The sequence below is a fragment of the Chiloscyllium punctatum genome, chromosome 3 (genome assembly GCF_047496795.1).
Source record: "Chiloscyllium punctatum isolate Juve2018m chromosome 3, sChiPun1.3, whole genome shotgun sequence".
In the NCBI taxonomy this organism is placed as follows: domain Eukaryota; kingdom Metazoa; phylum Chordata; class Chondrichthyes; order Orectolobiformes; family Hemiscylliidae; genus Chiloscyllium; species Chiloscyllium punctatum.
The window spans coordinates 12,102,328-12,338,495 of NC_092741.1; the positions used below are offsets into that span (position 1 = coordinate 12,102,328).

The 236,168-nt window shown below is 43.9% G+C and overlaps 2 protein-coding genes and 2 long non-coding RNA genes across 5 annotated transcripts; 2 read left to right on the forward strand and 2 right to left on the reverse strand.

The window, feature by feature from the left end:
• Window positions 1-5,642: 5,642 nt before the first annotated feature.
• mea1 (male-enhanced antigen 1) lies at window positions 5,643-12,877 on the forward strand. Its single transcript, XM_072550682.1, has 3 exons — window positions 5,643-5,978; window positions 8,397-8,493; window positions 10,326-12,877. The coding sequence occupies exons 1-3, from the start codon at window positions 5,697-5,699 to the stop codon at window positions 10,490-10,492; spliced, it is 546 nt and encodes a 181-aa protein (XP_072406783.1). The 5' UTR covers window positions 5,643-5,696; the 3' UTR covers window positions 10,493-12,877.
• A 10,017-nt stretch (window positions 12,878-22,894) lies between these two features.
• Window positions 22,895-168,086, reverse strand: ppp2r5d (protein phosphatase 2, regulatory subunit B', delta). 2 transcript variants are annotated; one of them, XM_072550680.1, is made up of 16 exons: window positions 167,978-168,086; window positions 167,702-167,767; window positions 144,243-144,420; window positions 105,429-105,628; window positions 89,289-89,399; window positions 88,569-88,661; window positions 87,731-87,861; window positions 82,724-82,783; window positions 70,807-70,915; window positions 61,066-61,119; window positions 59,870-60,040; window positions 55,751-55,878; window positions 53,046-53,147; window positions 43,675-43,747; window positions 27,106-27,222; window positions 22,895-25,424 (listed from the first exon to the last, which is right to left on the reverse strand). In XM_072550680.1, exons 1-16 carry the CDS (start codon window positions 168,002-168,004, stop codon window positions 25,287-25,289), a joined length of 1,758 nt encoding a protein of 585 aa, XP_072406781.1. In that variant the 5' UTR covers window positions 168,005-168,086; the 3' UTR covers window positions 22,895-25,286. The 2 variants fall into 2 exon arrangements, with proteins under 2 accessions (XP_072406781.1, XP_072406782.1); XM_072550681.1 differs by lacking the exons at window positions 144,243-144,420; window positions 167,702-167,767; window positions 167,978-168,086 and adding an exon at window positions 131,233-131,314.
• Window positions 167,706-204,875, forward strand: LOC140455780 (uncharacterized). The gene is made up of 2 exons (XR_011953037.1): window positions 167,706-167,820; window positions 204,035-204,875. It is a non-coding gene; the product is annotated as an uncharacterized lncRNA (long non-coding RNA).
• Window positions 201,126-226,983, reverse strand: LOC140455769 (uncharacterized). Its single transcript, XR_011953028.1, has 2 exons — window positions 226,804-226,983; window positions 201,126-208,487 (listed from the first exon to the last, which is right to left on the reverse strand). It is a non-coding gene; the product is annotated as an uncharacterized lncRNA (long non-coding RNA).
• Window positions 226,984-236,168: the final 9,185 nt, after the last annotated feature.

Genomic DNA, 236,168 nt, shown 5'->3' on the forward strand with positions numbered 1-236,168 from the left:
TCCTCCACTAGGGGGCTGCAGGGTGTAGTGACTCTCCTCCGCCGGGGGGTGCAGGGTGTAGTGACTCTCCTCCTCCAACAGGGGGGTGCAGGGTGTAGTGACTCTCCTCCTCCGACAGGGGGCTGCAGGGTGTAGTGACTCTCCTCCTCTGCCACTGGGGTGCAAGGTATAGTGACTCACCTCCTCCACCAGGGGGCTGTAGGGTGTAGTGACTCTCCTTCTCCGCCAGCGGGAGTGCAGGGTGTAGTGACTTTCCTCCTCTGACGGGGAATGCAAGGTGTAGTGATTCTCCTCCTTTGACAGGGGAGTGCAGGGTGTAGCGACTCTCCTCCTCCACTAGGGGGCTGTAGGGTGTAGTGACTCTCCTCCTCCAACAGGGGGAGCGCAGGTGTAGTTACTCTCCTCCTCCGCCAGTGGGAGTGCAGGGTGTAGTGACTCTCCTCCTCCAACAGGGGGAGCGCAGGTGTAGTTACTCTCCTCCTCCGCCAGTGGGAGTGCAGGGTGTAGTGACTCTCCTCCTCTGACAGGGGGAATGCAGGGTGTAGTGATTCTCTTCCTCCGATAGGGGAGTGCAGGTGTAGTGACTCTCCTCCTCCGTCGGGGGCTGCAGGATGTAGCGGATTCTCCTTCTCCACCAGGGGAATGCAGGTGTAGTGACTCTCCTCCTCCGCCGGGGGTTGCAAGAATAGTGACTCTCCTCCTCTGCCAGGGGGCTGCAGGGTGTAGCGGCCACTCCTCCTCCATCAGGAGGCTGCAGGATGTAGTGGACACTCCTCCTCCAAGCCAAGGGGCTGCAGGGTGCAGCGACACTCCTCCTCCACCAGGGGGGCTGCAGGTGTAGTGACTCTCCACCTCCAGCAGGAGGCTGCAGGGTGTAGTGAATCTCCTCGTCCGCCAGATGGGGTGCAGGGTGTAGTGACTCTCATCCTCTGCCAGGAGGCTGCAGGGTGTAATGAATCTCCTCGCCTGCCAGAGGGTGTGCAGGGTGTAGTGACTCTCCTCCTCCACTAGGGGGCTGCAGGATATAGTGACTCTCCTCCTCTGACAGGGGGAGCTGCAGGATGTAGTGATTCTGCACTTCCGACAGGGGGCTGCAGGGTGTCGTGAATCTCCTCGTCTGGCAGAGGGGTGCAGGGTGTATTGACTCTCCACCTCCACTAGGGTGCTACAGGATGTACTGACTCTCCTCCTCCGCCAGGGGGTTGCAGTGTGTCGTGACTCTCCTTCTCCGACAGGTGGGGTGCAGGGTGTAGTGACTCTCCTCCTCTGCCAGGGGTCTGCAGGGTGTAGTGACTCCCCTCCTCTGCCAGGGGGAGTGCAGGTGTAGTGACTCTCCTACGCCAGGGGGAGTGCACGGTGTAGTGACTCTCCTCTTCCAACAGCGGGAATGCAGATGTAGTGACTCTCCTCTTCCGACAGGGGGAGTGCAGATGTAGTGACTCTCCTCCTCCGCCAGGGGGGTGCAGGGTGTAGTGACTCTCCTCCTCCGACAGAGGGAGTGCAGGTGTAGTGATTCTCCTCCTCCGACAGGGGGCCTCAGGGTGTAGTGACTATCCATCACCGACAGGGGGCTGCAGTGTGTAGTGACTCTCTTCCTCTGACAGGGGGCGTGCAGGTGTAGTGATTCACCTCCTCCGTCAGGGGGAGTGCAGGGTGCAATGACTCTCCTCCTCCAACAGGGGGAGTGCAGGTTGTAGTGACTCTCCTCCTCCAACAGAGAGAGGGCAGGGTGTAGTGACACTCCTCCTCCACCAGGGGGCTGCAGGGTGTACTGACACTTCTCCTCCGCCAGGGGAGTGCAGGGTGAAGTGTCTCTTCTCCTCCGACAGGGGGCTGCTGGGTATAGGGACTCTCCTCCTCCAACAGGGGAGTGCAGGATGTAGTGACTCTCCTCCTCCGATAGTGGGGGTGCAGGGTGTAGTGACTCTCCTCTGACAGGGGGGTGCAGGTGTAGTGACACTCCTCCTTCAACAGGCAGGCTGCAGGGTGTAGTGACTCATCTCCTTTGCCAGGGGGAATGCATGGTGTAGTGACTTTCCTCCTCCGCCAGGGTGCTGCAAGATGTAGTGATTCTCCTCCTCCAACGGGGGGGCTGCAGGGTGTAGTGACTCTCCTCCTCCAACAGTGGGGCTGCGGGGTGTAGTGACTCATCTCCTTTGCCGGGGGAATGCAGGGTGTAGTGACTTTCCTCCTCCGCCAGGGTGCTGCAAGATGTAGTGATTCTCCTCCTCCAACAGGGGGGGCTGCAGGATATAGTGACTCTCCTCCTCCAAGAGTGGGGCTGCTGGGGTAGTGACAATCCTCCTCCAACAGTGGGGCTGCTGGGGGTAGTGACAATCCTCCTGCAACAGGGGGAGGGCAGGGTGTAGTGACACTCCTCCTCCGCTGGGGGCTGCAAGGTCCAATGTCTCTCCTCCTCCACCAGGGGGTGCTGCAGGGTGTAGGGACTCTCCTCCTCCAACGGGGGGGGGGGGGTGAGGATGTAGTGACTGTCGTCCTCCACCAGGGGGCTGTAGGATGTAGTGACTCTCCTCCACCGCCAGGGGGAGTGTGTAGTGACTCTCCTCCTCCGCCAGGGGGCTGCAGTGTGTAGTGACTCTCCTCCTCCAACATGGGGGCTGCAGGGTGTAGTGACTCTCCTCCTCCAACAGTGGGGCTGCTGGGCGTAGTGACACTCCTCCTTCAAAAGGGGGAGGGCAGGGTGTCGTGACTCTCCTCCTCCAACGGGGGGGCTTCAGTGTGTAGTGACTCTCCTCCTCCAACAGTGGGGCTGCTGGGCGTAGTGACACTCCTCCTTCAAAAGGGGGAGGGCAGGGTGTCGTGACTCTCCTCCTCCAACGGGGGGGCTTCAGTGTGTAGTGACTCTCCTCCTCCGACAGGGGGCTGCTGGGTGTAGTGACACTCCTCCTCCAACAGGGCGGCTGCAGTGTGTAGTGACTCTCCTCCTCCAACAGGGGGGTTGCAGGGTGTGGTGACTCTCCTCCTCCAACAGTAGGACTGCTGGGCATAGTGACACTCCTCCTTCAACAGGGGGAGGGCAGGGTGTAGTGACACTCCTCCTCCGCCAGGGGAGTGCATGGTGTAGTGTCTCTCCTCCTCCAACAGGAGTGCTGCAGGTGTATTGACTCTCCTCCTCTGCCAGGGTGCTGCAGGGTGTAATGACTCTCCTCCTCCACCAGGTGGAGTGCAGGGTGTAGTGATTCTCCTCCTCCGACAGGGGGCTGCTGGGTATAGGGACTCTCCTCGTCCAACAGAGGAGTGCAGGATGTAGTGACTCTCCTCCTCCGATAGTGGGGGTGCAGGGTGTAGTGACTCTCCTCCTCCGACAATGGGGGTGCAGGGTGTAGTGACTCTCCTCCTCCGACAGTGGGGGTGTAGGTGTAGTGACTCTCCTTCTCCGCCAGGGGGCTGCAGGGTATAGTGACTCTCCACCGTTGTCAGTGGGCTGCAGGGTGTAGTGATTCTCCTCCTCTGCCAGGGGGAGTGCAGGGTTCAAAGACTCTCCTTCTCCACCAGGGGGAGTGCAGTGTGTAGTGACTCTCCTCCTCCGGCAGTGGGGGAGTGCAGTATGTAGTGACTCTCCTCCTCTGCCAGGGAACTGCAGGGTATAATGATGCTCCTCCTCCGCCAGGGTGCTACAGGATGTAGTGACTCTCCTCCTCCAACAGGGGAGTGCAGGGTGTAGTGACTCTCCTCCTCCACCAAGGGAGTGCAGTGTGTAGTGACTCTCCTCCTCTGCCAGGGGGCTGCAGGGTGTAGTGACTCTCCTCCACTTCCAGGGGGATGCAGTGTGCAGTGACTCTCCTCCTCCACCAGGGGGAGTGCAGGGTGTAGTGACTCTCCTCCTCCACCAGGGGAGTGCAGTGTGTAGTGACTCTCCTCCTCCACCAGGGAGCTGCAGGATGTAGTGACTCTCCTCCTCTGCCAGGGGGCTGCAGGGTGTAGTGACTCTCCTCCTCCAACAGGTGGAGGTCAGGGTGCAGTAATTCTCCTCCTCCGCCAGGGGGAGTGCAGGGTGTAGTGACTCTCCTCCACTTCCAGGGGGATGCAGTGTGCAGTGACTCTCCTCCTCCACCAGGGGGAGTGCAGGATGTAGTGACTCTCCTCCTCTGACATGGGGCTGCAGTGTGTAGTGACTCTCCTCCTCCACCAGGGAGCTGCAGGATGGAGTGACTCTCCTCATCTGCCAGGGGGCTGTAGGGTGTAATGACTCTCCTCCTCCAACAGGGGGAGGGCAGCGTGCAATGATTCTCCTCTTCCGCCAGGGGGAGTGCAGGGTGTAGTGACACTCCTCCTCCTCCGTCGGGGGCTGCAGGATGTAGTGACTCTCCTCCTCCACCAGGGAGCTGCAGGATGTAGTGACTCTCCTCCTCTGCCAGGGGGCTGCAGGGTGTAGTGACTCTCCTCCTCCAACAGGGGGAGGGCAGGGTGCAGTGATTCTCCTCCACCGCCAGGGGGAGTGCAGGATGTAGTGACTCTCCTTCTCCGACAGTGGGGGTGCGGGATGTAGTGACTCTCCTCCTCTGCCAGGGGGAGTGCAGTGTGTAGTGACTCTCCTCCTCCGTCGGGGGGGAGTGCAGGGTGTAGTGACTATCCTCCTCCGCAGAGGGCTGCAAGATGTCGTGACTCTCCTCCACCGCCAGGGGAGTGCAGTGTGTAGTGACTCTCCTCCTCCACCAGGGGGAGGCCAGCGTGCAATGATTCTCCTCCTCCGCCAGGGGGAGTGCAGGGTGTAGTGACACTCCTCCTCCTCCGTCGGGGGCTGCAGGATGTAGTGACTCTCCTCCTCCACCAGGGAGTTGCAGGATGTAGTGACTCTCCTCATCTGCCAGGGGGCTGCAGGGTGTAGTGACTCTCCTCCTCCAACAGGGGGAGGGCAGGGTGCAGTGATTCTCCTCCTCCGCCAGGGGGAGTGTAGTGTGTAGTCACTCTCCTCCTCCACCAGGGAGCTGCAGTATGTAGTGACTCTCCTCCTCTGCCAGGGGGCTGCAGGGTGTAGTGACTCTCCTCCTCCAACAGGAGGAGGGCAGGGTGCAGTGATTCTCCTCCACCGCCAGGGGGAGTGCAGGATGTAGTGACTCTCCTTCTCCGACAGTGGGGGTGCGGGATGTAGTGACTATCCTCCTCCGCAGGGGGCTGCAAGATGTAGTGACTCTCCTCCACCGCCAGGGGAGTGCAGTGTGTAGTGACTCTCCTCCTCCACCAGGGGGCTGCAAGATGTAGTGTCTCTCCTCCTCTGCCAGGGGAGTGCAGTGTGTAGTGACTCTCCTCCTCCACCAGGGGGCTGCAAGATGTAGTGTCTCTCCTCCTCTGCCAGGGGAGTGCAGTGTGTAGTGACTCTCCTCCTCCACCAGGGGGCTGCAGGATGTAATGACTCCTCCTCCGACAGTGGGGGGGCGGGGTGTAGTGACTCTCCTCCTCTGCCGGGGGAGTGCAGTGTGTAATGACTCTCCTCCTCCGCCAGGGTGCTGCAGGATGTAGTGACTCTCTTCCTTCGCCAGGGGGGAGTGCAGGGTGTAAGTGACACTCCTCCTCCACCAGTGGGGGTGCGGGGTGTAGTGCCTCGCCTACTGCGACAGGGGGCGCAGGCAGCTCACGGGACACTCTTGTTCCTCCGGGCTCTCTTTGACCGGATGTTTATGTGAGGCGAAGCGGAAGTTGATGTTGAGTGTGAGCTTCCGGCCTGTGGCCTGTGGATGGAAGTTGAGGTTTGGAGGATGAGTCCGGAGCGAGTTTTACCCGAACCCGAGGATGACCAACAGCAGCCGCCTCCGCCTCCGCCTCCGCAGGAGATGGGCCCGGGGCCGGGTCCGGGGCCGGGACATTGGAGCAGCGAAGAGGAGGAGGAGGAGGAGGAGGAGGAATCTGGCGGCGGCCCCGAGGCCCCAGCTCCCGGCGGCGGTTATCAGTATCTGCCCCTGAGTCAGGAGCCTGGGCCCGGGGGAGCTGCCGAGCCCGATATCGGGGAGCGGCTGCAGGTACCTGGAGGCCGGGGGTCGGGGGAATCACTGCAGCCATTTCCCAAAATGTAGTGACCGCCGCTGGAGACACCTGGAGGAAAACAGGCGCCGTCTCATAGACCCCCCCAAACCCCACCCCCCAGGATCACCCTCAACCCCCCCACCCTGTCCCCACCCCCTCACCCCCCGTCACTCCCCACCCCCTCACCCCCCCTCACTCCCCACCCTGTCCCCACCCCCCCACTCCCCACCCCCTCACCCCCCGTCACTCCCCACCCCCTCACCCCCCCGTCACTCCCCCCTCACTCCCCACCCCCCGTCACTCCCCACCCCCTCACCCCCCGTCACTCCCCTCACTCCCCACCCTGTCCCCACCCCCCCTCACTCCCCACCCCCTCACCCCCCGTCACTCCCCCCTCACTCCCCACCCCCCGTCACTCCCCCCTCACTCCCCACCCCCCGTCACTCCCCCGTCACTCCCCACCCTGTCCCCACCCCCCGTCACTCCCCACCCCCTCACCCCCCGTCACTCTCCACCCTCCCTCACTCCCCACCCCCCCTCACTCCCCACCCCCTCACCCCCCGTCACTCCCCCCTCACTCCCCACCCCCCGTCACTCCCCCCTCACTCCCCACCCCCCCTCACTCCCCACCCCCCCTCACTCCCCACCCTGTCCCCACCCCCCCACTCCCCACCCCCCTCACCCCCCGTCACTCCCCACCCTCCCTCACTCCCCACCCTGTCCCCACCCCCCCTCACTCCCCACCCCCTCACCCCCCGTCACTCCCCCCTCACTCCCCACCCCCCGTCACTCCCCCCTCACTCCCCACCCCCCCTCACTCCCCACCCCCCCTCGCTCCCCACCCCCTCTCACTCCCCACCCTGTCCCCACCCCCTCTCACTCCCCACCCTGTCCCCACCGCCTCTCACTCCCCACCCCCCTCACTCCCCACCCTGTCCCCACCCCCCGTCACTCCCCACCCCCTCACCCCCCGTCACTCCCCACCCCCTCACCCCCCGTCACTCCCCACCCTCCCTCACTCCCCACCCTGTCCCCACCCCCCCTCACTCCCCACCCCCTCACCCCCCCGTCACTCCCCACCCCCCGTCACTCCCCCCTCACTCCCCACCCCCCCTCACTCCCCACCCCCCCTCACTCCCCACCCCCCCTCACTCCCCACCCCCTCTCACTCCCCACCGCCTCTCACTCCCCACCCTGTCCCCACCGCCTCTCACTCCCCACCCCCCTCACTCCCCACCCTGTCCCCACCCACCCTCACTCCCCACCCCCTCACCCCCCGTCACTCCCCCCTCACTCCCCACCCCCCGTCACTCCCCACCCCCCGTCACTCCCCCCTCACTCCCCACCCCCCCTCACTCCCCACCCCCCCTCACTCCCCACCCCCTCTCACTCCCCACCGCCTCTCACTCCCCACCCTGTCCCCACCGCCTCTCACTCCCCACCCCCCTCACTCCCCACCCTGTCCCCACCCACCCTCACGCCCCACCCCCCTCACGCCCCACCCCCCTCACTCCCCACCCTGTCCCCACCCCCTCACTTCCCACCCTGTCCTTGTCTCCCCCCAGTCTCTTCCCCGTTCCTTCCCTCCGTCCTCCCCCTCCGTCCTCCCCCCCCGTCCCCCCATGTGTCTCCCCCCGTGTGTCTCTCCCCCTGTGTCTCTCCCCCCCCCCTCGCATGTGTCTCCCCCCCCCTCCCAATGTCTCTCCCCCCTCCCCCCATGTCTCTCTACCCCCCCCCCCCCCCCGTTCTTTTCTTTCATTCTTCCCACACTCTGGCCTTTTCAAGTTTATGAGGCTAATGGTTTTATGAATCAACTCATTATTGTCAGTGTTAGTGCAGCCTAACAGTTGTAGCCCTCTGGTGTTCAACGTATTATTTTGTATGTAGGGCGTAATATAGTAGCAGCTATGATGTAAAGCAATAATGTTTTTATTAGAAAAGATAGTTTTTATATTTTTATAAGTAAATTATTTCTTAAAGCTTCAAAGCTTAGAGTTTTTACTATGTCATAATCCATAGAAACCTCCCCTGACAGTGCTACTGACATTTCTTGTGCTCTGCCTATACAAAGCAAGTTAATGGTTAATGTCCAGTTTGGTCTGTTCTTTTCCTTTTACTGCAAAATGTCCCAAAGTTCACCAGTCGTTTCCAACTCCTTATTCAAAATTGATAAAAGAATATTGAAAAATTAGTGAGGGTTCTAACGCTGCCCAATCAAATACTTTAATAATCTTCCACACTTCAATGGATCTCTGCTTAGTTTTCCAAAGGTCAGATAATACAAGCTGAACCTGTTCCACTATCGTATGGTTGTAGTGATAACTTGTCATTTACCATATTACAGTGAGATCGAGGAAGTTAGTTGTGTCAAAGCAATTTGAATAAACTCTTGACCTTGCAATTGGTCTTTTCAGGAATTGCGACTTTATCTCCCTGAAGCACCAGCGGACAGTGATGAGGAGGATGAGGAAGCAACTCCAAGCAGTCGACAGTCTATACCCATGGACCCAGGTAAAAATTCAGTAAAGGAGACGGGGCAAATAGTAGCAGCTAATTACTGAGAGAGGGGCCGTAATAGACCCAGTAATCATGCAGAGAGTGGGCGGAATTATCCTGAGCAATAATTATTCAAAGATAGAGAGTGAATAGAGCTTGATAATCACCCAGAGAGAAATTAGTGGAATGGACCCTGATAATTACCCACAGAGAGAGCAGGAATGAATCCTGATAATTACCCACAGGGAGAGCGGGAAAGAACCCTGATAATTACCCACAGAGAGAGGGGGGATAGACCCTGATAATTACCCACAGAGAGAGGGGAGATAGACCCTGATAATTACCCACAGAGAGAGGGGGGGATAGACCCCGATAATTACCCACAGAGAGAGGGGGGGGGATAGACCCTGATAGTTACTCTGTGGTTTGGGCGGACGGGATAAATAGACTCTGACAATTATCCAGAGAGTTGGGGTGGAATGGACCCCAATAATTATGCAGTCAGAAAAGTGGATAGCGATTATCACCTTGAGAGAGGGGAAAGAAATGGACCAGATAACTATTCAGAAAGAGAGAAATGAACCTTGATGATTACCCAGGGTGGCAGGAGAGAGACAGAGTGGGGAGCCAGGAATAGATCGTGATAATCATGAGAGATGGGGTCTGGAATAGGATCTGAGAATTATCCAGAGGGAGTGAGCATAAACTCTGATAATTGGATAAACTCTGACATAAGTAACTCGGTGGTTAGCTCTGCTGCCTCACAGTACCAGGAACCCAGGATCGATTCTACACTCGGGCGACTGTGTGGAGTTTGCACGTTCTCCATGTGTCTGCGTGGGTTTCCTCCAGAAGCTCCTCTGTCAGTCCAAAGATGTGCAGGTTAGGTGGATTAACGAAAAGCTAACCTGTAGAGTCCTGAGTTAGCCATAATTTTAAAAAAAAACCCATGCAGGTTTGGGGGTAGTAGGTCTAAATGGGATGCTCTTCAGACACGATGGACCGAATGGCCTCTTTCTGCACTGTAGGGATTCTATGATTCTATTCTATGAAATTGCCCAGAGAGAGAGAGAATAGACCCTGGTAAACAACCAGACAGCAGGGAGAAAAGTGTACTCTGTTAATCATGCAGGGAGGGGGACGGTGAGTATTCTCTAATGATCTCCCCGAGATTGGGGTGTAGATGCTGAAATTGCTCAGAGAGAGGGGGAATGGATTCTGATAATCACATTGCAGAGAGCTGGGGGTGGAGTGGTGAGAAGAATAGACATTGATAATCACCCAGCGAGAGGGGTTGGTGCATTCTGATAATCACCGAGAGGTAGAGGGGTCAGTACCCTCTGATAATTACCAAGAGAAATAGACTAAGTGGAACATACTCTGATAATCGCAAGAGGGCTGGGTGTTGTATAGACGTTATTGCTCAGATAGAGGGTGTAAATGTTGATAAACATCCAGACAAATGGGGAATAGATCCTTAAAATCACCCAGAGAGGGGGAGAGAAAAGGAATGCACTTTGTAGTCAGTGTAGGTCAGCAAGACTAGGGTGAATAGAACTTGAAGGTTGTGAGCTCAGTAGTTAACTTTTGGATAAGTTCAGAGGAAATGTCAGTTAAAAGCTAGCTAAAATGTGATAGCTTTGTTTGGGTTTGGAAGTGAAACAAGTGTGAATTGAAGTATCCTTGCTACCCTCCGTTTTACTTATCTTTCTATGTCTCTCTTTAACAAAGATTAAAAAATGATTGACTAGTGGCCTAGTGCTGGGAGAGAGGCTGAAGCTGGATGTTATTTTTGTAAGCTACTATCACTACCTCTTCCAACTCTTGGATTTGTCTTTTTCTTGCAGAACATGTGGAATTGGTGAAGAGGACCATGGCTGCAATCAAGATTCCAAGCCTGGGAGTCCCGTCATGGGCCCAAGAAATCTCTGAAGAACAGTGGCAGTCTGTCGTTCAACAAACAATAGAAACCAAGCGCTCAACAGTGGCAGTGAAGGACGTGGGGCAGCAATGACCCAGGTTCTATTCTGCAGCGTTACATGATGAGAAACACGCAATTGTAAGTGCAACAAAGCAGATAACTGGAAAAAGTCCTGAGTCTTTGTAGGGTCGTTGTTAGTGATCCTCGCCATCCACAGGGACTCTGACAGTGATCCTGACCGCCTGTAGAGTCACTTTCAGTGATCATCACCGCCTATGCGGACCTTGTCAGTGATCCTCACCACCTGTAGGGTCACTGTCAGTGATCCTCACCGTCTGTATGGACCCGGTCGGTGATCCTCACCGCCTGTAGGGTCGCTGTCGGTGATCCTGGCCGTCTGTGCGGACCCGGTCAGTGATCCTGGCCGTCTGTGTGGACCATGTCAGTGATCCTCACCGCCTGTAGGGTCACTGTCAGTGATCCTCACTGTCTGTGTGGACCAGGTCAGTGATCCTCACAGCCTGTAGAGTCACTGTCAGTGATCCTCACTGTCTGTATGGACCCGGTCGGTGATCCTCACTGTCTGTATGGACCCGGTCAGTGATCCTCACAGTCCCTGTGGACCTGGTCAGTGATCCTCACTGTCTGTAGGGTCACTGTCAGTGATCCTCACTGTCTGTAGGGTCACTGTCAGTGATCCTGGCTGTCTATGCGGACCCGGTTAGTGATCCTCACGGCCTTAGAGTCACTGTCAGTGATCCTCACAGTCCCTGTGGACCTGGTCAGTGATCCTCACGGCCTGTAGGGTCACTATCAGTGATCCTGGCTGTCTGTGTGGACCTGGTCAGTGATCCTCACTGTCTGTAGGGTCACTGTCAGTGATCCTCTTGGCCTGTAGGGTCACTGTCAGTGATCCTGGCCGTCTGTGCGGACCCAGTCAGTGATCCTCAAGGCCTTAGAGTCACTGTCAGTGATCCTCACAATCTCTGCGGACCCGGTCAGTGATCCTCACGGCCTGTAGGTTCACTGTCAGTGATCCTGGCCGTCTGTGCGGACCCGGTCAGTGATCCTCACTGTCTGTAGGGTCACTGTCGGTGATTCTGGCCGTCTGTAAGGTTGCTGCCTGTAGGCCTGCTGTAGGATCTTGCTGTCTGTATGAACACAGGCCTTTCAGGAGAGCTACTGTGTTTGTTGTTCTGCACAGCCATTTCTTGAGGTTGTCCACTTGATCACTTCCAACAGCCTGTTTCTTGTCTGATTTGAAGGAACTGAGAGTACAAGTCATGTGAGTCTGACTCCCTCACTCTGCTTCCTTGTTCCTAGAGCAAATCTGTAGTTGAGGTGAACTTGAGAGCGTTCTATTAGGGCAAGTTAATTGGAACTCTGGTCCAGGCATTTGTGTTAGTGCTGAATTTAAGTATTGCTCAGTGTGTGTTACACTCAGTCTATGATAGGAGATCACATGGTGAACATGCGCTTGGCAATGAGCAGAGACCAAAAGGTACTCACACTGCTATTGTCCTCATATACTATCGTGAAAATGGTGCAAATGGTGAAAAATTGGAAAATCTATTGGAGCTGAATGACATTAGACACTGGAAACAATGCCTTTTTTTGTTTTTGGAATGCTGTGTTCCCAGATGTTTTTTGGGTTAGACTGCTGGGTGTCTGTTGCAATGACAGGACAACCCCAGGGGGACGAAGGTTTAAATTCTGGATGCAGCAAAAATTAACTAATTACAGTTGACCAGTTGCACTAATCCACCACCACTTCCTGTCATTAGCTGGTTAATTTCACTTTGCCCTTTTATACTCTGCTAATTGTTATTTTGTTATAAACTGTTTAATGAACCTTTAAATTAACTTGAGCAAGTTCACATGGACTCCACAAGGTAGAAGTCAGCAGTTTCTGAATTGAGTTCAAGTCTTTAGGGGATGAAATTGTCCATGGGGAGTGAGACTGGAGTGTGTGCAGACATTTCATAGTGGACTGAGAGCACATTAACTGCTCAGATTGGAACACAGAGATACATCATAGGACAGTTGGTATCAGCAAGTCGTGAATGTCATGCTGCTGCTAGGTAGGGTGGGTGTTTTATATTTAACCCTGGAAACTCAGCAGGTCTGGCAGTATCTGTGGCAAGAAAACAGTTAATGTCCCAGGAACTTCTCGATATTCTAGAGGGTCACAGGACCTGAAACATTAACTCTGCTTTTTCTCCACAGATGCTGCCAGCCCTGCTGAGTTTCTTCTTCAGAAATTTATGTTCATGTGCCAGACCTGTCCTGGGAATGTTTGATAGGGACAGTGTAGTGGGGAGTTTTACTTCAGTTTAAAAGAGAGAGCCTTATTGTCTATCTAGCCCATATGTATCTGTCCAGCACAAGCAGTCATGTGTTAAAAAATGTAAAATATTTGTTACAATATCAATAAATGTTGCTGACACTAAAGATGGCTTCTTTAGTCATCATGCCTGACACGACTGATTTCATGTTTCTAAGTCAGAAATTGTGGTGCGGGAAATGTACAGCAGGTCAGACGGTATCCAAGGAGCAGGAGAGTTGATGTTTTGGGCATAAGCCCTTCACTGATGCAGCGCAATGTAAACCTTTGCTATAAATTCTGCATCTTACAATCTTATACTCCACAAGCACCTGATGAAGGAGCAGTGCTCTGAAAGCTAGTGCTTCCAAATAAACCTGTTGGACTATAACCTGGTATTGTGATTTTTAGTTTTGTACACCTCAGGGTGGTGGTTTTTGACTCTGACTCTCCAGAATGTGTACTCCTCACTTGCTCCTTGATGTTTCTGATCCTCCTTTGGGATTTCAGTTTTGAGGATAAAAGCTAATGATTTATATGTCCCTGTTAACATAACATTAGCACATTTAACAAGCTGTGCTCCCTAAGTGTTTGTGCCAAACTAAATTATAAAGCCAAAAACATTACAACTGTATTTTGACAGGCTTCTCTTGGTTAACTTGTCATTGTGTATGTGGTGTGATGACCAGTTTTGTTTGATAACGTAGTCATGTTATCTTCCTCTGTTAAGATAGGACACTTTGCTTAACAGGAAAGCAGGTTAGATAAACATTGTATTCTCTTGGATGGTGAAGGAACGTTTCCTGGTTTACCCCTTAATATCTTAAGGTATTTCTTGATATCATGTGAAGGCACTGACTATGGCAAAGGCTGGGGGAAACTGACAGCTTGTGCTCCAGAACTGCTCACCTCCCTAATAAATATACTGGAACACAGTGACAAACTAATATTGACCTGTCAACATCGGTTTTGTCCTGTGCATAAAAAGGACAAATGCAACCACGCCGATTACCACTGTTGACTTGACCCCTTTGATCCTTTCCTCATAATCAGCACGGCACAGGGGTTAGCACTGTTGCCTCACAGCGCCTGAGACCCAGGTTCAATTCTTGCCTCAGGCGACTGTCTGTGTGGAGTTTGCATGTTCTCCCCATGTCTGCATGGGTTTCCTCCCACAGTCCAAAAAAAAAGTGCAGGTTTGGTGAAATGGCTAAATTGCCCATACTGTTCGGTGAAGGGGTAAATGTAGGGGAGTGGGTCTGGGTGGGTTGCTCTTTGGAGGGTCGGTGTGGACTTGTTGGGCCGAAGGGCCTGTTTCCACACAAAGTAATCTAATCTAATCTAAAAATAAATCATTGACAGTGCTACTGTGCAATATTTGCTGAAAAAGAATTTGAGGCAAGAGTGCCTGTCCATGATATCAGGACAGCATTTGACTAGTGTGGTATCACAGAACCCTTGCAAAATTTGAGTCAGTGGGAATTGGGAGGAAATCATAGTGGTTAGAGTCAGACCTGCCAAAGGGAGATGGTGGTTGTGGGGATTGGTCATCTTAGTTAGAGGACACTCTGCAGGAGCTCCTCAGCCTGGGCCCAACCATTTTTAGCTGCTTCATCAATGACTTTCCCTCCATCTTAAAATCAGAAGTGAGAATGTTTGCCCAATATTCTTACTATTCACAGACTGCTTCAGCACCTAAGGCATTCTGTCCAAATGCCCCAAGAGTGAGACGATAACCAGGCTTGAACTGAAAAGTGGCAAGTAACATTCACATCACCTAAGTGCCAGATACTGGTAATCCTTAACCAGGGAACCCTTTGACATTCTCAGTACAGTGTGGAGGATACTAACAGTGGAGGGTATAAAGAGTAATCACTAATTGTACTTACCTTCTGTCACCGGTGTTTTTGATGTGATTCACTTTGATCTCCCTTTGAGTGAAATATGAATTTATTTTCTGTAGAGTGCAAATTAGTTGTATCAAAACCTAGGATTTCTGGCTGTTTGCAGTATGTATTCACATCATATTACAGCCGGGCTATATTCACAAAGTAACATTACCTGTGAGACCCAGTTTATTTTTGTTCTGTACATACATGAACATTTGTACAAAATATGACATTTCAATACTATGTAATACTCTACCTAAAATAAAGTTCAACATATGTACAAATATTAACTAAGCAGCTTAATAGTGTCAGTCAGAAAATTAGAGATATTTCACTTTTAGGTATTTCCTCTCCTGCAATTTCAGCAGGGCTGAAAAACACTCAATGCTTTATTTATTCATATTCAACTCCTTGACTGTAACCTTAATGATGATGCTTTCTATAACTGAAAAACAGATCAGAGGTCCCTGTTATAATCAGGTGTCAACAATTGATTATCTTTTATAGTTCATCAAGTTACATGGCACAGAACTTAAACCTGTTCAGTTAGTTCAAGCTGAAAGAGATTCCAGGTATAAAGTCCAATCTTAAACATTCAAATATTTCAGCTTGGGAGGTTGCTTAATACAGTGTCACTGCATACTCTGTACTTGCAGAAGCCATGGTGAAAATGGACTGAGTGATTTCTATCTAATCCATAGCTGAGACAGACTGCACTGGCACAATAGTTTAAGATCTCCTTCACCTAGAAAAGAAATAAAGTCTAATGCCAAATAAATTATAGATAAATTATCAATCACCAAATGAAGTTCATAATCTTTTGGTGATTTATTGATGCATGCAGCATCCTTTCATAGTTTACACTAAGTGGCACTGCTCCTGCAGCAGGTAAGTGTTGAGTGGTTTGGAGGTGGAAAGTTAACTGCTTGAGTGGAACACAACACAAACTAGTATGTGACAATGCAAGGTCATATGTCTGCTTTAAAGCAGGCTTTACTTCCTTCAAGAAGCCTGCTATTAATATTCCAAAATGTAATGATTAATAAACAAATTATTAAGCAACTACAGAAAAGTACTTGCACTGCAACCTGAATTATTGCTTTATGGAATGCTACAAAAAACAGATGATTAAACCACAGGTGTGTTTCAGAGCTGATTTTACATGATGGCAGCAGAGCCTACAGGTCAACAACTAAAATCTTGAATAGCAGCTGATATAAAGTATTATTAAAGTTCCTCTCCCTTGCCTTTTGTATGTCCTGTTCAGTGATTCTGCTCCATAACAAAAAGCAGGAAGGTGAGGCTCATGAGCATCTGCCAAAACTAATCTAGAAATACCGATTAGGATGCAAGACAGGCAATGGGATCAGCTAGACAAGGAAACTTATTCTCTCTGCCTACCACAATTCCAGATCATTCATTTCATTTCAGATTTGTTTAAAGTCATTGGTAAAAGAAGCAAAATAAAAACAATACGAGGAATAGTTTATTTCTGCAGGAATAGGTTAAACTCTGGCACACACTGCCTGAAAAGTGTGCTACAGGCAAGTTCAATCAATGCTATTCAAAAGGCAGATAATCTGCAATGTGAACAGGAACATGGAAGGTTACAAGGAGGCTAAGGAATAGCATTAAACGAAATATTCATTAGCGAGCAGGTGACAATAGTAGCCAAATGGCCTCTTCTGTGCTTTAATAATTGTAATTTGATCAATGCTATTGTTAGCTATTCAGCACCAAGAAGATGGTAACTATTTCACTGCTAATTGGTCAATGTCACCATACTTGGGAGGAGCAGATGGTTCTGATGCACCACTAACTACAGAATAGATTGGAACAAAATATTCTACTGGGCAGAACAGACAAAAATATATTTTCTTTAAAGTGCCTGGCTATACTGAGGTATAGAAGATAGTAGTAAGTGGCTTGGAAAATCGAAAAAATTACCAAACTAAAGGAAGACATGAGGACACAGGTTTAATTCAAGACAAAGGCAAGTTCAGAGCTAGTGTCACAAAAATTCTTCACAGCAAGTGATCAACGTTGGAAATAAATTTGAGTAAAGTGGCAAAGACAAAAGCTCTGGAAAATAACAAAAATAAGAAGATAGTGGAATTAAGATAAGGGAGTTGTTTTAACTACAAAAAAAGGTCCAGATGGTCTTTTGTCTTGCACATTTCTCAAAACATCCCTGGAATACAACAAAGGACTTGTCCCCACCCTCAGGATTCGGATCAAAAATCATTTCAAATTCCCGAACTAAGTGTCAAAATAGAAACCAAGTGTAGACAAGGATACCTAAAGGCCTGAAACCGGCAGGTATCATAGTCTAATACACACACATTCCCAAAGATAATACCTGTGTTACTGGACCCATGATAACTCCATCCACCCAAGCCTGGAATGATCAAGGATCAGTTGGAATTTGCAAATATACATTACAGAGAAAAAAAGCTGAAATTACTATGGGATTACATTTGTATTTGGTGGTAGTGTTAGGAGACGGAGGCAAGAGCTGTTCTCTTTAACAACCCTTATTGATACAATAGCATACAGTACATGAGTTTGTGCAACACTGAATACAAGCTCCCTGAATAAGCCTGAACATTCTTTTAAAAGTTGCAGTTCTAGTAAAGATTCATTGACATTATGTATACTCCAAGAGATATTTGATAACATATTGCTTAATTTTCCATCGTACGTAAGACAAGCCAAGCATAAACATACATCAAGGTGGAGTGGAGACTGACAACCTCTAGTTATGGCCACTCCCTTTTCATGATTAAACACAAACGCTGATAAATAATTGCTCTCCATAAAACTGAATGAATGTGAAATTGGAAGAGGCTAGAATATTTACATCACTCCCAAATGGATTCAGTTTTGAAAAAAACAGTGCAGAAACTCTTGCTTTATACTAGAGTGCCCAGTTTGAAGATTTTATTGGGATGTAGGGGTTTAGGTTTGACGTAGGCCTGGTTTATTGAGGAAATGTAGCTTTGAGCAGGCCCTGCTGTCATCCTATGGGTAGAGAACTTTTTCAAAGTTAATTTCTGTGATTCTTTCTAAACTATTCCACATTGGAATCCATAGCTGCAACCTCACTTTTGTACATACTTTTTTTGTTCTTTTTAACTTAATTGTCACTTGATTACTTCCCTTCATGGTTTAATTATAGGCCTACACTTACTACAGGCTCTTTACTAACAGTTTTTCTTGGGAGTGTCCTTACAGTGTGGAAGCAGGCCATTTTGCCCATTGAGTTCACACTAACCCTCCAAAGAACACACTGCCTTATCCTTTCAACCTTGCATTTCCCATGGCTAATCCACTTAGCCTGCACATCACTGGATGTGGGAGGAAACCGGAGCACCCGGAGGAAACCCACACAGATAGTTGCCCCACGCTGGAATTGAATTTGGTAGCATGCCAACCATTCAGAATTTTTAACTGGATACATTCTCACCTCACCCTTTGTTTTGCCAGCAGAGTTGAAGCAGTGGTTACAAGCTCACTCTTACAGTTAAGACAAATGTCCTGTCCATCTTAAAATATTAATTTACAGAATTCTGTTTCAGTGTGAACCACTTCACTGCTTCTGAATGAACCACAATCCCAAGATCTCGCAATCTGATATCCCTCAGTTCTAGAAACCAGATTAATTCCAACCTCTGCTGAATTTTCATCAACTTATTCTAGAATGGCAAGAGATGATTCTGTGCTTAGGGCAGTTATTTCCATCAATATAGTTTACCAGAGTGCACCTTCTTTAAAAATGATTTATTCTAAGTCCCATCTAGTAAGTTTCAGACCACCCTAGAGTCTCGTCAACGATCAAAGCAAGTTCTAAAAAACAAAACTTCTTCAAATCAAATTGAACAATTACAAAATCCCTTCCAATGAACTTCACATTTGAAGCTAAGACATGCTGAAAATCTGGGGTCAAGATGCAAGCGGAGTCTTCTAGGCTCACGATCAACACAATCAATTGGTAAGTTACTTGAGGGTCACTATTCTGAGAACGATATCTCCAGCAAGTTCAGGAGGGGAAGGTGGTGAGAAGGAAAAGCAATTTATCCATGAAAATAGACTGACAATTGCTGTGTGGGGAGTTATGCCAGATGACAGTAAATGAAGGGAGAGGAAGGGGCAGAGAGTGAGCTGTAGAAACTGCAGGGATACATGGTTATCCTGTCCCAAGAGGAAGAGATGATATAACTGAACATGTGGCTTAAAGTGCAAGCTGTATGAACATTCAGAAAAATGTTTCCATCAGATTTTTTTCCACCCAATGATATCTTAAGTTCTTGCAATTGTCTCTGAAGATAGATATTCCATTTTTAAATAACAAAAAGTGTCTGATGATTGACAAAAGAAAGTTATTTATTCTTATACCTTCTGTGACCCAACAAAAGGTTATCAAATGAATAACTGCAAGGATGGACTTGTGTAATTATTGTACATCTACCAAGAACTAACACGATAGACTTGGGACAGTAGTGAGCAATGGGGTCAGTAAAGCTAAACCATAAAGGTGCAGAATAACTTCTCCCTTGGTCAGTAAAATGTACCTCAGGCTACAGAATGGTCCCTATATATTATCAGGATTATAAGGCTACATCATTTTGCCACAAGACTTTTATTTTAGTTTTCCTCAGTTAGTACTGTTGGCACATTGAGTTGACGAGAGCCTCAAACAATTGCAGTGACCAGATCTGTTCAATATGGTGCATTGTATCATGAATAGAGCAATAGACTAAGCTGCTCAGAGGTTCTTCCACTTTGACTGTGACAACTACATCACTCACCTCCTAACGGTCCTGATGAGGAAGTGACAGGCATATTCCATTGAAACCCTTAGTGTAGCCTTTAACTCCAATATCTCCATACCAGGGTTCACAAATCCACATTAATACTCCAGCTGTAACTTTAGTCATAGAATTCCTACAATGTGGAAACAGGTCATATGGCCCAGCTCTGATATTCCAAAGAGTATCACACCCAGACCTACTTCCCCTGCCCTATCCCTTTGGCTCTGCATTTCTCATGGCTAATCCACCTAGCGTGCACATCCCTGGACACTATGTACAGTTTAGCATGGCCAATCTACCCACCTGTGCATCTTTGGGCTATAGGAGGAAACCCATGCAGATACAGTGAGAACATGAAAACTTCACAGTTGCACAAGGCTGTGATTGAACCCTGGTCCCTGGTGCTGTGAGGCCACAGTGCTAACCACTGAGCCATCATGCTGCTCCACAAATTCACAGACATCTAATATGACTCATCATCATTTTCTTCCTTTACATTAAAATCTCAAAACCAAAAATTAACTTCCTTTTTGGCCACTTATAAAGATCACTGTGTATCACCACTCCCTCACTCATTTTACCCCGTAATGCAATATTGATTAATGATCTTCACCTATAAGACCAGAAGAAAGATGAACAGGACGAAGCCATTTGGCCCCTCGAGCCTGTTTTGCCATTCAAAGGGATCATGGCTGATCCAACATTCCTCACATCAACTTTTGTGTCCTTTCCCCATAACGTCTGATTCCTCTACCAATTAAGAGTATCCCAGCCTTAAATTAACACAGTAACTGTTCCAAAAGCTCGCTGTGATAAGGAGTTTCAAAAACTCTGTACCCTCACAGAAGAAATTCCTTAGCTCAGTCTGAAATTGGTTGTCATTTATTCTGAGACTACGCTATCTGGTCTGGACTTTCCCCTTGAAGGGAAACATCCTCTCATCATTTACTCTGTAAAGTCCCTTGAATATTCTATATACATCAATGAGATCACCTTTCACTCTTCTAAACTCCAATGGAGAGAGTCGCAACCTATTTGGTCTTTGGTCAAAAGACAATCCCTTCATAGTGGGGGGGTTATCCTAATGAAACATCTCTGAACTGCCACTAATGAAATTAAATAAGATCACCAAAACTGCTCTCCGTATACCAGATGTGGTTGCACCAGTACCTTCTCCAGTTGCAGTAAGACTTCCCTACGCTTATACTCCAACTCTCTTCCTGCATGTCATGACTGCTCACTCTGCTAACTTATTTCCACCTGCATTCCTGTTCACAATTTGCCCTGTCATCAGCAATCTTGGAAATAATTTGCAAACTCATTCTGAAATTATTTCTACATAAAGTAGCAAAATGAGGCTCCAGCACAAGATCTTTGGGACATACTGCAGTATTCCATTTCTTTTCTTTTTGTGCTATGTACTTCCTGTAGATTTCTTCCTCTTTAACAACTGGGGTTAGTAATTACCACCTCACCAAATTCCAAATAATTCCCAATCTGAGCAAATTATCATTGCACCTCTCTGGTGCCATGGATTTGGGAAGTAGACCAGGCCAAGATACAGACAAATTTAAACCATAAATGGCTATTAAGGCTGAGTCATTAAGCATATTCAAGGTGGAAACTTATTCCCTTACTGTTTAAAAATCTCAGGCTCACAGGGAAAAGACAGGAAAGTGGAGTGAAGGATTAGCAGACCAGCCACAATCTCACTGAAAGACACAAAGTTGATGGGCTGAATGGCCAACTTCTGCTCTTACGTCTTATGATCTTAGCCATCTATAACAAGCAGATGGAGTCTCATTGCCCTAACTTTAAGAATATAAGAACTAAGAGCAGGAGTAGGCAATTCAGCCCATCGAACCTACTCCATCATTTAATACAATCATGGCCGATCTCATCTTGGCCTCAAATTCACTTTCATGCTTTCTCTTCATAGCCTTTCAACATATTCCTATTTAAAACAATTTGTCCATCTCCTGTTGAAATTTACTCAATGTCCCAACATCCACAACACTCTGGGGTAGAGAAGTCTACTCACTCATGACTGTTTGAGAGAAGTAATTTCTCCTCATCGGTTTTAAATCTGCTACCCCTTTTACTAAAACTATGACCTCTCATTTTAGATTGCCCCACAAGGGAAAACATCCTTTCTCCATCTACTTTGTCAATCCCCTTTAGCATCTAGCATAACTCAATTAGATCCCCTTCTACACTCCAGAAACCTCTCACCTCTGGAATCAATCTAAAGAAGCTCCTCTGAACCGCCTCCAATGCAACTACAACCCTCAAATAAGGGGACCAAATTGTACACAAGACACCAGTCTCACTAATGCCATGAACAATTGCAGCAATACTTCTATACTCTATCTTCCAGCAATAAATGGAGAAATTCCATTTGCCTTCTTGCGTTCTACTTTCTTGGAGGATGCCCAGATCTACCCCCCCCCAGCTTTAAGTTGGCAGCTCTCCACTTCCACACAATTCCCATAATAAGCCTGTGATGAAATTTCAGTCTCGATTCTACTTAAGCAGACTCTTAAAAATCACAACTTTCTGACTCTGAGAAAAGTGCCAATGAAGCTAGTCACTAATGTTAGGTGATAGCTAGGGCAGTGTACATTCCTATAACTAATACATACAATGGATTTCAGATCAAAGTGAAGGAAATTTGGCAAAGCAATATTATTTACAGGTTTTATGCAGTATTAAAACAACTTTATGAAATTTGAATACTGTAAAGACGGCCCACCATACAATTATTTCTCACAAATAATGGAGTCCATAGCCAGCGTGGTCTATACCCTAGTGGTACACTACACCCTTGAATAAATTCAAACATAGTTTCAGTATTGTCACAAAGAATTAATTTTAACTGGGCTTGGATGTTCCATGTAATGTAAAACATCATTAATTTGTGCTGTAAGTTTGTTGAAGTTACTGAAAAGGATTGAAAGCTGATCTCATGGGCACAGAAGAGATGGGGAAGAAACCAGAAAAGGTTTCCATTACTACCTACCATCAGCCACCATCTTGTTAACTTGATGCATTCTTGCCTCATACCTTTTGTTGCTGTGGAAAGCAAGTGTCAGTGTGGGAGGGGAAGAGTGTGGGACTTGAATACAAACCAGAGTTGAGAGAGACCCTAGTTTGCTCCCCACCCAGAACTCCCATTTAATCTCTGTAGGTGAATGGACTCTCCATTTTATTGGCTTATGTCTGAAACAGTAGCTATGTAAATCACATTTCGACAGACCAATGTATAAATGACCATTGTCCTAGTTATAATGTGGGAAACTCAAAATACTGAATGACATGCCTCCAATGTGTGGTAGTCTATTAGCCCAACAATTGGATATGTCTTCAGCGTCTGCTGCAGCCTGGAATTTAATATTAAAGTATGTAAGAAAACAGCCTTTGTCACTCCACTTAATACTTTGACATGATTTTGTGAATAGGAAAAAAAATCAAATAATACCAAATGCTTTATTTTCATTGGTGAGAAAGGAACATGGCAGGAAGCAGTTAGGAGAAGCTTAAGAAACAAATCACACCTGCAATGATCAGGGTTACAGTCCTTATGATCACAGTTAATAACATTTAAAAAAAAAACAAAATTCACTTTGTGAAGGTGCTGCCAGAGGGTTAGCTTGGTACTGTGATCATCAGCACTGTAACATGGGGAATACTGGTGCCAGATTTTAAGGATGACCACTGCCATATCCTGAAGTGTTTCAGTGTGATCTGAATATGTCTATCGTTCATTGAATGTTACATAACTGCTGACTGCACATAAAGGGGGTGAAAGAAACTCCAGGGCAACAGACCCAATTATTTGCTGAAGAGTTACCCTGAATTGAAATTCACCCCGTTCAACCATTTTGATCACGGAGTATCAACACTGAAGAGTATGGTGTTGAACTGTCCAGATTGGTCTCAACTGTAACTTTACCAGAGAGGGCCTTAAGTACAAACAATTGACTTCGGTTCTACGAGGAGAGTACAGGGTATACCAGCCACGCTTCTCAAGTTGCTATCTTGACAAGTGCTGCAGTGCACAGGGACAGAGTGATACATTCTGTGGCTAAAAAGCTTGACTGCATGAAATGAGAGAATAGCAGACACCTGTATAATAATCTCACAGCATCAGGCTAAACTGTTCAGTGCAGAAAGGGACAAAAAGGAGAGAAGCAAAAATACAGAGCACTGACAGGTACTTGATGCCATTTCTGGAAATCTACTTTTTAAACCTTTACAGTGATTTGTACTAAACAAAACCATTGATTTCTCAACAATGGTCTAGTCAGCCAACAATAAAGTCAGGTGGATGACTGGACACTGCAGACTAGCCTTAGGTTAGAGAGAGAAGCAGGGTACAGAGCACACCGGCCGTAGGTTAGACAGTGCCACAGGGGACAGAGCACACCGGCCGTAGGTTAGACAGTGCCACAGGGGACAGAGCACACCGGCCGTAGGTTAGACAGTGCCACAGGGGACAGAGCACACCGGCCTTAGGTTAGACACAACCACAGAGGACAGTGCATGCTGGCTGTAGGTTAGACTGTGCCACGAGGGACAGTGCACACTGGCCATAAGTTAGACAAAACACACCGGCCGTAGGGTGAACAGTGCACACCGGCCGTAGGTTAGACAAAGCCACAGGGGACAGTGCACATCGGCCGTAGGTTAGACAAAGCCACAGGGGAGAGTGCACACCGGCCGTAGGTTAGACAAAGCCACAGGGGACAGTGCACACCAGCCGTAGGTTAGACAATACCACAGGGGAGAGTGCACACTGGCCGTAGGCAAGACAGATCCACGGGGACAGAGCACACCGGCCGTAGGCAAGACAGTGCCACAGGGGACAGAGCGCACCGGCCGTAGGTTAGACAGTGCCACAGGGGAGAGTGCACACTGGCCGTAGGCAAGACAGTGCCACAGGGGACAGAGCGCACCGGCCATAGGTTAGACAGAGGGGGACAGTGCACACTGGCTGTAGGTTAGACAGAGCACACTGGCTGTAGGTTAGACAATACCACAGGGGAGAGTGCACACCGGCCGTAGGCAAGACAGTGCCACAGGGGACAGAGCGCACCGGCCATAGGTTAGACAGTGCCACAGGGGACAGAGCGCACCGGCCATAGGTTAGACAGAGCACACTGGCTGTAGGTTAGACAATACCACAGGGGACAGAGCACACCGGCCATAGGTTAGCCGGAGCCACAGGGGACAGAGCACACGGGCCACAGGTTAGACAGTGCCACAGGGGACAGAGCACACTGGCTGTAGGTTAGCCGGAGCCACAGGGGACAGAGCACACTGGCTGTAGGTTAGCTGGAGCCACAGGGGACAGAGCACACCGGCCACAGGTTAGACAGTGCCACAGGGGACAGAGCACACAGACCCCAAGTTAGACAGTGCCACAGGGGACAGTGCACACCGGCCGTAGGTTAGACAGAGCCACAGGGTACAGAGCGAACCACCTTTAGGCTAGATAATAACTGTGGGGACTATGCGGACCATGTTTAGACTAAAGACAAATTGAGGGGACAGTGCAAACTACTTCTCTAGACCTTTGTAGCAGTTTGCTTTCTTGCTGTCTCTGGGCATCATATGTTTGCTATTGTCCACGTGATTTTCTTGCACAACAGTAAAATAAACCCATCCAACTGACAGACTGGAACAGTAGAGGGATGCAGGAAACAACAACAAATGGGGAAAACGTAAAAGAAGCAGGTAACAAAAGAATGGATGCAGCTTTACATAAACACTGATCAACAGTTCATTCTATGCTTTACACTGACAGAGTGCATCTCTGCGAACTTCCTGGGACTGGGGGCCAGGGGTAGGGCAGGCACTGCCCGTCAGAGCGCCTCCTGATTCGAGCTGAGGTATTCCTCTGGCCGCTTGTGTGCTTCGAGGGCCTTTATAGTGTACACATCCTGAGGCAGGTCTGACTTTCGGCGTAGCAAAGCCTTCTCTTTTTTTATCTTCTCTTTCACCTGGAGAAATAGCAGTTTCATCAGCATTAACCAGGACCAGATGGTACAGGGTGTGCTAGCATTCAAGCAAAGTGAGTCAATACTGCAGTGTCAATCAAAAGGGCAAAAACCATCTTTGGGGAGGTGGTGCCACAGTGGTCATGTCACTGGATTAGTAATCCAGAACCTCCAGGGACACTGTTTGAATCCAACAGGGAAATATTCAATTAACAAACCTGGAATTAAAAAAGCTAGTCTTACGACAACCATTGTTGATTGCTGTAAAAAACATTTGATTACTTTCAGTATGGAAACAGGCCCTTTGGCCCAACAAGTCCACACTTACCCGCCGAGGCGCAACCCACCCATTCCCCTACATTTACTCCTTTACCTAACACTACGGGCAATTTAGCATGACCAATTCACCCAACCTGCACATCTTTGTGACTGTGGGAGGAAACCGGAGCACCCGGAGGAAACCCACGCAGACATGGGGAGAATGTGCAAACTCCATACAGTCAGTTGCCTGAGTCGGGAATTGAACCCGGGTCTCTGGTGCTGTGAGGCAGCAGTGCTAACCACTGTGCCGCCCACAAACCATTGGGTTCACGAACGGCCCTTGAAGGACTCTTAACTTGTCTTGGATATGGCAGACAGTGGGGATAACAAATACTGACCTTTCCTGCAATGTCTACATCCCACACAGGAATATACAAACTTTAACATGGAGCATGGCCAAAATTTGTAGATCCAACAACTGAACAGAATAATGTAGAGTAATTAAACGGTATAGGGCATCTATACTGTTCATGCTACATACCTATGGGCAGCACGGTGGCACAGCTGTTAGCACTGCTGTGGGGGACTCAGTTTCAATTCCCGCCTCAGGGAACTGTTTGTGTGGAGTTTGCACATTCTCTCTGTGTCTGCGTGGGTTTCCTCCAGGTGCTCCAGTTTCCTCCCACAGTCCAAAAATGTGCAGGTTAGGTGAATTGGCCAGGCTAAATTGCCCGTAGTGTTAGGTGTAGGAGTAAATGTAGGGGAATGGGTCGGTGTGGGTTGCTTTTCGGAGGATCGGTGTGGACTTGTTGGGCCGAAGGGCCTGTTTCCACAATAAGTAATCGAATCTCATCTACCTTTAATGAACAATACAGAAATATAAAGAGGAGACAGAATTCTCCCAGTCTCCAAGGGCACTAGCTTCTCTGAAGTTCAACTCCAGAAATACAGGCTGGTCTCAGAGTGCAATGGCAGCCTGTTGTGGTGTTGAACAAACAGCAGAAACCTCACCATGCATCAATAGCTGGAATAGTGTGTCATCCCTTTTTCCTCCAGCTAATGAAACATACCACTGGCAGACAAAGGGTGCCCATGTATGTAAGCCTGCAGTGTGTTTTTTGTATTTTTAATTGGTTCATGAATGTGGGCAACACTGGCTTAGTGAGCATTTCTTGCTCCTGTGGGTCTGGAGTCACAAGTAGGATTACGGGGAGGTGAATCAGATGGGATTTTATGACAGTGGTTACATGGTCACCATCGAGCCGGCTTTTTATTTCAGATTTCATTGATTTCAAATCTCACCAACTGCCATGTTGGGAACCAAACTCATCCCTCCAGAACATTATTCCTGGACTCTGGGTTACCCTGACACCATCACCTACTTCTCATGTTATTTGCTAGATTGTTGAAGTTGCGACATTACCTGAACAGCCTCAGTCTCCACCGCTTTCTTCAGCAGCTGGATGTCCTCTGTAGTGGGAGTCTCTGTTTCCATGGAAAACACAGGGCTGACAGCAGATGACTCAATGTACGCACTGGCCTGGAAGAGTTAAAAACAAACATGAATATCGAAGCCTGGATTTAGTTGTGAGCACTCAACTGAAGTAATAGCAAACATATCGATGGTGGCTCAATGGGTAGCACTGCTGCCTCTCAGCGCCAGGGACCCAAGTTTGATTCCAGCCTTGGGCGACTGTGTGGAGTTTGCACATTCTCCCCGTGTCTGTGTGGGTGTCCTCCGGCTTCCTCCCACAGACCATGTTAAGTTGTCCATAGTGTTCAGGGGAAATGTAGAGTAATAGGGGTGGTGAATGGGTCTAAATGGAATACTCTTTGGAGGGTAGGTTTGGACTTGTTGGGCCTAATGGCCTGTTTCCACACTGTAGTGATTCTATGATATCCAGGGCATCCAAGTTTGAAAAGAAAGATCAGCAGGACAGGAAAATCTGGAGTACAGAGGAACCTCAATTATCCATATAACGGATTATCCGAAGGGGATCTCAAGGTCCCGATAAAAACATTACGTCAAACAGCTGTTTCAACCCTGATTGCGTCTTTTGTTTACAGGTACAATGATTAAAAACGAGTCACTGAAATGCTGCTGAGAACAATCCTGGACAATCCAGGCACCATCTCTAAATGGCTGACCTCCCCCCTCGCGCTCTCCCCTCACACTTTCCCTAGAGTTCTCCATAGGGGTGAACCCGAAACCCCCCTTCCCCAGATAATCTCTCCAACATTGTCCTGTACAGGGCAGAGATGGAACATATCAAAAGTTTGTGTGCACTATTTGGAGACTTAACCCCACAAAAGTAGCAGCAGTCTTGATGTATCGGGGGTGGGGGTGGGATCTCACACACAGCGTGCTTTTGCCTAGTATCCTGAACGGGAAGCAGATTTTACAGAAAACTCCTGAGCCCCAGAGGAAATCAATTAACCAAATAATTACTTATCTCAACGAAATAGTGCCCGCTCATTTCGTTTGGATAATCGAGGTTCCTCTGTACTACCAATTGGTTTCCTGCTGTAAAATGTTTGGGAGTGGGATTAAGCCAACAAAAGGAAAGTGAGTAGCGGTTGAGTCTTACCTCCCATTTTTAAGTGAGTTTTATTTTACCTATCCCACCAATTGTATAAAATCACAGCTGATCTGAGCGTAGCCTCGCTATTTTCCTATCATATCCCCTCAAGGTTTTATCTGTTTATTAAGATCACCTCACCTCTCACTCTTCTAAACTCAAAGACATAGGCCCAATCTGTCTCACCTTTCATCACAGGTTGCCTTTTCACCATGAAAATTAGTGAAGTGAATCTTCTCTGAACAGCTTATAAATGCAGCGATAGATTTCTCTTGAATAGGACAACAAAAATGAGATAGTACTCAAGATATAGTTTTAGCAAAGTCCTGCAGCAATAAATTCCTTACAACAGATGTATTCCATTGTCCTTGCAATGACCATTAACATTCTATTGTCACTCTCATCACCTGCCGTACCTGCAAACTAGCTTTGTGGTTCATCTACCAGATCCCTCTGTACTTCCGAGTTCTGTAATCTCTTTTCATTTAAATAACGTATAAAAGGATACCAATTTATGGATGTCTGAATTAAAAACGCTCACACTTGTGAATGTGATCCTGCATGGTTATAATTTTACAGAGAAATGTTCCAAGAATTCCCCTACGTACAAACAGCTGCTTTCCATTGTCCTGCACTGTGTTCTGACTTGTTAACTTGTAAACAGACTCCAGAATTGAACCTCTTTGCAGTCTGGGAACTGCCTGTACTGCTGTTCTTTTCTTCCTGTCAAAGTGGAGGAGTTCATATTTTCCAGCACTCTCAACCTATTTAAAGCCTTGTGAAAACTCCCTGCACTCTCGGTATCATCACCAAATATTAGGTCTCTTTGTCACTGATACTTGCCTATTCTGTTTCCAATGACTAACCACTCCTCTATCCAGGCTAATATGTTAAGCCTTACACACACTCATCTTAAATAGTAACCTTTACAATGGTACTAAAGTCAAATGCCTTTTGGAAATCAAAAGTATGCCATCAGCAGGTTCTCCTTTATCTTGCTAGTTACTTGTTCAAATAAATCAATAAGTCAAATATTAAATCCCTTGCACAAAACTATGCAGACTCTGCCCAGTGGTATTAAAATTTTGAAGTGCCCTGTTAGAACCTCTTCAGTAATAGCTTCTGGCAATTTGCCTGTAACAAATTAGGCTAACTACCATATTGTTTTGGGCTTTCTGCCCCCACCCTTCTTGAATAATAAAAAAAAAGTTATATTTGTTATTTTCCAATCTGATACAACTAGTTTATCTTCGAAAAGCACATCCAATGCATCAACCACTTCCTGCGACCCTGTCAGACATCTAATAGTTTTTCAGTGCCTTTTGCCTGGTGATTGCAATTGTTTGGAGTTCCTCCTCCTATTCTATTTCTTGACTGGAGTGTTATCAGTGTCTCCTGTCGTGATGGCAGACTGCAGGACTATTTCCTTAAATCCTCACACGGAGGACTAATGCTCACTTCAATATCTCAGTTTTAGAGAGCAACAACACAGAAAAAGACTCTTCAGCCCATTGAGCCTGTGCTGGCCAGAAACTACCACCTAAATTATTCTAATGCCACTTCCCAGTCCTTGGCATCACAAGTGCAAATCTAAATACTACGTAAACATGGGTATGCTTGCCGAGCTGGGAAGTTGATTTGCAGATGTTTTGTCCCCTGTCTAGGGGGCATCTTCAATGCTTTGGAACCTCCTCTGAAGCACTGCTATCAAGCATCTTCTGGAATTTGGTTTCATTCCTGCTGCTTCCGGTTGTTCATTATAGTGGACAGTATATTAGGCCGAAGTCAATGTGTTTGTTGCTGGAGCCTGTGGATGGGTGACATTCTTCTAGAAATTCTCTGGCTGTCCTGTGATCGTTGTGTTGTCCAAGTTGAATTTGTGGTCCTTGTCATCTGTGTGTAGGACTACTGGTTGTGGTGTTTAGTGGCTTGTTGGTGTTCATGGATGCGGATTGCTCATTGTCTGCCTTTTTGTCCTATCTAGTGTTTCCTGCAGTCTTTGCATGGAATCTTGTACACCACGTTCATCTTGCACATGATGGGCGTTGGGTCTTTTGTCCTGGTGAGCGTGGCTGTCGGTTTATGGGCATCATGAATCAGAGTGGGCGGAGAAGTCTGGTTGTCAGTTCAGAGACTTTTTTTTAATCTAAGATAGAGTGGTTAGTGTGTTCGGTCGTCATCACGTTGTGCATCTGCCAGACATCTGCAGATGAAGTTGTGTGGATATCTAATCTTGAAGACTCTGTAGAGGTGTTCTTCTCTTTGCAGGTCAGGAGTGCTGCAGTGTGTTGTAGCCCTTTTGAAGAGGGTGTATATGCAGCTTCTAGTGTGTTGGGGTGGTTGCTTTTGCCATTTAGGATCCTGGTCTGTGCGTGCGGCTTTTCTGTACATTCTTGTAGTTCATTGACCAATCTGTATTCTTTCGACCATCACATCCAGGAATGGGAGGTGATTTGTTGGTTTCCTCCTCTCTCATAAATCTGATCCCTGTGAGCATGGTGTTGATAATCCGGTGTGTGTTCTCAACCTCTGTTCTCTTAATAATTACAAAAGTGTCATCCACATATCTGATCTAGAGTTTGGGTCGGACTTGTGGGAGGGCTGTTTGTTCCAGTCTTTGCATCTACCACAAATCCGATGACAAGGACCACAGATTTGACTGGGACAACACAACGATCACAGGACAAGCTAAACAGAGGACAGCCAGAGAATTTCTAGAAAATGTCACTCATCCATGGGCTCCATCAACAAACACATTGACCTCGACCCAATATATCAGCCACTACAACGAACAATTGGAACCAGAAGCTGTAGGGACAGAACCAAATAGGTTCCAGAAGAGACAATACAGCAGCGCTTCACAGGAAGCTCAAAAGCACTGAAGGTGTCACTGAGACAGGGGACGAAATGTCTGCAAATCAACTCTCCAGCATGGCGAACAACTATAGCAACCGGTACCGGAGCTACAAATCTTTATGCAAACCTCGAGTTACTTAAATATTATGAGGGCCTTTGCCTCTACCACCTTTATAGACAATGAGTTCCAGAATGAACTCCTATTCCCATCACCCTCTGGATGACAAATATTTTCCTCACATCCTCCAAATCCCCCGCCCTGTACCTTGTATCTATGCCCCTGGACACTGACCCCTGCACCAAGAGAAACTCTTAATTTTTGAGGACTTTTAGAAACTCCTATCATCTGTTTTACTATTTCTAGTGAGATTTCTCAATTTTCTATTCTCCCTCTCTATTGAGTTAAAATTCTGCAGAAACATGTTTTTTCAATTTGATACAACATTCAACTTCTCTGCTTTACATGGTGGATCTTTCTCACCGAAATGTATGCTTGCTGAGTGTTATGAAATATCTCAAGAGACTGCTGCAGCCTAAGCTTTGACTTAATTTCACAGTCCACTTTAGCCAGAATTACCTTCATACCACTGTAATTACCCTCACTGAAATTTAAAAAACTTGTCCCCCTTCTCACCTTCAAACTGATTGCCAAATTCAATTTTGATATGATCACTTCAAAAGTAGTGTTACTGAAATCCACTAAGAGAGCATGGGTGCTTGGCTGGGAGACAAATCCTATAACTCAGCATTAGCCCCAATGAGTCATAGGCAAAGTCTGATTTCAGGCTGATGACATGGAGATAACTTTTTTTTTTAGATTACTTACAGTGTGGAAACAGGCCCTTCGGCCCAACAAGTCCACATCGCCCTGCCGAAGCGCAACCCACCCATACCCCTACATCTACCCCTTACCTAACACTACGGGCAATTTAGCATGGCCAATTCACCTGATCTGCACATCTTTGGACTGTGGGAGGAAACCGGAGCACCCGGAGGAAACCCACGCAGACACGGGGAGAACGTGCAAACTCCACACAGTCAGTCGCCTGAGGCGAGAATTGAACCCAGGTCTCTGGTGCTGTGAGGCAGCAGTGCTAACCACCGTGCCGCCCTTGCTCTTAGCTTTCTGAATCAGAGGTCAATGGAATGGATACCAATGGTGGCAGAGCCCTCTCCTAGTGAGATGTACTGGAATTGGTCAGTCTACAAGAGGCTAGAGAAGAAATTATGGGGGCACTGGCTGATATTCTTTGCATCATCATTAGCTACGGGTGAGATCCCAGAAGACTGGAGGGTAGCGAATGTTGTGCCTTTATTCAAGAAGGGCTGTACAGAAAAGCCTGGTACCTACAGACCAGTCAGCCTAACATCTGTGGTGGGTAAGTTACTTGAGAAGGTTCTGATCAGATACATATGCATTTGGAAAGGCAGGGTTTGATTAGGAGCAGTCAGCATGGCTTTGAGAGTGAGAGATCATGCCTCACAAATTTGTTAGAGATTTGATGAAGTGACCAGGGAGGTTGATGAGGGCAGGGCGGTAGACATAATCTATATGGATTTTAGTATAGCCTTTGATAAGGTTCCACATGGTAGGCTGCATGGAATCCAGGGCTAGATGGCAAATTGATAACAAAATTGGCTTGACAGTAGAAAGCAGAGGATAACAACGAAAGGATCCTTGTCAGACTGGAACCCATGACTAGTGGAGTGCTTCAGGGTCGGTGCTGGGCCCATTACAGTTTGTTATCTATCAATGATTTGGATGAGAATGTCCAAGGCATAATTAGTAAGTTGACCGATGATACTAAAATAGGCGGTATTGTGGACAGTGAGGAAGGTTGTCAGAAATTGCAGGACCATAACCAACTGGGGAAGAGGGCAGAGAAATGGCAAATGGAATTTAATATATGCAAGTGTGAGGTCTTACACTTTGTACAGTCAAATCAAGGTAGGAGTTTCATGGTGAATGGTAGGGCCTTAAAGTGTGTAGTGGAACAGAGGGATCTTGGAGCTCAGGTTCACAGTTCTCTGAAAGTGGAGTCACAGGTTGACAGGGCAGTGAAGGCAACTTTTGGCACACTGGCCTTCATCAGTCAGGGCATAGAGTATAGAAGCTGGGAAGTTACTTTGCTGTTGTCCAGGACATTGGTGAGGCTGTATTCAATTTTGGTCACCTTGCTACAGGAAGGATGTTATTAAACTGGAAGGAGTGCATAAGAAATTTACGAAGATGTTGCCTGGACTCAATGGTCTGAGTCATAGGGAGAGGCTAGACAAACTATGACTCTTCTTTAGAGCGTAGGAGACTGAGGGGGGAACCTCAGAGGTGTGTAAGATCATGAGAGGCATGCATAATGTGAACGCACTCAGTCTTTTTCCCAGTGTTGGGGAACCGAGGACTAGATGGCATCAGTTTAAGATTAGATGAGAAAGAATAAAAGGGAACCGGAGGTGCAATTTTGGTTTTTTACACAGAGGGTGGTACACATATGGGATGAGCTGCCAGCGGAAGTGGTTGAGGTGGGTACATTAACAACATTTGAAATGCATTTGGACAAATACATGGATAGGAAAAGATTAGAAGGACATGGACAAGTGCAGGGAAATGCGGTTCGTGTGGATAGACATTTTGGTCAGCATGGACCAGTTTGGGCCAAAGGGCTTGTCTCCGTGCTGTGGGACTCTATGATAGATTGTTAGTGATCTTTATTCCTAGGAAAGTTCTCGCCATCTCCACCTCAACACCATTGATACAGAAAGGTGTGTCCTCTCATCTGCTTCCTAAAGTCAATGACCAGCTCCTTCGTTTTGCTGACACGGAGAGAGAAATTGTCATCTTTACATTGTGCCACTAAGCTTTCTTGTCCTGTATTCTGTCTCTTCGTTGTTTGAGACCCAATCCAGGACTGTGGCCATCGAATCCCTACAGTATGGAAGCAGACCATTCGACAAGAGTCCACACCGTCCCACCGAAGAATATCCCACCTAGACCCTCATAAGGAAGAACATTTAAACAAGCAATCACTTATTTAGAATGAGCCCTAGTTCTCAATTCACAAAGAATAAACACTATTTCTATATTCACCATCTTCCGATGCTGTATGTCTCACTTTGGATTTGGATTTCAACACAATCACAGGTGGAAAGAGGTCAGTTCTGTGAAGGTTTCTCAAACAAAAAAACCTGAAAGTCAATTTGGAAGTGATCAAAATGCATCAGTTCCAAACTCCCTCAGGATTTTAAGTTTTAATCAGACCACCTTTCTGCAGCGCATACTAGCTGGCCTGTACAACCTTCCCTTAAGTCAACCACTTCCACATTTGCCACATCATACTCCATTTGTCAGATCTATGCCCATTCACTTTAACCATCCATATTCCTTTGTAGTCTTCTCAGGTCCTCTTCATGATTTGGAGATGCCGGTCCGCTTCACAATTTACTTTCTATCTTGGTGTCATCAGCAAATTCAGCAACTGTACACACTCCAACCCTTGATCTAACATACTTAGATAAGTTATACAAAGTTTGTGAAAAGATTTGTAGCTCGGGTGCTCGTTGTTGTGGTTCTGTTCGCCGAGCTGGGAGTTTGTGTTGTAGACGTTTCGTCCCCTGTCTAGGTGACATCCTCAGTGCTTGGGAGCCTCCTGTGAAGCGCTTCTGTGATCTTTCCTCCGGCATTTGTAGTGGTTTGAATCTGCCACTTCCAGTTGTCAGTTCCAGCTGTCCGATGCAGTGGCCGGTATATTGGGTCCAGGTTGATGTGCTTATTGATTGAATCTGTGGATGAGTGCCATTTTTCTAGGAATTCCCTGGCTGTTCTCTGTTTGGCTTGTCCTATAATAGTAGTGTTGTCCCAGTCGAATTCATGTTGCTTGTCATCTGCGTGTGTGGTTACTAAGGATAGCTGGTCATGTTGTTTCGTGGCTAGTTGGTGTTCATTGATGCGGATCGTTAGCTGTCTGCCTGTTTGTCCTATGTAGTGTTTTGTACAGTCCTTGCATGGGATTTTGTATACGACATTGGTTTTGCTCACGCTGGGTATTGGGTCCTTCGTTCTGGTGAGTTGTTGTCTGAGAGTGGCTGTTGGTTTATGTGCTGTTATGAGTCCTAGTGGTTGCAGTAGTCTGGCTGTCAGTTCGGAAATGCTCTTGATGTACGGTAGTTTGGCTAGTCCTTTGGGTTGTGGCATGTCCTCGGTCCATTGCGCTTCACAGGAGGCTCCCAAGCACTGAGGATGTCACCTAGACAGGGGACGAAACATCTGCAACACAAATTCCCAGCTCGGCGAACAGAATCACAAGTTTTACAAAGCTAAGGCCCCAGCATGGATTCAGAGGGTAAACACATCACATCTTGACAATTAATAAATGCCCAATTAAAGCTACTCTATTTCCCATGAACTAGCCAATCTTTTATCCATGGCAATAGGTTTCTCCCAACACCGTAAACCTTTAGTGTTCCATAATAACCTTCGACACTGTGCCTTACCATGCACCTTCTGGAAACACAAATGCAGTACATGCATATCAGTCTCTTTATCTGAAGCACTATGTATCCTCAAAAGGACTAATAAACTGGTTAAAGTTTCTCTTTCACTAAACCACGCTGACACTTCTTGACTAATCTGAACTCCAAGTGCCCTGCTATAATGACTTTAACAACAGTTTCTTACTGAATAAGGTCCTCTTGAATAAGTGAATAAACCTGCACTATTTTCCATTTCTATTGGAACCTTCTTTGAATCTAGGCAATTCTGGAAAATCAATTATTACACTAATCACTCTTAAGACACTATAATGAAGTCTACCGGGACTCAGGAACTTTTTAGACTGTAGCTCCACCAATTTGGTCAGTACTGATTGCCCAGTGATTGTAATTTTCTTCAGTTCTTGCCTATGTTCATTCCTGATTTAAAGTGATCTCTGGGATACTGCCTTCTGTAATGAAGGCAGATGCAAAATACCTGCTGAATCCAAGTCATTTATTGAAACCTCAATCATATTGTGATGCCCATTCCAGAGCATCTTTCAAACATATCCACTGCAGCCCAAAACGATAAGGACAGCAAGTACATGGAAGCATCTTCTGCATGTTCTTCTCTAAGCCATACTTGACTTGAAAATATATTGATGTTTCTTTGTGGCTGCTGGGACAAAATCCTGGAAATTCCTGTCCAACAGTATAGTTTACGAGCACACGACACAGTTCACGACCAGAATTACATGATTATTTGGGATGAGCAATGACTACTGACCATATCCCTAAGAATTTTTTTTTAAGAAAACAACCTTTTCACAACAAGGTCTAACTGGACAACACAACAGACCACTGGATTCTGCAAACACTTGGAAAAACTGCTCTCTTATAGAAAGATGGCAAATTGGAGAAGGAAACAATTTGGCCTTTTGAGTCTACTCCACCATTGAATATAGCCAGGCATTTTCATCCAACTCAGGACTTTGTTCCCCACTTTCTCTCCCATACCCTCTGACGTCTTCAACCTTAACAGCTATATCTAATTCCTTCTTGAAAACACTCAATGCTTTGGCCTCAACTGCTTTCGGTTGCAGAGAATTCCAGAGTCTCGCCACTCTGGGTGAAGAAATTCCTCCTCATCAGAGGATAAATGAATGACAGTGACCCTTAGTTCTGAAGTCCTTGGTCAGATTGACTCCCTTGGAGACCTAAAACACCCAAAGACGAGCATCTTGCCCCATAATCTGTAAAAAGAGAGAGACAAGCGGTGTAACCTGCTTTTCAGAAACTCCTAGTTGTAAAATAAAGTAAATCCCTGACACTCACTTTAAAATCAACAAATAACAATTAATTTATCTCATTCTAGCAGTCGGGAATGCCTTCTGTTGTTGGTAGCATTGTTATTTAGGAAGTGCTTTCTCTATGACATAGAGGAAGCTGAGTGAGTCAGCGATTCAAGTAAAGGAGAAGAGAGCACGACAGCGAAAGTGCTGACATCCATTATCTCTGACAGATAGCAGCTTGCTCTGGAGGTCTTTATCCAACTACCCCCCTTCTTTTATACCCGTGATGACATATTAATATTTCTTACAATAGAATTGGTCCTACATTGTCAAAACCATCAAACCTAAATTTAACAGGTTTTTTGGTATCGAAGCACCTGCGCAAAATTGGCTGAATTCCAATGACTACTATCTTGGTTAAAAACCTGCTGCTTGCTCCACTAACTGTACAGCTTTTCAATACAAAGCTGTTCAAATTTGAGTGCTCTGAGTACTTTTAAACTTTCAAGCTGCTGCTCGCAGATGTCCATTTTAAGTTGCTAAGCAATGAAATAGCACATGATCTTTTAAAGGGACCATGTAATGCTTTCCCCATTTTACAAACACCAAATTTTCTAACTTCCTGCCTCCCAATCTACTCCACTCAATTTCTCTATTCAACTTTGTAACAGTCCTCAGGAACATTCTTCCTGCATTTGCCCTGTCTCGACCAGTTAAAAACTTTAATAGGTTTTTGAGATCACCCCCTCATTCTTCTGAACTCCCAGTAAACATAGTCTGAACCAACCCACTCCCTTGTCACACCTCAGTCCTACCATTTCAAGAATCAGGCTGGTTCCAGGATGACTGACATCTTGTTTTTACTACAGATTTCTCTTGAAATACACTGTCCATTTTTCTTAACGGTCATCAAGTTTGACAAGCTTGTGGCTTTCTTTTTCACTATGAATGGAACCATCCAACAAGCTGCCGCTGTTACTTTCCTTCCTCCTGACAGCTCAGAGAAAACTTACCTGAAGCCCTTTCCTGAGGTGGTTTCCTTCTCAGGTTTACTTTCCATCTCGGTTCTCCAAGCTCATGTAATACAGAAGGCCCACCTCCTCCTCTCTCAACCTTGTTCCCAATGAAAGAAAGATTGCCTAACCTCCTTTTCTGGTCCACATGTTAATGATTAATAATATATCTCCCCTTAGACATACCTTTCCACCACCTACTTCCAACCTGCTGTCATCACCCCTCTCAAAACAAGACAAAAAAAAACCCTTAATCCCTGTTCTCAGGCCAATCTCAATCTTTCTTTCTATTCCAAAGGACATGCTGCTTCCCAAGTCCGTTCTCATTTTTCTAAGAGCTCTATGTTTTAATTCTTTCATTCTGCACAGCCACAATACCAAACTGCTCTCAAAGTCACTATGGCACTGTGGCAAAGATAAAATACCTCACGCCGTTATTTGGTTGAAAGCAAATCAGTTGACCACACCACCCTCTAACATTACTTGTGGCAACTGCCAGCTTGGTGGGACTGCACCACCAGGTTCCATTCTTATCTGATGAACTGCAGCCAGAGAGTCATCTGCAATGCTTTTTTTTCTCTTTCAGAAGACTAACTCTGGTGTAATCCAAGGGTTCATCCTAAGGCCCCACTTATTTCTAACATATATACTGATCCTCTGTCACCTCATGAGTGATAGCTCTATCGCACCTCCATCTCTCAAATCTCCAAATTGTCTGTTTGGAATTACCTGAAGACGTTGCCTTTCATTTTAACTGCAAACTGTATTCCCTTGCAAAGGACTCCGTCTTTCTCCTCAGGGAACTGCTTGGGACTCAACGAGATTATTGCAGTCTTGGTGCCATCTTTAACCTCAGGTGAGCTTTGACCATCACTAAACTAAAACTATTTTCATCTTAATAATATTTTCATTCCTGTTGCAGCTATCTGCTATTGAAATCCTCATCCTTGCTGCTATTGTCTCTAGACTTCACAATGTCAACTGCTAACTTCTACCATCCATAATTTTGACATAAGCCAAATCCTCTGCTGTCCATGCCAAACCTGCAGTAAAGTCCCAAACTCTTCATCTGTACTAATTCGCAATTAGTCAATACTTTAATCTTAAAATATTGAATTGCTTTCAAATAGCTCTATGTTCTCTCCTCATCTTTGCAATCTGCCAAAGCTTCAAATCCAGAAATAATCAGCTCTCATTTAATTCCTGTCTTTTTAATGTTCCTATGTTAAATCACTTCAACACTAAAGGAATGCCTTTAAGTGCCTAAATCCTAATCTCTGGAATTCCCCCTAAACACCTCTGTCTCTATTCATTTCCTCCTTGAAGTGAAAATCCGCTTCTTGAACCAAGTTTTTGGTCACCCGCCCTGACAATTCTTTATGTAAAATTGCATGGAATTTTGCTCTTCCGAAGCATCTTTGAATATTTATAGATTAGATTAGATTACTTACAGTGTGGAAACAGGCTCTTCGGCCCAACAAGTCCACACCAACCCGCCGAAGCGCAACCCACCCATACCCCTACATTCACCCCTTACTTAACACTACGGGCAATTTAGCATGGCTGATTCACCTGACCTGCACATCTTTGGACTGTGGGAGGAAACCGGAGCACCCGGAGGAAACCCACGCAGACACGGGGAGAACGTGCAGACTCCACACAGTCAGTTGCCTGAGGCGGGAATTGAACCCAAGTCTCTGGCGCTGTGAGGCAGCAGTGCTAACCACTGTGCCACCGTGCCGCCCGTCAAAGATGCTTTATAAAAACAAGCTGTTACTGTTAAATCACTAGATAGTTATTGGAAGCAAGAACTCTGCTTTATCTTCACCTCCCTCAAAATACTGGAACTCCCTTTCTAACACTGATGTACCTATACCATGTGTACTGCAGCAGTTCAAGCTGGTGGCTCATCGTCAAGGAAAGTTACAGGAGAGGAAATGTACACTAGCCTTCAAAGCATCAGTGTCCCAAAAATGAAATTTAAAGAAATTAGGACCACGAAGGCTCAAATTCATACCTGCACATCGCTGCCCAACTGAGCGTGGAACAGTGGCAGAAGCCAGTTGTCCTGGATTAGTTCTAGTTTTGGGCAACCTGATCTGTCAAATCTCACTGCTTAACCCTGTCCTCCCTCACTCTGCACAGGCAGAAACTGACTTTTAGATCAATCTGTACGCTCTAGACTATCCCATAAGACTACAAGCAACAGGTATGTTCGTCCCTCGAGCCTGCTCCACTATTCAGGATCTCGGCTGATCTGCCATTTCTCATGCCCATTTTCCTACCCTTTCACTGTAGCCCTTGATCTGTGTATATTTCTTGATGAGACAAACAAAGTCCCCACATTTCTCTGTGGCAAGAAACTCCAAAGATACTGAACCCTCAGAAGAAATTCCTCATCTCAATCTTAAATTAGCACCATCCTAATGGCTCTTCTCCAAACTGTCTTCAATAAAATGATATCTTTTCTTAAATTAGGACCAAAACTCTTCAGTATTCCAGATATGATCTCATCAGCATCTTATACAATTGCATCAAGATGTTCCTACTCTCATAATTTAACCCTCGTGAAATAAGGGCCAATATCCCATTCACCTTCCCAATTACCTGTGTGCTAACTTTCTGTTTTTCATGGCATTGGAGGTGCCCATATTTGAGACACAAAATGCTGGACAAACCGATTAAAAGCCTACTCCAGCATTTAAGTGAAACAATGGTACCTTTGAGAAGGGATTATTCCGAGGCAAGTGGGAACATTACACTAAAGTATCTGCAAGGAGTGTTGATAGAGACAGCATTGATAAGAAGTGTCCAAAAACAGACAGCCTCCTGAAGATTTGTAACAAACACAGATGAACTAATGAGACTATGGCCAGTAAAAATCTGAAGGGTTAAACAAATTCATTAAACTACAAGTGATTGATTCTAACCTCATTAATGAAAGGATGTTGTCCCATTAGGAAAAAAGAATCAGTCAAATAAGCACAATAAATCTCAGTCCACAAGACAGTCAGCTTAAACTCATCATACTGGACTGAAAACAACAGCTAAGAGTATTTTGTAGTTAACAGTTTTTCAAAAAATGTAGTCACAATATTAAGAAATAGATTCTAATTAAAGAATTTTTACAATAATCACAGATAGATTCCAATGTAATTATAGTTACAAGTACAGTCAGTTTTAATATAACTCAGTTCTGTTCTAGTGCAATCTCATGTTATAAGAAAATTGCACAATAGCCATGCCGCTTAAACTAAACTAATGGGGCCAGAATTGTGTTATAACCAATACAGGTAAGGACAGTTCACATTCTACAAATGACATTCAAAATTCTTGAATCACGTTAAAGCCCACTTCACGTTGAAGAAACACACATTATAGCAGAACCGACTGGACACAACAAGATACACTGATAACTAAAAACCATTAGAGGATAAAAAGATTCAAACGTGGATGCAAAAATCAGTTCATTTCGCCCAGCATATCCTGGAAGAAATAGATCGCTTGTAACTTATTAGGCTGAAGAGTGTTAACAGTAGAGGTAATTATAAATCCTTATATATAACTAACTTCATAATAGAAATTAATATTACGAATATTATAATAACTAGAACCAGATATCTTTTTGTATTTTTTTACATAATTAGGACAATGGGGAAAGTACAGAAGGAGTAATAGAATTTGTTAGAGATAACAAAGCAATACAATGGGCAACAGAATTCAAGCAGTCCTGAGATAAGCAAGTCTGGGACATGTTTGAAGGATGTTTGGGCGGCACGGTGGCACAGTGGTTAGCACTGCTGCCTCACAGCGCCAGAGACCTGGGTTCAATTCCCACCTCAGGAAACTGTCTGTGTGGAGTTTACATATTCTCCCAGTGTCTGCGTGGGTTTCCTCCAGGTGCTCCGGTTTCCTTTCCTCCCACAGTCCAAAAATGCGCAGGTTAGGTGCATTGGCCATGTTAAACTGCCCATAGTGTTAGGTGAAGGGGTAAATTTCGGGGAATGGGTCTGGGTGCGTTGCTCTTCGGAGGGTCGGTGTGGACTTGTTGGGTCAAAGGGCCAGTTTCCACACTGTAAGCAATCTAAGTGTACAGCCAGTAATTTTGGAATGTGAATTAACAGGATGAATAGAAGGATCAAGGCCTGGAGATTACAATGTCTGTTAAACATCACAAGATCATGGAAACCTAGGGCTGTCCACAGGAGTGCCCATTATTGATTAGGTGTTTCACAGCACTGAATATATAGAAGGGGAAAGGTACAGTGACCACGTTGTAACATAAAATGTATAAAAATATTGTATTTCACTGTTAAAGCCACAGCATCATTGGTCTCTCTTCCAATCTAAGCTGAAGGTTGATGGAAAACTGCATCCTCACGTCAGAGGCCAGATCCAAGGTGAATCTATCCCTCTCCCTGCATAAACCAGTGATCACTTGAATAGGAATAAAATCTTCCACATGCCCGAATCCTGTCTGCATTCTGAGATTTTTGTCCTCGGCTCATGTCTCATGTGTAAATTTGGCTACATCCACTTCCTTCTTCCAAGTCACTAACATATATTAACAGTAGTGGTCCCAGCACTGGTCCCAGTAGAATCCCACTCGTTACAGACCAACAACCAGAAAAAAATCCCCCGTATCTCCACTCACTGTTTCCTCTCCATTAGCCATTTTTCTATTCACACCAATATACTACTTCCAACACCTTGACTCTTATGACTTAACCTCTTGTGTGGTACCTTGCTAAATACTCATTGGAAGTGCAATACTGGTTTGCCCTCTGAAACTTCCTACATAGTGAAAAGCACAATGTCATCACATTCTGGTGCTTTCTGGATTACAGAATAAGTTTACTGAATATGCTCTATGCTCCTCTAGTTGCTGCCATCAGACATCATTCCCGACAACGCGTTTCCTTTCTTGCCGCTACCAGTGCCCTCACTTCAGCGTTGACCTGATAGCTTTACACTGTCACTCTGTACAGATTCTGCACCTCCTCCAATGCTGTTCATTGTCTGACGGGCCCTGGCTGGTCTTCCAATGCCACCAAGCCGAGATGGAGTGGGGATGAAGATGTGCAGGGGCCCAGCCTCCCACAGGAGAACAGCAGGAAGTGGCCCCAAGGCAACCAAGGCCAAACAAAAGCAAAACACATGACTAAGCTACCAAGGTGGAAAGATGGCAAACCATGTGGATGCAACTAGACCCAATGCATGAGCCCAATGAGTGGTCAAGCTCTGTGCTCAGGAACCAAACGCTACTGTCCCCACTATCATGTCAAACTAGACACTAGCTTGTCTAGTATTAATTTTTTTTAGTGATAGTACAGCAAGCTTTTTATTAACTGGCACCTATGAAAACAGGAATATTCTGGCTGATCAAGAGGTTCACATAATCCATGTAAAAACACACTAACAGAAACACTATGCAGGGAGTATGCACACTTTATTTACAGCATAAATCACTTAAATAATATTGCAACTTTGCCTTTAATAAAACTTACCAGCAGAGAACCTTCTCACTCACACCCTCAACTGACTACTCGGACACTGCAATAATACAGTAAACTTCCAGTATTTCAGGCACGTCATTTTAGCCAGTTAAAACAAAGTTTTTTGTATTTCAGATACTAATCCTACAATACTCCTTGTGAGAAAAGCACTCCAACCACACATTAAAACAACACCTGCAAATACAACCGACACGTTAGCACTCCAGATTATTCACTTACCAATCAGTGGGGTGATAGGGAGGAGGGGTTAAGGATTAGTGATGTCATACCTGAGGATTGTGTTGGGCCAGATTCTCAATTTTTTGCCATATCTCCTCGCGCTCTTTCAGTTTGAATTTCTCCCTGAAACAAAAAAAGTTGTTTTGGGTTCTGTAATGTTGAGAGGACAAAGATAGGCAATTCCGTAACTCACTCAGATCAACAAATGCTGTCTTAAAAGGATAATGTAACATTTAAAGTACCAATTTATATCAGTTCTGCTACAGTGTACACTTCAATTTTTGAGTACTTCATCTTTCTTTGAATGTTGAGAACACACGTAAAGTTCAAACTCATGCTCGTGTTCATTTTTATTTGTTATGAAGGTGAAGGCATGTACTGTACCTTTAAGAGAGAGGGTAAGCTAGCAAGGACTGACCGAAAGCACAGAGTGCTGAACTAGGTAACATATGGTTGAAACAAATAGCTGGAATTGCATTGCCATGGAACAAAACAAATTCCAATTCGGTCAGTTTCAATTATGCCCCAGATACAAAAATCCAATTGAATCTGAATGTAGAGCTTTGGTAACATCAACCCAATCAAATAATCCAATTTTTTGGGGTATCAAACCAGACATTTTGAACAGTTAGGGGAAGAACTGCCAAGAAAACCAACAAGTACAGGCTGCTAGCCAAATAGCTCTCTGAAAGGTACCTGTCCATAAAAGAAGTTGTGCAGCAGAAAACTGAAGAAGAGATGACAGAGCAAAGATTGACAAAGCTGACCGGTGTTGAAACGGGATTTTTATTTTGTTGGACCAATATTGTAGAGTGGAAGGTAAAAGATAAGTTTAAGAGAAAGGAACTGTAAATAGTGTTTTTAATGTTCTCTGTTGGACTTAATTGTTAATCTTTACTTTAAATAGCAAAATCTGGGACAGTTCTTTACCTCTCGAAATTTAACTGATTATGGCACGAAGTGAGCTTTTGTGACGGGTTTAAATTAGCAGAGGAGTTTACCCTGTGTCAGATTGCTTTGATGCTGTTACATCAGAGACCTGAAACTTGAATTCTCACTAACACACTAATAAGGCTCGATCTTTAAAATCATTCAGAAGTACAAAGTTAAAATAGGTAAACCAAATAACCAATGATCGTGTCTTTCTGTGGTTATTCTTACCGTGTCAACGTACCCAAGGTAGTCTTAATTAACAAGTTAACAGTATCACTTGTTAAGTGGAACAATTCTTCCTCTTTTCAGACTGTCTCGTGCATAGCACTCTCTTCAAGACAAACTACCTTGAGACTGGACAGGGCCTGTACTTTCAAAGTTGATATTGGTTACAAAGAAGAGTATCCCAAGGGTTATCAAACTGTGATGCACCAGAGTTTACTCAGTCCAGCACTAAGCAGAATTTAAACAACTGCTGTAATGAGCCAAGAGAAAATGTTACTCAAAAAGCTATGATCTTCACTGTTTAAACTAAAAATATTTTAGTCTCAGTTGTTATATTCACTGTCCTGAAATCGAATGTGCTCACATCACAGGTATGCAAAACAGACTAGTAGGCAGTCTGTTCACAAGAATTCAAAACAATCTTGGGTTCCCTATCCAGAAATGCTATTCATCATTCCATGAGCTCACACACCTAATACTGTAAATTCAAAACAATCTTGGGTTCCCTATCCAGAAATGCTATTCATCATTCCATGAGCTCACACACCTAATACTGTAAATTCAAAACAATCTTGGGTTCCCTATCCAGAAATGCTATTCATCATTCCATGAGCTCACACACCTAATACTGTAAATTCAAAACAATCTTGGGTTCCCTATCCAGAAATGCTATTCATCATTCCATGAGCTCACACACCTAATACTGTAACGTTGTTTACATTACACAGCTTCCAGCAACACCCTCTGCCCAGTAAACCATAAACACACATGCATGTGTAGTTGTGAAATTTGCTGATGACTTGCCTCTTTCAAATGCAGTAAACAGTGAAGATAATTGTAAAAATGTTCATGACAAACAGATTAGTGGGAATAGGAGGCAAGGCAAATGAAAGTCAATCCAGAAAGCAAGAAATGTTTGGGAGACAATACATGTTAAATGGTCCAATTTATAATGGTTGCAAGAGGAGACCGACCTGCAGCTGTTTGTGCCCAAATCTGTAAATGCCAGGGAAGGTTAAGCAGTTAATGAAACAGGAGATCCTGGACAAGAACAAACTAACGAACATTACAGTTGTTGGAGGGATGAGAGTTTCGGCCATGGTTTTCACATGACTAAACAAGCCAATTCTCAACCACAAGTCCTTGAGTAGTTGAATCTGATGTGCAGGATTTATTTCCAGTTTTGTTTTGGCAAATTCCAAGGTCAGTGTGCAACCAGTAGTGTGTGAAGTGTGGCAGTTGGTAAATGTGCAAGATAGATGATGTGGAGGAAGGAAGCTTTTTAAAAAAAATTTTGCTGCTTTTCCAAACTACTTTCAGAGATCAATGGGGGGAGGAGCAGACAAAGGCACGAGGTGCTAAGACTCTGCATAGTTTCTTGTATGCAGAATTGAAGAGATTGACAATGACTTGCAAATTTGTTTGTTATGATTCCCAACTGATGGTAATACTGGACAGGTCAGATCCCAGAGTGAAATTTGGCTTGATAGACCAATATTGTTTTTAATTGTTTACCACGGTAGTCAAATACTGACCACATATACAAGCAGCTGATGTATTCCTAAGAAAAGATCAAAGTTTATTATCCACAAACTATACTGCAATCTATAAGAATTATTTGAAACAGTCTTATTACAAGTATCAGAACTAAAGATTCAACCCTATTTACTCCCAACAATAACATTACATATACTCCAACCTTCGTAAAAAAACCTCCTCGGCTCCACTTTGAAGCTCCTTGTTTAACTGGAACAGCTGTCATTGGTTTTCTTTCTAGCAACTTTCTGCAGTCACTCAGTGCTATTTTCTTTTCGAGACTGTGTGGAATGCCCACTATGTATGTGCAAACATGGCCTGTGACATCAGCTGGCCGCTATAGGCTAAGCCACAGGAAGCACATGCAGCAGTGATACTTAACATCTGTGTCCAGTAACATCAGCTGCACATGCACCATTCAAGGGGACTGGGGTTGGACCTGGAGGGGGACAGAGACAAAAGTCGGTGCTGGAAGTGGGAGTGAAGGAGACTTGTACCAGGAGCACAGCCAGCCTTGGTTATCAATTTTGCATGTTTGTTTTTATAAAGATACTCTAAAGGATAAAGAATTTTTCTAAATGCATACTCCCTGCACTGCTTTCTTCAAGACTGCCTACTATTTTTCCATCACTTCCCAATGACATTAACTTCCTCTTTACACCATCTCAGGATACTGTTCATATGAACCAAAACTATTTTCTTTAATGCTGCTTTGAGGCCCTTATTCAAGATGGTACCTTGGCTCACTTATCATTTAACATGCATTCCTTCAACACTTCAATAGCATTGTTTCTGGCGTAAAATTAAACAAGGAACTCTAAATGCTGAAAATCTAAGACAAAACACAATTGGAGGAGAAACTCAGCAGGACTGGCGGCATCTTTGAAGAGAAAGCAGAGTTAACATTTCAGGTCCAGTGAGTGACCCTTCTTTAGAACTGGAAAAGGTGGTAAATATCCTGAACACAGGGGGTGAGGACAAAGGAGCAACCAATGGGTGGAGATGGAGTCCTGAAGAGAGAAAGACCGCCAGGGAAACGGATGGATAATGGAAATCCATGGAGAAAGAAGAGCTCAAGAAACTCTTGAGTCCCTTTCCTTGAATTTTGTATCTACTTCTACCTTCTCCCAAAGGAAGACACAAGTGACATACTTGTTTAAAAATCTACCAATGTCCTCTGGTTCCACAGACTGCTTTCTTGGCCCCTAATGAGCTCTAATCTTTCCCCAGTTATCCTCTTTGCTTTAACATTCTTACAGAAAACCTTGGGAGTTCTCCTAATTTTACAACCATTGTTTTCTCATGCCCTATCTTTGCTCACTTAATTGCTTTCAAAGATGCCCCTGCACTTTGCATTGCCCACGAGGGCCTCTGATTTGCTCCCCTTACACCAACTAAATGCCTTCCTTTTCCGTCTCATTCAGTCCTGGAAGTCCCTCAACATCCAGGGTGTTCTGGGCTTATTGCTCTGACATTTCATCCTAAAAGGAAGATGGTGGACCTGTACACACTGCATTTCTTTTGAAGGCTCTGCACCGTTCTGCTGTAGATTTACCCAAGAAGTAGCTGTTCCCAATCTTCTTTGGCTAGATCCAGACTCATTTTAATAAAAGCTGCTTACCACCAACCCAAAATTATTCCCTGCAGACGATCTATTTCCCTTTTCATAAGAAATCTGAATTGTGGTTGCTGTCACTGAAATGCTCCCCCATTGCCCTACAAGCAGCTGTCCAGCTTCTTTCTCCAGAATGCGGTCCAGCACTGTGCCATCCCATGTTGGACTCTTTACATGTTGCCATAAAGAAACTCTCCTGAACACATTTCAAGAAATTTACTCCCTTGAAACCCATTGCACTATGACTATCTCAATTAACATTAGGGGAGTTGAAATCCCCTAATATAATTATCCTATTACTGTTTTTACACACCTCAGGTGAATTATCTACATATCTGCTCCTCTTTTGCCGCTGACTGTTTGAGAGCCGATAATACCCTCACTTCAAAGTAACTGCTCCTGTTTTCTTCCTAAATTCTACCCACAAAGCCTCATTTGAAGAGCTTTCCAAGATATCATCCTTCCTAACCGCATTAACAGACTCCTTAACTAATACTGCAACACCTCTTTCTCTTCTGCTTGCTCCAATCTCATCTGAAGGTCCTATAATCTGGAACGTTGAGTTGCCAGTCCTGTTCCTCCCTCAACCACGTCTCTGATGGCACTAACATAATTCCATATGTCAACCCATGCCCTGAATAAATGTCTTGACTGTAATACTCAGCACTAAAGTACAGACCATCCAGCCTCACCTTACTCCCTGAGTCTCAAGTTGTTCCACTGGAGTTTGAAGGAATGCTTTGGGAATGGGAAGTCTCATCTTCAAAGAAGGTTTGATCTGAGCTTATAACCTTCTGTTTTTGGCCTCTTGTGGAGAATCAGCTGGAAGAATTTATGTCCATGAGTGGTAAGCAAATCTACAACTTCTTTTCTACCAAGATAAAGTTCAAATTTCTCCATCGAAACAAAGTGGGTCCTGCACTGGCCTAAGGCACATTGTGTGGTTTCCAGCCATGTATGTAGGAAAGCAAGTTGTGAAGAGGTCACAAAGAGTCTGCAAAGAGACATAGATTGGTTAAGTGTGTAGTCAAAAACTTGGCAGATGGCATATAATGAGGGAAAATGTGAAATTATCAACTTTGGAAGTATTTTTTTAAAAAGTGGAACGTTACTAAAAATGGGGAGAAATTTCAGAACAGTGGTACAGAGGGATTCAAGTGTCCTGGTACCAAGTTACAATAACTTGTATGCAGATACAGCAAGTGCTTAGGAAGGCAAAAGGAATATTGCGCATTGCAAGGGAAATGGGATATAAAAGAAATGGTTTGCTGCACTATATAGGGTATCAGTGAGACATCTGGAATACAGTTTTGGTCTCCTGTTTTAAGAAGCTGTTTTAAGATGTTTCAGCAAGAACACAGAAGATGTTAAAAGGGGGTGCGTGTGTGGCATTGTTGGTCAAGGACAGTATTACAGTTGCAGAAAGGGTGTTTGGAGACTCATCAACTGAGGTAGTATGGGCTGAGGTTAGAAACAGGAAAGGAGGTCACCCTGTTGGGAGTTTTCTATAGGCCTCCGAATAGTTCCAGAGATGTAGAGGAAAGGATAGCAAAGATGATTCTCGATAGGAGTGAGAGAGACAGGGTAGTTGTCATGGGGGACTTCAACTTTCCAAATATTGACTGGGAACACTATAGTACGAGTACTATAGATGGGTCAGTTTTTGTCCAGTGTGTGCAGGAGGGCTTCCTGACACAGTATGTAGACAGGCTAACAAGGGGCGAAGCCACTTTAGATTTAGTACTGGGTAATGAGCCCGGCCAGGTGTTAGACTTGGACATAGGTGAGCACTTTGGTAATAGGGATCACAATTCTGTTATGTTTACTTTAGTGATAGAAAGGGATAGGTGTATACCACTGGGCAAGAGCTGGGGGAAAGGCAATTACGATGTGATTAGGCAAGATTTAGGAAGCATAGGATGGGAAAGGAAACTACAGGGGATGGGCACATTAGAAATGTGGAGCTTATTCAAGGAAAAACTCCTGTGTGTCCTAGATAAGTACGTACCTGTCAGGCAGGGAGAAAGCTGTAGAGCGTGGGAGACGTGGTTTACGAAGGAAGTGGAATCTCTGGTCAAGAGGAAGACAAAGGCTTATGTTAGGATGAGATGTGAAGGCTCAGTTAGCGTGCTTTAGGGTTACAAGGTAGCCAGGAAAGACCTAAAGACAGAGCTCAGAAGAGCCAGGAGGAGACATGAGAAGTTGTTGGCGGATAGGATCAGGGTAAACCCTAAGGCTTTCTATAGGTATTTAAGGAATAAAAGAATGACGAGAGTAAGGTTAGGGCCAATCAAGGATAGGAGTGGGAAGTTGTGTGTGGAGTGAGAGGAGATAGGGGAAGAACTTAAATGAATATTTTTCGACAGTATTCACTCTAGAAAATGACAATACTGAGATACAGGCTGCTAAGCAAGGAAGAGGTATTAGAAATCCTGCAGCGTGTGAAAATAGATAAGGCCCCTGGGCCGGATGTGATTTATCAAAGGATCCTCTGGGAAGCCAGGGAGGAGATTGCCGAGCCTTTGGCATTGATCTCTAAATTGTAATTGTCTGCAGGAATAGTGCCAGAAGACTGGAGGATAGCAAATGCGGTTCCTCTGTTCAAGAAGGGGAGTAGAGGCGACCCAAGTAATTATAGACCAGTGAGCCATACTTCAGTTGTTGGTAAAGTGTTAGAAAAGGTTATAAGAGATAGGATTTATAATCATCTAGAAAAGAATAATTTGATTAGGGATAGTCAGCACGGTTTTGTGAAGGGTAGATCGTGCCTCACAAACCTTATTGAGTTCTTTGAGAAGGTGACCAAACAGGTAGAGGAGAGTAAATCGGTTGATGTGGTGTATATGGATTTCAGCAAGGAATTCGATAAGGTTCCCCACAGTAGGCTATTGTACAAAATGCAGAAGAATGGGATTGTGGGATACATAACAGTTTGGATCAGTAATTGGCTTGCTGAAAGAAGACAGAGGGTGGTGGTTGATGGGAAATGTTCATCCTGCAGTCCAGTTACCAGTGGTGTACCGCAAGGGTCGGTGTTGGGTCCACTGCTGTTCGTCATTTTTATAAACGACCTGGATGAGGCGTAGAAGGGTGGGCTAGTAAATTTGCAGACGACCCTAAGGTCGGTGGAGTTGTGGATAGTGACGAAGGATGTTGTAGGTTACAGATAAGCTGCAGAGCTGGGCTGAGAGGTGGCAAATGGAGTTTAATGCGGACAAGTGTGAGGTGATTCACTTTGATTGGAGTAACCGGAATGCAAAGTACTGGGCTAATGCTAAGATTCTTGGTAGTGTGGATGAGCAGAGAGATCTGTGTCCAGGTACACAGATCCCTGAAAGTTAACAACCCAGTCAACCTGGGTGGCAAGAAGGCATACAGTGTTTTAGCTTTTATTAATAGAGGGATCGAGTTCTGGAACCATGAGGTTATGCTACAGCTTACAAACCTCTGGTGCGGCTACACTTGGAGTATTGTGTACAGTTCAGGTCACCGCATTATAAGGAGGATGTGGAAGCTTTGGAAAGGGTGCAGAGGAGATTTACTAGGGTGTTGCCTGGTATGGAGGGAAGGTCTTACGAGGAAAGGCTGAGGGACTTGAGGCTGTTTTCATTAGAGAGAAGGTTGAGAGGTGACTTAATAGAGACATATAAGATAATCAGAGAGATAGGGTGGACATGGAGAGCCTTTTTCCAAGTATGGTGATGGCGAGCACGAGGGGGCATAGTTTCAAATTGAGGGGTGATAGATATAGGACAGATGTCAGAGGTAGTTTCTTTACTCAGAAGAGTAAGGGTATGGAATGCTTTGCCTGCAACGGTACTAGATTCGTCAACTTTAAGTACATTTAAGTCGTCACTGGACGAGCATATGGACGTACATGGAATAGTGTAGGTTAGATGGGCTTCAGATTTGTATGACAAGTCAGCGCAACATTGAGGGCCGAAGGGCCTGTCTGCGCTGAAATGTTCTATAAGCAATGTAATTACATAAGCATTGGTTCAAACAATGCTGAGATTTTATTTGGGTGTTGAGCAAAGGTTGGATGGTTTGAAGTTAGAGGAAGGAAAGGCACTCATTGAAACATGCAGGAATTTGAGAATCCATTCCAGATTATAGGACCTTCAGATGAGACTGAGAGGATGCTAAAATGATGTTTTCCCTTGTGGGAGAGACTAGAACTAGAAAATGCAGGTTAAAAATAAGGGATCTCCCACTTAAGTCACAGGTGAAGAAAACTTTCTTCTCACAGGGCTATGTATCTGTGCAATTCTTTTCTTCAGAGAGGAGTCAAGGTTGTCTTCATTCAAGTTCTTTGATCTGCAATGGAGTCAAAGATTATTGGGACAGGTAGAAAATCAGAGTTAAAGCCACAGTCCAATCAGATGTGACCTTACTGTACTGCAGAGCAGTCTCAATGAGCTAAATAGCCTAATCCTGCTCATAATCCTCATGATGTCATGTCATTATTACTCCTTTATAATAAGAGCTATCCCACCTCCATATCTATTCTGCCTGACTTTACAAAATGTGGTATTACTGCGGAACAGTTATTTCCCAACCTTTCACACCATCTCTCTGTGTTGCAGTTAGATCCAACCAAATTATCTCTGTGATGCTCATTTATCTATTTTTTTGAATGTGCCTCACATACTGAGATAAGAATTTTTTAACTACTCTTCCTTCAAGGACCTGACTTTTTGATGCACTCTTCCTGTTAAGCTCTGTTTCACTCAGCTTGCCTTTGCACATATTAAGGTTTCTGATTGTGTCAACTGATATCTTTGGATTTCTAAATCTGCCTTCGTCTGAACTCTTTCACACTGCTCTGTTCTGATTACGCTTACTGGTGCATTCATACAATTGTACACACTGTCCCTTGCACTATTACTTTTTTTTCGCTTTCCAAATCTTATCACACACGAACCACTTCACTCTTTATTATAAAGCACTCTGCGTTGTCTTGGACTTGTGATGTCCAGGACACTGGTCCCAGTGTGGTACATGTAAAGACCATTTCAAAAGGTACAGTTCTCTCTTCAATACTGATACCAGTGGCAATCTTTTCCTCCTCCTGTGCACAGTAATGCATTGAAATCTGTGGAATTGTCTTACTTTTGTTTCTCTGCTTTGTACTGCTGAGTGCAATCATCAAACAGCTTCTGATTCATCTCCATAAATAGCTTCAATGCATTGTAAATTAATCCATGGATTGTCCTAAGAAAACAAAGGCATTTTAACATTATGTCAGTTTGTTACAGGTTTTATCTACATTTCAAAAAAAAAACTAACCATTGATAAGTGACTAAGGATAAGACATTTATAACACAATTTATTGGAATATCAGAGAAAATGACAACCAGCTGTTCTACTCAGTTACTACATTTGCAAATATTTTCCAAAGCGCATATAATGAGTTTAGAAACAAACCACAACAGAAATTGGAGGAGAAACTCAGGTCTTGCTGCAGCTGTGGAGATATCAGTTCTGAAGACGGGGCACCTGAACTTGAAACTTTCACGCTCTTTTCTCTCCAATGATGCAGTCTGTCTTGCTGAGTTTCTCCAGCAATTTTGCTTCTTGTTTCAACCTTTCAGCATCTGCAGTTCTTTGTTTTATACTAATGCATTCAAAAGGATTACAGCAAGTCTCTCCTACCCCACAAAACAATTCAATCCAATCTCCCAGTTCCACCCCCACTTTCAGGTCCCTTCAGTGAGTGGACCAACCATGTCTAAAGTCAGATATCTTCCTGAAAAATTTTGCGTGTAATCCGACACAAGTGGCCCAAGACATAGTGGACGCATCAGCAGTCACCTTTCAAGATTTTAAAGACTCTGAAACAGTTCCTATGGTTGACAGGATTACAAATGTAACTCCACTTATTTAAAAAAGGTAAAACAAAAATGGTGAATCATAGACCAGTTCGCTTAAAATCTGTGGTGGAGAAAATGCCAGAGACAATAAGATTTATTAGCAAAGCACTTGGAAAACAGTGACAGGATTGGACAGAGTAAGCATGGATTTATGAAAGAGAAAAGGAAATAAGTTATGCTCAGCAAATCTACTGGAATTCTTATTTGAGGGTGTAACTAGTAAAGTTGATGTGGGGAAGCCAGAGTACATGACTGACTTGGACTTGGCATGGTGGCTCAGTGGTTAGCACTGTTGCCTCACAGCACTAGGCACCCAGGTTTGATTCCAGCCTCAGGCAACTGTCTGTATGGAGTTTGCACATTCTCCCAGTGTCTGCGTGGGTTTCCTCCGGGTGCTCCAGTTTCCTCCCACAATCCAAAGATGTGCAGGTTAGTGAATTGGCCATGCTAAATTGCCCGTAGTGTTCAGGCATTTGGAGGTTAGGCACATTAGTCAGGGGTAAATATAGGGGAATGGGTTTGGGTGGGATACTCTGAGCGTTGGTGTGGACTTGTTGGGTCGAAGGGCCTATATCAACACTGTAGGGATTCTATAATACATGAGACCAAAAGATTCAGACGCAGAATTAGGCCATTCAGCCCATGGAGTCTGCTCTGCCACTTAATCATGGTTGATATTTCTCAACCCCATTTTCTTTCCTTCTCCCCATAATCAGTGATCCCCTTAGTAATCAAGAACTTCTCTCTGTCTTAAATACACACAATGTCATGGGCTTGACAGCATTCTGTGGCAATGACGTCTACAGATTAACCACCCTCTGGCTGACGAAATTCTGAGATCTCAAATAAAAGCACACAATACTGGGGTGTGTACTGACATGGATTAAGAAAAAAAACTGACTGGCAGAGAGGAACTGAAGAGTGTGAAGAAACTGGTCTTTTTCCAAGACTAGTGGGGTATTGCAGGGATCAGAGCTTGGACCCCAGCTATTCACAATATGTATTAATGATTTGGATGAGGGAACTAAATGTAATATTTCCACATTTGCAAACAACACAAACCTGGGGAGGGGGAGCTGAGAGGATGATGCAAACATGTTTCAGTATGATTTAGCAAGCTGAGTGGGCACATGCATGGCAGATGAAGTGTAATGTCAATAAATCTGATGTTACCCACAGCAAACACAGGAAGGTGGATTATCTAAGTGGTGATAGATTAGAAAATGGGGAGGTGCAATAAAATCTGGGGTGTCCTTGTACATCAGTTGCTGGAAGCAAGCATGCAGGTGCAGCAGGCGGCAAATGGTATGCTGGCCTTCAAAGTAAGAGAATTCTAGCCCAGAAACAGGGATGCCTTGTTGCAATTGTATAGGGTATTGGTGAGAGCAGAACAGAGTACTGTTTTGGTCTCCTTATCAGAGGATGGACATTCTGGCTATGGAGAGAGTGCAACAATCCCTGGGATGACAGAACTGATGTATGAAGAGACTGGATTAGTTAAGACTATATTCAATGGGCTTGAGAATCGGGGGTTATCTAATCAAAACCTACAAAATTCTTAACAGGATTAGAGACAGAAGAAATGCAGGAACAATGTTCCTGATGACTGGGGAAGGGGGTCCAGAATCAGGGTCACAGTCTCTTAAGACTGACATGAGGAGAAATTTCTTTAGGCAGAGAATGATGAGCCTATGGAACACACTGCCACACAGTGTGGTCAAGAACAAGACACTGAATGCTGTCAAGGAGGAGGTGGATATAGTTCTTAGGGCTAAAAGGTTCAAAAGGGATTAGGAGAAAGCAAGAATCGGATACTGAATTGGATGATCAGGCATGATAATACTGACTGGCAAGGCAGGATCAAAAGGCCTACTCCTGCTCCTGTTTTCTATGTTTCTAACTTATAGAATCAGGTACAAAACTGGGAATTGAAGATAGACTTACTTGTTCCAATGACTTTTAGAGTTTTTGTAGAGTGCAGGGAACATTATAGGGAGGATCTTGGCCGCATTATCACTGATCAAACTCATGATATACTCATTGTTCCAATAATAGAGAGCACGCTCTGCCACCTGAAACAGGACAACTAACATCAGTACATTAAAAGTACTTAGTTCACAAACATGTATGACACAGTGGGCCACTTATATGGCTTGGCTCAACAACAGGTTACTGCAACGTCCAAATCAAGAATTTCAGCCAAAGGTCAAGTCCTTAGATAACACCTTCCAAACATGTAATTTCTTCCATCGAGAAGACAAAGACATCAGATACAAGGGAACACCACCACCTGCAAGATCTCCTCAAAGCCATTCACCATCTTGACTCGGAACTATAATGCATTCCATCAGTGTTGCTGTTTCAAAATCCTGAACTTCCTCTTCAACATTGTTGTGGGTCTGCTATAGTGGTTCAAGATGACAGTTCACCACAACCATCTCAAGAGCAACTAGGGACGGTCAGAAAATGTTGGCCTAACCAGTGACGCTCACATCCCACAGATGAATAGAAAAATGGCAGCAAAGGACGAAGACAGGAGAGATTCAGAATCGTCTAAGAATCAGTCTAATAACCACAACATACAGTACTCTAGATCACAGCCATACTCTTCCAAGTCAGGAATGAAAGGCTACAGCATCATCATAACACACTTGGCTATTCAGATCAATGTCTCTTTTCATAGCAACAATGGAAACGAAGACTGAAGTGGGAAGCAGGACATACAAGAAAACCAATGCTAACATGGAAATAAAAAAAACTGGCTATTTTACTTTGATTAGAAAGGAAATTATATAATACAAGATAGATACAATACAGCACAGGAACAGGCCCTTCAGCCTACCAAGCCTGTGCCCATTTTTATTTAGACACACTATTTATGGCCCATGTGCGGTTTCCATTCTTCTGTTCACCTCAGATTTATGTATCTATCAAGACACACCTTAAACATTGTTAATGTGCTTGCTTCAACCATCTCCACTGGCAATGCATTCCAGGGACCCACTACCCTATGTGCGAGAATTACTCCTTACAAATTCTTCCCTAAACTTTACCCCTCTCACCTTGAATCTGTGCCCTCTTGTAGTTGACCATTCCACCCTAGGAAAAAGCTTCTGACTATCCACCCTATCTGTGCCTCAATTTTCTAGACCTCTAATCATGTTACTTCTCAGCCTTTGTCTTTCCAGTGAAAACAATCCAAGTTTATCCAACCTCTCTTCATAATTGAAACCATCCACATCAGGCAACATCCGAGTAAACCTTCTATGCACCCTCTCCAAAGCATAGACATCCTCCTGGTAGCGTGGTGACTAGAACTGCACACTATATTCCCAACGTGGCCTAACTAAAGTTTTAAACAGATGTAACACAACTTGCCAACTTTTATATTCGATGCCCTGGTTGATGAAGGCTAGTGCGCTATGCCTTCTTGACCACCTTATCCATTTGTGTTGCTACTTTCAGGAATCCATGGACCTGTCTGCCCATATTCCTCTGTATGTCAATGCGCCCAAGGGTTCTGCCATTTATTGTATAATTTGCACCTGAATTTGATCTTCCAACATGCACCATCTCACATCTGTCTGGACTAAACTCCCTCTGTCATTGCTCTGCATCTAGAACATAGAACAGTACAGCACAATATAAGCCCTCGACGTTGTGCCAACTTTTTATCGTATTCTAGGATCAAACTAACCTATATACCCTTCAATGTACTATCACCCATGTGCCTATCCAAGAGTCGTTTAAATGTCCCTAATGTATCTGACTCTACTACCACTGCTGGCATGCATTCCATGCACCCACCACTGTGTAAAGAAAGCTGCATCTTCTGACAATCGTCTTCATTCTCTGCAACTCTGCCAATTTTGGCGTCATCTGCAAACTTAGGGATAGTTTCCTCCAGTTCATTTATATACCCAAACAAAGGTGCCAGCACTGATCCCCACAGAAAACCACTAATTATTGATCGCCATTCTGAAAAGCACCATTCCAGTGCTACTCTGTCTTCTGTGACTAAGTTTTGTATCCATTTAGCCAGCTCACCCCGGATCCCATGAAACTCTGCCTTTTGTACCAGCCTACCATGAGGTACCTTATCAAATGCCTCACTGAAGTCCATTCAGACAACATGCACTATCCTTCCCCCTTCAATTATTGTGTCACTTCCTCAAAAAACTCAAATCAATTGTACAGGACTTTGGTTAGGCCACAGTTGGAGTACTGTGTGCAGTTCTGGTCGCCTCACTTTAGGAAAGATGTGGAAGCTTTGGAGAGGGTGCAGAGAAGATTTACCAGGATGTTGCCTGGAATGGAGAATAGGTCGTACGAGGATAGGTTGAGAGTTCTCGGCCTTTTCCCGTTGGAACTGCGAAGGATGAGGGGTGACTTGATAGAGGTTTATAAGATGATCAGAGGAATAGATAGAGTAGACAGTCAGAAACTTTTTCCCTGGGTACAACAGAGTGTTACAAGGGGACATAAATTTAAAGTGAAGGGTGGAAGGTATAGGGGAGATGTCAGGGGTGGGTTCTTTACCCAGAGAGTGGTGGGGGCATGGAATGCGCTGCCCGTGGGAGTGGTAGAGTCAGAATCATTGGCGACCTTTAAGCGGCATTTGGATAGGTACATGGATGGGTGCTTAATCTAAGTTAGAGTTCGGCACAACATCGTGGGCCGAAGGGCCTGTTCTGTGCTGTATTGTTCTATGTTCTATATTGATGAGACATGATCGTCCCCGCACAAACTCACGCTGCCTATCACTAATAGGTCCATTCCCTTCTAAATGTGAATAAGCCATGTCTCTGTATATTCTCCAACAGCTTCCACACCACTGACGTCAGGCTTAGTCACCAGTAATTACCTGGAATATCTGTTTCCTTTCTTAAATAAAGGATCTACACTGGCCCTTCTCCAGTCCTCTGCAATCTCACCCAAGGCCCAAGAGGATGCAAAGATATCTGTTATTTCCTCCCATCTCTCCCACAGTATTGTGGGATAGATCCTATCTGGCCTTAGGGACTTGTTTACCTTAACGTACTTCTAAACACTCTTCGTTATGATGACCTGCCCAAAAGTATTCATGGACTTTTCCCTGACTTCAATGTCCCTTTCTTTGCTGAATCTTGATGTAAAGGGCTCATTAAGGATCTCACTGATTTCTTCTGGTTCCACACAACCTTCCTCCATGGACCCTGAGTGGGCCTATTCTTTCCATAGCTACCCTCTTGCTCCTAATATATGTATAAAATGCTTTGGGATTCTCCTTAACACTGCTGGCCAAGGACATTTCATATATCCTTTCAGTCCTCCTAACCCCCTGCTTGAATTCCTTCCTACTTTCTCTACATTCTTCAAAGACTTCATCTGTTTTTAGTTGCCGAGAACTTAGGTATGCTTCTTTTTTATCCCGATTAACTGATAATTTCCTGTCATCTAAGGTTCCCGAATTCTGCCATTACTGTCCTTCATTTTCACAGAAATATGCCTGTCCTGCACTCTTCTACATTCAATTCTAGTCTCCCTGCTAAGGAAAAGATGTTGTTAAACTTGAAAGGGTTCATAGAAGGTTTACAAGGATGTTGCCAGGGTTGGAGGATTTGAACTACAGGGAGCTGAATAGGCTGGGGCTGTTTTCCCTGGAGCAGAGGGCCTTGTATAAGTTTATAAAATTGTGAGGGGCATGGATAGGGCGAATAGCCAAGGTCTTTCCTGCAGGATAGGGAAGCCCAGAGCTAGAGGGCATCAGTTTAGGATGAGAAGGAAAGATTGAAAAAGAATAAGGGGCAACTTTTCACGCAGAGGGTGGTGCATATATGGAATGAGCTACCATGAGCTGGAATAGGCTGGTACAATTACAACTTTTAAAAGGCATCTGGACTGGTATAATGAATAGCAAGGCATTAGAGGCAAGTGGGCCAAATGACTAGATTAATTTAGGATATCTGGTCAACATGGACAAGTTGGACTGAAGGGTCTGTTTCCGTGCTGTTAAGCTCTGTGACCAAATACTTCCACATTCCATAGCAGAGGCACTTCTGAATATTTGACTGCTTGGGTTACCTGAAAATGTGGACTGGACACACATTTGGCGAGCTGTCGAAACAGAGGTTCCATTACTTTCACAAATTCCGAAGGCTCAATGACATCGAGAATTTCTTCCAGTTCATTCAGAAACATCACTTCCTTTGGACTGTGTGTTTTTGGCCAGAACTTGAGCAAGCCTACGATCACCTGAGGTAAAAATAAAGCAGACCATAAGCCATCTTCACATTTTAGGGATAAGAGATCAGAAACCTGGGAGAAATGAGAACAGGAAATGCACAGCAGGTGGTTCGGCAACAGGATAATGCACTTGATGGGGCGTCACAACATCCAGAACTAAACACGTTCAACATTCCTCTTTCCCATACATTACAGAACATACTTGAAAGTATGTGCATTGGGGAAAACAGATTTTCAAAAACAATTCATGTGACTGTCAAATTAGTCATAGTGAGAACAAGGAGAAAACCTGAAAACTGCTTCTCCCCAACCAGGCAGAGTGAGAATATGCTGTTCAGGAAAATTAATTCAAAAGGCAGATATTAAGAAGCAAGGTGAACACATTTGACTGGATTTGTAATCAAGACTAGAAATTAATGTATCCTACAGCCAGAACTATATCAGCAGGCACTTAACATTAGTAGCCAAGCTCCAGGAGTCAGAACTGTATCAGAAGCACCAGTGACCACAAGAATCAGACCTTTGACCCAGGGAGAACCATGTTCAAAATCTGATATTTAAAAATAAATCCCATCCTCCTTGTAGCCCCCAACAGATTGCAGAAACACCTTGAACAACAGCAAAATTATGGAAGATGAGAGAATTTTCACTCCCCAGTGTGAAATCTAGCCTAGGCTGCTCACTAATAATTAAGCTAAGATACAGAGAACATGCTCACGAAATTGGTGCTTGTGAGCAGAGATAGAGGCAGAAGGTGGGCATGTGCATCAAATGAGTGTGGGCACACATGGGGAAGGGGTTGCATGTGGAGGACTCAAACATCCGTGAGTGTGAATAACAGCCAAAGATTTGCTTTCAATGCAATCCTATCATCCTTCACAGGAAACAAAATGGAGAATTTGGCACATTTTGAATTGATTGCACAAAGCAAAAATCACCGAATACAGGTAAGAGGTAACAAAATATTGGCCAAAGAATAGATGCATGTTTCAGAACAGCTACACATGGTTTTGAAGATAGAATTTTGTACTCACTGGCTCTGTGAGGCTGCTATCTTTCTCAAGGAACTGCACCACACAATAGGCCAGCTGCAAAGACAGGCAGGAGAATATTAAATACACAAATGACCTAGTTTTTGAGTCAAGTCCACAATAAACAACTTGAAGCTCGGTTGTGCAGACATTAAGATTTTTGGTCACAGAGTCATACAGCACCGTAACAGACTCTTCAGTCCAGCTAATCCATGCAGAACATCATCCAAAACAAACCTTCTAGCTCATATCCCTCCAAATGTTTCCTTTTCATGCATCTATCCAATGTCTTATAAATGTTGTAATTGTACCCGCATCCACAACCTCCTCAGGAGGTTAATTCCACGTGCAAGTCAACTTCTGTAAAAAAAAAAGGCCTCTCATGTCTTTTTAAAATCTCGTTTCTCTCACTTTAAAACTATGCCCCCTAGTCTTGAAATCCCCAATCCTAGGAAAGAGACAAATACCATAAACTCTATTTATATCTCTCATATGTATGAGGTTGCCTCTCAACCTTCTATCCTCCAGTGGAAAAGGGTCCAGCCTTTCTTTATAACTCTAATCTTCCATACCCAGCGATATCCTGGTAAATCTCTTCCGAATCCCTTCCAACTTGGCAAAATCCATCCTATAATTGGACAACCAGAACTGGACACAGTATCCCAGAACAGGTCTCACCAATGTCCTATACAACCTCAACATGGCTTCCCAACTCCTTTACTCAAGGGACTAAGCAATGAAAGCAAGCATACCAAATACCTTTTTGACCACCCTGTATATATAAGATGCAAACTTCAAAGAATTATATACCTGTACACCTAGGACCCTCTGTTTTACACCACCACCTTGGGTCCGACCATTAGCTATATAAGCCCTACCTTTGTTTGCTGTCCCAAATTGCAACACCATGCACTTATCCAGATTGAATTAAATCTCCCATTTCTCAGCCCACTGACCCATTTGATCAAGATCCCTTTGATCAAATCTGTCTACTCAGCCACTAATTTTAGTGTCGCCCACAACCATGCCTTCTATATGGAGGTAAGTTTGCTTGCTGAGCTGGAAGGTTTGTTTTCAGACATTTCATCACGATACTAGGTGATATCCGGCGAAGCACTGGTGTCATGCCCTGCTTTCTATTTTTGTTGAGGTTTTCTTGGGTTGGTGATGTCATTTCCTGTTGTTTTTCTCAGAGGGTGGAAAATGGGGTCCAAATCAATGTGTTTGTTGATAAGAGTTCTGGTTGGAACGCCGTGCTTCGAGGAAATCTCACGAGTGTCTATGTTTGGCTTGTTCTGGGATGGATGTGTTAACCCAGTCAAAGCAGTGTCCTTCCTCATCCGTATGTAAGGATACTAGTGAGAATGGGTAGTTGATATTAATGTATCCTGGTGGCTAGTTTTCTGCCTGTCTGTGCAATGTAGTGTGTTACAGTTCTTGCACGGTATTTTGTAAAAGACGTTCCTTTTGCTGTATAGGGTCTTTCAAATTCATTAGCTGCTGCTTTAGTGTTTTGGTGAGTTTGTGGACTGCCATGATGCCAAGAGGTCTGAGTAGTCTGGCAGTCATTTCAGAGATGTTTAATATAGGGGAGAGTGGCTAGGGTTTCTGGGCGCATTTTGTCTGCTTGTTTGGGTTTGTTGCTGAGAAACCAGCTGACTGTGTTCATTAGGTACCCATTCTTTTTGAATACACCGTACAGGCGACTTTCCTCTGCTCTTCATAGTTTCTGTGCTGCAGTTTGTGGTAGCTTGTTCAAATAATGTTCTAATGCAGCTTTGTTTACAGGTATTGGGATGATTGTTTCTGTAGTTCAGTATTCGGTCCATATGTGTATTTTCCTGTATAATGCTGGTTTGAAGTTCCCCATTGACTGTTCGTTCTACTGCGACATTTAGAAATGGCAGTTTGTTGTTATTTTCCTCCTCTTTTGTGAATTTTATGCCAATAAGGATATTATTGATGGTCTTGAAGGTTTCTTCTAATTTGCTTAGTTTAGTGATCACAAAAGGTGTCATTTATGTAGCAGACCTAAAGTTTGGGTTGGATGGTTGGCAGAGCTGTTTGTTAGAGTCCCTGCATTACTGCCTCAGCTAAGAACCCTGATATCAGAGATCCCATGGATGTTCCATTGGTTTGTCAGTAGGTTTTGTTATTGAAAGTGAAGTGGGTGGTGAGGCATAGGTCCACAAGCTTGACGATATTGTCCTTGCCGATTAATTTGGTGGTGTTTGGTGTATGTGTCTTTGATTCTTCTAATAGTGTAGTGTTTCTTAGGCCAGGTTGATATTGATGGATGTGAACAGGGCTGATACGTCAAAGGAGACCATTATTTCATCCTCTTCTAGCTTGGTGTCTTTGATGGTGTTCAGGAATTCTCGGGTGGAGGGGATGGAATGGAGTGAGTTTCTACTGAGTCTTTTAGTCTTTGGTGTAGTTCCTGGACTAATCTGTACATTGACGTTCCAGGTAGCAAGACTATGGGTCTGGGGGGGGGAGGGTGGAGAGAGAAGGCTCCTGTTTTGCGTATTTTGGGTAATCCACAGAAGTATTAATGGATCCATCTGGCTTCATTCTTTGGAAGCCTGTCTAGCTTAATTCTCCAGATTTCTGAAGTTTTTGAGTAAGGCTATGATTCGGTTCTGTAGTTCTATGGTCAGGTCTATCACCACCTGTTGGTAAGTGTCCATATCTGCAAGTGCGTTTGCTTTCTCAATTTAGTCTGTTCGGTTTAAAATGACTGTCAAATGTCCTTTGCCTGCAGGTAGGATAACGATGTTTTTAATGTTTTTTGAGTCCTTGTCATGCATCAAAAAACAGCCCCAGCCTATTCAGCCTTTCCCTATAGCTCAAACTCTCCAAACCTGGCAACATCCTTGGAAATGTTGTGGTTCTGTTCGCCGAGCTGGGAATGTGTGTTGCAGACGTTTCGTCCCCTGTCTAGGTGACATCCTCAGTGCTTGGGAGCCTCCTGTGAAGCGCTTCTGTGATCTTTTCTCCGGCATTTATAGTGGTTTGAATCTGCCGCTTCCGGTAGTCAGTTCCAGCTGTCTGCAGCAGTGGCCGGTATATTGGGTCCAGGTCGATGTGTTTGTTCATAGAGTCTGTGGATGAGTGCCATGCCTCTAGGAATTCCCTGGCTGTTCTCTGTTTGGCTTGTCCTATAATAGTAGCGTTGTCCCACGAAACGACACAACCAGCTATCCTTAGGAGCCACACGAGTTTGACTGGGACAACACCACTATTATAGGACAAGTCAAACAGAGAACAGCCAGGGAATTCCTAGAGAAATGGCACTCATCCACAGATTCAATCAATAAGCACATTAACCTGGACCCAATATACCGGCCACTGCATCGGATAGCTGGAACTGACAACCGGAAGTGGCAGATTCAAACCACTATAAATGCCGGAGAAGAGATCACAGAAGCGGTTCACAGGAGCTCCCAAGCACTGAGGAGGTCACCTAGACAGGGGACGAAACGCCTGCAACACAAATTCCCAACTTGGCGAACAGAACCACAACAACGAGCACCCAAGCTACAAATCTTCGCACAAACTTTGAATCCTTGGAAATCTTTTCTGAACCCTTTCAAGTTTCACAACATCCTTCCTATAGCTGCGAGTCCAGAATTGTATGCAGTATTCCAATACTGGCCTAACCAATAATCTGTACAGCTGCACTATGGCTTCCAAACTCCTATATTCAATGCACTGACGAATAAAGGCAAGCATGCCAAATGCCTTCTTCATTACCCTGTATATCTGTGACTCCGCTTTCAAGGAACTTTGAACCTGCAATCCAAGATCTCTTTGTTTAGCAATACCCCGCCTATTCATACCATTAAGTATATCGGCCCTGCCTTGATTTGCTTTCCAAAATGCAGGACCTCACATTTACCTAAATTAAACTCCACCTGCCACTCCTTGGCCGGTTTGGAGGTGATTTCCTTAAATTTCAGGAGCAGCAACCACTGTTGTATAAGCTGTTGCAATGTTTTGGAACGTTGGGGGGGGGGGGGGGGGGGAGAGAGAGAGGGGGGGAGAGAGAGAGAGGGGGGGAGAGAGAGAGAGAGGGGGGAGAGAGAGAGAGGGGGGAGAGAGAGAGAGGGGGGAGAGAGAGAGAGGGGGGAGAGAGACTGACACGGTGAACCTGCGCAGTTACTGCCTTTGCTGTTTGAATTCATGTATCGCTGGACATCGGAGTGCGTCTGAGAAAATTAGCAAACAGTGACATTCACAAATGATCTTGGAGGAAATGTTTGGGAGAAGTTCACAGCACAGAAGCAGGTAAGAGTATTGTTTTTAAGTGTGCCCTACAGAGAGTCTGCAGTAGTGAGTAGGGTGGGTTCTTTTTCGATTTTATGTTTTTTGAGATATGACTCTTGATTAAACTTAAAATATAAGCCATAACTATTAATTTAACCTGGGGTAGTGTTTTGGAGAGGAATAGGACGGTGTTATTTTCTGGGTGTGTAGATTGTGAAGGAGCAAAAATGGCCTTTAATAGAGTGATATGCGCTTCTTGTCAGATGTCGGAGTTTAAAGAGAGTTTAAGGGTTACTGCGGATTATATCTACAATAAATGCTGTTGGTTGCGGATCTCATCAGATCGAATGGATCGGTTGGAGAGACAGTTAGAAGCAATGAAGAATTTGCAACAGCAACAGTATGTGATGGATGGCATGGATGGCAGTTATGGGGGGGGGGGGTGTGTGTGTGTGGAAAACAAGAGTCTCAGATACAGTCACATAAATGGGTTAACTCCAGGAAAGGTAAGAGAGGTAGGCAGCTAGCGCAGGAGCCTTCTGTGGCTATACCCATTTCAAACAAGTATGCTGTTTTGGAAAATGTACAGGGTGATGGATTCTCAGGGGAACATAGCATGAACAGCCAAGTTTCTGGTATTCAGACTGGCTCTAATACAATGAGGGGTATGTCGGGTTCTAAGAGATCAATTGTGTTAGGGGTCTCTCTAGTCTGAGATACAGACAAACATTTCTGTGGCCAGCAGCGAAAAAGCAGAATGGTGTGTTGTTTCCCTGGTGCCAGGATCAAGGATGCCTCAGAGAGGATGCAGAATGTTCTCAAGGGGAAGAGGGGCCAGCAAGAGGTCATTGTCCACATTGGAACCAACGGCATAGGAAAGGAAAAGGTTGTAATCTCCCTTCAGAATCTCAGAGAGCCAGGTAGGAATTTAAAAAGGAGGCCCTTGAGAGTAGTAATATCTAGACTACACCCAGTGCTACGAACTAGTAAGGGCAGGAATAGGAGGGTAGAGCAGATGAATGCATGGCTGAGCAGCTGGTGTATGGGAGAAGGATTCACATTTTTGGACTATTGGAATCTCTTTAGGGGTAGAAGTGACCTGTCCAAGAAGATGGTTTGCACCTAAATTGGAAGGGGACGAATATACTGGCAGGGAGATTTACTAGAGCTGCTCGGGAGGATTTAAACTAGTAAGGTGGGGGTGGGGTTGGGACCCAGGGAGATAGTGAGGAAAGAGATCAATCGGAGACTGGTACAGTTGAGAACAGAAGCGAGTCAAACAGTCAGGGACAAGGTAGGACTAATAAATTAAACTGCATTTATTTCAATGCAAGGGGCCTAACAGGGAAGGCAGATGAACTCAGGGCATGGTTAGGAACCTGGGACTGGGATATCATAGCAATTACAGAAACATGGCTCAGGGATGGGCAGGACAGGCAGCTTAATATTCCAGGATACAAATGCTACAGGAAGGACAGAAAGGGAGGCAAGAGAGGAGAGGGAGTGGCATTTTTGAAAAGGGATAGCATTATAGCTGTGCTGTGGGAGGATATTCCCAAAATACATCCAGGGAAGTTATTTAGGTGGAACGGAGAAATAAACAAGGGATGATCACCTTATTGGGATTGCATTATAGACCGCCTAAAAGTCAAAGGGAAATTGAGAAACAAACTTGTAAGGAGACCTTAGCTGTCTGTAAGAAAAATAGGGTGGTCATAGTAGGGGATTTTAACTTTCCAGACATAGACTGGGACTGTCATAGTGTTAAGGGTTTAGATAGAAAGGAATTTGTTAAGTGTGTACAAGACAATTTTCTGATTCAATATGTGGATGTACTACTAGAGAAGGTGCAAAAACTTGACCTACTCTTGGGAAATAAGGCAGGGCAGGTGACGGAGGTGTCAGTGGGGGAGTACTTTGGGGCCAGTGACCATAATTCTATTAATTTAAAATAATGATGGAAAAGGATAGATTAGATCTAAAGGTTGAAGTTCTAAATTGGAGAAAGGCCAATTTTGAAAGTATAGGGCAAGAACTTTGAAAAGCTGATTGGGGACAGATGTTTGCAGGTAAAGGGACGGCTGGAAAGTGGGAAGCCTTCAGAAAGGAGATAACGAGAATCCAGAGAAAGTACATTCCTGTTATGGTAAAAGGAAAGGCTGGTAGGTATAGGGAATGCTGGATGACTAAAGAAATTGAGGGTTTGGTTAGGAAAAAGAAGGAAGCGTACGTAAGGTATAAGCAGAATAGATCGAGTGAATCCTTAGAAGAGTATAAAAGGCAGTAGGAGTATACTTAAGAGGGAAACCAGGAGGGCAAAAAGGGGACCTGAAATAGATTAGGCAAATAGAATTAAGGAGAATCCAAAGGATTTTTACAAATACATTAAGGACAAAAGGATAACGAGGGAGCAAATAGGACCCCTCAAAGATCAGCAAGGCGGCTTTTGTGTGGAGCCGCAGAAAATGAGGGAGATACTAAACGAGTACTTTGCATCAGTATTTACTGTGGAAAAGGATATGGAAGATATAGAGAGTAGCGAAATAGATGGCGACACCTTGCAAAATGTCCAGATTACAGAGGAGGAAGTGCTGGATGTCTTGAAACGCATAAAGGTGGATAAATCCCCAGGACCTGATCAGGTGTACCCTCGAACTCTGTGGGAAGCTAGAGAAGTGATTGCTGGGCCTCTATCGATAATAAAAATATCTCAGCAAGTCACAGGTTAGGTGCCGAAAGACTGGAAGTTGGCTAATATGGTGCCACACTTTAAGAAGGGTGGTAAGGACAAGCCAGGGAACTATAGACCAGTGAGCCAGACGTCAGTGGTGGGCAAGTTGTTGGAGGGAATCCTGAGGGACAGGACATACATGTATTTGGAAAGGCAAGGACTGATTTGGGATAGTCAACATGGCTTTGTGCGTGGGAACTCATGTCTTACAAACTTGACTGAGTTTTTTGAAGAAGCAACAGAGAGGATTGAGGAGGGCAGAGCAGAAGACGTGATCTATATGGACTTCAGTAAGGCATTCAACAAGGTTCCCCACGGTAAATTGGCTAGCAAGGTTAGAACTCATGGAATATAGGGAGAACTAGCCACCTGGCTCAAAGGTGGAAGACACAGGGTGGTGGTGGAGGGTTGTTTTTCAGACTGGAGGCCTGAGACCAGTGGAGTGCCACAAGGATCGGTGCTAGGTCCTCTACTTTTTGTCATTTACATAAATGATTTGGATGTGAGCATAAGAGGTACAGTTAGTAAGTTTGCAGATGACACCAAAATTGGAGCTGTAGTGGACAGCAAAGAAGGTTACCTCAGATTACAACAGGATCTTGACCAGAAGGGCCAATGGACTGAGAAGTGGCAGATGGAGTTTAATTCAGATAAATGTGAATTGCTGCATTTTGGGAAAGCAAATCATGGCAGGACTCATACACTCAATGGTAAGGTCCTAGAGGGTGTTGCTGAACAAAGAGACCTTGGAGTGCAGGCTCACAGCTCCTTGAAAGTGGAGTCACAGGTAGATAGGATAGTGAAGGCGGTTTTTGGTATGCTTTCTTTGATTGGTCAGAGTATTGAGTACAGGAGTTGGGAGGTCATGTTGTGGCTATACAGGACATTGGTTAGGCCATGGTTGGAATATTGTGTGCAATTCTGGTCTCCTTCCTATTGGAAGGATGTTGTGAAACTTGAAAGGGTTCAGAAAAGATTTACAAGGATGTTGCCAGGGTCGGAGGATTTGAGCTATGTGGAGAGGCTGAACAGGCTGGGGCTGTTTTCCCTGGAGCGTCGGAGGCTGAGGGGTGACCTTATAGAGGTTTACAAAATTATAAGGGGCATGGACAGGGTAAATCGACAAAATATTTTCCCTGGGGTCGGGGGGTCCAGAACTAGAGGGCATAAGTTTAGGGCGAGAGGGGAAAGATATAAAAAGGACCTAAGGGGCAACGTTTTCACACAGAGGGTGGTATGTGTATGGAATGAGCTGCCAGAGGAAGTGGAGGAGGCTGGTACAATTGCAATATTTAAAAAGCATTTGGATGGGTATATGAATAGGAAGGGTTTGGAGGGATATGGGCCGGGTGCTGGCAGGTGGGACTAGTTTGGGTTGGGATTTCTGGTGGCATGGACCGAAGGGTCTGTTTCCATGCTGTATATCTCTATGACTCTATGATCAAGGTCCTGTTGTACTCTGAGGTAATCTTTGCTGTCCTTTACACCTCCAATTTTGATATCATCTGTAAACTTAGTAACCATACCTATGTTCACATCCAAATCATTTATATAAATGACAAAAAGCAGTGTACACAACACCAATTCTCATGGCACAGGTCTCCAGTCTGAAAAACAACCCTCTACTACCACCCTCTGCCTCCTACCTTCAAGCTGGTTCTGTATCCAAATGTCTACTTCTCCTTGTATTTCATGTGATTTAACCTTGCTAAGCAGATGACCATGAACAACCTGCATGAGCAGGGGGCTTGAGCGGATGCGAGAGCAAGACAGACACACAGATGGGGGAAGGGGAATCCCTGCAGGGACTTCGTTGTCTTTTTTATTGTGTCTGTAGTTTGGATTAAGAGGTGATGCAGTTTCGATTATGGATTATACCTCAGACACTCAAGTTTTGCCACTTGTTTTTAAGCATTTGTTGAGTCTTATGGTAAATGGATAATTGAGTTCAGACAAGAAATTTGGTAAAAGTCATCTATTCAATAACAGTACCAAATTATAAACAATTTTCCATGATGATTATATCAAAACATTAATATGAGCCATGCAACTTGTGGAATATTGGGGTTTGATTACTAGTGCATTCCTTCCATTGCTGTTGTTTTAATATCACTGGCCCTACTCAGTTTGTGGTCAATGATTTTGATGGGGAGCGATTTAGTGACAACATCAAGTGAGAACAGCAATGGTCATTGCCTGACGTAAATGCTGCTCTTGCACTCTCTTCTGCTTTCAGCAGATTTAATAAGAGGAAATAAAAGCACGACCGTCAACAATAGAAGAAACAACTTGCAAAATACTATTTAATAAGGAACAACACAAACAGAGAGGTGCTAAACCAGGTGAAGCAATTCCTTCAAAATCTCAAAGGAGCTAGAAGGTAAATAGGATACTTGGTTCTCGTCCTCTTGGTAAAACCCAAGTGCAGCATGCTTTGGGTCCTGGTTATTTAATGTTTGCAACCTGTTAATTAATCACTGGTAATGAAGTTCAATATCCTTTTTAGACTACAGTTTTGGTTGTAGAAATGAAAGCCTGTTGAGTCCTGACATTTATTGTTCAGGGACCAAAACTCCTATTGTTCCCAAAGGGCCTCGCCAGTATTCCCATGTGTACAGGACGAACACTTCCAAAGTCTGCCCCTAGATCAACTCCAAGTCACAAATCAGTCTTTAAAGACATTTTCTCAATTAAAGTATTTGTTGCAGGACTGATTTCCCAGAAACAGGTGAAATATTCCTTACCTGTGGGTGGTAGACACTGAGACTTTTCACCTTGTGCAGGGGCAGTAATACTCTAATCAGGAACATTTTATGCTCTTCTTTCAATGGCAATGCAAACCCATTGATTATACTGAACGAGGAAACAGAAAAGTGCAACGAAATTAAATCCTCGACAATTAAATGAGAGGGTATTCAAAATCCCACTGTCTATAAATTATTTGGAGTGCGAGTAGATAGAAGCATTTTTAACTGCTTTGGAAAATATGGGCATTACTTGTCCAAAAAAAGTTGATATAGTCCACCTTCTAACACCCTAGTGGCAGCATGATACAATGTTGATCAATATCCATCAATATTTTTAGATTTGTTATACATTCATTTGTAATACAGAGGAACTTCGATTATCCGAATATCGAATTATCCAAAGGCGAACTCGAGGTCCCAATAGAAACATAACATCAAAGAAGTGTTCCCAACAGTGATCGCGCCTTTTATTTACAATGATTAAAAACAAACTCTGTTTACTGAAATGCTGCCGAGAACCATCCTGGACATCGAAGGGAGCCCAGGCGCTGTCTCCAACTGACCGACTGCCCGCCCTCTCACTCTCACCCCACGTTTCCTGGAGTTCTGCACAGGAGTGTAGCCTGAACCCTTCTACCCCAGATAATCTCTCTAACATTGTCCTGTACAGGGCAAAGGTGGAACGTGACAAAACGTTCAGTAAAAAGGTGTGCGCAAGTGGGGATGGGGGCACAGGTGAGGGCTTGCACGCTGTGTGTTACTGCCTAGTCTCCTCAACGGGGAGCAGATTAAGTGCTTGCTGTGTCAAATCCCTTTGAACTGATTGGGGTGGGGGGGTGGGAAGGCTTCAGCAATGCTGCAGGTCCCTTACACACAAGTGTGTGTCTGCTCAGAAACAAACCTGGAGACAGAGAGAGGGAGCAAGGCAGGCACAGTGAGGAAAAAGGAACCTTCAGAAAACTCGGAGCCTTCGAGGAGAGGTATTGAATCAATTAGCTGAATAATCAATTATCTGAACGAAATAGTGCCCGCCCATCTCGTTTGGTTAATCAAGGTTCCTCTGTATATGGAAAATACCAGTGAAAACTATTAGCAACTGTATATTCAAAATTATCCATTCCTCTCAATATGCTGTGTCTTATTAACTGCACACAGAATATGTAGAAAAGTGAAGTTCTCCCAAATAACCAATGAAATTTACAAGTTTATTTGCTGTGTCACATGGTGATTTTCACTCCCCGTTTCTCCAAAGTATTGACTCTCACCACAACTGCTAACAGCCCTCTATAACAATCACCCAAGTAGCTGTACTTTATCTGAGACCAGCAGTAAATTGAAATCAAACTGTCTTCACTAGTACATAGTCCTACAAGCAAAAATCTTGGCCAATTTCCCCTCCCATTCTCAGTCAACAAACATTCCAAGGTCAACTTGGGGTGGACAATAAATCCTAGCCCAGCGAGCAGCACCCACCTCTCACGAATGAATTAAAGCTATTCTGCAATTAAAAACAGTCCACATCAAACCTAAACATAGAAAAGTAAAGCGAGTAAACAGATGTCTAAGCAGGTGCGATTTCACCCAAAGTATAAGAAATATGAGAAGCAGGCGAACTTGATACATAGGACTAATCGATCATTGAATAAGATCAATGCCGGTCTAATTCATTTCTACCTTCTATCATTATACTCAAATTCCTCAATACTGAGAAAACAAAAATCTGTTAGTGTTCATCTCGAATACACTCAACATGCCTACCTAGCCAGCGTCTTCAGGCATATGGAAATGCAATGCTTTCAGTGAAGAAATGTATTCTAATCTCAGGAAAATAGCATTAAATAGACTTGTACAAACCTATTGGCAGCAATCAGAACAAATTGCACTCGTGATACAACACAATTCTATTCACCAATTCTTCAAAACTTGAGTAAATAATCTAAGGTTAAACCTCAATGCAGTGTTAAGGACATGCTAGTTGCTTGTGGTTGCTGGAGGACAAAGTCTCAGGTTATCATCACATAAATTCCTCAAACAGCAGTGTCAAAGTGTCAAACATCTTCAGTTGCTTCATTGATCTTCCCTCCAACATATGGTACAAATCAAGGATGCATTCAGGTCCTTTTGTGACTCCTTAAATACTGAATCAGTCCGTACCCAAATGCAGTAAGATGTGGACAACTTGGGATAAGGAATGACAATTAACAGTTGTGTCATGTAACTGCCTTGAAAGCACTATCTCAAACATGAAAAAAAATCCAACCATTGTCCCATGACATTCAATGACCATAACCATCATTGAATCACACATTATCAGTATCTTGGGGGGTTATCAATGACCAGAAAGAGAAGTGGACAAGCTCGATAAATATTTTTCCTAAAGGAACAGAACATTGGGATAATAACTCACCTCCTGAGCCCCCACAGCCTGCCCCCCGCACCCCCCCCCCCCCACCTCCATCTTCAAGGCAGAAATCAGTCATTGAATCTTCTCCACTTGCTTGGATGGGTGCAACTCCAAACATGAATGCGATTTAGGAGTAGACTATTTCACCCTTTAGACTGTTTTGCTATTCAATAAGATCATGGCTGATCGGTTTGTGATAACGTTTTATATCCTTACCTGACAAGAATATATCTTAAAAAGTATATGATGACCCCCAACTCCACTATCTTCTGAGGCAGAGCTCCAAAGTTCAATAACCCTCAGAAAGGAATTCCTCTTATTTCTGCCCTGAAGGGGTGACTGCTAATGTCAAATTTGGAAACTATAGATGGTTAGTTTAACATGTGTCATTGGGAAATTGTTAGAATCCATTACAGAAGTGATAACACAAGATTTGGAAGTCAAATGAGCATGGTTTTAAGGAGGACAAATGTGTTTGACTAATTTGCTAGAGTTCTTCAAAATGCAACCAAAGTGGTAAATGGGGTCCTATAAATGTTGGTGCTGGATTTCCAGAAGGCATGTGATAAGACACCACACAAAAGGTCAATACAGAAGGCAAGATCATGTGTGGTTAGGGGTAGTAGAGGATTGGCCCACCAACAGAAATCAGTGAGGGTAAATAGATCTTTTTCTGGATGACAAGAGACAACTTGAGGAATGCCATTTGTGCTACCATGTCCCAACTTCTTACAATCTATACTCTTGGCTGCAGTGATCAAATGTACATTCGCCACATTTGCAGATGACACTAAAATAAGTGGAAAGTAATATGTAATGAAGAAATAAGAAATTTACAAATGGATACAGATAGGTTAGGTGAACAGGTCAAAATTTGGCTGATGGAGATTAACTTGGATAAGTGAGAAATTATTCATTTCAATCAGAAGAATATGAAGGCAATTTGTCATCCAAATGGAGAGAAACTTCAGAGGGCTTCGGTGTAAAGGAATCTGGGTGTCGTGCATAAAATGCAGAAAACTGGTACATGATACAGAAAGTAACAAAGAAGGTAAAGAGAATTTGGCATTTATTGCTAAATGAACACAGTATAAAAACAGGGATGTGTTGCTACAAGTGTGCAAAGCATTAGTGAGTCCACAGCTGCAATAGTGTGTACAGCTCTGATGCCTTCAAGGATGGATATAATTGCATTGGATGAAATTCAGAATAGATTTATTAGATTGATTCCAAAGAAGAGGGCTTTGTCTTGAGATTGAGCAGTTTAGGTCAACATGGATTCAGAAGAAAGGAGATCGAATAGATATCAAACAGATTGACAAAGTAGATGTAGAGAGAATGCTTCCTCTTGTGGGGCAATCTAGAATGAGAGGTCACAGTCTTTGGATAATGGGTAGCAAATTTAAAACAGGTGAGCAGAATTTACTCCTCAAAAAGCATCCTGAATCTGTGGAATTCACTACGCCAGCATGCAGTGGATGACAGGACCTTGAGTAAATTTGAGGAGGAGAGAAGCAGATTTTTCATTAGTATCAGGTTGAAGGGTTAACGGTAGCAAGCAAGAGAATGGAGTAGAGGCAGAGATGAGTTGTCTATTCCTTGCACTAGTTATTACGTTCTTGAGAGTAATACATTTTTGGAATTTTGTACTTCAGAGTTGTGGACACTACTGGAAGTTCTTAATAAGATAGATTTTTTTTAAATACCCGAGTTCATGCCTACGAAAAGCTAGCACAAAAGAGGAGTCAAGGTCTGGAACATGTCAGCAATAATCTTGATGGGCTGAACGGACTACTTTTATATCTTTTTCCCTTATGCAAAGGAAGGCCCTCCTTCAAAATGATCAGAACCTAAGTCCACATCAAAAAGCTCCAAACTAAAATACATTAAAGAGTGTAATGATACGATGGCTTTAAGAGATCTCTTTTGTCCTTTCTTTTAAACATGAAGAGGTTGACACAGAGGTACTGAGCAGTCATAGAGAAGTACAGCATGGAAATAGACCCTTCAGTCCAACTTGTCCATGTCGACCAAATATCCTAACCTAAGCTAGTCCCATTTGCTAGCACTTGGCCCATATCCCTCTAAATCCTTCTTATTCATATACCCATCCAGATGCTTATTAAATGCTGCAATAGTACCAGCCTCCTCCACTTCCTCTGGCAGCTCATTCCGTACACGCACCACCCTCCCTTAGGTCTCTTTTATATCTTTCCTGTCTCACCCTAAACTTATGTCCTCTAGTTCAGGACTCCTCCACCCCTGGGAAAAGACTTTGTCTATTCAGGAGAGCTCCTCGGATGCTGCCTGATCTGCCGTGCTTTTCCAGCAACATACTTTTGAACTTGCCTATTCACCCTTTTCATGCCCCTCAGGATTTTGTAAACCTCTAAGATCACCCCTCAGCCTCTGACGCTTGAGGGAAAACAGCCCCACCCTATTCAGCCTCTCCCAATAGCTCAAATCCTCCAACGCTACCAACATCCTTGTAGATCTTTTCCGAACCCTTTTGAGTTTCACAACATCCTTTCAATAGGAGGGAGACCAGAACTGCACACAATATTCCAAAAGTGGCCTAACTAGTGTCCTGGATAGTCGCAACATGACTTCCCAACTCCTGTATTCATGCCCTGACCATTAAAAGAAAAACATATCAATTGCCTTCTTCACTATCCTGTTCCAAGCCAATAAAGTAAACAGCCTTGAGGCCTTGGGCTTTTCTTATAATAAAAAAGAACATTGGAACAATAGAAGTAGCCTGAATAGGTTGAGTCAGGATCCCATAGAATCAGAGTTTTAATTCAACTTTCAGTAGTTGTTGGGGTTTTTAAACTGCCATATATCATTTCCTGTTACAGCAAAACACTTCTGTTTTCTGAAATCAGAGTTTCCTCTCTCTACCAGAACTTTTTCATTGATGTTCTTTCCTCCTGGACTGGAAAAACACTGCATCTATTTTAATGAATTTGCCTTCGCCAAGGGCATGTTTTTGGGATGTTACTGTATTGAAACAGTTGCTGTTGAGAAGTTAAATAATCTATTATTGTTTTCCAATAGAATTCAAGTTATACCAATTTGCCTTTCTTTGTATTTTAACTGTAGAGTATGAGTATGTGTTTTGTTTAAAGCAGACTAGTGTAACCAATCGAATTATATCTGGAACACAGCACCTTACACATATGCTTAAATAAAAGTTGGGTCCAGTTATCTCCTTCATATATTTGAAGGGGGCTTGGTCTGAACCATAACAAGAGACAAATGAAACATTTTAATTATGGAATCAGAATTCTGAAACTCAGGAGTTATTTGAACCATCACATCCATTCCAGGTTTTTGAAAGAGCTACCTTATTGGTTTTACTCTCCTGCACTTTCAAAGAACCTTGTGTTTTATATTCCTTTTCAACTACTTTGCCGTTTCCCTATCAAAACGTATTATTAAATCTGGTTCCAACAGCTTTTTATGCAGTTCATAACATGATGTCTCATGTGACCTACGTTCTTCACCTATGTTAATATTTACACCCAAAGGTATGATTTTCATGCCACTCAAGTAGTAATCTTTATTCTGTCAAATTCATTCAATATGTTCAGCGTCTCTAACAAATAGCCTTGAACCATTTCTGCTCTAAGGGAATAATTGCAGCTTTTTTCAGAAAACTGAAGTCCCTCTCCCTTGGAACCATCCTTGTAAGTCTCTTGTGTACCCTCTCCAATGCTTTAACATCCTTCCTGAAGTGTGTGCTAGGACTTGGTAACAGCTCTCAGGCCAGCATCATATTCACAATTGTGAAAGATTTAGTACAATCCTTGTGCTTCGTTCATGAAGCCAGGAATTCAGAAGACCTCTAAATGGCATTCTGAACTGTCCTGCTGTTTAAAGAGCATTTGTATACACAATTTTGAAGGACAGGCATAGTGTATCATTTAATTTACGATGGCTACTTATTCTTCCTAACAAACTGAGTCACTTCACACACTGATGTTAAACTTGATCGACCACACATCAGCCCATTTTGCCAATTTATGTCTTTTTCAAAGCTGCTACACTAACCTCTTGTTTATTAAGTTTAGAATTGTGTTATCTGCAAATTTATCAGCTATGCTCTGCCCACCCAAATCCAGGTCATTCTCATACAGACACATCCATATTATGATGCCATACTTTGTCAAAATCCTTTTAGTTGCCCACATAAACAACACTATCATCTGTCCATTCAGACCATCCCAGAACCATTCTCAACCATTTGCTGTCATATAGTTTACAGTCCTGCAAAGTCATGAAATACTTAAAATATTTTCCACAAAGATAGAGAGGATATCACTCGCCAGGAGAAACAAACATTTTGTCACAGTTTCTAATCCCAGACACACTGTTACTCAAGACCATTCCCAATGAGATTTATTTTATTGGTTAACGGGATGTGGGTTTTGTTGAATTGGCTAACATTTACTTCTATCCCTAGTTTCCCTTGAGAAGGTGGTGATGAACTGCAGCATTTGATTAGGTGCACCCAGATTGCCATGAGAGAGGGAGTTCAAGATTTTGACTGAGCGACATTGAGGAGTTAGGATGTTATGTTGAGGTTGTGCAGGACATTGGTGAGGCCACTTTTGAATGACTGTGTACAGTTCTGGTCACCCTGCTAGAGGAAGAATATCAAATTGGAGAAGGTTCAGAAAAGATTTACCAGGATGTTGCCAGGACTGGAGGGTTTGAGCCATAGAGAGAGGCTAATTAGACTGGGACTTTTTTTCCACTGAAGCACAGGAATTTGAGGGGTACCTTATAGAGACGTATAAAAGGCCCTTTCTCTCGGGTGGTGAGTTCAAAACTAGGGGCCATATTTTAAGGTGAGAGGAGAATGATTTAAAAAGGCACCTGAAGGGCAACTTTTTCCAGAACGTGGCTCCTATGTGGAATGAACTGCCAGGGGAAGTATCAGGTGCAGGTCCAGTTCTAACATTTAAAAGACCTTTGGACAGGTACCTTTGAATAGGAAAGGTTTAGACAGATTTAGACCAAACGCAGACAAGTGGGACGAATTTAATTTGGGAAACTTGGTTTGCATGGATGGGTTGGATCAAAGGGTCTGTTTCCATGCTGTATGACTGACACTGAAGGAACCATGATATATTTCCCTATCAGGATGTGGAGTAGCTGGGAGGGGAAGATGGAGGTGGTGTATCTATTGCCTTGCTGTTTCTCGATGGAAGTGGTTATGGGTTTGTAAAGTGCTTGTAGCTGTACACAGCTGCTACTGTGCGTTAGTGGTGGAAGACATGAATGAGGTTCCAAACCAGGAGGCTGTTTTTTAGTAGATGGTGGCAAGCTTACTGATTGTTGTTGAAGCTGTACTCATCCAAGCACATGGCAAGTATTCCATTGCACTCCTGACTTGTGCCTTGTAAATGATGGGCGTGCTCTGAGATGGGAGATGTGTTACCCATTGCAGGATTCTTGGCCTTTAACCAGCTCTTGTAGTTGCAGTATTTATAGGGTTGGTCCAGTCCCAGTTCCACTTCTACTTCTGTCAATAGTAATCCATAAGATGCTGATTGCATGGGAGAGGTTCCAGTAATGTCATGCCATTGAATGTCAAGGGGAAGTAGTTAGATTCTCTCTTGTTGGAGAAGTCGTTCCTGGCACTTGTGTGGTAAATACATTACTTGTTTTTGGTTAGCTCAAACCTGTCTAGATCTTGTTGCATTTAGACTCAGACTACTTCAGTATCTGAGGGGTCACAAATGGTGCTGAACGTTGTTTACTGATGTTTGCACATCCCCACTTCTGACCTTATCATGCAGGGAAGTTCATTGATGAAGTAGCTGAACATGATTGAGCCCAGGACAGTATCCTGAGGTGGGGCTCTTGTTGTGCAGAGATAACGTCCCTACCCCGAACCAAGAGGCCCAGTTTAAGTCCTCACCAGCTCCAGACTGTGTAATAGAATTTTAAAAAAAAATCCACTTACAGGATGATAGCAACATTGGCTGTGCCAGCATTTCCTGCCCATTCCTAATTTCCCAGAGGACAGTTAAAGAGTCAACTACATTGCTGTGGGTCTGGAGTCACATGTAGGAAATGTCAGTTTCCTTCCCGAAAGGACTTTAGTGAATCAGATTGGTTTTTCCAAAAATCAACAATAGATTCACGGTCATCATTAGATCCTGGATTCCAGATTTTTGGTTGAATTCAAATTCCAACACATGCCATGGCAGTATTTGAACCTGGATCCCCAGATTAATAATCGACCAATAAGACCACTAAACCATTGTAATCAACCTGTTCAGAGATTAAGGGGAGGCAAAGTATCTTGAGATTCGATGGCTTGGGTGTTAATTGGCTGGGTGGAATTTGTCCTGCTTTGCATCTGTTTGACATATCTGGGCAATTTTATTTTTAAAGATTGTTAGGTAGATGCCAGGGTTATAACTGTACTGCAACAGCTTGGCTAGGGGGAGGGGCAAATCATTGGCACAAGTCTTCAATATGATTGCTGGAATAGTATCAGAGTCACCAGCCTTTGCAGCGTCTAGCACCTCTTGGAATGGACTGAAGACTGGCTTCTGTGATGTTGGCACCTCTGGAGGAGGCTGAGATGGTTCATCTAATTAGTACTTCTAGCCAGCGGCTTTTACAAAAAAATTCAGCAATACCTTTTGCACTTTCTTTGATGTGCTGGTCTCTCCCATCATTGAGGATGGGGTAATTTGTACAGCCTACTCCTTCACGGTTTTGTTAAGAACATAAGTAATAAGACGGCACGGTGGGCTCAGTGGTTAGCGCTGCAGCCTCAGAGCACCAGGATCCCAGGTTCAATTTCAGCCTCGGGTGACTGTGTGGAGTTTGGACGTTCTCCCTGTGTCTGCGTGGGTTTCCTCCGGGTGCTCTGGATTCCTCCCACAGGCCAAAAATGTGCAGGTCAGGTGAATTGGCCATGCTAAATTGCCCATAGTGTTAGGTGCATTCGTCAGAGGGAAATGGGTCTGGGTGGGTTACTCTTCGGAGGGTCAGTGTGGACTGGTTGGGCCGAAGGGCCTGTATCCACACTGTAGGGAATCTAATCAAACAAGACTAGGCAATTCAGCCCCTGAAGCCTGCTCCACCTTCAATACAATCATGACTGATCTCATCTTGGCATCAACTCCACAAGTCTGTCTATTCTCCATAATGCTTCAACCCATTACTAACTTAAAAATCTGCCCACCTTATCCTTAAATTTACACAATGTCCCAGCATCCATCACACCCTGGGGTAGTGAATTCCATACATTCAAGATCCTTTGGAGATGGGAGAGGGCGACATGCTAGGAAGGAATGGGGTTGTTAAAGAGAGGCAGGCAATAGGGGGAGCAAGACAAGAGCGAGGGGAACATCAGGAATCAGTGAGAGGCAGAAAGAAAAACCACTGCACAACTGTTTAGACAAAGTCAGGGAAGGGAGTATTGAAGACTCTACTACTAATGATATTGAAGACTCCACCACTAACAGTGGCTACATTCGCATTAACATGGGCCAATAACATTTACTGCATTCATCAGATATAGAAGCAAAAAGTAGGCTTTTCAGCCCATACAGTCTACTCTGCCATTCAATAAGATCATGGCTGATCTAATAATGCTGAACCACATTTTCCCCATAACTGCTGATTCCCTTACTGATAAAAAATTAATCTATATTTGTCTTCAATCTATTTAACAACCCAGCTTCAAATTCGGTGTTCAATAATTCTACAGATTTACTTCCCGAAAGAAATTCTTTATCATCTCTGCCTCAAAATGTGCAGCCCCTTATTTTGATATTATGTCCCCCGGTCCTAGACTCTCCTAAAAAGGAGAAACAACCTTTCTGCAACTACCCTGTCAAGTCTCTAAGAATCTTGTTTGATTTAACACAGTCAACTCTCATTCTTCTACATGAGAATGAGTAGAGGCCCAATCTACAGAATCTGTCCACAAAAGACAAATCTCTCCCTACCTGGCATCAGCCGAGCAAATATTTTCTGGGTGGCCCTCAATGCCACTGTATCTTTCTTTATCTAAAGTGCCCAAAACTGTTCAGTGTTCCACCTATGGCCGGATTAGTGCCTTGTACAGTTTTAGCAACTCCTTATTTTTCTCCATTTTCTTTCAAATAAAAACCAACATTCCATTTGTTTTCCCTATTACCTGCTGAACTTGGATACTAGCTTTTTCTGATCCATGGCTCAGAACACTCAGATCCCCGTTCTGTAGTCTTTTCTCATCTGAAAACTCTACCCTAATGCCTAGTCATAACACAATCAAGTTTTGTCATATCTATTTGGGATGTACAAATCAGCAAGCTGACAATCAATTATGAATACTACTTCAGAAGTTTCTCACATGAATAAGAAGCCTTGCTTCTCTGGCACCTACTGCTGCTAGCAGAATTGCAGAAATATTTCCCATTTATTTGATATGCTGTTTAGTCGATTAAAGTTTTTTTTGGGGACGGGGAATCTTACTGAGAATTAGCTTGAACTAACTTTATAGCCTAATATGCACTAGCTACTTCAGCCAAGCAGATTCAAACATGGATTACTCACGGTGTCCCAACAAATGCTTTTCAAATCCACACTAATTCATCACACATGTAAATTTCTTACTGAAATCTCTTCAGAATCAATATATTTTCCTTTTGTTTCTGTGTGGCTCCTTAAGACTTTCTCCGAGATGCTCAGTTTTAAATAGATGAAAAATGACTCAGTCCACTGGGACACAGAACATTGCTGCAGGAGCTCTTCAGAGTGGTGTCCTAGGCCCAACCATCTTCAACTGCTTCATCAAGGACCCTCCCTTCAATAGAAGGTCAGGAGTGGGGATATTTGTCGATGACTGCAGTGTTCAGTACCATTCGCAACTCCTTAGAAAATAAATGCTCATAAGTAGCAAGATCTGGGGAACATCCAGTCTAAGCTTCACAAAAGAAAGAAACATTTGCAAACAAGAACCAGACAGTGACCATCTTCCCGTGACTTTTATGGCATCACAGGATCCCATTATGAATATTATGCTGCAGTTCATCACTGACTGCAAAGAAACTTAACCAGAGGCCAGCTACTCTCTTCTGCTGTCAAGGCCTCAAATTTTCTCCACCAATTATAAGGCACAGCTGTTAGTGTAGAACAGGTGCAGCTCTAATACAATTTCAGGAAAACTAAATTTTGCATTCCTCCTCTGCCCCAGGATCTGGTCAGCCAGTGGGGCATTGCTCCAACCTCCTCCTTCTGATAATGAGCCAACCCATCCTCTTCTCACACCATAGGTCTAACTACCCCGAAGAGTCAGAGGGCCACAGTTCCACCCTCCTCCTACCCAAAGGTCCATAAGACCTGATCCCAAAACCTTGCCCTTTCCAGACCCATGAGCCCTGTTATCTATGAAACTGCTCTCTGATATTTTACTTAGACACAGCCAGTAATGGCCTAAAGCTAATGATCTTTTCAATTTACCTAGGTATATATCAGTTTGACCAAAATACCACTCACCTGCCCAAAATTTCTAGAAGTTCTGCAATTCCATTATGGTGCTCAGTCTCGTAGATGAATCTAGTAAAGAAAACAAAAAAGTCAACTCTCTCAGACTGGGAGACCATTTATGACTGCTGATGGCCACTTTACATGAGCTGGGTTCACAAATCTCACCCTCACATTCCACCCCTGCAGCTCTGCAAATATCATTTTCAGGACTGCACACATACTCTCAAAGTCCACCAAATGAATTAAACATTTTCCATTTATTCCAGATGGAAATTTTATGAGCTAAAACAGCTGTGTCAAAGAAACCCTTGCTGAACAGTAATTAGTGGAAAGTCTGACTGTCTTTGATCCCGAAAGCTTTAATAACATCAGGACACAAGAATTATGAGATGTAGCTCAATTCTGATATAGGAGAAAAGCTTAGGCCAGCTGCCTCATCTTAATCATTGGGAATGCAACAAAACTCATTTCAAGAGCAATAAGGAGCTTAAGCTAATGCCACCCAAGTATTGAGTGAGCAAGGCTGATAGGCTGCAGGAGTGGAATGGGGAGATACCACCATGCCTGGGGAATGTTTAGCTGAAAGGAGAGACAGCAGTTGAAATGGAGGCTCTGAAGAAGTAGTAAGCAATGAAGTGGTAGGGATGGAGGGATTAAGAGGGGACAGTTCCAAGGAGATATGGAATGAGTATGTGAGGGTACTATAGGGGAGGGGGGAAAAGATCAAAGTAAGTAAGGGTAGAGGCTGGAAAAAGAGAGTTTTGAATCTTTAAACAATGGTAACTTTACCTAACCGGAATCAGTGAATCTGAAGTCACAGGAGAAAGTATTCCCTGCAAATTAATATGCAGTCACAACAGCTTAAGGGTGCAGACATTACTATGAGGAGGGGAAAATGTAAGAGATGCAATCGTAAGGAACATTATCGAATGTGTAACTGATGACATGAAGTCTCATGTAAACATGTCAAACACCTCTCTAAACTCGAATGAATAGAATCCTGATTGATCTAGTATTTCTTCATGGGGCGGCACGGTGACTCAGTGGTTAGCACTGCTGCCTCAGGGTCCCAAGTTCGATTCCAGCCTCGGGTGACTGTCTGTATGGAGTTTGCACATTCTCCCAGTGTCTGTGTAGGTTTCCTCCGGGTGCTCCGGTTTCCTCTCACAGTCCAAAGATGTGCACGTTAGGTGAACTGGCTATGCTAAATTGCCCATAGTGCATTAGTGAGAGGGAAATGGGACTGGGTGGTTTACTCTTCGGAGGGTTGGTGTGGACTTGTTGGGCCGAAGGGCCTGTTTCCACACAGTAGGGAATCTAACATATCATGGCTGCCATTCCAGGAATGGTCTGGGAAACCTTATTTGCACACCCTCTTTAGTCAAAGCATCCGTTAACAGAGGAGACCAACACTGCACAAAATACTCGAGGCATGGTCTCATCAAGGCCACACACAATTGCATCAATACATCCCTGCTCCTGTACTCGAATCTTGCTGTGAAAGCCAACATACCATTTGCTGCCTTCACCACCAGCATGTTTATTTTCAGCAACTGATTAACAAGAACACCCAGGTTTTGTTGCATTTCCCCCTTTTCCAGTCCATCTCCACTCAGATAATAATCTGCCTTCTTGATTTTGCTGCCAAAGTGGACAATCTCACTTTTATCCACATACATCATCTGACATGTATTTGGACAATCGCTCAACTTTCCAAATCGCACTAAACCATCTCTACATTGTCCTTACAGTTCAGCCAGTTTGGTTTCATCTGCAAACTTGGAAATACCATATTTAGCTTCCTCATTTAAATCATTAATATATACACATTGTAAATAGCTGGAGTCATAGCACGGATTCCTGTGGTACTGAAGCAGATACCGACTGCCATTCAATAAAAGACCCATTTCTTAGTAATCTGAGTTTCCTGTGTGAACCAGTTCTACCACTGCCACTCGCCCCCCCATATGCTTTAATTTTACATGCTAATTTCTTAGGTGGGGTCTTATTGAAAGCTTTCTGACAGCTTTGACTGGTTTCCCCTCATCAATTCTGCTAGTTACATACTTAAAAAATTGCAAAGATTTGTCAAGAGTGACTTCCCTTTCATAAATCCATGTGGATTCTGCTCAAATCTGCCACTGTTTTCCCACGTGCTCTGTTTTAAATCATATATAATGGAGTCTTGTATTTTTCCTGCCTACTGGCATTAGGTTAACTGGTCTTGAATTCCCTCTTTTATCTCAATCCCCTTTTTAAAACAATGGAGTCACATTACCTACACACCAATTCACAGGAACTGTTCCAGAATTCATAAATGCATCCACTATTTCTAGGGCCACTTCCTTAACTACTCCAAAATGAAGATGATCAGATTCGGGGAATTTATCAGCTAGCTATTCCATCTAACTCCCCAACATCATTTCCCAAGTTATATCAAATTCCTTCAGTTCCTCTCCCTCACTCGTCCTGGTGCTCCCCAATATTTATGATACATTGGCACCCTCCTTTTTGTAGGCAGAACCCAGATATGTATTTAGACTCATATAGTGCAAATTCTTGATGAAGGGCTTTTGCCCAAAATGTCGATTTTCCTGCTCCTCAGATGCTGCCTGGTTTGCTGTGCTTTTCCAGCACCACTCTGATTTCCAGCATCTGCAGTCCTCACTTGTACCTCATATAGTGCAAATACAGACCCTCCTGTTCAACCACCCCATACCAAACATAATCTCAAACTAAACTAGTCCCATCTGCCTGCTGATGGCCAACATTCCTCCAAACCTTTCAGATTCATCCAAATGTCTTTTAAACATTGTTACTGTGTCCGCATCCACCACTTCCTCAGGAAGTTCATTCCACATGTGAACCACACTTATAAAACATTTGCCTCTCATGTCTTTTTTAAAATCCCTCTCCTCTCATCTTAAATATGTGCTCCCTAGTCTTGAAATCCCCCCTCCGAGGGAAAAGACACCTACCATTAACACTGTCTATAACCTCTCATTATTTTATAAACCACTAAGGTCACCTCTCAACCTCCCACGCTCCAGTGTAAAAAAAATCCCAGCCTTTCTTCAGAACTTAAACCTTCTATAGCCAGCAACGTCCTGGTAAGTCTCTTCTGAAACCCCTCTAGCTTATCTTTCCTATAACTGGGTGACCAGAACTGTTTAGTTGGTCCACCATCTGTTCCCCATTATACTTTACCCTTCAAGGTTTGGGAGAAGATTTGTAGCTTGGGTGCTCGTTGTTGTGGTTCTGTTCGCCGAGCTGGGAATTTGTCTTGCAAACGTTTCGTCCCCTGTCTAGGTGACATCCTCAGTGCTTGGAAGCCTCCTGTGAAGCGCTTCTGTGCTGTTTCTTCCGGCATTTATAGTGGCCTGTCTCTGCCGCTTCCGGTTGTCAGTTCGAGCTGTCCGCTGTAGTGGCCGGTATATTGGGTCCAGGTCGATGTGTTTGTTGATAGAGGCATGGCACTCATCCACAGACTCTAGGAATTCCCTGGCTGTTCTCTGTTTGGATTGCCCTATAATGGTAGTGTTGTCCCAGTCGAATTCATGTTGCTTGTCGTCTGTGTGTGTGGCTACTAAGGATAGCTGGTCGTGTCGTTTCGTGGCTAGTTGGTGTTTGTGTATACGGATTGTTAACTGTCTTCCTGTTTGCCCGATGTAGTGTTTTGTGCAGTCCTTGCATGGGATTTTGTACACTACATTAGTTTTGCTAGAATTCCTAGAGGCATGGCACTCATCCACAGACTCTATCAACAAACATATCGACCTGGACCCAATATACCGGCCACTACAGCGGACAGCTCGAACTGACAACCGGAAGCGGCAGAGACAGGCCACTATAAATGCCGGAAGAAACAGCACAGAAGCGCTTCACAGGAGGCTCCCAAGCACTGAGGATGTCACCTAGACAGGGGACGAAACGTTTGCAAGACAAATTCGAACTTGGCGAACAGAACCACAACATACTTTACCCTGTTTCTGACTAGAAGGGATTTAAATGTGCCTTTGCTAATCTTTTGTTCTTCACAGACATAGAGAAGCTTTCAGAAACAGTTTGTATATTTCCCTGTAAGTTTACTCTCATACACCACTTTAAGCAGCACTTTTTTTTAAGATTAGATTAGTTACAGTGTGGAAACAGCCCCTTCGGCCCAACAAGTCCACACTGACCCGCCGAAGCGCAAACCACCCAGACCCATTCCCCTACATTTACCCCTTCACCTAACACTACGGGCAACTTAGCATGGCCAATTCACCTAACCTTCCCCTTTTTTTTGGATTGTGGGAGGAAACCAGAGCACCCAGAGGAAACCCACGCAGACATGGGGAGAATGTGCAAACTCCACACAGTCAGTCGCCTGAGGCAGGAATTGAACCCAGGTCTCTGGTGCTGTGAGGCAGCAACGCTAACCACTGTGTTACCATGCCGCCCACTTCCAAGACATTGAAGCAGTCCATGTCCAAATCCTGCAAAACCTGGATGACATTCAGGCTTGGGCTAACAAATTGCAAGGAATATTCACACCACAGAAGTGCCAAACAATAGCTAGCTCCAACAAGACAGAATCTAACAACATGACATTCAATAACATAACCATTGCTGAAAACATCACTAATAGCATCCTTGGAGTTGCTATTGATCAACATTAAAACTGGACTAGACATATGAATACTGCTACCAAGAGCAGGCCAAAGCAAGAAATTCTGCGAGGAACTCACCAAACTTCTTAAAGCCTGTCTACCATTTGCAAAGCACAAGTCTTATTTGTGGAATACTTCCTGCTTGCATGGATGTTTGATGTTCCATCAACACTTAAAAGTCTCAGTCAACATTATCCAGGACAAAGCATCCCATATGCAAACTTCAACAATCAGTTCCTTCACCAATGATACAATTGGCAGCAGTGTATCCCATCAACAAAATGTGCTGTTGCAACTCTCAAAACAGATACCATTTCCTGCATTAATCCTCACGTGTTCCTGAATAAATGTTAGATACAATTACCTGTAAAAAATATTATTTATTTGTCTCCGGATATACGCCCGCAAGCCCAGAAACTTGCCGTAGATCCTATGAAGGATAGTCTTGAGGAAATCTCTTTCCCTTGGATCTTCACTATCAAACAATTCCAACAGCTGTGAGAAGAAATAGAAACAAAACCAGTCATGATTGTTTGACTTGTATTCTTTGCTAGTGAGTGCTATGTGCACATGAAGAAACCAACAGTCTGTATTGTCAAATGTACATTGAACCATTTTACAGAATGTTAGTTCCACTAACATTTCTATTAATAAAGTATTTTGATTCAATTTTAGCCACTTGAATGAAGTAAAAGGTTTGACAGATTAACTAGCAGCATTCAATATCAAAGTCAGAAGTGATTACAAACTATCTTTACAAGGACAATAAATTAATAAACTTACAACACTATCTTCAGATTGGGAATAGTCCAATTTAGCAAAACTAAAATAGACTTGCTCAGCCATTGTCTGCACGCTTCAGCATGCATATTGGACCTAAGTATATTTACATACAGGCAAAACATTTTGTGTTAATTATTACAGAAGAAATTACTTGAGTGTTCAATATTTAAAAAGTCATGCTATATTGAGACTTCATATTATGAAAATACCTTACTCTCAAAACTTTGATGGTCAGCTATTGTCTTGACTCTTTCCCTCATGAAGGGAAAAGGTGGCTGAAGCCCTACAATTCCTTTCCATAGTTAAAATTTAGAGGCACCAGAAACCACATCTTACAAACACAAATAACTCAATGCACCATGCTGTCATACAACTGAAGCTTTTGCTTTCTCATGGCAAGCGATGTAGGGTCAACTCACCGACAGGACAAATTTCTGGTCGACATACTTTTTTGCTACATTTGGTTGAAAATCAGCACACTCCAAAAACCTCAGGAAAAACTCGTAGACAAGCTGGAAAGAGGAGGGGCAGCAGTTAATATACATCAGCCTTTTAGTTGCTTGAGTGAAATGAAGATTCTCAAATGAATGCTTTAAGAAAAACAATAACTTGATATATACAAATGATCTTTGCGCTAAATAGCCTTCAGCCTATACAGAAAGTGCCAATTACATTGAGACAAGGCTTTTTCTGACTTGTGCAAGGTTAAGGATTGTCCAGGAACAGAATACTTTCCCATCTCTGCAAATATGAATGACTTAGTGTGGTCCTGCCAGGCAGATTTGGATAAAAAATTTTTACTTACTCTAAACCACATACAAATCTAATGATTAAGGTCTAGATTGATCAAGTTTATTAAACTTGTCAGCTGGCAAAGGACAGATCACTTGCTCTCCCATTAGTTTGGGTTGCATATGAGCAATGGCACCAGCAATACTGAATAGCAATGTGTAAATATAGAAATTGACAGAAGTAGTATCAATGCTAAAACTCTCAAATCAAATGCTACTTTACAGGAATACTTTTACATGTAATGTGCACATTAGCAACTTCCAAATGTCTTCCACTGTTCTGAAGAAACCCACCTCTAATTTTGCTTTATAATGCCACACATTCATGACCTGCAATACTGGACATACCTGGAGATGTGGCCAGGCTGCTTCAAGTGTAGGTTCATCTTCCTCTGGATCAAATTCGGCCCCAGTGGGGTTAGATGATGGTGGTAATGTCCTGAACAGGTTTATTGAAAACTGGAGAGAAAAGGCACAGGGAGCAAGGGAAAGGGAAAACACAACATACCAAATTAACAAATGCTCAATTTGAGAAAGGCCAAATCTTCCACCAGCAAGTTATGGTAAAACCCATTGTCAGATCAGGAACTTGACTAACTTACACAGAATGATTTCTTAGATAGCACCATGATTGTTAGGATTCCTAACATAGCAACAGGAAGGCATAATGCCTGCTTAAATCGTTCTTACATCTTTGAGCAAGCAATAATGTGGGTCCTGCTGATCTCACACAATGAACTCAAAAAAGGTCAACAATGAAAAAGTTACATTTAATCAATTTATACAAGAGATACTTCACTAACAGCAAACTACACTCAACAGCAGAGTGGCCATCAATGGAAGTAAAACTGAATTAGGCCAAATAAGGGCCGCATGATGTCTCAGTGGTTAACACGGCTGCCTCACAGCACCAAGGATCCAGGTTCAATTCTAGCCTTGGACGACTGTCTGTGTGGAGTTTGCACATTCTCCCCATGGGTTTCCTTGCACAATCCAAAGATGTGCAGGTGAAGTGAATTGGCCATGCTAAATTGCCCATGGTGTTCAGAAATGTGTAGACTAGGGGCATTAGTCAGGGAAAAATGTACAGCAATAGGGTTGGGGAATGGGTCTGGGTGGGATACTCTTCAGAGGGTCGGTGTAGACTCATTGGGCTAAATGGCCTGTTTCCACATTGTAGGGCTTCTATGGAAACGAAAGGCTCCATGTGGAGACACTGATGTTCACTTACATTAATAATTTGACAATTGCAATTTCTATCTTTAAATTCAAAACCATGAGATTAGCATATTCACTAGTTTGTAGACTCTGAGATGAAAGAAATCTGGGTAATATGAAGCAATGGTCCTCATATAACTCATTTTAAAACTGAATTAAGATATTTACATGTTGAAGCAGGTTATTTGCATAATCAGGAAATGACGCTCATCTTCTAGACATACCTATATAAGAAGCCCCTGTTAAAACGTCAACAATATTTCACCTTTAATGCACTCCCTCTATCTGTTCTCAGCACATAGAAGTCTAGGTGCAGTCTCACTAAGGCCCTGTACAGCTAGAGTAAGATTGTCTTATTTCTATTCTTAAACCCTCTTGCAATACATAACATTTGGCTTCCTAACTTCTGCACCTGTCCACTTACCTTCAACGTCCAGGATGACAGAACACCCTTTATACATTATTTACATGGGAAAACAATAGTTTGTCATTCTGTCTCTCCTATCAAAGTAGTCAACTTTATATTTATTGAAATAAAAACCAGAAGAACTGTGGATGCTGGAGATCAGAAACAAGAACAGTGGGAAAAAACGGTGGATGCTGGAGAAGCTCAGCACTCCATTCTAAGGAAGGGACATGGGATCCGAAACTTCAATTCTGATTTCTTTCCACAGATGCTGCCAGATCTGCTGAGCCACATCAGTGATTTCAGTTTTTGTTTTTTATTTATCCATATCATTCTGGAGCTGCCATGTTTTTCTCCACTCACTCAACTTGTCTAAATTACTCTGAAACTTTCTTTATCACCTCAACATAGACTCTCACTATGTTTCACATCATCAGCAAATTAAAACATTAACACTATTCCCTAACACAAAATTGTTCACATGTTGTGAAGTATATTGAGTGTCCTCAGTTCCAAATTTATTCAAGTTTATTACACAAATTTAAACTAATTCTTCAGCTCTTCAATTCTGGAGGATACAAATGTAATACCACAGGGATCAGTGCTTTATCAACCATATGATCAACAAACCTCCAAGGGCCATAAGATCATAAAATGTAGGAGCACAACGAGACCATTCAATTGACCTAAGTCTGCTCCACCATTCAGTGAAATCCTGGCTGATCTGGTAATTTTCAACTCCACTTTCCTGCTATTTCCTCTAACATGAACTTCATGAACTTAAACGATTAAAAATGTGTCTCCCCCAGTCTTGAAAACACTTAATAGTCAACCTCAAAAATCCTCTGCAGTAAAGAATTCCACACATTCACTACCCTCAGAAGAAATATCTCCTCATCTGGGACTTAAACTTGTTAGTCCTTATTGAACTTATATTCTCTCTACTTACCACAAGGGGAAACAATCTTTCCTCATCTACCTGTCAAGACTTCTACGAGACTGGTGTGTCACCTCTTTCTTTTAAACCCACAGGAGTACAGACTCAACCAACTAAATCCTCTCATCAGACAGACCCTCCATACCCAGGATCAGCCAAGCAAACCTTCTCTGGTTTGCCTCCAATCGCAGAAAATCACAGTACTCCAGTTCAAGAGCAGAAATTGCAGAAGAAACTCAGTGGGTTGGGCAGCAGCTGAGAGAAGAAAGCATAATTAAATGTTTCAAGTCCAGGGATACTTTGTCAGAACATTCCAACATCCACAGTTCTCTGTTTTACGATCATATTCCAGTTGTTGCCTACTAGTACCTTATATAGTTTTAGCAAAATGTCACTACTTTTATCCCTTTGAAAGAAAACCTTGAAGAGTGCGGAGCCAGAAAAGCACAGCAGGTCAGACAGCGTCCGAGGAGTAGAGGAGTCAAAGTTTTGGGCATAAGCCCTTCATCAGTAATGTGGAGGGGGAGGGGGGTGGAGAGATAAATAGGGGATGTGGCTGGGCTTGGGAGGGGATTGGATCTACAAAAGCAATAGTTGGACACAGGTGGGGGATAATAGTGAGAAGTCGGTGGGAAGGGTGGAGCGGATAGATGAAACAGAAGATGGACAGGTAGGACAGGTCAAGAAGGCAGTGCCGAGTAGGAGCGTTGGATCCAGGATGAGATGGGGAGAGGGGAGATTTGAAAACTGGTGAAGTCAATGCTGATGCTGAGTGTTGAAGAGTCCCAGGGCAGAGGAGGAGGCATTCTCCTTCCAGTTGTTGAGTGGCTTGGATTTGGTGGTGGCAGCGGCAGCCCAGGACTTCCAGGTCTTTGAGAGGAGTGGGAGGGGGAGTTGAAGTGGTCGCTTGGGTTGTTTGGCGTGCGTGTCTGAGAAGTCCCCTGAAATGCCTTGTAAATTGGTGTCCCATCTTTCCCAATGTAGAGGAGACCACATCGAGAGCAATGGACTCAGTCGATGAGGTGGTTGGATGTTCATGAAAATCTCTGCTGGATGTGAAAAGATCCTTTGGGGCCTTCTGTGGAGGTGTGGGCGCAGGTTTTACACCCTCTCCAGCAGCAAGGGGAGTTACTGAGAGTGTACTTAATGAGGGAGTCACAAGAGGGAATGGTTACTGTGGAACTCAGATAGGGGTGCGGAGGGAAATATATCTCTGGTGGTGGGGTCTGATTGTAGGTGGTGGAAATGGTGGAGCATGATGCGCTGTATCCAGAGGTTAGTGGGATGGAAGGTGAGGAATCGGGGGAGGGGGTACAAAGAGTGGTTGATCACATGGGAGGGGAAAATGCAGTTCCTGAAATAGGATGCCAATGGAATGTCTTGGGAGTGGAATTGCTCCTCCTGGCCGAGGGGGTGGAATTGGGGGGTGCGGGGTGCAAAAGCCAACATTACATGCCTATTACTCAATGAACTTTGGATGCTTGTGATTCTTGGAAAGAAACTCCAACTTCCATTGTTCAGTAGTTTTCTGCAGCCTTTCCCTGTTCAAACTGACCTGAGTCCAAAGCCCCATATTTTCAAACATTATATTCATCTGCCAGATTTTAACTCTCTAACCCATCTATACCCCTCAGTATCATCCTCATGAGCTGCCTTCCCACCCATTTGAATGTAATCTGCAAATTTGGCTCAAGTACATTAGATTTCCTTATTCAAATCATTAATATTTATTGTAATTAATTGTGACCCCACTATTGATCCCTGTGGCACACGAGTTACAGGTTGCCATCCTGAAAATGTCCCCCTTACCCCAACTCTCTTGTACTGGTTTGTTGATCTTCCAAACAGGTTAGTATATTACCTCCAATAACATGGTCTCTTAAAAGTTATTTGATAGCCTAATGTATGGTACCTTCTCAAATGTCTTTTGGAAATCAAAATATATAACATCCACTGCTTCCCCTTTATCTATCTTGCTTGTTACCTCTCTAAGAGTTCAAACAAATTTGTTCGGCATGATTTCCCTTCACGAAGTTATGCTGACTCTGCTTGATCATATTCTGCATTTAAAAGTGCTTTGCTATTATATCTTTTATTACAGACAAACATTTTCCCAATGATTAGCATTAAGTTAATTGGCCTATTGTTATGTATTCTTTTCTCTTCTTCCTTTTTTACGTAAAAGGTGTTACATTGACAGTTTCTGAAATCCTCTGGGTGCTTTCCAGAATCTAAGGAGTCCTAGAAGATTACTACCAGGGCAGTATCCACTGGTTTACCATCAGAGGATCCAACCCCATCAGATCGAGAAGATTTTTCAGTCTTTAGCCCTATTAGTTTCTCTTTGGGGAGTGATTTGGTGTACTTCCTATTCTCCTTTATTATCTAGTAACTTTGGAAAGCAATTAGACAAAGCCTCTCCCATTTCCGGCTCCCTGGCTTCATTCTCTAAAGGACTATGTTCGTTTTGGCTTCTCTTCCTTTTTATGTACTTAGATCTTGCTATCAGTCTTCAGATTTCTCACGAGTTTACTCTCAGAGTTGATCTTCTCTTTCCATTATATTTTTCCTTGCTGACTGTTGGCTTTTAGAACTTTCCCAGCCTTCAGGCTTACTACTCATTTTTTCCACATTTAGGTCTTTTCTTTCAACTTAATGCTGTCCTTAACTTCTCTGGTTGACCGTGATGGGTTATCTCCTTCCTAGAATCCTTCTTTCTCACTTGGATACATCTTTGCTGTAAGCCATGAACCATCTTTTTAAAACGTCTGCCTTTGTTCTAAACATAGAACATTACAGCGTAGTACAGGCCCTCGATGTTGCGCCGCCCTGTCATAATCATCTGAAGCCCATCCCACCTACACTGCCCCGGCCGACAAAAACTAGATTACACCTCCTCCCACCCTGCCCCCTGTAAAAACAGCATCCCATATTCCCAATTCCTTCGCCTTTGCCGCATCTGCTCCCAGGAGGACCAATCCCAATACCGAACAACACAGATGGCCTCCTTCTTCAAAGACCGCAATTTCCCCTCAGACGTGATTGACGATGCTCTCCACCGCATCTCCTCCACTTCCCGCTCCTCTGCCCTCGAAACCCACCCCTCCAATCACCACCAGGAGACAACCCCACTGGTCCTCACCTATCACCCCACCAACCTCCAGATACATCGCATCATCCTTCGTCATTTCCGCCACCTCCAAACAGACCCCACCACCAAGGATATATTTCCCTCCCCAACCCCATCAGTGTTCCGGAAAGACCAATTCCTCCGCGACTCCTTCGTCAGATCCACACCCCCCACCAACCCAAACTCCACTCCTGGCACCTTCCCCTGCAACCTCAAGAAATGCAAAACTTGCGCCCACACCTCCCCCCTCACTTCCCTCCAAGGCCCCAAGGGATCCTTCCGCTTCTGGCAGAAATTCACCTGCACCTCCACACACATCATTTACTGCATCCGCTGCACCCAATGTCGCCTCCTATACATTGGGGAGACAGGCTGCCTACTTGCGGAATGTTTCAGAGAACAACTCTGGGACACCCGCACCAACTAACCCAACCGCCCCATGGCTGAACAGTAACTCCCCCTCCCACTCCCACAAGGACATGCAGGTCCTTGGCCGCCTCCATCGCCAGACTATGGCAACACGACGCCTGGAGGAAGAGCGCCTCATCTTCCGCCTAGGAACCCTCCAACCACAAGGGATGAATGCACATTTCTCCAGCTTTCTCATTTCCCCTCCCCCACCTTTTCTCAGTTCCAACCCTCAGACTCAGCACCGCCTTCTTGACCTGCAATCTTCTTCCCGACCTTTCCGCCCCATCACCCTCACCTTAACCTCCTTCCACCTATCATATTCCCAATGCCCTTCCCCCAAGTCCCTCCTCCCTACCTTTTATCTTAGCCTGCTTGGCACACCTTCCTCATTCCTGAAGAAGGGCTTATGCCCGAAACAGCGATTCTCCTGTTCCTTTGATGCTGCCTGACCTGCTGTGCTTTTCCAGCAACACATTTTTAAGCTCTGATCTCCAGCATCTGCAGTCCTCACTTTCTCCCACCTACACTATTCCATGTTTGTCCATATGCCTGTCCAATGACGACTTAAATGCACTTAAACTTGGCGAATCTACTACTGATGCAGGCTAAGCATTCCATACCCTTACTACTCTCTGAGTAAAGAAACTATCTTGGACATCTGTCTTATACCTACCTCCCCTTCCTTTAAAGGTGTGTCCCCTTGTGTTGCCGTCCCCATACTTGGAAAAAGGCTCCCCCTGTCCACCCTATCTAACCCTCTGATTATCTTGCATGTCTCTATTAAGTCACCTCTCAACCTTCTTCTCTCTATAGAGAACAGCCTCAAGGCCCTCAGCCTTTCCACCTAAGACATTCCTTCCATACCAGCAACATCCTAGTAAATCTCCTCTGCACCCTTTCCGAAGCTTCCACATCCTTCTTATAACGCGGTGACCAGAACTGTGCACAATACTCCAAATGTGGCCGTACCAGAGCTTTGTACAGCTGCAGCATAACCTCCTGGTTCCAGAACTCAATCCCTCTATTAATAAAGGCCAAAACACTGTAGGCCTTCTTAAAAACCCAGTCAACCTGGGTGGCAACTTTCAGGGATCTGTGTACCTGGACACCAAGATCTCTCTGCTCATCTGCACTCCCAAGAGTGCTACCATTAGCCCAGTATTTTGCATTCCGATTACTCCGTCCAAAGTGTATCACCTCACACTTGTCCACATTAAACTCCATTTGCCACCTCTCAGCCCAGCTCTGCATCCTATCTATGTCTCTCTGCAACTTAATTCATCCTTTATCACTATCCACAACTCCACCAACCTTCGTGTCGTCCGCAAATTTACTAACCCACCCTTCTAAGACCTCATCCAGGTCATTTATAAAAATGACGAACAGCAGTGGACCCAACACCGACCCTTGCGGTACGCCGCTAGTAACTGGACACCAAGATGAACATGTTCCATCAACTACATCCCTCTGTTTTCTTTCAGCGAGCCAATTACTGATCCACACTGCTATGTCTCCCACAATCACATTCCTCCGCATTTTGTACAATAGCCTACTGTGGGGAACCTTATCGAACGAATTGCTGAAATCCATATACACCACATCAACCGGTTTACTCTCATCTACCTGCTTGGTCACTTTGTCAAAAAACTCAATAAGATTAGCTAGGCACAACCTACTCTTTACAAAACCATGCTGACTGTCCCTAATCAAATTATTCTTTTCTAGATGATTATAAATCCTATCTCTCATAACCTTTTCCAATACTTTACCAACAACTGAAGTGAGACTCACTGGTCTGTAATTACCAGGGTTGTCTCTACTACCCTTTTTGAACAAGGGAACCACATTTGCTATCCTCCAGTCCTCAGGCACTATTCCTGTAGACAATGATGATTTGAAAATCAATGCCAAAGGCTCGGCAATCGATCCTTGGATAGATCCCATCCTGCTCAGGGGACTTGTCTATTTTCACACTCTGCATTTTTTCTAATGCCTCTTCCTTGTGAACCTCAATCTCTTCTAGTCTAAATGCAAGTATCTCTGTACGTTCCTTGCCAACATTTTCATTTTCTATAGTGAACACTGTCGAAAAATATTTATTTAGTGCTTCCCCTATCTCCTCTGACTCCACACACAACTTCCCACTATTATCCTTGATTGGCCCTAATTTAACTCTCGTCATGTTTTTATTCCTGACATACCTATGGAAAGCCTTAGGGTTAACCCTGATCCTATCCGCCAACAACTTCTCATGTCCCCTCCTGGCTCTTGAGCTCTCTTTTTAGGTCTTTCCTGACTTCCTTGTAACCCTCAAGCGCCCTGAGTTTTCACATTTTGTCCTAACATAAGCCTTCTTCTTCTTGACCAGGGATTCCACTTCCTTAGTAAACCACAGCTCACGCGTTCTACATCTTCCTCCCTGCCTGACAGGTACATACTTATCTAGGACACACAGGAGCTTTTCCTTGAAAAACTTCCACATTTTAATGCGCTCATCCTCTGCAGTTTCCTTTCCCATTCTACACTTCCTAAATCTTTCCTAATTGCATCGTAATTTCTCTTCCCCCAGCTGTAACTCTTGCTCGGTGGAGTACACCGATCCCTTTCCATCACTAAAGTAAACCTGACAATTGTGATCCCTGTCTCCAAAGTGCTCACCTACTTCCAAATCTAACACCTGGCGAGGCTCGTTACCCAGTAACAAATCTAAAGTGGCTTCGCCCCTTGTTGGCCTGTCTACATACTGTATCAGGAAGCCCTCCTGCACACACCGGACAAAAACTGACCCATCTATAGCACTCGTACTGTAGTGATCCCAGTCAATATTTGGAAAGTTGAAGTCCCCCATGACAACTACCCTGCCTCTCTCACTCCTATCGAGAATCATCTTTGCTATCCTTTCCTCTACATCTCTGGGACTATTCAAAGGCCTAAAGAAAACTCCCAGCATTGTGACTTCTTTCCTGTTTCTAACCTCAGCCCATACCACCTCAGTTAACGAGTCCCCAAACATCCTTTCTACAACTGTAATATTGTCCCTGATCAACGATGCCACACCTCCCCCTTTTTTACCATCTTCTCTGTTCTTACTGAAACATCTGAATCCGGAACCTGGGTAACAGCCATTCCTATCCCTGCTCTACCCATGTCTCTGTAATGGCCACAACATCGAAGTCCCAGCTACCAACCCACACTGCCAGTTCACCCACTTTATTTCAGATGCTCCTCGTGTTGAAGTATGCACACTTCAATCCAGGTTCTCGCTTGCCAGTGTCAGATACTTGATTTGGGAACTCCTTACTCTCATCCTCTTCTGTACCTGCTCGACAATTTTGGTTCCCATCCCCCTACTGAATTAGTTTAAATCCACCTTAATAGCTTTAGCGAATTTCCTACCCAAGATATTGGTACCCCTCTGGTTTAGATGAAGACCATCCTACTTGTTGAGGTCACACCTACCCCAGAAAGAGCTCCAATTATCCAAAAACCCGAAACCCTCCCTCCTGCACCATCCCTGTAGCCACGTGTTAGACTCCATTCTCTCCCTATTCCTCACCTCACTAGCATGTGGCATGGGCAGCAAACCAGAGAAAACAACACTGCTTGTCCTAGCTCCCTGAATTTCTGCCTCAAGTCCCCATCTCTCTTCCGACCTGTCATTGGTGCCAATGTGGACCACGACTTGGGGCTGCTCTCCCTCCGCCTGAAGGATCCCAAAAGCACGATCAGAGACATCATGGACCCTGGCACCCAGGAGGCAACACACCAACCGTGAGTCTCTCTCGTCCCCACAGAACCTCCTATCTGTCCCCCTAACTATAGAGTCCCCAGTGACTACTGCTCTGCTCCTCTTCCCCCTTCCCTTCTGAGCAGGTGTCCCACTGCTTTCCCCTGGTAAGTCACCCCCCCAACAGTATCCAAAACGGTATACTTATTGTTGAGGGGATTGGCCACAGGGGATCCCTGCACTGTCTGCTGGTTCCCTTTCTGTCCCCTAACTGTCACCCATCTGTCTTTTTCTTTTATCTGGGGAGTGACTACCTCTCTGTTAGTCCTGTCAATAATCCCCTCTGCCTCCCGAATGATCCGAAGTTCATCCAACTCCAGTTCCCTAACGCGGTTTTTGAAGAGCTAGTGTTGGGTGCACTTCCCACAGATGTAGTCAGCAGGGACATTAGTGGTGACCCTTACTTCCCACATTCTGCAGGAGGAACATTCCACTGCCCTACACTCAATTCCCACTGTTCTAACTCCCGAAGTGACTACTAAAAAAAAAATTAGGAAATAAACTATTTACCTTACCTTGTCAATCTGGCTCCCACAACCTTTGTTTTATGTTAGAGGATGGGTGGGAGACATTACCTTTGCTTCTGCTGCTAAACTCCTTTTCCAATCCACTCCAGCCAGCTATGCCCTCATTATTGTAATTACCATTATTTAAGGGGATTATAGGGAGGGCAATGGCCTAGTGGAATTATTGCTATTAATCCAGAGAACCATATTTGGATCCAAGCATGGCAGACAGAATTTAAATTCAATAAAAACCTGGAATTGCATGTTTAATAATAACTACAAAACCATTCTTAATTATCATAAAAGCCCATTTGGTTCACTAATGTTCTTTAAGGATGGATTCATAACTGCCTTCTGGATAGTTAGGGATTGGCATTAAGTGTTGGCCTGGCCAGTGATGCCCACAGTGTAGGAATAGCATTAAGACCACCCTCCTCCTCATTGCTGGGAAGATACTGGCTAGAATGTATGGCTGAATAGCATTGCACCTAACATTGCAGATGAAAACCTCCCAGAGAATCCATTGCAGTTTCAGAGAAAACATAAACACTACAGATATGGTATTTGCACTCAAAGTCGTAAAACATCATATTCAAAATAAGGGCCTACATATCACTCTTACCCGAACAAGGCATTCGATATTGAGAGAAAGAAAGTAACTTTTGAAAATTCTCAAATTCTGATACCACTCAGGTTTAATAATAATCAATACAGACAACACACAACAGCAACCTCTTGAATTGCTCAGAATTTCCAATGATATGAAGAAGGGATGTGTGTTGCCCTGACCTTATTCACCATCATCTTTTGCATGATACAAGCAACAGAAGGCCTTACAGATGGAGTTTACTTATGCTTAACTAACGAGGTCTTTTCAATCTTGGGAATCTATAGTTTTACACAAAGACACGAGAAAAAAAAACCTCAGTGAACCCCAGTCAGACCTGCAGTGTATAACACTTTCTGAAACAGCATAACTTTCTAATCTAAAAGTTAGTTTAAAGAAAAGTGAAATCCTGCATCAGCCTGGAACTTAGCACCCATATCAGGAGAAACAAGCATCCTTATGGAGAGAAACATCCCAAATACTACAAAGCATACAGTAAACATGATCTCATTTGATACCAATATATACAAGAAAGCAGACAATAAGCTTTCAAAAGCAAATAGGGCCTTTGGCAGTGTCAACAAGTGTGGAGCAACCACAAGCTTAGCGTATACCCCAAACTCAAAATAAACAAAATTGTAGTCCCTGCTACCCTACTGCATGGCTCTGAATAATAGGATGCCTTCAAAAGTGCGTTGTTCAGTATTGTATCCACAAACCTCAATCAGCCAATACAAATAATATCAAGGTCATCCTGCAAAGCTAGCAAGATTGGGCAGATCATTTTGCCATAATGGGTGATAGTAATTTACCAAAACCATGTTGTATGGAGAGCTGATCACTGATACATGGTACAGATGGCTTTGTATAAATGTTTCAAAGACTCACTATCTGTCAAATATTCAGTGGGAAGCACAGGCCATTGATCATCATGCCTGGAGATGCTACACAAGAATACATGCACAGGATGTGGACATCACTGGCTAGGCCAATATTTGTCTGTTCCTATTACCCTTAAGATGTTGCTGAGCTGTCTTTTTAAACTGCTGTAATCCAGGTGTTGTATGTAGATTCATGATGGCAGTGGGGAGGGAATTCTTGGATTTTGACCGAATGACACTGAAGGAAAAGTGATGTGTTTTTGAGTCAGGATGGTGATTGGCTTGGAGGGGAACTTGCAGGTGGTGGTGTTCCCACATATTGCTGCCCTTCTCCTTCAAGATGGTCATGGCGATGGGTTTCGAAGGTGCTGTCTAATGGAGCCCTGTTGCATTACTGCTACTACTGAACATCGGTAGTGCAGAACCTGAATGTCTGTTGATATGGTGCCAATCAAGCGTGTTGTTTTGTCTTGGACGGTGTCATGGTAGAATGTTGGAACTGCACTTATTTAAATAAGTCAGGAATTTCCATCATACTCCTGACTTTGGACTGGCTTTGGAATTGAGGAGATAAGTTATTTGCCGCAATATTCCAAGCCTCTAACTGGTTCTTTTAGCCCTACATTTATGTGGGGAGTTCAGTTGAGGCTCTGGTCAATGATGATTCCCAGGATGTAAATATACGGGGATTCCGGTGAATGCAATGCCATTGAATGTCAAGGGACAATAGTTAGATTCTCTCTTGTCGGAGACGGTCGTTGCCTGGCACTTGGGGTATGAATGTCACTTCCCACTGTCAGCCCAAAGCTTTTACTGAATCTGGGCATGGATTACTTCATTATCTGAGGAGTCATGAATGGTGCTGAACATTGTGCAATCATCTGACCTTATGATGTAGGGAAGGCCACTGATGAAGGAAGTCAAACATCATACAACACCAGGTTTTATTGGGTTTACTTGAAAACTCTAGTTCTCAGAGCACTACTCTGAGAGAGAGGAAGATCTTAAGACACAATTTAGAAGGAAAGGATCAAAGGGTTATACAACTCACATGAATGAACTGAACACACCTAAGATGGGCCTTAAATCTTTAGTCAGTGAGAATGGAGGTGCAAGTTTCGATTGATTAATATGCAAATCCCTAAATGAAGGAGCAGCAGTCCTAAAAGTAGTGTTTTCAAATAAACCCATTGGACAAGAACCTAGTGTCTTTTGATTTTTGACCTTGTCTAACCTAGTCCAATACCAGCACTTTCACATCACTGATGAAATAGTTGAACACAATTGTTCCAGGGATGTGCCATTGAGTAATTCCATAGGAAATCTGATCGATCTCCAATCATCTTTGTAAGAGCTAGGTATAATTCCAACCAGCAGAATTTTCCTCCGATTCCAGCTTTGTTGGCACTCCTTGATGCCACATATGGTCAAATGAAGTCTTGATATCAAGTGCTGTCACTCTCACCTCACCTCTGCAGTCAGAGTTATACAGCACAGAAATAGGCCTGTCAGTCCAACTCATCCATGGTGACAAGATATCCTAAATTAATCTAATCCTACTTACCAACATTTGGACCATACCTCTCTGAACCCTTCCTATTGCACCACCCTGTGCGTGAAAAAGTTGCCCCTTAGGTCTCTTTTATATCTTTCCCCGATCACCTTAAACCTATGCCCTCTAGTTTTGGACTCCCCGATCCCAAGGAAAAGACTTGGTTATTTACCCTATACATACCTTATCATAATTTTATAAACCTCTATAAAGGCCAACTGTCAGATCTGAAATTCAGATTTTTTGTGCATATCTAGATGAAAGCTATAAATGGGGTAATTAAAGGAATTAAATCGGCCCTGGTGAGGCTCAAACTGAATCTGAATAAACTGAAGTGTATTGCAAAACTGTTGCTTGATGGCACTGATGATACCTCCCATCACTGTAATGATGATTGAGAATAGACCAATGACAATTGGCTACATTGGATCTGTCCAGCATTGTGTGTATAGGTCATACCTGGGCAATTTTCCATTTGATGAGTTAGATACCAAAGGTGTATGTATCATGGAAAAATTTGGCTGGGGGTGCATCAAACTTTGGACCAATCAGCGCAACAATGTTGCCAGGGCCTGAAACCATGACATTATCTTACACCTCGAACCATTTCTTGATATCATGTGAAGGGGTTGAGATTGGACTCAGGATATTCTGCTGCAGACCTCTGGAAGAGGCCAAGATGGATCATCCATTCAACACTACTTGCAAATTGTTGCACATGCTTCAGCCTTAACTTCTGCACTAATGTGCTGAGCTCCCCAATTATTGAGGATGGGGATATTTGTGATGTCTCCTCCTCCAAGGAGTTGCTTAATTGTTCCTTGGATGCTGCCTGACCGGCTGTGCTTTTCCAGCACCACACTCTTGCCATTCAGAGAAGGATCCAGTTATCCCAACACTCTGCTTCCTATCAGTCAGTCAATGCTCTACCTAAACCCCTGGGATCTAATCTTCGGGATCAGTCTTTTATGTTATGTTTTCTTGGTTCTTGACCAAACCAAGGTTGATACCCTAGCATGATGGGAGTGGCTGAGTGGAGGGTATGCTAGGCCATGAGGTTGTAGATTGTGTTGGAACATGATTTTGCTGCTGATGGCCCAAGGCACCATATGAAGGTCCAGTCTTGAGTTGCTAGATCTGTTCAAAGTCTGGCTCATTTAACATGGTAAGTGTACCACACAACTGGGTGCCATGTGTTCTCAATGTGATGGCCAGACTTAGTCTCCATGAAGACTGTGTGGTTGTTAATGTGACCCGTCTTGGACAGGTGCATCTTTAACACAGAGAATGAGGTCAAGCATTTTTTCCCCTCTTGTTGGTCCCCTCACCACCTCTCATTGTTCCAATCTAGCAGCTGTGTCCTTTAGGATCCAGCCAGCTCAATCAGTGGCGCTACTACCAAGTCATTGTTCGTGGTAGACATTGAGGTCTGCTTGACATTGTCAATTATTCTTCCAAATGTTATGATCTGGAAATGCTGGTGTTGTTCAACATGAAGTGGCGATTCATCAGCTGGGGAGGGGTGAGGAGGTACATGGTAATCAGTATGTGGGTTTCCTCGCCCATGTGTGATCATGCCATAAGATGCAGAGTCAATATTGAGGATTTCTTGGGTAGCTGCCCCTCATCTATAACACTGTCACCACCTTGGATGGGTCTGTCCTGCTAATGGGACAGGACATTTCTAGGAATAGTGATAGTGTTGTCAGGGACATTTTATGCAAGGTATGATTTACTGAGGATGACTGTATCAGACTGTTGTGACAGGTCTCTCAATTTTGCCACTAGACCCCCTACTATAAGGAGGGCTTTGCAGGGTCAACAGGGCTGTTTGCTATTGTCATGGTCATTTCCAGTACCTCAATTGGTGCCAGGTGGACAATTCTGTTCCATTGCTGTTTTCCTTTCCAGCAGGTGATAAAAACGAATGGCTTGCTAGGACATTTCAGAAGCCAGTTAAAAGGTCAAGCAAATTGCTGTAGATCATACGCAGGCCAAACCAGATAAAGCTTCCCCAAGAATATGATTGAACCATACAACAGTTTCAGGGTAATTAATGAACGCCAAAGTCCAGATTTTAATTGAAATGAAATCCTCTTTACTTTAGGAGGATTTGAACCTCAGTCTCTAGATTACTAATTCAGAGACAACACGACAAGACAATCAACCTCCAAAATATACTACAGTGACTTTGAAGGTGAAGCAAAGGAGATAGCATGGAAAAAGAAAAGAAAGAGAAGGATTCACTTGTCCCCAGCAACAACTATGTAGTTATCTCTATTTGCTGTGGGAGAGCCAGCCAGTCTCAGATAAGCACATTTAAAAAATTTTAGGAAAGTTGTAAAGAAATGTCAAGGGGTGATCAGATATTCGTGAAATGGAGTTAGATTAACTACCCTCAGTTATTTTTGAAGACACTTGGCAACCTTTGAGCAGCTGTAGTTTTGACGTTTCCAAAACCATGGCTTAGCATAGCTAGTTGGAATTGGCCAATAGGTGTTCTGATTCTTTTTCTCATTTAAGCTTCACAAGAAATTAAAAAAGCCATAATTGTTACCTAGCCAAGTAGCAGGACAGCCAAAAGAGGCTCGGGAGGTCCCAAACTATAGTTTACAACCAGTTATTTACTTTTGGAATTATTGTTATTAATGTAAGAAACGTCACTCAGTCAATTTGTATTCAGCAAGATCCCAGAACCAAATCAAAAAGTACTAACTGGATTTTTTTGTGATATTGCTTGAAGAACCAATATTGATGCAGTGATCTTCAAAAAGTGCTATGGATCTTAAACATCTACTCAAGACTTGGATAATGTTCCACCAAAAGGATGTGTTCTCAAGCATGCAGAACTCCGTCAGCAACGTACTAAAGTGCCAGTTTAGATGACAACCTCGTGGTGGGTGGCGGCGAGGAATTTAAAATTCAACCAACCAGCAGGAATGCTGTCATTGAGGATTAGTTAACAACTGAAACATAAATAACAACAGCCTAAACAAAAAATAATCTGTTCTCTCTACAATGTATACACAACAGACATCTGCAAACTGGCATACCATAATAACAGCCTCAGGGTAAATAGCTTCTGTAATGACATCCCGGTTGTGTGTGATGTACTCCACCATCTCGTTCAAACCTGCTCGCTTCACCTCTTTGTATTTGAGGTCACTGAGGGGGTCAGAGACAAAATCGAAGAGGACGCAGCATTGCCGTAACTTTTGAACAAACAAATCTTCTCTCTCATGAGTCTGTGCATCTAGGAAGAAAATACACAACTGTTTAAGTAATTTTGCACTTAGCTGGCATAATCAATGAAAAGCATTCATCATCTGTTCAGAACACTTGCCTCCAAAATGATTCCAAATGTAGTTACTAAAGTTTCATTGAAGTGTAATTTCTGCACATGACATCTTCACATATGTACCTAAATGATTTGAAAAACATCCACACCTGTACAAAACAGCTTCATTAAAAAATGTAGACCTACACATCCAACAAGTTAGAAAACATGAATGATCGTGCACCTATATAAAGTATGAATGTACATCAAGAACAAATTGAAAAAGAAAAATTGAAAATCCAGAGATAATTCGAGAATATCCTTCTAAACTCAGTTAAAAGAGAGAGGTAACACTTTAAGCAAAAGGTGAAGCATCAGCGTTGATCGGTCTGTCACCACAAGTAGAAGTGAATGACATATTATAAATAAATGTCACATCACAAAAAACCACAGTGAACTTAACCAATCGCTCGTATTTGCTGTCAAAGCTCAAAAGTGATCTTGAGGTTATTTTAAGGAAAATGGAGTTTGTTAACAAGCTGCACCTGATATGACTTAATGACTTTGCCAAAATGATCTAGGCCACTCCCTATCCCTGTACCAAAACAGTCAGGTTCAAGTTGCGCCAAAGTTGTGTAATGACATCTCCGAACAAGCTGATAAGAAAAATAGTTTAAAGTGACCTAGGGCCCTTTCGTGGCAGTGGTATGGTCCCTATGCCTGGATTGGAAGGCCCAAATTCAAGTCCCAACTGGGCTGGAAGTATATCTCATGATGCCTAAACATGTTCCCTTATTTCCTGGGGACCCTCTTGTGCTACAAAGGTAGCATCCCTAGGCCACTTTTCAAACTGTACGCAATTCTGGTCTCCCCCCTAGAGGAAGGATGGTACATAGAACATGGAACATTAGAGCACAACACAGGCCCTTCAGCCCTCGATGTTGCGCTGACCTGTGGAACCAATCTGAAGCCCATCTAACCTAAATTATTTCCATGTTGTGAAACTTGAAAATGTTCAGAACAGATTTACAAGAATGTTGCCAGGGTCGGAGGGTTTGAGTGACTGAGGGAGGCTGAATAGGTTGGGACTGTTTTCCCTGTTGAATGTTGGAGTGTTGAAGGCTGAGGGGTGACCTTATAGAGATTTATAACATCATGAGGGGCATGGATAGGGTAAATAGACAAAGTCTTTTCCATGGGGTGGGGGAGTCCAGAACGAGAGGGCATAGGTTTAAATTGAGGGAAGATTTAGAAGGAACAGAAGGGGCAACCTTTTTACAAAGAGAGTGGCACGTGTATGGAATGAGCTGCCAGAGGAAATGGAGGAGGCTGGTACAATTACAACATTTAAAAGGCATCTGATTAGGAAGCGTTTAGAAGGATATGGGCCAAGTGGTGGCAAATGGAATAGATTAATTTAGGATATCTGGTCAGCATGGATGAGTTAGACCAAAGAGTCTGTTTCCATGCTGTATATCTCTATGACTCCAAGATACCTGAACTCTAGTTCCACCTACTCCTGAGGTCTGCAATTCCATCTCTGTACAGATTGATCAGAAAAAAAAGTTCATAGGATTTACTATTGTGGGCTGTTGTGGTGCTGTACTAGTATCTTGACCATTAGGCCAGGAGCCTGGTTGCAAGTCCGACCTGCTCCAGAGGTGTGCAGTAACATCTCTAACCAGGTGAATTAGAATAATATCTTAACACAACCTACTTGGGTGCATGCAGTTTCCATATTAGGAATGAGGAACAGAAGAAACAATTACAAAACATAATATTTAGTGACCTAACGAACATTTATAAGGATGCAAACGCATTGGAGGGAGTGCAGAAGAGATTTGGGAGAATGTTTCCAGCAATGAGAAACTTTAGTTATGATGACTGATTAAAGCCATTGGGATGATTTTCTTCAGAGAGTAGAAGGGAGAATGGTTTTGGCAGTTTCTGGGATTTAGATGCTTTAGTAAGAACAGAGAAGATGGTAAGAGAGGGGAAGGTGTGGCATTATTAATCAAGGACAGTATCACAATGGCAGAAAGGACATTTGAAGACTTGTCTAAAAAGGCTGAGTCTGAAACAGGAAAGAAGAGGCCGCCCTGTTGGAGTTTTCTATCAGCCGCCGAATAGTTGCAGAGATGTAGAGGAAAGGATAGCAAAGATGATTCTGGATAGAAGCGAGTGTGACAGGATAGGTGTTATGGGGGTCTTTAACTTTCCAAATATCAACTGGAAATGTTATCGTTAGAGTTCTTTAGATGGGTCAGTTTTTGTCCAATGTACAAGAAGGCTTCCTGACAGTATGTAGACAGGCTAACAAGCAATGAGGCCACATTGGATTTAGGACTGGGTAACGAACCCAGCCAGACTTGGAGGGAGGTGAGTACCTTGATGATAGTGACCGCAATTGGGTTAGGTTTAGTTTAGCAATGGAAAGAGATATACCACAGGACAAGAGTTATAGCTGGGGGAGAGACAATTATGATGCGATTAGGCAAGATTTAGGATGCACAGGATGGGGAAGGAAACTGCAGGGGATGGGCACATTAGAAATGTGGAGTTTATTCGAGGAACAGCTACTGCGTGTCCTTGGTAAATATGTACCTGTCAGGCAGGGAAATATGGTCGAGCAAGGGAGCTGTAGTTTACTAAAGAAGTTGAAGCTCTTGTCAAGAGGAAGGCAGTGGCTTGTGTTAGGGCAAGATGTGAAGGCTCAATTCAGATGCTTCAGAGTTACAAGCTGGCCAGGAAAGACCTAATGAGACGTTAAGAAGAGTGAGGTGGGGACATAAGCAGTCGTTGGCAGACAGGATCAAGGAAAACCCTAAGGCTTTCTATAGGTATATCAGGAATAAAAGAATGACAAGACTAAGATTAGGGCCAATCAAGGACAGTAGTGGGAAGTTGTGCATGGAGTCCGATGAGATAGGACAAGTGCTAAATGAATATTTTTTACCAGCATTCACACTGGGGAAAAAAAAAACGTTGTTGAGGAGAATACTGAAATACAGGCTATTAGACGATATGGGATTGAAGTTCACAAGGAGGTCGTTGCAATTCTGGAAAGTGTGAAAATAGATAAGTCCCCTGGACCAGATGTGATTTATCCCAGGATTCTCCCAAAAGCCAGGGAGGAGATGGCACAGCCTTTGGCTTTGATCTTGAGGTCATCATTGTCTACAGGAAGAGTGCCAGAAGACTGGAGGATAGCAACTGTTGTTCCCTTGTTCAAGAAGGTGAGCTGAGACAACCCTGGTAATTATAGATCAGTTGTGGGTAAACTGTTGGAAAAGGTTACAAGAGATAGGATTTATCATCTAAAAAGGAATAAGTTGATTAACGATAGTCAACGTGGTTTTATGACGGGTAGGTCGTGCTTCACAAACCTTATTGAGTTCTTGAAGGTCACCAAGCAGGCGGATGAGGGTAAAGCAGTTGATGTGGTGTTTTTTTAATTTCAGTAAGGCGTTTGATAAGGTTCTCTATGATAGGTCATTGCACAAAATATGGAGACATGGGAATGAGGGTGATTTACTGGTTTGGATCAGAAATTGGCTAGCTGAAAGACGACAGAGGGTGGTGGTTGATGGGAAATGTTCATCCTGGAGTTCAGTTACTGGTGATGTACCGCAAGTATCTGTTTTAGGGCCGTTAAGGTTTGTCATTTTTATAAATTACCTAGATGAGGGTTTAGAAGGATGGATTGGTAAATTTGTGGATGACAACTCAGTGGAGTTGTGGATAGTGCTGAAGGATGTTGCAGGTTACAGAGGGACATAGATAAGCTGCAGAGCTGGACTGAGAGATGGAAAGTGGAGGTTAATGCTGAAAAATGTGAGGTGATTCACTTTGGAAGGAACAACTGAAAAAGAGTATTGGGTTATTGGTAGGATTCTTAAAAATCACAAAAGCAAGTTATAGTCCAACATGTTTATTTGGAAGACCTGTTGGACGATAATCTGGTGTTGTATGATTTTTAACACTGTACACCCCAGTCCAACACCAGCACCTCCAAATCAGGCAAGATTCTTGGCAGTGTAGATAGACAGAGAGATCTGTGTCCATGTACATAGATCCCGCCAAGTTGCCACCCTGGTTGATAGGCTTGTTAAGAAGCTAAATTGTTTGTTAGCTTTTATTGGTAGAGGGATGGAGTTTCAGAGCCACAAGGTCATGTCGCAGCTGGACAAAACTCTGGTGCAGCCACACTTGGAGTATTGTGTACAGTTCTGGTCACTGCATTATAGGAAGCATGTGGAAGCTTTGAAAAGAGGCAATTTATTAGGAAGTTGCCTGATATGGAGGGAAGGTCTTATCAGGAAAGGTTGAGGGACTTGACCAGTTTTCATTGAGAGGTGACTTAAATCGAGGCATACAAGATAAGAGTTAAATAGGGCAGATAGTGAGAGCCTTTTTCCTCGGATGGTGATGGCTAGCACAAGGAACCATAGCTTTAAACTGAGGGGTGATAGATGCCAGAGGTTGTTTCTTTACCCAGTAGGAGGAGTGTGGAAAGCCCTGTCTCCAACAGTAGTAGACTCGCCAACTTTATGGGCATTTAAATTGTCATTGGATAAATATATGGATGAAAACGGAATAGTGTAGGATAGATTGGCTTCAGAATCGAGGACCTAAGGGCCTGTACTGAATCATCCAAAGAATGTCACAGAAATGTTTTGACAAGCCATTCAGAATGAGTTGAAAAAAAGATGCAGTAGTAATTTCACGTAGGTGTACCAGAAATATGGGAACAGTTCTCATGATTTTGTACAACTAAATGAATTATACAAGATTCAATAAAAGGAATAACAAGTCCATACGAAAAAAAAAGTCAGCAAAGTGATTCACATGAACTTTGCTGGAACCACTGTCCTGATGAATAGAATAACTAGAGGTCTCAAAAGGACTTTAAACGAATTGAAAGCTGTGGTGGGGGAAGACAGAATATGCAAAAGTAGAAAATAGCAGTCAATAGGTCCGAAATGGGAAAAACTGATGAAAAGGCAAAGTTAATAGCTCTTAGATGCGTGGAGTTTTCAGGATCAGTAAAATGAATGAATTGTGCAAATACAAGTTCACGGGCATGATCTCGTATCCAGTACAGAGACATGGTTACAAAGATCAGAGCTGGGAAGTAAATATTCATGGGTATGTGACTTTTTGAAAGACAGGCAGGAACATGAAAGGATGCTAAGAGAGTTTGCAGACAGTGGGCTAACTGGGGTTCTGAAGGGTCACTGGATATGAAACATTAACTCTGCTCTCTCTCCACAGATGCCGCCAGACCCGCTAAATTTCTCCAGCAATTGGCCTTTGTTTACGATAAAGCAGAATTAGGCCATTTGGATAACTGAGTTTGCTCTGCCATTTGATCACGGCTGCTGTGTTTCTCAACCCAATTCTTCTGAATTCTCATGACCTCTGATTGACTTACTAATCAAGAACCTTAAAAGGGCCTGACGATGTGGATGCGAAGAGATTGATCCCCTTTGAGAGAGACTTTAGAACTATAGGGCATAAACTCAGTAATAGAGTAATGAACCTGTGAAATTCTTTACCCGAGAGGCTTGTTGCCGCTGCGTTGCGAAGTATATTCAAGGTTGAGATAGACTGATTTTTAATCAATGGGGGAAATCAAGGGTAATAGCAAAAAGGCAGGAAAATGGAGTAGAGGATTATCAGATCAGCTATGAACTCAGTGAGAGGACTCAATGGGTTGAATGGCCTTTTTTCTGCTCTTAAATTTTCATATCTTGTTAGCAGACTGTGAATTCCAGAATAAAAGGCTGAACATGGGAGGCTAGTTAAATACACATTTAATTGTATATTTTAAAACAAAAAGGTGTGATAGCATTGGCAGCAAATGGAAGAGTAGATAAACAGATATTCTGCAGTCTTTATGGTGGATGATACTTCAAACATCCCACTAACACAAAAGAATACAGGATAGGAATTCAGTAATACTGCTTCTCCACTGATAGACAAACTATTGGGGCTAAAAGCAGACAAGTCCCCAGGTCCAGTTTGTTTGCATTCTAGGATTCCAAACGTAGTAGTTGCAGACATAATGCATACATCAGTTATAATTTTCCAAAGCAAAACTTGGATTTTAGAGAAAAACTACCAGACGATTAGAGGAAAAAAAAAAATCACCAAATGTGACACCTGTTTTCAAAAAAGTGGTGAAAAGAAAAATGCTAGGAACTTTGGGCTAATTAGCTGAACATCTATTGATTCCAACATTTTTTTTTTCAACAATTAGTAAGGATCAACAACATTTGGAAAATCAATCTAATCAAGCAGAGTCAACACAGCTTCATAAAAGGCAAAATTGTATCTGACTAATTTATGAAATTTTTGAGCAAATCTCAGCCAGACTGGATACAGGGAAATCACTAGATGAGCAGTATTTGGACTTCCCAAAGATATTTAACAGGCTCTCACACAAAAAGATTACGTCATAAGAGCCCATGATGTTAGACGCAGTATATGGGCAATAAACAGTGAGTGGGGATAAAGGTTCTTTTTCAGGTTGACAATCTGTGATCAGTCGGGTTCCACAGGGATCAGTGCTGGGAACACAACTGCTTACAGTGAATATTAATGACTTGGAGAATGGAAGCAAAATTTATTGTAGCCAAATTTGCAAGTGGCAAAAATAGGTGGAAAGACTGGTTGCTAGGGTGATTAGAACAGTTTACAAAGGCATGATTTCGAGGTGCCAGTGTTGGAATGGGGTGTACCAAGTTAAAAATCATACAACACCAGGTTATAGCCCAAACAGGTTTATTTGGAAGCACTAGCTTTCAGACCACTGCTCCTACAGCAGTTTACAAAGGGATATTGATAGATCAATCTCTACCGTAAGTATATTCAAAAGACTGAGTCACCACAATCAACTGTGGTAGATAATCCAAAGATGCACATTTCGGAGTTTAAAAAAGAAACTTATTATCTCAGACCCAAGTGGCTTGGCTTTTCCCCTTATTTTTAATTTGTGCTCCCTGGCTCTAGAAACATAATTTTAGTTTTGTCTAAATTTCATCAGTTCCTAATTGCCCTGAAAGAAGGTGGCGGTCAACTGTCTTCTCGTAATGCTGCCATTCTTGATGAAGGGACATCTACAGTGCTGTTAGATTGTAAAGGGCAAGAGTAGAAGCAAGCCATTTGGCCCATCAAGACTGCCTGCCATTCAATGAGATCAGGGCTGATCTAATGACCAAGTCCATTTTCCTGTCTTTTTTCCAATATTCCTTAACTTCTTAGGGAGAGTGTCTCAGGATTTTGACCTAGCAGTGTAAGATTGACATGACAATTCCAACTCAGGACAGGTGGCTTCACTGGTGTTAGAAGTAATATCTCACCATGGATAGACTATGACCAAAATAATAGAAGACATAGTTGGGATAATGGGGCCCTTTTTGAGAAGGCATCTTGAAACTAGTGGACTACCACAGGCATCAGTGCTGGGGCCACGATTATTTAGAATAATATATTAACAACTTGGATGAGAATCACAAGATGGTATCGCCAAGTTGTGGATCACAAAAATCGGTGGGAAGGCAAGTGTTCAGAAAGGCAGAGAGTCTGCAGATGGATATTGATACAAGTGAGTGGGCAAAAAACTTGGCAGGTGCAATACAATGTGGGAAAGTTGCGCACTTTGACAGGAAGAACAGAGGAGCTGAACATTACTGAGATGGTGAAAAACTGTTCAAAGCAAATATGAAGTCCTCATGTATAAATGAGGAAAAGCAAGCACCGAAGTTCAGCAATGCAATCGGAAGAGCAAATGGCATGTTAACCTATACTTTAAAGGAAATGGAATATCAAAACAGGAAAGTCTTGTTAAAATTATACAAGACACCAGTCAGGCCTCTTGGAATACTGTAAGCAGATTTTGTCTCCTTATCAAAGATATATTGGCATTGGATGCAGTCCAGGGAAGGGTTACAAGTTGACCCTGGGAATGGAGGGATTTCCTTATAAAAACAGGTTGACAGAGTTTCTTGAAATATACAGGATGCTTAAAGGCTTGACAAAGCAGATGTAGAATGATTGTCCCTTTCTGGAAGCGTCTCAAATCAAAGGGCACAATTTCAGAATAATTGCCTTTTGTGATAGAGATGAGGAGGAATTTTCTCAAAGTGGTCAGTGAATCTGTGGATTATCTTTAGAACTGCAAACAGTTAAGGTGGGTTAAGAATATTCAAGGCTGAGATAAATTTTTAACTGGTAAAGGAAACAAAGGAAAAAGCAAAATGGAATCAAGGATTCAGATCAGCTGTGATCTCATTGAGTGGTGGAGCAGACTCAAAATGGGCCAGATGTCCTACTTCTGATCCTGGATGAGTGGTGTAATCTCAGCTCCAGGACATCTCTGCAGGAGCTCCTCAGGGTAGTGTCCAAGGCACAACCATCTTCAGCTGATTCATCAATGACCTTCTCTCCATTGTAAGATCAGAAAGTAGGGATGTTTGCCAATGATTGCACAATATTCAGCACCATTTATGACTCCTCAGATACTGAAGCGGTCTGGATCCAAATGGAAGAACATCTGATCAATATCTACACTTGGGCTGACAACTAGCAAGTAACAAATGTGCCAGAAAAATGCCAGGCTCTGCTCATCACCAATACAAGACAATCTAGACACTGCCCCTTGACATTCAATGGTGTTACCATCATTGAATCCTGCAGTAACAACATCCTGGGAGTATCATTGATCAGAAACTCATCTGGACTTGCCACATAAACACAGTGGCTACAAGAGCAGGTCAGAGGCTATGAATACTGTGGTGAATAACTCACCTCCTGACTCCTGAAAGCCTGTCCATCATCTATTAGGAATAAGTCAGGAGTGTGATAGAATACTTCCCACTTATCTGGATGAGGGCAGCTCCAGTAACGCAAGCTTAACACCATTGAGGAGAAAGTGAGGACTGCAGATGCTGGAGATCAGAGCTGAAAAATGTGTTGCTGGAAAAGCGCAGTAGGTCAGGCAGCATCCAAGGAGCAGGAGAATCGACGTTTCGGGCATTAGCCCTTCTTCAGGAATGAGGAAGGTGTGCCAAGCAGGCTAAGATAAAAGGTAGGGAGGAGCATGGGAATGCGATAGGTGGAAGGAGGTTAAAGTGAGGGTGATAGGCCGGAGAAGGGGTGGGGGCTGAGAGGTCAGGAAGAAGATTGCAGGTCAAGAAGGCGGTGCTGAGTCCGAGGTTTGGGACGGAGGTATTGGCGGGGGGGGTGGGAAGAGGGGAAATGAGGAAGCTGGAGAAATCTGCATTCATCCCTTGTGGTTGGTGGGTTCCTAGGTGGAAGATGAGGTGCTCTTCCTCCAGGCGTCGTGTTGTCATGGTCTGGCGATGGAGGAGGCCAAAGACCTGCATGTCCTTGGCGGAGTGGGAGGGGGAGTTAAAGTGTTCAGCCACGGGGCGGTTAGGTTGGTTGGTGCAGGTGTCCCAGAGGTGTTCTCTGAAACGTTCTGCAAGTAGGTGGCCTGTCTCCCCAACGTACAGGAGGCCACATCGGGTGCAGCGGCTGCAGTAAATGGTGTGTGTGGAGTAAATGGTGAGAGTGGTCTTACCGGAATGCTGATAGGGGAAGGGAGGGGAGGGAAATATATCTTTGATGGTGGGGTCTGTTTGGAGGTGGCGGAAATGATGAAGGATGATACGATATATCTGGAGGTTGGCGGAGTGGTAGGTGAGGACCAGTGGGATTCTGTCCTGGTGGCGATTGGAGGGGCACGGTTCAAAGGCGGAGGAGCGTGAAGTGGAGGAGATGCGGTGGAGACGTCTCAGCCTACTCCTGCCACACCGAACCCATCTCTGCATACCTTGACACAGTCCTGTCCCCCTTAGTCCAAGAACTCCCCACCTACGTTCGGGACACCACCCAGGCCCTCCACCTCCTCCATGATTTTCGCTTCCCTGGCCCACAACGCCTTATCTTCACCATGGACATCCAGTCCCTATACACCTCCATCCCCCATCACGAAGGCCATAAAGCCCTCCGTTTCTTCCTTTCCCACAGTACCAACCAGTACCCTTCCACTGACACCCTCCTTCGACTGACTGAACTGGTCCTCACTCTGAACAACTTCTTTCCAATCCTCCAAACCAAAAGGTGTAGCCATGGGCACCCGCATGTGCCCCAGCTATGCCTGCCTCTTCGTTGGATATGTGGAACTGCCCATCTTCCGCAGCTACACTGGCATCACCCCCCCACCTTTTCCTCCACTACATCGATGACTGTATCAGCGCTACCTCGTGCTCCCACGAGGAGGTTGAACAGTTCATCCATTTTACTAACACCTTTCACCCCGACCTCAGACTCCTCCCTCCCCTTCCTAGACCTCTCCATTTCTATCTCGGGCGATCAACTCAACACGGACATTTACTATAAACTGACCGACTTCCACAGCTACCTAGATTACACCAATTCCAATACCGAACAATCCAGATGGCCTCCTTCTTCAAAGGCCGCAATTTCCCCTCAGACGTGATTGACGATGGTCTCCACTGAATCTCCTCCACTTCCCGCTCCTCCGCCCTTGAGCCCCGCCCCTCCAATCACCACCAGGACAGAACCCCACTGGTCCTCACCTACCACCCCACAACCTCCAGATATATCATATCATCCTTCGTCATTTCCGCCACCTCCAAACAGACCCCACCACCAAGGATATATTTCCCTCCCCTCCCCTATCAGCGTTCCGGAAAGACCACTCCCTCAGCGACTCCCTTGTCAGGTCCACACCCCCCCACCAACCCAACCTCCACTCGCGGCACCTTCCCCTGCAACAGCAAGAAATGCAATACTTGCGTCCACACCTACCCCCTCACTTCCCTCCAAGGCCCTAAGGGATCTCAAATTCGCCTGCACCTCCACACACCATTTACTGCATCCGCTGCACCTGATGTGGCATCCTATACATTGGGGAGACAGGCCGCCTACTTGCAGAACATTTCAGAGAACACCTCTGGGACACCTGCACCAACCAACCCAACCGCCCCGTGGCTGAACAGTTCAACTCCCCCGCCCACTCTGCCAAGGACATTCAGGTCCTTGGCCTCCTCCATCGCCAGACCATGGCAACATAACGCCAGGAGGAAGAGAGTCTCATCTTCCGCCTAGGAAACCTCCAACCACAAGGGATGAATGCAGATTTCTCCAGCTTCCTCATTTCCCCTCCCCCCCCACCTTATCTCAATCCCAACCCTCAGACTCAGCACCGCCTTCTTGACCTGCAATCTTCTTCCCAACCTCTCCGTCCCAACCCCCTCTCCGGCTATCACCCTCACCTTAACCTCCTTCCACTTATTGCATTCCCAGCGCCCCTCCCGCTCCTTGGATGCTGCCTGACCTGCTGCGCTTTTCCAGCAACACATTTTTCACTATTGAGGAGAAAGCAGCGGACTTGATGGTCATCGCATCTACTCCCTCCCTTCCTACAAGATGCACTGCAAAAATCCAAAAGATCCTCAGACAGCACCTTCCAAACCAATGAAGACTTCCACCTCGAAGAACATGGGCAGCATATTATATAGGAAGAAATCCCCCTCCAAGCCTCTCACCATCCTGACTTGGAAATATATTGCCGTTCCTTCAATTTCACTTGATTAAAGTCCTGGAATTCCCTCCCTAATGACATTGTGGTTCAACATTCAGCACATGGACTACAATGATTCAAGAAGACTCTCAGCACCACCACCTTCCCAAGGGCAACTAGGTACAGGCAATAAATGGCTAACCAGTAATGTCCACATCCCACAAAGTGAATAGAAAAAAAAATTAAACTTTTGCCTTCTGGGCATGGGTATGTTGAAGACTAAATGGCTTAGAGGAGATCTGAGAAAAATGTTTTTCTACCCGGAGGGCTGCAGATATTTAAATAGGCAATGTGCTGCCCGAGAGGGTAGGTAGAGGAAGTAGGTACGCTCACTACATTTAAGCAGCATCTGGATGATCCCTTAAAATACCAGCACATAATAGATTACAGACCAAATACAGACAAATAGCATTAGTGTAGTTTAGTGTTTTTGGTTGGCATAGATGAAAATGGGACAGAGGGCCTGTTTCTACATTAATATTCTGTGCCCTTCTCACTCACTTTATCAACCTGCTCAAGAACCTCAGTCCCTCTTTCCAAATTTTGAATCAACACACTCCTTTGCCTTAGTAACAACAGATAAGCAGTAATTTAACAACCTACCATTGTCCCCTTCGGTCCCTAATGGACCCTACTCTTGCCCTGATTATTCTCCTCGGAATATAATCAGAATATCTTGGGATTCTCCCTAATCTTACCCAGTTGTGTTTTTATCATGCAGTCTCTTTGCTCTCCTAGTTGCTTTAAGAGCTCCCTGTGCCTTTGTACTCCACTAGGGCCTCTATTGACTTCCTCCCTTAGCCTGCAAAAAGCCTCTTTCCTTTCTTATCCAGACGGGAATATTTCTAGTCATCCAGGGTTCTCTGGGCTTTTTGAGTCTTCTGGGCATCTTAAAGGACTCACCCCATTTCTTTTTGAATATCTCATCACGGGTCTGTAGATTTTCCCACAAGTAGCTGTTCCCAGTCTACTTCAGCCAGATCTTGCCATACAGTATTTTAATAAAATCTGTCCTCCCTTAATCCAAAACAATTCTTTGCAGATTACCTTTTTCCTTGTCCATAAACTTAAATCATACTGTGTTGTGGCTGCTATCACTGAAATGCTCTCCCAATACCAGCTAGACCACCTCGCTGGCTTTGTTCCTTAAATAGATCAAACACTGCCGTCCCCAGTTAGGCCTTCTGTGTTGATGTAAAAAGCTCTATTGAATACATTTCAAGAAATTCACCCCTTTACACTATGACTATGCTAATTAATGTTGAAGAATTAAAATCCCTTAATACAATCATTGTTATTCTTATCCACTTCAAATGAAGACTACATAGCTGCTCCTCAATTGCCTGCTGACTGTTTAGCCGTCTATAATACACTCTGAGCAGCTTTATTTGGCAACCTTTTCAAGATATCATCCCTCCTTATTGCACTAACTGACTCTTGAATTAACAATGAAGCAGCACCTCCTCGTACACTTCCTCATCTTGCCCAAAGATCCTATGCCCTAGAATGTATACTTGCCAGCCCTGGCCCTCTCTTAACCACATCTCTGACAGCAATCACAATTCCATGTGTCAATTCACATCTTACTCATCTGTCTGACTAGTGCCTGGTATACTTGTATCAAAGTGTGCTTCCTAATTTTATACTTCATTTCCTTTGAAATAAGAAACAAGATTCTATTTTCCTTCCCATTCACATAATATTTAGCACCTTTATTCTTGCAGTCAAAGTGCATAATCTTGTATTTCTCCACATTATATTCCATCTACCAGGATTTTGCCCACCTACATAACCTATATCCCTTCGTAAGCTTTTTGCGTTATTCTCATCATTTGTCCTCCAATCTATTTTGTATCATGCACAAACGTGACTCAAAGTCATTAAATGTTTATTGCAAATAAGTGTGGTGTCCAGTACTGATCCCTGTAGTACTTCATTAGCTACAAGTTGCCATCCTGGAAATACCCCTTTACCCAACTAGGTCTTCCACTGGTTAGCCAATAGATTATCCATGTTAATATACTACCATGGGGTTTTATTTTATTAAGTCACCTGGTCTGTTAGCTGATCAAACAGCTTCTGAAAAGCCAAAATATTACCGCTTCCCCTTTATATGTTCGGCTTGCTACCTCCTCAAAAGAATTCTAGCAAATTTATCAGGCATGGAATTCCTTTTCATGAAGATATGTTGACTGTTTGATCACTCAAACAACACTGCTTACTAATTGATGCAGAACCACTTAAGTGAAATATGAAAAGCTGTGCCTCAAGTTTATTTGATGGCTTTGAAGGGCTGAGTTGAAAGTAGGAGAGAGGAGAGAGAAAAGCCTGCAGGAACAAGACAAATCAGTGGATCAAATAAGTGCTCAGCAATAGGTATAAGCTGACAGAATTTTACAATAAAAGAGTTGGTCTCTTTGGAACGAACAAGCTTTTAATAGAAAACAGACACTAAATGTGAAGTCATCCATTTTGGTAGGAATAACAGTGAAAAGGACTTAATTGAACAGTAAAAAATTGCAGCATGCTGCTTTTGTAGAGAGACCGGAGTGTCCTTGTGCATGAATCACAGAAGGTTGGTTTGCAAGTGCAACAGGTAATTAAGATGACAAATGGAATTTTGTCCTTCCTTGATAAAGGGATTGAGTTTAAAAGCAGGGAGGTTACATTACAGCTGTACAGTGTGCTAGTGAGGCCATACCTGGAGTACTGCATGCAGTTTTGGTCTCCTTACTTGAGGAAGGACATACTGGCACTGGATGGGGTGCAGAGAAGATTTACTTGGTTGATTCAAGAGTTGAGATAGTCGGCGTATGAGGAGAGACAGTAGATAGGATTATATTCATTGGAATTTAGAAGAATGACGGCGGATCTTACAGGAACAGAATTATGAAGGGAATAGATGTGATAGAAGCAGGGAGGTTTCTTCCACTGGTGGGTGAAACGAGAACAAGACGACATAGCCTCAAAATTAGGGGAGCAGATTTTAGACTGAGTTGAGGAGGAACTTGTTCACCCAAAAAAAGGTTGTGAATCTGTGGAATGTCCTACCCAGTGAAATAGTTGAGGCTTTGTCATCGAATGCTTTTAAAGCTAAGATAGATAATTCCTTTATTGTTCAAAAAATTAAGATTTATGGCGAGAGGGTGGGTAAGTGGAGTTGAATCCAAGAAAAGATCAGCCACAATCTTACTGAATGGCAGAGTGGGCTCTAAGATCCAGACAGCCAACGCCTGGTCCTTATGTCCTAATGAAACAATTTGGTGTCAAAGTCTGATACTCATGAAATGCAGAAACAAATTCAAACATGACCAAAACCCAGAAGGCAGTATACTCTGAAGATACAGTTCAATATTATTTCCCAGTTTTCAACCTTAAAAAGGAATTTTGTGTTTTCTATCACCAATGAGATTTTCCTCATTTCAACAGCACAGGGCTGTCGTTATAACTCGATGAAAAAACCATGAATTTCAGCAAATACCAAAGTAACAGATGTGTAGCAGCGATTACAGGCCATAATCTGGTTCTGGGAGTCAGACTACTCTCAAATGCACAATTATCAGTCACACCAAAATGATTATTCCTTCATACCAAATGATTTACCATCTCTTCATGTGAAATAATGTAAGTATTTCTTTACGATATAAACTGAGAAATCCACACTGCTATAACCACAGGCAGAACTCCATTGGATTGAAACTAAACAGGTAGCAGGAAGATCATTTATATAAACTATTTGGACGAGCTTACAGTAAGCGTAGTTAGTAAGTTTGCGAATGACACCAAAATTGGTGGCAAAGTAGACAGTGAAGAAGGTTATCTAAGATTACGAAGGGATCTTGATCAAAGGACTGAGATGTGGAAAATGAGAATTTAATCTTGATAAAGGTGAGGTGTTGCATTTTGCTTTGATGAACAGGGCAGGATTGAACAGGTTATGATATGGCACAGGGGAGTGTTGTAGAACAGAGAGACCTAGGGTTCAGGTAAATAAGTCATCGAAAGTTGCATCATAGGCAGACAGGGTGGTAAAGGCGGCTTTTGGCAGACTTGCCTTCATTGTTCAAAACAGAGTATAGGAGTCGAGATGACATATGATTATGCAGGATGTAGGGGAGGCCAATTTTCGAGTAGTGTGTACAGTTGCGGTTGCCCCGCCAAAGGATGGGGATCATTAAGTTGGAGAGGGTGCAGAAAATATTTAGAGATGTTACTGGGACTGGAGGGCTTGAGTTATAAAGGAGAAGCTGGAGACAGGTTGGGACATTTTTCACTGGGAGGTAGGAGGCGGAGGGTGACCTTATAGAGGTTTATAAAATCATGAGGGGCATAGACAAAGTGAATAGCCAAGAACACTTACATCCAATCAAACACGAAGAGAAACCAATACTGATTGTTAAGTGATGCTACATTAGGATCCAAGGTGAACTGCATGAAAATCAAACAAAGTTAACTAGTTAGCATATGAGAGTTTCTCGAAAAGGATGAGCCAATAATGAGATTCCATACTGAACATAGTTTCATAAAATCTCTACAGTGCAGAAAAGAGGCCATTTGGCCTATCAAGTCTGCACCAACCCTTCGAAGGGCACATCACGCAGGCCCACCCTACTTTTACCATAGTTAATCCACATAGCTACACATCCCTGGTGATTACAGGGCACTTTTGTACGGGCAACCCACTTAATCAGCACATCAGACTGTGGGAGGACACCACAGCACCCGACAGAAACCCACACAGACAGAAGTTGGCCAAGGCCAGAATTAAGCCACAGTCCCTGGCAGTGAGGCAGCAGTGCTAACCAATTTACCAATGCAATTTACATGTTAGGGGAATAAAAGGAGAGATTTCACAAGAGCCCAAAGCATCATCGCACTGACACTGATGAATGAGTAAAGGTTAGAGCAGACAGAAGATCATCCAACCAGGCATGATAGTGAGGCATAATTTGAAAATCTGTTTTGCAAACACACAAAAGGGGAAGTGCTGCATTATTTCCCATAAAAATGTGGTGACTTCTGTAAGACACATGCAATTTTCAGGAGATTGACTTTCTTTTCTTTCAAAAGGGCATCAAGAGGTATCGCAAAAGGCAGGAGAAATGGTATTTAGCAACTAAAAATAGTGAAATATGCTGAAGGGGTTGAACGATGAGCTGCTGTTTTAAACCTACTATAATCAACAATAATCAGCAATTAGTAAAATTAGACAATTTCCTCAAATCTTCCGATAATACTTGAACTATTCAATCTTTCTTGAACTGCATAGGAGTTTTTTTTTGAAACTGAAAAATCAAACACACTGTCAAAGCTCTTCAACTTGGGAAAATAGTGGAATCTCAAGACCCAGGCTAATATTCTCTCATAAGAACATAAGAACTAGGAGCAGGAGTAGGCCACCTGGTCCTTCAAGCCCGCTCTGCCATTCAATAAGATCATAGCTGATCTTATTGACTCAGCTCCACTTACCCACCCTCTCAGTGTCTCCCTTAATTCCTTTATTGTTCAAAAAAAATCTTAGCTTTAAAACCATTTACGGAAGTAGCATCAACTACTTCACTGGGCAGAGAATTCAATAGATTCACAACCCTCAGAGAGAAAGTTCCTTCTTAATTCAGTCCTAAATCAGCTCCCCCTCATATTGATGCTATACCCTCTTGTCCTAGGTTACCTGCCAGTGGAAACATCCTCTCTATTTCTATCTTATCTATTCCCTTCACGATTTTATATGTTTCTATAAGATCCTCCCTCGTTCTAAATTCCAATGAATATAATCCCAGTCTACTCAGTCAATCCTCAACTCTTTCAACTCTACAATCAACCTTGTGAACTTCCTCTACACACCCTCTCGTGCGAGTACATCCTTTCTCAAATAAAGAGACCAAAACTGCACGCAGTACTCCAGGTGTGGCCTCACCAGCACACTGTACAGCTGCAACATAACCTCCCTGCTTTTAAACTCAATCCCTTTAGCAATGAAGAACAAAAATTCCATTTGCCTTCCTAATTATGTTTTGTACTGCAGACCAACCCTCATGCACAAGGACACCCAGACCCCTCTGCATAGTAGCAAGCTGCAACTTTTTAACTATTCAAGTAATAATCCTTTTTACTGTTACTCCTACCAAAATGGATAACTTCACATTTAGCAACATTGTACTCCATCTGCCAGACCTTTGCCCACTCAAAGTATCTGTGTTATTCGGTAAAAGTTTCACAGTTCTCTGCACACTTTGCTCTGCCACTCAATGTAGTGTTATCGGCAAACTTTGACACACTACACGTGGTCCCCAACTCCCAATCATCTTTACAAATTTTGAATAATTGCAGTCTCAACACAGATTCCAGAGGCACACCACTAGTTACTGATTGCTCTTCTGGTTGGCACTCATTTATCCCCTCTCGGTTTCCTGTTGGTCAACCAATCCCCTATCCATGCTAATACTTGGGCGGTACGGTGGCACAGTGGTTAGCACTGCTGCCTCACAGCGCCAGAGACCCGGGTTCAATTCCCGACTCAGGCGACTGACTGTGTGGAGTTTGCACGTTCTCCCAGTGTCTGCGTGGGTTTCCTCCCACAGTCCAAAGATGTGCAGGGCAGGTGAATTGGCCATGCTAAATTGCCCGTAGTGTTAGGTAAGGGATAGATGTAGGGGTATGGGTGGGTTGCGCTTCGGCGGGGCGGTGTGGACTTGTTGGGCCGAAGGGCCTGTTTCCACACTGTAAGTAATCTAATCTACTTTACTCACAATGCCATACATCCATGTCTTATGCAGTAGCCTCTTGTGCGGCACCTTGTCAAAGGCCTTTTGGAAATCTAGGTACACCACATCCACTGGGTCCCCGTTGTCCACCTTGCTTGTAACGTCTTCATAGAATTCCAAAAGATTAGTAAAGCATGACTTGCCCTTCACGAACCCATGCTGCATCTACCCAACAGGACAATTTCTGTGTCGAAGCCTTGCTATTTTTTCCTCGATCATAGACTCAAGCATCTTCCCCACTACAGAGCTTAAGCTAACTGGTCTATAATTCCCCACCTTTTGTCTACCTCCCCCTTTTAAACAGTGGCGTCATATTTGCTGTTTTCCAATCTGCTGGAAAATTTTGGAAAATTACCCCAAGTGCACTTGCTATTTCTCCCACCATCTCTTTTAGTACCCTGGGATGCATTCCATCAGGGCCAGGAGACTGGGCTATCCCGAGCTCCATTAGCTTGCCCAACACTACCTCTCCCATAATAATGATTGCTTCTAGATCCTAACCTACCTTTGTCTCTTTGTCAATTATTGGCATGTTAGTAGTGTCCTCCCCTGTGAAGACCGACACAAACTAGCCATTCAATGCCTCGGCGATTTCACATCTCATAACTAAATCCCTCTTCTCATCAACGTTTACTTTAGCCACTTTTTTCCGTTTTATATATTTATAGGTACTTTTACTATCTGTCTGTATATTCTGTGCTAGTTTTTTCTCATGTTCGATTTACTTTTCTTTATAGGTCTTTTTATGGCTTTGTCGACTTTTAAAACTTTCCCAATCTTGTAGTTCCTGCTGATCTTGGCCAGTCTGTATGCCTTCTCTTTAAATTTAATAGCCTCCCTTATTTCCTGATACTAATGGCAGATTACCCCTTTTCCTCGAGTCCTTCCTTTTCACTAGTATATGCTTTTGCTGAGCACTTTGAAAATTTGCTTTGACCGCCCTCCACTGCTAGTCAACTGTCTCACCAGAAAATCGTTGTTTCCAGTCTAGTTTAGCCAAGTCTTCCCTCATCCTATTGTCGTCTCCCTCGTTTAAGCACAGGACCCAGATTTCGGATTTTATCTTCACACTGTCCACGTGTATTCTATACTCAACCATACCGTGATTACTCCTTCCAAGAGGATGCCGAACTACGAGGTCATTAACTATTCCTGTCTCATTACACAGGACCAGTTAGAGGATAGATGGCTCGCTTGTCAGTTCCATTACATACTGTTCAAGAAAACTATCGCAGATACACTTACTGAACTCCTCAAGGCCACCCTGACCGAGCTGGTTTGACCAATCGACATGTAGATTAAAAGCCCCCATGATAATTGCTATACTATTATTATAGGCATTAGTTATTTCTTTGTTTACTGCCCGCCACAATGTGAAGTTATTTTTTGGTGGTCTATGGACTATGGCTTATCACTGACATTTTCTTCTCAGAATTTCTAATTTCCACGCAAATGGATTCAGCCTTATTCTCCACAGAACCGATATCATCTCTGAACACTGCCCTGACATTGTCCTTGACTATCATAGCTACACCAGCTCCCTAACCTTCCTGTATGTCCTTCCAAATAGTCTGATACCCTTGGATTTTTAACACCCAGTCGTGACCATCCGGTAACCATGTCTTTGTAATGGCTATTAAATCAAATTCATTTGCCACGATTTTTGCCGTTAACTCATGGACCTTGTTACAAATGCTATGAGCATTCAGGTAAGGTGCTCTTATGCTAGTTTTCATACCCTCATGATTTCCAACATTTCTAATAACATCTCCTGAGTTATCCTTCATAGAACACAACAGCACAGTACAGGCCCTTCAGCCCTCAATGTTGCGCCAACCTGTGGAACCAATCTGAAGCCCACCTAATCTACACTATTCCATTTTCATCCAGATGTTTATCCAATGACCATTTAAATGCCCTTGAAGTTGGGGTGTGTACTACTGGTGCAGGTAATATATCCCACACCCCTACTACTCTGAGTAAAGAAACTACCTCTGACATCTGTCCTAGATCTATTACCCCTCAATTTAAAGCTATGTTTCCTCAGGCTAGCCATCACCATCCGAAGAAAAAGGCTCATCATCCACCCAATCTAACCTTTGGATTATCTTAGATGTCTCAATTAAGTCACCTCTCAACCTCCTTCTTTCGAACAAAAACACCCTAAAATCCCTCAGCCTTGCCTCATAAGATGCTCTCTCCAGACCAGGCAACACCCTGTTAAGTCTCCTCTCCACTCTTTCCAAAGCTTCCACATCCTTCCTATAATGCAGTGGCTAGAACTGTATGCAATACTCAAAATGCTGCCGCACCAGTGTTTTGTACAGCTGCAGCACGACCTTGTGGCAGTGAAACTCAATCCCTCTACCAATGAAAGCACACCATCCACCTTCAAAACAACCCTATTAATCTGGGTAGCAACTTTCAGGGATCGAGGTACATGGACACCAAGATCACTGCTCATCTACATGAGCAAGAATCTTACCATTAGCCCAGTACTCTATTTCTGTTGCTCCTTCCAAAGTGAATCAACTCACACATCTCCGCATTAAACTCCATTTGCCACCTCTCAGCCCAGCTCTGCAGCTTATCTATGTCCCTCTGTAACCCGCAACAACCTTTGGCACTCTCCACAACTCCACCGACCAGAGTGTCATCCACACAAATTTACTAACCCATCTTTCTATGCCCTCATCCAGGTCATTTATAAAAATGACCAACAGCAGTGGCCCCAAAACAGATCCTTGCAGTACACCACTAGTAACTGAACTCCAGGATAAACATTTCCCATCAATCACCACCCTCTGTCTTCTTTCAGCTAGCCAATTTCTGATTCAAACTGCTAAATTACCCTCAATCCCAAGCCTCCATATTTTGTGCATAACCTACCGTGGGGAATCTTATCAAATGCCTTACTGAAATCCATATAGACCACATCAACCGCTTTACCTTCATCCAACCGCTTGGTCACCTTCTCAAAGAACTCAATAAGGTTTGTGAGGTATGACCTAGCCTTCATAAAACCACTTGACTATCCCTAATCAACCTATTCCTCTCTCGATTTGGAGATGCCAGTGTTGGACTGGGGTGTACAAAGTTAAAAATCACAACTCCAGGTTATAGCCCAACAGGTTGAATTGGAAGCACACTAGCTTTCGGAGCGACGCTTCTTCATCAGGCGATAGTGGAGGGCTCAATCCTAACACACAGAATTTATAGCAAAAATTTACAGTGTGATGTAACTGAAATTATACATTGAAAAATTGGTTATCTGTTCAGCCTTTCATCTGTTACAATACCATGACTGATTTACACAAGAAAGAAGTGAAACCATCACTGTATTCTAACAGATGAAAGGCTGAACAGACAATCAATTTTTCAATGTATAATTTCAGTTACATCACACTGTAAATTTTTGCTATAAATTGTGTGTTAGGATTGAGCCCTCCACTATCACCTGATGAAGAAGCGTCGCTCCGAAAGCTAGTGTGCTTCCGATTAAACCTGTTGGACAATAACCTAGTGTTGTGTGATTTTTAACTTTATTCCTCTTGTGGATTATAAATCCACTCTCTTCTAACCTTTTCCTTTTTACTTCTTTCAGTGTGCCTTGTACTTAAATCCTTCTGCACACATGCTAACCTGCTGCTTACCTTTTATCTACCATCATACTTTCCATTGTTTTCCCTTTGCCTTCCTCTGACTCACTAGTTTAAAGTCCAAGTGACCATCCCATTTATCAATTTCATTTGAACACTTGTTCCAGAATGATTCAGGTCGAAACTATCCCACTAGAACAGATCCCTCCTTCTCAAAGATTGAGACCAAAATGTAACCCTTCTTTCCCACACCACTCCCTTAGCCACATGTCATGGGCGGCACGGTGGCACAGTGGTTAGCACTGCTGCCTCACAGCGCCAGAGACCCGGGTTCAATTCCCGCCTCAGGCGACTGACTGTGTGGAGTTTGCACATTCTCTCTGTGTCTGCGTGGGTTTCCTCCGGGTGCTCCGGTTTCCTCCCACACTCCAAAGATGTGCAGATCAGGTGAATTGGCCATGCTAAATTGCCCGTAGTGTTAGGTAAGGGGTAGATATAGATGTAGGGGTATGGGTGGGTTACGCTTCGGCGGGGCGGTGTGGACTTGTTGGGCCGAAGGGCCTGTTTCCACACTGTAAGTAATCTAATCTAATCTAATCTAAATTGGCAAATATCCCGAAGCCAATTGGAACGTAGCTCAGGCAGTAATCTGGAGATTATAACCCTCGAGAAACTGTTCCTTAAATTTTATTTTTAGTGCTTGATAATCCCCAAACAGGTCCTCCATTCTACCCTTGCCGATGGTGTTTGCCCCAATGTGGACTACAACACCGGGATCCTCCCCCTCCAATATCACTTCACCCTGGCACCGGGCAGGCAACACATCATGTGGGACTCCTGATCCAGCTGGCAAAGGATATTATCTATCCCCTTATTTATAGAATCCCCTGTAACTACCATTTGTTTTTTTTGCTCCCCCTCTTGAATGACCTTCTGCACCATGGTGCCGTGGTCAGCTGGTTCATTCTCCCTGCAGCCCTTTTCCTCATCCACACAGGGAGCAAGCATCTCATGGCTGTTGGATAAGGTCAAGAGCAGAGGCTCCTCCATTCCTGAGCTCAGGATCCCCCTACCTGCATCACTTGCAATCACACCCTGTTGTCCCTGAATTATTTGAAAACTAAATTTGAATTATTTAATCTACTAGGTGTGACTGCCTCCTGAAACAGAACGTCCAGGTACTTCTCCCTCCCCCAGATATGCCAGATCATCAACTCTGAACTGGAGTTCCTCCAGCAACCAATACTTGCTGCAGATGTGGTCACTGCAGTTCACAATGGGATCAGCCAGCTCCCACATCACACAGTTACAGCACATCACCTGCCCAGCCATCTCTACTTAATTACTTAAATGTATATAAATTTATGAATTAATTAATTTGTAATAATGCTCTGCTATGCTCTTGTTCAAACTTCCTGCAGGTTTCCTACTTGCCAATCAAGGCTTCCGTGAACCTAGGCTCAAATACTGACATGCCTGATGAAATTTGAATTTAATTGCATAACTTCGGAATTGAAAGCTGGTTGGATGATGACCATTGTTGGTGGTCTTAAAAATGAAGATCTGGTTCACTATTACCCTTTAGGAAGGAAATATGCCTTCCTTACCCTGTTCTTGCCTACCTATGACTCAAATCACAGCAGTGTTCTCATCTCAAATGTGCCTACAAACCAGTTTTACTTTGGTGGTGGGGGCGGGGGTGTGGAAACTATGTTGAACTAGTTATCTAGAGATTGATGCAATGCTGTGGGGATACAGTTAAATTTGAATTCAAAAACTGTGCTATTAAAAGTCTAATGATGAAATGATGAATGTGGAACCGCTGTCAATTGCCATAAAAAAAAACCTGGTTCACCAACATCTTTGAGACAGGAAAATCTGCCATCTTTACCTGGTGTAGACTCCAGGCAGACATATGACTAATTCTTCACTGTCCTCTGAAATGGCCAAAGGAGCCACTCATTTGTGCAAAAACATGAACAAGTCTCAAAAGGAATGAAACTGACAAGACTTCCTGACATTGACTTGGGCACTGCACATGATAAATTTCATCCCTGTTAACATGGCAAAATCCTCCTTCCTTTCATCTGTGGGCAAATACTAACACTGGTAGAGCTGTCCATGGACTAGTTAGTCAACAGCTACATTCCTAATGAAGGGCTCCTGCCAAAAATGTTGATTTTCCTGCTCTTCTGAGGCTGCCTGACCAGCTGTACTTTTCTAGCACCAGTCTAATCTTGACTCTAATCTCCAGCATCTGCAGTCCTCACCTTTTACCTGGCTACTAATAGTCACACCCATGGAATCATCCTTTACATGTGTCCCAGACAACACCATCCCAGAGTCTGTCCTGTCCTACCAGCAGGGCGATATCCAACCGATAGCCTTGGGAGTTTTCAGCACTGACTCGGTACCATGAATTCTTATGGTAAGAGATCATGGTTAAGAATCCTCCTGCTGACCACACACCCCTTAGCTGATGGATCACCACTGCATGTCGAGCATTACTTGGCAGAGACATTAGGGGTGATCACGCAAGGGTGCAGAATGTACTCTTAAAAACTTCAATGTCTATCAGGTCATCTTCATTCCCGTTACCTTCTTACTTTTAATTGCAGTTTTCAAAAATAACGTCAGAAAACTTAACTTTATCATACCACTTTTCCAATGATTATTCCTCTTCCTGCATAATTCTATTGGCCTAAGATCCATTCACAATACAATCAGAAAACAATACAAACATTTCTCCTATCACATTTCAAATGTTGTTCACTTCCACTAGTTGTGCCACAACCCTGCTACAGTCAATACTTATGAACTTGCCAGATAATTTTTCATGTCAAAAACAATTCTTTCTACAAGAGCTACAAGGTTTGTTGCACTGCTACAAATTCTCCAACTCATTAATTAAACCAACGTACTCAGCAACACAGCTCTGTAGAAAAGGACAACTTTCATGTAAACCTCTAATGAATATTTTTGCCTTCATTAGCTTCTCTGAATGGCTGAAGGCAGGATATCAACATCTCAAATATTTTTCGAAGAGAGAAAGGATTATTATTGTTCAAATGGGATGTCAGGGTCACCAGCAAGGCTTTTAAATGTCTATCACCAAGAAGGACTTAGTAATACCAATACTGACCAAGCTGGCCCAAAGCACAAAACTGCTTGACTGGTTTTCTGCAGATGGCGACAGAATCAAAAAGAGGAAGAAATATACTTGACCTCATGGTCACCAATCTACATGTCACAGATTTGGTCTTTCCCCAACCAAGACCTTGTTATGTGGCTAATTGGGGCAGAATTCAAACATGAAGAAATTGAGGACTGCAGATGCTGGAGATCAGAGTCAAGTAGGTGGTGTTGGAAAAGCACAGCTGGTCACGTAACATCCAAGGAGCAGAAGAGTCAATATTTTGAGCACAAGATCTTAATCAGGAATGCAATATCTGACACAGTTAAGGGATAAATAACAAAATATGTAATGGGCCAGTCCACAATTCATAGAACAAGCACGAGATTCTATCTTGCTTGGTTTCTGAAGACATCAATGTACACAAATACCTTCCAACAGACTCTGAGGAATATTCACCTAATACTTACCAAGACTCTATTCTCCAAACTTTCAATAAGTGGATAATGAGAGGATAACCAGGGAGCAATCAAATCTCCATTCCCTTCGCTTTCGCAGCCACAATTCTTCTGACAAAAAACAGTTTAAAGTCAGTGCAAACTTTGGTTTCTCCTTTTCTCCCACCAATATTTTCTTCGTTAAACTTATTGGCACTGTAACTCAGAGGCCCCAGTTAATATTCAAATAGCTGCCATCTGTTTGGGCATAATCCATCTCTGGAACCGAAACATCTCAAGTATTCTTGGAACAAAAAAAATCAAAAAAATGTTCTTCCAGGCCTGGGCTCAAACAAATATCAGTTTATTTGCTCTCCTCGTCTTTGACAAAAAAATAGCTGCTACTCAAAACCCACTACTGACCTGCATTGCCACCTTCAGGGAACAATGGACTTGAACACCCACATCAACTTTCCCCAGGACTTCATTTACTGTATAGTTCGCTCTGGAATTGCATCTTTCAAAAAGCATCATCTCACATTTGTCCAGATTGAACTCTACCTGCCATTTCTCTGTCCAATCCTCCAATCTATCTATATTCTGCTGTATTTTCGGATAGTCCCCTTCACTATCTGCTACTCTATATCCCTTCCCTCATCAATCAACTTTGTCACCTCTCCAAAGAATTCTATTACGTTTGTAAGACATGACCTTCCCAGCACAAAACCATGCTGCCCATTACTGATAAGCCCATTTCCTTCCAGAAGGGTATATATCCTATCCCTTAGGATCTCCTCTAGTAGCTTCCTTACCACACACAACAGGCTCACAGGTCTGTAATTACCTAGATTATCCCTGCTACCTTCTTAAACAAGGGGACAACATTCAGACTCATCTGAAAGGCTGCTAAATGGTTTGCAAGTGGACTCTGGTGAAGCACTTACACAGAGGATGCACCTATCAGTGTTAATTGACAGTTAACTGTCAGACTTTCCTTAAATTTTAAACCAGGTAGCTTAAGTACAATTGGTCAAGGTACTACCCTGAGAAATGAGCCAGTGAATGGCAACTACCTATTATTAGAGTGGTGCTGGAAAAGCACAGCAGGTGAGGCAGCATCTGAGGAGCAGGAAAAAAAAGCAAATCGCCATTTTGGGCAAAAGCCCTTGATCAGGAATACTTCTGCCTGAAACGTCAATTTTCCAGCTCCTCGGATGCTGCCTGACCTGCTGCGCTTTTCCAGTACCTCTCTAATCTTGTCTTTAATCTCCAGCATCTGCAGTACCCACTTCTGCCAACTACCCATTATGTTGAGTTGAAACAGGCACACTTTGGTCGACGAGACTTATGAGTATAAAGAACAGAGCTCTGTTTATTCATGAAAGTACCTTCTTGCACAGGTCATTCTGGGATAATGAGTGTTTCGTCAACACAAATTGGCTCTACCACAACTGACTAATTGTTGGGGTAACGCAAACTTTCTACCGAATGGGTATAGCAATTTTCCATATCGATCTTTTATGGCGTGATTTTCTAAAGCAGTTTTCCATAGTACGATTTTCTATAGCATGAGGCTGAATAGAAATGCAACTGTCACCTTATACCAGAATGCCCTGTACACACAAAAGTGCTACATTGTGAACCCAAGTAAAAATGCTAAGATGATTGACACTGCAAATCTTTTGAGAATTTTGTTTAAAAAGTGATTTCTAATATTATTATAACAGCTCACAAAAACCCAAAGAACTGCAGACGCTGGAAATCAGAATCAAAATCAAACTACTGGAAAAGCTCAGCAGGTCTTGCAGCATCTGCAGAGACATCGAGCCTTCTCCAGTTCTGAAGTTCACTAACACTTCACTTGATTGAAATCTTTCACATTCACAGGTCAGACAGAAGCTAGGTGTCATGCAGAGTGTAACTCACCTCCTGACAGTGCCCACTTGCCTGGATGAGTGCAGCTCTAACAATATCAAGAAGCTTGACGCCATAGAGCACAAAGCAACCCACTTGATTTGAAACATATCCTCATTCACTTTATCCACCAGCAGCAACGATGAATACCATCTAGATACACCCCAGAAATTCTCCAAGGCCCCGTAAACAGCATTATCTGAACCACAACCAATACAATCTAGAAGAACAGGGGGAACAAGACCACCTGCAAGTTTCCCTCAAGCTGCATGTCATCCTAATGCACAAGTTCATTCTTTCAGTGTTACGGAGTCAAAAATCCAGGAACACTCTTGCTCCCGGCATTGCGGGTGTACCTTTAGCAAATAGACTGCTGCAGTTCAAGACAGGGGTTCACCATCAACTTCTCAAGCATAACTAAGTCTAGAGAATAAATGGCAGGCCAGCCAGTCATGTCCACATTCAGTATCTTTTTTTTAAAAAATGACAGAACTGTCACTTGCAAAATGATTTTCAACCCAGCATGACTAGACCAGCTCTGAGCACTTCGAGGTAGTGCCAATTTCCTCCTTTACCCCATTATCCCTGCACACCATCTAAAATTCGGGAATCCTCAAATGAATGTGCCTCCATCACACTTGTATTTCAAACATTGAAAACTTATGAGACTGCATGGTGGCTCGGCAGTTAGCACTGCTGCCCACAGTGCTCAGGCACCTGGGTTCAATTCCACCTTGGGTGACTCTGTGTTGACTCTGCAAGTCTGCATGAATTTCCTCCCACAGATCAAGATGCCCACATTTGGTGGATTGGCCATGGGAAATGTGGGGTGACACGGAGAGGGTATGTAACATTCAGTACAGGAGTTGGGACTTGATGGTACAGCTATACAAGACATTGATAAAGCCTGCGTTCAATTCTGGTTGTCCTACTTTAGGATATTATTAAATTGGAGATGGTGCAAAAGTGATTTGCCAGGTTGTTGCTGGGATTAGAGGGTTTGAATCATAAGGATAGGCTGGGACTTTTTTCTCTGGAGCGTAGGAGCTAAGGCAATGACCTTATAGAGGCTTTTAAAATCATAAATACCATACATAGCATAGATAAGGTCCCCAGCGTAGTGAGGTCTGAAGCTGGAGGCATAGGTTTATGCTGATAGGGTTCCTTTTTAAATCTTTACCCTAGGGACAACTTGATCCACAAAGCACAAAATTGGAGGTGTAATGGACAGCGAAGAGGGTTACCTCAGATTACAACAGGATCTTGACCAGATGGGCCAATTGGCTGAGAAGTGGCAGATGGAGTTTTATTCAGATAACTGCGAGGTGCTGCATTTTGGGAAAGCAAATCTCAGCCAGACTTATACACTTAATGGTAAGATCCGAGGGAGTGTTGCTGAACAAAGAGACCTTGGAGTGCAGGTTCATAGCTCCTTGGAAGTGGAGTCACAGGTGGATAGGATAGTGAAGGCGGCATTTGGTATGCTTTCCTTTATTGGTCAGAGTATTGAGTACAGGAGTTGGGAGGTCATGTTGCAGCTGTACAGGACATTGGTTAGGCCACTGTTGGAACATTGCGTGCAATTCTGGTCTCCTTCCTATTGGAAAGATGTTGTGAAACTTGAAAGGGTTCAGAAAAGATCTAGAAGGATGTTGCCAGGGTTGGAGGATTTGAGCTACAGGGAGAGGTTGAACAGTCTGGGGCTGTTTTCCCTGGAGCGTCGAAGGCTGAGGGGTGACCTTATAGAGGTTTACAAAATTATGAGGGGCATGGATAGCATAAATAGGCAAAGTTTTTTCCCTGGGATTGGGGAGTCCAGAACGAGAGGGCATAGGTTTAGGGTGAGGGGGGGGGAAAGATATAAAAGACACCTACGGGGCATCTTTTTCACGCAGAGGGTGGCACGTGTACGGAATGAGCTGCCAGAGGAAGTAGTGGAGGCTGGTACAATTGCAACATTTAAGAGGCATCTGGATAGGTATATGAATAGGAAGGGATGGAGGGATATGGGCTGGGTGCTGGCTGGTGAGACTAGATTGGGTTGGGATATCTGGTCGGCATGGACGGGTTGGACCGTGCTGTACATCTCTATGACTCTAAATGGAACGAGCTGCCAGAGGAAGTGGTAGAGGCAGGTACAATTACAACATTTAAAAGGCATTTGGACAGGTGCATGAAAATGAAAGGTTTAAAGAGATGCAGATCAAATGCAGGCAAATGGGACTAGTTCAGTTTAGGAAACAGAAATAAACTGCTGGCAAAGCTCAGCAGATCTGGCAGCATCTGTACAGAGAAATCAGAGATAATACTTTGGGTCCAGTGACCTTTCCTCAGAACTCAGTTTAGAAAACCTGGTCAACATGGGCGGGTTGGGCTGAAAGACCTATTTAAGACCACAAGACATAGGATTGGAAGGAAGGCCATTCGGTCTATCGAGTCCACTCCGCCATTTAATCATAGCTGATGGGCATTTCAACTCCACTTACCCACATTCTCCCTGTAGCCCTTAATTCCTCGAGACAACAAGAATCTATCAATCTCTGCCTTGAAGACATTTAGCGTCCCGGCCTCCACTGCACTCTGCGGCAATGAATTCCACAGACCCACCACTCTCTGGCTGAAGAAAAGTCGTCACATTTCTGTTCTGAATTGACCCCCTCTCATTTTAAGGCTGTGTCCACGGGTCCTAGTCTCCCCGCCTAACGGAAACAATTTCTTAGCGCCCACCCTTTCCAAGCCATGTATTATCTTGTAAGTTTCTATTAGATCTCCCCTTAACCTTCTAAACTCCAATGAGTACAATCCCAGGATCCTCAGCCGTTCCTCGTATGTTAGACCTTCCATTCCAGGGATCATCCGCGTGAATCTCCACTGGACACGCTCCGGTGCCAGTATGTCCCTCCTGAGGTGTGGGGCCCAAAACTGGACACAGTACTCCAAATGGGGCCTAACCAGAGCTTTATAAAATCTCAGTAGCACATTGCTGCTTTTTTTTTTTCGCAGCAGAGAGCGGCAGGAGCTGGGCGGAAGTTCAGACGGAGCGCAAAGCCGGTCGGGAAGGTAAGTGATTGTTATTAGAGTGGGTGTGTTCTAAACCCCAGGTCCTACAAAGTAGGGTCTCCCTCCCTCCCTCCTCCTCTAACCTTAATTAAGAGTCCACAGACTTGCCATAGGAAGAGGGTCTAAGGAAGTTTAGATCGAAGAGTGAGGCTTCAGCTCAGGAATCTTGATAAGGAGGTTGAGTAAAGAGATTACGCCACAGTTGAAGAGGGTGAAGACATGACTGCTCAGCTGGTTCAGTGCGCTACGTGTTTGATGTGGCAGGTCAACGACTCTGGTGTGTCTGGCTCGTATGTGTGTGGAAAGTGTGCGCACATTCAGCAATTGACCGAGCATATTGCAGCACTGACGAAAGAACTCGAAGACCTTAGGCTCATCCGAGAGAATGAGATCTTTCTGGACAAGACCTTCAGTGATGTTATTACACCAATCATGCCAAAAGAGAGCAGAAGAGTGCAGACGATGAGGAAGGCAGAGAGGAGACAGGTGCAAGAGACGCCGGGAGAAGTACCTGTCAGGAACAAGTTGAAGCTTTTGGACACAGTAGAGTCTGATGACACTGCCAGTTCCCAAGGCGGCCGTGTTTGTCAATCAAAAGTTGCCGCAGAAGCAGAGCGGAAGAGTCGGACGTCGCACAGAGCCGTGGTAATAGGGGACTCCATCGTGAGAGGAACTGACCGGGGTTTTTGTGGCAGCAGACGGGATTTAAGGATGGCGTGTTGCCTTCCTGGTGCTAGAGTGAAAGACATCGCGGACAGAGTGCAGGACATCCTCAAGGACGAGGGTGAAGAGCCCGAGGTGGTGGTACACGTCGGCACAAATGATGTCGGGAAGAAGAGGAGGAACATACTACAGCGAGACTTCGGAGAACTAGGAAGGAGGCTAAAAAGCAGGACGTCCAAGGTGGTTATCTCCAGTTTGCTTCCAGTTCCTCGGGCTAGTGTGGCCAGAAACCGGGAGATAATGGACTTGAACATGTGGTTGGGGAACTGGTGCAGGAAGCAAGGTTTCAAGTTCTTGGATCACTGGGGTATATTTTATGGTAACCATAAATTCTACAAGAGAGACGGCTTGCACCTTAATAGATCAGGGATCAGCATTCTGGCAGGCAGGTTTTCTGCTGCAACACCGCTACATTTAAACTAAGTAGCGGGGGGGGAGGGGACAAGCTGGATGTTTAAAAAGGAAATTGAAGGGGTAGTTAGAACAAGAGAAGTCAAGAAAGACAACTGTATCAAGGAGGCAGAAAACTGGAAAAGGCATCATGCTGTAAAGTTGAGTGAAATAAGGGTTGAGGGGAAGGGTGAGAGTAGTAACAAATTAAAAATTCTATATATGAATGCATGAAGCATTAGATACAAGGTGGATGAGCTTGAGGCTCTTTTGGAAATTGGCAGATATGATATTGTGGGGATAACTGAGACGTGGCTTCATGGGGACAGGGCCTGGGAAATGAATATTCAAGGCTACACGTGCTATCGTAAGGACAGACTGACGGGCAGAGGGGGTGGGGTGGCCTTGTTGGTAAGGGAGTATAATCAGTCCCTTGCGCGGGGGGACCTAGAGTCAGGGGATGTAGAGTCAGTGTGGATAGAGCTTCGAAACACTAAGGGTAAAAAGACCCTCATGGGAGTCATCTACAGGCCCCCAAACAGTAGTCTGGATGTCGGATGTAAGTTGAATCAGGAGCTGAAATTGGCTTGTCGCAAAGATGTTACTACAGTTGTTATGGGGGATTTTAACATGCAGGTAGACTGGGAGAATCAGGATGGTATCGGGCCTCAAGAAAGAGACTTTGTGGAGTGCCTCAGAGATGGATTTTTAGAGCAGCTGGTGCTGGAGCCGACCAGGGATAAGGCGATTCTGGATCTGGTATTGTGTAACGAACCAGAATTGGTCAGTGACCTCGAAGTGAAGGAGCCATTGGGAAATAGTGACCATAATACATTAAGCTTCAATCTGCAATTTGAGAGGGAGTGGGTACAATCTGAAGTGACAATATTTCAGTTGAATAAAGGGAAATATGGAGCTATGAGGGAGCAACTGGCCAAAGTTCAATGGTGCAATACCTTAACAGGGAAGACCGTGGAGGAACAATGGCGGATATTTCTGTGTATAATGCAGAAGTTGCAGGATCAGTTCATTCCTAAAAGGAAGAAAGATCCCAGGAAACATGGGTGGCCGTGGCTGACGAGGGAAGTAAAGAAACATATAAAGTTAAAAGAGAAAAAGTATAACTTAGCGAAGATAAGTGGGAAAACTGAGGACTGGGAAGCTTTTAAAGAACAACAGAGGATTAGTAAGAAGGAAATACGCAGAGAAAAAATGAGGTACGAAGGTAAACTGGCCAAGAATATAAAGGAGGATAGTAAAAGCTTTTTTAGGTATGTCCAAGGCCAAAAAATGGTTAGGACAAAAATTGGGCCCTTGAAGACAGAAACAGGGGAATATATTACTGGGAACAAAGAAATGGCAGAGGAATTAAATGGGTACTTCAGACCTGTGTTCACTGGGGAAGACACAAGCAATCTCCCTGAGGGAACAGTGGCTGAAGGAATTTATATTTGCCAGGATTTGGTGTTGGAGAGACTGTTAGGTCTGAAGGTTGATAAGTCTCCGGGACCTGATGGCCTGCATCCCAGGGTACTGAAGGAGGTGGCTCGGGAAATCGTGGATGCGCTGGTGATCATTTTCCAGAGTTCAATAGAATCGGGGTCGGTTCCTGAGGATTGGAGGGCGGCTAATGTTGTGCCACTTTTTAAGAAGGGTGGGCGGGAGAAAGCAGGAAATTATAGACCAGTTAGTCTGACCTCAGTGGTGGGAAAGATGCTGGAGTCTATTATAAAGGATGAAATTATGGCACATCTGGATAATAGTAACAGGATAGGACAGAGTCAGCATGGATTTATGAAGGGGAAATCATGCTTGACTAATCTTCTTGAATTTTTTGAGGATGTAACTCGGAAGATGGACGAGGGAGATCCAGTAAATGTAGTGTACCTGGACTTTCAGAAAGCTTTTGATAAAGTCCCACACAAGAGGTTAGTGAGTAAAATTAGGGCGCACGGGATTGGGGGCAAAGTACTAGATTGGATAGAGAATTGGTTGGCTAATAGGAAACAAAGGGTAGTGATTAACGGCTCCATTTCGGAATGGCAGGCAGTGACCAGTGGGGTACCGCAGGGATCCGTGCTGGGACCGCAGCTTTTTACAATATATGTAAATGATATAGAAGATGGTATCAGCAATAACATTAGCAAATTTGCTGATGATACAAAACTGGGTGGTAGGGTGAAATGTGATGAGGATGTTGTTAGGAGATTACAGGGTGACCTGGACAAGTTAGGTGAGTGGGCAGATGCAGTGTAATGTGGATAAATGTCTGGTTATCCACTTTGGTGGCAAGAACAGGAAGGCAGATTACTACCTCAATGGTATCAAATTAGGTAAAGGGGCTGTTCAGAGAGATCTGGGTGTTCTTGTCCACCAGTCAATGAAGGCAAGCATGCAGGTACAGCAGGTCGTGAAGAAAGCTAATAGCATGCTGGCCTTCATAACAAGAGGAATTGAGTATAGAAGCAAAGAGGTGCTTCTGCAGCTGGACAGGGCCCTGGTGAGACCACACCTGGAGAACTGTGTACAGTTCTGGTCTCCAAATTTGAGGAAAGACATTCTGGCTATTGAGGGAGTGCAGCGTAGGTTCACGAGGTCAATTCCTGGAATGGCAGGATTGCCTTACACGGAAAGACTGAAGCGACTGGGCTTGTATACCCTTGAGTTTAGAAGACGGAGAGGGGATCTGATTGAAACGTATAGGATTATGAAAGGATTGGACACTCTGGAGGCAGGAAACATATTTCCGCTGATGGGGGAGTGCCGAACCAGAGGACACAACTTAAAAATACGGGGTAGACCATTTAGGACTGAGATGAGGAGAAACTACTTCACCCAGAGAGTGGTGGCTGTGTGGAATGCTCTGCCCCAGAGGGCAGTGGAGGCCCAGTCTCTGGATTCATTTAAGAAAGAGTTGGATAGAGCTCTCAAGGATTGTGGAATCAAGGGTTATGGAGATAAGGCAGGAACAGGATACTGATTGGGAATGATCAGCCATGATCATATTGAATGGCGGTGCAGGCTCAAAGGGCTGAATGGCCTACTCCTGCATCTATTGTCTATTGTCTAAATGACAACATTGCATTCGCTTCCTTAATCACGGATTCAACCTGCACGTTTACCTTTAGAGAATCCTTGACTAGCACTCCCAGATCCCTTTGTACTTTGGCTTTATGAATTTTCTCACTGTTTAGAAAGTAGTCCACACTTGTATTCTTTTTTCCAAAGTGCAAGACCTTGCATTTGCTCACATTGAACTTCAGCAGCCATTTCCTGGACCGCTCTCCCAAACTGTCTAGATCCTTCTGCAGCCTTCCCACTTCCTCAGTACTACCTGCCCGTCCACCTATCTTCATATCATCGACAAACTTCACTAGAATGCCCCCAGTCCCTTCGTCCAGATCATTAATATATAACGTGAACAGCTGCGCCCCAACACTGAACCCTGGGACACCGCTTGACATCGGCTACCATTCTGAAAAAGAACCGCTTATCCAAACTGTCTGCCTTCTGTCAGACAGCCAATCCTCAATCCATGCCAGTAGCTCACCTCGAACACCATGGGCCCTCACCTTACTCAGCAGCCTCCCGTGTGGCACCTTATCAAAGATCTTTTGGAAGTCTAGATAGACCACATCCACTGGGTTTCCCTGGTCTAACCTACTTGTCACCTCTTCAAAGAATTCTAACAGGTTTGTCAGGCACGATCTCCCCTTACTAAATCCATATTGACTTGTTCTAATCCGACCCCGCTCTTCCAAGAATTTAGAAACCTCATCCTTAATGATGGATTCTAGAATTTTACCAACAACCGAGGTTAGGCTAATTGGCCTATAATTTTCCATCTTTTGTCTTGATCCTTTCTTGAAAAATGGGGTTACAACAGCGGTCTTCCAATAATCCGGGACTTTCCCTGACTCCAGTGACTTTTGAAAGATCTCAACCAACGCCTCCGCTATTTCCTCAGCCACCTCCCTCAGAACTCTAGGATGTAGCCCATCAGGATCAGGAGATTTGTCAATTTTAAGACCTTTTAGCTTTTCTAGCACTACCTCTTTTGTAATGGCAACCATACTCAACTCAGCCCCCCGACTCCCTTTAATTGTTGGGATATTACTCATGTCTTCCACTGTGAAGACTGACGCAAAGTACTTATTAAATTCTCCTTATCTCCCATCACTAGGCTTCCAGCATCAGTTTGAAGTGGCCCAATGTCTACTTTTGCCTGTCATTTGTTTCTTATGTATTGAAAGAAACTTTTACTATCATTTCTAATATTACTGGCTAGCCTACCTTCATATTTGATCCTCTCCTTCCTTATTTCTCTCTTTGTTATCCTCTGTTTGTTTTTGGAGCCTTCCCAATCTTCTGATTTCTCAGTGCTCTTGGCCACTTTATAGGATCTCTCTTTTTCTTTGATAGATTTCCTGACTTCCTTTGTCAGCCATAGCTGTCTAATCCCTCCCCGGATAATCTTTCTTTTCTTGCGGATGAACCTCTGTACTGTGTCCTCAATTATACCCACAAACTCCTGCCATTTTTGCTCTACTGTCTTCCCTGCTAGGCTCTGCTTCCAGTTGATTTTCGTCAGTTTCTCTCTCATGCCCTCATAATTACCTTTGTTTAACTGTAATACCATTACATCCAATTTTGCCTTCTCTTTCAAACTGCAGACTGAACTCTACCATATTATGATCGCTGCTTCCTAAGTGTTCCCTTACTTTAAGATCTTTTATAAAGTCTGGTTCATTACATAGCACTAGGTCCAAAATAGCCTGCTCCCTTGTGGGCTCCATCACAAGCTGTTCCAAAAAGCCATCCTGTAAGCATTCCAAGAATTCCCTTTCTTTGGATCCACTAGCAACATGATTTACTCAGTCCACCTGCATATTGAAATCCCCCACGATCACCGTGACCTTGCCTTTCTGACATGCCTTTTCTATTTCCCGGTACATGTTGTGCCTCTGGTCCTGACCACTGTTAGAAGGTCTGTACATAACTCCCATTATGGTTTTTTTGCCTTTGTGGTTCCTCAATTCCACCCACACAGACTCCACATCATCCGATCCTATGTCATTCAGTGCCATAGATTTAATTTTGTTCTTAACTAACAAGGCCACCCTGGCCACTCTGCCCACCTCCCTGTCTTTTCGATAAGTTGTGAATTCTTGGATGTTTAACTGCCAGTCGTGACCCCCCTGCAACCATGTCTCTGTGATGCCTACCACATCATAATCATTCACGATGATCTATGCCATTAGTTCATCTACTTTGTTACGAATGCTACAAGCATTCAAGTAGACTGCCTTAATGTTAACATTCTTATCATTAGAGATATTGGAAATCATAAGATGTCCTAGGTTATCCTTCCTTTTTGTTGCATTCCTAATCTGCCTCAAGTTTAAATCCGCCTGCATACATGCTATCCTCCTGCTTATCTTTCCATTTAACTCCATACTCCCTGTTGCTTTCACTTTCCCTTCCCTCCCAACTCAGAAGTTTAAAGTCCCACTGACCACCCTATTTATCCTCTTCGCTAGAACATTGGTACCTGATCGGTTCCGGTGGAGACCGTCCCAGCGGTACAGATCCCCCCGGTTCCAAAACTACTGCCAATGCCCCATGAAGTGGAATCCCTCTTTCCCATACCAATCCCTTAACCACGTGTTTACTTCCCTAATTTTCTTATCCCTATGCCAATTGGCACGTGGCTCGGGCAGTAATCCGGAGATTATGACCCTTGAGGGCCTGTACTTCAATTTCCTTCCTAGTGCTTGATAGTCCCCACTCTAGCTTTGCCTATGTTGTGGTCCACGTTGGGACCAACAACAACTGGATCCTCCCCCTCCCGCTCCAATATCCTTTCAAGCCGGTCGGAGATGTCCCGCACCCTGGCACCGGGCAGGCAACACACCATGCGAGACTCCCGATCCGGCTGGTATAGGATACTATCTGTCCCCCTAATTATAGAATCCCCTATAACAACTACTTGTCTTTTTGCTCCCCCCTCTTGAATGGCCTTCTGCATCATGGTGCCGTGGTCAGCTGGCTCATATTGTCCAGAGCCCTTTTCCTCATCCGTATAGGGAGCAAGAATCTCATACCTGTTGGACAAGGTCAAGGGCTGAGGTTTCTGCACTCCTGAACTCAAGTTCCCCCTGCCTGCCTCACTTACAGTTACACTCTGATGTCCCTGATCACTAACTGAATGTGAATTACTTAATCTCCCAGGTGTGACTACCTCCTGAAACAAAGCGTCCAGGTAACTCTCCCCCTCCCAGATGTGCCGCAGTGTTTGAAGCTCAGATTCCAGATCATCAACTCTGAGCCGGAGTTCTTCCAGCAACCAATACTTGCTGCAGATGCGGTCACTGCCATTCACAATGGCATCAGCCAGCTCCCACATCATACAGCCACAGCACATCACGTGCCCAGCCATCTCTGCTTAGTTATTTACTTTATATAGGTTGGAGTTAAAATACTTTCTGATACCTCTCTGCTATAGTCTTTTTCTAAAAACCAATTAATACATAAACCATAAAAAGTAAATTTTTAACCATTTACTGATAAAGAAATAGAAATTCCTTACCTTAACAAACCAGAGTCCTATTTTTGGTTGGGGGGTGGGGGGAAGAAAGAGAGACACAACACATATAGTGTCTCGGGTTCAGCCACTGCCCAGATATATTACCAGCAGGCCCCTGGTCATCCTCCTGCTTTTCCTACTTATTAAGTAGGTTAGAGGAGGAGGGCGGGTGGGAGACACGACAGTAGTAAGAGTCTCGGGTTTAGCCGCCTTGCTGATATATATGGTCACTGCTTTTCTTCCCGGCTGCCCCTCCGGTCCACGTCACTTCCTCCGCTGCTCCTCGCACTTTCCATGCTGTATACCTTTATGACTATGAAATTAAAAACCAGAGGAAGGAAAACTTGGTTCTTGGAATATTTTACCTTACCTTTAAGGGCTGGTAGTTTCTGAAGTTCTCGGTTTTTTGCTAGGTTGAAGCGAGATGAGCTTTGACGTCTCTCTTTCTTCACAATCTGCGGCCCTCCAGAGTATTTGATTTTATTGAGTTGGGTTTGAGGTGGAGCACTGTTACTGGGACGTTTATTTGCACCTGGCTGCTGCTGGACCTGCAACAAACCAAAATCTTTTCATTTCCCGATTCAACAACAAGATCTGAAACTTGACTTCTACCCTAATAGCCATTTTTCAACAGCACGCTTGAGGTCACTGGGTAAACCAGTGTTCATCAAATAGATTATATAGACTACAATCAGGCAATTTTACTTATATATTATTTACACTAGACAAAGTGCAGAAGTTCACACCAGTATAGAGTAAACCCAAAACCACAAAAACAAGCACAAATACTAGCCAGAATATTCTGCGAGCAGGGAAGTATGAATACTTCCTGTACTAGTTTTCATCCTTCTCCCAACTCCTAGAATCTAATATGTTAAAAAAAGTTGTCCTGCAATGCTAACATATCTTTTTGTTTTGCAAGCTTGTTTCCTTCTCCTCCTGAACCCCTCAATCACAAAACTTTTACCCCCTACCTCTCCAAAAAAAAAAGCCTTCTCGACAGTCCTGATTCTTCAATTCACCAAGACACTGGTCCTAGCACAGTTCACGTCAAATCTATCAGACCTGAAAGCTCTCGCTGACCCCAGCTGTGGTGTCCGTGCACCTGCTGCCAAGTTGCTGGAAGCACCAATTATTATGGAAGCATACAAAAGGCCAACATTTTTTTTTCCAGTTGTCGTTGGTGTCACCCATGTGGAAATTTGCTTACAGTCCTCATTTCATACTCAAACACCTTTGGAATCTTCAAGTGTTCCACTGGTCTTCTTGCTCCAGCAAGATCCCTATACAGAATATCCTGAAGAATATGCTCGTTCTCCAACCTGCAATCCAGCTCAAGCCAGTGAATTCACTTGTCCATGACGAATGCTTGTACATTTTGGAGCGTCGCTTTAAGAGAGAACGGTCAAATTAGTAATTTTTGCTCTTCATCAAGATGCTAAGGATGGACTGAAACAAAAGAAATTTAAAATTGTTGAACTTCATTTTTGATAGCTGAACATTATCCATACTTCACAGCTACAGAAGAAAATGCCAAGGACACAGGCCTCATTAAAAACAACTTGATGCTAACAGTCAGCTTACTACCCTGAACGCCAACCAAAGATTGTAGTTGCTTTCTCTACACATCATACTCTGCATATAGTCAAATTGCTACTGTAAACCCAAGGTAGCAATACCTGCTAAATACTTCAGTGGAGTGGGTTTAAGGTGATGAAGGGAGATATTACACCCAGTCCCATATTGATATTCTCATTTTATGGTTAAGGAGAAAAAGTTAGTCTTTGTAAAGGATTTTTTGCGCAAGTGACTTGCATTGCATCAGTGTGGGAGTTCTCTGATCAAGATCAAAGAATCCTGTGGTAAATTACCTTATGACTTCTCAGTGTTTGTCCATCATCTACAAGACAAGTCAAAAGCGTGATAGAATGCTCTCCACTTGCCTGGATAAGCGCAGCTCAAACAACATTCATGAAACTTGACACCAAAAAGGACAAAGCAGCCCTATTGATTAGCACTAAATCCACCAATATTCACTCTGTCCAACACTGACGTCAGTAGCAGCAGTGTTTACAAGATGCACTGCAGAAATTCAAAGCTCCTGCAATATCAACTTCCTAACCCACAACTTCCACCACATAGATATACAAAGGCAGCAGGTGCATAGGAACATCACCACATGCAAGTATCTCTGCAAGCCACATTGTATTGCTTTGCAAATATATTGCTACCAAGTTAAAATTCTGAAACTCCCTTCCTAATGGCCCAATGGGTATCCCTGCACCCAAAGGACTGCAGCTATTCAAGTAGGCAGTTTCTTCAAGAGCACTGAGGGGTGGTTAATAAATGAGCTTTGACCATAACACCCACATCCCATGAAGAAACATTTTAAAAACATACTGTATTGTTGATTTTGCTTTCAGTCTGGGCAGACTGAAGTGCTTACTCGTTGGCTCCATATTTTAAGAGAAGACAAAAAAGTCAGGGGCAAGAAGAAAACTTCAAAGAATATGGCATCTAGATATGCCAATACTTCACTCAACTTTTTACTGTGAAGCTGTTGAAAGGGGATACTCTCAAACTATACAGTAGAGACCTCATTGTCATGGAAAGATTAGAAGCAGCCATGGAGTTTGCAAAACCAACAGGTAAATCACGATCTTACTAACTGGCAGAACAGTCTTGAAGAGCCGAGTGGTCTACTCCTGTTTAAAAAACCCAAAGAACTGCGAATGCTCTAAGTCAGAAACAAAAACGGAAATTGCTGGAAAATCTCAGGTCTGGCAGCAGCTGTGAAAAGAAATCAAAGTTCACATTTTAGGTCTGTTATGAGGAAGGGTCACTAGATCCAATAAGTTAACTGATTTCTCTTCACAGATGCTGCCAGACCTGCTGAGCTTTTCCAGCAACTTCTGTTTTTGCATCTACTCCTGCTCCTAGTTTTATACTCAAATAGTGGACAACCAATTTTCTCCAAAATTTTGTTCAGTCCAACTCAGATAATGGCCGTGAATATGATGTCAAGGTGGGTGGCATGGTGGCACAGTAGTTAGCACTGCTGCCTCGGTGCCAGAGACCCGGGTTCAATTCCCACCTCAGGCGACTAACTGTGTGGAGTTTGCACATTCTCCCAGTGTCTGCGTGGGTTTCCTCCCACAGTCCAAAATTTGCAGGTTAGGTGAATTGGCTATGCTAAATTGCCCATAGTGTTAGGTGAAGGGGTAAATGTAGGGGAATGGGTCTGGGTGGATTTGTTGGGCCGAAGGGCCTGTTTCCACACTAAGTAATCTAATCTAACCAATTTTCTATGTTTTCTTTTGTAACTAAAACATAGGGTAAGCTAGGTCTGTTAAATTTGACCCCCATACAAGCCTCCCCATGCACGCAAATGAGGTAATTCTGAACTTGCTGCAATGGCCTCGGTTGCCTTGTGTTTTTGTGTAATGCCATCATTTTTGCATCAAGTCTGTGTGGAATAGATCCTACCCTCCAGCAAATGTGGTGGTGGTCACGGAAATGTGGCAGGAGATAAGACACTGCACTCAATCAGTTCAGCTAGAATCCCATCCTTTCCAGGTGCCTCTCTGCTTGCTAAGCAATCAGTACCCTTTTCAAGCAAGTGAAAAGATTATGTGCTCAACTAGCAATTCAGAGTGACAACTTCGGCAATGGCAAGATCAAATATTCTCATGATTCCATCATAAATAGGAAGTAGATCTTTATCATGACAGCCAGTTTGGTTTTTGTTAAACATATGTATTTACCAAATACTGGATGAACCTATCCCCCTGCCTACTCTAAGACTGTTGTATTTACAATCCATGCAGTGTTCTGGCTTTTGGAATAACATTGTATATCAGGTATGGCTTTGGTTTTCAGCTTCAGTGACATATGGTTGGTCCAACTGTGGAATTAGGCAGTTCAAGTGAATTAAGTGTCACAGAGTACATTCAGAGGACAATGACACATAAGAAGGTTCAGGTTGGCTACAGAAAAGGATAAAGGAACAATCAAATGCAAAAATGACTAAGTGAAGGATGAAAAGGGATCAATTTCAACGAAGGCAAGAATAGATCTGGGATGACTGAAACCAAAGATGTACAGGGAAAGCAGCAACTGCAAAATGAGATGCCTTTAGAGTAGACAGAGTTCAAAGTTTGTGAGAAGATTTGTAGCTCGGGTGCTCGTTGTTGTGGTCTGGGAATTTGTTTGCAGACATTTCGTCCCCTGTCTAAGTGACATCCTCAGTGCTTGGGAGCCTCCTGTGAAGCGCTTCTGTGATGTATCCTCCGACATTTATAGTGGTTTGTCTCTGCTGCTTCCGGTTGTCAGTTCCAGCTGTCCATTGCAGTGGTTGGTATATTGGGTCCAGGTCGATATGCTTATTGATTGAATCTGTACCAACCATTCCACAATCCATCAAAGCGATTGAAGGGTTCATTGAAAATGCCATCAAGCTGAATTAGAAAAGGAATAACTTGTTTCTGACATGGAATTTGAATTGTACATGGGCCAGTCAGCTCCTGATCTGAGTCATACAGCATGGAAACAGACTCTTCATTTCGACTAGGCCATGATGACCATGTTCCCAAACTAAACTAGCCCCATCTGCCTGTTTTTGGACCATATCCCTCCAAACCTTTCCTATTCATGTACATATCCATGCCTTTCAAATGTTGTGAACATATCTGCATCCACCAATTCCTCTGGTAGTTCATTCCACACACTAGCCGGTGTGTTAAAAATGCTGCCCCCACCTTAAATCTCTCACCTTAAAAATATATGTTCTCTAGTTTTGAACTTCCCCACCCTAGGGGAAAGACCTTTGCTATCCATCCTCTCTGTGAACCTCAATGATTTTCTCAACTTCTATAAGATCACCCCTCAACTTCCTACACTCCAATGAAAAAAGTTCCAGCCTATCTTTATAACTCAAACCATCCATTCCCAACAGCATCCTCACAAAGCTTTCCTGAATCCTTTCCAATTCAATAGTATCCTTCCTATAGCAGGGTGACCAGAAATGCACACTACAGGTTGTTCTGCTTATAACGCATGTTTCGTCAACGTGAACTTGCTGTAACGAGATTGAAGAATTGTTGAAATTGTGTCTAATCGCAAACTTTTAAATCTGTTTTGGCAGTAATGAGATTACATCACCAACACTAAGTGCTATTCCTAAAGCATGATTTTTGTCTAACATGGGGTTGCACAAAAACCCAACCATTGTGTTATCGAAGAACTGACTGCACTTGAGGCCTCACTAATGTCCTGTACAATGTTAACACGATGTCTCAAGTCTGATAATCAAAAGGTCTGAGTAATGAAGGCAAGCATAATAAACATGTTTATTGCCTTGTTCACCTGTGATGCAAATTTCAGATTAATATCCCTGAACCTTGAAGTTTCTCCGATCTACAACACTACCTAGTGCCCAACCATTAACTGTTTCAATCCTGCCATTGTTTGTTTTACCAAAATGCAATACCTCTCATTTATCCAAATTAAACTCCATCTGCCACTCCTCATCCCATTGATCAAGATTACTTCATAATCTTAGATAACATTCTTCACCATCCATTACATCAATTTTGGTGTCTGAATATCCTTAATATAAATGATAAGCAAAAGCGGATGCAGTTCCTATCCCAGTGGAACACCACTGGTCACAGGCTCTAATCCAAAAAACAAACTTTCACCACCATCCTGTCTAACAAAGCTAATTTTTTATCCAATTGGCTAGCTCTCCCTGGGCCCTATGTGACCTAACTTTACTAATTAGTCTACCATATAGAACATTATCAAAGGCTTTACTGGAGTCCAAGTAAACAATGTCTACTGCTGTCAATCGTTTTAGTTACTTCCTCAAAAAACTCAAATCAGGTTTGTGACACATGATTCCCTTGCACAAAACCATGCTGACCGTCTCTATTTATTCCTTGACTCTTCAAATACATGCAATCCTACATTTCAGAATCACCTTCAAAAACTTACCCACCATCGAGGTCAGACTAACATGTCAAAGGTTCCCAGAGTTTTCCTTACAGCCTTTCTTAAATAAAAGGCACAACATCAGCCACCCTCCACTCTGCCAGCACCTCATCCATGGTTGTAGGTGACAAATATTTCTGCTAGGGGCCCCACAATTTCCTCCCGAACTTGCCACAACATCGTGGGGTACATTTTGTCAGGTTCTGGAGGTTTATCCACCTACAACCTCATGCACTTCCTCTTCTATAATGTCAACGGTTTTCAAAACATCAATATTATTTCCAAGTTCTCTAGCCTCCATTTCTTTTCTCCACAGTAAAATGTGTCAGCGTAGTACAGCCTTTAGCCCAAACTGGTGCATCAACACTAACCCAATTTCACTGGTCTTGTTCCATATCCTCTTAAATCTTTCTTATCCATGTATTTGTCCAAATACCTTTTAAATGTTGTTCACGTACCTGCCTCAAACATTTTCACAGACAGGTCATTGCATATGCATACCACCCCCCCCCCCCCCATAAAAAAAGCTGCTCCTCAAACTCCCATCTATTTTTTCCCCTCTAACCTTAAACTGATGCCCTCTAGTCCTGGATTCCCCAACCCTGGGAAAAAGACTGAGTGCATTCACCTTATCCATGCCTCTCATGATCTTATACACCTCTAAAAATCTCCCCTCAGTCTCCCATGCTCTAAAGAAAAAAGCCCTAACTTGTCCAACCTCTCCCTATAACTCAGTCCCTCGAGTCCTGGGAATATCCTTGTTAATTTCTTCTGCACTCTTTCCAGTTTAATAACATCCTTGTTGCAAGTTGACTAAAACTCTATACAGTACTCCAATGGAGGCCTCACCAACGTCCTGTACAACTGTAGTAGAGCTTTCCAACTTCTATACTCAATGCCCTGACTGATGAAGGCCAGTGTGCCAAAAGCCACCTTCACTGTCGTGTCTACCTGTGACTCCACGTTCAGAGAGCCATGCACCTGAGGTCCAAGGTTCCTCTGTTCCACTATATTCCTTAAAGCCCTACCATTCACCATGAAACTCTGACCTTGATTTGACTTTCCAAAATGTAAAACCTCACACTTATTCATATTAAACTCCATTTGTCATTTCTCAGCCCACTTCCTCAGCTGATCAAGGCCCTGCTGCAGTGTCTGATAATCTTCCTCACTGCCCATGATACCACCTATTTTAATGTCATCTGCAAACTTACTAATCATGCCTTGTACATTCTCATCAAAATCATTGATATAGATAACAAACAACAATGGGCCCAGCACCAACCCCTGAGACACTCCACTAGTCACAGGCCTTCAGACCCACAAGCATCTTCCCACTATTGCCCTCTGCTTCCAAGCCAATGGTGCAATACATTTGCCAGCTGCTCCTGGATTCTATGTGATCTAACCTTCCAGAGCAGTCTACCACGTGGAACCTTATAAAAAAGGTCTCACTGAAATCTATATAGACGACATCTATTGTTCTACCTTCATCAAGGATGCTGGTCACTTCTTCAAATAGCCTTAACAAATTTGGGAGACATGATCTCCCACACACAAAGCCATGTGGACTACTCCTAATCAAACCCAGTCTTTCCAAATGCATGTATATCTTATCCCTCAGAACCTTCAAGCACCTTATCTACCACAGATGTTAGGCTTGCTGGTCTCTTGTTGCCAGGTTTATCTTTGCAGCCCTTCTTGAATAAGGGCACATTGTTTGTTACCTCCCATCTCCTGAAGTCCAATGTAAAGACAACCTAGTCTCTTTTTCTCTCTAGTTACTCTTAATGCACTCATAGAATCTCTTTGGATTATCCTTAACTTTACATGCCAAGGCTCGCTCATATCCCCGCTTTGCCTTCCAGATTTCCCCCTCAACAATTTCTCTGCACTCTTTATACTCTTCAAGAGATTCATTTGATCCTAGTTGACTATTATACAATTCTCCTATTCTTGGCTAGAACTTCTATATTTATTCATCCATTGCTCTCTCATCTCACCACCCTTATGTTTTACTCTAACAGGAACATAATCCTTCTGCACTCATTATCATACTTTTGAAAGCCTTTATTAGTCATTCCTATACTTATGAACAGACTACTCCAATCAACTTTTGAAAGTTTTTGTCTCATGCTATTAAAATTTGCCTTACTCCAATTAAGAGCTTGGAATTTTATGGAAAAGGATAAGCCTTCCATAAGTCTTAGTTTTAAAATAGTTATGTTCACTAGTCCCAAAAGTGTTCTTATACAAATACTTCAATTACCACACCTTATTTCTCAAGAGAAGGTAACGTTTTTCTCCTTTTCAAGTAAGAACATTCACACGTTGATGAAGAAAATTTTCTTTCAACGCATTTAGCAAATTCCTCATCATCCAAACCTTTAACATGTCAGCAGTCCCAGTCGATGTTTGGAAATTAAAATTCCCTACTAGCATAAACCTATTATTCTTACATATATCAGAGATGTCTCTACGCATTTACTCAATTTCCCTCTGACTATTGGGGGGTGCTACAGCACAATCTTAGCAAGGTGATCATGCCCTTCTACTCACTACATTCAGTTTAACACTGTCTCTCTATACACTTCCCCTCCCAATCACTACAACTTAGTGCTAAATAAGTCAAATCAGGCTCAATTAACTTTTTTTATACTCTCCACAAATGCTGCACATCTTAATTTCTCTGTTCTTATTTAGTTCAAAGCTCTCATTACTGCCTAAGTTATAGAGCTAAACAGAACCTTAACAGCACAACTCCTACTTTTTCAGTGCTGGGGCCAGTGCTCCAGGAATCGAAACCCTTCACTTCGGTACCAAACTTGGAGCACGAATTCAAATCTAATCTGATTTACGCGACTCCAATTTGCTCACAGCTCAGGTAATTATGCATTTAAGTGTCATTTGCTTAATTCTAACAATGTTGTTGGTATCCATGTGAACCACGACAATTGGATCCTCCATAAAGTTTCAGCTTTGAGCAGGAATCCGGAACCTTAGTACCAAGCAGACTACACAATGATTTGTATTCAGGTGTTCAGTAGTACAGAACTGTGTCTATTCTTTCTATTATATAACCTGCCACTACATTAAAAACAAAAATGAACAATAAGCAAAAGCTGGCCACTTGATCTTTTGAACCTGTCCAGCCATTCAACGAGATCACGACTTCCAATTTTAATCTGTGATAATGCTGTCACTTTAAAAAAAATACTTTGTCCTGAGATTTTTTTTAAAAAAAGATTGAAAAGACAAAAGTGGCAAAGAATATATGGAGCTATTTTTGTTTTAACAGTTTATCAATATGAAGGGGAGTGGCCAGTTCTCCCCGCTCTAGTTTTCTAGTTTTCTTTAGCTGTAGTAATCACAAGGTGCTGGAGTCCAGAACAGTTGCAAGCTTCTGTAATTATTCCTAACTGACTTTCTCGGAAATCTCTCTGGATGCAGTTCCCTCCTGCTTGTAAGGATCTGTTTGAATTTACCTTTTTTGCCAAGAGGTGTGTTTATGGATGTTACTGTGTTGAAACAGTTAATTAGTTCAGTTACTGTATGGAGTCATTTTCCAATTGTTAAGTTATCCTAAATTCTGCTTTATTTTGTTCATATTTCAATTATAGTGTTTAAATTGAGAATGTGTATAAGGTATGAGCAAGTAGGAAAAGAGTTAATTTTAGGGTCGCATGATAAAGGCTCAGCTCGCATGACTTTGACCAAATAAGAACTTGAAGTAAACAATGAGGCGCTGGAGGCAAGGGTAGTGGTTTACAGAGGTGAAGAACATCTGTTGTGTAATGCGTTAATAAGGTGAAGAATATCTATTGTGCAATGCCAGATGGCTTAATCTTAACTGTTCATGCTTGCTGCTTGTAACGGTCACTCAGTCAATTTAGATGTTGCCTTATTTGGATGCTGCTCCCTGTAAGTGACTACATAATTCCTTAAGAATTTGCTGTTCGAGAGAAGACTGAGAACTCATGTTTTGTGTGCAAGGGCCATTGCTCTCTCTCCAGAGCTTTGAGTAAAGATGAAGATGATAGACACACAATATGGCTCCAAGTGTTTACTTTGATGGATATGGAAATGGGACAAAATTGATTCTGCTTTGCTTAAAGTGGAGTGATTTGATCAGTTGCATCACATCTGGAACCCCACTTCACACCTACTTTATTTAAAAAAAAGAATAAGTTGGGTCCAGGCTACCTTCTTAAAATATTTTGAGGGGAGCTGGCCTGGTCCATAACAAACCTCAACTCTCCTTGCCTTCGTATCCCCAATAATCTTCTCCAAGACAATGAGACAAGAACCTACCTCTGCCTTAAAAAATATTAAATGATTCTGAATCCAGTGCATTTTGGAGGAAGGGAATTCCAGAGACTCGCAACCCTAAAAAAAAAAAAAGCCTTCTCGTCTGTCTTAAATGGGCGACCCCTTATTTTAAAACTTAGTTCCAGATTCTCCCTCAAGAGGAAAGATCCTTTCCGTATCCACCTAGTCAAGTTCCCTCAGATTCCTATATGTTTTATTAAGTCACCTCCAACGCTTCTAAAATTTCACAGGATACAGGCTTTGCCTGTTTAGCCTTTCCACGCAAGATAATCCACTCATTCTAGTCATTAGTCTGATAAACCTTGTCTGAACTGCTTTCAGCACATTAACATCTTTCTGCAAGTAGTGACCAGTACTATACACAGTATTCCATATAGAAATCTCAACAATGCTTTACATAACTGAAACACAAGTTATCCATTCTTGTATTCAATTCCCCTCACAATACAAACAGTACACAAGATTAAACATCTGACCACTTTGAAAACAGTGACAGCATTGGACAGAGTCAGCATGGATTAATGAAAAAGAAATCCCGCTGGACAAATCGATTGTGGAATTTTGAGAGAATGTAACTATTAGAATGGATCAAAGGGACCAGTGGTAAACATGGACTTTCAGAAGGTCTTCAATAAAGGTCCCATCTATAAGGTTAGCATGTCAAAATTAAAACACAAGATTAGGAATAGTATGCTGACATTGACTGAATTAGCTGGCAGATAAACAGATTGGAATAAGCTGTTGTTTCTGACCATCAGCCAGTGACCAGTGGATAATACAGGAAACAGTGCTTGATCCCAGCTATTCACACTTTATATTAATGACTTAGAGGTGTAATATCTCCCAGTTTGCAAATGACACTAAGTTGGGTGACAGGATGAGCTGTGAAGAGAATGAAGAGATGCATCTGTGTGATGTGACTGGACAAATGCATGGCAGATGAAATATAATGTGGATAACAGGAGGTTATCTGCTAATAGCAACAACAGGAAAGCAGATTATCTGAATGGTGATAGATTAGGAAAAGGGGAGGTGCAATGAGACCTGGGTGTCCTCGTATACTAGTCACTGATAGTAAGCATGCAGATGGTCAAAGTGGTGTTTAAGACAGCAAATAGTATGCTGGCCTTCATAGTGAGAATATTTGAGTAGAGGAGCAGGGATGTCTTGCTTTAATTGTACAGAGTTTTGAGACCATAGCTGAGCACTGTGTGCAGGTTAGGTCTCCTTATCTGAGGAATGACGTTCTGGCTATGGAGAGCATGCAACAAATTTTCCAAATGGATTCCTGGGAATGGCAGGACTGAGCTATGAAGAGAGACTAGATCAGTTTAGGACTATATTCATTCGGGGGGGGGGGGGGGGGGATGGGGGGAAGAAGGTGGTGGGGGTAGAGTGGAATAATGCACTTCAAATCACTTTATCACTTCACCCACACCAGTCTTTCAGTTCAGGATTCATCTCGCTGACGTTGTTTTTCCTTTTTCAATTTGCACCTGGCTCAGGAATTAATCCAGAGATATTCCTTTTGAGGTTCTGCTTAAATTTGGTGGCCAGCTCATCATATTGGATATGCTTAACCTCTTTCCCAGCTCTGTCATTGGTGTCTGCAGACCACAACAACGGGATCCTCTCTCTTCCACTACAAATTCTTCTCCAGCCCACAGCAGATGCTCTGAATTCTTGCACCAGGCAGACAACACTCAACTGGACTGGAGAGATCAGCATCAGTCACCTGATTGTGTGTAGTAGGGAGCATCGTGGTCATCTATCTCAAATATCCCAAAGCTGTTGGATACTTGTACAGGCTGTCACTCCTGCACTCCTATTCTCTGGGTTCTCTTACCTTCCCAATTGCAGTCACATTCTCCTGTCCTTGACCACTCAAGAGGAATGACTGCCTCCTGATATAAAGAATCTGGGTAACTATCGCCATGCATTGAAGAGTCTACACTTAAGCCTCCAGCTCAAACTCCAAGCCAAAATTGCCCAAACTTCAAACACTTCCTGCAGATATATCTGCCCTGAATCACAATAGTACCCTTGACCTCTCAACATAGTGCAACTTTGACATTCTACCTGCACTACCATTCTTGACCAGCTTTTAATGAATTACTTAGGTATATTGTTCATTTATTTGTGTTACCTGTGTGTTACGTTGGTATACATGTCAGTGGTAAACACGTTAAAACTTGAGGATGCAATAGGCTTCAACCAATTAAGACATACCCACTCTTGATTAACAAGCAGTTGTCAGGTCTAACGTTCGGCTTGACATTCCTAACCTTAAATCCTCCCCTTCCAATCCCAATCAATTAATTTATAGGCTTTCCATTCTGTCACTTGTATTTTTCAACTATGCCAAGACAGCCATGGCATGGCACAGCATTGGCCATAGGCCAGTTTGCTGAGACTTTTATTTAATTTCAAAACTATACTTTTTAATTATCTACAACTAAATACAAAAAAAATGTTCAGTACAAATTTTGCAGAATGTATAGCAGAATTTTGACTTCATGAGCTTCACTCCAGTTAAAACAAAAAGGCACTTTCTAAACAACAGGAAGCTATTTACATTCCCATCAAGAATATGAAGGGATCTCAAAACTTAACAGACCCTTGTCACATTTTGGCAGAAAGACCTCAGAATGTGGCTTTTCCCCATTATACTTTGGCATCAACTGACACAAGCTTTAATGTGCCTCTCAGCACACACTCTTGGACCTTGGAACATGCCAGTTATAACACTGTCGAAGTTAACTCTTTGTATTGGAAGACCAGCAAGTTTTAGGGAGACTAAAGGACATCTTTGACCAAGCTGATACTCCTCCAGGACCTTTGACTGTGTGCATCCCAGAGAACAGCCCATAGAGCAGAATGCTGCATCACAGTTGTTCAGAACGAACCTCAGCAAAAACTACTGCATTTCTTCCCCAACATTCTTTGCAGAAGAACATTCCAGGAGATGTGTGACAGTCTCTTTACCAATGCAACCAGTGTGCAGGACGCAGGAAGACCAGGTGTGACAGACCTGATGGGTACTGCCCTTCTCACTACCAGCCAAGTCACATCTTGGTGTTTGTTGAAAAATTCTGGCAACAAGGCATTCTGTCAAATAACAAACTGTGTAGGGAGCAACCAATGGGATTTATTCTCCCCTTTCCCTGCAGGGTCTGGAGAACATGATGCACTGATCATTGCCTAATGGATTTGTGATCAAATGCATTTTCCTTTGCAAAGGTTTCCACAAAGGACAATTGGAACAATGTGGTCCAGTGACTTAGAGCAAATCCAGTAAATTGGGCCAGACTCATCCCTCGCAACACCAGGGACAACTAGAACATCAGTAGTTAACACATTGTTTATGTATGAGGGTCTATGCACAGCTTGATTCAGCAGCACACAAAGATGATCAGGAAGAGGGCAATGTTGGGTATATTCTCCACCCTCCATCTCCCCAAGAGTGCCTCACTCTAATGCTGACCACAGGCCAACAACAGCAAGTTCCTGCACTGCTTACTGTAGGCCAATTTCACCGACTAATTTTCAAATATTTGAAAGAGAGGAAAACAGGCCATAAGCAAAGGATAGGTAATTATTAATGCATCATAAAGATTTTCAAAGATATTATAGGCCAATGGGCCAATGTCTATGGTTAGTTCTAGTTTCTCTGTCCCCTTATCAAGAGCAAATTGGGTACACCCAAACAGATGTGAATTTTTCAGCTCACCATTCTGGTATTCTCACAAGCAGTCAGGAAAAAAAGGCTTCCATGTTTTTTTTGTAAAATAGATCAAAATCTATGATGGGACTGACATGAAAATACATTGACTGTGATCTGATCAAACCGGAATCCTTGAACTGGAAAACAAAAGCATAACAAGCAGATTTTGCTGCCATAAAGCAGAACTACTCAGTGGGATTTTGCTTAAAATGTAGGTATTCTTGTTTGCATAATCTGCATTTATTGATGAATGTTGTCATAGCACAAACCATGATAGAAAACAAAATAATAAAATTAAACGTGCTCCCAATACAGAGAACCCTTTACCTCCCTCACATCCTGAAAAAGTTATTTCCATTGAAGTAGATTGGGTAAATTGGAGTTAACAAGGTGAATTAAGAGTACAAATTAAAATTTCTTTTAATCAATGCATTTTATCATATCAGTTAAAACAGAACAGAAGCATATTTTGCTTTAAATAGAATTACTACTTCAATGTCAAAGCAGTAGAGTCAAACAGATGTAAACCACCAAACCCCAATTATGTAATAGTGGTTAAAAAAAAATTAATCCTAAAACTGTTTCTAAAATGCTGCAGCATATTTCACATTAACCACAGAATCTTACAACTTAACCCCAAATAACTATTCAGAGAGGGGGAAAAATAAAAGAACTGCAGATGCTGGAAATCAAACAAAAACAAACTGCTGGAAAAACTCAGATCTGGGCAACTTCTGTATAGAGAAAGCAGAGTTAGTGTTTCAGGTCCAGTGACGCTGATTATAATGTTAAAAAGATCAAATTGTACTCTCTCTCTGGACATTAATGTAATATTAAAGGGTTAAAAACTGCACTGTCTTTGGGCGGGGACAACATTCATGCGAGAATACAGATGACTCCCACAGTCGTTTGCAACTACTCCTCCTACTATTATCAAACTAAACTACCAGTCAGTGCCTTCCATTCAGAAATGCGTTCTAGTCATCACCTGAAATTAGGTATATCACACCTACATTGCCTTGGCGAATCACCAAGTCAGGAATTCGTCTGCATAACAATTCCCCAGGATTAGGGCATTTGCATCATCTCAGGAGGATGATCTCATCCTACCATTGTACCAGAGGTAACATGTGGCTGGGGGTTGTCTTGAGTGGCATGTGACTGTGGGGAGTGGCCAGAGTATCTGTGAGTATAACCAACTAACCTGCATAAAGGGGATGTGTTTTCTTTGTTCAGGGCCTCACTTTGACCTGACTTCACACGCCTGTGAAGAGGGTCAAAGGGGATCACCTGTCTTGTACAAATTTTAATAAATTTCAAACTGTTTACAGAAGTTGGTATGCGCGAATTGCATCTCGTATGTGAAACCTCGGGGAAAAAAAACCTAACAATATTAGTTCTGAAGAAGGGTCACCGGACCAGAAACATTAATTCTGCTTTCTCTCCACAGGTGCTGTCAGACCGCAGTTTTTCTCAGTAAATGTGTTTTTGCTTCTATCCAAAGATCTTAAAAGAGTGCAAGTTGTATACATACTTGCAATTACTTGATGTAGGCACTAGGTGAAGAATTTAGCTCCTCCAATATATTCCACTATTTACTCAGATCATGGCTAATCTGTAGTTAAATGGGAGACTTCTTTTCTACGTGCCTCAATAACAAATGTCTCCAAAAATCTACTGATTATAGTCTTAAAATTCCAAATGACCCCATAATCCAGACCCAGAGAGATTGAACAGATAGGTTTGTTTTCCTTGGAGCACAAGAGACTGGAGTGGGGACAGATGTATAAAATTTGAGGACTTAGATAGGATAGACAGATAGAAGCTTTTGTCCTTGCAAGAGGAAATCAGTAGCCAGGGGACATTGATTTAAAGTAAGGGAGCCAGCAGGTCTCAAGGGAAAGGAAGGAAAAATAGTTTTACCCAGAGGATGGTGGGAATTTGGAAATCAGTGCCTGGGAGGGTCATAAAAATAGAAAACCAAGTAACACACAAGTAGTATTTTGACGTGCACTTGCAACACCAATCCATGCAAGAGTATGGGCCATGAGCTAGAAAACAGAATTAGAATAGTTTGGTGGCTGTTTTTGACCAGCAGACTCAGTGGCCTTTTACTGTGCTGTAGACTATTATTCTATCCACAACCTTTGAGGAAAGAGTTACAATGCTGTGTTTGAAACCATATTTCCCTCCAAAATGGCTTAGCTTTAAGTTTAAATCTGTGAGTCTTTGTTCTGGATACCCACACCAGAGTAAAAAAAAATTGTTCTGTGTTTATCATGTTTAATCTCTTTAAATGTAAAGGCCTAAATCACTCTTAAGCTTCTGAACCCAACTCAAACCAAGAGTATGCAATCAGCTCCATATTTGAAGTCTTTAAACCATTAAGTCAGTTTGGTACTTGCTCCAAATCCAGTATCACATGGAGATTTAATGTCAAAAACGAAATGCAGCACTCTAGATGCAGTGACCAAGGCTGTGCACATTTGAAGCATCATTTCCCCACTTTTAAATTTCAGGCCTATGACAGTAAAGCTCAACACTCCTTGCACCAACTTTTATGGAATTGTGCACGTCAATATCAAAATCACTTGGAAGAAGCAAAGGGACAAGTGTATTGTGAGTGGGGGACTTAAAGATCCATCACAGAGAGCAGATTAGTAGAAACATTACAGACCAAGCACCAAGGACATATCTACCAGCCAGACTTTACTGAATCAAAGAGGCAAAGAATTTCACTCCAACTCAGTCACCTTTCACAGAAAAATCCATAGCGGAATTGCCAAGGTGTGATGTGGAGACAAAAAGTGCACCCTCACACTTTGAGTACCCTCAGTTGTGTTCTGTGGTAGTAACCATTCTACTAAATGAGACACAGAGCCATCAGCACTACAAATTAACTGTGTGGCTCAGCATTTCCCTTACTCTTCAATTAAGAGTGCAGGAGAACATGCCAATAGCAGCATCAAGAGTACACAAAAAATGATGCGCTAACCTGGTGAAACTTCAACACAGGACTACTAGTTCTATGTTGGATTTATTGCCAATTGCATCAAACTCAAATAAGAGCAATACAAGCACAGTGGGGCTACTCACAAGAGCTTTAGAGGGTAAACTGGCAGTGAACAGACAGCAAGAGCTTCTATAAATGAATATGTTCCCTTTAGGATTGAGGCTAAGGAAATAAGGTACTGATTTGATTTATTCAGGTCACATGTACCTAGATACAGAGAAACCTCGATCATCATGGGCAGGGAGTATTTCATTTGGTTAATCGAATGCCAGATAACAATTAGCCAAACATTGGGACCTTGTGATCTTGTTCAGATAATCCGAAATTCAGTGAAAAGTTTTGTTTTCGCATCATACAAAGTGCATAGGGCTAACAGATGAAGCAAATAATATGATGTTGTAGTTGCAGAGAACTTGCACAGAGAGCAAGATCAATATTCAAACTTTAAATTTGAAAGGTCTATTCAGAAGTTTAACATTGGGGAAGTTGTTCTTGAATCTATTCACACGTGTATAGAAACTTTTATATTTTCTGCCTGTCAAAAGAGGGTGGAATAGAGGAAAGCCGGAGTGGGGGAGGTCTCCAGTTATGTCGGTTGCTTTGCTGGGCTAACAGGAAGCAAAGATGAAGTCCATGGATGGAGGCTGGTTTGCATGATGTGCTGGGCTGTGTTCATGGCTCTTGTAGTTTCTTGTGGCCTTGGGAAGTACAGTTGCCACACCATCTGTGATGCAGCCATATCGAATGCTTTCTATGTTGCATCTCTAAAATATTCATCACTGTCCTTGTGGACATACTGAATTTCCTTAACAAAAGCAAATTACTGCAGATGTTGGAATCTGAAACCATAAGAGAAATGCTGGAGAAATCTCAGCAGGTCTGGCAACATCTGTAAGGAGAGAAAACAGTTGACGTTTAGAGTCTAACTGACCCTTTGTCCTTAGCCTGAGGAAGGAGAGTGTTTTGCCTTCTGGACCAGATGAGTGGACCAGGACAGATGGTTGTGATCATCACTCCTAGGAACTTTCTGCTCTGCACCATCGATGCAGACAGGAATGAGCGTCCTGAAGTCAGCAACTAGCTCCTTTGTTTTGCTGACATTGATGGACAGATTGAGTGGAGTGTCATGATGTATAGACAACAATCTGCCTCATGTACTCAGTCTCATTGTAGTTCAAGATCTGCCCTACAACGATAGTGTCGTCAGCAAACTTGTAAATACAGTCGGAGCACATATGGTCCACAGTCATGAGTGTATGAGGAGTATAGTAGGAGATGGAGTATGTAGTCTTGCAGGACATGAGTGTTTAGATTATAGCGCTTATTCTGACTGGCTGTGGTCTACGGCTAAGGAAGCTGAGAATCCAGTTGCAGATGGGGGTTGAGACCTAAGTCTTGGAGTTTAGATATCAGTTTATTTGGAATTATGGTGTTGAAGACAGAACTATAGTCAATAACTCGGAGCCTGACATTCGTATCCTTGATATCCACATGTTCCAGGGGTAAGCGTATGCATGCAAGTCTATGTAATGAGAGAAGAGCCCATGGCATGGTAGTATATCAGCATGGATAAAGATTATCCAATAGACGACAGTTTGGATAATGGTACTTTTAAGATAGCTGTAAATAGTCAAGTACCACAGAAATCACTGCTGGGCGTGCAATTACTTACAATATTGTTGCATAACTGGTCCTTTTTTCCTAAAACCTCTATTTTCAAGGATACTATGTCCTTAATTTTTTTCAGAGGGGTCATAAACGGGCCAGTCTCCGATCAGGCTGGTTTAGTACAGAGATGAAAAGGATTTTGAGAGGCCTTTTGTTTCTATGGAAACAGATGAGACTTCAGGCTAAAGTGGTCATGTTTTAGAAATGATCTGGATAACAAATGGGGACTGGTCAGCTCTCTAGCTGAGCAGTTCAGAACTCGTTGGGAGTTCAGCAGTGTGTCAACAGGCTCTTTCTGCCCTTCTAATTTCAATCTTAAGCATCTGTTTCATTTCTGTTTAAAACTGTGTTTTAAGGGGGTTTGCTTATTGGGACTGTTGTATATATTCGAAAGAACATAATTAAGTCAGGTTTGGATAGACTGAGTTCTGTTGGGGTTCTTTGGTTTGTTCTTTGATTCATTGTGTAATATTGTAAATACATTTCTTCTGTTTTAAAACCTAGAGTCAACTGAGCTAGCTTACTCTGGGTAACTCTCACTGTACACTTACCAAAACAAATTGCAAAGATATGGTCTGGGTTGCCTGGTCAAGAATGTTTTGAGTGGTCTGAAGCATGAACATTCTCTCAAGTTGGCAGATGACAATAATTAGGAAGGCAAGTAGTGAGGATGACACGAGGTGTCTTGGGGGGATATGGACAGGTTACTTGAATGGGCAAAAAATTGAAATTTGGAATATAATGTGGGGAAGTGTGAGGAAATGCACTTGCACTGTAAGAATAAAGGAGTGAATATCATTCAAATGGAGAAACACCGCACCGTAGAAAACTACAGAACAGAGGGATATACGCTCCTCGCGCATAAGTCATAAAAAGTTCAGTAAGTAATAGGAAAGGCAAATGCAATGTTGACCTTCATTTCCTTTTGAAATTAACAAAACTGGGGAGGTCTTGCTAAAACTATACAAGGTAAAAATCAGATCAGATCTGGAATATTATGAGCAGTTTTGGTCCCCTTATCTAAAGGAGGCAGCCTACAGAAAGTTTACTAGGTTGATGCAGGTATTTACTTACGGGGTTGAATTGTAGTCATTGGAGTTTAGAAGAATAAAGGTCTCCTCACTGAAACAAAATTCTTTGCGGACTTGACAAGTTAGATGCTGATGTTTTTGCTTGGTGCAGAATCTAATGTACAACCAGTTGGCATAGTCTCAAGAAGTGGGGTCACCCATCCATTTAAGATCACAAGGTAGAAGAGCAAACGTTAGGCCATTTAGCCTATTGAGTCTGCTCCAATCATGGTTGAAATGCTTCTCAACCCAATTCTCCTGTCTTCTCCCTATAACCTTTGATCGCCTTACTAATCAAGAACCCCTCTCTTGTCTTAAATGCACACATGACTCTGGCCATTTCTTACTGCTAAATCATTGTGACACCATTCTCAAGACAGATGAAGTAGTATTTCTTCTCAAAGGGCAGCAAATCTGTGGAGTTCTTTGCTGCAGAGGACTGTCGAGGCTGGGTCCTTAAGTATATTCAAGGCCGGACAATTTTTTTTTCCCCTCAATGAATCATGTTGAGTTATAGTGACAGGCAGGAAAGCAGAGTGGAGGATGATCAGATCAGCCTTGATTCTTATTAAATGGTGACGTAGACTATGAGCCTAACTCTGCTCTTAGATCATCTGATCAAACTGAAACAATTCAATCTTCTTTTGGTAAATTTATTGCAACAAAGTTTAAAGTGTGCCACATCAGCAATTATTTCAACTGGTGGTGGCAGCTGTAGATTTTTTTATTTTGGTTGGTGAGCTAAAGCGGCCTCCCCATCTGTATCTGCATTAAATCGGCTTATGTTAAACTTTCCCCAGACAAAAACAAACAAGGCTAAGTGACATTTGATTCTCTGTGACTATCCCAGTCGCAACTACAGTGGACTCTCACAACATAATTAAAAACCAGGTACAAAATACATATGGGTAAAAACAATGACTGCAGATAGAACAAAGAAGAATACAGCGCAGTACAGGCCCTTCGGCCCTCGATGTTGCGCCGATCAAAGCCCACCTAACCTACACTAACCCAATCCTCCATATACTAATCTAGATGCTGGAAACCAGATTCTCGATTAGTGGTGCTGGAAGAGCACAGCAGTTCAGGCAGCATCCAAGGAGCAGCGAAATCTACGTTTCGGGCAAAAGCCTGATGAAGGGCTTTTGCCCGAAACATCGATTTCGAAGCTACTTGGATGCTGCCTGAACTGCTGTGCTCTTCCAGCACCACTAATCCAGAACAAAATACATATGCCCCTATACCAGCTTACTAGGGTTTTTGCTAAACAAGACAATGAAGAAACCAGATTCATAAGTAGAACACACATTGCCAGATTAACTCTTATTTGGTTCTGATCAAATCAAAGTTTTTTCTCATTCATTCACAGAATGAGGACGTCACTGACTGGGTCAGCATTTATTGTCCAACCCTTGTTCCCCAAAGGACAGTAAGATCAACTACATTGCTGTGGTTCTGGAGTCACATGTAAGCCAGATATGGTAAGGATGACAGATTTTCTTCCCAAAAGGACAGGAGTGAACCAGATGGGTTTTCTGACAATCAACAATGAATTCATGGTCACCTTTACATTCGTAATTCCAGATTTTTGTGAAATTCAAATTCCACCATCAACCAAGGTGGGGGGCAGAATTTGAACCTAGGTCCCCACAACATTACTTTAGTTTCTACATTAATAGTCAAGTGTGGTGGTGGAAAAGCACAGCAGGTTAGGCAGCATCCGAGAAGCAGGAGAATCGATGTTTCAGACAACAGCCCTTAATCTCCAGCATCTGCAGGCCTCACTTTTTCTAGATTAATAGTTCAGCGATAATACTCCCAGGGCATTGCCTAGGTTTAATTTACAGTTTTAAAAATCACAAAAAACCCCCAAGGCTCGATCTTCTGTTTCAAGAACTGTCCCATTCAGCTGATCCCTGGGATATGTGGAATAGGAACACGGGCTAGAAGTTTCTCTGCACAAGTCATGCCAGATCAAGATATTACTAATCCTGCGCTTTATAGATCTTAACATACAGAAGCAAGCAATTCCTCAGTTGCTGAGCCAGTCCTTGACAGCATAAGCAAGGCTTGGGTTGTTAAGTTGAGGGCAATGTTTGCATGAAGTAGCAGGCAATGGCTATCAAGACAAAATTTATCATTCAACTGCATTATCAAAATCTCCAACTATTAATATCCATTATTACAGTCCATAAATCTAACTCAACCAGAAACATTAACACGACAGGAGGTCAAAGGCTAGAAATCCTGCAATGCATAACAACTTGCAAAATCCTGTCCAACATCGACAAGCTACAGGTCAGGATCTGGATCAATATTCTCCATTTGCCTGGGTGAATGCACAGCCAGCAATACAAAGTGCAATACTACCAAGTCCAAGGCAGCTTGCTTGATAGGTACTCCTCTCAGCACCTTCCAACATTAACTTCCTGCACAACAGGCATACCACCTACAAGATGCATTCCCCATACAATTCTGATGAAGTCATAAGAGACTCAAGTAGTTAAAATGAAGGGTCACAGAACCTGAAACATTAAGTCTGCTTTCTCTTAATAAATGCTGCCAGACCTTCTGAGTTTCTCCAGCAACGTGTTTGCGTTTGCCATTCTTTCACTGACACCGAGGCAAAAACTGAAGACCATCTCTCAAAGCATCAAGGGTCATCTCCATCATATGCAATACAACAACTAGAAAGGCAGCTTATCACCACCTCAAGTGCAGTATAGACACAATGGGCTGAAGTGCCTCTTCTGCATTGCATGATTTTATAAATTAGCAATAACTACTAACCTGACCTTTGGCTGTGGTTTCCTTGCCAGCAACACACCCTCTGATTAAAAAAAAAGGTTTGTTTAAAAAAAAACGAGGCCCAGTCTGAACTCAAGTACTGAGTCCAATGCAGGCATCATGCTTTAACCATCATTTGTAAAACGACTGATAAGAATAATTCTGGGGACAGATTTCAGTGACATGGACAGACTGAAAAATTTAGGGCTGCAATCTTTAGAGAAGGCAGAGAGGTGTTCCAATAGAAACATTCTAAAATAAGGAGCACTGCAAAGAGTCAACTGTTTTAACTGGTGGAACAGTTAAGACTAGAAGGCATGGATTAAACATGCCGAATAAAAGAACCAAGTGCAGCATTAAGAAACCCTTTCTAAAAACTGAGTTTAATCAGAGAGGTGGGAATGCAGATTTGAGGTTACAATCAGAATGACCCTAAAGTTACTTAACAGAGCAAGCTCATGGGTTGAATGGCTTACTCCAAATTTCTAAGATCGTATAGTAGGATCAGAAATTCACTACCCAAGAGTGAGATGATGTAATTTTCAGCAAGGAATGAGACCGACTCGAAGACAGAAAGGCCAAAAAGGTATAACAGGCACAGAATGGAACTAGCTCAGTTGCTGGTGCAGAAAGCTGGCAGGATACATTAAGGCAGACAATAACAGCACAAGACAATTCCACAGCAAATGCAATTACCACAGTACTGTTGCCTATATTTCAGCGTAATTTCCTCCAAATTATCAATTTTACAAAAACCTACACAAGGATGAATGTAGATTACCCGTTGCAAGTATTTGCACCCAATTTCGTTAGCACCTAAAAGCTAAAACAAACATTAACGCTCTGCCAACACCTCATACTGCAAAATGACTGCAGGCCAGCAAACATCGCCGACAATGCTTGGGGTGAATTAAAATTTTATGTTTTACTTCTGAAGAGGAGCTGACCTCGTCCCTAGGATTAAAACCTGATACTGCTGTCACGTTCCCCTCCCCCATTGACTGAACATTTTGAAGAGTGGGGAAAAGGCTGCTTTCCCCGGTAGGGGGCGGCACCATTCATCCTCAGGGTTCCTATCCCCACGCCCCCCTGGTCGTCATCCTCCCCCTCCAACAAACCCCATCTTGTTCTCCACCGGCAGCTCTTTGACAAGGAGCCGTGGGCTGGGCTGGGCCGGCCCGGGCGGGAGGCGGCGGGGACCCGAGAGGCCCAAGCTATCCGCAGCAGCCGGCCTTCATTTTCATTACCTCTTCCGTGTTCTCGGCACCATCTTTGCCGCCGCTCTTGGTGCTCTTGCTGGGTTTGTTGGGCTCCTGCAAGGGGAAGGATATAGAAAAAAATTACCGTCACACAAACCCACCGAAAGGTAAGGAATAAATAAAGAAAAAAAAACAAGAGGCGCCGCCGATTGAGAGTCTAAACCCCAGCAAAGAGATTCCTCTGTATCTCAAACAGTTAATATAAACAGCCAGTGAGAAGCTTCCTTCCCCGATATGCCGAGGTCAAGCTGCATCTTTTAATACCTTGTCTTTCTTGCTTTTATTCGGCATTTTCCGTTGGTCTCTCCGCGCGCTCGCGCTCCGCCCGCTTTCTCCCCTCGGCCGCTCGAGCTGCCGGGACTGCAAGCCGCGCCTGCGCACACCTACACGCGCGCCGATTGGTCTGGCCCGGCGCGAGCCGTTCGCTCATTGGCTGTGAATATCCTTCCTCAAGCGCCATGGCTCAGGATACCCGTTTCCTTTCGGTTTACTGGACGGGCTTACCCGTGTTTTCTATTGGTTGAGGCCGGGTCATTCAGGTTCTGATTGGGTGGCGTTCCCAATTATCCCGCTCCCTCTATTGGGCAAGTGCCGCTTCCAAACCCGGTCAGATTCGCAGCACTCCCGGCTTTTCCATTGGCCAAGAAGCCACCTCCCAATGGTGAAGGAACAATCAGAGAGGAAGGACCGTCAGTGCTGCTCACTGCAAGAGCCTTTACTGTAATACCTTAACAATGCAAAAAGGAGCAGATCGTGGGCATTTTCTAGTTTGCAGCCAGTGAAAAGAGGAATGTCACAAAGATCAGTACTAGGGTCACAGATATTTTCAACCTACTTGGATGAGGAGGCTGGAAGAGTTTTGTGTTATTCTGTTACTGCTTGGGCCTGCATTTATTGCCCATCCCTTGTTGGAACCTTTGCAGTTCATGTGCTTAAGGTAGACCCACAACGCTATTAGGGAAGGATTTTTAGGATTTTGACCCAGCTACAGTGAAGGAACAGTGATAGTGGCTTGGAGGGGAATTTGCATGTGGTGTTGTTCCCAACCATCTTCCTCCTAGATGGATGTGGTCATGGGTTTGGAAGGACCTCTCCAAGGTGCCATGAAGAATTTTTGCAGTGCATGTTATAGATAGTACATACTGCTGCTACTGAGTGGATATTTGTGGATGCGGTGCCAATCAAGTGGTCGGCGTTGTGCTCATTGGTGTCAAGCTTCTTGATTGTTGTCCAATCTGCAATCATCAAGGAAGGTGGGGAATACTACATGACACTCCTGACTTGAGCCTTGTAATGGTAGACAGCCTTTGGGAGACAGGAGATGGGTTCCTAGCCTCTGACTTTGCTCTTAGAGCCATAGAGTCAGAGTATGTACAGCACGGAAACATACCTTTGGTCCAACTCGTCCATGCCGACCAGATATCCCAGCCCAATCTGGTCCCACCTGCCAGCACCTGGCCCATATCCCTCCAAACCCTTCCTATTCATAGACCCATCCAAATGCCTCAAATGTTGCAATTGTACCAGCCTCCACTACTTCCTCTGGCAGCACATTCCATACACATACCACCCTCTGCATGAAAAACTTGCCCCTTAGGTCTCTTTTATATCTTTCCCCTCTCACCCCAAACCTATGCCATCTAGTTCTGGACTCCCTCACCACAGGGAAAAGACTTTGTCTATTTATCCTATCCATACCCCTCATGATTTTGTAAACCTCTATAAGGTCACCCCTCAGCCTCTGACGCTCCAGGGAAAACAACCCTAGGCTATCGGCCATGGTAAATTGCCCATAGTGTGAGGTGCATTAGTCAGGGGTGAATATAGGGGAATGGGTCTGGGTGGGTTACTCTTCGGAGGGTTGGTGTGGACTTGTTGGGCTGAAGGGCCTGTTTCCACACTGCAAGTAATCTAATCTAATCTAATTTAATCTATTCAACCTCTCCCTACAGCTCAAATCCCCCAACGCTGGCAACATCCATGTAAATCTTTTCTGAATCCTTTCAGGTTTCACAACATATTTCCGATAGGGAGGAGACGGGAATTGCATGCAATATTCCAACAGTGGCCTATCCAATGTCCTGTACAGCTGCAACATGACTTCCCAACTCCTGTACTGAATACTCTGACCAATAAAGGAAAGTATACCAAATGCCTTCTTCACTATCCTATCTACCTGCAACCCCACTTTCAAGCAGCTATGACCTGCACGCCAAGGTCTCTTTGTAGAGCAACACTCCCGAGGACCTTACCATTAGATGTATAAGCCCTGCTAAGATTTGCTTTCCCAAAATGGAGCACCTCACATTTATCTAAATTAAACTCCATCTGCCACTTCACAGCCCATTGGCCCATCTGATCAATATTCCGTTCTTATCTGAGATAACCTTCTTTGCTGTCCACTACACCTCCAATTTTGGTGTCATTTGCAAACTTACTAACTATACCTGTTATGCTCACATCCAAATCATTTATATAAATGATGAAAAGTAGAGGACCCAGCACCGATCCTTGTTGCACTCCACTGGTCACAGGCCTCCAGTCTGGAAGACAACCCTCCACCACCACCCTCTGTCTTCTACCTTTGAGCCAGTTCTGTATCCAAATGGCTAGTTCTCCCTATATTCCATGAGACCTAACCTTGCTAATCAGTCTCCCATGGGGAACCTTGTCGAATGCCTTACTGAAGTCCATATATAGATCACGTCCACCATTCTGCCCTCATCAATCATCTTTGTTACTTTTTCAAAAACCTCAAGTTTGTGAGACATGATTTCCCAAGCACAAAACTATGTTGACTATCCCTAATCAGTCCTTGCCTTTCCAAATACATGTACATCCTGTCCCTCAGGATTCTCTCCAACAACTTGCCCACCACCGATGTCAGGCTCACTGATCTATAGTTTTTTGGCTTGTCCTTACTACCTTTCTTAAACAGTGGCACCACGTTAGCCAACCTCCACTCTTCGGGACCTCACCTGGGACTCTTGTAGCCAATGTATTTATATGGCTACACCAGTTGAGTTTTTGGTCAATGGTAACCACCAGGATATTGTTAGTGGTAAATTCAGTGATGATAACACCATTGAATCTCAAGGTGGTTTGCTGGTCATCTAATTGGAGATGGTCATTGCTTGACTTTTGCACGGCGTGAATGTTACTGGCCATTTGTCAGCCCAAGTCTGGACATTGTCTAGGTTTTGTTGTATTTGAACATGGACAGTATTTTGGACTAGGCCAGACAACTCAAAACATTCTTGAGCAGGCAACTCAGATCATAACTTGGCTATTTGTTTGCCTAAGTGTACAGTGAAAATTACCCAAAGTAAGCGAGCTGGGTTGACTACTAGATTTTAAAACAAACAAATATATTCACAAAATTGCACAATGAAACACAAAGAACAGAATAAAGAACGCCTACAGAACTCAGTCTATCCAAACTAGACTTCATTATGCTGTTCTGAATATATACAACAGTCCCAATGAGCAAACCCCTTTAAAAACCAGTATAAATGGAACAGATGCTTACAGGTTGAAGTTATTAGGGCAGAAGAAGAGTGAGAGTGAGTTTCCACACAGCTCACTGTTGAACTCCCAGCCAATTCTGGACTGATCTGCTCAGCTAGAGAACTGACCACTCCCCCTCCATTATACAGGTCACTTCTAAAACATGACCACTTTGGCCTGAAGTCTCATCTATTTACATATAAACAAAAAGGCCTCTCAACACCCTTTAATCTCTGTACCAAACCAATCTGATCAGAGCCCGGCATGTTTACAACCCTTTTGAAAACAAAATCAAGGACACAGTATCCTTGAGAGAAGGAATAGCTTTTAGGAAAAAGGGACTAGCTTTGTCACAACTGCTTTTGTACCCGAGGAGTTGCAAATGGTGCTGAACATTGTGCAATCATCAGCAAACATCCCTACTTCTAATCTTGATGGAGGGAAGGTCATGAAACAACTGAGAATGGTTCTTCACTCCCCTGAAGAACTCTGCAGAGATGTCCTGGAGCTGAGATAACTGAACTCTGACAACCATAACCATCTTCCTAAGATTCCAACTAGCAGAGAGTTTTACCTTTGATTCCCATTGACTCTAATTGTGCTAGGCTTCATTGAAACTACACTTGGTCAAATGCAGCCTTGATGTCAAGGGCTGTCACTCTCACATCAGCTCTTTTTTCCATGCTTGAACCAAGACAGTACTGAGGTCAAGAGCTGAGTGGCCCTGCTGGAACCCAAACTGGGCGTCATTGAGCAGGTTATTGCTGAGCTGGTGCTGCTTGATACTTTGCATCACTGAGAGTAGATGATGGTGCAGTAATTCACTGGGTTGGATTTGTCCTGCTTTTTATATGCAAGCAATTTTCCACATTGTCAGGTAGATGCCAATATTGTCCACACTGACCCTCTCAAGTGTAACCCACCCAGACCCATTTCCCTACACTATTATCCTATATTTACCCCTGACTAATGCACCTAACCTACACATCCCTGAACACTATTGGCAAATTAGCATGGCCAATTCACCTAACCTGCGCATCTTTCAATTGTAGGAGGAAACCCACACAGACACAGAGAGAATGTGCAAACTCCACACACCCAAGGCTGGATCCAACCTGGGTCCCTGGTGCTGTGAGGCAGCAGTGCTACCCAGTGAGCCATTGTGCCACCACTGGTTTACTTGTCCACCACCATTCATGACTGAATGCTGCAGGGCAACAGAGCTAAGATCTGATCCGTTAGCTGTGGGATCACTTAGCTCTGTCTATCACTCTCTATCTCTATCTCTCTCTCTCTCACATGCACACACACATTCTATTTTGTTCAAAAAACACAATCTGCACGCAATCAGTCCATGTGACATTTTATCGATTCCTACTTTGGAAATAGAACCAGTCTGACTCAAGGTTGAGACACAGACAGACACTAACTTCACACCCTTAATGCATTGTCTGAGCTGAGATGTCACCATCTTTTTACAAAACCTTAAGTCATCTCAGCAATGTGACTTGAATGAAGTTCTGGATCTATGTATTAGTGAATCAAAACTTGCAACCCCATTCTCATTGATTAAAGACTTAGCAGTAATCTAGGTTCGTTCAATACATCACATCAGTTGTATGACATTTTGATCTTTTACGATAAATTCTGTGTCCTATGATGCTGCCCCACTAGCTACCTGATGAAGTAGCATTAAGAAAGCTTGTACTTCGAAATAAACCTGTTGGACTATAACCTGGTGTTGTGTGATTTTTAACTTTGTCCAAACCAGTCCAATATTGGCACCTCCACATCATTCCAACACATTGCATTCTAGGTTCTAATCGCACACTTTTGTGTGAAACCACTTTTCTCGATGGGGTTCCATTACTTGTTATGAAATTTCCTCCCAACCATCTCTTCTCCAAAGTACCTAATTAATTGAAGTTACTGGAAACGTTGTTGTGAATCTCTTCTGCTGTCTTTCCAGTGCCTTCAACTTCTTTCAAAAGTGTGTTGCCCAGTGAAATAACTTCACAGAGGTCAGTATCCCATCAAGAATCACCCTTTCTTGACTTGTGGAAAGTCCTTGACACAGTTTAACTGAGCTGCCTCAGAGCCAGCTGTCAGGGAGAACAGAACCTCTGACACTTTTTTTTAGTACTTATTTTTCCCTACAGCACCTGTGTTTTGTGTGTGTGTGTGTAAGCACACTCCTATTTATATCTGTTAGCCAGGGTTCTGATTGGACCAGGTCAACAGCCCCAGTCAGTATATTCTGAGGTGTATCGGCTGACCTTGTTACAATCACTGCATCATTCCCCATCTGAGTCAGAGGACATAGGCTAGTTCTTTATTTTGTAACTCCTACTGGGGCACTTTAGCTCCAACTCTACCTCTGATACGGGTGCCATGTAATGCACAGAAGCATATCACTTGCGCCTGGACCATCTCTGAAAATATTCTTTCTTCTTTTCATGTGGCAAATCATCAAGGCAATGACATCCCACGTGCCCATCTCAGATTCCAAGGTATCTTCAATGCCTGATGGAGAAGGGGAACCCACAGATTCTGGAACAGTCAGAAAGGCATGTTTTGTTCCCACACTGTTAGCAAGTTTGTAGCTTTCATATGATCTTTGTGTTTGTTCAAGACCATCACACGCACCCAAACTTTATATGCACCAAGATCACAAACTCCTGCTAGGTAAACTTAAAGAGGACAAGCAAGTGCTACCCATAGCTTCAGGCCGAATTCAGCAGTGGGCTTTAATACTAAGTGTATAATTACGAGTTGGAACACTGTCCAGAAGGCCAAGTAGCAAATGCGGATGCCTTGAGCTGCCTTCTGCTGGCAGTTATACCACTGGTGGTACCACCCTCGGAAGTGTCCAAAAAGGTTTTAAATTTTCTGGACATACTTCCAGGCACAGCTGACAATATCAGATTTTAGATACAGAAAGATCTGGACCTAGCAAAACTGAAATAGCTGGTGGTGATGGGGGAAATCAAAGGGCAATCACAACCAGAATTGAAATCTTTTTGGACCCAGAGAGACCAGATCACAGTGGAGGATGGCATATTATTATAGGACACAAGAGTGATGTCTTGAGCAAAGTTCGTTACCAGATACTAGCTGAATCCCACCAGGGTCATCAAAGAGTCTCCAAAATGAACATGTTGGTGAGAAGTTATGTCTGGTGACCAGGATTGGATGGAGACATAGCTGCATTCATGGGGCAGTGCCCAGAGTACCAGAAACTACCACCAGCAGCTCCCCTACATTCATGTGAATGGTCGTGTAAACCTTGAACTGGGCTACACATTGACTGTGAATTGAATTGAATTTATTATCACGGGTGGCACAGTGAAAAGCTTTGTCTTGTGAACAATACAGTAGATCACAGAGTTAAATAGCATAGATAAGTAAATAATAGGTAAACAGCAGCAAAAATCAAAACACAGGTACAGGCAAATGCTAAGAGTTTGTGAGTCCATTCAGTATTCTAACAAGAGTAGGGCAGAAACTGTTTGAAACCGGTTGGTGCATGGGTTAGGCTCCTGTACCTTCTCCCCAATGGTGGAGGTTGCAGTAAAGGATTGCCAGGGTGGGATGGATCTTGAGAATGCTGGTGGCCTTTCCTTGACAGCGGGCCTAGTAGATGGATTCTATAGATGGGAGGTTGGCCTTTGTGATTGTCTGGGTCGAGTTCACCACTCTCTGTAACCATATCCGATCTTGAATAGTACAGTTGCCATACCAGGTAGTGATACATCCAGACAGAATGCTCTCAATGGCGCACCTATAAAAGTTGGCAAGGGTATTTGCCATCATGCCAAATTTTCTCAGCTGCCTGAGGAAGAAGAGACATTGCTGGGCCTTTGTAACCAGTTCGTCCACATGAAGAATTCAAGAAAGCTTGTGGATGATCACTCCCAGGAGCTTGACATTCTCCACTTGTTCCAACTGTGTGCTGTTAATGTGCAGGGGGGACATGAGTAACATCCCGCTGAAAGTCAATAATGGGCTCCTTGGTTTTGCCAGCATTGAGAGCTAGGTGCATTGAGTGCACCATTTTTCCAGGTCTTCCACCTCCCATCTGTAGTTATTTCATCGCCATCTGAGATTTGACCGACTATGGTGGTGTCATCAGCGAACTTGTAAATGGAATTAATCTGGTATTTGGCGATGCAGTCATGGGTGTACAGTACAATAGGGGGCTGAGTAAGTTCATTCGTCAAACATGGGGATGACAATCGAAAAACTACAAGCATCTTTTGAAAGTGTTGGTCATGGATAATGGGCCATCATTTACCAGCAGGAAATTAGAGTGTTTCCTAAAGCTGAATGTTTTTTATCATGTAAGTTCTGGCAGAAACAATAGTCCAAAGTTTGAAGGCAGGCTTAAAGAAACAGCTAACACCTTCACTAGATATCTAACTGTCCCCATTCCTGATTGATTATCAGGACACCCGTATGCAACTGCAGGGGTAGCTCCAACAGAGTTGGTCAGAGGGAGAAGGCTCTGCACCAGGTTAAATCTGATCTTCCCAGACCTTTTGGTGGTGGTGTTTGTTTGGGGGGAGGGTGAGGTGGCATCAGCAACGCCAGACACTTTACCTAAGGGAATAAAGACCAAAGGAACTGCTGATGCTGTAAATCAGAAACAGAAGTTCCTGAAAAAGCTCAGCAGGTCTCTTTATAGATGCTTGAGATCAGAGTGGTGCTGGAAAAGCACAGCAGGTCAGGCAGCACAGCAGGAAAATTGACAGCACGGTGGCTCAGTGGTTAGCATTGCTGCCTCATAGCACCAGGGTCCCAGGTTCAATTCCAGCCTCAGGCGAATGTCTGTGTGGAGTTTGTACATTCACCCCGTATCTATGTGGGTTTCCTCCGGGTGTTCTGATTTCGTCCTGGTCACAAAGATGTGCAGGTCAGGTGAATTGACCACTGCTAGAGGATTATAGGCAGGCGAGGAAGAAGTTAAAAATGGTCTGAGAGCCAGGAGGGGGCACGAGAAAGGCTTCGCAGAACGGATTAGGGAGAACACAAAGGCATTTTACACTTATGTGAGGAATAAGAGAATGGTCAAAGAAAGAGTAGGGCTGATAAGGGCTAGCATAGGGAACTTGTGTGTGGAGTCTGAGGAGGTAGGGGAAGCCCTAAATGAGTTGTTTGCTTCTGTCTTTACGAAAGAAATGAACTTTATAATGGATGAAACCTTTGAAGAGCAGGTGTGCATGCTGGAATGGATAGAGATAGAGGAAGCTGATGTGCTGAAAATTTTGTCAAACATTAAGATTGACAAGTTGCCAGGCCCGGACCAGATTTGTCCTCAGCTGCTTTGGGAAACAAGAAATGCAATTGCTTCACCACTTGTGAAGATCTTTGCATCCTTGCTCTCCACTGGAGTCGTACCTGAGGACTGGAGAGAGGCAAATGTAATTCCTCTCTTCAAAAAAGGAAATAGGGAAATCCCCGGCAGTTACAGACCAGTAAGTCTCACATCTGTCGTCTGCAAGGTGTTAGAAAGGATTCTGAGGGATAGGATTTATGACCATCTGGAACAGCATAGCTTGATTAAATGCAGTCAACATGGCTTTGTGAGGGGCAGATCATGCCTCACAAACCTTATTGAGTTCTTTGAGGATGTGACTGGAAAAGTTGATGAGGGTTGACCTGTGGATGTGGTGTATATGGATTTCAGCAAGGCATTTGATAAGGTTCTCCATGGTAGGCTCATTCAGAAGGTCAGGAGGAATGGGATACAGGGGAACTTAGCTGTCTGGATACAGAATTGGCTGGCCAACAGAAGATAGCGAGTGGTAGTAGAAGGAAAATATTCTGCCTGGAAGTCAGTGGTGAGTGGTGTTCCACAGGGCTCTGTCCTTGGGCCTCGACTGTTTGTAATTTTTATTAATGACTTGGATGAGGGGATTGAAGGATGGGTCAGCAAGTTTGCAGATGACACAAAGGTTGGAGGTGTCGTTGACAGTATAGAGGGCTGTTGTAGGCTGCAGCGGGACATTGACAGGATGCAGAGATGAGCTGAGAGGTGGCAGATGGAGTTCAACCTGGGTAAATGTGAGGTGATGCATTTTGGGAGGTCAACTTTGAAAGCTGAGTACAGGATTAAGGACAGGATTCTTGGCAGTGTGGAGGAACAGAGGGATCTTAGTGTGCAAGTACATAGATCCCTTAAAATGGCCACCCAAATGGACAGGGTTGTTAAGAAAGCATATGGTGTTATGGCTTTTATTAACAGGGGGATTGAGTTTAAGAGTCGTGAGATCTAGTTGCAGCTCTATAAAACTTTGATTAGACCGCACTTGGAATACTGCGTCTAGTTCTGGTCACCCTATTATAGGAAAGATGTGGATGCTTTGGAGACGGTTCAGAGGTGGTTTACCAGGATGCTGCCTGGACTGGAGGGCTTATCTTATGAAGAGAGGTTGACTGAGATCGGACTTTTTTCATTGGAGAAAAGGAGGAGGAGAGGGGACCTAATTGAGGTATACAAGATAATGAGAGGCATAGATAGAGTCGATAGCCAGAGACTATTTCCCAGGGCAGAAATGACTAACACGAGGGGTCATAGTTTTAAGCTGGTAGGAGGAAAGTATAGAGGGTATGTCAGAGGCGGGTTCTTTACACAGAGAGTTGTGAGAGCATGGAATGCGTTGCCAGCAGCAGTTGTGGAGGCAAGGTCATTGGGGACATTTAAGAGACTGCTGGACATGCATATGGTCACAGAAATTTGAGGGTGCATACATGAGGATCAATGGTTGGCACAACATCGTGGGCTGAAGGGCCTGTTCTGTGCTGTACTGTTCTATGCTCTATATTCTAAATTGCCCCATAGTGTTAGGTACATTAGTCAGAGGGAGGTGGGTTTGGGTGGGTTGCTCTTCAGAGGGTCAGTGTGGACTTGTTGGTCAGAAGGGCCTGTTTCCACACTGAGGGAATCTAATTTAATCTGTTGTTACTACAAATTTACATCCGTAAATGTATTAGTGGAACTTCCTGACTCCAAATATGACCACCAAACCTTCCTTCTCTTTCTGGATGTATTTACATTCTGCATTAGCCAAAGTCCTGGATGCTTACGATATTGGACATTCTTTCCATTAGACCACCTGTAAGCTAACACTATTCTGACCCTGTACAGAAGAGCATTACATCTGAATACCAGATCTTCCTTGGGATCACAGTTTGCCAACACCTGAGAGGATGATAGCTATTTCTTCACTTCCCTGAAAGTGATGACCCGTCCACGCAGACATTTCCAAAGCTGACCCTTCTTAAAGAGTTGATGTAAAGGTGCCAGGATGGAGGCCAGATTCTGTATGAATTTACCCAAATAATGTACCAGCCCAAGGAAAGATCTCAACTTTGGTACAGACATGACAGTCAATGCAGCGTTGATTGCCCTTACTTTATCTTCCAAAGGATGTAATGCCATCTTATCGATTTTGTATCCCCAATATGACTTGGGGTGCCTGGAACCCACATTTTTCCCTTTCAGGCATATGGCCACCTTGGAGTAATGTCTAAGGACTATGTCCAAGTTCTCTAATTGCTCCTTACTGGTCTTCTCTGTTATTGGCACATCATCAAGATAAATGGTGACCTGGGGTAGACCTTGGGAAAATGTTCTCCATTGTCTGCTGAAAAATTTACAGGCTGACAATACCCCAAATGACAATCTCTTGGAACAAACCTAGCATATTTCAGGGAATACTAATCTAACCGCAGTTGAAGGTATGCATGGCTCATATCCAACTTTGTGAAGGACAGGCCCCTTGCCTGTTTTGCATATAAATCATCTATGTGAGGGATTAGGTTGCAAAAAGTGGTTACTGTTTCTTTAAAATCCCCATAAAGGTGACCCGATGCTGTCCATCCAGCAAACTGTACTGGTTTGAAAATTCCTTTGCTTCCCAGCCTTCTGATTTTTGCCTCTCCTTTTGCACGGAAGGCAAATTTCCCAGAGTAGGCCTTGAAGAATTGTGGAATTACTTCCTGGTCAACATGCAAGGTGGTCTTGGCTCCTCTGATAGTTCTTAGACCTTCCTGGAAGACTTCCAGGTATTTAATTACGACTTCACTCAGGCAGACATTTTTGAAGTGAAACATATCGAGCCAATCTAGGTGAATCTCTCTCAACCAATTTTGCCCCATTGAGCTGAGGCCTGAGCATCTTACTATAAGCAGTGGTAACTGAACCAGCTGTGTCTAAGAAGAGAGCAGAACCAAAGTTGTACTCTTAATCTGTAAAGGGTCACCACTAAAGGTTTCCAGTCTAGATGAGTCTTATGCAAACTTAAGGGTTGAGTAGAGAGTGAATTTTGTTAAAGGCTGGTTCTGCGATCACTGAAATTGACATGCTGGTATCAAACTTCATTAGAACCAGATGACCATTTAACCAGACATTTATTTTCAATGATTCTCATTTGGATGTTGCTAAGCAATTTAACTGTTCCAAACCAAATGGAGGTGCAGTCTCCTGGATAGCGACCTATGAGTTATCCTACTCAATGTAGGTCAAGTATGACTGTTTTGCTGACTCAAGTCTACATACCGATAGGAACTACAATAGAGATGACACCAAAATTGGGAGGTGTAGTGGACAGCCAAGAAGGTTACCTCAGAGTATGAGGTCTTGTTCAGATGGGCCAGTGGGCCAAGGACTGGCAGATGGAGTTTAATTTAGATAAATGCGAGGTTCTGCATTTTGGAAAGGCAAATCAGGGCAGGACTTACACACTTAATGGTAAGGTCCTGGAGAGTGTTGCTGAACAAAGAGACCTTGGAGTGCAGGTTCATAGATTCTTGAAAGTAGAGTTGCAGGTAGATAGGATAGTAATAAAGGCATTCAGTGTGCTTTCCTTTATTGAACAGAGCATTGAGTATAGGAGTTGGGAGGTCACGTTGTGGCTGTACAGGATATTGGTTCGGCCACCTTTGGAATAGTGAGTGCAATTCTGTTCTCCCTGCTATGGGAAGGATATTGTAAATCTTGAAAGATTTCATAAATGATTTAAAAAGGATGTTGCCAGGGTTGGAGAGTTTGAACTGTAGGGAGAGTCTAAATAGTTTGGGGCTGTTTTCTCTGGAGTGTCGGAGGCTGAGGGGTGAGAGCTAGAAGGCATAGGTTTAAGATGAGAGGGAAGAGATTTAAAAAGGACCGAGGGATAACTTTTTCACTCAGGTGATGTGTGTATGGAATGAGCTACCAGAGGTGGTTGAGGTTTCTGTGCTGTACATCTCTATGGCTTGCCAGCCTGGTTCCTGAAGAAAACTTTAACCATTTGGCTAAGGCTTGGCTTTGTTTTGTGGTTTTGCTGTGGGCTTACCTAGATCCCTCTGTTCAGGATACAGTCTGAGTATATCTATGCACTTACCTTCACTCAAGTGGTGTTACCCAAGCTCAGTCGAACTGGTGAGGGTGTCCACTTCCAGTGGAATATCCTACAACTCATATGCTCCACTTGTTGCATCTTCTAATGAAAAAGCCAGTTGTAGTGCCTATTTGAGGTGCAGTAGAGCTTCAGCTCGTTGGCGCTTTTGCACAGTTACATCATTAATCCAACAAAACAAATGGTTTCTCAGCATCAGCATTTTATTAAACCAAATTCACATCTCTCTGCCAGTCATCTTATCCTCATCAACGATACAGATATGGATCCACCTGGTTCTTGAATTGTTAAGTGAAAATTGTAGTGTCTGAGACTTAAAGGAGGTTTGGCGTCATAATATTCCTTAATTAAATCAATCTGCTCTGAAAATGTTTTAGTATCTGGTGCCTCGGGGAAGGTTAGGCTCCCCTAAGACCCAAAAAAGATGCAGCTCCACAAGCTGTCAGGAGGATAATTTGTTGCTTTTCATCTGCCCAATGGCATTTGCCTGGAAAAAATAACACATTCTTTCCATGTACTGGGCCTAAACTTCGACGGCAGGATCAAACAAGTGAAGCTTCCCAAATAACGGCATGATGCCAGAAATGCTTACTCCAATGCAAAGGCAACTGTTGCAAGTGAATTTGTTAAGCAATGTGTTTTACTCTTGTCATCACTGAGATAACTTCACAGATGGTATCCTGATTCTGTCACCAAGTCACCCTTTACTTACATGTAGAAAGTCATTGACACTGCTTCAGCTTGGAGTGTCAAGATATGTGACACACTTTTTAAAAGAATGTCAGCCAGGGCTCCCTATTTGGATCAGATTAACATCCCCAATTAGGGAACTAATATTCTATGAGATCCACCTGGCTGACCTCGTTACAGTGACAACAGTAGGGATAAAGTTGTCTTTTTCAGGATGGCAGCTGGTCATGTTGGGATCACTATTATTCACATTATAAATTAATGATCTGGATGAAGAAACTGAGGTCATTGTTGCTAAGTTTATAGGTGACACAAATGTGGAGGGACAGGTAGTGTTTTGGAATCAGGGAGTCTGCAGAAGGACTTGGACAGGCTAGGAGAGAGGTAAAGAAATGGCAGATGGGATACAATGTAACAGTGTGGAGTTTATCACTTTGGAAGGGAGAATACAGGAATTAGGGCGGCACGGTGGCACAGTGGTTAGCACTGCTGCCTCACAGCGCCAGAGACCCGGGTTCAATTCCCGACTCAGGCGATTCTCTGTGTGGAGTTTGCACATTCTCCCCGTGTCTGCGTGGGTTTCCTCCGGGTGCTCCGGTTTCCTCCCACACTCCAAAAGATGTGCAGGTCAGGTGAATTGGCCATGCTAAGTTGTCCGTAGTATTAGGTAAGGGGTAGATGTAGGGGTAAGGGTGGGTTGCGCTTCGGCGGGGCGGTGTGGACTTGTTGGGCCGAAGGGCCTGTTTCCACACTGTAAGTAATCTAATCTAAAACCATTCTTTAATCGGGGAAAGAGTCAGTAATCTAAAAGCTTAGAAATTTGGGAGTCCAAGTTCACAATTCTCTGAAGGTTAACATGCAGTTTCATTGGCAGTTAAGGTAAATGCAATGTCAGCTTTAATTTCAAGAGGGCAAGAATACAAGAGTAGGGACATACTGCTGAGGCTATGTAGGGTTCTGTTTAGCCTGCATTTGGAATACTGTAAGCAGTTCTGTGCCCCATATCTAAGGAAGGATTTGCTGGTATTGCAGAGGGTCCAGAGGAGGTTTACATGAAGCATCCTGTGGATGAAGGGATCATCATACAAAGAGTGATCGAGGACTCTGAATCTGCACTCAGAGTTCAGCGAAACTGTGGAACTCAATGCTGCAGTAAATTGAGGAGTTATTTAGTGCCTTAAAGACAGATAGATAGGTTCATCATTGGTAAGGAGATCAAGCATTACAAGGAAAAGGCAAGAGAATGGGGGTTCAGAAACATATCTGCCTTGATCAAATAGCAGAACAGACTCTCTGTCTAAACGGCCTAATTCTGCTCCTATATCTTACGGTCAATGTGGTTGACTGTTAACTATCCTCTGAAATGGCATAGCAAGCCATTCAAATTTACCACCATGCTTCATGGAGTATATTTTAAACAGGTCTGGCCAATCAAGACTGGCCATTCAAGAGATTATATGGGTCATCAGCAAAATTGCATTCAACAATAATCTTCAACCTTTTGGACATGACTGTTCCTCATTCTATCATACAAATTTAAACTAGGCAGGATAAATGCAGGAAGGATATTCCTGATAACTGGGAGGCCAGTACCAGGGGTCACAGACTAAGAATACAGGGTAGATCATTCAGGACTGAGATGAGATGAAATTCCTTCAACCAGAGTGGTGAGCCTGTGGATCAGGTCACATAATCTGAACTATCAACATCTTTTCTCCCCCAGAATTCTACACTCCACCACCCTCCACTAACTATTGCAGCCCCCTCCACACTTCACTTCAGCTCTGATGAAGAGTCTAGACTCAAAATATTAGCTTGCTCTGTCTCCATGGATGCTATCTGACCTGCTGTGATCCCCAGCATTTGTTTTCATTCATTATGCCTTGCATGCTTTTTCTGTCTCCTGGTGTATTTTCTACCCAATATAAGGCCTGTGGATCTGGAGGCATACATAGGCCAGACCAGATAAAGATGGACATTAATCAACCAGATGCATTTTCATGACAATTATCGTTGAGTTCATGATCACCAGTTGGATTTTAATTCCAGATTTCTTCATGAAGTGATATCCGGGTCTCTGGATTACTAGTCCACTGACAATACCAATCAGCCATCACCTCCTCCATTAGTGAGTTTGGAGAAGATTTGTAGTTCAGGTTGAGGTTCTAGATGGAAGTTTGCTTGCTGAGTTGGAAGGTTCATTTTCAGACGTTTCATCACGATACTAGGTAACATTATTAGTGAGCCTCTGGATGATGCACTGGTGTTATGGCCTGCTTTCTGAGTTTAGGTTTTATTGGGTTGATGTCATTTCTTGTGATGTCATTTCCTGTTCTTTTTCTGAGCGGGTGATAGATGGGATCCAAATCAATGTGCATGTTCAGGTTGGAATGCCATGCTTCTAGGAATTCTTGTGTCTCTCTCTGTTTGGCTTTTCCTTGGATGGATGTGTTGTCCCAGTCGAAGTGGTGTCCTTCCTCATCTGTATGTAAGGATCCTCATGACAGTACAAAGAACAAAGAAAATTTACAGCCCAGGAACAGGACCTTCGGCCCTTCAAGCCTAAGCCAATCCAAATGTACTGTCTAAACCTGTCAGTCAATTCCTAAGCATTTATAACCCTCTGCTCCCCACCTACTCATGCATCTGTCCAGACACATCTTAAATGAATCTATCGTGCCTGCCTCTACCACCTCTGCTGGCAACGCGTTCCAAACATCCACCACACTCTGTGTGAAGTACTTGCCGCATGTATCCCCCTTAAACTTTCCACCTCTCATCTTGAAAGCATGACCTCTGGTTATTGAATCCTTCACCCTGGGAGAAAGCTTGTCTCTATCCAACCTGTCTATATCCTTCATGATTTTGTAAACCTCAATCAGGTCCTCCCTCAATCTCCTTTTTTCTAGTGAAAATAAACCTAACCTGCTCAACCTCTCTTCATAGCTAGTACCTTCCATACCAGGCAACATCCTCGTAAACCTTCTCTGCACTCTCTCCAAAGCGTCCACATCCTTTTGGTAATGTGGCGACCAGAATTGTACACAGTATTCTAAATGCAACCGAACCAATGTCTTGTACAATTTTAACATGACTTGCCAGCTCTTATACTTAATACCCCGTCCAATGAAGGCAAGCATATTATATGCCTTCTTGACCACTCTATCCACCTGTGCAGCAACCTTTAGGGTACAATGGACCTGCACTCCCAGATCTCTCTGCCCATCAACTTTTCCCAAGGATCTTCCATTCATTGTATAATTCGCTCTAGAATTAGGCTTGCCTAAATGCATCACCTCACATTTGTCTGGATTGAAAGATATCTGGCACTTTTCCGCCCAACTCTTCAGTCTATCTATATCCTCCTGTGTTATCTGACAGTCCCTTATGCTTTCTGCTACTCCACCAATCTTCGTGTCATCTGCAAACTTGCTGATCATACCATCAGTGCCCTCTTCTAGATCATTTATGTATATTACAAACAATAGTGATCCCAATACTGACCCCTGTGGAACACCACTGGTCACCTTTCTCCATTTCGAGAAACTCCCTTCAACTACTACTCTCTGTCTCCTGTTGCTCAACCAGTTCTTTATCCACCTAGCTAGAACACCCTGCACACCATGTGACTTCACTTTCTCCATTAGTCTACCACGGGGAACCTTATCAACGCCTTACTAAAGTCCATGTATATGACATCAACAGCCATTCCTTGATCTCACAACTTGGTCACTTCTTCAAAGAACTCTATTAAGTTGGTAGGGCACCATCTCCCCCCGCACAAAACCATGTTGCCTATCACTGAGAAGCTCATACTTTTCTAAATATAAATAGATCCTATCTCTTAGTACCCTCTCCAGCAACTTCCCCACCGACGTCAGACTCACTGGTCTGTAGTTACCCGGAATATCCCTACTACTCTTCTTGTACAGGGGACAACATAAGCTATCCTCCAGTCCTCCGGCACCTCACCTGTATTTAAGGATGCCACAAAGGTATCTGTCAGGGCCCCAGCTATTTCCTCTCTCACCTCCCTCAGCAACCTAGGATAGATCCCATCTGGTCCTGGGGATTCGTCCACCTTAATAACCTCTAGCATTCCCAACACACCTTCCCTACTTATGCCAACATGATCCAGTGAGAGGATAAAGAACAGGAAATGACATCACCAACCCAAAGAAACCTATGCACATAAATAGAAAGTGGGCCACAACACCAGTGCTTCACCGGAGGCTCACTAATGATGTTACCTAGTATGGCAACATCTGAAAACGAAGCTTCTAGCTCAGCAAGCAAACTTACATCCAGAACTTCCTCCATTGTTTGATTGTAGAATTAAACCTAAACCTGTCAGCAAATTTAGAGGATCATAGTGCACAAGAATAAGTCTTTGGAAAGTTGTTCAGTGCAGAACTTCCAAAATATTGTAGAACTAAAACCAAAGTGATCCTCTTTTTCCTTAGTTGAATGTATTTATTGGCATGAATTTAGTTCATGTGAAAAAGAACTGCCTTCTCATTCAATTGCCATCTTGTCCTCCTGTAATGAAACTGCACCAACATCAATGTCACTGGCAGCAGCAGTCATTTTAAATGACTCCGGATAATGTAGCACTGCTAAAAATCAGTATAGTCAGGACAGCTTTCAAACTGCTAACCACATTGACATTCCTTTCTCCATTCAAAATTAGAACATAGAACAATACAGCACAGAACAGGCCCTTCGGCCCACGATGTTGTGCTGAACTTCTATCCTAGATTAAGCACCCATCCATGTACCTATCCAAATGCCGCTTAAAGGTCGCCAATGAATCAGACTCTACCACTCCCTCGGGCAGCGCATTCCATGCCCCCACCACTCTCTGGGTAAAGAACCCACCCCTGACATCTCCCCTATACCTTCCACCCTTCACCTTAAATTTATGTCCCCTTGTAACACTCTGTTGTACCCGGGGAAAAAGTTTCTGACTGTCTACTCTATCTATTCCTCTGATCATCGTATAAACCTCGATCAAGTCACCCCTCATCCTTCGCCGTTCCAACGAGAAAAGGCCGAGAACTCTCAACCTATCCTCGTAAGACCTACTCTCCATTCCAGGCAACATCCTGGTAAATCTTCTCTGCACTCTCTCCAAAGCTTCCACATCTTTCCTAAAGTGAGGCGACCAGAACTGCACACAGTACTCCAAATGTGGCCTAACCAAAGTCCTGTACAGCTGCAACATCACCTCACGACTCTTGAATTCAATCCCTCTGCTAATGAACGATAATACTCCATAGGCCTTCTTACAAACTCTATCCACCTGAGTGGCAACCTTCAAAGATCTATGTACATAGACCCCAAGATCCCTCTGTTCCTCCACCTGACCAAGAACCCTACCATTAACCCTGTATTCCGCATTCTTATTTGTTCTTCCAAAATGGACAACCTCACACTTGGCAGGGTTGAACTCCATCTGCCACTCCTCAGCCCAGCTCTGCATCATATCTAAGTCCCTCTGCAGCCGACAACAGCCCTCCTCACTGTCCACAACTCCACCTATCTTTGTATCATCTGCAAATTTACTGACCCACCCTTCGACTCCTTCCTCTAAGTCATTAATAAAAATTACAAACAGCAGAGGACCCAGAACTGATTCCTGCGGAACTCCACTTGTAACTGGACTCCATGCTGAATATTTACCATCTACCACCACTCTCTGACTTCGACCGGTTAGCCAGTTTTCTATCCAATTGGCCAAATTTCCCTCTATCCCATGCCTCCTGACTTTCCGCATAAGCCTACCATGGGGAACCTTATCAAATGCCTTACTAAAATCCATGTACACTACATCCACTGCTCTACCCTCATCCACATGCTTGGTCACCTCCTCGAAAAAATTCTTGTTCTTCAGTAAGCTTTGCAGAGTCACCACAGTGCTGAAATTCAGAAGGACAGTAAAATCCACTCACTTTCACATGTAAATTCTATTGTTTTGTCTTGGCTTTGAGAAAATCTAAGGTAACCCTTGTTATTGGTGCTATGTAAGCCATTTCTGAATTGCAAATTCACAATGACCCAAGCTTATGACTATTTAGCTCTTGGCAGCTGATTAAGAAAGTCTTGTACATATTTGGCTGAACACAACAAAATCATGTATACAACACAGCTGTCTAATTTTTAAATGAGTTGGTTGATCGCCAAAAAGTTGCTAGTGCATTTTTCATTCTAAAAGGCACAACTTCACATTGCAAAGTCCATTCAAGGTTGCAAAAGTTCATATGTTTTTGACTTTACTGGTTAATAGAACCTGCCATTCCCCTTCCTATAAATCATGTTTGCTTCTTGTTCATCCAATCCTCTTAATATAGTGCTCCAATTGTACAATTGGATCTGAATCTGCCTTCATTATTGTGTGGACTTTGCCTGAAACATTTTACTTGGCCTGTTTACACAAATCGTGGTTTTCTTAAGTCATTGGAATAGTTTTCTGGAAGACAGCATCATATTCCATCTAAATTTTCAAGTACAACTATATTTTCAATTCTGATTACTGGAAAGTTGATTTGAAAATTAGTAATCAATTGAAAATTCTATCATTCTGATGCTTTTATTTCACTCCCTACTTTCTCATCATAATAACATAATAACAAGACACTCTCACTGATTTTTCCTCTTTTCTGGAATACTCACCATTTATTTCACATCACTTAATTACCTTCTTCATTTGATAAAACCCAGTGAACATTATTTTAATGGTTCCCCAAATATAGATAGATAATGCAAACACCTTGACTCCAGCAACAAAACTCTAGAGTTTTAGTCTTTTAATCAGCCCCAATTTTCACTCTTTGTTAAACATTCTTTGCACAACTTTCACAATTCAATTAATTTATCTCAGAAATGTAACACAACTTACAGAATTGTAGTCTTTAAGCTTTATTTTGTAACTTCTCCTTTAATTAATTTGAGGAATTAATTTGAATTCTTTTCCATCAAATAAGTGGTGCTGCAGGACAAACCTCAAAAGACAATAATCTTGTTGTCATAATCATCACTGATTTTGTTTTTCAATCACCATTTCCTAAAGTAATCTGCAATAGCTGTCCAACGTGGGAAGTTAACCATTTAATCAAGTGAAATACGACTGGTGAGAAGAAACAACTCAGTTGTCATCAGTTCAAGGGAAATGTTACTTCATTTCACCTCATGCAAATATGTCAATTCAAAAGGACTGAATCCTTTCCATTGGAACATCCCTAATAGAAAGCACTAACAACATAATTCCATTATTCCAATAATAAAACCTCCTGACAATCAGCTCACATCATGCTCTTTAATGTCTGACAACATTTTCATGCTCCTCAAGATTGTGGACACGGCAAAGACAAATTGCTTTATTCTCAAACTATTAATTCTTTGAACATTTATGACATAAAATTGAACCTTTATCCAACAATATTTCTTAGAGATTTTTCATTCATTCACAAGATGTGGGTGCCGCAGCTATATTAAATATAGCTACAGCTATATTGGTTACCCATTCCTAATTGCCCAGAGGGCAGTTAAGAGTCAACCACATTGCTGTGGGTTTGGAGTCACCTGTCAGCCAGACCAGGTAAGGATGGCAGTTTCCTTCCTGAAAACACATGACTGAACTAGATAAGTTTTCCAACAATCAACAAGGGTTTCATGATCATCATGAGAATCTTAATTCCAGATTTTTCAGATTCCAGATATGTAATCCATATCTTGTCAAAAAACAAATTAGCTTTTCCAGTACAATTTTTGCTGTACTTTTTACCAAAGGGACTGTCTCAGGAAACCTTGTTGAATCATCATTAACTATTAACAGATATTGACAAGTTTTATGTGTGATCCTGCAAAATCTATTAAGTGGGAGAGTCATAATCATACAGGACACGGGCAGCAGCTAAATGGTTCCTGCTAAATCATTCTTCAAAACCTGGTATCAGAATTAAGGGATTTTCCAACTAAAGTCTGGCAAAATTTAACCAAATCTTGTTCAATAAGAATATTTTAGAACTTTTGCCAACATTTTCCTCATATCCAAGTAACTGCCATTGGAAATTTGTGAGCCACCTATTAAATTTAATGTTATACTCAAATGGAACTATCACCTATTCCTCAATGACTGGTGCTTGATGTGATCTCTATTTCCTCACTAAGACAAATAACAACATCCAGTTCAGGATCCACCTAATGCATTTCTAGAGAAGAAAATGGACAAAACCTGTCAGCCTCATTCTCTTCACCTTAGTATTATAAAAACCTTAAAAAGGAATACCATAAAACTTACTTTCCCTGTCATCTCCATTTCACATAGGCTCTTTCTCTTGCCATTTCTCAGACCCTGGAACTAGTTAGAATCGGGAAACAATCCAGGATGTTTTCCTGCCACGTATTTGTTTTGCATCACTGGCTATTTGGTGAGGCTAATAGTTTTGGAGCAGCAAAATCACTCCCAAAATAAATTCATTCTATGTCTATCATTATTCCAATTCTGTCCAGTTGACTTGTTTATAATCTCCAAGCATACCTCCAATTAATATATTCCCTTCATCACCTCTGGAAGACAAATTGCATCAGCCAACATTGGTACTCAAGTCTCTCTTAATATCATTATTGGTTTGCTTCCTTTGCTTCTAGCTTTTCTTCTTTATTATTTAGGTGCCCTTTCTCCTCGTTCCCTGAAGCTCTTATCTTTCCCATCCCCAGATTTTCTATGCCTCCAGTTTTGTTGCTGATTTCCACATGGTAATTTCCCCACACTAAATAAGATATCATTAACGCTTCTGCCAGAACTGATGCTTTTCAGACCTTTGGTAACCAACACACCTAAAAAGTCTTAAGGACTGCTGGAACACCTTTCTGAATTCTTCTACAAATCATTATTTTCCTCAGTCCCAAAATTTCCTCTAACTTCAGTGATTAGGACCCCACTGATTCCACATTTTGTTCTGAAAGTTCTACAGATGAATGATTAGGAATTCTTTGCATCCTACATTTAGTCGATAAGTGTCAGGGCCAAGCTTACAATTATTGGCAATTGCCCTTATAACAATGTCATATGTGTGAAACATGATCTTCTAAAAACAACTGGTGTAAACATTCAGAGCTGCACCATTCAGGACACTCAGTAATTTAAAGGACCAGGTCTCTTTTGGCCATTTCAACTTCACAATTATCTCTTTAAATTAGGTTCAATATCTTCAACTCCATCATCTGTAAATGCAGTCACTAACCAAACATTTCTAGTGAAATCAAATCATTCATTGGAGTCAAAACTCAAAACAACTGTCTCTTACTTTTTCCTTTTTAGCATTTTTCTAACGAAGAGGCCATATTACCTGAGTTTTTTCTTTCTGTGAGTTCAATGTTTAAACTTCCATCCTTCTTTCTATTTTTCCTTTTCTCTTTTGTTCTAATTTCTCAACACTGTGCTCCTCTTTTGCTAATTCAAGTTTTATCACCTCCATTTCTCTTTTCTCATTCTCTGCCTATTCGTTTCTCTTCCAATCCCCCTCTTCTAATTCAAGCATTTCATTTCTAACTGAATCTTTGCTAATTCTAGTGATGACATCAATTTCAAGCTTCCTTCCTTTTAACTCTAAATGCTGGGTGATTACTTAAAGCAACCCAGGTTTCAGAAATTGATTTCAATGCTCTTTACCTCCACATACTCATTTTTAAAGAATCACAATCTTAAATGCAACAAATTTAAATCCCACAAAGAACTTCCACTTTGTTATGATCCCTGCTGATGGTAATACTGGACAAGTCAGATCCCTGAATGCAATCTGGCTTGATACTTTTTGTTTACCATGGAAGTCAGTCACCAAACAGATTCATAATAAGCTATTTGAAACACCTCATTACAAACATCTGAAAGATTTATTCTTTTTACTCTGAGCAATAATCTTACAGACACTTTCACCCCAATGATGTTATCCCACCCTCACATTTTCATCAGGATGCTTCTTTTCATCCTCTCTCAAATACAACTCAGTTCAGGTACAACTATTTGAAAAGATGGAACTATTCTCCTTGCAGAGATTTGACAGGATATTTCACTGAGATGTTCAACATCACGAGGGGAGCTAGATGGACTTCAGAGAAACTACTCCCATTGTTGAAAGAATGAACGTGACACAGATCTAATTGGATAAAAGAAAGAATGGCGATATGATGAAAAGTTTTTTGATGCAGAGTCATTACATGCCTAAGGGTGTGTTGGTGGCAGGCTTTTAGAGACAATTGTAGTTAACTGAAAAGAATGAATTTGCATGGCTACAGGTAGACAACAGGTAGGTGGCACTAAATAAATTTCTCTTACAGACATGTGCAGACAGAAGAGGTTAAATGTCTTCCTTTGATGGAAGAATAATTGGATCAACTGTCCTAATGATGGGAAGTTATGATTCATTTTGTCTAAGTATACCACCAGTCCTGTTAGGGATGAATTTCTAACATTTTGATCGAGTGGAAGAATGGCAAAACATTTCCAGTTAATGATGCAATGTGATTTGGAGGGGCAAGATTCCCTTACACTTGTTTTTCTGCTTCATGCGGTTATCATTGGAAAGGCAACATTTGCAGTTCAGCCACAACTTTCCTTGAACTGACTGACTTGCTCAAACATTTCAGACCCAGTTACTAGTTAACTATATTGCAGTGAATCTGCACTCACGTGGAGTCCAAACCCCAGGATGGCAAATTATTTTCTTTTAATAATAAGTGAATCAGATTGATTTTCCCACAGTCAATGTGACTGTAATGGTGATCATAACTGAAACCAGCTGCAATTTCAGATTTTATCTATTGAATGATGATTCATTGAATTTAAGTTCCACCAGCTGCTATGATGGGATTTGAACCCATGTTCCCAGAGATTCTCGGCCTTTTGGCTCGGAATATGTGTCGTTCCTGAGGACCAGAGGAAGAGATTCTGCTCGAGTGTTGGAGGTTCGACGCAGCAGAAGCGTGCTGGCGGGGGAAGTACTGCGGGGGTCGTGTTGCGAGTCGTCGGAGCTGCTGGAGACCATCGCTGGATCGTGATTGGACGTTGGAGGATCGTTTGGTTGTGCTGACCTGCTCTTGGTGGATCTTCATGCTGGCTTCGGCCTAACACCAATTCAGGGACCAGCCAACCTCTGAGCTATGGCCTCAGCAGCCACTCGCCGCCCGGGCCAGGGCATTCGGAACACAGTCAGGGTGACTGTGAAGAAGGTGGAGGAGCACACACCGGTGGATCGGACGGTGTTTGTGAAGAAAGTTCTGCTGGAGTGTTGCGGCCTTGCAGCCGCAGACGTGTACTGCCTGCAGGATTTCCCTGGGGCAGGCTACTTCGATGTGACCTTCAGAAGCGTGAAGCAGTGCGAACAGCTCCTGAAGGTCTTCAAGGAGAAGGAAGGGGAGCCGCTGTTCTCCATCTTGTCGGCGACGCCATTGTGTGTGCTTCCTGCACAGAGGAACCGGGTTGTTACAATCCATATGTACAACCCCTACGTTCCAGCGGCTGATGTCCTGACCTTCCTGGGAAGGTACGTCCAAGTCGAGGGAGAAGCCACCGATGTGATCGACCCCTTTGGGATCTGGACCAGTAAGAGGCAGGTCAAGGTAACTCTGAGGGCCGATGACAGTGGGAACATCCTCCACCCACCCTCGAGCTTCGCAATCGGAGGGAGCAGAGGCTACCTGACATATGCAGGGCAGCCCAAAGTGTGCCGAACCTGCGGGAAGTCGGGACACGTGGCGGTGGATTGCAAAGTGACCATCTGCAGGAACTGCAAACAGGAGGGTCACTTGACAAAGGACTGTCGGGAGGAAAAGAGCTGCAACCTGTGCGGGGAGGCGGGCCACATGTACAAGGCCTGCCCAAGACGAGGAGCCGCCACCTACGCACAGATGGCCGGAGGTGGCAACACGAGCCGCGGACCGACAAAGTCTAACGAGGTACCGCGAATCAGCAAAGGAACGGTGCCTGGAGGCACCCAGAAGGAAGGGAAAGTTGTAGAGGAGCAGGCAGCAGACAGCGGGGAGATGCAGCAGCCGACCCAAGCTCCTGCAAGACAGACGGAGGAAATGGAAGAGGAGGGATCAAAGGAGGCAGAGCAGTGGATTATCGTTAAAAACAGGAAAAGGAAACCTCTCGAGGGCCCCAAAGCCACCAAGCGAAGGGGGAAGAGACACCTCCAAGAGGAGGATACAGGCAGCTCCTCCGAGGGTGAGGACGGGCGCAAGAAGGGTCGCCTCCGGAGGAAGAGGCAGAGCGCCGTGGGGAGAAAGGAGGGCAACACCGCCCAAGAAGGAAAAGACGATCCCTCTGAGGGGATGGGTGAAGGCCTCCCCCGACCCGGTGAGAACCAAGGGGTACCCACCGGCCCACAGCTCCAGGGAACTGGGAGCAGCGTCCCAGTGACAGCCCTGATGTCAGATGGAGAACGGGGCGATGCGGACCCTGGGTCTGACACGATGACACCAGAGCGGGGAAATGACTCCAGCGTGGAGCCGGACAACTACCTCAGCCCTGGGAAGGTCCAGCAGTTTGCTGTCACCACGGGGATGCACGCAGCTACCCCACTGGAGCAAGACCAGAAGAAAATGGACACTGGTAACCCCGCAAACTGTTAAAATGGGGTTTAAAATTGCCAGCATAAATGTGCGTAGCATTAAAGCGGCTACGCGATGTGTTTCAACGCTGGCCTTCCTGGCCAACGTCAAAGCCGATGTCCTGTTTCTGCAGGAGTGCGGGATACCGCACCTCAGCAGTTACAGGAGATGGTCGAGCTTGTGGGCCCACGGGCCGTCAGTGTGGTCGGGGGGCAACGATAGCCGCGCCTCCGGCCTGGGTATCCTGTTGCGGGGAGGCAACTTCACCATCTCCGAGGTTAAGGAGGTGGTGGGCGGGCGCCTCCTCGTCGTGGACGTCAAATACAGAAACGCTCCCGTGAGACTAATCAACGTGTACGCCCCAGTGGGTAAGAGTGAACGGTTGGCCGTCCTGCAACAGCTTCCACTGCTGCTGGCTACGTCCAGGCCGGTCATTCTGGCCGGAGACTTCAACTGCATCATTGATGCTGATGGACGATCCGGCGGGGGGGACAGTAAACCGGACGCTACGTCCAGGGCCCTGATGGAAACGGTCAAAGACGCCAAGCTGCACGACGTCTTCAGCGCCCCTGCAGACGGAGCGCAGCGTAGATACACCTGGTCACGGGCAGACGGGTCTATCCGCTCAAGGATAGATTACCTGTTTGTGTCCCGAACGCTCTCGGTCAGATCCACCGACGTCAAGCCGGTGTTCTTCTCTGACCACTGCCTCCTGCTGGCCGACTGTCACCTACAGGACGAACAGCGGGCGGGCAAGGGAACGTGGAAACTGAACACTAAGCTGTTGACCCCGGGAAACATCGAAGAGCTCAAGAGGGATTACGCAGGTTGGAGAACCGTGAAGCCCCTCTTTGAGTCTCCAGCGGACTGGTGGGAAACGGTAAAAGGGAACATCAAGAGGTTCTTTATCCTCAAAGGTGTCCAGGAGGCGAGAGAGAGGCGGGGAAAACTGTCCCAGCTCCAGGAAAGTATGCAGAACCTGCTCCTGCTGCAGACGATGGGGGTGGATGTCACGGAGGACCTCAAGGAGGTGAAGGGCCAGCAAGCCTCGCTCTTCGCCTCGGAGGCCTCCAGGATAATCTTCCGGTCCAGGGTCCGCTCGGTGGAGCAGGACGAGACGTGCTCACGTTTCTTCTTCCAGAAGGTGCACAAAGAGAGCTCCGTGCTCAGCAGCCTGAAGAAAGAAGATGGCTCGGTAACGTCATCTCAGGCTGACGTCATGAGGATCAGCAAATCCTTCTACGCCAGCCTGTATGACTCGAAGCCGACCGACAGCGCGGCCTCCCAGTCGTTCCTGTCCTCTATCACGGAGGTCCTAGATGACGGAACACGAGAGAGGCTGGACCAGCCGCTATCTCTGGATGAACTGACCAAGGCCCTCGAGTCCTTCGAAAAGAATAAAACTCCCGGAAGCGACGGCTTACCGGTCGAGGTTTATTCCGCTCTTTGGGACTTGATCGGCCAGGACCTGCTGGAGGTGTATGTCAGTATGCTCCGGGCAGGTACCATGAGTGAATCCATGAGGAAAGGCATCATCACCCTCGTCTACAAGCGGAAGGGGGAGAGGGAGGAAATTAGAAATTGGAGACCGATCTCACTGTTAAATGCAGACTACAAAATCCTGTCAAAGGTCATCGCCAACCGGGTCAGGTCTGCTCTGGGATCGGTGATCCACCCGGACCAAACCTGTGCTGTACCGGGCAGGAAGATCTCTGAGAGTCTCGCACTCCTCAGGGATACGATCGCCTACGTGCAGGACAGGGGGGTGGACACCTGCCTCATCAGCCTGGACCAGGAGAAAGCCTTTGACAGGATATCGCATACATATATGAGGGATGTCCTCTCCAAAATGGGCTTTGGGGAGGGAATCGGAAATTGGATCAGACTGCTCTACACCAACATTGTCAGTGCAGTCTCAATCAATGGGTGGGAATCAGATAGCTTCCCTGTAAGATCTGGAGTCAGGCAGGGATGCCCCCTCTCACCCGCCTTGTTTGTGTGTTGCATAGAGCCATTTGCCGAATCCATCAGGAAGGATGCGAGCCTGAGGGGGGTGACTATTCCTGGCAGCAGGGGCCTGCAGGTTAAGGCCTCCCTGTACATGGATGACGTCGCTGTTTTCTGCTCGGATCCGCTGTCCGTGCACAGACTCGTGTGCATCTGCGACCAGTTCGAACGGGCCTCGGGGGCCAAGGTAAACCGAGGCAAGAGCGAGGCCATGCTCTTCGGGAACTGGGCCGACCAATCCTCTATCCCCTTCACCGTCAGGACTGACCACCTGAAGGTGCTGGGTATTTGGTTCGGGGGGGCTGGGGCGTGCGCCAAGACCTGGGAGGAGCGGATCAGGAAGATGAGACAGAAACTAGGCAGATGGGGGCAACGGTCGCTCTCCATCGCGGGAAAAAACCTGGTCATCAGGTGTGAGGTACTCTCAGTATTGCTATATGTGGCACAGGTCTGGCCTATCCCCAGGACCTGTGCCGCCGCAGTCACCCGGGCCATCTTCCAATTCATTTGGAGATCAAAGATGGACCGGGTCCGAAGAGACTCTATGTACAAAGACCGGTGCAATGGGGGAAAAAACACGCCCAATGCCACCCTCACCCTGATGGCCACCTTTGTGTGTGGCTGCATCAAGCTGTGCGTGGATCCCCGGTACGCAAACACCAAGTGTCACTACGTACTGAGGTTCTACCTGTCCCCGGTGTTGCGAAGGATGGGCCTGGCCTCCCTGCCGCGAAACGCTCCGAGTAGTTGGACCGTTCCGTATCACCTGTCCTTCGTGGAGAAATTTATGAGGAAAAACACCTTTGACCACAAGTCCATCAGGAAGTGGTCAGCACGTAGCGTCCTTGAGACCATTTGGGAAAAGGAGAGGGCGGATCCTGTCGAGCGGTTCCCTGAGCAGACTGTCAAAGCCATTTGGCAGAATGCCTCATCGCCAGAACTTTCCAACAAGCACCAAGACGTGGCTTGGCTGGTGGTGAGAAGGGCTCTGCCTGTGAGATCCTTTATGCACGCCCGGACTCTCTGCCGCACCGCACGCTGCCCTCGAAGTGGCTGCGGGGGGGACGAGACTGTCACACACCTCCTTCTGGAATGTGCCTATGCAGAGGAAGTCTGGAGAGGAATGCAGTGGTGCTTGTCGAGGTTCGTCCCGAGCAGCGCCGTGACGCGGGACTCCGTGCTCTACGGCCTGTTCCCCGGGACTCACACCGAGACGAACATTAACTGCGCCTGGAGGATCATCAACTCGGTGAAGGACGCTCTCTGGGCGGTCCGAAACCTGTTGATCTTCCAGCTGAAGGAGTTGACCCCGACCGAGTGTTGCAGACTGGCACATTCCAAGGTCCAAGACTACGTGTTGAGGGACGCGCTGAAGCTTGGGGCAGCTGCCGCCAAGGCGCGGTGGGGAAAGACCACTGTGTAAGATCGGCCTGCCGAAAGAAGAACAGGGGGCCCATACAGATGTTTTTTTGGGCTCTGCTGATGCCTCAGCCAAATATATGTATATATACAAGATTGAAAAAAATGCACAGGATTGTAAAGGACAAGAATAAAGTCGAATCTGTGTTTGTAAATATGGACATATGTATGGCATGATCCAATGTACAGACCATCAAATCATTTATGAATAAAGTATATTTTTGAAATAAAAAAAAAATGATGGGATTTGAACCCATGTTCCCAGAGCTTTAGCTAAAATCTCTGGATTACTTGTTTTGCCATTACCACTGTATCACGGGTTTGAAAGGTGTTAAAGCTGATGCAGTGCTTCTTACAGATGGCATTGTACAAGGGGGAAAGACTTCAGAACTCAAGGACATTCAGCCTTGGATCTTCAGGTTACTGTCCTCCAAGACAGACTTTGCAATATGCAACAAGGCAGCGTTGCAGAGCAAAGGCTGATAGCCAAGTTCAGTACCCATGAGGATAAGGATGGCCTCAACTGGGACCTTGGGTTCACGTCACACATAGGTGACCCACCTACACTACATACACTCTCCTCCTCTCCCATCCAGGCTCCCCTCCACACCCACACTTTTCCTCAAACACACACACACTCTCCCTAACCCCCACACATGTTAGTCAATGGGGTTAATTTGCATTTGTAGGTTTGTATTTGCAGACACACTCTACTTTGTTCAAAAAAAGACACAATCTGTTGGCAATCAGTTCATGTGACATTTTATCAATTTCTACTTTGGAAATAGAACAAGTCTGACTCAAGGTTGGGATACAGACAGATTCTAACCTCACACCTTCATGCATTGTCTGAGCTGAGATGTCACTTTATTTTTTATACTGATAATTTAGTGGGCAGCACGGTGGCTCAGTGGTGAGCACTGCTGCCTCACACAGGTTCAATTCCAGCCTTGGCGACTGTGTGGAGTTTGCACATTCTCCTGTGTCAGCGTGGGTTTCCTCCAGGTGCTCCGGTTTCCTCCCACAGTCCAAAGATATGCAGGCCAGGTGAACTGGCCATGCTAAATTGCCCCATAGTGTTAGGTGCATTAGTCAGAGGGAAATGGGTCTGGGTGTGTTTCTCTTCGGAGGGTTGGTGTGGACTGGTTGGGCCAAAGGGCCTGTTTCCACACTATAGGAAATCAAAACAAAACATTAAGTTGTCTCGGGACTGTAACATGAAAGTAGTTCTGGGATTTACATGTTAATCATTCGAAACTTGCATCCCCATTCTAAGTCATTAAAGACTTTACATCAATCTAGGTTTGTTCAATACATCACATCAGTTGTATGACACTTAAATTGTGTCAAATGATCCTGCCTCACTAGCTAACGGACGGAGCAGCAGTACTCCAAATAAACCAGTTGGACTAAAACCGGGTGTTGTGTGATTTTTAACTTTGCCCATCCCAGTCCAACACCAGCACCTCCACATCAATGGGAAGGAAGTGGAAGTATAAAGTGCTGATAAGCAGGCTTTGTCCAGGTGTTATACCTTGACTGTTAATGGATTCACATTCCAGTGGCCTGTTCCTGCTCCTACTTTCTGTTTCTCATACAGTAGTTTGACATTCTCTTCTGCAAATTACAATGATGCCAGTTGAACTGTACAGTTTCAGTTTGAAATCACTAGATCTTTCTCCTTTGAATCCTCCCACCTCCTACAGACGAAAGGGGTAGCTATGGGCACCTATATGGGCTCCAGCTATGCCTGTCTCTTTGTTGGCTACGTAGAACAGTCCATCTTCCGCAGTTACATTGGCTCCACTCCCCACCTCTTCCTCCGCTACAGTGATGACTCCATCGGCGCCACCTCGTGCTCCCGCGAGGAGGTTGAGCAGTTCATCAACTTTACCAACACATTTCGTCCCGACCTTAATATCACCTGGACCATCTCTGACACCTCCCTCCCCTTCCTGGACCTCTCCATCTCCATCAATGACGACCAACATAACACTGACATTTTTACAAACCCACTGTCTCTCACAGCTACCTGGATTACATCTGTTCCCAACCTACCTCCTTCAAAAATGCTATCCCGTATTCCCAAATCCTCCGCCGTAATCTGCTCCAAGGAGGACCATTTCCACCACACAATACACCAGATGGCCTCCTTCTTTCGAGACTGAAATTTCCCTTCCCACGTGGTTGAACATGCCCTCCAACGCATCTCATCCACGTCCCACACCTCCGCCCTCAAACCCCACTCCTCCAGCCGTAACAAGGACAGAACCCCCTGGTCCTCACATTCCACCCTACCAACCTCCGCAAAAATCGCATCATCCACCAACATTTCTGCCACCTACAACGGACCACACCACCAGGGATATATTTCCCTCCCCACCCCTATCCGTTTTCCGCAAAGACCATTCCCTCTGTGACTACCTGGTCAGGTCCACATCCACCCAACAAACCACCCTCCCGTCCTGGCACCTTCCCTTGCCACCGCAGGAATTGCAAAGCCTGCGCCCACACCTCCCCCCTCACCTCCATCCAAGACCTCAAAGGAACCTTCCACATCCTTCAAAGTTTCACCTACACATCCACCAATGTCATTTATTGTATCTGTTGCTCCCGGTGCAGTCTCCTTTACATTGTGGAGACTGGACGCCTTCTTGTAGAGCGCTTTAAGGAACATCTCCGGGACACCCGTACCAATCAATCCCACCACCCTGTGGCTGAACATTTCAACTCCCCCTCCCACTCTGCTGAGGACATGCAGGTCCTGGGCCTCCTCCACAACCACTCCCCCACCACCCGATGCCTGGAGGAAGAACGCCTCATCTTCCACTTCAGAACACTTCAACCCCAGGGCATCAATATGACTTCACCAGTTTCCTCATTTCCCCTCCCCCCACCTTATCCCAGTTCCAACCTTGCAGCTCAGCACCATCCTCATCGCCTGTCCTGCCAATCTTCCTTCCTACATATCCGCTCCACCCACCTCTTCGACCTATCACCTTCATCCCCACCTCCAACCAATTGTACTCTTAGCTACCTTCTCCCCAACCTTACCCCCTTCCATTTATCTCTCCACCCTAGAGGCTCCCTGCCTAATTCCTGATGAAGGGCTTTTGCCCGAAACATCGATTCTCCTGCTCCTTAGATGCTGCCTGACCTGCTGTGCTTTTCCAGCACCACTCGAATCTTTGTTTGAAACATATTCCTAAACATCATTATGATTTTGACAGAAGGTAACAGCCTAGTGGCATTATTGCTAGACTGTTAATCCAGAGCCCCAGCTAATGTTCTGGCGTCCCAGATTCAACTCCCACAATGGCAAATGGTGGAATTTGAATTCAATAAAAAAAACCTGGAATCAAGGATTTAATGATGACCATGAAACCATTGTTGATTGTTGCGAAGACCCATCTGGACTGCTGTACATACTGGTCTGGACTGCATATAACCCCAGACCCACAGCAATGTGGTTGAAACTTAACTGCCTTTTGGGCAATTCGAGATGTACAATAAATGCTGGCCAAGCCAGTGATGCCCACATCCCGTGAATGAATTTTTAAAAAAATTAATGCAGAGAGAAAGAGAGAGAGGGGGTTAGGTCACATTTCAGCAATGATCTCATGAGATGATCAACCAGGCTCAAGGGCCTAACTAGCAAACCTTTGCTCCTAAATGTAATCCCAGTGGAAGATGTAAAATGTTAATGCAATGGGTAAAAGGATCAATCCACGGTCAGTCTGTAACCCTCATCTCCAACAGAAGACTCAAGTCATTCATAGTTTAAATAGATGAAGTATATTTATATTATTGAATATATAATCATACAAACTGCTACAAACAGGGAAACATAAGGTACATCAATAACAATTTACAAATGGAAATCAATATGCAGAAGCTACTATAGTGTACTGGGTGTGTTGCTGATTCAGACAGCTCACATACGATGACTGACTGAATGGTAACCCCCTGTTCTATAACCATTCTATCGATCGTATGTGCTGGAATACAAACATCCAGTACCATCATATCAAATTCACTGGATATTACATTGTCATGAGGTATTGAAATCATACAGAAATCTATTCAACATTTTACAGCATGTTGATGAATCAAGAATTTCCAAGTTTGTTATGCATGGTTCTGGGTTACATATTACGATGAGGTGATAGGTTCATTATTCTCCTCTGCACACCAAACCTTTTGAATGTACTTTTCTCTTCCCCTTATGCTGGATGCAAATGTTACTTCAGAATTTTGACAAGGGAAATTAATCCTCAGTTTGAAAAGTTATTTTAACTAGGAAATCAAGCACCAAGGATTCAGAGGTGTGTCAAGTTGTTTCATTTTGTGGAAGACTGTTGGACCAGAAGCCGCAATTTCAGAGTAAAGACAGATAAGAAGGAATTTCTGCTCTCAGAGCCTTGTGAGAAACATAAGGGGTAGTGATACTGTGGAATTATTTATCACAGACAGTTTTTGAGATTGGGTAATTAAGTACATGCAAAGCTGAGATAGATTTTTATTCAGTACGGGCATCAAATATTATCAAGAAAGGCAGGAAAGTAGTGCTGATGATGATCAAATCTGCCATCATTTCAATGAATGGCTGAATAGGCTCAATAGTCTGATGTCTTATGGTCTTAAATGTGACACGTAAAATTTTTCTATGGGATACTGGCATCACAAGCAAGACCAGCATTTGTCGTCCATTTCCAATAGTCCTTGCTTAGCCTTTTCAGAAGGTCATGATGTGGAAGTGCCAGTATTGGATCGGGGTGGACAAAGTCAGAAGTCATATGACATCAGGTTATAGTCCAACAGGTTTATTTCAAATCACCATCTTTTGGAGAGCTGCTCTTTCATCAGGTGAAGTGAAGTCACCTTACAAAGGAGCAGCACTCTAAAAGCTTGTGCTTTTCAAATAAACCTGTTGGTCTGTAACCTGCTGCCATGTGACATCTGACCATTTCAGAGGAAAGTTAAGAAGCAACTACATTGCTACTGTTTTGGAAATGCATTTTGGCCAGAATGTGTAAGGATGCAAGATTTCCTTCCCTAATGTTTATCAGGGTTTTTATAACTATTCATTATAATGGGCTAGCTTTATACTTCAGATTAAAAAACAAATTTAAATTTCACCACTTAGAATCACAGAATCCCTAAAGTGTGGAAGCAGGACAATTAGCCCACTGAGTCCTCGTGGACCCTCTGAAAAACATCTCATCCAGATCCAAACCCATACCCTATCCCTGTAACCCTGCATTTCCTATGCTACTCCACCTAGCCTGCACATCTCTGGACACAATGGGCAATTTAGCACGGCCATCCACTTAACCTGCAAATCTTTGGACTGTGGGAGGAAATTGGAGCACCAGGAGGAAACTCACAAGGATACAGGGAGAATGTGTAAACTCCATATAGACTTGGGTTCCTGGCATTATGCTAACCACTGAGACTGCATTTGCTCTGGTTGTATTTGAACAACAGCATCAGCCTGGGCTTTGGACTATTTGTCTATAGGAGTCTGGCAACATTACCACTACACCATCATCACCCCTGGCACTGCAGGACATCTTTACAGTATTACAGTTACACACCAAGTTATACTTTTCCCACAGCTTGTCAGAGGCTTCAGTATAGTGACCGTCTGAACCACACCAATAGGCCTAACCACTATCACAGGAATATGTCTGTCAGCAAAAGACAGTTAGTCGGGTTTAACATTTAGCATTTCTCAGCAGTTATTTCCATTAATATCGATGGCTTATGTTTTGGGTAGTTGCTCTTTTGCAATTCCTGTTTAACATGTGTAAATTTGCTTTAAAATTCCTGAAAGAGAAATCTTGTCGACTAATTTCTTAATTTAGTGGTTATTTAGTAATTTTGGTTATTTTGGAATATGGATAACCACAGGGGTCATAAAATTGGGGACTCCTTGGGGTACTGAATCTGGAGACTGCAACCCAGGTTCAATTCCAGCCTGAAGCGACTGTCTGTGAGGAGTTTGCTCATTCTCCCCACGTCTCCGTGGGTTTCCTTCGGGTGCTCCAGTTTCCTCCCACAGTCCAAAGATGTGCAGGTCAGGTGAATTGGTCATGGTAAATTGCCCATAGTGTTAGGTCATTAGTCAGAGGGAAATGGGTCTGGGTGGGTTACTCTTCGGAGGGTCGGTGTGGGCTAGTTGGGCTAAAGGGCCTGTTTCCACACGATAGGGAATCTAATCTAATCTAATCTACCTAAACCACTGGAATTTGACAGCACTTAAGCAAATAAGACTTCACATGCGTCTTTGTTATATTTTGTTAGGAAATCAACATAGTCTTAAGCTTTTGTTGAAGAACAGTATCAAACGCAAGATTTGATAAAATTAGGAAATGACAATTTACAGGCTGCAGCAAAGCACACCAGGATCAAGGTAACATCTGGAGCCAAGGATGACGGATACTTGAATTGGCTAGGTACCTGGGACTTGGTAAAGAAAGATTCATTTTTGTTAGTGATTAAGTACAACTGGCTAAAATTGAAACAGAAGTGAAAGTATGAAAAAGTGATTTAAAAAGAGACAAATGAGAGACGTTAAGAATACAAAAATGAAACAAAGGCCTGATTTTATAAACTGTAGTTAGTGAGGAAAAGTGAGGCCAACTCAAGGAATTCCTCGTAATTTTGATTTTCATTTATTTTTTAGATTCCCTACAGTGTGGAAACAGGCCCTTTGGCCCAACAGGTCCACACCGACCCTCCGAGGAGTAACCCACTTCCCTCTGACTAATGCACCTAACATTATGGACAATGTAGCATGGCCAATTCACCTGATCTGCACATCTTTGGACTGTGGGAGGAACCTGGAGTACCCGGAGGAAACCTACGCAGACACGGAGAGAATGTGCAAACTCCACACAGACCACCGTGCTGCCATAGATGTTTAGGGAGTAGGGCACAAAGATATAGTGTGTCAAGAAAACAGAATCTGAATTAGCAAGAAAAAATGTTTGGGCAAGAATGGTTTGTCTCTCATGTAATGATAGGGAAAACTGCTATACTTTATGCTTAAGAATCAATATCAGAGGCTTTACAGGCAGAAATTTGGAAAGAGAACGGGCCAGACCCATATTAAATTCACTTGTGAAAAGGAAATGAAGTTTGATAGATGCATATAGTTCAATGAAAGTGGAACAGAACTTGAATCATTTTAGGCAGAGGATTTTGATGAAGGAATTTTAACAAATAATATCTCTTCGGGATTAAGGTCTCAGCTGGAAGACCACGTAGTTCATACAATAAAGAGCCCTGGGAGTGGCTGACAATGGAATTGACATATAATATGATCTGCTACAGGCCCCACTTTATAATCTTCAAGAAAGAGGATGAAAGGAAGATCAACGATGAAGAGAGGCTAGGCCCTATTAAAGAAAATGGAAGAGGTAAAAACCTTAGTTCAATGAAACCAATAAGCTACTCTCGACACAAGAAAGGTTATGTGAACGTTGAATTTTGAAAATTAAAACACAAAACTGTAGAATTTGTAACATTGTGCAGTGCTTCTCTGAACAATACTATTCCAGTGAAGAGAGCTTATGACAGGCTTGAGGTTCCTCTGTGTTTGCAATTAAAGTGGATCAATGGATACTGGAACATCTTTTTAGACAAAGATAGAGAATTTTTTTTTGATGGTGCATATAATTAAATTATTCTGAAGTGACATAGAATTGTCATAGTCACTCATGTTGACAGCATTGTGATATCACTTAAAGAGTAAGGCAAAAGATCAAGCTATCATGATATAAAGCAGTTTGTGACCAGAAGCCTGATTTTTTTTGTAGTCAACCCATTCAGAGATGTCATTATACATCTTTCGAGTAATTGGGACTTGAATCCAGTCTCCTGGTTCAGGGACATTATCAAAGCACAAGCACCCCCAGAAACCTAAAAATATTACATACCTGAGGCAGGAGGGACATGAACCTGGCACTCTTCATTCAAAGGTAGGGACAGTACCATTGCACCACAATAGCCCTCTCCCAGCAGCTTGAAATTTGTGGACACTATTGGCTGCAGCTGTTGCTGTCCATAATAATGAACTATCCTATAATGTGTAGATAAATCAGTTGGAGTCTTAAAATAAGTCAAACCTATGTGGAGTGTGATATTGGTAAATTTGTATTAAGAAGCTGGAAACACATAAGTTAGGTGATCTGACTTTTCCTTCAGACAGACTGCTGAAAAAACAGCAAAAAATTTCACCTGTGCCTTAATCAATGGTCCTGTTTTGCCTGTCAATGTTGTAGATTTCATATTAGGCAATTACTTAGATGGGCAAAAGTCATTTCCAACTGTTGAAACCAAAGTTGTCCAGGAAATGTCAAATGCCCTTCTGTGAACCTGCTATGCAAGTTATGGTTTTGATTAAAACTATGTCCAAGCAGTCAGAAATGCAGCCTCTGAAATTGAAAAATGAGGTAGGTGCATCAGGCCGATGGAGTCTAGTTAAAGCCACCTGAACTTAAAGTATGGAAAATCCTTAAACAAAGTGTGACAAAACAGATAGCAACTGTACCTCAAAAACAAATAAAAACCAAAGGTAAAGGCTTTTTTGCAGTGGAAAAGCTGAATCCACCATTGATACCATAGATCTGCAAGATAGGATACTTGTTCTTCTACATAACTGAAAACGTGAAGAAAAACAAGGTAATTCCTTTTACTGGAATGGAATTACTAAAGCGGAAAAAATTTTTACTTGCGAAGAAAAATGTACTACTTGCACACAAGGAGGCAGTGTTAAACATACATTTCCTGAAAAATAAAACCAAATGGTTCAATTGTGGATTTAAACAAGATGAGGTCAACAAAACTGTTATGAAAGATAAAAATGGCGTTCAGTTGGATGAAGCAATTTTGAAGACTTGAGACATTAGCAATCATGTTGAAGAAAACAGATCAGAAGTTTTTAAACTGAACAAAATCTGTTTCAAACACTGGAAATTTCAGTCAGCATCTAATTTGAAACAACAATGGAAAAATTCAAGAAGGCAGTTCACCATGATCTTCTCTAGGACAGACAGGAATGGAAAATAAATGCTGGCCTTGCCAGTAACACCCAAATCTTGCTCAATCCATACAGGAAGAAGCAATATGACAGGTGATCTCTCCTTGGATTCCAATTCACAGATGCAATTACTCAGAACCCAGATGATGTGCCAGCAATTAGCACATTGTTCTTAACAAAGCTAGCCACAGACTGTGCACAATCCAATACATAGTTTTTAAAACCAATGTGAAGAATGCAAAGTAAAGGTAATATGTTGATCAGCAACCCAACCACTATTTTAAAAGATCAGTACTTCCACAAAGACTGCAGCATACAGTGAAGTGTATCATGTACAAGACATACTGTGGAATCTCACCAAGGATTCTGAATAGCATGTTTCAAATTCATATTTCTACCATCTAGAAGGAGGAATCCAACAACTACTATGGAATACTGATAGCTGTAAGTCAATCTCTAAGTTTTCCAGATGGGAGGAAATTACTGATCCTTCATTGTTTCCAGGTTACGCTCCTGGAGTTCCCCATCACCACTGTGGGAGTACCTAAACAAAACAGACTAAACACACTGCTTCAAGAAGTTGACTCACCATCACTTTCTCAAAGCATTCAGGGATGCCCACATTCCATGAAAAAGTGAAGAGGGCAGCAGGTCAGGATTAGAAATTATTGAACTTAATGTGGAGGTTGGTAGTCTATAATGTGGCTAATGAAAAGAAGACCACTTCCAGCTTGATTTTATGGAGAGACTACAAATATTCTTGTAAGATTCCATGAGGTATAGTGTGTTTCACCCACTAACAACTGTGATAGTTGCAACTCCCAGATCCACTCCCAGAATAAAATAAAAATGAAGGCTACAACTGTTTTGTCAGTGACACCTGGAGTTGCAGATAGGAGGGAGGAGGGCATATAATCCAGCGAGACTTGAACTAAATATTCTTTCCTGACTTGTCATAGAACTTGATTGTCAGGGGAGGCAAGCTGCAGATCACCAAGTTTGAGATGATCAGAGACGCATTCTTCTTTAACACAAAAGCTCTGCTAGTTGTTGGTCTGGTTTCAGTTGCTAAGATGAGAATCCAAAAGGAACCCAACTTTATGAAGATCAAAAGGGAAAAGATGTTGTGAATCTCTCACAATTCCCTCAATTCTCCACAAATGTTGTGAATCTGTGGAAGAGTGCATTGATTTTCCTGCTGGTTGACAACAATGGCTATTTGTTCTTTATTTCTTCCTTACTTGGACAGGGGTATTACATGCTGAAGCAGAAACATTTTCTTTTACTCAGCTTTCAAGTAAATTTTGGCTTAAGGAAGTTCAATATATACATTCAGGTGCATTCAGATTTTTTTTGGGGATCTTCTCTTAAGTTTTTTCTATTTTCTCCTTGGTTTAGTATCAATTTTGAACAGATATGATGGGTTAAAAAGCCTCATTCTGCACCATAACAATTCTATGATTCATTTCTTGCCTTGTGTATTTGTAAAGATACTTGGGATTTTTTTCAATGTTAAAGGCACGGAACAGAATTAATTTTTTCATCTTCTGGAGTATGTGGTTAGAAAAACATATCTAGTTTTACATTTCATAACTTGAAGCGCTGACAACAAAAATAGGGAGATTATTCTGAACTCATAAAAATCAGGATAGGCCTCAAATATAATAATGCAGACAGATCTGATCACTGCACTTCAGAAAGCAAGTGAGGGTCCTTGACAGAATACAAACAAGATTTATCAGAATGGCTCAGGAATGAGGGAAATTTAATTAGGTAGTTAGTTTGGAAAATCTCTATTGCTCTCCTTGAAGCAGAGAGATGAATTAAGATTTGATATAAGTGTACAAGATTCTGACAGAAACAAAAAGAATGTACTGCAGAAACTGAGGACGTCTGAGAGCATTTATACAGACAGAAACAAAAAAAGGTTGCAAGTCCGGTGTGACTTTCCTCAGAATCAAACCCAGAGTAATGTGTGTAAGTTTTGATCTCCTTACCTACAAAATAGTATACTTACCATCAAAAGAGTATATCGAAGGTTCACTGGACTGAGATGGTAGCCTTATCACGTGAAGAGGAATTCAGTCAACTTCATCTGTAATCAGTGAAATTTAGAAGCATGAGCTGTGATCTTATTGAATGCATAAATTTGTAACAAAATGGGCAGACTCTGTGCTGAACTGGTGCTTCCGCTGAGGAGAAAGAGATTGGTGGTGGTGGGGGGCGCGGTGAGGGGAGGTGGAGAGAGGAGAAGGTGGGGGAAGGGGAAGGGGGAGAGTTGGTGTCTTCATTCCGAGTGTGGTCAACCTCTGGAATTCTTTACCACAAAGGCCATGGTGGTGAAGTCACTAGATACATTTTAAAAATTAATTAGATAGACTTTGAGAGGCTGAAGGTGTCAAAGAATATGGGGAGAGAGCAAGAGGATGGCGCTGAGAAAGAGGATCAGCCATGATCCTGTTGAATTAGAGAGTGGGTTCTACAGGCTCAAACAACCTACTCCTGCTCCCTAACTTTCTCTACGAGGTTGTTTCTGTCTTCTATTAAATGGACAGATAAAAATACTCAGCCACTGCTATTCCTCCTTCCCAGTGTTAATTTTGCATTATAAACCCAGTGCTCACATTTCCTTTATAAACACCTGTAGATTTTCCTGATTTTATGTTTTTTTGCTAGTTCTCTGTCTCGCTCAGTTTTGTTACATTATCAAGTCTTGATGGGTCAGCATGCAGAGAAGGCTAAAGATACAACCAGATTAGTCACAATCTTATTGATTGGCAGCTCAGGAATGAAGGGCCAAATGGCTCACTCCTGATCCTACGACTTTTGTTTTTGTGTAACCGAAGAACAATTTGCATTTGTGTATCATGTTCAGTGTAACAAAACATCTCAAAGTTTTCTCACAGAGTGTCATGATACAAAAACTTGATATTAAGCCATGTAGTGTTACTAGGGCATATGACTGAAAGCTTGGTCAGAGAGGGAGGTTTTACAGATTATTTTAGTAAGAGACAACGATAGAGGACTTTTGGCAGTGAATTTCAGAGCTTTGGCTCAAAATTACAATGCTCACCTTTTAACCAGCCAATGAAGTACAGGTACACAATCCTTTATTCGAAACGCTCGGGACCAGCTGATTTTTGGAATAAGTGACAGTTTAGAACATAGAACAGTACAGCACAGAACAGGCCCTTTAGCCCACGATGTTGTGTTGACCACTGATCCTCATGTATGCACCCTCAAATTTCTGTGACCATATGCATGTCCAGGAGTCTCTTAAATGTCCCCAATGACCTTGCCTCCACAACTGCTGCTGGCAACGCATTCCATGCTGTCACAACTCTCTGTCTAAAGAACCTGCCTCTGACATCCCCTCTATACTTTCCTCCAACCAGCTTAAAACTATGACCCCTCGTGTTAGTCATTTCTGCCCTGGGAAATAGTCTCTGGCCATCGACTCTATCTATGCCTCTCATTATCTTGTATACCTCAATTAGGTCCCCTCTCCTCCTCCTTTTCTCCAATGAAAAAAGTCAGAGGTCAGTCAATCTCTCTTCATAAGATAAGTCCTCCAGTCCAGGCAGCATTCTGGTAAACCTCCTCTGAACCCTCTCCAAAGCATCCACATCTTTCCTATAATAGGGCGACCAGAACTGGACGCAGTATTCCAAGTGCAGTCTAACCAAAGTTTTATAGAGCTGCAACAAGATCTCACGACTCTTAAACTCAATCCCCCTGTTAATGAAAGCCAAAACACCTTATGCTTTCTTAACAACCCTGTCCACTTGGGTTTGACAGTGAAATTTTTAAAATTCTTACTGAACAGCAGACTCACTGAGTGTGCTACGAGCCCTGAGACAGAATTGAGGCCTGCCAGTGCTGGGCCACACCCACTCATGTCATATCTGAATGATGCGTATCAAGTGGATATGGAGTTAGGTTAACTGTTTGCACGCCAAACAACCTTGTTAATGAGAAAAAACTTCATGAAAAAACCTTTGGATTTCAGAGCTTTTTGGATTTCGGGTTTTTGGATAAAGGGTTGGCTGCCTGTACTTTTGAACAGTAGACATTGCTGTAATGCAAGAAACCCAGGGAGAGCTATATCACAACGGTATTCTCACCTGACCAGTGATCCAGAGACCGAGGCAATGCTCTCAAGACCCGAATTCAAATTCCACCAAGACAGACAGTGAAATAACAAAAAGGCAGATGGTGGAGTTTGAATTTGAAAAAAAAATCTGGAATTAAAAGTCTAATGATGACCAAGACACCAGTGTTAACTGTCATAAAAGGTGCAGGATGCATGAATGTCTTCAGGGACAGAATGCTGTTTTTACCTGGTCTGGCCTACATGCAACTAAGAGGGGAATAATAGATAGGACAGGTATCCCTTGATATTTCCCCTCAGTGGAGGAATCAATGACAAGGGGGCATTGATTTAACGTAAAGGGCAGAAGGTTTAGAGAAGATGTGAGGAAGAACTTCTTCACCCAGAGGTTGGTGGAAATCTGAAACTCATTGCCTGTAAGGGTGGTAGAGCAGAAACCCTCTTAAACATTTAAATATTCAGATGTGCTCCTGCAACACCAAAGCACACAATGTTGTGGGCTACGTGCTGAAACATTGGATTGAATAGTTAGGTGGTTGTTTTTGATCAGCAAAGATGCAATGGGCCAAAGGGCCTTTTTCTGTGTAGATTTCTGTAACTCTATTACTCCAGACCCACAGTAATTGTTTAATTCTTCACTGCTCTCACAAATGGCCCTTGCAAGCTACTCACTTGTATTAAACTGCAAAAAAGTCTCAGAAAAAAGAAATCTGATAGACCACCTAGGCAATGGCAACCCTGGCCTCTGATAAGTATGAATTCCCCTCAGAAAGTCTGGGGCTATGCTAAAATTGGGACAGCTGTTTCACAACAAACTTAATCATCAGCCTGATATAGTTATACTCATGGAATCATATCCTGTATATATCATGTTCCAGACAAAACCATTTCAATCCTTGGGCATGTCCTGTTTCACTGGTAAAACAGGCACAGCAGAGGTAGCAACACAGTGGCATACAGGCAGGAGAAAGTTACCCAGTGAAATCCTCAGTGTCAACTCCAATCCCATGTCGTCACATGGTATAAGGTCAAGAATGGTCAAGGAAACTTAATGGTCATCACTACCTACTGCTACCCTCCTCTACCCACCCTCATGGCTGATGAGTCAGAGCTATCCCCTGGTGAATGCCATAGGCAGCGCTGAGGAATGCCAAGGACTCAATGTACTCTGGGTGAAGTGTTCAATAATCACTACTGACAAAGCTGCTCAAGTCCTAAAGGACATAGCTGCTAGACAAGATCTGCAGCAGGTAATGAGGAAACTGAAACAGGATAAAATACACAACCTTATTTCTCCAATCTGCCAGCCACAGATCTGTCTGTCCATGATAATATTGGTAGGATTGCTCGAAATAAAGTCCCACCATCACAGTGTATGCACTATGGCAATGTTAACTGGAATGGACTTCGAACCAATCGAACGACCGGGCATCCACGAGGTGCTGCAAATCATCATCAGCAGTCAACAGTGCTCCAAAATAATCTGCAATGGAGTAGATTCAATGGGGTAGAAGGATCCACAAATATTCTCAGCCTTAGTGATGGAGTACCCAACAGATCAGTGCAAAAGATAAGCTGATGCATTAAAATCAATCTTCGGTCACAAGTGCCAAATGGATCATTCACCTCTGCCTCTTCCTCTGGAGGTCCCCCGCATCACAGATGTCAATCTTCAACCAAGTAGATTTAGTCCACAATATATGAAAATACAGTTGGAGATATTGAATACTGCAAAGGCTGTGGATACTGACAACATTTGATCAATAATACTGAAGACTTGTGCTCCAGAACATGCGATGCCCTTGGCCAAGCTGTTTCATTAAAGCTACAACACTGGTATCCAACCAACCATGTGGAAAATTGCCCAGGTATGTCTTGCACACATAAAACAAGACAAATCCAACCTGGCCAATTACCACCTGATCAGTCTATTCTCACTCAATAGACAATAGACAATAGATGCAGGAGTAGGCCATTCTGCCCTTCGAGCCTGCACCGCCATTCAATATGATCATGGCTGATCATTCCTAATTAGTATCCTGTTCCAGCCTTATCTCCGTACCCCTTGACTCCACTATCTTTAAGAGCTCTATCCAATTCTTTCTTAAAAGAATCCAGAGACTGGGCCTCCACTGCCCTCTGGGGCAGAGCATTCCACACAGCCACCACTCTCTGGGTGAAGTAGTTTCTCCTCATCTCTGTCCTAAATGGTCTACCCCGTATTTTTAAGTTGTGTCCTCTGGTTCGGCACTCCCCCATCAACGGAAATATGTTCCCTCCTGCCAGAGTGTCCAATCCTTTCATAAGCCTATACGTTTCAATCAGATCCCCTCTCAGTCTTCTAAACTCAAGGGTATACAAGCCCAGTCGCTTCAGTCTTTCCGTGTAAGGCAATCCTGCCATTCCAGGAATTGACCTCGTGAACCTACGCTGCACTCCCTCAATAGCCAGAATGTCTTTCCTCAAATTTGGAGACCAGAACTGTACACAGTTCTCCAGGTGTGGTCTCACCAGGGCCCTGTACAGCTGCAGAAGCACGTCTTTGCTTCTATACTCAATCCCTCTTGTTATGAAGGCCAGCATGCTATTAGCCTTCTTCACAACCTGCTGTACCTGCATGCTTGCCTTCATTGACTGGTGGACAAGAACACCCAGATCTCTCTGAACAGCCCCTTTACCTAATTTGATACCATTGAGGTAGTAATCTGCCTTCCTGTTCTTGCCACCAAAGTGGATAACCAGACATTTATCCACATTAAACTGCATCTGCCATGCATCTGCCCACTCACCTAACTTGTCCAGGTCACCCTGTAATCCCCTAACATCCTCATCACATTTTACCCTACCACCTAGCTTTGTGTCATCAGCAATAAAGTGATGCAAGGAGTCATCAGCGCTGTTATTAAACAACATTTAATGAGCAATAACCTGCATACTGATTCTCCATTTGAGTTCTGTCAAGGTCACTCAGCTCTTAACCTCATAACAGCCTTTGATCAAAAATGGAAGTGGGGAAGGAGAAGTGAATACTCTTGACATCAAGGCCATGTTTGAGCAGGTGTCATATCAAAGAGTCTTAAAAAAACCAGTGTCTATTGGAATGAGGAGAAAACTTGTTACTGGTTGGAGTCATAGCTTGCACAAAGGAATATGGTTGTGGTTGTCAGAGAACAGTCATCTCAGCTCCAGGATATCTCTACAGGAATTCCTCCTCACCCTTGGCCCAATCACCTTCAATAGTCTTTCTTCCATCAGAAGATCAGAAGTGGGGATGCACACAGCTATTGAAGCAATCCATCTCCAAATGCAGCAAGACGGGGACAATATCAAGACTTGGCTATCAGCCCTCCAGTTTGGCAAAGTGGAAAGAAACACTGGCACCAACATTTATTGTCCATCCCTAAACTGCTCAGAGCGCAACTCTGAGTCAACCACATTGTTATGGGTCTGGAGATACATGTGGGCCAGACCATGAAAGGATGACAGATTTCCGCCCTTGAAGGAACTAGGGATGACAATGTCCCATGAATTTTTATTCAAGACGTCAAATTGTGCACGCAAGCTCCCATAAACTGTACGTGAAAGTTGTTTTTCCTTAAGCTGATCAAGGGATAAGCATTGGCCAGGTTATCCAGGATTATTCACTGCTCTCAGTGGAGCCAGGGGACCTTTTACTGCAAGGACAAATGGGAGTTTGGTTTAAAATCTCATCTGAAAATTTCAGTTGTAAAAATGTGGCCCAAAGGACCATAAAACTGTTCACACATGAGAAAGAGGACTGGCTGGCTTAACTTGAGGGTCACTAGGCCTCAGGCCAAGACAACATAACCATCAGCTGGTACAGGAATTGAACCCTGCTGTGAGCATCACTCTGCATTTCCAATGAGTCATCCAGTCAATGGTGCTACACCCTCCCCTGACCCTAGTCTTCAATGCTATACTGGGGTGTCAGTCTTGAACTTTCATGTGGTCTACATGCACTTTAGTAAGAATATAAGAACTAGGAGCAGGAAAAGGCAATTCAGCCCCTCAAGGTTAGAGTGGTGCTGGAAAAGCACAACAGGTCAGGCAGCATCTGAGGAGCAAGAAAATTGACGTTTCAGGCAAAAGTCCTTCATCAGGAAGGGCTTTTGCCTGAAACATTGATTTTTCTGCTCTTCGGATGCTGGCTGACCTGCTGTGCTTTTCGAGCACCACTCTAATCTTGACTGACTCCAGCATCTGCTGTTCTTATGTTTGCCTATTTCAGCTCCTCAAGCCTGCTCTGCCATTTCATACAATCATGGCTGACCTCATCTTAGTCTCAAACCCACTTTCCTGCTCATGCTTTATTCTGCTTTACAAATTAAACATATCTATCTCCTCAAATTTATTGTGTCCCAGTGACCACCATACCCTGGGATAATGAATTCCAGTTTCATCACCTTTTGAAGGAAGTAATTTTTCCTCACGTTTTACATCTGCTGCCCCTTAATCTAAAACTGACTTCTCATTTTAGGTTGCCCCACAAGGGGAAACATCCGCTACCCTGTCAATCAATTTTACAGTTTTGCATCTGTCAATTAGGCCTCCCCTCATTTTTCTAAACTCTCGTGAGAACAGACATAAATTGCTCAATCTCTCCCCTCAAGACAAACCTTTCATCTCCAGAATGAATCTAGTGAACCTTGGCTATCGCTAAGATTCTTCATGGCAGACTGGTCATGGAATCCAAGGCAAAGTGGCATTTTGGCTCAAAGGCAGGAAGCAGAGGGATGTTTCTGTAATTGTAAATCCATTTCTAATGGGGGTTCCATCAGGCTTGGTGCCGGGCTCTTGCTTTTTGTGGTGTACAATGTAAGGAATATGACCAAGAAGCTCATGGAAGAAATGGAAATTGGTAGGGTGGTAAATAGGGAGGAGGACAGATGTAAACTGCAGAGGAAAACAACAGACTGGTCAGGTGGACAGAGCAGTAAATGGAATTCAACCTTAAAAAGAAAGAGGTAATGTACTTGGGAAGGGCTAACAAGTTAAGGGATTACAGTTAATGGTTGGACACTAAAAGTACTGACCCAGGAAGACCCTGGTGTGCACATCGACAAACCTCTCAAGGTAGCATAAGGTGGTGAATAAGGCACAATTCCCCTTATTAGCTGAGGTACAGATTACAAAAGCCAGAAGGTCAGAACAGAATTGTATAAAATGCTGGTTAGGCCACAACTAGCAGTTCTGGTCATCACATTGTAGGAAGAATGTGACTGCACTACAGACAGTGCAGAGGAGATTTAGGGAAAGAAAATCTGAGCAGTGAGGAAAATTTGGATAAGCAGAGGTTGTTTTCCTTGGAGCAGTGCAGGCTGTAAGGGGACCTGATAGAAGTGGATAAGTTTATGGGGAGCATTGACAGGATGGATAGAATGGCAGTTTTTCCACTAACACAGAATCAATAATCAAGGAATACTAAAAGACTTGAACTCCCACCTGAATTAGAAACTACTGTAACACTTAAAACAATTTTCAAATATTGGGGTTGGTTAGCTGGTTAGTGATGCAGAGTGATGTCAACACCATGCATTCTATTTCTACACGAGCTGAAGTTACCATGAAGGACTCTCCTCCTCGATCTGTCTACTCACTTAAGGTGTGGTGATCCTCAGATTAAACCACTATTAGTTCCCCCTCTCATGAGAGAACAGGCCTTTGGACCTCAAGGATGCCTGTCAGGTCCAAATCTGAAAACCATACACAAACTGATCATAATTCAGTACAGCTTGGATCAACGTGCACTCCCTCATAAAATCTGTTAAGTTTATTCCTGTTTGCTTCTGTAATCTACTCCTCTGCTACCTACTAATGAGATACAAGTCTTTCAAAGGAATAACAGTTTCAGTAAAATTGGGTCCACTAAACCTTGTCTACCAGCTATAGAATTTTTATGTAGCTAACGAGTCACAAAAAAAATCTACATTTTCAAAAGGAGTGCCAGCTAGTGCAGAGACATTTTCCTCGCTGAAAAAAAAACGAAAAATGAAATCCTGGAAGTCTGAGACATTGGCAGGAGTTGGTAGGAAATATCAATAGGGTCTGGTGGCATCCATGGAGAGAGTGACAGAATTGGCATAATGGCTAGCACTGCTGCCTCACAGCGCCAGAGACCCGGATTCAATTCCCACCTCAGGCAACTGTCTGCGTGGGTTTGCTCCAGTTTCCTCCCACAGTCCAAAGATGTGCAAGTTAGGTGAATTGGCCATGCTAAATTGCCTGCAGTGTTAGGCCTGCAGGAGGAATTGGTCTGGGTGGGTTGCTCTTCGGCGGGTCGTTGTGGACTTGTTGGGCCAAAGGGCCTGTTTCCACACTGTAAGTAATCTAATTTAATCTACTTCACCAAAATTAAACTTTTGAATTCAGTTAGCCTTTGCCAGAACTGAAAATAGCTGGGAAAATTTATAATTATGACGATAATGGGAATGAATACGTACATGGAGATGAGGACCAGGCAAACAAAAGCTATAGCTGAAACCTTAAGCCACCATAGACCCCCACCTACTTTCAGTTCTGATGGGGATTCACTGGACTCAAAACCTTGACTTTGCTTTCTCTTCATGGATGCTGCTGGGATTCCCCAGAAATTTCTGTTTTGGTTTCAGTCTTCCTAACTTCATGTTCAGGTCAATAAGTAGAATTTAGGGGAATAATAAACACCAGAGGGAGAGCTGGCAATAGTGGCAAACACAGACAAGTGTTGTGGTTAGTCAGAATTCAGGAAGCAGAGAGTTAGACGACTAATGAGTGTTGATGCTTCAGCCTCCTCCCACCTGTCTTCAACACCAACAGTCTATGTCCCAGAGTCGGGGTTGGCATTTGGGCCTTGCTTTTATTGAGAAAAATTAATAATCTGGAGCTTGGTTTTCAGAGGACAATGTCTAAGTTTGCAGATGACACTAACCTTGGAAGAACTGCAAACTGTGGGAAGGACAGTGTGGAACTCAAAGAATATTGACAGGTTGGTGGAGTGGTTGGAAAGTCGCAGATAAGGTTCAATGCAGATAAGTACAGGGTGATGGACTTCAGAAGGAACAACATTGAAACATAATATAAAATGAAAGGGAACAACCAGACATTGCAGATTTCGGACAGAACTGGGTATATGAGTGCATAACTCATGAAAGCTGACAAGACAGGCTGATTTATTCATTCATCTCAGGACATGGGCATCACTGCCTGGTCGATCTTTTCTTGCTGGTCTCTAACTGCCCTTGAGAAGATGGTGGTGCGCTACCTTCTTGAACTGCTGCTGTGCACCAGCTGTGGGTTGACTCACAATGCCACAAGGGAAGGAATTCCAGGATTTTGACCCAGTAATAGTGAAGAAATGGCGATATAGTTCCAAGTCAGGATGGTGAGTGGCTTGGAGGAGAATTGCAGAGGGTGGTGTTCTGATGTATCTGCTGCCCATGTCCTTCCATGGGTTTGGAAAATGTTGTCTGAGGATCTTTGGTCAACTTCTGCAGTGCATCTTGCGGACTGTACTCACTGCTGCTACTGAGCGTTGCTGATGGAGTGAGCGGATGTTTAAGGATGTGGTGTCAATGAAGCAGGCTGTTTTGTCCGAGATGGTGTCAAGCTTCTTCAGTATTACTGGAGCTGCACCCATTCAAGCAAATGATGAGTATTCCATCGTGGTCCTGACTTGGGCCTTGTAGATGGTGGACAGGCTTTGAGGAATCAAGTGAGTTACTCGCCACCGTATTCCTAGCATCTGACCTGCTCTTGTAACCACTGTGCTTTTGTGACGAGTCCAATGGTAACCCTCGATATGTTGATCATAGGGGATTCAGTGATAGTAAGATCATTGAATGTCAAGGGATTGTGATAAATTGTCTCTTATTGGAGATGGTCATTTCATGGCATTTGTATGACATGAACGTTAATTGCCAATTGCCACCCAAACCTGGATATTGTCCAGATCTTGATGCATTTGAACAAGGATCGCTTCAGTATCTAAGGAGTCGCAAATCGTGGTGAATATTATGTAATCATCAGCAAACATCCTCAATTCTGACCTTATGATGGAAGGAAGATCATTGATAAAATAGCTAAAAGATGGTTAAGCCTTAGACACTCCTGAGGAACGTTTGCAGAGATGTCCTGGAGCTGAGATGCCTGACCAACAACCACAACCATCTTGTTCAGTATGACCCCAGTCAATAGGGTGTTACCCGGTCTATGGTGACTCCAAATAAACAGAGAAAATAGGAGATGTTTGCCAGTCAGCCCTTTGAATCTGCTCCACAATTCATTATGATCATTCAACTCAGTACCCTGTTCTTGAATTACCCCCATAACCTTCGATCCATTTAGCTCCAAGTGCTGTTTCCAACCCCTTCTTGATATCATACAATGTTTTAGCCTTAACTACTTTCTGTGTTCGTGAATTCCAGAGGCTCACCACTCTCTAGGTGAAGAAACTAAACTCAGCCCTAAATGGTTCACCCTGCCTCCACATATTGATGCCCCTGGCTCTGGACACTCTGGTCCACAAGAACATCCCTGTACCCCAGTGGTTACAGTCTGCCATTTGGAAAACAGAGCTGAAAATGTGTTGCTGGAAAAGCGCAGCAGGTCAGGCAGCATCCAAGGAACAGGAGAATCGACGTTTCGGGCATCAGCCCTTCTTCAGGAATGAGGAAAGTGTGTCCAACAGCCTGCTGGACACACTTTCCTCATTCCTGAAGAAGGGCTTATGCCCGAAACGTCGATTCTCCTGTTCCTTGGATGCTGCCTGACCTGCTGCGCTTTTCCAGCAACACATTTTCAGCTCTGATCTCCAGCATCTGCAGTCCTCACTTTCTCCATTTGGAAAACAACCCATTTAGAGTCATACAGCATGGAAAAAGACCCTTCAGCCCAACTCATCCATGCAGACCAGGTTTACGAAACTGAACTAGTCCCATTTGCCTGCTTTTGGCTCATTTCTCTGCAAACCTGACCTATTCATGTACCTCTCAAATGTCTTTTAAATATTGACCATAATACACAGGAGCAGAAATTAGGCCATTCAGCTCATCGAGTCTGCTCCGCGATTCAATCATGCCTGGTAAGTTTCTCAACCTCATTCTCCCGCTTTCTCCCCATAACCCTTGATCCCCTTGACCATCAAGAATCTGTCTAAAATATACTCAATGGCCTGGCCTCCACAGCCTTCTGTGGCAATGAATTCCATAGATTCACCACTCTCTGGCTAAAGAAGTTTCTTCTTAACTCCATTCCAAAAGGTCTTCCCTTTACTCTAAGGCAGTGCCCACAAGTCGTAGTCTCTCCTACCAATCTTCCCAACATTCAATCTTTTCAGGCCATTTACTATTCTGTAATTTTCAATCAGATCCCCCTACATCCTTCTAAACTCCAATGAGTATAGACTCCGCATCCTCAAACATTCCTCATACGTTAAGCTTTTCATTCCTGGGATCATTCTTGTGAACCTCCTCTGAACACACTCCAGAGCCAGTACATCCTTCCTGAGATATGGGGCACAAAACTGTGCATAACACTCCAAATGTGATCTGACGTACGCCCCTACTTTTATATTCAAACCCTCTCATAATAAATGCAATCATTACATTTGCCTTCCTAACTATTGACTCAACCCAAAGTTGTACCTTCAGAGAATTCAGGACTAGAACTCCTAAGTCTCTTTGCACTTCAGACTTCTGAAATTTCTCCCCATCTTGAAAGTGGTCCGCGCCTCTATTCTTTCTACCAAAGTGCATGACCTCACACTTTGCCACGTTGTACTCCACCTGCCACTTCTTTGCCCATTCTCCCAACCTGTCCAAATCCTCTTGTAGCTTCTGTGCCTCCTCAATGCCACCTGTCCCTCTACCTATCTCTGTATCATCTGCAAACTTAGCCAGAATGCCCTCAGTTCCTTCATCTAGATCATTAATGTATGAAGTGAAAAGTTGTGATCCCAATACTGAGCCTTGCCGAACACCACTTGTCACTGGCTGCCATCCTGAGAAGGACCCTTTTATTCCCCCCCATTCTCTACTTTTTGCCAGACAGCCAGGTTCCATACTTTGCCTCTAAAACCAGGGGCCCTTAGCTTACTCAGTAGCCTCCTGTGCGGCACCTTGTCAAAGGCGTTCTTGAAGTCCAGGTAGATAACATCCATTGGCTCCCTTTGGTCTATCCTGTCTGTTACTTCCTCAAAGAATTCTAGCAGATTTGTCAAGCATGACATCCCCTTGATGAAACCATGCTGACTTTGCCCTATTATACCATACACACCTAAATATTCAGAAATTTTATCCTTTAAAATGGATTCCAAATCCAACCCACGACCGAGGTTAGGCTAATCGGTCTGTAATCTTCTGTCTTTTGCCGTACTCCCTTTTTAAACAGGGGTGTCAAGTTAGCGATTTTCTGGTCCTCTTAGACACTCCCTCACTCTAGCGATTTCTGAAAGATCACCACTAATGCCTCCACGATCTCTTCAGCTATCTCCATTGGATCTCTGGGGTGTAGTCCGTCTGGTCCAGGTGATTTATCCACCCTCAGACCTTTCAGTTTTTCTAACACCTTCTCCTTGATGATGGTCACCATATTCAGCTCTGTCCCCTCATTCTCTTGAATTTTTGGGATATTACTCGTATTTCCCTCTGTGAAGATTGATGCGAAGTAATTATTCAGTTCCTCAGCCACTTCCTTGTTCCCCACTATCATCTCTCCAGCGTCATCTTTCAGTGGCCCAATGTCCACGTTTGCCCTTTGTGTCAAAAGAAACTCTTCGTTTTCCTTTATATTACTGGTTAGCTTACACTCATTTTAATCTCCTCCATTTCTTTTTTTGTTGTTGTCCTCTATTGGTCTTTGTAAGCTTCCCAATCCCCTCGTTTCCCACTGCGCTTTGCCACATTACATGCTTTCTCTTTTTCTTTTGTTATCCCGGACTTCCCTCAACAGGCATGGTTGACTTATCTACCCTGTACCATGCTTCTTTTTCCTTGGGATGAGTTTCTGTTTTGTTTACAGAATTATTCCCAGAAACTCCTGCCATTGCTGTTCCACTGTCTTTCCTGCTCGGCTCCTCTCCCAGTTAATTCTACCCAGCTCCTCCCTCATGCCTCTGTAGTTGCCTTTATTCAGCTGTAATATCGTTACCATCGTTTCCATCTTGAATTGCAGAGTAAATGCAATCATATTATGCATTCAGTATTGGCTGTTAGGAGACAGTGAGGACTGCAGATGCTGGAGGTCAGAATCAAGAGTGAGGTGCTGCAAAAGCACAGCAGGTCAGGCAACATCCAAGGAGCAGGAAAATCAACATTTCGGGTATAAGCACTTCATCAGGAATCATGAAGGGCTTAAGCCCGAAATGCCAATTCTCAGTATTGCCTGTTCCCTACTGGGCTCCACCACAAGCTGCTCCAAAAGGCCATCTCGTTGACATTCCACAAATTTTTATTCTTGCAATCCATTACCAACCTGATTTTCCCAGTCCACCTGCCAAGTCTATATTAAAACCCTCCACAATCACTATAATTTTGCCTTTCTTACATACCTTTGCTATCTCCTGACTCATGTTTGGTGGCCTGTACATAACTCCAACTATAAGTTGTTACCTTTGTGGTTTGTCAATTCTACTCAATCTGACCCTCCTTTGTTTCTTACTATTGATTTAATTTAATTTCTTATCCATAAGGCACTCACTGGAATCATAAAGTGGGGACTCTTCACTGAATTTAAGAGAGATCTATGAACTTTTAAATAAATAAGTATGTGTAAACACTGGGAATTAAAACAGGAGTTGTTCTGATGTTTATTGTTTTTTTTTGTTCATGGTCTTTGTTCACTGTCTGCTAATCAAATTTCTATCCATTTCAATAGGTGAATAGCAAAGGTGTTTTCCTTAGGGTTGGGGTGTTCAAAACTAGAGGCATAATTTTGAATTGAGAAGAGAAAGGTTTAAGAAGAATCTAAGGGGTAACTTTTTCCACAGAGGGTGGTTCATATGTGGAATGAACTGCCTGGGGAAGTGGTTGATGCAGGTACAGTTACATGTAAAAAAACATTTGGACAGGTGTTTGAATAGGAAAGGTTTAGAGGGATATGGGCCAAATGCAGACAAATATGAGTAATTTGATTTGGCAAACTTGGTCAGGATGGACGAGTTGGATCAAAGGGTCTGTTTCCATGCTATTTCTATGATGTTACACTTAGATATTCACTTTCATTGCAGTAGTTTACAAGGTTACTTGAAAAAGGAATTGGTATGATTCTTGAATAACACAAACGTGATGGACTAAATGATACTTTTCCAGCAAGTGTTGGTAACTTAATGAACCTTGGCTCAAAGTCGATGAGCTGGAGTCTGAGCTTCAGTCAAAGACACATCAGGTACAAAGTTAAAAATCACACAACACCAGGTTATAGTCCAACAGCTTTATTTGGAAGCACTAGCTTTCAGAGTGCTGCTTCTTCATCAGGTAGTTGTGGAGAATAAGACTATCAGTTTTTCTTCATGTGAATCCAAGGAAAGCGATGGGATCAGACGGAGTGCCAGGCCATGCACTCAGAGCATGTGCAGATCTACTGGCAGAGGTCTTCGCAGACATCTTCAACCTCTCCCTGCAGCAGGCCACTGTTCCTGCCTATTTCAAGAGGGCCAACATCATCCCTGTGCCTAAGAAGGCTCATGCAGCATGTCTCAATGACTACCGTCCAGTGGCCTTAACCTTGGTGGTCATGACCAAAGGCTCGTCATGGCATCAATCAACTCCGGCCTCTCCACTACTCTTGACCCACTCCAGGCCTCATTCCTGATGAAGGGCTCTGGCCCAAAACTTCAATTTTCCTGCTCCTCGGATGCTGCCTGACCTGCTGTGCTTTTCCAGCAATACACACACTCTCAACTCTGATCTCCAGCATCTGCAAACCTCAGTATCTCCGACTCCAATTTGCCTATCGGACCAACAAATCCACATCAGATGCCATCACTTGTCCCTCACTCGTCCCTCACTCCTCCCTAGAACACCTTGACACCAAGAACAGTTATGTAAGAATCCTACTCATTGACTACAGTTCAGCCTTCAACACTACTATTTCCTCAAAGACTGATTACTAAACTTAGTGATCTCGGACTAACCCCTACTCTGCAATTGGATCCTCAGTGTCCTGACCCACAGACATAATCAGTGAAGATTGGGGATAATGTTTCATTCTCACTAACACTCAACAGTGGAGGCCTCGGGGGTGCGTATTCATCCCCCGACTGTACTCACTGTATACCCATGACTGCGTCGCCAAATACCAGACTAATGCCATTTACAAGTTCGCTGAAGACACCACCGTAGTCGGTTGAATCTCAGATGTGACAAAACAGACTACAGACGGGAGGTGGAAGACTTGGAAAAATGGTGCACTGAGACTAACCTAGCTTTCAATGCAGGCAAAACCAAGGAACTCATTATTGACTTTCAGCGGGATGTTACTCATGCCCGCTCCCTCCCCCCCCACTACACATTAACAGCACAGAAGTGAAACAAGTGGACAGTGTCAAGCTCCTGGGAGTGGTCACCCACAACAAGTTTTCTTGGACTCTTCGTGTGGACGCACTGGTTACAAAGGTCCAACAACATCTCTTCTTCCTCAGGCAGCTGAGGAAATTTGGCATGATGGCTATTACCCTTGCCAACTTTTATAAGTGTGCCATCGAGAGCATTCTGTCTGGATGTATCACTACCTGGTATGGCAACTGTACCATTCAAGATCGGAGACTATTACAGAGAGTGGTGAACTCAGCCTGGACAATCACAAAGACCAACCTCCCATCTACAGAATCCAGCTACCAGGCCTACTGTCCAGGAAAGGCCGCCAGCATTCTCAAAAATCTATCCCACCCTGGCACCCATCAGGGAGAAGTCACAGAAACCTGAACACACGCACCAGCTGGTTTTCCAACAGTTCCTACCTACTCTTGTTAGAATATTGAATGGACTCACAAACTCAACACTCACCTGTATCTGTGATTTGGTTTTTGCTGCTGGTTACCTATTATTTACTATCTATGCTACTTAACTATGTGATCTGCCTGTACTGCTCGCAAGACAAAGCTTTTCACTGTGCCTCGGTATACATGACAATAAATTCAATTCAATTCAGTAACCAGAATTTAAAGCAAAAGATTACTATATCATGCAAATGAAATAATAAATTGAACAAACCTGGATTGATGTTAAGTCTTTCATCTTTTAGAATGGGTTGCAGGTTTCAGTTGATTTATACGTATACCCCAGAACTTTTTTTAAGTCACCTTCTCGACATAACGTAAGGTTTTATAACAAAAGGTGACAGCTCAGCTCAGCCAATGTATTAAAGGTGTGAGGTTACAGTCTGTCTGTATCCCAATCTTGAGTCAGACTGGTTCTATTTCCAACGTGGAATTTACACAATATTACATGTGTGAAAACTTGGGAGAGTGTGTGAGTATGATGGAATATGAGGATGTGTGCACGGATGAGTGTGTGTGAGAGCGTGTGTGTTTGAGTGTGAGAGTGTATGTATGTGTGCGCATGTGTATCTGTGAGTGAGAGACAGACAGACAGACAGAATGAGCATCTCACTAAGATGCAGATTGTGCATTTTTTGAGCAAAATAGAATGTATCTGCAAATATAATTCTGCAAATAAAAATTCACTTCATGGACTTATATGTGTGCATGTGCGCGTGAGAGAGAAAGAGAGACAGAGCGAGTGTGTGAGAGTGTGAGTCCACGTGAGAAAATGTGTGTGAGAAAGTTTAGTAAAGTGTGTGCCTGAGTTTGATGGAGTATAAGCCTCATGGGTATCGAACTTGGCTATCAGCCTCTGCTCGGCCACTATGCGTTGTTGCTGAACCGGATGTCTGCCTTGGAGGATGGTCACCCGAAGATATGATGCCAATTGTCACTTAACACTGAAGTGTTCCCCATTGGGAGGGAACATCCCTGTCTGGTGATTGTTGAGTGGTGTCCATTCATCCGTTGTCATAGCATCTGCTTGGTTTCACCAAAGTACCATTCCTTGGGGCATTCTTGCCTGCAGCGTATGAGATACACAATGTTGACCGAGTCACATGAGTACCTGCCGCTTACACAGTGGATGGTGTCGCCATGGGTATCCGTGTTGACATTTTGACATGTCTTGCAGTGGTTGACATGACAGGGTTGTATAGTATTGTGGTCAATGTTATTCTGAAGGCTGGGCAGTTTGCTGTGAACAATAGTCTGTTTAAGGTTTGGCGGTTGTTTAAAGTCGAGAAATGGAGGTGTACAGAAAGTCTTAGTGAGATGCTCATTCTGTCTGTCTGTCTCTCACTCACAGATACACATGCGCACACATACATAGACTCTCACACTCAAACACACACACTCTCACACTCAAACACACACACTCATCCGTGCACACACCCTCATATTTCATCATACTCACACACTCTACCAAGTTTTCACACATGCAAACCAAGCGTACACATTCATGCAAACACACACTTTCTCTCTCTCTCCCACATACACATGCGCAAACATACAAGTTTGTATTTGTACAATTATATTTGCAGATTATATTCTATTTTGCTCAAAAATGCACGATATGCAGGCAGTCAATGCAAAATAATATTTTGTAAATTCCACTTTGGAAACAGACTCAAGATTGGGATACTGACAGATTCTGATCTCACACCTTTAATGCATTGTATGAGTTGAGATGTCACCTTTTGTTATAATTTTACTATAAATCCTGTGCGTTATGGTCTTATTCTCCGAAACCATTTGATGAATGAGCAGCGCTCCAAATGTTAGTGCCTCCAACTAAACCCGTTGGGACTATAATCTGGTGTAGTGAGATTTTTAACTTTGTCCACCCCAGTCCAATAATGGCACCTCCACATCATGGCAACACATCAAGAAGTGGGAGAGTTGCCTGAATGCTGTGTTTTAGGAGGCAGTCACACCCTTTGGATTAACTATCTTGAATTTGGTTAGTGGTCAGGAATGGGAGGGTGTTACCATAAGTGAGGCAGGTAGATGGATGCAGGCGGTAATGCTGGAGGCACCTCAACTCTGTCCCAATAGGATTGAGATGATTGCTTTCTAGTGTTTAGTTGGAAAGGGTGGCAATGGTGGAGAAAGTATAAGCAAAATGACCATAGCACAGGGAACCGTTCAAGTGGTGAGGGGAGAAGCAAGGAAGAAATGCAGTCACAATTGAGGATCATAAAATTGGTGAACAGACACTTCATTGTAGCCATGTTTGAGAATCTCAAAGGCTACGTTGCCTACCTGGTGCCAGGGTGAAGGATATCTCATCTGGGTTGAAGAACTTGGAGCAAAAGGGAAAAGATCCTGTTGTCATAGTCCATGTAGGCACTAACAATATCATTGGAACAAGGAAAGAGGTTCTGGAAAAGCACAGCAGGTCAGGCAGCATCCAAGGAGCAGGAAAATCGATGTTTTGGGCAGGAGCCCTTCATCAGGTTCCTGATGAGAGCCCTTAATCAGGTTCCTGATGAAGGGCTCCTGACCAAAATGTCAATTTTCCTGCACCTCGGATACTGCCTGACCTGCTGTGCTTTTCCAGCACCACTCTAATCTGGACTCTGGTCTCCAGCATCTGCAGTCTTCACTTTTGCCTAAGGAAAGAAGTTCTGTTGAGGAAAGACAAACAGCTGAATGTTAAATTAAAAAGCAGAATCACCAAGATAAGCTCTGGAATACTACCTGAGCCATGAACTAATTGGCACAGGGTCAATCACATTAAAAAGGAAAATGCATGGCTCAAAGATTAGTATAGAAGAAATGGGTATCAAGTCTTAGGACATTGAAACCTGTACTGGGAAAAGAGGAAACTTTTCCAATGGGACATGCTTCACCTGAATCATGCTGGGAACAGAGCCCCAGAAAATTGCATGATTAGGGCTGTAAATGAAAATATTGGTGAGGAGGGTTCAGTTGTATGGAAAACTAGAAAGTTAAAGTTAAAACAGAAGGGGTGAGTGCAGGTTAATAATAAGGCTGACTGTTATCAAAAAATGAAAGGTAGGGGTTGAGTGCATGAATTTCATATTGTACCCAGGAGTCATACAAGGGAAATCTGAGTAAATATAAAGGTTTTGTATCTGCAGGTGTAGCATTTGGGAAACAATTATGAGTTAACTGTGCAAATACAGATAGGTGGGTATTGTTTAATAGCTATTACTGAGACATAGAAACAAAGGGACCAAGTGTGGAAGTTGAATATCCAAGGGTACACTGTGTTTCGGAAGGATAGACAAAGAAAACGGAGGTGGTGTAGCAGGATAAGATCAGTGATGTGGTGATAAATTATTTTGGCACTGGAGATCAAGACATAGAATCAGTCTGGGTAGAAATAAAGAAACAGTAAAGCAAAGAGGTGGCTGGTGGGAGTAATCTATAGATCCTGTGATGGTAGTTCCACAGTAGGATACAGTAGAAACCAGGAAATGCTGAGGGCTTCATACAAAGGTACCACAACATAGGTAATTTTAACATGCATACAGACTGGATTAATCAAACTGGTAAGGGTACATAAGAAATACAAGTTTCCTGCTCTGCATAAAACTTCACTAATTAAAATTTGGCTATCTCCTCATTTAACTTATTCAGTGTCCCAGCGTCTGTCGTATTCTGGACGAGAGAATAATTTCATAACGTTTTGATAAAAGTAATTCCTCATCACTATTTTAAAGCTTAGCTTAAAGCTATGACCTCTCTGTCAATTGTCCAACAAGAGGAATCATCTGCTCTACATCTGCTTTGAGCATCCTGGCTACCCCAATTTGGTTTCCTCTCATTCTTCTAAATCCTCGCATGTATAGGCCTGAACTGATCAATCTCTCCTCGTAAAACACACCTTTCATCTCTGGAAGAAATCTAGTGAACCTTTCTAAATTGCCTCAAAAATAATTACATCTTTCCTCAAGTAAGGGGACCAAAACTATACACAGTACTCCTGATGCTGTCTCACCAATTCTGGATTAGTGGTGCTGGAAGAGCACAGCAGTTCAGGGAGCATCCAACGAGCAGCGAAATCGACGGTTCGGGCAAAAGCGCTGCCTGAACTGCTGTGCTCTTCCAGCACCACTAATCCAGAATTTGGTTTCTAGCATCTGCAGTTATTGTTTTTACCTCACTGTCTCAGCAATGCCTTGTACAACTGCAACAACGTTACTTTTACACTCCATTTCTTTCGTAATGTCAAAATTCCATTTGCTCCTTATTATCAGCAGTATATACACACCAGTTTTCTGTGATTCAAACACAAGGACATCTGGATCCCTCTGTATCAAAGCACTCTGAAGTATCTCTCCATTCAGACAAGTTGCTGATCCATCCTTCTGACAAAAATTGATAACCCCACGCTTATCCACGTTATTCCCCCTTTGACTCATTTTGGCCCAATCACCTAACCTTATCGATATATGCATCTATATATTTCTTATTTCTTCATTGCAACTTACCTATCTACCTATTTTAGTGTCATCTGCAAATTTGACAATTGTACATTCTATCCCTGAACCGAAGTCATTAATGTGGGTTATTAATAACTGGGGTCTGATGACTGTACCCTCTGGCAGCCCACTAGCTGCCTCTAAGAATACCTGCTTATGCTGCTTTCTGTTAGTTAGCCAATTCTCTATCCAAGCTAACAAAATACTACTAAACCCCGTGTGATCTTACCTTTTGTGTGGCACCTTATCAAATGTCTTCTTGAAGTTCACGCATACTACATCTACTTTAGCACATTAGTCAAACATGACTTGCCCTTCATAAAACCATGCTGACTGTTGGTTTGCATTTTGATTTTTCAAACGTTCCATCACTACTTCCTTAATAATGGATTCCAACAGCAGATGTCAAACTAACTGATCTATAGATCCCCACTTTCTGCCACACGCCACCCTCCCCCAACCAACCACCACCACCCCCACCCCCCCCACACCATATTGAAGGAGAAAATTATTTGCCCTTTAGAGAAGCAAAGTCTGATCAGAGATGGTCAGCCTAGCTTCAAAGTGAGTTCATGCCTAACAATTCCAGTTAAATTTTCCTAAGAGAGGATGGCAATGCATTTGATCAGTTTCACATGATTTCAGCAAGATCACGGAAAAAGTCCCACATGGGAAACTAATAAAGGCAAAAGCGCACGGTTCCACAGTAACTTGGCAAAGGTGGATCTAAAATTGGCTTAGTGGCAGGAGGCTGAGGTAGTGGTAGAAAGTTCTTTGTGTGGCTGGAGCCCAGTGTGCAGTGCCTTACCACAGGAATCATTGTCAGGTCCCTTATTGTTTGTAACATTCACAAATGATGTAGATGACAATGAGAAGAGACAAACAAAGATTTAGTGTAGTTTTAGTGGTACAGGTAGTCCCTGATTTACAAATGCATGCAATCGCACAAAGGAGTGTATTAATATTAATTTTCAAGATCTGACACGCACATGTTTGCTCACTTCTCTGAACAGCTATTTTATATTGTACTCCTTTAGTGTTCTAACTAGTGTACAAATCGACTTCTGAACATATTCAAGAACGGAATACATGCGTAACATGGGGACAGCCAGTACAGACTCAATGGGCTTCTGTACTGTATGACTATGATTTTGGTCCCCTTGACGAAGGACGTAATTGCACTGAAGGCAGTTAAGAGGAGGTTTATTACATTAATACCAGACATTAAAGGCCAGTCTTATGAGCAAAGATTGAGCAGTTAAGACCTAAATGTGCTAGAGTTTCGAAGGATAAGAAGCAATCTAATTATGGTATATGGAATAAAGGGAATTAATAAGGTAAATGGAGAGCAAATGTTTCTCTTTAAGTCACAACCTAGAACGAGAGGTCAGTTTTAGGGTAACAAGTGCCAGATTTAAAACAGAGATGAGGAGGAATCACTTCTCTCAATGGGTAACCAAACTTTACAAACTATGACTCTTGAGTGTTGTGGATATTAGGACACCAAACAAATTTGAGATAGGCATCATTTTAATTAGTAACATCTTAAGAGTTAGAGAGATTGGGTAGGAAAATGGAGCTGAGGTAGAGAGGACGTCAACAATGATCATATTAAATGGCTGAGCAGAGGATGAGTTGGGCATAAGTGAAGGATAGGGACGATGAAGGAGAGGTTGATACAACTGGGCATGAATAAATGGTTGAGACAAAAAGGGGACAAGGGGTGGAGGGGGACGGGTGGGGGTAAGGAGTGGGGGTGTAAGGGGTGGGGGGGGCAAGAAGTGTGGGGGGGCAAGGAGTGGGGTTAAAAGTGGGGGGTTAAAAGAGTGGGGGTTCAAGGAGTTGGGGAGAAGGAGAGGGGGCAAGGTGGGGATGCAAGGAGTGGGAATAAAGGAGTGGGGATAAAGGAGTGGTGAGGGTAAGGAGTGGGGAGGGCAAGGGCAATCAAGTAGAAGGGGATCAAGGAGGTGGGAGGTCAAGGAGTGGGGGGGGGGGTCAAGAAGTGGGGGCAAGGCGTTGTGGGGGGGCGCGTGGGGAGGGCAAAGGACTGGGTGGAGAGTGGGGTGAAAAGAGTGGGGGATGTGAAGAGAGTGGGGGATGTGAAGAGAGTGGGGGGGAAAGAGAGTGGGGGGGAAAGAGAGTGGGGGGAAGAGAGTGGGGGGGGAAGAGAGTGGGGGGGGAAGAGAGTGGGGGGGGAAGAGAGTGGGGGGGGAAGAGAGTGGGGGGGGAAGAGAGTGGGGGGGGAAGAGAGTGGGGGGGGAAGAGAGTGGGGGGGGAAGAGAGTGGGGGGGGAAGAGAGTGGGGGGGAAGAGAGTGGGGGGGGAAGAGAGTGGGGGGGGAAGAGAGTGGGGGGGGAAGAGAGTGGGGGGGGAAGAGAGTGGGGGGGGAAGAGAGTGGGGGGGGGAAGAGAGTGGGGGGGGAAGAGAGTGGGGGGGGAAGAGAGTGGGGGGGAAGAGAGTGGGGGGGGGAAGAGAGTGGGGGGGGAAGAGAGTGGGGGGGGGAAGAGAGTGGGGGGGAAGAGAGTGGGGGGGAAGAAAGTGGGGGGGAAGAAAGTGGGGGGGAAGGGAGTGGTGGGGAAGGGAGTGGTGGGGAAGGGAGTGGTGGGGAAGGGAGTGGTGGGGAAGGGAGTGGTGGGGAAGAGAGTGAGAGGGAAGAGAGTGAGAGAGGGAAGAGAGGGGGGAGAGAGTGGGGCAGAGAGAGTGGGGGGGAGAGAGTGGGGGGGAAGAGAGTGGGGGAGGAAGAGAGTGGGGGAGGAAGAGAGTGGGGGAGGAAGAGAGTGGGGGAGGAAGAGAGTGGGGGGGGGAAGAGAGTGGGGAGGAAGAGAGTGGGGGGAAAGAGAGTGGGGGGGAAAGAGAGTGGGGGGGAAAGAGAGTGGGGGGGAAAGAGAGTGGGGGGGAAAGAGAGTGGGGGGGAAAGAGAGTGGGGGGGAAAGAGAGTGGGGGGGGAAGAGAGTGGGGGGGGAAGAGAGTGGGGGGGAAGAGAGTGGGGGGGGAAGAGAGTTTGGGGGGGGAAGAGAGTGGGGGGGGAAGAGTGGGGGGAAGAGTGTGGGGGGGAAGAGTGGGGGGAAGAGTGTGGGGGGGGAAGAGAGTGGGGGGGGAAGAGAGTGGGGGGGGAAGAGAGTGGGGGTGAGAGAGTAGGGGGGGGAAGGAAGTGGGGGGAGAAGGTGGGGGGGAAGAGTTTAGGGGTGAAGGTGTAGTGAGCGAAGGTGTGGGTGTGGGGTCGAGAGGGTGGGGGTGAGAGTCTAGTGGTGAAGGTGTGCGGGGGCGAAGATATGGGGGCGCGAAGTGTGGGGGCGCAAGGTGTGGGGGGGCAAGGTGTGGGGGGCAAGGTGTGGGGGGGCAAGGTGTGGGGGGGCAAGGTGTGGGGGGGCAAGGTGTGGGGGGGCAAGGTGTGGGGGGGCAAGGTGTGGGGGGGCAAGGTGTGGGGGTCAAGGTGTGGGGGGTCAAGGTGTGGGGGGGCAAGGTGTGGGGGGGCAAGGTGTGGGGGGGCAAGGTGTGGGGGGGCAAGGTGTGGGGGGGCAAGGTGTTTGGGCGGCGAGGTGTAGGGGGACGAGGTGTGGGGGGGCGAGGTGTGGGGGGGCGAGGTGTGGGGGGACAAGCTATGGGGGTTGATGTGTGGGGGTGGTCAAGATATGGGAGTGGTGAATGTGTGGGGGGTGCGAAGGTGTGGGGGGTGCGAAGGTGTGGGGGGTGCGAAGGTGTGGGGGGCGCGAAGGTGTGGGGGGCGCGAAGGTGTGGGGGGCGCGAAGGTGTGGGGGGCGCGAAGGTGTGGGGGGCGCGAAGGTGTGGGGGGCGCGAAGGTGTGGGGGGCGCGAAGGTGTGGGGGGCGCGAAGGTGTGGGGGGCGCGAAGGTGTGGGGGGCGCGAAGGTGTGGGGGGCGCGAAGGTGTGGGGGGCGCGAAGGTGTGGGGGGCGCGAAGGTGTGGGGGGCGCGAAGGTGTGGGGGGCGCGAAGGTGTGGGGGGCGCGAAGGTGTGGGGGGCGCGAAGGTGTGGGGGGCGCGAAGGTGTGGGGGGCGCGAAGGTGTGGGGGGCGCGAAGGTGTGGGGGGCGCGAAGGTGTGGGGGGCGCGAAGGTGTGGGGGGCGCGAAGGTGTGGGGGGCGCGAAGGTGTGGGGGGCGCGAAGGTGTGGGGGGCGCGAAGGTGTGGGGGGGCGCGAAGGTGTGGGGGGGCGCGAAGGTGTGGGGGGGCGCGAAGGTGTGGGGGGCGCGAAGGTGTGGGGGGCGCGAAGGTGTGGGGGGCGCGAAGGTGTGGGGGGCGCGAAGGTGTGGGGGGCGCGAAGGTGTGGGGGAGGGCGAGGGGGAGGGAGAAGTTGGGAGGGTGAAGGAGTGGGTGGGAGGTGTGGGGGGGAAACAGAGTGAGGGAGGGACGGAGTGGTGGGGGAAGAAGTTGAGGGGTGCGAAGGAGTGGATGAGGACAATTATGTGGGGTGGGGGGGATGTGTGTGGGGGTGGGAAGTGTGGGGGAACGTGCGAGGGGGGACGTGAGGGGGTGGAGTGGAATGGAGATGTGGGAGGGAGTGGTGTGGAGAAGAGTGGGTGGAGAAGGGGAGGTTAGAGTAGTGAGGAGAAAAGCGGGGCAGGGGTGCGAGGAGCGGAATGGTGGAGAGGAGGGGTTAGAGGGAGAGGATGTGGAGGGTGGAGCAGAGAGTGAAGAGGAGGGAGTAGTTGATTTTATTCTCCTTCAAGCAAAGACAATTGAAAAGAAGGGGGCAATGAGGGGAGAGGAATGGATGGGGAGAAGGGATGGTAGGGGAAGAGGAGGGGGGAGGAGAGGGAAAGGGAGAAGGGTGTGGAGGTGAGGGTAGGGGAGGAGGGGAGAGAAGGGGTGGAGAGGAGGAGCGAGAGAGAAGTGGAGGGGATAGGGAGAAGGGGGAGGGAAAGGGGGAAGAGGGTGGAGAAGAGTGGGAGTGGGGGGGGAAGGGGCAGATGTGGGAGGCAGGAGAGAGGAAGGGGGAGGGGACGGTGGGGGGAGTGACGATGGAGGGGGGAGTACGGGGAGAGATCGGGGAAGAGGAAGGGTTTAGAAAAGGCGGATAGAGGAGGGAAGGAGAGGAGGGAGGGAGAGGTGGGGGGATAGGTGTAAGATGAGGTAGAGGGGGGTGAGGACAGGGGAGAGGAGGAGAGTAGAGGAGGGGGGAGGGGAAGGGGAGGGAGAGGGAGTGGAGACACAGTGGAGGGGGTTAGTGAGGAGGATGAGGGAGGAGATGGAGAGATGTTGAGGAGTTGGGAAGAGAAGGGGGCAAGGTAAGAGAGGAGGTGGGAAGAGGAGGAGGGGGAGAGGGTGGGGAACGGGAGGGGAGGGAAGGGTGAGGGGAAGGTGGGGTGAGGAACAGTGAAGGGGGGGGGAAGGTGCGTCAGAGGGAGTGTGGGGCAGATGCAGTAAAGGAGAGCGGGGCAGTGGGTGATTGAAGCGTCATGATGGGATGGGAATGTTGAAGTAGGGTTGTAAAGGATATACAGATATAGCACTAAGTTATAGGAATATGACTTGATTTTAAAACCAACATTCTCTCACCAATCGGGTCCTCATCATTAGCAGAATGCAAGGCTTAACTGATCTTACCATGGAATGTCTTCCGAGCAATGTTTTGAATGCTGAATAATACTGCGGAAGTAATAAGAATGCTTGAACATACCTTTCGTGGGGTGAACTGTAATGCGCTGGAAGATCAGCATTTGTAGCTTTCTCAGTAACTGGATCATTACTTTTTCCTCTTCAGGTGAAAGAGTTGCGATCTTGGGATTAACACTCATCAGATAGTCCAGATGTCTCTTGATTGTCTGAAATGACAGAGTAGAGTCATTATGGCACAGAAAAAGGGCTTTTGGCCTATTGGGTCTGTGTCATCTCAATGCAGAGCAATACATCAGTCACATTACCCTCAAACCTCCTGCCGAATGTGTTCTGTAGCTTCCAAATTTTTTTCCACCAAATACTCACAATTTTCAATTTGAGACCATGCTTGTAAAGAGAGTTCCAGGCCTTTACACCTATGACAGTAAAAGATCATCTCTCGACCAAAGTTTTATCTCTGTGCCTCTCAGTCCTTACACAATAAACTAACATGAGCAAATTTTCTTCGTCTATCTCATCTAAACTCATCACAAATTGCTAACAAGGACAAGCAAATCTTCTTTTCAATTGTCTTTGCTTGAAGAAGAATAAACTCAACTACTCAAATCTAACCTTGCCACTAAAATCCACATTCCTGGAACCTTCTAGGAAAGCTCAGATCCTCCCTACAGTCTGATGCAATACTCCAATTGTGAACTAACCAGAGCTTAATCAAGTTGAAGTATCTTCCCTGCTTTGTACTCAATACCTCTATTTTTGAAGCTCCAGATCCAACATACTTTGCAAAACATTCTTTCAGCATATCCTGTCACATTCAAGGATCTTTGCACAGACCTATCCACAGCCCTCTCACACTCCTATACACACTCTAGAATTGAAGTAGTAAATTTCTATTGCCTATTCCTTCCATCAAAAATCATTACCTCACATTTCCCTGCATAATTCTATCTGTGACTTGACTACCCATTCTGCTAGCTTATGTGATGCTGCAGTCAATTTATATCCATCTTGCTTTTACCACAACTTCAAACTCAGCATCAACAGGTCTAAGTTGTTCCAAAAGTCAAGAAGCAACAGTCCTAATACTGAACCCTCAGGTACATGGCTGTCTTCCAGTCTGGAAAAGTAGGCATTTGCCGTATCTCGCTGTTTTCTGTCCTTAAGTCAAATATTGTGCCCAATTGACACTGACCCACCTAATCCATAAGCCTCAATTATTTTAACCAGTTTTTTTTGTCTATATTATCAAATACTTAAAATCTGTTTAGACAATATCTTGACTTGTCTTCCATTTGTCAATCCTGAGCATCAAGTTCAAAATATATCCAATTACTGCTTCTGACAAATTCGCAATGCTTCTCCTTTGTAAAATCCACTTTGAAAGCCTTTTTTTGCAAAAGGTTTTTGAAACCTAATCACCAATTTTAAATTGAACAGTCTAGAAATATCCTCTCTCACATTCTAAAATTAGACTGTCACCTTTGCCACTGTCCAATCTTCTGACACGTCAATATCGAGGGAAGATTACAACATGCCTTTCCAGTATCACCACCACCCATGATTCCTTTAACAATCCAGATCAGGCAACCTACTTATTCTAAGC

Coding starts and splice junctions, on each gene's coding strand:
- mea1 (XM_072550682.1), top strand. CDS start 5,697: ATGGAAGTTGAGGTTTGGAGGATGAGTCCGGAGCGAGTTTTACCCGAA. Junction 5,979..8,396: donor ATATCGGGGAGCGGCTGCAG/GTACCTGGAGGC, acceptor TGGTCTTTTCAG/GAATTGCGACTTTATCTCCC. Junction 8,494..10,325: donor GTCTATACCCATGGACCCAG/GTAAAAATTCAG, acceptor TTTTTCTTGCAG/AACATGTGGAATTGGTGAAG.
- ppp2r5d (XM_072550680.1), bottom strand. CDS start 168,004: ATGCCGAATAAAAGCAAGAAAGACAAG. Junction 88,662..89,288: donor CAGCCTGGCCACATCTCCAG/GTATGTCCAGTA, acceptor TCCTCTTTCCAG/CTTGTCTACGAGTTTTTCCT. Junction 25,425..27,105: donor TGGAGACTGAGGCTGTTCAG/GTAATGTCGCAA, acceptor CTATTTCTCCAG/GTGAAAGAGAAGATAAAAAA.